The sequence below is a fragment of the Athene noctua genome, chromosome 2, assembly GCF_965140245.1.
Source record: "Athene noctua chromosome 2, bAthNoc1.hap1.1, whole genome shotgun sequence".
Lineage (NCBI taxonomy): Eukaryota > Metazoa > Chordata > Aves > Strigiformes > Strigidae > Athene > Athene noctua.
The window spans coordinates 37,866,280-38,154,637 of NC_134038.1; the positions used below are offsets into that span (position 1 = coordinate 37,866,280).

Below are 288,358 nucleotides of genomic sequence, written 5' to 3' on the forward strand. Positions count from 1 at the left end.
TCAGGTCTAGAAGACACTCCCAAATGGAGTTGGAAAAACTGGAACAATTGATGTAGTTTCCATCTTACAACTTTATGTAATTGCTTAGCAGGTCTTCTCAACTCACAGGTCACAATAATTTTTCAACCTTTTCACAGCTTATAAAATGCCAGCCCTGAGCTGTTTCTCAGATAGGTAGCAAGAAACTTAAGCTAGTGCCACTTACCTGAACTTATAATTCCCTCCAAACTCCTCTGGGGATAAGGAGATGTGATGGGTCAGCTGCTTCTGTTGAAATTATTTCCTTTTACAATCATTGAAATGAAAAATTGTAATAAATAGAATACAGGAAAATAAGAACTAAAATACAGGAATTCACTCCAAATGATCAATACCAGTCCTACATACAGTTTTCATTATTTTAGTCCCAGGTACTGGGGCCATGTTTTTCAGCAGTCAATAGCCCTTCTCTCCTAAGGAGATTCTTAAAGCTTTTTTTTTCTATGATAAAGAAAACATTATCTGTTGTGGAAAAAAAAAAAAAAAACAAAAAAACACCAACTATTTGGTGTTGCACAAATTCCCGTGGGAAAAACGAAAAGAAAACTTATAAGCAAAGAACACACACACCCCACCCCTGTTCCTGGAATTAAAGTTTCATTCAGTACACAGAAGCTCCCTATTTTTCACATTTCTTTGATGCTTCATTTACTTTTTTTTAACTGTAATCCAGCCATACAGAATTTTCTACCTAAGTGTTGGGGGGGAGGGTTTAGGGTGGTTTTGTTTGTTTTACAAATATATTGTTTCTTCAGACACATGTCCTTCTACCTCACTTTTCTCATTACAAATTCTGAAGAAGTGTTTAAAATTATTTTTCAAATTATTCTTTCTTTGGATACCAAAAAAACAGGCATGTCAAGGAAATTTCAGAAAGAATGAAGGTGAACAGTCCTAAGAACATCACATTTATGGTCTCTGTATTTGTTTTTTTAATTACTTTTGGAAATTGAGGTCATTAATGCATTACTGCATTACTTTCCCAGTAAGTATTCTGCAGTGACATAAAAGCAAATGCATATTGGCAATATAGTCCTTTTACTGATCTCTATCCTGAATAATCTTTCAGAGGGATGCAGTATGAAACTTTTTTCCTCTTTCATGACTTTTATACACGTACACAGTGTACGCATCTAAAGAACCCTAAATAACTAAAAAGTAGAAAGAAAGAATTGATTGTTCCAGGTGCAAGTCCTAGAGACATTTTCTCCAAACAAATTAAAACAAGCATGCACTTAAAGGCTCAGTGAAATCTGAATTTAAATCACTGTCAACTTGGCCACCTGAGTCTGGAAGATGCTTCTGCACATTAAGCATGCTCAAGGGCCCTTCAAAATACTTGCCACCAACAAAAAATGAAAAAACACAGGTTATTTTCTGTTATAATTCGAGGAGTAATCCTGCTTCTAGAAACCCCTTTGGCATTAACAACATTATGGCAATTAACTATGAATGTTTAATATAGCTTCTGAGCCATATCAATGGCTAAAGCCTCCATATACTTCTTTGCAGAATTATGATATTACAATTTATACAACTTAGCCCAGTCATAATACGCTACAAAGTTATGATATCTGAGCAAATTTTGTGAAGAAAAAAAATCACCCTGAATGCAATCCAAAAACTATTCAAATTACAGATATATGAAAGATGAATTTGTTGCTCTAATTCTCCTATAGTTGTTTTTCCTCCATGTAACAGTAATGTACATCATAAATTAGTCTGTGTTTTTTGTGACTATACAATGCTCCGTGTAGTTGCCCGGCTTCCACCCCCCATGTTATAAAACTTTGAAATGTTTTATACTACCATTCTGATCATTCTTTTAGTTTCATCTGTGGGAGTGAGAGTGCTTCTCTCATTTTCTCATTCAAATGAAGGCTCCTTCAAAGCCACCTGAGGCCAAAAGAGGTCTTGCCATTAATGTTACTGGGTTTTGAGCATGGCTTCTATCTAAAGAGCTTACTCATTTTACCAGCTTACTTATCTCCCCCTCCTCCTCAGCTGCTCTCCCTCACCGAGTTAGGTAATTTGGAGACACTTGAGAAAAAAAAGATTGTGTATGCTTAGAGAATGAGAACATGCTAAATAATTAATACACTGATGTAAAACCTTACTTGTCTTGATCACCATGTAGACAGAATACAGAAATATTGCTGAACATATTTTGTTGCAAACGACCCATTTTTTTTAGAACATTTAGGGCAAAGCAGAGCTAATTATCACCAGCAGAATTACAGACTCAGCAAATCACATAGCTTCTCTTTTGATAGCTTCAGAATAAATACCATCCTAATAGTTAGCCTGAATCGTATTGACAAGGGCCTGTCTTGGCATGTCTGGCCCATGTAAACTCTTATTATAGGAATAATCTATAGCTATATAGTGAAATAATTAGGGTTCAGTTGTTCCTGGAAGCCTCTGCCAGAAGAACTGACTGATTCAGCAGCGCACCCCCCTCTCTCAGTTGGTGCTTCTGAAATGTTATCAGTTCTCCAGGAAGTTCAGAGGACAAGTATCTTCCTTTCCAACTTTCATGTAACTGTATATAGTCCTAGTAAAATCAATAAACACAGGTGGGCTGGCTCTCTATATGCTGGAGGATGACCTGGCTATACCGCCTCACCCTCAAGGTTGTATGTGAGCCCTGATCTGACATTTGTGTTCTTAGAAAATTCCTGCTTGCAAAATATGCAGAAGAATGTTTACTTTGTGTTTCCAAAGAGGATAAATCATTTACTACATAATGATAGAGACTTGCATAGTTTTGGGGATGCCCCAAAGCAGGTAGGCAGGCAGACAGGAGTTAACTATGGAATTTTACTGGTACAAATATCATGCAGGTTGGTTGGCATTAAGGGCATCAAAGACTTGGATACAGATGCTTGTAAGCAGCATTTGCATGCTTTTATATAGGGAGAGAACAGGAACAGAAAGACCTTAAAGGTTGAAGGAATAGTATTATTCACATTTTACAGATATTGAAGCAGAAAAGATTCCATGCATTTACTTAAGTAAATACTTAAGTGCATGTTCGTGATTGGAAACTGATCCAAGACTTCTTGATTCCTTGCCATGGTCATAAACCATCCTCCTTTCCTAACTTAGAATCCTGCAATAGGACAGGGAGACTATCTGTAACATTTCCACATGGATCTAAGAATGATGTAGTATCTAGAGGAATAACAGCATGACTATGATGACTGTGTAACAATCCTTTAAGATTATTACAGTGCCTTTTATTGTCCTCAGGGAATACTTGTTAGGGATTAGTTCTATCACTGCTGTTTCAACAGAAACACTGACTTATGTTCTGATCTTTCAGATTATGCACAGTTTTAAAAAATCTTCAAATAGTTGAGGTATCTGGGAAGCTGTGGTGTTACAAACACGAGTAGTAAGGTTCGCAGTGGGTGGGAGCCAGTCAGAGAGCCTGTCATTAGGTGGTTAGCCGAGACATACATATATTCAAGGACATTTGGAAAGGAGGTTAAAGAGGAAGCTCTGAATATAAGCCAGAATCTGAATAACTGATCATTTTGCCAGTAAGAATTTAAATATAACTTGCTATACACTGTGATTGGCAGTCACAGGGAAAGGTCTCTACTGCAATGACTCAAGCCATATTTGACAAATACATAGTGAACTGAACTACAAGTGAAAGGCTCTTGCTTTGACAATATTAAATACTGGAACTTCATGTGAGTATGAAAACAGGTACACTGCTCTTATGACTAGAAAATCATAAATGAAAGATCGAGTTTGTTTATAAGAATTGGTATTTCACTTCTGTTCTGAAGGAAGTTTATGACACTATGGATATTACCTCCTTTATCTTACATTTTATATGCATCTAGATGAGACTCTTAAAGCTACCTCTTTATAAATGATGTAGATAGCCTGGTGGGATTTTCAAAAGTGTTTTGATACCTATCTGCCATGGAAATAATTTGGTCTAGGCTTTAGAAATCCTGACAGTGAGTTGTCTTCCTGACTAGGAATTATCCAAATACAAATGTTTCATAAAAGGGATCTAAGAATTTTCTTGCCCATGTCAGAGAAGTTAGGTGTTCACTCTAAAATTATCGGCGCTGACTAATGGAACAGGAGCATTAGTTCTGTTCTCAGAAGTGACTGAGATACCTAGTCACTTAACATTTGTTGACAGCAGTGACTAAATGAATTCAAGTCGGGTTGCATGTCAGAAACCCAAGTCCAAAACTGGATTAAAATTCCTTTCATCCATATCTTACCAACAGTTGTATATAGATATATACATATATATATATACACTCACATATATATATTCTGATAACTCAGCCCTGAGTCACTTTTGAAAAATATTACATAACTTCTGATTTTCCTTTAGGTAACTACAACTTCAGTACCTATACCAGGATGACAATCATTAAGTCCAGTAATGTTATTCAGAATAGCCTGAGTGCCTAAACTCTCCAGATGGCTCCCTTCTGGCTGAAAAATCCCTTGAGCTATGATAGCTCTGCTCTGAGTACACCTAGGGCTGATAGGCAAATAGGCTGGAGCCTAACTTTCATCTAAATGCCTCCAGGATCTGGAAACAAAGCAAGCCTGATCCAAAGCACCTACATTTATAACATCCAACACACACGAGACTGGGCCACATGCTGAAATGGTATAAAAATCTTCTCAGAATTTTTGGCCTGGCAATTGAAAGTTTTTAGTTAGAACTAAACATCATACTCTCTTCTGCTTGAAAACAATTGAACGTGCTTATCCTGGGACTGCACGCCAGTGGCCTGGCTGTGCTCTAGAAGAGGAGCAATTCTTTATCTTTCCTGCTGAAGCTACACAAGACACACTGGACTAACAAGAGTGCAAGCCAGAGCAACTCTGACATTCTCTCTAGTCTGTCCTCCCACACCTTCATGCTACTTTCCAGCAGATGAAACACTACACAACTGTCACTTCAGGATGCAGATAGCAGATTATTTTTCAGTAGACCGACTGTTAACATCCAGGTTGACAAAATGTCTTATTTCCCATAGTAGCATATTTGAACAGTCCTGTATGCGATCCAAACAGCAAATTTCACAAGAAGGGGAATCACATTTATTCCATTTCATCCCACCTTATTCAAAGCAGACCTACTTCCACATATCATAAATTTGAAATAATCTGGCAGATTTTATATTTCTGCACTGCATCAACAGCCCTGCTCAGTGACATACATCAGATCAATGCTGAATGAAACAGAAAATGGTTGTGGCTCAGCATGTTGGAAAAGCCTTCTGCACCTGTGATTTTTCTTTCCTTTGAACATGAGTAGACTCCATTTTCCGTGCTGGTTTATTATTTGAACTCCCCAATGAGTCTGCTCTAAGGCAGTTTCACAGGGATTATTAGTGTTTCGAAACAGGGAAATAGGATTTGGAGAGTGGAAGAACAGTAGAATGGGTTCCTCAGTTTATATAAAATTTTCTACTTCTTTGGAGAAGATTTTTAACTACTTTGAATTTTATTGAAATCCTGATTATAATGAGGGATACATCCTCATTCTTTTGATCTCATGTGGCCTAAAATAAATTTAAATATTAAGGATACCTAGGGACAAAGCAGGGATTTCCCGTTTTTTCTGCCCCTCTCATTCAAACTTTATTACCATTCTTAAACATGATATAAGCACTTTCACAATTTTATTCTAACTGGTACAGAATATGTTTCCTGTTTTTATAGCAATCGGATATATGAAAGCCCATCAGTAAGGCTTATATTCTACTTTCACTATACCGAATCATGTATTTTTTTATAAGCTCATTTACATCACAACTGAACTCCAATGGAAAGGGGGTCCCTTTCTGCCACAATCTCAAGAGAAAGCACTTTAGTCACTCCTCCATCTTCAGAGTGCTCTCTTTGCCTGACTGCTCACCAATGCGACAAGAGCTCCTGCAGGAAGCTTCAAACACTGTGGCCTTCAAGAGAGGTATTGAAGGCACAACAGTCCCATAATATCAATGTGACTGGAATCTTAACTTCTGCTGTTCCTCTGAAAGGCAACTCACCTGGCATGAATAAATGAGTTTATTAGATGGAAGAGAAAAAAAAAGGAGGGAAAAGTTTTAAAGTACTGTTTAACGCATTGTTTTGTTACTGAGAACAGTAGAGAGACACTGATTATTTCTTCCATTAGAAATAAAAATAGGAGCTATGATTAGCTAGGGAATTTGGGTTTCTTTAAAGATAAGGATTAAGACTAAAAGAGATTCTCTTTCTCCTCATGACTGTTGTGTGATGAGTATCCCGATTATGTAGTTTAGTCCCACACTACAGTTTCAAGTATTAATGCTTTCCCTCAAAGTCACGGGAACTAGTCCAGAAATCAAAGCCTACTGTCTGTTCTGTCTGTATCAGACCCACAAATGTTCTTTAAAATTGGCACAATCATAATTATTTCCCTGTTTCCCAAGCTACCAATTTTCCAGGGTGTGCTGTCAAAATTCTAAACACCTACCCAACTTCTTAATATATAAAAGCTTTATGTATGTTCTTATTTCAGAATAACATCTAATATATTGCTAAACATTCAATCAAGCTTCACTTTGTCTTGAATTTGAATTAAACTGTCATTCAATGTATTTTGAAATGTATTACAATATGAGCAAGTAGCACTGATCAGGATCAGACATTATTTGTGTCTCAATCTGGGTGATACTTTGTCATTAACTTTTGTGATGATGCACTGACTTTGGTTCATGCAGTACTGATGTTCATTTGCTTGCAATCATGACCTGTATTGGTTTGATTAGACCTACTGTATGGCTGGTTGATGACAAAACCCCATTGATTACATGTGGTCTGCTTCTCATTTCCAGTCAAGCTTTCTGTCTCGAGACATGAATAGTTTCATTAATTAGGTGAACTAAACACACTGACAAGCATTCAAGCTAGTCCAGTTCTGGCATAATAGTCCCAGTATTATGGATTCAGTCTCTGTAGTCAATGAAAATTTGGTTATTCATTTAAATGAAAGCAGAATCAAAACCGATTGGTGTTCCTTTTATTTGATTATGCTCCCAGAATATATCCAGTACAATTTCCTTGTGCTTTTAGAGGCTGTTATGCTTCACAAGGAAAGACACCAATTATTTATTCCAGATGTTAAAATCCCTCCTGCCCTGATAAAGAAATCTAAATAACAAAACCAAAACATGACTAGCTAAAACCTAGACCTTTAAAAAAAGTTCTGGATGTAAGTCAAACTAGTAAGAATTTACATTGATTCTTCTATAAAGGATGCAGCCGTTTAATAACCTATCAACTCTGTTAAATACTTGGAAAAACTGAAATCACATCTTCAGGACATTTCATTCCTGTACTGACACTGGTCAGCACTTGTCTTATCTTGCACTCCTTCTCAGTAATTAGTATCTATTTTTTTACTCTCTGTCCTGTCAGGTTCTGAAAATGTATTTTCAAGTCTCTTCACCAAAATAGGGCTGTAGAGAATTTTTGGATGCTAACCTTAGTCCTTAGATTAAAACCAATGGAAGAGGCCTCCCATCCATCTCATGACTGGAAATGGGAATTCCCCCTGCCAACAGCACTTTAATCCATTAAACTGCTTTAATGCAACACAAGCCAGTAGTATGTCAGATGTGGCAGAACCTGTACCAACACTGTATGTTCCTCTCAGGGAGCGGCAAGAGCCGGTCCACTCCCTGAAGGAGGACAAGCTGGGACCTGTGGCTGAACACAGACCAGTGGCCTCCCCCTGGCAGGACCAGGACAACAGGCTCTGCTGCCAGTCCAGGGATGATCAGACAAGGCAAAATACTGAATCAGGCACAGGGTCCATCCCGAGAGTCCAGTCAGAAACAGCAGAAGATGGGACTAGAGACAAAGCTACCCATAACACAGGTTTTGAGGTCCACCCAGGTGATTAGGTTGGACACAGGAGCTGCCCAGGCCTGAGGTGAAATGCTGCCCTGGATCCATGGCCAGCAGGTACGGGGGCGAGGCTGGTTGGGGCAATTAGAGCTTTTTAAAGCACTCGGGACCCTGGCAGCTCCACAGAGGAAAATGTATAGATAAATGAGGTAGGAAAAAAACCCACCATCAAATACTATCTGGGAAAGCAGTTTCAGAAAATTAAGATTTCTACAGGCAAGAAAGAAGTAATTGTTAGCAATTCCACTTCATTAGCATAAACATCATCTACCCTGTTTGTGCATGACAATGAGACATTAAAAAAAAAAAAAAAGGCAATCAAATACATAGCATAAGTAAGTTTATGAGTAACATTTAAAAGGAAGTGTCTTAACTTTCAAAGATTAGTTGACACATACTTTGATGTGAAGCAAAGATACATTATCTTTTTTGAATCATGGACTCACACTGTGCCTCACACAAATTCTGACATGTAAGTGTAGCAAGTCCCTTTGCAGACATTTTGACTTTCAAATCATGATGATAGCAATACTTTCTCATGAAAGATGAGAAATTACTGGACACCCAAGTGCTACCATGGTGTAATTGGTATCTTTCTCAGAAATCTTCAAAGCACTATTTATTCCCATTGTGTACACTGATCAAGAAAATAATTCTTTGGACTTTATTTCTGACATATTCATGGCAGCAAGTCAAGATCACAGAAGTGGAGAGCACTGAAAAAAGAAACTTCACTTATGATGGTAGAAGAGTGTCGTGTCTCACTCAAACAAGGGAGACAACTGACTTAGATTCGTAAATCTCCAGTGGAGTGGACAACAGTGAGACAAGTCTCAAAGTCCAGACATTTATTAATTTCCCACAATGTACTAACTGGATACACATAATTGACTAAATGTATAAAAAAATTATAGCAACGGATATAGTATGCCTTGTGTTACCTAATGGCAATAAGGAAAAAGGGAAAAAAAGAAGAGAGATAGAGACAGAAATAGAGATCACCTACCCAGGTTCCTATGTCGGGCCCACCAATGATGGTTCAAGGATGCACTTGTCCACTTCACTTTTCTTCTCTTTAGCCCCTCCTCAATTTATAGACACTTTCCTTGGGTCCCTCCTCTAGGTCAACCTACTTATCTATGTATCACATATATGGGGAGGGGTAAGGTGCTTCATGGGATGATGTAACTAGCATGATCTTGTTAATCTTCATTAGCATATGCATGGATGTCAACTTTAATATGCATTTCATGGATAATGAAGCAAAGGTGATTCACCAGAGAAATGGCCCTTGAAACTCTACAAGATGCACCAGAGCAGAACTGTCCTGTCTCCACAAGGCTCCCTCCTTCAGCTGCATCCTGTGTTATCCAGGCAGATTTATCAGCTCCAAACTCCACAGTATCCATCCCGTCACTAGAGTTTCATTACTTGCAAGTGTTTGAGACATTCCTTGGCTCAGAGGGCCTCTGCTCCCTGCCAGCCCTTATCTCTTTCTCAGGCTGTTTTTCTCAGTCCTTGTTTCTGACAGCCCTGTCTCTCTCAGGCCCTGTTTCAGGGAATTACAAGTTGTCTCTCACAAAGAGCAAGCCGTATTTGAAATCAATTGGCCACATCTGCTTCTCAATACTTCTCTGGAATTCCATGCTGCTTTCCTTCACAAAATTATGGAAAGAGGAACACTTAGGACAGAAGAAAACCAAAAATGAATAATCTATCTTTTGAAGACCAGTTACCCAGAAATACTTTCATCCTCACTCTCCTCCCTGCTAGCATAAAATGGAAAACAAAAGGGATTTTACAAAACCATTGTAGATTATTTTGGTCCTGCCTCCACTGTTCCTCTTGGTCTTGACTACAACAACCACGTAGAAATCAGAACTTCTATATGAAAACTGCTTCAACGAGGTCTAAAATTTCATCAGCTTTCAGTCCTATGAAAGAAACATTCAGTGCAACTCCTCAAACCCCTGACAGCCCAATGGCAGCTAGGAGCTAGCTCCCAATCCCTCTAAAGAATCGGTCATTTATAGGTGTTTCTTTAGCACAGGGAGTGAAAGATTCCATGTCGTGATCATCAGATTATCCTTGTGTACAGCAGTAAACAGATGATGACCACTTCACACTTCAGTCTTCAGATGAGGGAATGCCAGAAACGGTGGGTAGTTTGGACCTTTGTTGGGCAGTAATGGTGCCATGGGACCAGAAAGGGATTTTCACACCTGTGGTTTTTCCATCCTTCAGAAACTACAACTGCACAAAGCCAGGGACTGCTTTTCATGCAGGTTTCAGTTTTCCACCAGTTATAAAGATATACTTTAATTGTCAGCAATGAATCTCGATTGGGCCTGGGTTCTCATATGAGATTCTTATTATAAACATTTATTTCTAGAACTTTAATTTTTGTTCTCCCGCAGCAGAATTGCTACAGCAGCCATGCTTAAAAGGTTAAAGACCCCCAACTCCCTCCCCCACAACTTATTTTTTGCTTACAAATAAAGAGATCTGCAGTTGCCATATTATGAATGGTTTTATTGCTGTCTGACATTTTGTAATACATTGTTACCATTCCAGTCTTTAATATGTAGACTAAAAAAATAAACCATAGATCTAAAAGTACACAGTATTAGTTTAACCCATAATCAATATAGCAACTCATCCAAAGTATGCTACACAGGCACTTTACAAAAAAAAAGAAAATTAAAATCCATGTTTCAAGGATATTTACCATTAAATTCCAAAGGTTACTTCTAACAAACTCAACTAGCCACAGAGCTGCTAGTTTGACTGTTTTCAAACAAAAGCTCACTGAAAGATTCTGTGTATGGCTGTACTTACACATAATATTTCAAAGCAGTAATGCTCTCTTGTGCTTAATGAGTCGTTACAAACAATATATTCTTCATTTGAAAAATGTGTGCAATACTCAATGCAGAAATTAAGTTCATTTCTAAAGTATAACACAAGTATAACCAAAAACGTACACTATATACAGGGTGTTAAAAAGTTAATAAGGCTGCTTAGTCTTTTAAATCTGGTGCATGGTACAGACAGGACATACCCCCACAAAAGATGTAGATATTTCCATGGAAGTCCAAATCTAAGTACTTGCAGCTACTCCGAACAATCTACTAGACTTTCAAACTGAAGCAGGTTACTGCTAAGGTAGTTCCACTCTAGCCATATAGGATTTCTATCATGGAGATGTTATTTCTGGAGAAGAACATAAGAAATGACTACTTGATTGGCCTCTGCACAATCTGAAATTTCTTGCCTGTGTTAACATCTGCATGACTGTGCATGCTGTATATTCATTTATACATACATAACAAGAAAACATAAACCCATGTCTTCTAGCAGGAAAAGGGAAACATTTCTAATAACACATTTTCTTTAGGAAAACTTGATAGATATATACACTATATAAAAGGAAAAAAACTACACAATTGTCAGCATACAAAAATATGAGTTCAGTATCTTTTTATACTTCAAAACCTAATGATGAAAAATTCAGGTATCCTGAGACAGGTATGTAATGTGCATCTAATTTACCAATGCCAGTGTACTGCTGTAGTACAATTAGAAAAGCACTACCTGCATTTATCAACAAGTACAGAGATAAAATACATAAGGCAATGCATTAGCTTGAGAAACTCTCTTCATAAAGTTAAACAAAAATGGTGCAAAATATGCATAAAATGCTGGCAGACATATCCATGAAGTAGCTGTAAAGAGCACGGAACAATATGTATATTTACTACAGTTACTGATTTCACAATTTAAATGAAAGTAAATGATAGATACTTTCCTTTTTTGAGTATCATGCTTAACCACGATGTGTATACTCACATACAGGCAATTGTCTTAAATATATATATATATATATACACACACACTACATCTGACAATGAATTAATAAAACAAAAAAGCACTGTTGTTTGCTTGTGAATTTCTCTGGGTAAAAACAGATCAATAAAACTGGTTCATCTTTTTTCCATTAGGGGATTCTAACAAATGAAATGAAGTATGATTACTATAAATCCTCGCCAACTTAAGTAAGTTTAATTGGTTTGGCTCTAAACAGTAGAAGAGCACTTCTGACCACTACTGACTGCATTAAAACAAATAAAAACCAACCCAAAAACCTGATGCATTTGTTAAAACTCAGTGAAAGCTATCTAAAAAGCCACTGAAGATTACAAATCTCTCAGTGGACATAAAATTGGCCAGTTGCTTCAGCTGTTAGCAGGAATATTTACTTTAAAATGGATCCCTAAACACAAAAATGTTTGACATTTAGAAACTGGAATATATACATTTTGGTATTTGTTTACATTTACAATTCAGAAGGAAAGTTAAGTGTTACAAAATACTTAATTTGGGGAACTAGACTGAATCAATGCTGATTTCATAAAGACTGTTTAGCATCCTATTATTCATAGATGATGGTTACAAAGATAGGTCATCAGCTTTACCTTAAAATCAAAATGTTTTCTCTAAGCACAAACCCTATGGCAATTTAGCTATTCCTTGGCTCTTAATGCTTCCTTTCCCAGCTGTTAAATCTCCTGTACATACCCCCTAGACTACTACTGAATCCTGGTAGTCACTATTTGGTAATGTATGTCTCTACATCCTTGAATTTATTCCCAGAAGAATTACACTTGTCTTGGATGAAAAGTAAAAATTACATACAGAATGCTTTCCCTAAACCAGTACAAGACATTGTCGTCAAAACAGGCTGCATAATCTCTTACTGTAGAAGTGAAGATTTAACAAGCTATGGGTATTAGAGTTCTTGTAAATCATTGCTCTTGGTCATCTCTTCTTGTCATCTATAAGTCTAAAAATTTATGAGAGGATAAACATACTGTGATGAGAATGGATTATTTTTTTTACTCTGCAAGTGCACCCTGCATAAGGAACAAATATAACCGCTACATATACTAAACAAGATAAATAGCTTTAATAATGAACATAAGTAAATTTATAATTTAAGAATGGGCTTCTTAAAGGTCCATCTAATGTTATTAGAAGCCAGATGTGTTAGAATGTGCAGTGTGCTCTGAAAACAGAGGGACAAGAAAAGCAGTTTGAAAAGCTGCACAACGTTTCAAGCAAACACTTGTTTTTGAAAGAAAATTTGAGAAATCAGGCACCCACTTCTCATAGAGTCAGTGGGACATTTATGCCCAATTTCCTCTGGAAATCCAACTTCTACATGCTACCCGCAATACCAGAAAACCAGGGCTTGTTTCTCAGCCCCTTTGATACCAAGCTAAATAGATAACTTTATTTTGCAGTAATTCACCAATGAAGCTCATAGTGCTAAATAAGTTTTCGAAAACTGCCACTAGAAGGGTGAAAAAAAGAATAATGAACCAAAAATTAGAGACAGAAAAAAGAGGTCAAGATTTCTGATACACACTCATGAAACAATAGCCAAAGAATCTGGTCCAGTGACTGGCTCAAAACTGTTCCTTGGCATTTAGAAATTATTACCCCGTGCTTTCAACAACAAAATGAATTCAGCAATTACCGTATTATACAGGGAGACTATTATGGCATATCTGCATTCCTACCATTTTAATGCAATAAAAAAAAGTGATGACTAGTTACAATAATGTGTGTGCATGCAACAGATTTTGTCCTCTAGGTTATTTTATATTACATGGGATTAGCAGCTTACTTGCCTTGTAGTAAAAAACCAAAACTCATGTGGGCACACGGGAAGATGGGAGCTCACAGCAGGAGTTGAAAGTGGCATCATCCTTGGCTTGAGGAGGTTATAGCTTCTCTGTACTACTGATGTCTGAACAAGCAGAAACTGAAATATTTTTGGAACTTTTGCCTGGAGTGGGAATTACCCTAGTCAATACTGCCTCTCTGAATAAAATACAAAAGTAAGAGATCCTGACTAGAATAGCAACTGTAGATATTGTTTCTTATGTAGAAGCATTAGGTCATACTAGACAAAAAGAGTAAGTTTCTAAAAACTTTGTTTTCTGGTTTTGTTTGGGGTTTTTTAATCAAAAAAGGTTATAGTCCCACAGCTTCCAATAACTATGAAAGAGCGTAAACTTCAAAGCATAAAGGCACAACTGTTACTGAAGTGTTCATTATTGCATGTCTTTGTCACAGTTTAAGGCAAACATTCTATATTTAAGGTTGGACCAGTAATTGATATGACTACATAAATATATACATATTGAAACTCACATATATGCGGAGACATATATATCTGTGGATATATAAAAATATTTATTTTCTTAGCAAAGTTAAAGTCTGTGTAAAAACATTAAGAAAAAGGTAGGAGCTCTAATTCCTCCTTTGGAGAAAAGTAACAAGTCCCCTAGATATCCTATATAAAAAACACTCTCTGCAAGAGTACAGGTCATTTTGACTTCTCACTTATTTCATTGTGGATTAATATATTTGTTGAAGATTTCATAAATAATTAGATAATATGCAACAATTATGTTGCAAGGTTTGATTGCTACAACATAACTATAGGCTGCTGTTGTACAAAAAATAAATTTTATTCAGACAGTATATGTCCTGCTCTAATAGAATGCGTAGCTACTGCTACAAGTAGAACTCTTTCAGAATATATTTTTTGTATTAACGTGTTTGCATATGAAACCTCATTTGGGGCATTTTCTCTGAAAATTCTTTGGCTAAACAACAGCCAAATGCAGATACATTTTCCTTGGGCCTTCTAAATACTCAATACAATTTCAAAATAAATTTATAACAAATATCACTCTAAAGAACTGAAATGCTATACAAAACAATTCTGACACAATGCGGGAAATGGTAGCGTAAAACTTCAAACACCCAAATTATGCTTCAACTTAAACCACAGACATTTCCAGTTAAATATAACAATACTGCCTCATCCTCACCTTATGTAGATTTGCTAGTATAGTACTATACAAGAATATACACAAGTCTGGAAAACTCTGAAATGTAGAGGCACAAGAATGCAGAACAACCATTAGACAGAGTCTGAAATTCTGACTATGAATAAAGACCAGACTTACCCTTCTCCTTCATTATAATGGCAACTGAAAAAGGGCAAAACTTCACTTCATATGCCATATAAGTACTCCTTCTAAAGGAGCATAACAACGGACTGCTTAAGACATGGCTGAGTTTACTGATTACAAGCACACGTTCACAGAAACAGTCTGTCTGCAGCCATTAAACACAATTCTGAGATGAGTTTTCCATCTTTAAACCTCACTTACATGATATCATTGAAACAGTAATGTCATCCTTCTGAGAAATTATGATGGCAACAGGAAAAAAGGGATTATCAGTGCAAAGGGCCCCATATGAAGTGCATGCTCATTATCAAGCCTAGTTTACCCAGGCTTTTATTCCTTCCACAAGAACACATTCTGTATAGTGTACAAGTCAAGTCACTGTCTCTCAATAAGACATTTGTTTCCAAGATGCTGGTTATACCTATCGTGTGGCTGAACAAGACACATCAAATGAATCTGATTCCAGTGTAAAATTCCCAAGGAAGACTCCTGTTCTACTAGTGTAAGGCTGGAGTGCACAGAGTCCAGAAACGCCTTTTGGAAGTCACTTTTCAATGCCAGTAGAGAGTATTTAGGGTGTTTGTTTCTTTATCCTGAGTAAAGGTGGTTTGTTTTTTTTTAATTTATCAAAGTCTCAGACATATACTGCTACAGTGCAGTTAGATTTTGTCATATAGTCCCAGTATCCTAAAGGCCATTATTGGATTCTTTTCTGGAACAGTTCTCATTCTTCTCCAACGGGTGGTGGTGGCTGGCATAGCTTGTATAGTCTGACAATGACAAAAAACAAAGCAATTGTTATTCTGACAGCTTGGTCATTATTGAAATGGGTAAATTTAAGGAACACAAACTAAATCTAAGTCTTCCGGCACTGCAAAACGAGAGGTACTGAATTCCATTTAACATTGATATAAACCCAGTAAAATCTTAGTCATGAGCATGAATGTTTACATTGAAAGTGGTATCATTAAAACACACATCTATAAGCAATCTTATAAAGACGTTCCAGTGTAGTCAAGTTTTCATATTTCTTCACTGAAGACCCCATTCTGGAGAAAGCAGTCTTCACTAATCCAATTATCAGTTGTTGCTCTGAATTCTACATCAGAAAAGCTGCTTGGTGAATACAATTTCCTCCCTTTTTGTTTTGCTTTGGCAAAGTCAGTCCTCGCTTTCAACACAGTTTCCTATAAAACTGATGCTGTTTGAAGAACTTAAGACAGATGTCAGACATGTGACACGCCAGCATGAAAATTTTAAACTCTCTCCCCACCCTGTTTTTACATGTATGAAGTCAAGACCAGTGAGATTTGGTTCAAATTACTACCTCAGTTACGACTGAAATAGCCAATCCTTCATTTATAAAGGCTTTTGAACTTCTGTTAAACTCTTTTTGCATGGACTTGGTTATTAGCAAGTTTTTGAAACTTTACCCTAATGTTAGCAATACTGAAAATAAATGGCAATTATTCTGACCTCAGGATCTCTGTTCTGTAAGTATCCAGCATACAGTACCTCCCCAGCAACCACTGCAATTAGAATCAGCAATAGACATGATCTCATTTGGAGATCACATATTTTCCTTAGGGAAAGTGTATCACTGAAGGAATAGCAATGAGAAGAAACCAAGTATGCCATGGGAAGGAGAAAAAAGCATCAGAAGCCAAAAATGAAAAGACAGTGACACAGCATGTGTATTAGTACTTAACATGAAGAATCTCTGATGTTGAAATACCAAAGCAATAGAAATAGCAGGTTTGGTAGGTCTGGCACAGGCAGGGTGGTGAATCGTCCAGTGGCTTGGGGGCTACAGATATTTAGGGTATCTGAGTTTTCCAAGTATATTTTGCAGATTTGCCTATTAAACATCACATTCATTTATACGACTCATTTTTAATTATCATAAATTTCAAAATCATACTATAAATCAACACAGAAAATAGAAATCTGTACATGTGGCTGGGGTCCACAAACAATTCAAGGTCAATGGGCTGGTGCCTTATTGGCATGATACGCTGCTACTGCAATTATGTGAGGTACATTAAGTATGGCTGCCCCCACGAGTATTGAAAGCCTCTTCAACATCTACGCACATCTTGTCAGAAAAAGCATCCTGTGGCTATGCAAGAGCAGGGCAGGATAGCTGCTGTTCTCTAATTTCAGTTCCCTTAGGAGTTAAAACCCATGGGACACTGGTCGTGTGCTAAATAACTTTTCTCTGAATCTCACTGGAAGTGATTATCAAGCAGTATTGTTTCTGGATGATAAGAACAGGGAGCATCAGTTCTGTCAGCCAAACGGCAATTGCAAACCTGCTTTCAAACCTCCACCATAATGTGTTCTGAAGATCATTGGGCTCTTCCACACTGTCCCCTGGCACATTCAGAAATGTGATCATTTAAGGTCACATTGTGCAGACACCAATGTGTTTATTGGGAGCCATATATAAGCCAATATACAGATATCTCATATTAATATACCAATGAGAGAATAAGATGGTCTGATCTTTATACAGACAAGTATGCAGAGAAAAATAAACAGGGGTTATTTGTGTTATATGGTGTTATTTGTGTTATGGTGTGATAAAGCAGCAATAATCAAAGCTGGCAAAAGACAAAATTACTGTCACAATCTCATCTAAGTAACTGCAGTGGGGTTAGTTCTTGATGATGTTTTAGTAAATCTAATTTCTATGGTAGAGCGTGCAGAAAAGCTCAGCCCCAAGTACCAAGGTCTGTGTATTCTTCAGGTTAAAATGGTAATCATTAAGATTACTTCTCTTCAGAGCAAGTGATATAGTGGGATTCTGAAGCAAACTAACAAGGCTGCACAAATCCCTAAGGAGCTATAGCGCTGAAGATGGTATAGAGTGGAAACAGCCTGTTCTGGGTCAATATATATGGAACAACTATTTGAGATGGTACAAGCAGATCAGCTGAGAAAAGACAGAAAACAGTGGCAACTGCACAGAACTGAGAACACAGTCAAGGGACGTTAAAGGAAACAAATTTAATGGTAAAATTCTTTTCAAGGCAAAGAACTGTGAACCCACATACATCAAAACCTATACATCAGAACTCCTGCTGATGACTATTCTGACTTAATGAGACTTACCTCTCTAATGGTACACCAAACACCCCAAACTGAGGTCAATGAGATACTTCTGTGACATTGCTGTTGCTGCTGACTGGCAAGCATGCTGGATGCATCTGTCTATTCTGTGTTCTAGGAGCTATCTCATAATTTTTATTCAGCTTTTCATTGCTATGTTGTGGGATTGTCAGCTGCAAAGAGGTGATCTTTTCTCAGCTGATGCAAATCCAAAAATGTCGCATGGCTAAGTTTTTCTTTTTAAAAACTTAGATTTTTCCTTTGTCACAAAAGCTCTGAATCTAGATACATGCTCTGTAATTTAGTGGTGGGAAAAGTCTGGTTTGCACCAGACTTTTCTTTTGCTGTCTCCAGAATTATGTCATGAAGGAGGAGTCCATTTAAGGCCAAAACCATACTGTTCAAAATATTAAAAGGCTTCTCACAGCTTTTACACTAACAAAGTGTTATTTTACTGCCTTAGGTTCCCACAGTGCAAGACAGTTGGTCAAGCAATTTTGGCCCTGTGTTGCCTCTAAACTAATCATTACCATGAGAACTGATGCCCTTATCTGCTAAGGGCAATGATTCTATTGCTGATAAGTTTACTCCAGAATCAGTACTGCTGTTGGATCTTAATCTTTTTTTATGGGGCATGCAAGATGCATATATGCTCCAACAAATGCTGCTACTCAGCAACTGAACAGCAGCTGCTGCTCAGATTTACTCATACCCTGTACACTTAAGGTACACTCCTCTTCTAGAATCAGATCGAGCACAGGCATGAAATAATGTGCAGTGATTTGGTACAAACAAATTATGAGCAGTAGCCTGATTCCCTACTGGGAGAAACTGGGACACCTGAGAAAAGGGAAGCAAACTGCATAATAAAACATTCCTGAATATTAGTGGTCAGAACCCAGAGGACATCTCTCTGTGAGGCTACGGATAGCACATGTGCTCATTCACATGGTTACTTCCATCAGGTATTACTAATTCCCCATTTCCTTTCTGAAATTTAAACACCGCAGTGGGTCTGTTATGTATTCCATGTTATCTGTTTAGCTCATTAAATGTGTTATCATTCATCAACAAAACCCATTATGTTTTAAATTGGTAAAAGAAGTTTAAATTAGAGCTGGATTAATAAAACCTCTTTAATATAAAATTAAGAACATAGCTGTTTGGTTATTTTCATTTATAAGTACTGTACTTGCTAAGAAACATTTCAGGTACGTGCAACCCATCACAGCATTAAAAAGCTGGATGTTTCAGAAAGAGACAAAGAAAGACTACATCATCTCTAAAAACAACTAGAACATGATTTTGCTGAGATACTGCAGGACAGTATTTCATTAAAATATGGGTTATGGGTCTAGGGTTATGGATGTAGTTATGAGTATTTCCCCCAAACCACTAAACATTGTAAGTGATGAAAGACTTACTCCAGTGTTTTCACAATTAACATGAACTAGGTTTCATTTTTCAAAAACAGGCATGTTTTGAAGTGGTCCATAGCCTGAACTTCTGCAAGTAATTATTTTAAGTAAAACTGTATGGCTAAGAATGTAATTGATTTTATGTATGTTAAAAGCCAAAACTTACCACTTAGTGCACAATACAGTCAATGTTTACTGTTAGCTTTTGAGCAGCCAGGACAGAATTTGCCACAAACTAGACAAAATCATGGTCTAGGACACAAGCAATCAGTTACCTTGGCACAGACTGTGGCGTTCGATCCCTCACTCCTAAATTCTTGGCTGTATTTTGTACTCTCGCACCCTGTGAAATTAAAACAACAGTTTTGCTTAATTTATTTCAACACAAGTTCAAAGGTTTTCTGGGATTTCTAGATGAACATAACTATTGATTACAATTAATTAATATATATGCTCCATGTCCTGAAACAACTCTCCTAAGGTGAGGAACAAGTTAAAGCAGTACATTCATTCTCAACTTAGAGAAATATGCAGAAAAGAGACAAAATCTTTTATCTTTTCACTTGGCATCAAATAAATGCGTATCTATCTTACTAACGTAAAACACTTCATAAAAAATTAACATTTAAGGTTTAAAACAAGTCAAACATCTTATTTCAATGTGTTTGATTTCTGTCACTACTCTTTGCAGAAGGCATTGGTTACAAAGTTCTCTTCTGAAATGTCACTTATTTCCTTCTGAACAAACAAATATTACAGGTTATTTCGTACAAATAGCTTTCTAGTTAAATCTAGAAAAATGGCCTAAATTGAGGCACTACATTAGGATTAGAAAAATGCTGCTGCTGATCTTCCTTTATAATCACAGAATCAGAAAAATTCAGGTTGGAAGGGATCTCCCAAGATTGTTTAAGCACCCCTGCTTAAAGCAGAGACGACTAGAAAAGCTGGTATCTTTGTACCTCAGTTGATCCTTTGAAAAACAATAATGGAAGTACTCGTCTCACTGACTCATTCAGTAAGGAGGAAGTTGATAAAACATGCACGATGTTCATATACTATGACAGTGAAAAATGCAGACTCTTCTGCAAACAAACTAGCTTAGACATATGAAAGAACTCAATAGAATTTGTTTTTAAATGATGAGGTCTTTTAAAGTGCAGTTTTATTAATGTAAAAGACATGATAAAGAAACATATCTGTTAGATTTACAGTCTCTTTATGTTTTCTAATATTTTAAAGGAGATGGAAACTCTATGTTCTGTCTATAATACATACACTGACTCTCCCTTTATTTCTCCTTCTGTTCTACCTAAATTTAGGACAAAATAAGAGAGAACAAAAATATATAATCTCAGAATTCTTATAGTGAGATCTTAGAGTGGTGTGAAACATCAAAGATAATTTACATTCCAAACAGGGCTGAAATGGCAGCTGTACATGATGTAAAAATGAGGTATAATCATTGATTCAATATGCAGAATAAGACTAGAACTTGCATTTGGCTGAGATCTGGTACCCAGGCAATTGAAAAGGTGTTATTAGTTCACTGTTATGGGCTCAAACAAAACATGAAAAAGGCTGGTTGGTTACACACAGATATGTTCTCAGAATTTATGTCAATTAACACATGCCATAAAATTTTAGGGAAAATAAATAGAGGTAAAGACAGAGAAAACTAGAATAACTACAAAGCTGAAGGCAGAATGTAAAAGTGATTTTACTAGCTTTACATCTAGCTCAGTAAACTTGTCTCCAACAGTTGCAAGAGACACGACTACAGACCGTGACAAATACACGTCTTTCCCCAGAACCTCCTCCAGAATTCAATCATTAGTCACTCAATACTTCCTCTGTTCAGCAACAAGTATGTATTTAATTATTTTCAGTGGTTCTCTTCTTTCCCATCTCATCTTGAACCCATGAATAACTTCATATCACTAACCTCGTTTTGTAAGGAGATTCACATCCTGGGTACATCCTGTTGTGTCAAGAACCACTATTTTAATCTGGGTTGAATCTGCCAGGTTTTTTTGATGCCTTTAGTTCTGCACTGGTGAGGACAATGGTCAATCCCTATCCATGCCACATGTTCTTTAGACCTCAGTTATACCCTCCTTCACCCATGAAGCTGAACAATCCTAGATTATTTTGTCTGTCTGTCCTGTCTATAAAGCCATTCCCAACCACCAATCATTTTTTTTCTGACCTTCTCTGAACCATTTCCATTATGTATATCCTTATGGAAGGGATCACAGTTTCAGACAGTTCAAAATGAAGAGTCATGACAGCATGATTTCTACTTCATTGACTACCCTTTCCTAAACCACTGTCACTTCTGATTTACTTTATTGATAGCTACTGAGAATGGAGCTGATATTTTCTATCATATCCTGATATCTTAAACATGAGATGTAATGGCAAACTCACAGTCAGTTATTTTGAATGTGAACTTAGGGTGTGTTTTTTCCCCTGTGTGCATCACTTAAGAGTTATCTACACTGATTTCCATCTGTCATTTTATTGCTCAATCATGAAGTCTGGTAAGATCCTTTTGTAATTCTTCACAGTTACTTCTCATCTTTAAGAAAAAACATGAAAAGAGTTCAGAGGAGAATAGGCAGATTGATTAGGTAAGAAAATGCAACTGAAAGAAAATCAGATTAACTGATCTTCTATCTACACAAGTGATGGCTTATCAGGGAAATGATAAATCAAGTTCAGAACAGACCTTCTAGTAGGACCAGTAGCAATAGGACAAGGGGTAATGGTTTTAAACTAAAAGGAGGTAGATTCAGACTAGATATAAGGTAGAAATTTTTTACAATGAGGTGGTGAAACACTGGAATATGTTGCCCAGAGAGGTGGCAGATGCCTCATCCCTGGAAACATTCAAAATACTAAATGTCCACTGCTAAAAAGGGAGTAAAATCTGGTGTGTACAGTATACTGGACAGAAAACAGGAAACTTAAAGGGGGGCAGCGGGGGAGAGAAAAAGAGGAAGAGTAAGAAAAAAAGACTCAAGCAAAGCACTAAGTAAAACATCCTAATGAAAAGGTTAAGAAAACTCTGGAACAGACCACTTGGGAAGTACTGTGCAGGAGTCTCCACTACTGAGGTTTAAAAACACATACAACAAATATCTGTCATGAATTACATAAGATAGCTGGCCTGGTGCTGGTTACAAAGGTAGACATGTTGAGCCCAGACTTCCATCCCCTTCAATGTCCTTTTCTAAAATTCCATCATAATAAAGAAACCCCACCAGGATAGACTGCTGAGATTGGCATGTGATTAACATAACTGAGAGCCAGAATATACATATACATGGGAAAACTATCTAAATTAATCACATGTAGATCCTAAACATCAGTGCTGTGACTACTTCTGAGAATAAAACCAGCCTATTTTTACTTGCATCACTCACTAGACAAATTAATTTTAGTATCCTGCTCACATAATATATCAAATGCTTTGATTTAAAAAGGAGTCTAGCTTAATACAACCACGTAATTTATTGTTTAGCACAAGAACAAATTGGATCTTACTTACAACCACCAGATTCTTATTTCTTTTGAGGAAAAGCCCCCAAGAATTACTACCAGCAAGTTGGTATCTGACATGTCTTTGTCTCCACTCAGCACCATTATACCACTTCTATTTCAATATACTGTTAATTTATACTTCTCCAATATATTCTTAAAGCTACAGCAATGTAAATATTGACACTGTTCATCTCACATAGGCTAAGGGATTGTTGTGCTACGTGGCTCCGGAATGCTTCCCTGTATGCATACCAGTGCTGCCAGCACACTGGTGAAAGACGCTGGCAACTCTGCGGAGACACCACCATCAATCTGGACGCGTATATATGAACCAATATTCTCGTTGCCATGAGAAAAAATTATAGGTTTATTTTCAAGCTACACACTAATTTAAGGATAGCAAGAACCAGTCACATAAAGAAAACAGATTCTTTTTATGCCCTGCTCAAAGAGCTCTAAATCAGTAAAATTTTTATGCGAATTATTCAAAATATAGTGCCAGTATCATACTCATGAAAAGGCATGGAAAAATGATTACTCACTTAAAAGACAACACAAATTCTCTCCTAGCCTTTTCTGTTTATCATCTTTTTAGTTACCTTTCTTCCTCAGAGCCCTGCAGCTCCTTTCCTAGAGGCCTCTGTCCTCTCCACACTTTGCTGCATCCTGAAGACACACTCCTGTCAGGATGCTTTACATAATATTTTCTGGGTACAGATGTTTACATGAATAAGCATACATGAGTAAATAAAGCTACTAAAAGATAGTTGGGATGTTCTGTTAAAATTTTTAATTTAAAAATTGATCTAGACTGTATTAACAGATGAAAACCAGAAACAACTTCAACTAAAACCATCCCACAGACCCCAGTTCATACCAGCTCTCACAGGTTGGTCTCTTTTTCTTTCATTCTTGCAGAACAGGTGCTTGTGAATACCTAATAATAACTGACAGGGCAATTACTTTGAAAACTGTCCCAACCATGCAGTCAGAGCTATTATGAGTCTTGTTAAACACGATCACGACCTCATTCAATTTAAAAGAAAAAAAACACTTCCTGAGGTCATCCATGCAACCAGGTGTCTCCAGTTACTCAGTATTGGTGCCCCAAGCTTGAAGAAGTGAGTAGAGATAATTTCTTCCCCCTGTGGAAAGCTGATACTGCTAGGAGCTAACAATGCTGGCTACTCCAGAATCGATGTCCTTTCATTTGCACCTCCCTGTGGCTAATCTCTTTATTCCACAAAAGATTCAGGGTGTAATTGGGCTAACAAAGTCTTTGTTTGGCTGTTTTTTTACATTAAGCCAGGTAAAAGACAGATGTATTGCACTTAACTAAATGTTCTGCATCAAACCCCAAGAAGCTTTTTTTTTTTCCCCCTGCAAGTTTTATGGCTTGCATTATCCTCCTGACAGTTAAATCCTACAGATAATTTAAACATTAAATCCGGAACAGGTTTCTAGAAAATACCATAGTGTGTTGTTGAAATTACTCCAAAACATTTAGAATTTAATGGAGGGTTATATTTCTACTCCAGAACTCCAGGACTTATTTAAAATTACAACAAAAGATTATTACTCTATTAAATGCTGTAGTGGTTTCCTGCAAGAGGAAGAATGTGCGAAAAAAGTCTGGCTTGATATACTAGCAGACTTTTTTGCACTGTCTGTGGGTGGTATTGAGATATTGATATCTTTAACAACTATTGATCACCTGCTGTTTTACTTCAGAGAATGCAGCCTCACTGGAGGCTTCTTTCTACATCTTTATTTGAGCAAGTACAGTTACAGCTGCTCAAAATCATGCAAGTTACTTTCATTTTGTCTTTCATTTTCCTTTAATAAGCTACAGAAGATCCACAAATGGATTAGCATTTTTTTAGAATGGTCTAAAGCTGTACATTGAAAAAGTACCCTTTGACAGAATACATCCTGCAAGCAGACATATGCAAAACTCTACGTCCACGTTTTTTGATTGCAAAATGACCAGATCTGCCCTTTGCCTAGAACTGCAGAGCAGACACGTCAACCTGTGCATGCAAGTTTATCCTTATACAGCATTAGTTTTCAAGTCAAATTAAAGTTGTGATTTCTGAGCAGACCTACATGGTCTGATTCAAGAACCTTGAGGGTATTTATTCACTACATAAACTTAATTTATGCACCAAATAAAGTGAAAGTCCAATATGAAAGGGAATGAGAGACTAATTACTCTGATGTATCCATGTTAGGCAGCAGTACTTACATATAATTGATCAGTATCTATGACGTTAGGAGATCTACAGAATTGCATATGTGTAGCATATGTATATTTTTGTCTACAGCAATTTAGAAGTACAGCTGTTTAATCATCTTCATAACTAAACTGTGATTGCTGCACAGAATATGTAGCAAAATTAACGAAAATAATAAAATTAGATGCAATCTAAAAACCCAAAATTTTGAATCTTGTCTTATCTGTGATTAATTGTTCCAATATTTAATTATCTTTTTTTCACTTCAAGATTGAGTGCATCCTGTATCTTGTTTGTGCTTTTGTCATAAGGTTGAAAGCTACCACAGGCTGCGATATGTGTTCCATATGCCCACAGAGTGATTAAACCCCCACTCAAACTCTCTTTGATCAACTGAATAGGTTGAGCTCTTTAATCTTTACTTCATAAGCCTTGTCTAACAATCTCTGGATCATTTGTGCTCCTTCTCTGAACTCCTTCCAAGATTCCAAACATCCTTTTGAAAGTATTTATCTGATAAGATATTCTAGGAAAAGCTATGCCAATACAGTAGAGTGTATCCCCCATTTGCAGTTGATACTGCCTTTTAATCCAGTATTTTTTGTCATACCTTAGCACTAAGAATTCATGTTGAGGTGGTTATCTATCCACAACAGCCTTTAAATTCTAATATTCTGTTACGACCAAAGAATGAAAAACACTATTTTGAAATAAGCACATTGTCCTCAGGAATCCTGCCTGGAAACTTAAGAACCACAGTATTTATTTCTCCCCTTCCCTTCCACACTTCCCCTTCATTCAGTACATGAGTAACTTTTTATTAACAATAGTTAATAATCTTAAATTATTTTTATGGATAATATCTATTAGAATAAAGATTGTCTTACTCAACAGAATATTCTGATGTAAGGTGATACCACAGCAGTTACTATACAAAAATCATTAAGTAAAACCATATCCCTGTAAAAATTATGATCTCTTTATACATACAGAAAAAGCAAGCATCTGGTTAAAAACAGTCTGTTCCAACATTTTAAAAAAAAAAAAAAACAAACAACAAAACAAAACCAAAACACACACCTTTCAGCCAACAGTAAAGGAAGAGAATTTAAAAAACCAACAGAATACCCAAACTAAGAAAACTCACACACATTACACAACACTAAGATGAAGGTTGAAAAATGCTCGGTCAAGTCATTCTTGTTTGATGATAAGATGCCTTGTTAGGAAACACCAAGATCTTACCCACAGTGAGCATCTTACCTGTTTGCGCATAACATCTGTAGCTTGCATGATATAGCGAGGAGGTAGCCCATGGCTCCGAGCCAGAATGATCGCCTGCTCCAGGGTAACACTCAGAGTGCAGCTGCAGTGGAAGACAGAAGTCAGCTATCTGCTAGCAGTGATTTCCTTAAAATAATTGTTTTTAAAAAAAGGTAATTGATTTAAAGTTATAAATTAAAAGATTACATAGCAGATCTGCCCCCTATCCCTCCCCCACCCATGAAGACACTAGTTTGAACACTAAAATGTTTCTTAAATAGAAAGATTTGGAGTGTAACAAGTGTTCCTGCTGACTTACAACTAAATGCATTTGCCTTGTTCTACTGTTGTTTAAAAAGCCCAATAAAACCCACAACCCAGCTATGTTTTGGCAAGTCCACGAGAGAGTTACAACCCAAGGAGAAAAATTTTTTGTAATTGTATAAATCCCCTTCCAAGCAGTTTCTGTACATGCTCTCTCTCACCTTCCACTGCTAATAGAGACCCTAGTTTTGGTATCAGGATCCTGACTTCTTGCGATTAATTCAGCTTGGTTACTCTCATGGCACACTAGTGCAGTTCAGTCCAAAATTAAGAGACATCCCTTCCAAAAAAGAAAATAAATAGGGCATTCCTTCAAATAAACTGTCCTCTGCTACTTTGACAATCTTTTTCAAGTATACACTTGAGAACAAAACCTGATCATGGCACCACATCCTAATGAAAAGGCTGTAATTGCTTTGTCAGATAAACCAGGAAAACCAGTTTCAGAGCTAAAGAACTTGCCGTAGGACAGCCTGTCACCACACTAGATACGAAGTAGCAGGGAAAGTAATTTTCGACATGCCATCCGATTTCAGTTTCCGTGGTAAGGACAAGGATGAAGAGTTGGTTTCCCATACAATCAAGACTAAAGCTATAGAAGACTCATAGATAAAGTCAACAAAACTGAGTAGGAACAGGTACTTTTTGGAAAGCACAACATGTTTGAGGACTACTATCATCCAAGAGCTGAGAGTGGATCCATTCTGCACCAGTAAGCTGCTTAATTTTTCTGTTCACACTGGAAGTATTGCAATAATCAAAGCTCTTCAACCAGAAAGATGAGGTGTACAGAAAATGATCCTACCTCAGCAGAACCTGACAAAAGTTGTGTGTTTCAAGTTCAAATAATAAAAGTGAGACACCTAGTTAAAACATACTTTTGAGTAGCCTTTTAGCAAAATCCTGACCAAAAGATTCTGCATAGCTTATATTATGCACACAGAACAGACAATATGTTTCAATCAAACACTCATCTTGCTAAGCAGAAGATCTGTAGGAGGAAAAATGTGTCTGCACTTATTTTCTTACTGAAAAAAAAACAACCCTGACACGTTTTAAATACCACTTAAGGAAATTTATGGACTGTAAAAAGTTTAACAGTAGTGAGTGTAGAATATACTAAATCTGATCTGTAGCTTTATTAATGGCCTTTCATTAAAAATTTATAAGCTAAGTGATTTTCTATGGTAATGAAATAATTTTTATTCCCCAGTTTTTTGTATACGCTGACCTCAGAGTTAACTTGAAGCAAAAATCTATTGATTTTTATGTTATGTTTGATTAAGGTGCATAACAGACTAGAAATAAACATTATTAGACTAGAATTAGTATTTAGCTAATAGCTCTGGTATTAGACTAGAAATAAACACTTCGTTTTCATCTTGTCTTTGAAAGGTGAAATACTGCACAAATAAAATACATGCTCATAATATTTGCCAGCACCGAAGTCTAAACATCTAACTTTCAAGACCAGACTACAAAGGAAGCTTTTTCTTATTGACAACGGGACAAAGCAACGCAATCTGAAATCTAATTTGACAGGTGTAATCTAAACCAGAGAAAAAGGGTAAAAAGTCTCCCTGTAGATATAATAGACGTTAATGGACTTAATGTACAGCTTTCAACACACCAGTTACTGAGTCAACTTTCCCATAAACCCCATTCGTGGAACGCAGAAGACTGAAAGAACAGAAAAATCATATTCTGCATGTGTGAATCAAAAGTAACAAAAGAACCTTCTAAATGAAGTTCAGCTTGAAGAATTCGGTGCAAACACTAATCTTGCAATGGGAAAGACTGCCAAACTGCTCCCTATCCAAAACCTAATGAAATTGCTGGTGATCATGGACATTATGAGCCATCTACATTTTCACAATGCCAACCATGATTCAGAAATAAGGTTGCCAAGTGTGTAGATAAAGACACAGCCAGAGTGGAAAAAGTGGGGACAAAGACTGAAATAGCATAATGAAGATTTCTCTAATAAGCTACTATGAAGGTAGGCAACAGCTACAGTACAATCCTGAAACATAGAGGACAAAATTGAAGATCGCACTTCAAGGTAAAAAAGAAGAGCAATTCTAAGGATAATATTTTTTCTGTATCCTAGGAAATTAGTAGTGAAGACACTCAAGATGACAGCAGTGACAACATTAACTATTATCACACCTTTCAATAAAATATTTTATATTCGAGGTGAAGTCCTCCTGCAGTAATGCTGGTTAGATACATCCACTGCTTCTTTTAAAAGACATTTTTACCCATTAACATTAAAAACATGTTAAAATGGCATCAGTTGCATGAATGTATTTCAACATACTATTTCATTAGAGATGCTATTTAATATCACTAGATTTTGTGTCTCTCAAGGCATGTAAAAGGTCTGATAGATGGCAGAATTAAATATAATTATTGGTTATGGCTTCTATCATGTGATTATGAAATAAGGTTACTACTTTCTAAATACAAAAACCAACAACACTCAAATAGCTTCATTTTGGCTGAATACTGAATCAAGGAGATGGCATCCTGTAAGAAAACTGATCACATAAATATTCCATGGTGCTATGCTGAACTGACTCACTAGTAAACATGCATTTACAAGCTGGTACTCTCTCTCAGCTCTTCAAATATAGTTTCTGAATTACTACATATCTGTTATTGCAAAGGAAATTGCCCTGGAAACCAGCTGTGAAAGAAACAAATGCACACACAAAACATCAGATGGTAACATGGAAAAGTCATAACTGGAAGTACCTCAGCAACAGGGCTGCCAAGCACAGCGAAACCAAGCAAATGCAGATTTAAACCAAACCAACTTGTACAATTTTATGAAACAATATGAAAGGTGGGAGTTCCTCTCATGGTAAGACTGTTCTGGTGGTCTGAGGTTCAGACTTGGTTCAATACCAAGGATTGTCAGCAAATATGTACAATATGTAATAATCCACCCTTCTCCCTCATTTTTAGAGCTGATAAGCAGATGGTATTAAAGCTTATGATTTGGAAGCAGTTCTGACCACTGAAAGTGTCTGCTCGTTTGGATGCAATCAGCCCAGACAAACCAAACAAGGGAAATATTAGGGGAAAAACTCCTTCAGTGCTCTCATAACATTCTGTTATGGGAAGCATAAATCCCAAATCCATATATTTTACAGCATAAACAAATCAAAATCTGTTCTCAGTCCCTCTCTTCTCCTCTGATCCTTCTTTTATGCCAAAAAAACAAAAGACCCAAATTCATCATCTCAGAATTTATGTCAGTTAGAATCACAAAATCCCTGCCTTGACAGATTACAGCAGCAAGGCAGATATTTGGCTTTCCCATCACAACTGGGCTGAGAATTCCTCATTTCACCCATTTGGTTTCCAAGAAACAGAAGGGTCTGCAGCTGCTCCCAGCCACTGCCTGCTATCCACAGTCTCACATTACCATGACAATATTGATGTGAAGATTAAACACAAACTTTCAAATATCTTCTGGATCAGACCATCCCGAACAAAAGAGGTTAAATCATTTTCTGTCGCCAAGAGTCCATTTGTTTCTAACTGGATGTGATTTTTACTGGAAGGCTGCAAATTGGCTGGATAGAAAAATAGAGTTGTAAAAGAGGAAAACAGATTGAAATTTTCGAAGCAATGGATTATTTCATGACAGCTTGTTTAATGTCACCTGAAAGGAAAAATAATTTGAGTTCATGTACACTACCTACAGAGCTGCCACTCAGCAAACTGTGCATCTACTTTACCAGAGTAACAAGAATCTAAATCATTCAATTCATTCTCAGGTTTCAATTAGGATTCCAGCCATCCTACATCCAAAGATGTATCAAAACACCCCTTAGTAAAATGCCCTGAATAGAAAAGATGAAGTGAAACAAATTGTTTTAGTAGTTACCACAGTCAGAGACGTTGAAATGAATCATGTTCTGGCTATGTGAATGGGGAAAAAAAAAAAGATGCATGTATGCTTAGTCTAATTAAAATCTATGGCTTCTACTCGACATGTAATTTAATGCCAATGTTATTATTTTAATTACGTTTCATTCTATACATCATAAGCTAATCATACCTACATCTGACCACCTTTTAAATCAATTACACTATTAAGTATTCATTTGCTTCTGCTGTCATTTAAATTAATGCTTATAGGACAGCTATTATTTATGTCAGTATATGCAGCAATTAAAAACTTATTACTAATATCAGACACTTTGGGGTAAACCTTTTTTTGGGTATTTCTCAAGAATTACTAGTGATAGCTGGGTAATATGTACTGATTCCTATGAGTAACCCAAAGTAGAAAATAGGCCACGATAAATCTAAAAAGGAGGGAAAATGTTGTTCAGGACTATAAGAAATAAGCATAAAAAGTATGGACAGGCCTAACTCAAGACTCTCCCACAATCTCCAAGCTGTTCTCATTGTGGGAATATGTCCCCACGTAAGTAAAAGTGAAGTTTGCATTCTCTGTGCCTATATACTGAAACTTTGCTGAATAACATTTCATCTCACAGAGAGAGAGAGGTTGGGCCAGCCAAGAGAGAAAACGAGCAAGAAATCCGCACATTAAACTACAATATTGTATTTTACAATTACAGTAAAACTCTAATGGAGTTCAGGACTGAGATTCAATTCTTTACGAACTTTTGTGAAGGTGAGATGTTCCCAGTGTGGAAAAACTATTACTTTAAAATCAGCCTTGGATTGAATACATCCACTAAAGTTTAGTCCAAAACTTATAAACTTATGTTATTTTTGCCAATGTATAGAAAGCCATTACTCTGCACGTAAAATACATTTATTCCGTTATTATGCTTCAGCAATTATAAACAATGATTTGAAAAGTAACTATCTGTGGAATACATTACATCACACATGTGTAATCCATGATTAAAGGGACTTCTGCCTTTTATCCATTAAGCATCTGCTTGTACAGGTTTCCTTCACAAGAGGAACAACTGTGACTATGTAGTTGTACAAACCTCAAAATAAATATATCCCAACTCCCTTATCCACCATTCCACAACAGGATAACCAAACCCAGCTCTACCAGGTATTTTCAAGCACAAGCTACCAAAAGATTTCTGACTTGCTGAAGTGGATAGCATAAACTCACCAAGCTAGAGAACCAGTCTTGGGAGGTAAGTATACATTAGCCATATTTCAGAACTGAAGTTACTTAATTACCTCTTTTGTAGTTTACAGATACAGTTTACATCAGGTTTATTACATTCAATATTAGTAATTTTTAATCCTGAAGCATTAAATGTGCAGTACATAATGATTTTTTTCTGTAGTTTATTTGGGAGATTACTATCATCCAAACTATTTCCAGAAATAAAATGTCACTATTATCTCTGTTTTAAGAAAGATAGCTTTTCAAAGAATAATGGGAGGGGGAAAAAAGGTAGTTTTTCAAAGAATAATCGGGAGTGGTGAAAAAAGCACTTCTTTTCACCATACATCTTCTGTCAGTGTTAAAAAACCTACATCTTTTCACAGAGCATCTTTTCACAAACTTTCTTCCTGTAATATCTTGCCACCTATTATCAGCTGAAAATGTTGCAAGAAGGCACTTCCACCATTAAATATTTTTTGTTTGATGAAAGAACAACATTTTAAAAAGATTCAAATGCCTTTTGTTTGCTCAGTCATACTTGCAAAAAACAAACAAAAATATCCGAAGCCAACTGAAAACCCAGCTTCGGCCACTATCTCTTGTTCTGTGCATAAAGTCTTTCGCATTAAAGGCTTCTTCCCATGTAAGCAGGCAAGTAAATCTGCTGGAAAATTGCAATTTACTTCCTGTCTTGTAATAGTTCATGTTATTCACTTAACTCTCTTCCACCTCAAAAATGAAAGAAGATTTGAATAAGTTTTTAATTGTTCAAAAGGATCTACTCTAATTTTGTTGTAATGTAGCGGTTTTTGTAAGGAAGAATCGTATTCTTCCAAAGACCTGGACTGCAGATAAAGCAATATTGCAACAACTGAAGCATGAGAGGATGATTCTACAGAGCACGGTGATTGAGTTTTGTGTCAACACTACTACTAAATGTCCGTAATGTTAAAAGGAATCCAAATTGAAAAACCACCTTGAAATCCATACAACTTTGATCCATCTTATCTGTCTCCGTGCATTTTATGCACTTCTCTGCATCTCACATTGCATGTTAAACTAAAGTGTCTCAGAACGTAAAATATGCAAGAGCACTCTAACACTATAGTCTTTCACATACATATTAAACAAAGCAAAAATGTACCAGATTGCCTCTGAAAGGCAAATATAGATCAAAATAAAATTATCATCACTGTAGTAAAAGCATAGCTATTTGTGTTAAATGTCTTGTTTAGTTTGTCTTAAGACAAATTCTCACATATTTAACAATTACATAACTGTTTTCAAATAGTAAGCAGCACAGAATTAAATACTCTACTATCCTAAATTATTTTATGAGAAGTTTGCTTATGCCTCAGTATGTAAGATATCACAAAAATGCACTAATTGTGGATACACTGTCCTGAGTTTGAGTGAGTGGTGGGGTTGGGGGGGACTACAACAAACACAAAACAAACCTGATATTTAAAAAATACAAGGGAATCTTGACTAAATGGAAAGGTAGCAAGACTAAAAGCACAGTTTAGACCAGAAGGCTGAAGAGGAGCAAGGATTTCAGTCTGTGCTGACCTGCCTCCTGAAAGTAGTCCCATCAATCCCAGAATGCTTTTTTACTGTGGAGCTAATATCCAGCCTAAATACAGCTGCAAATCTTCAAGGAGACATTTTTTTCTGTCGCACGCTGTCATTAAGCTCAGAACTAAATTCATACAGAAAGATTTCTAAAATAATCTAAAAGGAATAATTCTTATGATAGAATATCTAAAATATACATTCAGAGTACCTATTTTTCACCTTGTTTCATTTGATTCACAGAAAGGCAGCTGGTGATGATGGACAGCTTATGGTGCTACTCTGCTTTGCTATGTGGAAGATGGAGCAGGTTAAGCTGGCTTGCAGGAGCTGTGCCAGCTACAGGAGACAGTATAATCAACCCTTGGCAAAACCTGCCTCATCATTCAGCCGAGTGTCTGCCAGCCAGAAGCCCACTGCTTGAAGAATGGTAACACTAAGGAGACACTTTCTGGAGAGGAAATTAAAATTCAGAAAAGAAAATAAGACAGTGATTTTTATGGGGTTCATCAAGATTATAAAAGACTTATTTTTTCTTGATCCACCAGGAAATGCAAAATTTTAAATAAACTTGGGATTTGTTTCATTTGGATGCTTTAAATGATTTCTTTGAGCCTGCAAGGCCTATGGTCCCTGAACAGACTTCTGCAGCTGCTGCACCTAATTTCATTTTGGCATGGAAAGAGGCTAGGACATGTCTGTGCAGTGCAGTCCTGCTCTTCTCCCTCAAGCAAGAGCTGGCATCATGATTCAATAAAATTTAAAAGTGCCTTTCATCACCTACATTTGTACAGAGTGACTGCAACTTCAAACAGAACGAATACAAGTAAAGAAAGCAAAGCATTGTTTACAGGGTGACAGCTGATTGCCAGGCAGAAATATAATTAAGGATGATAAAAAAGGGAAAACAGAAATGCAAACTATTGATTTATTGGACTAAGTTAGAGCTCTGTGCCTGATGTTGATCAACAAGGCATGTTCAGTTATGACAATCCAAGGGGAGTTTGTAGTATTCACATGCCACTTAGGACAGTGAAGGTTAAAGGGACTTATTTTTTCCCATCCTTGTTTTTCTGGTGATCGAAATATATTTGAAATGAACTGCTGTCTGAAACAGATATAGGATTTCAGGCTCTAATGTAAATTGGTAAACATATTGTCATAATAAAAATCAAAGCAAAGCAATCACCAGCAATTCAAAATCCCCAGCATTATCTTGGATACAGGGATGAAAATATGAACTCTGTCAAGCTGCTTTAGCCTAGTGCAGTGTAAAAAGCAATTTAATATGGATCACAGACAAGTCAGAAACCAAGACACGGCTGATCCAGAGATCAGCAATCACTGTCAAAGCAGACAAAGCTGCTGTTTCATAGTTCTTGGCCTCTCTGCATTGGACTGCCCCCACAGCTCCTTCCTCTTAAACTATCTTGGACTTGATTCTGGTTAGAAGGAGGGGTGGCTGTCACCCCCCTCTGCCCCCCCACCCACTGTCAATCCATGACACCTACACTGAAAAAACACAGAAAAGGCTCTACAGTCAGTCCAGTAAGAGACAGATAAGTTGAGTGAGGGAGGGTTCATATATATTTTGTTTAAAGTCTATTAAATATATCTAAATTCTGACATATGAATAGTTTGCTCAGCTGCCACTCTGCATGAACAAAAGAAAAATGCTGACCAGCAGAGCACCCTGTCCTCTTCCACAGACTCTCAGATATTCTCTCCCATTAGAGACCAATCACAGAAATTAGGCTAAAATTAAGGGCTTTTATCAAAAGAAAGCATCCAGAAACCTTGCTCAGAGTTGATTAGTCTTCATTTTTAAACTAGCAAGACTGATACACGAAGAATACAGTTTCAAAGTTTAACCTGCAAGGACAAATCACAGCTTTCTTCTATCTGCTTGCCTAATAGCATCTGTAGATAATACCAGTTTTCAACTCATTTAATATCCGTAGTATAGTGTTAAAAATACAGTCACAGGTCCTTGGTCTGGGCCTGCAAAATGTGGATTTCTGCAACTGATCACAATCAAGCACTTCCCAGCATTTAGTTTCTAAGAACACAGAAGGCCAGACACACTGCTGAATACAGCCAGAGATAAATATCCTTACTGAAAATCAGTAGCTTGAACTCTGAAGAACTAACTTACAACTTAGAGTCCTATTTTGCAAAATTATCTGCCCTGATTAAATAATATTCCAACAAACAGAAGAATTAAGCCTTCGAGATTGCAGACAACAAACAAAATAATTTATGTCTATAGCAGTTTATCATATCCAGCGCCTTACTTTTCCCTCTTCTGTCCTCCTCACAGGATTTCATGGTGCTGCAAGACAGTTTCACTCTGCAGAGCAGCAAGGGAGTAGGTACACAAAAACACAGCAGAATTTAGCAGTAGAAATGTCAGGAACAAATTTCACCGAGCAAGCCTACTAGCTAGGGACAAAACAAGCTCTCTATCTGGGCAATTTCAGAATCTCAAAAAGCAGAGCCTACTTAGTGCTGGACTGCAGAGATGTGGCCTAGGGATGTCAGAAAGAGAAAACAGCACATGAAGTGACTTAATATGATTTCAAATGCTAAGGAAAAACATTTTCATCCATCCAGTTTGCATGCACAACAGTAACTTCAGGAAACTGTTTAAAAAACTTCCTCAACTTTTACCACTTCAGAAAAATAATAGCACAAGAATCCCTTCTAGTCTCTAAATACATGAGTTTTCTTCTGAACTTTTGGAAATTCAGGGCAAAAACTCCTTGAATACCTATAAAATCCTTTTTCCTGGAGGGCCTATCATAAAATGTCTCTGATAATGCCAAGAGTTGATGCTTCGTTCTCTGAACAGATGGTAGCCACAAAGGCAGTATAAATGCACAAGTGAAGTAACAGTATCTTGGACAAAAGCTCAGGCGGACTCACTGTAAAGCAGAACTGGTCATGCTTTAGAGAAAAGTGTTTTGCACCTTTACTTCACGTAAATAGGTGACAGTGAATCCTTTAAGATCTAGATGGAAACCCACACAACACATTTAAATCCCATTCCATTTGCTCATAACATAGTCTTGAAATCCAATATGTTGTTTTTTCTAATGTTTTGTGGTTTTAAAATATACTTAGACATTTAAACCTTTGAATTAGCCCTAGTTTTGAGCAGAAATTTGATGAATAATTTTTTTTCATCTAAGAACAGCTCACATTCAGAATCAAGCATACCACCTCCTATTCAGTCACCAAATTATTCTGAATGATTTGTGTCCCACACACTGTGGGTTAATAGTTTATTTGGGCTATTAAGTTGCTCTGAATTTATTCTTAAACTTCAAGAATTTCAGGCACAAATATACTGGCAAATTCAGAATGTAATCCATCAAATAATGATGAGGTATGACTTTTCAGCTTTCTAAAAAAATGGCAGAATTAAGACAAAAGTCTTTTCTGATCACTTAAGAAATGAAATTGAAACCAAAATAAAGAAAAGCTGTATAGCTTCATGGTCTTGTGAAAGGACAACTTCATAGCAGTCCGTGCTATATAGTATTTCCATCTTCATCTGATATAGTGACTAGTGTTAAATAATACTGCCTTTTTCTGTTATTGCCTAAAATCAAGTACAGTATACAGCATGCTATGTACACGTGTATCATTGATGAAGGGTAGTTTAAATAGCCCGTTGCAAACTCTTAAAAGAAATAACCAAGCACTGTTTTTATAAAACTTAATTATGTTGGCTATACATGGAATTCTTCCTGGTTTTCATGACTGATAAGCTGCATTGCAGCTATGTTGCTTTTATTTTTTCATCCTCAAAGCTCTTTTAAAGAAAGGACAACACTTAAAATGAGGAGAAAGTAATTTTCATACCAGTACACTATGTGCTGGTAATCAAGTCTGCTACAATAAGGATTTGCATAGATCAGAAACTCAGGAGCATATTTTTAACATATTACTAGTGATAATCTACAGTTTCAAATTCTGATAAAAAGAGCATATATTTAGCATCAGATTCTTGTTTATGTTTGGTTTATTGTAGTTTTTGTGCTTTTTTTGCATAATCTACAAAAAAATGTAATCTGCCCAGCTGGAACATAAACATATTGCTGCCTTTGATTAATATCATTAATTACCAGGGAGCTCTGTAATGACACTATTGTCAGATATACATATGTCTATTAAAATCTCTTAGCGTTGATGACAAAGATCAGTTGATTATAGCTCAGTTCATTTATTGATTCTGTATTAATGACACCAATCGTTCTATAGGCTGAACTTCTAGTTTTCATAAGGCACACCTGCAAAAATTCTCTCTTCTGTTTCGTTTTTTTCCTTGAAACAAGCTCTACTGCGATTCCCTCTAGCTTACAAATTACAGCATTTCTTACCTGTATTAAGAGTTTATTATAGTATGTGTTATCCACCTAGTAAACCTTCCTTTTTCTGCTTCAGCAGTTCAGATTTCTACCTTTTCTGACTTGAATGAGGCACAATCCTCATTACAATTGCACAAACCAAAATCATACTGCTCATTTCTGTCAATCACTGCAAATAAAATTCTAGAATTTCACCACACATCTTTCAAGTGTGTTGGATATTTAGTGTAAGACCTCTCCATAAATAAAAATAAAAAGCAGTGGTCTCCAACTTGAAATGACTGAATGACTGACAGAAACAAAGGGAGGAAAAGAAATTGTCATACCGGTGAACTCCACTGTTGCACATAATGATGTGACAAGCTCCAAGCCTGCTACAGAGTTCAGAGGACACTGAAAGCAATCCAACTCCAGAAGCACTGCAGGCAGTGTATGCACAGGCAGCGGTGCGCTTGGATCGGATAAAGGACCCTATGAGTCGGTAAAGTTCATCCAAGCAATTCAGAGGCCTCATCAGCTGCAAGACAGGAAGAGAGAGAGATATATTATATTTAAGTATGTGCTACCGAGAGTACATGAAATGCTCTTTTGGAACAGGTCATCACAGATGCAGATGAAATGTGAGGGCTGTCTCAGAAAGCTGAAGCCAAATTCCATAACATAAATACAGAACACACAGTCTTCTGTTCCATGACCTATGACAACTTTTTCAAACTTTTAAATTCTTACCATCACTGACTGTTGCATTCCCAGTCTGCCTACAGAAGTGGTTTTCGCTTCAACAGACAGAACAGACACATCAGTGCCATTTCCATTAACAGTACTGACAAAGAAAGGAAGCCATGAAGAGGCAACCTACAGCTGTATGCATATACAGGAGGGATGCCAAGACTGGTTAATTGACTCACTGAGAAAATCAGCTTAGAATTAAGACAACGCTGTCCTTTATTTATGCAAATGTCTAGTTCCTAATCCTGACTAACCACATGGAAAAATAAAAATGAACAAAAGTGACAAACACATCCTACGAAACAGGAACAGTTAACTCTGTAGTTAACTTAAAACAACCTCAACATTACCATATGGAAAATAAATGATCCAACTAGCAAAGAAGGCAGCTTCAAGTGGAAGGCTGCTCTCAAAAGAAGAATCTTCAAGAGTGTTCTAGCAATGCAAAACATCATCTCATGGTGCTTTGTGTAAAGGAGACATTCACAAGGCAGTTTTGCAGACTTCGTAATTCCAAATTCCCTATTCTCTTTATTCCAGAAACACAAACTCCACTGCTACTCAAAGAACAAATCTTTTGCAAGACAGATTAATTCCCTAAAGACAGTTCTAACTAATTAGGGAAATGGCAGCCGCACTGGCTTTATATGAAGGTTACTTCATTGGAAAGCATAGAGGTCAAGTAAATCAGTTATAACAACCAGCATATTTAAATTTAGGCACAACTAGATTTAACTTGGTTTAGGTCCTATTGGTTTAACTTGCATCCATTTAAATTTATTTTAGCTGGTTCCATTTACTACTGCAGAGCTATGGAGAACAGAGTAAAAGGCACAGTCATGAACAGATCATGCACCCATTCTTAGCTCGCTCCAACTGCAAAACAAATGCATTAGCTTAACCTAGTATCCCTTAGTCAGATCTAGATCATTAGATGCTTTTATCTTGCCCTTGAACTTTTCACTGAAATGGCAGGGAACAGGTTTAGGGGTAACAAGCACTCCACATACAGCTAAGTGTCTCCTGCTGCACCTGTGACTGCTTAGAAAGGTAAGGTGATGACTCACAAGGGAAGGAGAGAGACTGGCACATGTCTTCCTCCCCTACCACGCAGTCCAGCATGGATCCATGAAACAGAAACTACCAGTCTGTTAACACCCATGCTGGATGATACTGACATAAAATTTTAGTGTCATAGGGCTCAGCTGATGATCACTGTGTTTCTCAAGTTCAGTCGCATTTGAAGTCAGTGTAGGCAAGACCCTAGGAACTTCATCCTCCCCCCCCCCCCTCCCCCCCCCCCCCCAGTTGGCCTGCCATATGGGCATTAATTCTCTAACAATAACCAAGAGCATTAAGTGAATTTTCATAGCCCCTGGGATCTCTTAGTCACAGAGGTTTAAAGACAGACGAAGGCATCTAAAGAGAGACTAAAGGAGAGGTTCAGAAGAAAGCCTTCTGCACAGGATGCTGAAGGAGTATTGAATTTGGAACAGCACTTCCAGTCTGCAGAACAAATAATTGCTGCCTCCATATGCTCTCACTCAACCCTGCTCTACCACTCCCTACATGCTCCTGGAGCAACTGCATTGCTCTGAAAGCACAGTGAAGAAGGAAAACTTTGGTTCCCCTTCTCAAATACACTGACACCCTCCAGCCACACCTTTAGATACAGAACCACAGGGCACCACATACCCCTAAAACACAGGTGGGACAAAACGCCATAAAAGTTTCTTTCCCTGGCAACACCCCCGCCCCAGCTTTAAAGAATTTAATTTTTCAATGAAATTGAGAGTCTCAGGAAAGGATTACAACAACACAGTGTGTAACACTCAAAGTTTAATTAGGCATTTAGCATTTTTATTTACCTTATCTATATAAGCCGCTTTAGATGTTGAATTTGGAGGCAGATTTGACTTGTCCAGGTAGAATGCACTGAAAGAACAAACAATAAGGCAAAATTGTTAATTGTCTGAATTCCTGAACAGAATGTCTGACTATTCTTAGACACCATCCTAAGGTTGGAATTTTTTTAAATTTCATGCTAAGTGAGGATCAAGGAATAATACATGGTAAACAGGCACTATCGCTCTTTCTTTTAAAGTAATAAAGGACATTTTTCATTCTGGAGACAAAAACTGTCCCTCTGCTCTACGACAGTACAGTGCAAAATTTTAATGTGTAGTTAGTACAAAAACTGGATCTAAAAGTGATTTTCACCAAAGCTGTCCAAGAAAAGGTTTGTAGCAACTGACTAGATTTTAATGACTCTGGGAAACTTGGCATATAAACAGCACTACAAGCTTTTTTATATTAACTGCAATAATATAAAACCAGAATCCCAAACATGAAACACCATACTGATAAGAGGAAACATACACAAGCTCACAATACAAAATGAAACAAAAAAGTAAAACCTCCACAAGTGGCAAATGTGCATCACACAAGCAAAATGGCATTTGCAATGTGTGCACTCATGCATGCATATGCAGATAAAATACAAACTGCTTTTCTTTGCAATTTCTGCACACTACTTCGAAAATGAATTGGTGCATGAACAGAAAACGCAAAGAAAACTGCTATTTACCTGCAGGACACAAATGTGATAGAGAAAGCATACTTACTGTATCAGGTTTATCTATTGTGTATATTAAAGCTCATCAACCCACATTCTCCTACTTCCCTCTATCACGTTTCACTTATGAATGAATAGTAACAGAAAAAGCTTCTATAAAACAGAGAAATGCAACATGCACTGTTTTAAAAGACAAAGATTGGCGAATTTCTGTGTGGCACAAAGAAGGCTGTCATTTTGTACAGAGGGCTTCCATGCTATCCTTCTCTCTCAAAACAGGAAAACTTCTCTTACTCAACACCAGAAAGTAAGAGCTTTAGTAAAGAGCGCACAGGAAGTACAGAGCTCTTCTACCGTCTCGTTCACCTCAGGAACCCCAGAGGAATATTTTTTTCTTTTACCTTATAAGCAGAATCACAGAATCATCAGGCTGGAAAAAAAAGACCTTGAAGATCATCTAGACCACCAGTTAACCTAACACTGACAGTTCCCAACTACACCATATCCCTCAGCACTATGTCGACCCGACTCTTAAACACCTCCAGGGATGGGGACTCCACCACCTCCCTGAGCAGCCCATTCCAACACCTAACAACCCACTCTGTAAAGAAATGCTTCCTAATATCTAGTCTAAACCTTCCCTGGCACAACCTGGGAACATTCCCTCTTGTCCTATCGCTTGTTACTTGGTTAAAGAGACTCATCCCCAGCTCCCTGCACCCTCCTTTAAGGGAGCTGTAGAGGGCGATGAGGTCTCCCCTCAGCCTCCTCTTCTCCAGACTAAACACCCCCAGTTCCCTCAGCCGCTCCCCGTACGACCTGTGCTCCAGACCCTGCACCAGCTTCGTTGCCCTTCTCTGGACACGCTCGAGTCATTCAATGTCCTTTTTGGAGTGAGGGGCCCAAAACTGAACACAGGAATCGAGGTGCGGCCTCACCAGTGCCGAGTACAGGGGTAAGATCCCTTCCCTGTCCCTGCTGGCCACGCTATTGCTGACACAAGCCAGGATGCCATTGGCCTTCTTGGCCCCCTGGGCACACTGCTGGCTCCTGTTCAGCCGGCTGTCAATCAACACCCCCAGGTCCCTCTCTGACTGGCAGCTCTCCAGCCACTCCTCCCCAAGCCTGTAGCGCTGCTGGGGGTTGTTGTGGCCCAAGGGCAGCCCCCGGCATTTGGCCTTATGGAAACTCCTCCAGTTGGCCTCAGCCCATGGCTCCAGCCTGTCCAGGTCTCTCTGCAGAGCCTCCCTACCCTCGAGCAGATCAACACTCCCACCCAACAGGGTGTCATCTGCAAACTGACTGAGGGTGCCCTCGATCCCCTCGTCTAGATCATCAATAAAGATGTTAAACAGGAGCGGCCCCAACACCGAGCCCTGGGGGACACCACTTGTGACCGGCCGCCAACTGGATTTAACTCCGTTCAGCACAACTCTTTGGTCCCAGTCATCCAGACAGTTTTTTACCCCGCAAAGCGTGTGCCCATCCAAGCCACGAGCAGACAATTTCGCCAGCAGAATGCTGCGGGAAACGGTGTTAAAGGCCTTGCTAAAGTCAAGGTAAACAACATCCACAGTCTTTCCCTCATGCAATAAGCAGGTAAAATTAACTGCTCATCGCAGATGAGCTATCATTAAACATCTCATAGGCAGAGGAAATATCTTACATATGTCTGCGATAAGATCACAGTTTCTCAGTATCACTTAAGGGAAAAAAAACCAGTCCCTGCCTATGGCAGGGGGATTGGACCAGATGATGTGTAAAAGTTCCTTCCAACCCAAGCCATTCTGTGATTCTCTGATCACAAAACTCATTCTGCTGGTTGAAAAGCTCCTAAAAACTGCTGAGGCAGCTGAAAACAGAAACACCTGGTAAGCTTCCTTGCCTGGATGAGGCATCTGAGTGAGAACCAGGCAACAGCTACCACTGCAGCAATTCTGGCCAAGTTCAAAATAAAACGGGACAAGAAAAACCCCACTGAACTATGGAGCATGTAGGGAAAAAAAAAAATAGATGCTTCAGTAGAAACCTCAAGGTATCACTGAGATCCAGTTCCACTGCCTGAGCACAGGGAGCAGACCTGACTAAAGGTGATCGTTGAGCCACGACCCAGGCTGGAACTAATGGAGTGTGGTAACCAAATTTCAGTTGCAATAAAATAGGAAAATAAAGACCGGAAAGAATGCATCCTTGCACCCTAACTCTCAAATGACAGAATCACCTGGATCCTCTAGTGGTGAAAACACTGATTCATGTAACATACATGGATAAAAATTGCTCTCCTCTCTTTTTTACAGTTTTATCTGTGAGAGAAGTTATTCACAGTTACATACTTGCAGTGCAGGTGTGCAGACTGCAGATTTGAATAGTGTTTTATTCTTCAATAATCTGGAATAACCAATCTGATTAAGAAATCCAGCCACCTTTAATTTTAGTAGATTTTGCTTCCCATAGCTTTGTAGTTTTGAAAAGCATCTTCTCCCAAATTTAAGGTTTGAATTATCCCCTCAAAGCACAGCAAAGCTAATCTAGTTCTGTTATTCCATTAGCGTGTTGCATGATCCAGAATGTACTCTGTGTCAAAGGAAGCTGGAGACTACTGGAAGGAAAAGAGGCTTGCAGAGAAAACTACTCATAAATCACTTTGAGTGGCCATAGCACATAAAAACTACATCAGCAGCAACAGACCAACCTTTTTCTTTGTTAGCAAAGCTAAAAACCAAAGCATCACCCTGTCATCCACTGAGCATTTATCAGACTGAAAGCCTACACTGTTTTTTCCTGACATGCCACAGGAAAATCTGCCTCATTCAGAGACTGTTCAGCACTCCCATTCTTTTTGGACTATTTCAGCAAATTCAGCTGCATTAAATGAAACCAGAAACCAAATATAGAACAGTACACACATTAACGAAGTCCATGGAAAATAATCAACTCAGGGTACAAAATGAAGCAACATGGACACTAGAATGGGATATACAATTATAAGAATTACTCCATTAATTCAGTCAATTATTCATTAACCTAAAGAACAAACAAAAATCAGCTATACACAACATTAATTTTAAATATCAAAATATCCTGTTACAAAGGAAACTACTCCCCCCCACAATGAGATAACACTCCCAGATATTTCTGAAGTGCTTTACTTTTATTGCTTTTCATAAAAACTGTCTTCAGTATTTTACAGAACATGACGAACTGTGGACAGCATATAAATTTCCAAAGCACTTCACTTAATTACTAAATGCTTGTTAAGGTCCTTAATCATATTTTATGGGAAAAGTTAATGGCAATCTTGGCATGGTGCCCAATTTAGACAATATTTTCTAATCCATTTGAAATGAAAAAGAATGAAATCATAGTTCTTTGCAAATGTGATGCTAGTTTTACTCCTAAAAGCCTTACGATTTCTCTAAGCTACAGCAGAAAAGCCTTTCTTATAAAAAGGTAGATAATCCAATAGGCATTTAAACTACACGGGATTATTGCTCTGTTACACTTTTCTAAAATATCCCCTAGGTAACAATGTCAAATAATGGGACAGGTATCTCAGGGAAAACTTACACTGGAATGAGGTAACAAACAGGGTTCAAAAAGAAAAATGTATCACAAGTTGAATGCTTTCCAAATATGTTTTCCCAGAACTTGAGTACAAAGGAGATGCAGAAGTTTTCGTAGTGAAGATTTTACAGGGTACCCTCCAAAACTAACCCAGACTTGTCATCTCCTGAAAATCTGCAATATTGAAAACTGATCCCTAAGGAGGCTCCAAACGTGTAGAGACACACATTCCTCAGTAACTGTATGTGCAAATAATTCAAGCAAAGTCAAGTTTCTAGTCTTTCTCTCAGTTTGTTGTTCCAGGAATCCCATAGGGTTATACTATATGTTGATCATCTTTTCTTCAAAATACAAGGAGAGTAAAGAAGTGATTAGAGTGGGGGAGAAAGGTGAGGGCAGGTAACTGCTATGGCATTAAATAAAGGCCAGTTGAGGGTTCTGCTCTAGAAAAGTTTTGTTTTGATGTTATAACAGAGAATAATTTAGTCTTGTATTTTCTTTATCACTGTAGCATACATACAAATAAACTCATAATGACTTCAACAGATGGATGGAAATATATTTTAGTTTTACTTGATTTTCAGTCCCTTGGTCACAGGATATTCAAGCTCGTGTAGATAAGCACAGTCAACATGCCAAAGGATACCTCAGCACAGAGGCGCAGAGTCAGCAAGTGTTAGAATTAGTGTCCCTAATTCTTTTCTTCAGCTCAAACTACAAAGCATGTATTTATGACACAGATAAATAATATATCTGTGTATTTGCATAAATTTGCACACATACTTTTGTATTTCTTTAATAACAGTTCTGTGTTCTGCCATCTGGTTGTTAACTATATAGGTGAGCATATGTATAGTAGGCACATTATATGTATACACACATTTGGAAATACAATTTTTTAATATATATACAATATATATAAAAATATCAATTGCATCTATAGTACAAAGTATTCATTGCAGAAAACTATTTACTGTCACAGCAAACAAATCAAAGTGTTTTACATGTTCTTTCCACTAAATGGTAAGTCTCAATAAATGATAAATTACCAAGTATAATTACCCTCTCAGCCCATACTAAGGTCTAGTGATTTTAAACGTGTCCTAACATCTACGTCAGTGATACAATCCTATGTACAGTGTCATCAGTAATTAGAGAAAGATTTAATTATAACAAGATAAAACCTTCATGACAGTATCACAATTTTAAATTCTGAAAGAACATATATAGTTAATATTCTGACCTTTCACAACTACTGTGCAAACTGAACTGCAGAACAGAAAATTTTAACACCATGTGGCTCTGAACTTACGATATTTCATGTGTAAGCAACCCAGTAAACCCTTCCTTTGTACTCAGCACTGGTGAGGCTGCACCTCAAATACTGTGTTATGTTTTGGACCCCTCACTACAAGAAACACACTGAGGTGCTGGAGCACATCCAAAGGGCAAAAAAGCTGGTGAAGGATCTAGAGTACAAGTCTTATGAGGAGTGGCTGAGAGAACTGAGGTTGTCTAGCCTGGAGAAAAGGAAGCTCAAGAGAGCTTACTGCTGTCTACAACTACCTGAAAGAAGGTTGTAGCAAGATGGGTGTCAGTCTCTTCTCCCAAGCAAAAGTGATGAGAGGATATGGCCTCAAGTTGCTCCAGGCGAGGTTTAGATTGGCTATTAAGAAAAATTTCTTCACCAAAAGGGTTATCAAGCACTGGGACAGGCTGCCCAGGGAAGTGGCTGAGTCACCATACCTGGAGGTATTTAAAAGATGTGTAGATGTGGTGCTTAGGGACATAGTTTAGTAGTGGACTTGGCAGTGTCAGGTTAAAGGTTGGACTCAATGATTTTGAGAGTCTTTTCCAACCTAAATGATTCTATGATTCCTGTCTTACGCCAGGCACCAAGTGACAAACCAGCTTTTGTCAGTCTCTACTGTAAGTGTAAGCAAGAAGGAAAAAGTGCAGTCTGTGGGGAGGAGGATGTAACTGTAAGGTGAGACAAGCAAAGTACACAAAGAAAAGCAGAGAATAATTAGATTTAGTTATGCATAGAAATACCTACAATTAGAGAGGGTTGTTAAGAAAATTTCAAGAAGTGAAACTTAAGGGCTTTCTTGGCAACTGTCTGCTTTAGAGGAGTAGACTGGGAGCATAGCTGGAACACAGACTTTCAACCCTGGAAAACTGAACTCCTAAGAAACTGGACTCTTTAAACAGAGGGGATAATTCTTCGTAGTGCTCATTTTCTTGCAAGCCTGCAGCACCTGGCTAAACTACTGGTCTCCCACCATTTTAAACTCTCTCCAGTCTGTGAAGAGGGCATATTAAGAAATTGGTATTAAAATGAGTACAAGTATTTGAGGTGCAAACTGAGGAGGATGCTTGCAAAGGAACAGCCCTACTATCCCAGCAGGCACATCACAGCCCTACTCTCAAACCTTCATAAATACACAAGCGAGGGATCATAGAAATATAAGCATAGAAATATGAAGACAGGAAGTCATGGGATGACCAAAAAATGGAAAAAAATACCATCTGCTCTATGTAACACTGTCCACTTTTCACACGCTACATTTTAACTTCTGTTTTTCTAGGAATGCACTCTTCATCGTCTCTACCTACTTCCAAGATCAATTGAAATCATCTTATTTGTGATGTGAAAGGGAAGTTCTTGGGCCACAGTCAGTTACAGCTGCCTTCCTGCTTCTCCCATCATTATCCAAACAGCCGAATCCACACTGAACCCATGAGTACTAACTAATTGCTTCCACATTTGCCTTTCAGACAGTAGATGGCTCCTTTTTGGCTCCTGATATTCCAGACATGGAATACACTGTTAAAAAAGACAACATGCCAAAGAGTCATTGGGTGGTCAGAGTTTCTACTACAACTACAAGCTGTACAAGCTGCAGGCTTGGGCTGGATTCCAACTGGTGACCAAGAATGAAAGAAAAGGCTTCACCTCTGATCACTGCAGGTACATATTAACTGTGTTTGAAGAGGATAAAGAAAGCAGAATGAACCAGATGCCCACCTCAGTGAGCAAAGACTCAGTACGTATAAGCTATCAAAGGCACAACTTTCAATTTCAGAGCACTACCTGAATTAAATACTGATCATACTTTGTCAAAAGTCTAAAGAAACAATGAAGTTACACTCACAGATTAGAGAATAGCACTGGAAGAGAAAAAACAAATCTAAATTCAAGCCAACTGGCAGTATCTTTTAGACCAGATAGACAAATTTAATTTACTTTGTCCAGGATGTCTCTATTCTCTCTCTGGTCTTGCTTCACTTAGATGTAATGAATCTTAATTTCTGTTCTACCTAAAATGCTTCTCATTAAGTTCATCAGGAGACAAATTTAGCTATTATTTCCTTGTTATGTCCTTCGGAGTGAATGCTTAATTTTCAAACTCTCCTTTAGAGAGAGTTCAGCCGTGACTATCTAGTTCATTCGGAACCACATCTTAAAAATCTAAAAGGTATTAGATTTCCAATTTTTAGTCATATAGACTATTTATGTATGTAGCATTGCAGTCCAGTTTTACTGCTGCTTTTTTCAACACAGAGAAATGTTCAAATACATAGTATCGAAGATAGGAAAACAGTTTTTCACCTGCTTTATAAATATCTCACTGCACCAAAAAGAAAACATTTTTACAGAATCACTCTCTGAAACCAGTAACTGTCCTCAGGTAAGTCTTTTCTGAACTTGATGGCAATGACAAAAACTGTTAATTTTGCTCATTAACATGTCAATCACTGAAATGGATAGACATGAGGGAAAGAAGAGTAAGACTAAAATCACAGGACAACAGCGGCACAAGGACAAACAGCATAAGCTTCTTAACTACATGAGCAATTTGGTTTGGAAAAGCTTTCGAGTGGAAACAGTGGGGGAAGGAATCTGCCAGTTTTAAGGTGGATTTTAATGCGTTTATTATAGGAATTGATATATGACCTGGTCTTTGTGATAATGCAGGTGTTGTCTTGAGTACCCATCAGTTTGTTCGAGACACAGACAAGCTCTTTCTTTCATAGTAATTAACTATCTCTAAGTGGGTATGTCCTTTATGTCATTGTATCTCATTTATACCAAAGCAACTATTACAGAGTTTTAGTTCAGCCTGAAGCCATGAGTGCCATCACATCTATTTTCTGTCTTGACTAAATTATACAGGATATGGAAAACATCAGCTTGCCAAGAAGCCTGCAGTTTGAGAGGATGCTGTGCGTGTATACATGCGTGTATAAATAAAAAAGATGTTATATTCCTCAGACAGATTTTGTTTCATGTTTGTGTAAATTCTAGGGCAGAAATAGTTTCCTTTTCTTTTTAAAAATCAAAAGAAAAAAGAAAACCCAACTACATGAAAACCTCATGGATTATAACACTCCTGAATAAAGAATTAAATTACATTTGCCATCATTCTGTGGAGGGCCATACTTTGCCATAAAATAAATACAGGAGGCTTCAGACAGAGAAACTGTTTGAAGTCACATTGTAAATGAAACACTTTAAAATGACAAATATTACATTCAGAGTAATCAAATGTTCAATGTAATGAGGGTAGTTAGCTAAATCATTTGTCATTAGATTCACTGATTATAATTGCTTCCTTAGCGTAACAGACTTGCATTTACCTCCTAAAATGATATCCAAAAAAGCAGCAACACAAGGGAAAAAAATGCAAAAACCGGCCTTTTCCCTTTACTGCTTGCTTTAATTTTTCTTCTATTATGGCTGTACAACAGGCTACAAAAGTAGCTGCCAATAAGCCTGGACACAGCTGACTTCAAAGAATAGTTCCAAATCACACAGAATGGTAGGCAGGAAGTAAGGAACATTTTTTCCAGACCTTCTTTGTCTACTGATGCACAGGCAAGTTAATTACTACACAGTAGTAATTAGCACCCACACCAGTGGCAGGAAGGATAGCAATCCTCAGCTGTCTTTCCCACAGCATGATCCTATCTTTGGAGTGAAGAACTGGGTCATCATATAGTCAGGGGTGTCACAAGAAAGTGTCATGCTGAGGATAAAAGAAAAACTAGGGGAAAGTAGAGCTCTCCTAACCTTACCTTCATCTATTATTTTGCTTACTTCCCTCTGATTATTCCCAATCCAAGTCATCATAACATCAGGAACCAAATTTTAAAAGTGTTTAGATGTCTAAATGCAAGCACAGGTGCTGAAGAGGCATTAAAAATGCATCTGAATCTAAAATCCAGCTATTTCACTCATTTCTCATCAGCTAAAAATCATCTGTATAGACAGTTTTGGAATCCAAACAGGTATATTGATGTGAAGTTTTAAGCACCATAGTTTGCTCTGCAGTCAACGACAAGCACCAAAGCATACTGCAGAGATCCAGAAGCTGGAATCATACTTGGTTCAGCCACAGCCCTGCACCCTGCTGAATGATCTGTGCCCCAGACATCCTCTCTGCCTTTGAGATACAACCCTCGTGTGCACAGATACATCCAGGAAAAAACTCGGAAAGAGCAGAGGTGTCTGGACTTTTCTGATTAAGAAGCTACCCAGGACCACCTGTAGAAAACACATTTCAACAGAATGTCATAAAAGGGACCCATTTTTTTTGCCAGAAAGAATTCACAGACAGAAAGAGAAAAAAAAAAAAAAAAAAAGACTGATAAAATGTCACATACAGAGAAAGGAAGACTGGAAGAGCAGGCTCTCTTACTACAGTAGACTGAAAGTCCCATCCTGGGCCATCAAGTCCAAACCCCTGATAACTTGGACAGATCTTACTGAAGTTGTCATTCCTACACTCATCAAGGTGCATTTTTTAAAAATGTCTTGCTTTTTGCAGGATGTTAATCCAAAATCTGACTTCTCTGATGATAAAAACTGTTCACATATCCAACTAAACTTCTATCTTAAAGTTGATATTCAGTCCAAGGATCTGGCTTAGTTATGGACCTGTCTGTCAGGGTCTGTCCAAACTTCCAACAGGCCTGCGCTGCAACCCATCTTTTGGTTGCAGTAATGACCATAAGATGTATTTCTATGTTATAGAAATATTATAATAATATTATAATTATATATATATATAATATAAATAACTATATTATAATAGTAACTACCACACTAAATCTCACTCTGCAGAAAAGATACCTTTATCAAATACAAAAGTCATACAAAGGACAGAATGTATTTTAACTAAATAATTCTTATATCAGTAACTCTTCAAAACTTACAATTAAAGTTTACCCTCATGTTTTTACAATTATGTGACTCCAGATGTGCAAGAGAATACTTAAAACAACCAAGCAGTCCAAGTAAATATAGTGCGTTTCCGAGTTTTCGTTACTCCTATCAGCATTTGTAGTAGTTATGGATTCAGACACCATTGTGTCCTGCACTGTTGAAGCAAAATGGTCTCTGGTATTTGTAAAAGCAAAAGGACTAATTCAGAATGGATAAAGCCTATTTGAATAGCAAGGAGTAACAAAGGGGGAAGATGGGGAAAAGTGGGAGGAGGCAGGAGAATAAAGAGTGAGCTCACTTAACATTACCCTCTGTACAGGTCAGATATACAGGTTATTTCTGGTCCTCTTCTAAATTAGAAGACAACTGCTGAGCTATCAAACACATAGTAATAAAGATCTTTGAAATCTTTGCTGACCTAATTACTCTCCCTTGGTAGTACTGTATGTTTCTCATTAGCAAACAACTGGATGAGGTTAAATATACATTGCTGGCAACTACTAGCACCAGCTCAACTTGCAAACAGAATTTGAGCATAACTTTCTTTTCCTTATCAGTATCAGAGAAACAGAATTGGTGAACTATAAAAATACGTGCAATCTAGCTGGCTAAAAAAGAAATCCACTGAAGACTTCCCAGCAGTTTCAGAAATTTCATAAACTAGGCACTGGTGGGTTGTTTTTTTTTAAAGTAGGGGATGTTGCCTCAGAAACTGTAGAAAAACTCAGCTTTAGGTGGCCTTAAAATAAAAGTTCCCTTATATTATTAATTAGATTCAAATAGCTAGGATTAAGTCTATTACAGAAGATGGAAGGACATTCTCTCCATTCCACATAAGCATGAAACTCTAAAACCGATTCTGAACTGTCTTTCATGCATTCTCATAAAAATGATAATCTTATCATTACTATTTCATAGTTGAGGTAGTATTTGCAAAAGCCCCAAAGCAAGAACCGTGAAAGACAGAAGCTCTTATGATGCTCAAATCAGTGTCAAGGAGGACAATTTTGCACCTGGATTTATTGTATCATTTCTGATACTATGGAAAAGCTGGTCACAGTTCCATAGTTATAAATGAATTTTGCAATAAAAGCAAGGATTCAACTTCTTGACTTTATGCAATGGATAAAGGTTATCCTTCCTGAAACCCACTGAAAATTTACTAATATATCTTTTGATTCATTCAAATAAATAATTTGTAAATTTTTTTTTTAAGGTACACATCGGTATCAGATTTGTCACCCAAAAGATACGACACTCCTCAAAAATGTTCTATGAACTCAAACTTCACAAGGTCTTACCACAAGAAATTAAGAGGTAGCTGTGCAAATGTACTACTCATTTTTAATTTTACTGTCCTGCTTGGCTGCATGACAAGTTATGCCAACATCTCTGTTTGTAAGCGGGACCATACACAACAAAGTGGTCTCATCTGTTTCATGTTATTAAAGCAGTATTACCTAAATGTGTCAGGAATAAGAGAAGCTGAACTTGTATCAAGAGTTCTCATCGATGGATGGCTAGGCTGCAGTGTCACCACCAACCTGTGGTTTCATTCCCACTAATCCCCATCCTCTTCTCCCACTACTTTTTCTTTTGCTGTTGTTCCCATTTGCTTTCCACTGTTGTAGCAATAGAGAGATTATAAAATGGTCATCAGATGGTCATTTCACAAGCAAGCAATGCATTCCTTTTCTATGGAGAAAGAATGCTTTATGGATTGTGTCTCAGATTAATGATTTTATTAGGATTAGGTGGTTCTGCACAGAAGATTTCTTCCACATGAAGAATTTAAGAAAGTATTATTGCACTTGAGCATGTTTCCAGGGAATATTCAGTTTCACTTTTTTATTCTTCTTTACAGCAATTATCCAAATGTTAATATCTTTTGCTGCTGTAGTTACTTTATTAAATTCTCCTGGCCAAACACCTACACAAGGCTAGCAAATGGCAGAACAAGCACAAAGCATCTGCTTTTCTGTTTTTTCTCTTCACATTATGTCGCTGAATTCCTGAAGCTGTTTGTGCCTCATTTAAGAAATGGTTAGAGTTCACAAGAAAGCAAACAAAAAAACAATTACTGAACATTCTCATCAGACATTAGATGGCTGGAAGAAAATCCAAAATTTTCCTATTCTTGTGACTGGACAGAGCTACCCATGGTAATTTTTGTTGAATTATAACTTTTTCATAGTAACTTCTTCCAAAACCAGGACTTGGAGGTTAGCAGCTGATCAGAACTGTGAGTCACAACACCATAAGAGGAATGTACTTCATTAGAGCCACAGCATGAATGGAGGTCCTAACACACAAGGTAAGCAAGGTCAGGGAACACTAGAGCAAAAAGTCAAGATAAATTTCTTTTTAAGGTTTTTCATGGGACTAAATTGGGCCTATTCATAGAAAAAAAAATATCACAAAAAGTCTTCCTTGTCCAGCTGATAGAATTCTCTTTCCAACACTAGCTGACTTCATCTAGGCCAAATACTGGCATGACCAAAGCTGTCTGTAAAACTGATTTATAACATAAGCCTTGTCAAATAATACTCAGGAGGAATTTATTTTTTTTCCCAAATAGGAAGTAGTAATACAAGACAGTGGAAAACAGACTAAATAAATACTGCATTTGTCATTAACAGAGAAATGCACTGACACAGATGTCACAAAAAAAATTAAATATACAGTACTCACTGAATACAACAGGCTTTAAAATCACTTTTGCTACAGTACCGCTTAGATTAAAACAGAATCTAGAAAGTCCACTGCTTTGATAACACATTAGAGAAATACTTTTGCAAGACTCATGAAGAAAACCTTCCAAAGACAGGAACGGGCCAACAGGTGAAGGAATTGGAAAAAGTGAACCTCATTTATCCTCTTTCCCCTTCTCCACCGTCCTTAACCTCTTTTTTTAAAAAAAACCTCATGTTCTCTGCTGCTTTTAAAAGCTGCCTAACAGTCCTAGTGAAATGATAGTGTTTCCATCTGATTCAAGAATTTTAAAAGTGAATAGATGTAATTTTACTGCAGTCCTTTGCACTCTTTATCTACAACTCATGTGCAAGTAAGTGTACTCAAACAGATACAGTGAGATTTTTCACAGATACAATGAGATCCAAGAGTGGTCTATGTACACATCTTCATTATTTTACTTCACAACTAACAGATTATTTTGTATACCAGACATTCTGTCTTTATGTGCAACTTCTTAACGAAATACTTACTGAAATACACAGATGCATAATCTTTACATATACTGGCAAGTATGCATCCTGTAACCCATACCCAAAGCTGCAGCAAGTACCCAAATATGTTTATATTCCCATTAGTATGGTGGGGGATGGGGAGGAAAATGTTCAGCTTTGAAGAAAACAACACTATTTTTTTAAGTCCTATTCTGTAGAAATTAGGTAAACATGGTCTGCAAAATCAGATCATAATGTTTAGCAATTCTGATTCTCCATTTGTGACCAAGTAGTCATTTCCTGTTCTATATTCATTAGTACAACAACCTGGAGGCAATTACAGGTATAGCTTTCATGGGAAAACAATTTTTTAAAACTTAACAGTGCAGAAATCAAGAAAGTCAGAACCACGACACTGAGATATTCAATCATGCACCAAAAACAACCACCATACAAGAAACTTCAGTTTAAAGATGTGTCACAGAAACTAAGCTGAAAAGCAGAGCTTGGTAAACTAATCTCAGGAATGTTGGTTTATTACCCACCGTAGTTTCTGGTTATACTGCTTGACTTTTTCTAGAGAGGCTGCATTAATCTGAGCTTGAAATTCTTCTACTGACACACTGTCTCTGTAATAATATCCTTCCATGCTCTCCAATGCTGTGAAAAGAGAAAGGAGAATGAAGAAGAGAAAAATCAGTATTAAATATTATTAGCCTTCTTTTGTAGCTTTGTTCACACACTAGTGAATTACTTTTTAACCTTGATGCTGTGACCCTACTGTGGATTGCTGAGCTGTTTCTGTATGTCATCGAATTCATACTGATCACTCTTTAAGATTCCATTTACAAGAAAAATTATATTTCTTGCCCTGTGGAAAATATAAAGGAGAGCGCTAGTTTGAGTTCCGTTGCTCTAATTAAAGTATTCCTGCCCCATGAATGTAAATGAGGTTTTTAGTTCTTACATATTCTGAAAGAAAACAGAATGAGCTGGGGTAGAGGAAAGAAAGGATTAATGTACCAGCTACTTGCACAGAGGGAGACCCAAGAACTTCTTATGAAGCCCAATTTTGGGAGATGTGGAGTACTTGAACCTCTGGTTATTCCCACTGATAATGTGAATGTCTTCTTCTGGATCAAGCAAAGCAAACTTCTCTGGATCTCTGAAAATGCCCTATGAGCTCCTATTCAGGAATCAGGTAAATTTCTGAAGTCAACTACTTGACTATGTCCACCTGTGTTGTATTCACCAAAGCAAGAATGAATATTACTACAAGAACTCAGGAATAAAGACTTCCATTGAAGGAAGGATCACATGTCCTTTTTGTATGACCGTTGCACAGAAATTAAAAGAAGGAAAAAATGAATGCACTACCATTCCATTTTGGGATGCTCTCCCTAGAAATAGTTTTCAAAAAAAGAAAGAAAAAAAGAACATTCCCCCAACCCCTTTAATTTAGATACTCAGGAAAGTTTAACTTTTTCTTTAGCCAAGTCAAATCAAGGGTTTGAAAGGTTCTCAAGAAATTTTGGACTGGAAAAATCAAGATCTTCACATTAAGAGGTTAACCTTATAACATAAAACGTAGGCTCTTGGTGAAATAGTTTTTTTGGGAAGAAGCAGTAAAGATTTTACAATTAGGAATATTGCCACTTTAATAATCCACACACATTCTAAGAATTCATCACTCCATCAGAAAATGAAAGCAATAAGCAGAGTTCTGATGGAAACATGCTGCTGTCTTACAGATTCAGCTGCACACAGAATATTAATTCTGCTTGTACTGCTTAATATGACCAGTTAATAAATAATTCATTCATTGTGAAAGAACATGCAAATTGTACTCCCCTTCTGTGCTTTCAGAGTTTGTAATTCTACTTCTGTGTGAAAAATATTAATCAACAGTCAGGCTTGCTTCTTAACTTCCCTGGTGCTAAGTCACACCAGAAAGCCCCCAGAAAAATATCTGTTGAACTCCATTTATAATAACATGTTAGTGCAAACTGAGATGATAACCTGTACTGCTTATTTTACTGGCATAAAGTTGGTTTTATCCGATTAGATTACCCAACCGGGAAACTCAGTCATTTGTCGGGACCGGCTGGAGCACACAGTTCTGGTGCTGGCAGGGAAACCCACAGTGTGTGCTTTGGCTCTCCCTTTTTTGAAGGGTTTAACATTTTTCTGCCTAATATATTAGAAAGCTCTTTTGTAAGGAAGTTTTCCTTATAAACATGTGTTCTATGGTATTCTTGAAACAAAATTAGGATATTGTGGTTTTGAATGCATAGACAACTGAATGGGAAAAAAACCTAGAAGGATGGGTAGGCTCAGAAGGTAGTAGTTAATGAGACATGGTCTACCCAGGGGTCCATTACAAGCAGAATACCACAGGGATTTATATTGTTCAACATCTTTATCACTGACCTGGAGGAGACATGTCAAGTTTGCAGCTAATACCAAACTGGGAGAACCAGTGGATATACTCAAGTGCAGGGCCACACAGAGAGGGACCTAGACAGGCTGGAGGAATGGGCCAGCAGGACCACTGTGAAACTGAACAAGGACAAGTGCCAAGTCCCGCACATGGGAAGGTAAAGCCTAAAGAGCGGCAGCTCTGCTGAGAAGTACTTAGGGGTTATGTTAGACATCGAGCTGAACATAAGCCTGTAGGGTTCTCATGTGACCAAGAAGGCAAAGAGCATCCTAAACTGTATTAACATAAACATGGCCAGTAGACTGAAAGAAGTGCTTGTCTGTCCTCACTTTACTCAACACTCATTAGATAGCATCTTGAATACTGTGTCTGGTTTTGGGCCTCACAGTACATGAAAGCTGTTGATCAACTGGAAAAAAACGAGTAAAGGGCCACCAAGATGATAATGGGGTAGAACACAAGTCCTGAGAGGAGAGGTTGAGGGACCTGAGCTTTTTCAGCCTGTACAAGTGATGGCTTTGGGGGGTACCTACTAGCCAGGTGCCATTAGCTATCAGGAGGTCAACAAGAAGAAAGAGCCAGGCTCTTCACAATGGTGCATGCTGGCAGGACAAGAGGCAATGGATATACATTGAAACAAGAGATGCTTCCACTTGATAGAAAGAAAACACTTTTTCACCATTAGGGCAGTCCAGTAGAGGAACAGGTTATCCAAGAGGTTGTGCAGTTTCTGTCCTTGGGTGTTTTCAAGATCCTACTTGTTAAACACCCAAGCAACCTGTTCTCATGTCACAGTTGATGCTGCTATGAGGAGGAGATTGGACTAGAGACCTCTAGAGGTCCCTTCCATTCTGAATTATTCTAGGATGCTACGAAAAAGTAAAAAAATTTAAAAACCCTACATAATTAAGAGACTAACTAGCAATTTAAAATAAATTTAATTTTAAATAAAGTGTCTTTTAATTAGGCTTACTTATTGCTGAAATCTGAATTCTAACATAGGAAATAGAGAAAACTGAATGTCAAGAGCGGTATCTCAACATTCTCATACCCCAATCCTGCAAATCAGGATCCTTTTGAATGTACAAACTTAAGGATATGATTGCACAAAACTTTTTTACAAGTGAAGGAATACATAATATAGCCTGGGTAAACATTTAAAACCTTTAAAAAATGTCTACAGTTCCAGTCCTGCAAATATATAGACTTTTAATTTTAGGCACGAAGCTATGCAACAGAGCACAGAGTAGAGCAACACAGCGATAAATAGACTGATGTGCACTGACTTGTGCCTTTGATAAAGTATTCCAAAAACATCATTTCCTAAATGTTCCATTTGAAAACATCATAAACCATTGTATTTTAGGCAGAAAATAGCTTAGCTCTGTTAAGCTTGGGAAGCAAGAATTCACAGAGGAACTTACAGATTTCCACATTTCTAGCTAATAAATTTCAGTTAAAGATGGGGATCTAGAGTTTGATGGCAGCTCAGCCAAATCTCACAGGAAAGAAATAATAAATAGAATCCCAATTCACTCATCATTGAGGAAAAAAAAAAATTATTTAAACACTGGGATTTAACTTCTTATTGGGGTCTTCTTATTCTCAGAGTCTAATGGACTATTTTGGAGGGAGATCCTTGAAAATTAAAGACATACTGTATAATAAAGAAAAAGGAAATCTTCTATACTACTGAAAATTATTAAGCAGATGTAACAGTTGAATGAATCTTTGCCCTCTTCCTTTAGCTGACTACAAAGATGGCTATCCTAAAACTCAAATATTTTGGGCTTCTAGAAACAGAAAGGGAAAAAAATATGCCAAAATAAATTCTATAGCATACTGAATCCCCTCCCGAATCTAAAAAAAACCTCAAAAAAGTATTTCCAGGATTTCATCTGAACCAAGAAATTTTCTGTTCTTTATGTGCCTTTCTGTCTGCTCTACTGAAAAGTGTCTCCTGCTCAGTGTTCTCATTTTCCCCCATGACTGACATCAACCTGTCGAAAAGAAATCCACTGAAGTCTGTCTTTATTAGTTTGCTTTAAAATCAGACTTCAGGGATCTCATTTTTTAAAAAAAATGTGTGTTTTAAGTTTGCAGGAAGTTAGGTTATTTCTTCATGTATCTCTCTGTTTGCTATTTCCTTTCACATCCTCCTTATCTATCACGGACCAAACCCTCCCTGAAACCTTCATTCGTATGCCTGACTTCTTCCTATTCCACGTAGACCCTGAAAGCCTTTTTCAAGGTATGGAGTACTTTCAGCTCCCTCTGAAATCAAAGGTAGCTCAAGGCAATCAGCACATTGCATTCACTATTTCAGTGAATCAAACTCCATGCTCCTGATGACTGTAATGACACTGCAGCTAATGCAGTCTGCCTGCAATTTATGAACACTGTGAGCATCAACGCCACCATTCATCACTTTGGTAACGTTTGCAGTGTCATAACTACAGAAGCCTGAAAATGTTATTTAAGTCTTCATAACATTTCAAAGAGACAGAATTCTCAGGGGATGACAATTTAGTCCTTAAATTTGACGTAACAGGATAGCATTTGGAACGCTTTTAGAAGCAGGTTTCATGGTGTGACTATTGTCCACCAACGTCTACAAAGAACAAAACAATATTGATGAAAGAGGATTCATTCTTTGGCATTAGAATCATATAACAGGTATAAACTTAGAAATGTAAACCCACGCTTCTACTTTTTTATCACAAATCTCAGCATTTCTTAAATTCACATTTTAATTCAAAGTCCTCAATAAATGCTCACATTAAACAACATATTTAAATATAAGCATTGTGCCCTTATAGATACAAAGAATTCAAATCAGAGTGGATAATTAGCACTTTAAAGAGAGTTAAATTTTTTGTGAAAAAAATAAGGGGGGGGGGGGGGGGGGGGGGGGGGGGGGAATTAAAACTCAAGTTACCTTGTGAAAAAAGTACCGGGTGGATTTTAAATCCCCCTCCATTCTTCAGCCTTTGAGGAAGCTGTTCGAAATGGTAACTATCCATGTAGAAGTAAACCTTCAGGGTTTGTCGGCTTCCTTCTGCTTGGTATGTGATTGGTACATCTAAGAATACAGTCAGTGTTATTGTTTCATTAAAAGCAATGACATGTCCTTTTCCAGAATCTGTTGCACCCAAAATTTACACGGTTAGATAAAAATCACTGCAGACACAAAACTAATGCATGCAGTATTTTATATTATACTTGGTGTTGCTGTGGTCACTTTTGGCCTATCCATTATCAAGAAGTAGGTACAGAAAAACAGTGACTGTCATCTTTGCCAGCCTGGCAATGACAGCAAAAATACTAAGAAAATAATGTGGTTGGCAAGATCCTACTTGTATTTCCTGTGAATCTGAAGAAACATCTACATACAGCACAGTTTGAAATCACTGGAAGGATACCTTTAGCCTTCCTCAGGTGCATGATGTATAAGGTCAGAGTGATATGTAGAGTCAGATTCACCTTAGATTATGTGGGATAGAGCACAAGTAAATATAAAGTAGCTACCGGCATATTCATTAAACAATTATTAAAAATCAGGACTCAACTGAGAAAACCAACATATTATGGTAGAATATATAAAACTGTAAGAGCACGTATCATTACCCTTAGACAAGCTAAATGTCGTAATACATCAACTGGTGTAGAGTTCAGGGCAATTAGCAGTATCATTTTGCAGTCAGAGTGATTCCCCAACATACATTGTGTGTATTATGCCAGATGATTAAAGTGTAATGACCACTAACAAAAGTTGACAAAAATTTTCCATGTAGCTAAATCTCTCAGAGGTAGTCAGTTTCATTCAATTTAAGCTTTGCATGTTTCTCCTGTTTAAGTATTGTTTCCATACATGACTCCAAGCTGAAAGCAGGAGCAATAAAATTTAGTGATTTGCATTAATAATATTATTATGTAGTTTTACACAGTGTGTTTTGTATATAAATGCAAAAGATTCCAAATGAACATTTTTCACTACTTTTGATAGTAAGACTTTCTTCCGATTATGCAGAATCATAAATAGAAAAAACAAATTTGCCAGTTCCTTGTCCTCTGTAGCCACAGTCAGGATGACAGTGGTAGCAGCATTTAAACCTAAAGGAAATACCGAGTTTATTACTATGCTAGAACACACAGACTTTCTATGTATCTCTGTTTTCGCACAGAAACCTCAGTTGGAAGACACAGCAATATGAGCAGTTCATGACATAGGCATAGGGTTAACTCCCCATCAAGAGGTCCTCCTGTAACTCCAGTTCCATGTTGTCACCTGACTTGAAAGGGCTTCTTTTTAAAACAAATGCTCTGAACAGGGTCCTTACCTGAATTATACAGAAATAAATATGGTCTTACATAGACTAATTCCTACCCGACTACCAACCCTGCCATACTGAATTCTTCATAGCTTGGGCAGCTTTGTGGAGGAGCTTTGTGTCTTCTGGATTTGTTTTTTGCAGAAGTTCTCTCATGTGTGGTCTCAGTCCGGCAAGGGAATTGTTTTAGAAAAGCCTGATGTGAAGCAGACATGCTCTCCTCCCTTCCCACGGGAGTTACGAGACTAAGGAAAAAATGAGGGCTTTTTGCTCACTAAACAAAGTTCACTGCATGAAAATCTCTACTGGCTGACAATGTACTAGTAAAGCAGTGGCTGAAAATGAGTGAAGGGTATAAACAGCAGACCGCAAAGACAGTCCCTTCATGAGAGTTGGGCGAGTGCTGGGAGGAAGCGTTCAGGACCCTGTTAGTATGCACCAGCAGGTTTCAGAGAAAGTTTCTTGCACAATTTAAAGCTATCCTAATAGTGTTTGCCATCTCCTTTTAAGGAACTCTTCCAAGACCTACTTTATCTTTCAGACTATGAAATGAAATTATTTTTATGCTTTTCCATCTTATCTTGGCTGCATTTCTCTACTGACCTTCTACACATGACTCTTCAATAACAACTAGATCTCCCAGGGACTTTCCCAATGGAAAATTCGGTTAAGCAAACAGTTTTGCCCCCAAGATTACTGACATTGCCAGATAATGATTCTGCATTGTCACTGATGTTAGCTCTATTTCAGGAAATCTAGGAATATTAGGAGAGCTACAGATCTACTAATTCTCCATAATCTCTAGTTACATAATATTCCTTGTGGGAGGTAATGCTCTAGGAGAGAAAAGGGTTATAAATACAGAAGATGTTTCTGAACAGTAAAGCCCAGATATTAATTATAATTACTCACTTGCAACTAGTGGTTCTGGCTCTGACTGTCTGAAGTAAAAAGTAACTTTTTCCAAGTCAAATAGTGCAACCAATGTATCTTCCAGCATGGCTTGCTCATCAGCCTAAAAAAGGCAAAACAAAAAGTGAAATGGTCATTTCAGGCAGATGTTCTGTTATTCAGAAATAATATGAGAGCAGGACATAAAAGTAACTACAGAACGTTACACAACATTTCACTGATACAGCGTATAACCTACTTAACTCCTAGAAAATATAAGTATCTTTGTTTATATTGGCACTTTCCCTTTCATTACTAGTCCAAGATTATTAAAATGTATGTTATCATTTCACATAAATTTCTAGGTAATTTATAGCTACCGTTAATTCTCATGGCTTTTAATCAAACAATAGTGTAAATATTCTTTATGTAAGATACCAGACTTCAACAGCTTGTCTTGACACCAGGTCTAGCTTGCAAATTAACAGAGGGGAAATGTGAAAAACAAATTCTTCTTTTTAGGGATTTTCTTTAAAAAATGCCATAACTTCAACATTTCATTTATAAAGAACAGATAAGAGTTCATCCACTTTAAACACCAATAATTGAACCAGTCGCTCAGGATGAATACAGTTCAGAATGATTTTCACCTTCATCTAGAAAACTCTAGATGTAAATCAAGTATGTAGATATGCCAGTATTTTTATTTGTACTTATGGCTCACTATGTGCACTCCTGACAGATAAAGAGATCCAGACTTATTTACAAAAAAAGCTTCAGGAAGTAAATTACTAACTTCTCACGACACTTTACTGAACCTTTAAAAAGGAATAGTCATCTAGAAGTATGGTTATCTTGACTTAAATATGCAGAGAAATTACAGCAGAAATCAATAATCACTTAAAGTTACTCTATTCCTTATACAACCCTTCCTTAGCACCTTAAGTTAGCAAGAGACAAATGCATACCTGAGGCATACATTTTTCCTCCTCTAAGAACTGAAACAGTAGAAAAGAATAAACTAGTTGACCATAAAATGAGAATAAACTATAGCTTACCAAATTGTAGAAAGGGAAAACCAACATGATTTTCCCTGATCTGTATAGTGAAATAGCATTCCCAGTTGTATTTATGAAAAAACAAAGCTGCTAGAAATATTTTGTCTCCTGGTTCAATTTATGAAGTCTCTATGGACAGAGCAGTTTTATCAGCAGAATAGTCTGAAAACCATTGAGTGACATGGGAAATCTTTGCACAACCGCTCATTCTTTACGGAACTCTGGCCATAATGAGTAAAATTTCCTTCAAATAACCTTGTTTAAAACAACATGGATCATTTTTAAGCACAATAGTGCTGAGAAGGTATTGAAAAAGCTGCCTTTAAATACTTTTCCTTTGGTTAAGAACAGTTAGACAGAAGAGATTAAATTTAATTTTATTTTCAATTCAACAGTGCATACTGCTGGTATCCGATTACATGAAAATAACCAAGTAGCATGCATTTTCTCTACAACCTTGAAAGAAAAGACAGAAGTATTCAGTGCTGTAAAGACAACAGTTATTTTGTGATAACATGACAACTAAGCGCACATTAAAATGTAAGACAAGCACCAACTGGATTTACTCTTGAACCCCGAGGACTCCAGGACCAGGATACGCTGGTGTTGCACGGTGCTAAGAAGCATCCAAAACTAAAAACATGAGCCTGAGCGACCTCGACCTCACATGGATAAAGAGCAATCCTGTTTCTCTCAGGCACTGACTTTACCTGTTTTTAAGCTGCACACCTTGTCCTGATACATCTTGTCCCACACAAGCCCACAGATACCTCAAATACCTGTGAGATATTTGCTCACCCTAGCTCAAGTCAGTATTCTCCAACAATACCACAGACTAATACTTTTTGACGCTGACTTAGAAATACCTTTATTTTTACTGATCTCTTCTGCTTCTAAAGTTTATCAGGTCAACTTGTCAGCAATTTGCTGCTGAGATAGACAAGGCAAAGAAAGAAGAGTTCTGATACTAGGAACAGCATCTGTTATTTTGTGTGGACTTCTACACAGCAGGATAACCAAACCAGTTATTTTCAGTGAGCAGATCCAGAGGTTGAGAAGACTGCCATGGAGAGGACCACACAGACTGCTTCACAGTTTCTCAGATTAGCAGGAACCAGACTAGTGTTAGAAGTAGCTTAAATAGCTACAGAAGCACGCTGGATAACTGGGAATTAGAGGACTACAAAGTCCTGTCCCTTTTTTAATTGTTTCCTAAATCATGGCTCTTTGCCAAGGCTTGTGAAGAAACAGCAGATTTCCAATTACCCTGACAGGCTATGAGGATCTGCCCTATGACAGGAACAAAACAGACTAGCATGTCTAGTCCTTCAACCTATTGTCTTTTGAGGAAGGGGGTGATAAAATTATCCAAACCATGTATTTTATTTATCTTGCATTGCTGTTCATTGCAAACTGAAATTCTGATTATCACCTAATACTACATTCACTCCTAAGGAACAGCTACAATAGCAGTGCAGATTCAAGGATAAACTCACTGTCTGCTAACACAAAATAAACATAATACTGTTCTTGTAGAAAACATATTTCCCATATCACAAACAAACATTTTCCCTATCTGTAATTATCTAAATCGCAAATTTTCCAAATAGCATCTAATTAAGTACAAGCTAAGCACGAAGGACACTGAAAATCACATTTATAGCTAAAATTGTTTAACTGTGCCCCTGGTTCAGGGAACAAACACAGGCTGTGAACAAGCATGCTACATGAGGACTCTTACCAGGTTAGGGGAGAGCAGGGACTGGAAATGAAGGAGAAGACCCGCACTGGCTATCTGTTCCAACCACCTTCTGCTGGCCTCCAGTGTCTCCATTTCATATTCTTTGTTGTTGTCAAACATCTGATTTAAGGCCACCATTAGTTGCTCTGAAAAAGCGCAGACTGTGGCCACTAGGCTCTGACAGAAGACCATGTCTCGCCTCAGTTGTATCTCACTATCTGTGATGAGTAAAAGCCATAAGAGGAAAAGCAAAAAATGGACCAGGAGATTAACAAAGCAAAGGAACTGGCTGGAATATTTTCTTCATCTAAAAACCAAGTCATTTTAATGTAAAGTAAATTACAAGTTTACAGCCTAATGTTATTCCCAGAAAATAGCACTCCATGACCAAAACTGCCATTTTTCACATTAAAAGATTACTTTATAGTTCTAGAGTTATATACAAATGTATTTAAAATCTAGAATTTAAAGTTTTTCTTCATAAACGGTGTAAGTTTATCTTGTAGATTTTAATGTACATACCATCAATTCTATGTATTTTTAATGTTATAAGGTAACGGATGTGAGTCAGATCTCTTTGCTGCAATGTGAGAACCAGCTGGGCACAAAAACATTTACTTCCTACAGGAAAGCAGGGACAGTCAAAAGCTCTTAATATGACTGCATCATCTGGTCAACTTCACAGCTACCAGCTGGGTAGAGCAGATGAAGACTGCTCGCTGTAAAGCGCAGACAGGGAGTATAGGATTGTTGCTACCAGGACACAATCTATCCAAATACAATATATACATATATGAATATGAAATCTATTAAAAAAGCACAGAGCAGCACCACATAACAATGAAGCAGGAGAGATTCATAGTGTCAGGAAAGTCCAGAACGGGTCCCTAGGTAGAAGTCTATGGAACCATTAGCAGTTGATTTAAATTAGGGACTAGCTAACCTACCAATTTATTCTAGAGGACACAGGCATTATATTAGCTAAAGGTCAAAGGAGTTAGAAAGGGAAACATGTTCCCAATAAAGCACAAAACTGTGGTGATAAATATTCAGTGCTTCCTTCCTCTCCTTTTTTCTGAATGTCCTGAAGTATTTTATCATTATGAGCTGTTAGGCAAACATCAATCAAAAATGGTACAGGTGGACTTAATCCTTCTCAGAGCAAGAGAAGATTAGGTGATACCGAGGTCTTTCTAAAGCCTATAATCTTGGTCTTCACTTTTAGATTCCTCTGCCTCTAAGAGGCTTAGCTCCTCTTCCACCTTCTCTATGGAGCTGGCAGGACTTTAGATGACTGGGTAAGTCAGCAGAAATAATTCTGTACTCACAAAATTAATACTGACTTTAAAAATACGCTTTTCTTGGACTCCAAGTATTTCTCAAAGTAACTTCATCCTGTTGCCTTCTGAGATCTTCTTCAATCTTTTCCTCAGCTAATGATACTAGTGACCACTCTTTTAATATCATTTTGATTCCATTTGCCAGCCCCTCAGGACCTCAGATGTGTTTTCCATAAATGGTCTAATCACTACTGCTTCTGCAGCGTGACTCATTGCTTTTTGTTTTGATTATTAAAAATAACCTCTCTCTCTCCAATCTCTCAAGCTGTGCAGAATCCAGTACAGACAGAATTTTCATCTTTAAAAACTCCACCCATCTCCAGCTTCAAAAAAACTCACTGGCTTCTCCATGGCCAAAAACTTTCCAATGTCACAGCGGTGCTCAGGGATTTGAGGCTAACACACATTCTCTCTCCTCACTTTGCTCACTTTTATCTATGTTTATCTAACAGCAGCCAACTTTCAGTGCCTTCTTCTGTATTGCCTGCTTCTGAAGCAGCCCTCTTGTGCCTCCAATACCTCATTTCCAAATCTCATTTAACGGTACTTGAACTTCAGATACTGCATAGAAGAGCACTTAGGGGTCTTTTTACCAAAAAAAAAAAAAAAAAAAAAAGAAAATAAACTATAGAATTTATGAACTTATAAAACCATGAAAACAGGGAAAACTGCTTTAAAAAAAGTCAAGTCTGGCCTTTTTTCTCAGGTCACTTCTTACTTTAAAACACCTGAGGAATTACTAAACACATTTATAATATTTGGAAGAAATCTGACAACAAAGAAATGTTATATGCCCCTTTATAAAAATGCTGTTATGTGTCACAACAAAATCATGAAATAATAATTTATTCATATAGTGTTCCAAGATGATTAAAATAATCAGCTTTTACAGTCGAATGTGACTGCTTACCTGAACATTTACACACCTACAAACTGTAGATAATCTTCTGCTGTAAGTATTATTTGCTAAATACTGATTTACTGACATTTATTTTGCAGGCACAGGTCCCTATTTTGTGTATAAAGCTGTATGCTGTATGGAGTGATGGTAGAATAATACACAGAATAATCAGACCCCTTCCAAAAAGGGGGGGACTTGAAAGAAGACATTATCTAAAAAAAGATAAAAGGAAAAGTCTGGAAACAGATGGGAATGAAGAGAAAAGAAAAAAAACCACAGCAAATAGGAAAAAAGCCCAGAAGAAGACAGGCAGTAGAAATATTGTGCACAAGTTCAGTGATTTAGTAGTTAACTCATCTGCCAAGATTCAGAGTAAATCACCAGAGAAGGTATTCTGATTTTTTTTTTTTTTTTAAAGTGCAGTGTTTATTAGAAACGTCTTTGGAAATTCTTGTGTTCTTCAGGAATCTTCACTATAAACACAGGGGTTAAAGCTCTTGATTATCAGATTATCATATCAAAGATCTTTCCCCTTTCTCTAAACACAGCATTCTGTCCAAAAGCAAAAAAAATGTCAAACCATCCGCAGTCACTTGCCCCACCCCCAAACCAACAAAATTACCTGTATACTCAAGAAGTGCCAAGAGTATTCGTGCCTTCACCTCTTAAAGAAAAAAGAAAATATATTGATGTCATGGTTAAAAGTGTTTTCACCGACATATCGATGCATTTGCAGTTTCTCATTTTGTATCAGCTTAACGCTAACTTCTTTCATAGGCAATCCTGATTTATACCTACAAAACAGTAATGAGTCTCAACTTCACTTTATTTTACAAAATACTTGATAAAAGTGATAACAATCAAAAGCACCAACATTGAGAAAGATGCATGATGAGACAGCTGCTAACTCAGAGTACATGTGTACAAGCTGGCTAGTCCAAGTCCACAAATGAACAATTGCAGTCTTAAAATTTTGAAAAACAAGACCAGTTTTCACTGATTCCCACACTACCCCAATTATTTCTTTTTTCTTTTGCTTTCTGATTTCATACTTTAACATCTCAAATTATCCTCATTTTAATGTATACCAAAGCATCCAGGAAAAACAGAATAGTATTTTCACTTTATTCACAGCCTTCAGGATTTTGTTTCGCTTCAAACATTTATTTTCACTTAATGATCTATGAAGTAAAAAAGCACAGATTAAAAAAAGGCTTAATTTACACTGACAAAAATGGGGTTTTATAATTCTTTACACTGCTGGGTGTTTTACAGGGTATTGTGGTGGGGGTGGGGGGGCTGTCTCAGAGTTTTCAGGCTGAAGGAGGTGATTCTTCCCCTCTACCACGTACCAGAGCACAAACTTAAATGCGTTAACCACCCCTGCAAGGAACAGGCAGATTAAAAAGCTGCCATAACCTTAGACAATGTCAAACTTCCAGCACATCACTTGTCCAACAGTAACTGCCTGTAGAAACACATCACTGCTTCACATGCTTTCACATCTTTCCAAACTTTCTTCCACATACCCAGTTTTCTATTCCAAGCCCTGCCCAAGTGGACCAGCAGAGCTGCTATGGGGTATCTGGACAATAGGACAATTTGGGAATATGTTGCTCCCTACTACACCTAACCTAATTAACATGTTCAAAATTTGAATCATTTGAAATTGGAATACAAGTCAGATGACAGAGCTGACATTGGAGGTGACCATATCAACAGCACAGTCTGGATTCCGTGTGTACTTGAACATATCTGTGAAATGCCAGAATCTTCCCCAGAGGTGACTATGCTTAAAAAAGAAGAAAACCTTTCAAGACTAATCTTCATCTGTGCAGTACACACACTGCGAAAAGAACTGGCAGTGCCTACGCTTCCGAAATCTATGCCCACAGTATCTCAAATACAAGCACCAAAACACTCAGAATTACTGGTTATTCTTGAAAATTGCCTAGTGATAGGTCTTTGTCTTAGCCTTCTGTCTTTTGAAAAAAAACTCACACAGATTAATAACTTGGCATCTTGGAGTCTGAACATACCTTAGTAACTGAAAATATAATTTATCTGAAGAATTTAGATACACAGAGGATATTATTTGCAGCTGGTTGTATATGAGATTTGTTGTATCTCTGAATTCAAAAGTATTTGAGTTATCTATAAATAATGATTTCCTTCTTATGGGAAAATTACAGGACACTGGAACGCTCCTTTATTATTGCTATAACTCTTCTCCATTTTAAAATATACCCACAGGCAAGAGAGTATTTTTAGGTTATTTGTATAAATAAAGACTTACCTGGGGTCAGAAGTGAATCTTGGATGTCAAACATTTGTTTTTCAACAAATTCCAAATGCTATGCAAGTTTTCACCCCTTTTTGCTACACGGCATATGGAAAGGAATAACTCCCTAGTAATTTCTCTTCAGATTATATGAACTGTAAAGCAAGTTGCCTTAACTTCTTTGATTTTTAAATGATCTTTTGTACTTTTTTTTTAAATCAGGCTATTCTGCTATTCTGATTTTTGCCAGTAAAGGCTAGATTTTAGGTTTAATTTGTTTCCACATCTGAAAATATTTTCAAAATAAGACTGAGATTTGCACTGCATGTTTTGTGATTTAAGTTGAAATACATTTTTATCCCTTCAATCCCTTCAATGACTGAAAGGCTCCTTCACTCCTCACTCCGAATTTGAATTAAAATAGATGTGAACTTTCTCAAAGGCATAGTATTTCCTGTTTAAACTTAAAATTATTGTGCCAGCAAAACAACTACACTTCTTCACGCAGTTACATGACTAGCTGACTAGAAATCGGACTTGCTCTAGAACACCTCGCTTTTGACCAAAAATCTAACCTCTTTTTTTCTTTGGGAAAAAGCAAATACAGAAACTTATCCTCCTTTTTGTTCTCTTCACCATTTTCTGTTGTTATGCTGACCAGTTTTGATTTTATTTTCCATCCAAAGGGTCTATTTCTTTCCATCCGTCTTGTTGATTTTCGTTTCCTACTATAGTCATCCCGCAGATTTTCCTCTTGTGCTTTCCAATTCTCATGTTACATATCTCGTGTACATCCAGAATCCTGTACCTACATTATTCTTTCTCTACAGTGACCAATGAATTCCTGCCCTGACTACTGCTTTCTCCTGCACCAAAATCAAGCCCTTCAAAGATGCCTGTGCCAACAACTTACCTTCATCTTTATTGGTTTAACAGTTTAGTAGGCCCAGTCACTCCAATAAATTTCATCTTTTCTTTAGTTACTTAGCTCCAGATAAATCCTCCTAGAATCTGTATACTATTTCAGGTAACGCTTCAACTCTATCATCTTAATTACATTCTAGTGCTGCTTTTTACTGTAACCATAAAAACCTTGTTCTTTCTCCAGTGATATAGTAGGACAAATTAAATGAGACAAAGCAATCTCCACATACGTTTTAAATTTACTGTCAAGGGGTTTTTTTGGGTTTTGTAATCTGTGCAAACCTTCATAGATTTTTTTCTAAAATTGTTCTGCCAATTCTAGCATTAATAAAAAGAAAACTGACAGACCAGAACAATCATCCTCAAAGCATTCTGAGTTTTCCCATTTCTTCACACTTATTAAACAAAGTAAATAAAGAGAATCCTAAGGTCTAGGACTTAAAATGTGTTATTTTTATGGTGCTCCCATGTCTCCTTCTGCTTTAAAGTACTAACCAGTCTAATCCAATACAATGCAACAGAACAATAAGTAAAAAATTACAATAGCCTGTGAGACTTTTGTGATAAGTCAGTTTTCAGTAAGGAGATGCATTTACTGAAAGCAGTCATCCTTACTTCAGCATTCACTAATAACGGTTAAGTATGTTTATAACAACTGGAGGTTTTAATTACAACTTTTTTCCCCATGGTGAACAAAGTTGTGTCTGTGGTCTCCTTTGACTACTTCCTCTAGATCCTGCTAGAAGAGACAAACATATCTGCTTTCCTCAATTATTAAAATACTGCCTTTTACTTATAAATAAACATGAAGATGCTTCTAAGATCCCAACTTGTTCAACTTGTTCTCATAAACCCAACTGAGCAGTCAAATTAGGGGACATCTTTTGTTTTTTTCTGAATCAGGTAAAAGGGAAGACAGGGAGGTAAATCTCTGTAGCATGTGTTAGGTTTTCAGCCAGAAATAGCTCAGCGCAGTACTGGAAGTCCTTCTAGGGATCCTGACCATTTGCGAACACGACACATAATCTCAAGATTGGAAAGGAAAAATCAAGAAATGAAGATACAACGGGAAAATTCAGCCGCTAAAACATTTTTAAACCTGCTTCATGCTCATCTGATTTCAGTTAGATCCAGCTGCTGATTGTGTCTCAAGTTTAATTTACACAGGCCTATACTAAGCCTGTCTAAATCATAGCAATCTCCCAAAACTGCCTGAGGGGCACATTTCTGCCCTGAATCTTTTCAACACTGAATTACATATACCTGTCTAGACATGCCTTTGAAACTAAGGCTTGGGAATCAATTATTCACTTCCATTCTCCTACTTCTCCTTCATGCTATTTGTGCCACAGAAGTCACAAGAACCTAGGCTTTCTGGTATCCATTATATCAAACCAACTCTTTAGTCCCACAGGCAAATCACAGTTATGATGAAGACGTGGATACAATTCTCCAGAGTACTTCTCAGGAAGAAGTATGAATGATACCAATCTAGGGGGTGGTGGTTAAATAGGAATCAAATCAAAGCAAAAATAACTATAAGAGAATAGAAAGATAGAAAGACTGATGGTGAATAAACAACCTAAGACGATAATTCTACATGTAAACCCATGTAGTTGGTTAAAAAGCCAGTTGTTGAAAATCTCTGACAGAAGCTCAGATGCCGTGGATGGAAAGGGAGAGCCAAGAATATTTAAAATTGGCAGACAGCCTCTGAGACACAGTGATGCAGAGTGTGTGCTCTCCTTGAACAGCGTAAGAGTAATGCCTTTTCCTATTTAGCTCTCTGAACCACGCACCGTTCACAAATATGACAGTTGCAGTAAAGTTAGTTACTATAATTTATTAACATAGAAAACCCTTTTTATCCTAATTTCTAAAACGCCAGAAAATTCCCAACAGTTTTACTGTTCTGTAAACATCAAGTTTCCTTCCGATAAATATCACCATTACATTATAATACCGTTGTAAAAAGAGAAGTTTTGTATCACAGAGAAGCAGCAAGTGATTTGGACCTTGCTGAACTCTCCCACAAAATTTTGTGGTATACTTAAAACCAAATTTATCTGAATACCCTGAGGTCAGTATGACCAACGTTGAAATGGGTTAAGTCTATTAATTCTATTTATGGGCAAACAAGTTACATGAAAATGGTCTGTTAGGCTTGGCTTCAGAAGGGGGGTAATGAAGGACTGTTAAAGACACATTTCCATTCCTCCTGAACTGTGAAAGAAACCATGATTAATACTCAAATGTAATTTGGTTTAGGCTGAAGATAGACCTGTAGCAAAAAGGATCCAAAAATATTTACTAATTTTTCACTCAGTGACAGCCACCATTAAACTAAATTAAGTATTCTCAGTATTGGAGAATCAACCCACTCTGATTGACTCAAAAAATAGGAGATATTTTTGTGGTTGTTTTTATAATTTTTGAGCCCAGGCTCTGAAAATATGACTGTATCTGAAATGAGAAATACCAAAAGTCAGAAGAGGAGGAGTTTGTTTGGTTTGGCCAGTTGGTTTTCAGAGGTTTATCTTAATAAAACTTATCACAAAGTTCTTTCCCAGTGATATGAAATTTTGCAGTTTCTTTATGGGACACCATGGAAATTAGCCAACAAAACAAAAGAAGCTAAACACACACAAATCATTTAAAGCTAGACCTGACACAAGTCTTTGTTCCCATGTACACTCCTAGTGCAAGTACTTTTATAAAAATAATTTTGCTCATTACTTGTGTTTCTCTACAAAACAGCACTGTAAGTAAAGCAGAAATTACAGGCAAGATTTTCTGGAGAGGAAATCCCAGTTACTTTCTTATGAAACCAGGGAAGAGAGCAGAAAACCTTCACTCACACTGACTCGGTGGTGAAGAGGAGCAGAGTACTAGGTAACTTTTAGAGAGTGGTGGGAGGGAGATGGAGAAGGACGAAGAGTGATAGGATCAGTTGTGATGAAGTAAGTGAAAACCAGTGGAAGAGGTTTGGCTTCATGGCAGAATAGGGATCATGATTTTAGAGGGATGGTGATTCCAGACCAATGACAGATAAGAGCAAGATATAGGACAAAAGTTGTCCCGCAGAGCCTTCATCTTCCCATTTAAGACAGTAGAAAAAAGAGTGTAATCTCAAGGGATGTCCCATTTTGGTGTAACAGTCCAATGAAGTTCTGTGACAAATCAGTCAAGCCCACTGGACTTCAGCAGCAACTGAAATATTGTAGCACATGTAACATATGCTTCATTTGTTTTCACTTGTCAGAAGAGATGATTTTCTCTTCAGTATCTGAAGCCAGTAGGGTGAGCACATGACAGTTGAGATATACTTCACTAACCTTGTTACTAAGAACACAAAAAAGTCCTGAAATTCAGGCATTTCCCACAGACTACACTGTGTTCAGCAAACCTTGCCTAGTAGCAACATGAAGCAGTTGTATTTTTCCCCATTCCTTCACCAGGCTCTCTATCATTAATGAAGTGTTTATTTATGGTCACGTTGTTCTTACTAACCTTCAACAAATTTTCTGATATTCTGGGCAAGACTCCGGACACTGCTGGGGAGGTTCCAAGGGTCTTGCTTGATGTGGAGTCGTAGCCTCTTTGGACAGTTAAGCTGCGGTTCCATTTCCTGCTGAAACTCTAAGGACAAAAATAATATTTTTCTGCTTAAACCTCCTAAGAAAGCCACAGTAAGACATTTTTTCTTCCTAAATATTTTCACAGCTCAAGGAGTTGTTAATTTATTTGACTCTAGTCAAAGCTAAGGTGACAGGTCTAACAGTTATCTAAGCTCCCTACTTAAAGGAGAGAGCGCACAGCATTCCCAAACATGATTCTTTCTGAACCAGGTGCATAAGATAGAAGGTGCCTGTTTCCGTGGAGTAAGCAGGACCCTGGAACTTTTAGAGGCAAAATTAACTCAATCAGAAAATTAAAACAAAATTACTTCTTACTTAACCTAGTCCACCTTTCAAATCACTGAAATGCTCCTTGAAGCATGAAGATGGTTCACATCAAGAATAAAATATCTGACATGTCCATATCTTGTGTCTAACTGAACATTTATTATACCACTGAAAGGATAACATTTTGCTGTGTGAGCCTGCCAGATAATCACTCTGAAATGCTGAGAAACACAAGAAAGCAAGAAATGCTCTAGGTTCATCTCCATTATCTTGGTCCCAAAATAGAAAACAAAATAAATTTAAAAAAAAAAAGAAAAAAAAAAAAAAAGAAAAGAAAAGGAGGTTATGCAGTCTTCCATGCACATTCACTGAGGGGGAAGTACTTCAGGCTTTGTAAAACCAGGTAACTGGGGTACAGTAATTATGCTCTGTTGACTTCAGTGGGATTTGGTGATTTATAAAAGCCAAAGGTCCATCCTCTAGCCATCTAAAATTAGTTTTCTTTGCCAAATGACATATGCAGGATCCATAAAATCATAATCAAACTTATTATATATAAATACAATATTCAGTCTCCCAATGAACACTTTTTTTTTTTTTTTTTTAATCTCTGTTCACTGAAAGAAGTCCTTTGCATTTCTCATCACAGTCTTACGGCTACCACCAGATAATTATTTATACATTTAGACATAACCAACTATGACAGTGTTAACAGACTATCTGAAATTACATACAGGATTTCTTTTAAACAATCAATAATACTTATATATGCATATATTTAGCACAAATATTACTGGGACTATAAATTTACATTTGTAAATTATTTATAAATCAACTTCATAAATAAGGTATCTACAAAAAATAATAAAAATCTGGCATTAATAATAGAATAGATCAGAAGTGGCTTCAGTAGCTGAGACCAAAATGTAATAAAAACAGCTGCAATATAGAAAACCTGTTTCTTGCTTCAAAAATGTCAATTCTATAGTCAATTCAGAGACTACAATTTACAGCTGACTTTCCAACAGACCTGAAATTCTTTCATATGTTGTGCAATAGAAGTTTAAGAAGTCCGTTTTCAACTAAGAATAAATCTACTTAACAAGAATTTCAACCATCAGCTATCACAGAATATGCCAAGAATAAGCAAAATCAATTATCTCACATGCAGCTCAAGGAGTAGATAGCCATATCCATGTATCCTTCAAGCTACCTTTTGATTCTCATAGATAGAATTAAATGTTACCTTGGAGGCCTCGACCTGGAGTAAAGTATTTTGTCTGTTCAAAGGCCCTCATCACAGCTGGTCCTTTCAGAAGATTGACAATTGAATCGACCTGTTGGGATCAAGGTTCCATAAGAAAGATGTTTTTTACAGCAACAATTAGAAATGATTACTTTAAGAAATATGGACCACAGAAAAGCAGCTTTGGATTCTTTCTTACCTAATAGCTCTAGTTAAAGTAACAAGCTAGGGAATGTTAGACTAAATCTAAGGACCTGTTTAATTCTCAGGTTTGAACTATTTACAGAAAATGGAAGGAGAATGAGTAAATACATACCATCCCAATAAACAGTGGAAAGCAAAAGTAAAAAGAAAAAGAAGCATATGGTAAAGACATTTTAGCTCAAATATGGACATTAGTATCAAAGCCAAGAAAAATAATCTCATACTTGACCAAAAAGATGCTCCAAACAGCTATGGAGCTTGTCCTGTTTATCATGGGAGATTCGAACACTTATGGGAAGCTCATCGCCTGAAAAATATTTTTAAATTAAAACTTGTATAGAAGTTTCAACATACCTTCTAAAATCTTTGTCGTTTCGATAACCTGCTCTGCACACAGACTGATGCTTAGGCTTTCAGGATTAAAGTAACTGTTCTAAACTACCTGTTTCGCATTTAAGTAGTCACTCAATAATACAGAACTAGCTCTTAGAGAAATCACCATATTCAAAACCCAGCTGGACATGGTCCTGGACAACCTGCTCTAGACAACCCTGCTCAAATAAGGGACTGGACTGGATGATCTCAAAAGGTCCCTTCAAATTTCAACCATTCTGCAACCAGAACACATGATTCTTTCATGCTGAAGAACATCCTAAACACCAGACTAAATGGCTAAGTAGTGTGAACCTGATAGAGCAGACCACAAAGTCACTGAAACGCATTCACTATAAAATCTTTATAGGGACTCTACAGTCAATTCGTAATCTTAATGTTCTTACTAATGAAATGGTTCTGAGATTTTAGTAATTCAAAAAATACAGCATCCAAATCCTGTATTTGTTATGAAGCTTTTAGTAGTACATACCACACCATTTCCTAAGAGAGTACAAAGGAGAAGGACTCTCCTAGGTCACTCCCAGTCACTCACTCTCTCAGACAACGGGTGATGCAACCTGAGTTCTTTCAAAAGCTGTAGAAAAATTGAGCTTAAAACTGGTTTTCCTCTTTGCTGTTGCAGTGACAGATAAGAAATAGCCACCTGATAATTTATAATCCAAATTTATTCATGGTCAATCTAGACTCATTTTTCTTATGCCAGCGAAACACTTAAATAGCACTTTTCTCTCCTTGACTTTTTTTTAGCTCCTTTAGATGTCCTTACAGCCAGTAGTTATAACCCTTTATGGGATTTTAACTGCAACAGATGGAGCACAGCGTCAAAGAGCCCTGATCTGGAGTTAACCAGGTTAGCTTTGGAACTAGGGGAAAATTACGTTGTCGGGAGAGTGGGAGTGTCCCTGAGTAGCAATATTTATCAACTTTAACACTGTATCTCTGCTTGGCTACCATAGATATATTGCTTTAGGCACCTCAGCTGGTACTTCAGCTTGATGCTGCACAACTGCGTTATCATCTCATTTATATCTTAAGTTGAAGATTCAGGCCCTGGGTCTTCTCTTTTATTAACAGTTCTTTACGTCCCTCATCCTTTCTTCTGTATCTGCCCTATAAATATGTATCATTTCTGCACAGTATCTGCCTAGAATGGGAATATTCATAAAGCATCTCAGATAGCTTGCATAATGTCATTAATACTTCCCTGTCCCAACTGAAAATACCTCTTCTGGTAGAACCAACAATAAAATTTGCCTTCCCTATGGCCAAGTCTCACTGGTGGCTCATATTCAACTAATATGCCCAGTTCTTTCTTTTCTTAAATCATTCCCAAATGATAAACTCTCATCTTAGAGCAAATATTTTCTTATTTGCCCTGAGTATATGACCTTGTACTCCATGCAGTTAAATACCATCTCATTCCTAATAGCAGCTGCATTTATTTAAATTCAATTTGTCACGGCATAAACAAGAATGTGCTTCTATGTGGTCCCAGATTCCTTCCTACAAATATACACAAGTGTATCCTGTTGTCTGGGTACTGACACAGGCTGGGAGAGCATTCCACACTCACCTAAAATGCCCCTTACTCTGTGCAACATAGCACACTGTAAAGGTCAAGGCATGAAACTGGTAAAAAGCAGTGACTCTAAGAGCTCTTAACTAATTCAGTCTATTCACAGAGATGCTGGAATGTTGGCTCTCTTTCACAGAAGGACTCAACTGCAGCACTAGCTAGGCAGACGCATAATTAGACATGTCTATTACCAAGGAGGATGCATTTTTTAAAACAAAACCAACAAAACTGCCAGGCAAATGAAAAGAATAAAACTAAACAAAAGGAACAGATGACAGATTCATACCAGACTTCTCTAAACATACCTGAATCCATTTCATCACTGTGAAAATAAGAACTGCACTGACTGCTACAAATGCTGGTGAATGAGGCAATGGAGTTCCTATTGCTGTTGCAGTCACTTGGAAAAATAAAAAATAAAAGAAGAAATAAAGTCATGTCCTTTAACACAGGCTCTGTATCAAAAGTACGGAAAATCTTTCCTTTTTCCCCTTTTAAATGTAATGATGAGGTGGTCTTATAATTCTGTATCAACAATAAAAATCCCTATACTTAGGCTATCATTTAATTTGCAATCCTGGTAGGACTCAGAGGACCAGATTCCCAAAATAGATGATTCAATTGTCTCCCTTCACCTTGCATGTGAACAAGTACTTGCAGAATGATAATATACACTTTCAATGCAAACCAACCAACTTTTCTTACACAAGTGACAGTTTTTGAAACTGTGGCTTCAAATGTTTCAGTAACTTCATTTAAATTCTGTGCTCCTAGCCTATAGCTAACACAAATGACAAAAATACTCTGGTTTATGACTTGCAAACTAGAGTCCATAATGGGTTTAGAAGAGTTCTGATCCATTTGAGTAGCATCAAAACTCAAATTACAAACTATTTTTCCCTGCCAGACAAAATATAGTTTATGATCCTATCTCTTTCAGCTGTTCATTTCATTAGAGATATATAGACATTTACATCTGCGATGTCAGTGAAAACTTCTATGCTTAAAAAATGTCACGCGCATTGGTCTAGTAAGGAGATTTGAGGATTAAAATATTTTGGGTATTTTTCTGCTCTTTTCTCTCAAAAATAAATTGTTCTGTACATAAAATATATGGAGAACATACCTACATCTGTGGCATAAACAGATTAAAACACAGCCTTTTGTACTAAAAACCCTGTGAAGATATATTCGAATTCGAAGTCTTCAGAGCTATTTAGCCACACGAAGATCATTTAGTTTCAATTCAGGAAACGCTTAAGTAATTATCCAGCAGAGGGAGTCTTAAAAACCCAAGTGAATATACGATAATGTAGAAGTGTACCTAAAGGATATTTACATATAATGATCTGGATCTGGTTTTATAAATTGGGTGTATCCATTCACCAAGATATAGATATGTATATTTTATATATAATTTATATATGTACCCATGTGCTCCCTATTGTTTTCTTTATTTTTGTAAATACAGAAGTGATCTTTTACTAGTTTTGGCATACTGACTTCCATTTCCTGGCTAAGGTATATGTTTTGGACCTGTAGCCAACCAGGTAAGTGAATGGGGAAAACTAAATGAAGTAATTACAATCATATCCATTAAGTAGGTGAAACAACATCAGTAACAACATGTTCCTAACAGAGGGTGAACAGTCCCAAGAAGCATTAAGAATTTCTGGCTGGATATTAAGAGATGTTTTCTAAGTCACTCTACTGACTTATAGTCTCCAAAGAGAAGACGAAGGTTATTAAAACTGGATTGTGCAAAGAGAAAATAAAGCACAGGAAAGTGAAAAACAGATTAGACGTATTAGCTATATCAATCTGCATTTCTATTGTGTTTTATTGTAAGGTTTAGAATGAGACCCTAAAACACAAAACAAGAGCATTCTCACAGCTGAAATTAGCCTACTAGTTCTAATAATAACCACACTGGCATTATGGTATATGGAGATTTTAAGTATTGCCTAATGTAATTATTTAAGCAAAGAAACAAAAAATTCCAATCTCACTCCAACACCTGTTCTAAACTCACAGATTTTATGATTATTCTGCATATGGAACCCTAGATTTTACCATTCCTAAACAGCCAGATGGACTATAAATGACTGGAAGCAGAAGAAAGAAAATATTTTAAGCGAAGAGACACTCATGTCCTAAGTCATACCTTCTTTCTTCACATACAAATTGTATGCCAACTGGGGAACTTCCTAACTGGAGCAAGCACAGGCCACTGGAGCAGCTCCTGCCATCAGTATGACACATCATGGACATGCAGAAACCCCTAAACACGCTTCAGCTGGAACAGCACTTTGCTTGTGTGTTCACCATGGTTAGAATAAAATGTACTTAATCTGTGCAAATTATCTCTACACTTATTTCTGTTCAAATTTATACATGTATTTCTGTTTCTACTCTGACAAAGAGTTCCTATCTACCATGCTGCAGTAAGCAAATATTAGCTTATGAAAGAGATCTTTGCAACACAGGGTTCTGTAGAAAAATGATGACCCTACTGAGATTCTACTTTCTGAGCATAATAATGAACCATGATAATGAACAAATAATGAACTCTTATTTTACTTGCAGCTAAAATTTTAATTTAGATTTTATATTGTGTAGTTAACCAATTTTCTCTAAGCAACAGAAGCTAATTTTTATAAGACCTATGCTTGCTATAATTACTCCTTCCCTTTCAAAAGTCTCTGCATTTTCATTCACAATAAACATGACACATTATGAATTTCAGAGATGAAGTGATGCTACAATATTTAGAGTGGAAGAAGGTGAGGAATACATGTTGAGAAACAGATATTTTTTTGCTTTAGATCAGCAAGACTGGTGGCTCTGACATTTTGCTTTCCATGAGAGATATTTCGCTTGATGTTGGGGAACATAACAGAAATTATTTCTGGTTTTTGTAAGACAGGTAATCTAAAGTAAAGCTTTACAGCTCTGACTGCGATATCCTATAAAGGTTAGGGATATCAAGATCTAATAACTCATCCGTATTCATAAAAGAGTCTATTTTACACATCCTGTAACACATCTTGATGCTATTCTGTTAGAAATGTTGGAATCATTACATTCTAATAGTCTTCATAGCCACTTGGCAGTCTACAAATCCACTGGTTTGATTCAGTTGACAAATAAAAATATTAATAGTAAAGTTACCTGTAAGAATCCCTGTTGCTGATGGTATCATGACCAGAATCTTCTTGTTCATCACCTGTCACGCTGAAACAGACTTTCTTCCCATTCCTTTCCCCCTTTTCATTATCACTGTCTGCCCGTATTAAAGGCTCAGGTGTTTTGCGTTCTGATTTGGGAGAATATGTTATTGAAGAAAGAAGGCTGTGAGAAGAAAAAAAAAAGATAAATTCACATTTTTCAAAAGTGAGCTAACAACGGGATAACATTTCTCATCAACATCCTTCATTAATCTACAATTTAATTCAGTCCATATCTATTTGAAACAAGTGAAGAAAGGGACACATTCTGCTATTAAAAAGTGTAACTGTGAAACCCCTTAGCATTACTAAATATTCAACCTTATGTTAATATAACATTTGACTCCTTCATACAACAATTTTTAAACACAAACCATGTACTTCCCAACACAAATCAAGAAAGCAAACCAAAGAAAGTGTATCGCTGTGAAAAGCATATATATTCTCAATTACTACTGTACCAGATTTACCAGTCTCCATCACAAGCTATTTTACTAAGGTATTTTAACAATCTTTATTAACATATCTGTGTATTTCCTGATATTCAAAGTGTCTAAGCCACTATCACTAGTAAAACTGATGATTAATCTACAAGCTTCTGTGATGAGCACAAAAGTGACATCCAGTCAGGAAAACAGAACAGTACAGACTGCTACATTTAGAACATGCACAAATACTGGAAGCAAAAGATTCCTATCTTGAGTGATTAACTCATATTGAGATGTTCTAATTTACTTTTAAGATCAGAACAGCTATAATGGGTAACTGTCCTTTAATTTGTATTACTCAAAGACTCCATTAGAATGACATTTTCAAACTAATATTTGGATTTGAAAGGCAGTGTTTTTCTTGCAAACTGCCTTCTAACTACCTGAAGTCAGAAAATACTGAACTAAGCTTTTTTACTCTTAGACACAGTAGCAAGGTTTTATTGTAGGAGCTGTCAGAATGGTCGACTGGCAAACTTTCTACCAAATATACAGCAGGATTCAAATGTATGTTAGAACTTTCTGTGACACAATTCTTACTTCTGAAGGGAAATTATGGGAGATATGTTTATTTTGTGAACAAAAATGCTCCCCTAATTGTTATTAAAGGGAACCATTCAGAATTCCTTCCTTTACTCTTATTTCTCACCACACGCATTAGCATTTTTATATTAGGCAAGGGTGGAATTCTGATATTACATGTTTTAGAGCTCCATCTTAATTTTGTGGGGCTCTGCCAGTTAAATTAATTCTTAATCCTAACATAGTTAAGTTGGTTCAGCTACAGTTACATCAGTACTGAGCTATCAATTTCTCTACTCTTTTGACAAAGATATTGCACCACAAAACAAGTTAATTCTAAGTTGTTCTTGGAAGTTGGGAGTTTCCGGACTTAGAGCAGTGACTTTTTGCATTCAAAGCATAGACAATGTATTCAACGCCATCTTCAACACAATGTTCAACTATAATGTTTCTGAGTATATACAAATAATTTCCTGACTCTCAGGAATGGACAGAGTTTCAAGAAAGAAACTGAGAAACTATATACTTTGGAAAAGTAATAGGGTAGCTAATCCCTATAATGCTGTCTGTTGACTCTATAGCAATGAATACATACCTCAAATGGTATATCAACCTTAAAATCATGACCTGATAGATGTTAACATAGGGTGTGACATTAGGAAAACAAGGATAAGTAAAGATTTTCTGCATAGCTTTCTCTGGTGAAGAGCTAATCAGAGATAAATGGATATTTATCCTACATACAGGAACAGGTGCTGATCTGAACTGTAACTGAAATATACAAAATGTGTAATTTTACTGGACTTTAAACACACTCATCCACTAACTAGACAGATATCTTTGGGGCTAACGTGATGCCTTAAAACTTCGTATCAGTGTGAGATCACAACTTGGTTCTTCCCTACCATTTAAGTGACTGGCTACAAGGATTCCATGAAGACAGGAAGAAAAATGGAGTCCACGTTTTATAGCACAATTTAGTTTCAATCTACCTGCTAGAGCATGCATGTTCTTGAACGTGTCCTAAAATTAATGTGTTATGAAAACGTAGGCCTTAGAAAATCTGTTCTTCACACTTATAAAACTTATTTTCTAAACATATAAATACAAAGGAGGTTGAAGGTGGGATTAAACAAATTAATGGCAGATCATTCTAACAGTGCTCTTAAAACAAAAGGTCCATTCCAAGAGGACCTTGTAGCACTGCCTGCTGGAAGATAAGGACAAGGATTAATCTATACTTTTGCTTTTTCTTGTGTTCCCATTATCATCCATTTCTAGGAAAACAAAAATGGGCTTTGGGCAGATCCATTCCGGTAACTTCTTGTGGATTTTGTTATTGCAAGAAAATAACCAAGAGTAAGAAACAAGCATAATGAACTGCAACTTCAGCTCCTGAAAATATCTTCCCTTGAGTAATTATTTGTCAAGACACAGACAGACTATTATATCCTCTTCTTTTATGTGACTATTTAGTCACTGCTGCCAAGATCTCAGTAAAAGACTGATTAAGGTATCTGGAGCTTTTCCTAAGGGAGCTTTTCACTATCTCTCAGCAGGAAGACTTTTTTTTAAGGAAAATTTTTTTGCTGAACTACCATGAACGAAAGCTGGAACTTTGGATAACAGAATTCTGGAGCTCTTGAGGTCACTGAAGTGCTCTTAGAAACCCAAATCAGGGAGTCTAAACTACACAAACCCGAAACTGGATGCAAAAAAAAAACAATAATCATGCTTAAATAGACTTTTTAATTTTTTTTTTCTTCTTAAACACAGCACATACACATTATATTTTCTCTGATGATGAGTCTACCCCAAAGAAAATTATCTTAGACATCTATCTCTCATAGGAGGAATATGTGAATGAGTAATAACTAACAGCTAGAAAGTCTCTGTAACTATGAAGAAAATTTCCATAAAACATAGAAATTTAAACCTCAACAAAAAAAATCCTCACATGTGGAATTGATCCTATATGCAATCCAAATCAACACAATTGTAAAAGTATGTCAGAAACAAGCAAAACCTGCTATGGTCAGTCAAAGCATTGAAAATGGATAGCCAAAGGCAGTAACAAAAACCCTATGCAACCTGTGAGTTGCTTTGCCTTTTCCTCACTCCACAGAGACTTGGAAAATGTTCAAGCCTCTCATATAGTCTCAACAACTTCCCAAAAGACATCTGGGATCATGGGAGCACACTGAGTGCATGTGAACCAAGAAAACAGCAGAGTCACCATATAGAAAACAAGTTGAAGAAGGACTTGTTTCTGTATAACATCTAGTATCAATGGTGAGTATGTGGCAATTGTACTAAAGTACTGGGATACTATTAAATTCTTTGAACGAGGAGTCAGTGGAACTTTGAGAGGCTATGGATATATGTCTTTTTCCCGCGTATCTCTCTCTCTCTCTCTCTTCATTGGTACCGTATTTCTTATACAACACAATCTCATCAACAAGCCATGACAAAAGTTATTATGAAGATAATGCTAGGAGTACACAATCTTCTCTTAGACATTCCCTTCCCATAACCCACAACATCTCACAGACTTGCTCTTTAGGTGAAAGACTTGGCTTTCAGTTCACTTTCATTCACTAACAGACAGAAGAGGTTAGGCAGATTAACACTGCCCCAAGGTTTTGGGAACTGAGAGAGAGACCATTACTGACCTCAGCACAGAGCAGACACCTAGTAACATGAAAGAGGGACATTTTTTCACCAGTACTGTTATAGAGGTATCAGAGAGTCATCTCGTGCCTCAATTTTTCAATCATTCAGTATCATATAAATTTAGACTTGTGACAGACTTCATCTCTTCTGTCCTGAGAAAATTATGAGGATTGCTTGCAATAATAAGCAATTCAGTGCTCATAATAAGCTATTCTGTAAATAAAGACATCCATTTTACTGTTACTATGTCATAACAGAAAAGAGAAGTTCTACAGTCTTTATGAAGTTCAATGATCAGTATGTTCAAGCATTTCCTCCTAGCTGCTTAACTATGAATATTTCTAACTAAAGCACAGCTGTTTGATTATCCTATCTTATTACTCTGTCTTTTGTTTCTTAGTAGTTCTCATTTTTCTCTCAAGAGTTAATTAGTAGGTGTAACTATGTTGTGATTTAATACACCATGTGCTGCTTAACTGCTCACACCCAGCTAGTCCCAGCTTCCCTCTTCCGTGTTCAGCACTTTTAAGTAGGTCCCTTGGCTATCCTGTACAGAACCACTTTCCTCCACAGTAATTACACACTGGCAGTCCACTCAAAGTCCATGAAGAATAAAGCATGAAAAGTCTCAGTCTTACAAACAGCTAAAGGTAAAATTTGTGAAATAAATCTGTGCACCTTATACTAGATCTGCTACAAGGTCAATGTACAGGAAATTTATGAAAGAAAAAAAGTGAACCCTTGTGTTAACTGTTACAATTGTGAGACTCACACAATGAATATATGTCTATACATACACATATACTTGTACACACACTATATATGTGTATGTGTGTGTATTTATGTATACATGTATCTGAAAGAAGGGCTCAGAAGTTCCTGTGCTTTTGCGTCACAGGCTCAAGGGAGCAGAAAGGAAAGGCGTGGCAGACTGTTAACTGGAAATTCCTGAAATACTGACTGAACTTCCATGTATAAATTTCTGATTTTCTTGAGGAAGAGTGACAACATGGACTTTACAGACAGTCATTTTTAAGTGCACCCAAGCACTGAAATTATCTTAAATGTAATGAACTGACTTCATCTTCAGCTTGAGAACTAGCAGAACTACGTACAGGCACAGAAAACAACATTCTTGCTTGAAAAACACTCTTACTTTCATTCCTATTGCAGTATGTATTACATTGCAATTACTTATCACTGTGTAACTATTATGTTACATTACTATTAGAACAGCACCAAAAAAAAAAAAATCGCACTCTGAAATAACTATGAAAGGACAAATCATTGTATAGTCTTCAATATAACAGGAGAAGCAATGATACACCACTTTTTCATAACGGAGACCATGAAAGACTGGCTTTTAAGCTCAAAAAAGTATGTTATTTATATATTCAAAATGAATAATTTCTGACATTTGCATTACATACAGGATCTTTCAGAACTTAAATACCTATCATTCTTCTTCATCCTCATCCCAACACAGCAAACAGCCTAGCAGTCAATCCACTTACCTCACAAATGGAAAAGCAAGTTTTAAATCCTTGTCCTGAATTAGGGCAAACTCTGGGTCTTCCACATCCAAGCCAAGTGTCCTAATCACTCAAGAGTGGTCTCCCTAGATCCACAATTCTTCATCAAGGCCAATTTGCTTTTGAAAAATGTCTAACAAATTAATAATCTTCCTACATCTGAAAAATGCTTTACCTACAAATTCTTTTTTGGGACTATTCAGCAATACCTCAAGAGTCCAATAAAAGCTATTTTTATACCTCTGCCCTTTGTTTCCATTCCTAGAAAAATTTTAGATGGCATGTGGCCTTCTCATCTCAAAACAATTAGCATTTCCACATTCTAGAGAAAAGCTACAAACTAAAGTGGGAAAAGATGCTGGGAAAAAGAACAAAATTATTGTCTACCCTTAAATTCTTTGCTTTATTTCAATTCTATCTGAAGTCAACATTGATCCTACACTAGACAAAAAGGATACCCACACTTATCAGTATCTTCAGTGGAAAAATTAAAGGCAAATCCAGATGGTAACATTTACTTACTCGTCTATTTGACAGACACATGTTTCCACCTCTTTCAGTGCAGCTTGTAATTTGAACAGCAGTTTTTGATAGACATCTTGTGTTTCCAAATCTTCTTCTTTTAAGAGGTACCTCAGACCATGGCCCTCTTGCTGGCCAAGAGACTGTCCTGAAGGAGCAGCCATAGTAGTAATGGTATGTTGGACATAAATCATAGGATTCAGTTTACCTGGGAATAATCCAAAGAGGTGACATCATTATTTTTTTTCAAGATACATTCTGAAGTTAGTAAAATACCTAACAGACACATTGAAATATTTTCCTGCTTAAAGCTTCATGTAATTATTTTGCATTTTATTTTGCATATCAAAGTCAAGCTATTTAAGGAAAAAGTTACTGTGAAATTATGACTAGACTTTATTATATTTTTAAATAAACCTAAGTATCAAAAATAGGGGGATCTCATAAAGGCTTGTCCTTAATTTTAACATTCGGGACATAAACCTAAACCAGTTACCTTTTAAGAATCTATATCAGAAGCACTGGAAGTAGTTATTTCAAGTTCAACTGACTTACCTTGATCAGTGTTTTTATTTTCCTTTTCATGGGAAGAATGTTTTCTGCTGTCTAACTGTACACCAAAGGCACTACCAAGGGAAGTTGAGGTTTTAGGGTAAGACACTTCCATTACATTGATATGGCAATTGGTTGGACAAAAATCACTGCTGTGAAGTGGTGAAATCTTTGACTTAGCTTGTTTGAAGGTAGGCCAAGCTCTGTTTTTTAATACTCTTGAAAACTAGAAATGAGAAAGAAAAAAAGTATTTTGATTAACAGCTTTTGATGTGTCAGCACTTGGCTGACAAAACTTGTGTACCTGACTAGAAAATAAAAGTTTAAAATATTTCAGGCATTCTTGACTTCGGATGCCTTGACTCATAATTTCCATCTTTCTCTACAAGGGAAGGAAAAAGTATTTCTAATTTTATATCTTTGAGGAGTTGGTTTTTGAAGTAAATGATATTTACAAATGTAAATAGCCTTGTAACAAGGAGATAGAATTTATCTTCCTTGCAACCTAATAAAATGTTAAGTACCCTCCTGGGGAGAAAGTCTAGAAATGCTCTATGATCCAGTGCTGTACTGCACATGACATCCATAAACACCTGCTGACACAGATGTTTTCAAGTCAATGTCTTGCAAAAATTTCTGAAATTTTTGCCAAAGCTGTAATGAAGACAGAATTGAAAGTTATGAATTATCAATTTTGTATTCAGGAAGGATGAAGTCCTCCCTAATGGTTTCCTGGGCTGCACTAGGAGAGGCATTGCCAGCAGGTGGAGGGAGATGATCCTGCTCCTCTACTCAGCACTGGTGAGGCCACACCTGGAGTGCTGGGTCCAGTTCTGGGCTCCCCAGCACAAGAGAGACATGGACATACTGCAGAGAGTCCAGTGAAGGGCCGCTAAGATGGTTAAGGGACTGAAGCATCTCTTCTATGAGGAGAGGCTGAGAGAGGTGGGACTGTTCAGTGTGGAGAAGAGAAGGCTCAGGGGGATCTCATCAAGGTATTCAAATACCCGAGGAGTGGGTGCAAAGGGGATGGAGCCAGGCTCTTTCCAGTGGTGCTGAGTGACAGGACAAGAGGCAGTGGGCATGCAGTGAAACACAGGAAGTTCCCTCTGAACATCAGGAAACACTTTTTCACCGTGAGGGTGACTGAGCACTTGCACAGCTTGCCCAGAGATCTCTCTCCTTGGGGACACTCAAAAAGCCATTTGGACATAGTCCTGGGCAATCATCTCTAGGTGGCCCTGCCTGAGCAGGGGGGGTGGATAAGACCTCCAGAGGTCCCTTCCAACCTCAACCATTCTGTGATTTTGAGTGATTCTGTGAAGCTGATAAACATCAGAGCATAAAAATTGCAAACACTATTTTACAGACTTTGCTAGTCCACCACCTCTTCTCTTCCCCATGTATCAGCTCAGCAATGATGAACATTCTAATTTTTTCCCTCTGCTTTACAGTCTAATTCTAATACAGGTCTCAGCCACATCTCCTTCACTGTAACACCTGAAATTCTGTGCACATTCTTGAACAGGCTTAGAGTTGGTTTTTAAGATTAAATTTTGTCAACCCAAAATGACTAAGACTGAACTGTACTAACTTTGGACACAGAATACACCTACTTCAGAATCAGAAAAGTCATGAGCTCAAGCTCTCCCATTGGAAAAGAGACTTGTCAGTCACAATTAGGATTTTTGTCAAAATGTGTCCTTTCAGTGCAGTTTGTTGTCAGGGGAGAATTTTGTCTAGAAAAGACGTAATCAGTTCCAAGTCACTGGTATTTTAATAACCGTATCTCTCCAGTCCAAATATTGCACAGACCTATCTCAGATATGGAGCATAGCCCATGTGCAAGAACATTTTCAAAGTTAACTTGCAAAGTTCCCTTCCCTAACAAATGTCAGTACAAATTCAATCCACGAAGTTTTGACTAACACTTCAGCTGAACAAAGGTATGTCCCTTCTGAGTAGTAACAGGCTTTTGCACTGGGATTTAAATTTGTTTATTTTGGTGTCGTATTACTTCAGCCTGATGAACATCTGACTGATTAATTACATTTAAATTTTTATATCAGAACAAGATCTGGAAGGTTACAAGAAATCCAATTATGGAATTGTTTGAAGGCTGAAGAATGTACAAATAGTTAAGAAGGGCACTAAGGACATTCAATGATGAAAATGTTCCTGCAAGCAGTACATATTTCACATCTCAATCTCCCACACATCCTGCTCCAGAGAGACCAAATGCCTGGCTACAATTTAATCAGGTCATAAGTCAGGCCCAAAATTCTTTTCCTATATGTGTTGAGAAACATCTGGGATTCATGGCACTGGACTCGAGGTCTATTATGAGTGAAATGTTCTGATAATAATAATAATAATAGTAGGAACTGCAGAAATCTACAGGGTTTCTATTTATAGAATTCGAACTTTCACAGTGAAACTAGGAGCCAAGCTGGGCTCAGGCGCTCCAAAAGTCTCCTGTAACTATGGTTACCTTTACCTTGCCAAGAAAATGACATATCTATTCCTGAAATTCAATGCGTTACTAATTGTCATTAAAAGCTGTAACTGTGAAACTACTGATTTCTGAGCAGATGAACATGAAAGTGCAGGTTGTATCAGCAATATCTGCTTCTAGACAGTATAAGTACTATGAAAACTTCCCTGCAACTGTTTGTTTCATATACATCATAACACAATGAAGTTTCATTTATTGTCTTGGCCTCCTGTGAAGATACTATACCGCATGCTCAATTTTTTTGGCTACAGGAAAGGTATAAACCACCTACACGTTACTCAAACTCTTAATACACTAATATTAATGTTAAAACTAACAAATTTTGTTTTTAAAAAGATATTTTGATTTTTAATCATTTTGAAAAGGGAGATTTATAATTCAGGCAAACAATGGAGAGATAGGATGTTTGGTAATGCACTATGAGAATCCTTTTGATATCTCCTTCTGTGACTCAACTCTCTGTTTATTCCATTTGTTGTTGGAAAGCACCCTGAAAAGTCTTTGGAAAGCTGCTTTTTGGCCTTCAACCTACTGAAGCTACAGGTTTTCCTTACAGATTCCATCCTTTTTACTTGAAAACCAAAAAAACATTACCTGTTCTTTTCCATACTACTTTTAAAACTGTGTGACATTTCTACATTGAACGTCTCCTTTTTCCTTTCCTCTCCTCTCCTCTCTCAGAACAGACCAGTTTAAATGTCACAAGCCAGATCCCCACCTGAGATAAGACAGGGCACAGCCATATATTCTATATAGGCATTTTGGGCCTACTTCAAACTAGTTCCAAGCTCTGAAGATTTAGGTTGTATGGGAGATGAACCAGAAACTAGGATGAGAAACTATGTTTGCATTAACAAATTGCCAAATGGTTGATTCATTGATGCCTTCCTTAGCTAAACAACTACAGAGAAATACACTGACAGCAACTAGAGGTCATACTCTCGTTTATTTATTCATTCACATCTAACTAATTTAAAACTCAAGTGTACGAAAGTCAGCACCTCCTTTTTTATGTGCTACGATGTTTTATTAACCCAAGTTAATCTAACAGTTTACAAAGCTATTACTTTTAATAGTTATGCCAGAAAAAGTTATACCAACTTGAAGGGCATTAAAAGATTAATAAAAGGGTAACAATTTGGTATTTAAAATTAAGATGCATTAGAAGGAAAAAAAACAATTCCACTGTTATTGTTTCATTTTTGGTTAACATCTGCAAAGTCACTAGAGTATTGGTTTAAAGCATTTACAAGAATGCTGGTCCTGTTGTGGGAAATATGCAGTTGATTGTATCTACAACTGAACACAGCAAGCAAGAAAGGATACTATCTACCCAGTGTCTAAAAAAGGGATAATAAAGAGCACAGTTTGAAAACAATTTATGCAATTACTCAGTTTAGGCATTCATGCCTCAAAATAGCTAAACTTTCAGCCGTATTTTTGTCACTGCAATAGACGCTTTGAAGAGTTACTCAAACTGTACCACATTTCCCTGTTCTACCCTTTAAAGACAAATATCACCAAGCTTAGGAGATGTTGGTCATACCTTTTTATAACTAGAGATTCTTCGGTAGATATGCTCAATTTTCTCACTGCAAATGACACTGAATTTACTTTGAAGCTCAGTGGGGATCACTTCATTTAAGGAATTGAGGCTGTTGCAATTCTGCACAAAATGTTCATCGCTTTTTGCCAGCGCTTCAAGAATCTAAGATAATAAAAACAAGAGCAGCACATTATGAAATAAGATGACTAAGATAACCCCTTACTTATCATCCCTTATAATTAAAGCTGAAAAGCCTGATAATCAGTTGCCTTTTAACATTACAGGGCAATGCTGCACAACAACAATTAATGAAACTTGTGAAGCAAAGAGGTTTCTTTAAATCTATACCCTGTGTAAGTTATACCCATAATAAGTACTTGTATTTGGCTTCTCATGACACTGTCTGATAATGGATTTACTACTAATTTCCTACTAATGTAACCATTACAGCTCCTCTGAAATACATTATCTGCTGTATTTACTTGAACAGCACATATTATGCAAAGCCGATGAATTAATTCATTACTTGTAGCCAAACTTTGGTCTGACAGTATAAGCAATACTAACACACTGAAAAAGCACACAAGAAAACTGAGTGCTATCTTCTTGTATATTTTGCATATATAAACATGGAACAGAACAAGATATACTGCCCAGCAAAGCCTGACATTTTGCTATGATGGAAACAGCACCAGCAAATGATGGTGATAGAAAACTGAAAAAAGGCATGTTGAAGAGATGAGAGTAGTATATAGCTCTTTTTTGGAGTCAGAATTACATTTCAGGCATTGAAATTGACTGTGTTATGGAGCTTGGGAGATGCCAATTGCTGGTTGGATCCAACTTGGAAGATGAGTTTGAAAAACACACCCAAAATAACTTTCTAACAAAGACACCCCAAATCTAGATTAAGGCACCTAAATAACAAAAGGCTCGCGTTTTAGTGATGCTCAGATGAGTCTGGACTAACACCACGTACAGTATTAATCCATCATGGGACTTATGTCTGTAATTCACTTCTGCTACAATTCATTATAATACTATCCACCATCAAAAACATAATATACAATTTATAAACTTGACCAAGGAGTTTAGAAAAAAATTACATTGTACTGAAATTTTGGAGTGCAAAATCTGAAGTTTTTAAGAAGTCACAGATTATAAATTACTAGATCCTGAGATAATTTTTTTCTCAGATCCCCAGAAGGATGAATTAAAGAAAGTCTTTTACTCTTCCGCTACAGTGTTTAATTACTATATTAAAACACCCCAGTCACTTTGGCACACTTTTAAGCTTCCTTTATGTCAGGTTTAAGAACGCAAATTTAAATAATTCAAGTGGGGTTTTTTGCAGCTGTACATTAAAATAAGTGCATTCAAAACCAGTATTTTTTGCAGCACAACTTTGGATACTTTCTCATTATAGTAATTAATGCAAAGATTTGCACAATGTAGGAAAGGGGTCCAGGATTACTTCATTCCCCTACTCCATATGATGCAGAACAGAGATGTTTAAAAAAAGCAAAGTAACAACAAATACACAGCACAGACAGAAAGAAGCATAAGACCCCACTGAATGCACAGAGAAGTTTATGTTTAGAGTATTTAAAACCATTTGCAGACAGTTACATTTGACGAAGTGCCACTGCAATTTTTATTCTTGCCTTTGAGTTAAGGGACCTGATTTTTATACCAGTGGACTTTCTGTAGTCTTTAGAACACTATCACTTGATATAAACTTTATATTATTCTAACATAGTCACATGACATCTCCTTATTGTTTTTTAATAATTTCTAAATATTTAATTAGCCAACCTAAACACTAAGGGTGATGACACTGCATTACTTAAGGCCAAAAATCAGTGTGCTTAAAGTACTTCTTTACTTAACTATCCCATATACAACAATGGAAAAATATTTCTTAAGCAGTTGGGAAATAATACCTTAAACACTTTATATGAAATTGTTATTACAGCAAGAATTAACATGTTTCAGAACAATGACTAGAAATATTGACTAGACCAGCTCTAGCAAATCTCGTGATGTTGATGCTAGAATTTACTCCCGTCTGTTAACCTGAACTGTGAAGTCAGGGGCAAAAAAACAGGTCCCCATGCCTCACTCATTTCAGTAAAAGATCAGTACTTTAACAGAAAAAGAAATTTGCAGCTATCAGTACACTCCCCAGAAGTTTGGCCTTTCATACCTTTATTAAGTGTACTTTGGTAGCATGTATATGTATGTGAAAAGATAAAAATAAACTTAGAAAAAGAGCTGTAGTAATAAATTATTTGCCAATCTGACCCAGACAATACCAAAGATATATAAAAATTTCATATCCCATTCATAACCATCACAGATTTTACCATTTGGAAATATTCACAGAATAAAAAGTCCAAAGTAAACTCTAAAGTGGCACTTGGCTTATTTCCTCTGTGATTTTGTCAATGTGTGCACCTGTATACACACAGCTTTATTTTACTTACAGACACAGAAAAGACAGGTGTTGTGCTACTCATTTTACTGAAACAAACTTTAAAAGTTGCATATGTAATTCTGATGAGATTAAATGACTTCTGTAAACTACAGCCTACTTTCACCAAGTTTTGACATTTCAGTGAGTTTTTGACTTTCTTTCAAGTTTTATTTGATAATTAAGAAAAAAGGGAGAGGGGCGGGAGGAACGGAAGATTTTAAAGTTCTTTAACATCTTTTCAGTTTAGAGGCTTAATTTATAACTACACCATAACTTAGTTTGCCTTGTGAGTATGCAATCATCCTCCAAAACGTCAGAGGGAGAAAGGTGACCAATTATAAATATTAAATGAAATACATATAATCCTAAGAATAAGCAAAGGACAGATGTTGCTTGGTTGGTATTAAGCAGAGGAAGAATTAATACATACAAAAATTGCTTCCTACCTTTGCAGTCAAACTGAAAAATCCCTTTGGTTCAATCATTTTTTCTAACACATGGCACTTTATTCCAGCTGTGCTGTCATACTCATAAACCACTCCATACTCCAGATGAACATTGTCAACAGTCAGACTCACATGATCTTTCTTCCCATCAATGATTGCCATGGTGTTAAATTTGTCAATTACCTCTAAAGAAAAGAACACATATCAGTTGAGGAGGGTTGGCCATTAAACAAACAAAGAAGGACATAGGCAAACATTCTAGAAACAGGTGTGCTCTGATCATACTATTTAAAAACGGCTATCAAAAATCCCAGCTACCAGCTGAAAGATTTAAAAATCAGAACACCAGTAGATGTATGGATGGAAAATACCAGATTGCTCAAGAGTCACAGTAGTCTCTCTTTACAAACAGTTATTGAAGAGAACTAATTCAATTTCATTTATAATCCAGAGACATAAAGAAGCAACAAAAAAGGGAAAACTAAGAACTTCTAAAAAAACTGGAAAAAAATTACCACAAACAGTGTCAACATTCAGAAGTGAAACCACAATATCAGCATTTACCCAGAGAACATAAATACCGTTCATGTTAACTGCCTCTTTAATTACTGTGATGCATATGACACAGCTTTATCTATGCAAGCTTGCCTGAAAATAATCTGAAGGATACCTGATGCAGCAGTGACTAATACATCTAATTTAGCCTCAAATGATTACTAGTGGTGAAAACAAATCCAAATAATTCCTAGGATTATGCATCCTATGAATCCAAACTAAACAGATTTTCCCTAAAGTGTTCACAGCTTTTTCTTGAAATGGGAAATACAGTAATTTTCAGAAAACAGCATGTTAAATTTATGTCTTTAGATTACATAAAAAAGCAAGCCCTTATGTAAAATACATTGGTCTCCTTGCTATCTCCTTTCTTAAAACAAAACCACTGCCTCTATTTTCCTTGCTACTACACCAACATTCTGAGCAACAACATGAAAACAACCATCACATACCTTCCACTTTGCAGTCAAAGGCATCTCCTCCCTCATCTCCAGAGGGCTTGGTGTTTGTTTTCTGAAGATCTTCCTGTGCACTTTCAATGCTGTTGTAAATCCACTGTATAGAATCTTGCTAAAAAACAACAAAACAAAGACAGCTAGGAAAAGCTTTGCAAGTGCAATTGATAGCAACTTATTTCACTGCTCTCAAACATGAAATAGGTGCTTTAATTCCCTGATTATTATCAGCTTTATTCCCTTTTGAGTTCCTAGTTAAAAATAGTATTTTGAAAACTACAGACAATTTTGGCTTTGTCTAAAACCATCTGAAGCATTTTGTCAACTTATTTTTTATTTCAGAGTATACTGTCATGAGACAGTATGAAATCTGTGACAGCATGACATCCATCAGTTTCATGTCTGACAAAAATAATCTAAGACATTTCAAATCAAACTGCAGGTTGAAAAATATCTGACAAGAAATTGTGAAGAAACAGAGAACTGCATTTTTGCCTTACTAAAGCAGTTGTGCTTTCACAAATCTGATGGCAAATAGTATGGAATATAACCAAGATACAGTTATGTCCAGTTAGTCTACTGCCCATTTGTCACTGGCAAGAAAAATATACACTACAGCCTTCATTACTTAGAATTGCCTTTACTGCAGTTACTTTACTAGATGTACTTTACTATTTTTCCCTGCAGATTAACAAACCTCCCAAAAAGGACAGAATCACAGGCCCCAAAAGACCAGCATCTTATGTTGACTGAGTGACACCTGAGCACCGGAATGGTGACTTGGTCATACAACCTATGAAGAAGCCACGTGTATGCCTTACATGTTGTTCTCCCCCCTCACTTACTCAGCCACATGCCCATCACATTGTTGTGGAAGGGCCTATCAATTACAGTATCTCCAGACTACTCTTCTCTTCCCCTCACACTTCAAAGGAAGCTTGACAGTCAGTTAATCACTCCCTCTCCAACAGCTACAGTGGAATAAATGACACTATTATGACTAATCTGAATTCACAGACTTTAAAAAGAAGTTTGTGGAAGAATTCAAAGTTAAGCAAGGACAGCAAACTGAATTTTACAATTTTCACGCAAAATGCCAAGTACATCAGATTATGCTTTGCTAATATACAATATTATATAACAATTATACAAGAAAGCTGCTATCTTTACCCCATTAATCACAGATAACTAATTTTTTGTATGATTAACATACTATTTCTCTCTCGGTTTCTTAGATTTATTCAAGCCTTACTTTTCACTCAATGGCACTGAAATATTTTACACAGAAAACTTAACTTTCAGAGCTCTCTATTGATTGTTGGAAGACATCTGTGCACAAGCTGATCAAAAGAGACACCTCTGAAACCCATGCTTCTTTGAAAGCATACCTGAAAGCTTGCTGCTTATTTATGGAGTCATACAGGTTTGTTTGCCAGCATTAAGACTGCCATGCAAGTCACTAATAGGATATTTACACTATGTCAAAGGGTCCCTTCATTATTTGAACTTAATATGCCTAATGGAAGGACTAACTACATAAACTGGAATTCCCTCTTTCAAAAGTTAACACAAGATATAACGCAGTATGATTTGGAGCAATGTTCTTTCCGAAAGAGGAAACAGAGGCACAAACTAAGCATAAATCCATCACATCATGATTAGTATCACTGCAGAGACTGTAACTCCATGAAGTAAAATCTGCTTTCAATTTTCTTTATCCAGACAACACAGGAAGAATATAAACGTTGTCCAGCAAAAGTTACAGTTATTCACACTGCAAAAATCTGAAATGAAACTTCACACTCCAGACAAGCAGAAAGACTCCTCACCCTCTGAAGTGGAATATACAGGAAACGGAAAAAGATCCTATTTCAATTATGCGATTGCCAACCACAGAAGAGACTGCAGTATTTGTGTTAATTAAATGACAGGCTAATGCACTGTACTTCTAAAAGAAGAGAAATCTATAGTCATCTTCCAAATAATTAAAAACCCAAATTTCTGAACAGAAAAAGTTTAGTTGCCTTGACACCAGTGGGAATACTGCCATTTACTTCAGTCTAGACAGTTCTCTCATAGCATTTGTTAGCACCACATCCTAAATGAAGTTTTTCTTCTCACTCTGGGGGATTTCACTTATTTGTGATTTGCTGAATTATGATCAGCTACTTTTTAAGATCGAATAAATACTGTGTATAGGAAAAACAGTTATGTACTCTAACATATGACACAAGTGGATGAAAAAACCAGAGTATCTTTGCATGTCAAGGCATTAATGCCAGCCATCATTAATCAATCCCTTTTGATTGTCACTAATCTCTAGAGGAACTTTGCAGTTATACACAGAGAGAACACACCTGCTATAAAGAATTTGATTTCTTTTATTCTAGACAGTTTTTCTACAAAGCACCTTCTCTTTACTAGAGCACATCTTCCTTTAAAGAACAGGTGAGCTTGATCTTGATATGCTATGTAACAACCGATTCTATATTAAGAGTTTAAATAGAAATGTCCAGACAAACATTTTCATAAAGACTGTATTTGCATGACACAGTTCTAATTAACTCTTATAATTCTTATATCTATGCAGTAGGTGTGGGAGAAGGATTTCACTCGATTTTAATTGGATTTTTCTTCCCAATTAACATGCACTTGGAAGAGTCTGTGAAGTTAATTAATGATACTAGTTAACAGTTTATTAAAAATTTGCATGGAAAATTACATTATAGAATCCAGCTGGTATTGGTTTTATTCCTTAAATTTGTTTTCTTTTCTCCTGAACTAATGTAAAAAAGATAACAAAACCTGAATACTTATATTTAAAAATTTGAAATTTTGAGTGCTTGAATATATAGTTTATTCCCAAGATTGGAATGCAATGGGAATACTGACTTTTATAGATGGAATATGTGCTTCTATGTGCTGAAGTGTTACAAAATTCTGGTAAAAAATCAGCTTTTTGCACTGCATTCTCCTGATGCTGAGAAGGCAACAAGCTGTGTAAATCCCTCCTAACCATGATGAGAATATACCTCATAATGTTTTCTGCATAGAACTGAAAAAACACTTGAAATAATCCTTTAAAAATACCATATAAAATATTACCTATAGGCTTAGATTTTTTTCAGTGCAGAAATTAAATAGACCTTGAACATCAGCAATATATTGAGCAATCTTCGGCTTTTATAATTCAACTGGTTTCTCTTCACTTTTATTCACCACTCCTTTCCCCTCATCCCACTCAAACACAACAGATATGTAGACAGAGATATACACACCACACTGTTTACTTTGTTCAAAATAAACTTTAGAAGAAAATCTGCAAGGGAACCAAATGAGACGTACCTGCATTGGCCGCCTGTACTTCCTGCATGCCGTGACATGAGCAATAACACTTGCATGAGTCTCTTTGCTGACATTAATTCCATTCACTTTGATTATGCATTGGCCAGGGTGGAGACCTGCCGCAGCTGCCACTGTACCTATTTAAAAAAACCCACAGATTTAACAGACTTATTTTCCTACACATCCCCTTTAAAGCCTCATATTTTAATTAGAATCTGCTCTCACCGATTCCTACATCCTTCCCCTGACCACAGGATGCTTCTGCAGTCAGCTGGACTCCAAGAAAATGGAGCTCCCCAGTAGATGATATCACAAAAAGAGACCAGACTATACTCTAAAGGCTCTTTTATAAAACAAATGTTCATTAGTAACATGAAAATGTGGGAAATTTGTCTTAAAGGATTTTAGAAGGATAGAAAGGCTCTAGCTTGAAACTCACCAATTATAAAACTTAGACCACTTTGATTCTGAATTCTTTTAAATGCCCCAAGCTTATGAACTTCTTGACTACTTCAGGTGTCTCTATTTCACATAAAGAATAGAAGCTTTCTGACAATTCATAAAGAAGTATCAGACCATACTAGAGTTTCTTGTTAAACATGAAGTGAAATATCCAAATCCAAAGACATTTCCAAGGGTCTTGTTCTTATTCTAATCTTTTTATCAATGCAATTATAACAGAGTGCTTTACAGCAGAAATCAAAATATCCAAAGATAATCAAGTAGGAGATCTCAAATGTAATTATCTTGGGGTTAAAAAACCAAAAACAAAAGAAAAGGTTCTTGCTGATCAACATAAAACATACGGTTCAGTTTTCACAATGGAATAACCACCTTGGGAAAATCTTCTATCCACTGAATAGGTACTACAAAAACAGCAGCTGTCTCCATGTCTTTTCATTGTGACTCAATCCCATTCCTGAAAGACAGCCTGCTGGAGTATGAACTTAGTTCCAGCTACCTGAACATTCACCTCTTTATGTCTCTCTTGATACTGCTACAATGGTGTCAGGGAAGTCAGAATCTATTGCCTAGAGACTGCAAGGCTGAGGTGCAGAAGCTAGCTGCTATGCAAGAAAATGCGAGACTGAATTTGCAGGGCTGACAAACAGAAAAGCTATGTCATGACATGTCAGATGAGTATATCTGACAAGGAAATAACTTAAAGAATATACCTGAATTTCCCTCATTTTAGGTACTATTACATTAGATAATAGCTGCATTTTAAATCTAGTATCAAAGGAAGTCTTTGAAAATACAAGCTATTGCAATCTCCCCCTCAAAAGGATTTAAAAATAAACATTTAAATAGTCCTTATTAAATATCTAAAAAAAAAAAAAAACCTCTCCAAAAACACTAAGGTCCCAATTCAGCAAAGTATTTAAGCATATGCTTAAAATCTTTCAGGTTTAGCAAACCACACAAGCAAGCACTTACATACTGTTGAGGCTAATTGGAATAAAGTATGTGCTTAATGAATAAGGATAGGCAGTTGAATTGAGATCCAGGTGCAGAAATAATTATCACATCAGCTAAACAGTCTGTAGTTTATTAGAATTTCTCTCAAAAATATAATTTCTGGCACCACAGCCTAGAAAAAACGTCATCGAGCTCTGTTGGCTACTTTGCAGATCAATTTAAATTCCTCAATTACAAGGGGGGCGGGGAGGACACAATTGCCCCACAACAGCTTAATATACAGCGTTAGTTGGCTCTACAATTAACATCATGCAACAGCAACAAAGAATGCTTCAACTTCTTTGATTGCCAATGCACCAGTCAGGAGTTAAGGATGGCAAGCATTTGACAATCACATCACAAAATGGACAAAACAGTATTAGAGGAAACATCTGCAATTACAAAGACAGACTAGGTCACTAGCACCCTTGAAAAGATTTGTGAAAAATGCAATTTCTGTAAAATGTCTTCAGAACATTGTAGAACCACATGGACACCTAATAAATTAACACTCACAAAGTGAGTGGTTCCCAACACTCATTCACTGGAGAAGGTGATTTTGCATCCATCAGCTTGCTTAGTCTGTGAAGAATGTCTGGCCTTAACCTAATTTTCCTACATTCACATAAATACATACATACAAAAAAGGTCAGAAAAACTACCCAAAGCATACAGAGTATAGGAACACAAACTAATCTTCCTTGGTTTTATTTAACATTGTTACTTTCATGGGAACAAATGGAACAAATTTTGATTTATTTCAGCCACACCATTTAGATAGTAAATGTATATTTATCGCTATTGTTGACAGCTCTTACGGCTTACCTCTCCCAACAGCATGGACAACTGATGGGCCAAAGCCCCGGATTTGGAATCCAAGTCCATCTGCAGAGTCAGGAATCTTCACTGTCCTGATATAAATGAAGATTCAATGCGAATGTAGCAAAAGGCAGTATTTTGTTATTCAAGAAAAAAGTGGACAGCAATAAGTAGGTTACAAGGGTAACTCCACACTTTCCTTCAATGCACAGTTTCAGATTCAGCCACATACATATTCCAGATACTTTGGATACTGAAAGTTGAGATACTGAAACCAATCAGAGGAAGGTAATACTATTTTGCAGGGAAATTCAATGTGCCAATTACGACCACAGCACCCCCATAGGTTTAAAATTCCTCCCAAAGGGACAGTGATTTGGATAAGTTGCTACAGCACAGCAACACTAAAGCCATGGGCAGCCAGGCAGTCTCTCAGCCAAGAGGACAGAGCCTGGGAACCACAGATCATGACAGGCCTTGTCAGATGAGCTGCAAAAGACTGCAGAGACTAGATCAGTATGACAATTTGTTAACATCTAAGTATCTACTCGGTGAGTTTTATTGAAAAAATACTTTGTTGCACTTTTTTTTGAGCAGCTATGCAAAGTAGTGAGTTTTGTAAAGCAAGAATCTCCTACTACTGTTCATGTAACTTGTAAGCACACTGTCCTATGCTCCCACTTGGTCTAAGTGCAACAGTGATAAACCTACTGACAAACATAACCAACAAAAACACAGTTCTGAGAATCAAAATTCACATCTACTCCTTAAAATGAAGCCCTGAGCTTGCCAAAAGTAAGCTAACATATCCACATGATATCAGCTCAGGTTCCAGAAAAAGCAACACAGCTGCATTAGCCCTTATCAGAGCTAGTTAGGTCATGCATAACAGTGCAGTGATTTAACTTTGCAGCCTTTACTTCCAGAGCCAGCTCCATTATTATTTAAGGGATCTTTGCCCTGAGCTCCATTTGCCAGTGCAAAAGCAGACAAATTCAACTGATGCTGAAAAGTGATTTTAAAATACATTTGGACTGTAATAAACTTGATTTACAGGTAGTTGTAAATAATACCATTGCATCATTTCTTGTACATTCATTTTTTTCTGGTATAAATAATGTTTAGCATTTGGAGATGGTTATCAGCAGAGCTGAGATCCAAAACCCACTGAAGTCTATACATTTTTCAAAAGCATTAGAATATTCTTGAGATTAATAAATTTTCATTTGAAATATTTTCGTAAGTGTAGCATCATTCAGCGTACTTATCAACTAGGGTGGACACAATCTATACAGTTTCATTCCAAATATGCTTTGTGAACATGCTAACGAGCTATGAAAGACCATCACTGGCAGTTTAGGCTAAGAATTTAGGAGAGAAACATCTCTTCTGCCAACACAGTTGTGTTAGCAGCAGCTCCTGACAAAAAAACAGGCAGCACTGAGAAACAAATTCTTCAAATCCTCTGAACTCCTCATTCACTAGATCATCTCTGTCAACCCTGAAATTCACCCACATTTTCACTACCAAGTTGTGTCAGAAATCACACCAAGATCTGCATTAAAGGAAGGCCAAGATATGCCTTTTTTGCTTGCTACAACACTATCATCAACTGGTCTGGGGAATTATTTTTTGGTCATTTTTGTTTGTTTGGGGGGGGGTGGGGGGGGGGTGAGTATCAGTACAGACTGGCATCTTTATGTCACATTTCTTTAGAGCAATGCTGTCTGAAGTTCCACTGGTCTTTTACAAATCACTCCAGCTGCAGTTTGTAAAAAATCCCCTAAAGGAATGACAACTTACTCCCGTGGTTTAGTGCTCACAAGAACCCGCAGGGGCTTTCTGCTGTTTAAACATGCTTTCAGAAAGCAATCCACTTCACTGAAGGGTCGCAGAAAAACCAGGTCACCGTTAATGGCAAAGATCTTTTTCCCAACTTCCAAGCCTGCCATCTAGAAAACAATAACAGTTGTGTATATGTTTGCCTTGTAACCACCTACACTATGTTTTCTTCTGCTGGTATGCAACCCCAATAGGAATGACACACACATTTCGTTTACATTCTTTATGTCTTCTTCACATACCACTCACAAAAGACACCACAAAATGCTTCTAGAACTGGTAAAATTCACATGAAGGGACAGTAAACACTCATTCTGAAGAGACCTAAATACAAGACCTAGTCTTAATCAAGATTTTATGACAGTATTACAATATCATTTAATATCTGTAATAATTTCACTGAGCCAGCTTATTTCTTTTATGACGTTACTTAATTTGTCCATCCATCATTCTCCAAAGGAACTAAAGCTTCTTTTCATAAGGAAAGAGCTGATTAATGTTTTAGTAAGTGAATATTTATAAAGTTCAGAACAAAACAATGTCCTTAAATGTTTCATGGCCTTTGAGCCAAAGGTATGGCAAGCCAAATTGTATAGTTTTTAAACTCTGGTCTAACAAGAAAGGAACCATAGCCAGTTGGATGGCAGGAGTACCCAGAGAGGCTCAGGGCACAAGCTAAGCCTGGTAGCACCGAGATCATGACAGAACCTGACTGCTAGATATCACCCTGGATATAGCTCTGTGGCTGTATTATATTATTGATTTACAATTTCTTAATTATTTCTTACTTTCTAATATCTTAAATTTCAATTCCACCATGAGATTTAGAAAGACTTGAAATCCAGGTCTAATTTTTTTCTCTCATGGAAGAGACTCTTTTTTTATCTATACATGTATAGAGACTCCCATACAGTTCAGCAGAATATGAATTTACCCAAAAAGCGTCTAAAGCAATACTAACAAACAAAAAGGCTGTCATTTACTCATTCAGATTCTCAAATTCTAGACTTTAACCAAAGCTTGATATATCCTTTATTATGAAATATATCATGTGCAACTCACAGATGCTAGCTTTCTTTATACTCATTTCATATTCTACCAAAAATGTTTATTCCACTCATGATTGATGTCATCACTGGAATATTATAAAATGTATAAAAATAAAATTATAACTTTTATATCACTCAATATGAAAATCTACCTGAGCAGAAAATTAGTGTTGATAATGGTCAGAGCAATATTTTAAACAAAAAAAAAAAACCCAAAGAAAAAAGGAAAAAAAAGAAAAAGATTCATAACCACAGTTTTCTTGGAAAGTTGTCATTGTTAACTTCTACTACTACAGATTTTCCTAACTGATGTATAAAACATACGCATCAAATTAATAAACCAGAGAAGATAATTTGTAAAACTTGATACCTCAGCATTTGATCCTTTCTCCACCACTTTAATAATTGGCACCTTATTTTTATCTTCTAAACCAAAACCATAGGTGCCTTCGTTAGATTTAATCTGAAAAATAAAATTGTTCAAAACAGTGTTCAGAAAAGCATTAAAAAGAGATAAAGTATATCTCCATTAAACAACATTACACAGGGCTAATTTATTGTTGCTACAACCAATTTTTTTACTCATCAAAGCATACAATCACCGGGTTTCACTCACCAGTAATGACTTGGCTATGACATTTTCCACAACTTTCAGATCATGTTTCATGAGTCTGTGCTTCATATTTGACCCTTCCATTTCTTCATCCGCATAAAAACGGAACAGCAGTGGTTCATCTTTAAATTCGCTTTTCTCTAACACTGCATGATACAAAACCACATATATTAATCCTTTTATTCTTTTGAACTTCTGAATACCATGTCTTTCATGAATCATAAGATGCTGAACATGTGCACACATATTAAATGCTAGCAAAATTTTTGAGTGTGAATCTTGGGAAATCTTAACTTGTAACACAAACAATTATTTTTATTTGGATTCATTACAGGCAGGTATCAGTAAGGTCATTTTCAACTACAGCATCTGGATTCCACAAAGCTGAGGAAGACACATTAGCCTGAAATGATTTTAGTGAAAACGTCAAGCACGGGGTTTTTTTATGAAGGGGATTTAAAAACATGATTTTGAAAAGTTCTGCTGGACAGCCACTGGACATGCTCATCAACTTCTGACACTCCCCAAGTGGTGAAGCATGCCAGGTTCAGTACTAGAAATGGGTTTGGTGGGGACGTGGAAGCAACTAAAACAGTAGACAGATGCTTGTTTAAAAGTCAAAGGAAAAAGAATGAGTAGTGCCACGGAAGAATTTAATTCTCTCTCCTTCTCTAAACAAGCTGATGATAAAAAAATTCTTCCTCTCTTCATTTCAGTAAATGACCTACTGTTTCAATCCTCTCACTGAAATCTCTCCTCTGATGGGATGAAATGCGACCTTGTTCACCTCGGTTTTGGTACTGCACATATCTCTGCTCTCTTCTCCTTCTCTGTCTGCTGATGACCTTATGATTCTCTCATTTTTCTACAGTCCACTTTCTCCTATTGTCACAACTTCACTTCTTTAAAGTCATGGTCCTCCATATTCATTCCCCCAAACTGTCTCCTTTCTTTCCTACATACTTCCTAAATTTTTATTGTCTCATCTGTGCAAACATGTATTATCTGCTTCAGAATTTTCTTTTGAAGTGGCGAATAAAACTTCCTCCCGTAAATCCTTTAGAGGATGAATTCCTCAGTGCATGCTATAAAACTGCCTGAAAATAATTTTCAGGGTATACAACAGCTATTTTTTTCTTGAAAATTGTGGCATACGTCTCTTCAGCAATACAGTAATTTTCAGGGTATACAATAGCTATTTTTTTCTTGAAAATTGTGGCATACGTCTCTTCAGCAATACAGTAAAACAAATTCCTATCCCTTCTGTAATATCTTTACCAGCCCCTGCATTTCCTTCCAGTTATGTAAATAGAATTAAACAAAAGGTAAGCATAGCTTGTACAGAATGTATTTACTTACCATGGTGCATAAACCCATTATCACAAAGAGCTACACCGAATATCATAGCCTCCTCCCTTGTCCGGCAATCCCCCTGTTAAACCATAGCATATTTTTTTAATGTATTTTCATATAGCAGCAAAATAGATTCTACACACAATGGTGTAACATCACAGGGATGGTAACGGTTGTAGATTATATTTACCACCACCACCTTTATGTATACATTTATAGCATACATATAAAACAGTATACCCATGTTTATCATAGAATCGCTTGGGTTGGAAGGCACCTTTGTACCTCTTTATAGTTACAAATAAATAGGTAAACATTTCAGTAACACTTCATTCTCCATACAAATTTAACATAATAGAATCTAAAAGTGCTGAAGTTTTTAACTTTTATTTTATAAAACTGATGCATGTTGACTGAGAGACCAGGATACCCTGTTCTTGTTCCTAGTTCAAAATAAAACAGGACTGATGACAGCAAATTGGTAGTGACTTTTATCCATGTAGTTACTAATCTAGAGTTTTTCAGAGCCTATCCATTTCATTTTAAGCCATGAACAATGTTACATGCTGAATCACAAAGCTAAGTCTCATTAAAACATTTAAAGTTCAATTGCCAATAAAGAAGATAAGCACAAAAGGGATGAACAGCATGGCTGCTGATGGCTGATTTCTGTTACTTTACCAGTTTAAGAGGATTACACTTACACAGGCCGTTCTAATAACCCTTACACAAAGTGTTTGCATGTTATTCTGCTTAATACATCAGTACCTTTCACATTAGAATTTAAATGCATAACATACATAAATCCAAAGGTGTATACTTGCCTGTGCAATCAACCAGTCTATGAGTTTGTTAGCCATGACCACAGATTTGTAGGTTCTCAAGTGATAATCTTTATCTCTGTACAAAAGAAAACAAGACAATTTTTAAAAATAAAACAAAACCTCAAAAAAGTCCAACAGAAAAAAAACCTTGTATTTTACAAGCAAGTTAGTACAACCATGAACTGAGCATTTTGTAATGGTTTAGAAGTTACCTCTGGAGTAAAAAGGCAAGTCAACCTTTTCAGTGTAGATATAAAGGAGGAGGCTGACCATATCTTAGTTGGGCAATAATGTCACTGGAGTATAAAGGCAGCTGTTTTGTTACAGCTGGGACTCTCCAAATGAGGTAATGGAGTGTTAGTAAAGGAGTGTATTAACATACACAGTGAGCATATAAGCATATCTATCAGGACCTAGAAGGCTCTAAAAGTCTGTAAAAAAAGGTCATGTTGAAGGGAGTTTGCAGTCATTTAATGATTCAGTTATGCTTTTTGTCTTGATAACCCTTTAATCTTGTTTGATTACTCCCAAGAGACCAATCTAGAAAGGATGGGTTAGAGTCCTACATTCAACCACAGTATCTTCAGATTATATACTTCTTCTAAATGACTCTCTAAGGATTTCCCAATTGGACTCACCTAATTACTGGGGTAAACAGACTGTGAAGGCGACAGTATAGTCGTACACCCTATTAAAGAGAAAGATGAGGTTAGTTACCCACATGTTGACACCATAAGAGGAACGGACACAGTAAAGAAGCTTGTATGTTCTAAATGCACTTCATTTAGATAGCAAAAAAGTCTGAACAAATTTCTGTGTATTTTCACATGCTGAAACATTATTTCCAGAGAACAGTATTGATGAATAAATTATGAGAATCTAGCTTCACTGGATGCATGCAAAAAGGATTAGCTCTAAGGTAGCATTACAAAAATTCTGAAGGTATAGTACTTCGAAAGAAAAGTACACAAAACCTGAAAGATAAAGCAATGTTTCCATGCATTAGGGTTTTCCCAGTCACTGGTTGCTATTCTATGCATAAAGGGAGCAATTAAAGTAAAAACCACTGCATTCGATTATATGCATCAATACTTTACTTACAAATTGAAATTATAACTAACCAATAAACTTTATAAAAATAAAGTTTTAAAAAATTCAAAGATTTGAAATCTTTTCAAGTAAAAACAAAAAATAAAACATTTGGAGGAGTTTAAAAAACTACCATCAGAAAATTTTATTTTTATTAGTATTCCTTAGGAGACTATCAAAAACCAATTACGTTTATAACATGCAAGAACCATGTATAACAATTAAACGTTATTGTCAAATTACATTCCATCCTACTTTGCTGTGCCTGGTAGTTCAGTACTGAAGATTCTTCTAGATATACTTTATGTTAAAAAATGCCAGCAGATAAGTGAATGACACTGCAATGTAATACCCAAATGCTGACATTTTCTACCATGTCAATGTCATGAAAAATTTGAATATTACTGAGTGTAAAAGCAACTTCGTTCAATCATTTTGTTATGCTCATTAGTGTAGATGGATAGCACTACCTATCTTGAGTTTAAACATCTGACTGACTGCAGATTTACTGCCTTGTTAAGGCATTGATAAAAGACACTCAGTTTTAAGAGAAAATTAAAACCTGTTATCTATGTATAGCTTCATATCTATTAAAATGGACTGAAAAATACAACAGACCGAAACACCAGCTTCAGAATCACCGAGAAGCACAGGCAATGAAAACTGGATATAAAACCATTAAATAACAAAAGAACCTAAAAAATAACAAATTTTGATTTTGTATTTAAAATGTATAACAAGCTAACATCTTCCCTTACAAATGGAAACAGAATTCGATTCACATGACTATAAAGACAGGCAAATATGAGGGAATGTTGTTTATCCTAGCATAATATTTTACTTTTTTTTTCACGCAGAACCTCCGTTTCTGATGTGTTCTTCCTAATAATACCAGCTATTCTATTCTGTACCTTAGAGATCACATCCTGCATCTCATTTCTGGGGTAGTATGTTCCATCATCATAGCGGAATCTGTACAGCATGTGTTCGGGTTTGAATTGGTGCTTATCTGTAACTAAAATGAAAAAGAAATCATGTATTGTTAGGTGACTTGCTGAAGAAATAAACAGGAGAAAAGAGGGCCAGCATAATTTCATCTAATATCAGCCCATTACACAGCCATAGGTAGATTTCAGAAAGGAAAGGCAGGAAGCCCAGTTAGATCATCTGTCCTAAATTCCTTTATTTCACTGGTGACAGTATTTTTCACAATGTTTAAGTAGTCCACAAGAAGCCAAACAACTACAAATCACAGAGAAAAGAATAAGCAAGACAAACAGGCAGGGAACAGCCTGCAAAAATAGGCACTCAAATCTTTCTAGTCTTCAGCACTTTTGCAAATCTTATCAACCAAACAGCTTCTTTTGCAACTATTCATATTATTGTTCCACTTCTAATTCTTGCTGAGGCCAGTCTCAAACAAGTCAGTAAAGTTACGAAACCCTCCACAACATATCTGACCAGTCTTGCATGGGAAGGAAAGGGCGAGGGAACGTTTTCCTCTATACATAGCCAGCTGAAGGTCTGAAGTGTGAGAGACCAGCAATCATTATGAAAGTGTGGATATTCCATTTCCCCAAAGACCCATGAAAAAGTAATTTAATGGGTGGATTTCCAGAGTTTCACAAGATTCCAACAACACACCTCACAACTTCAAGTGTTTTGTCAAAATAGTCATATCATATGAAAGAAAACTTCTCCTGGAAATGGTACTACAGCAAGTCTTTCTGAAAAGCAGCTGATTAATTTGATGGCTGAGGACAGCACTAGTCACTAGCATCATCCTAGCATAACTGTCTTCTATTAACTACTGTTTCACTTGTAGATGTAAGCTTCAATTTTGAAACTATATTTGCGTGTCACCAACTGATAAAAGAGGGTACTGCAATGTCTTCATTGATCAGAGTAACGGGCCTGTGCTAGGTATTTCTTCTATGTGTGCCTTCCTATACCAAGTAATTAAACTATCATACATTATTCTCTTCAAAAAATCTAGTTAGACATCATAAACCTTGTATAGTAAGGTGCCTTCTGTCTACATTGTTTCTCATGCCCCTTCAAGCTCTTCAGTATCTTCACACATCATCAGATACACAGACATGAAAACTGGACTTCGTATATTAAGTGGCTTCACCAATGTCATATGCAAGAACAATATAACTACTCCACCTGTATTTGATATATCTACTAATAGTAAAGCCCATGACACTACTCCAACTGCCTTGAACTGATGGTTCATGCTAAGGTGATTATCCAAAACAACCCTTAAGCTCTTTTACATATCATTGCTTCTCAATACACCAGATACAGACTACAAAATTTTCAAATAAAATGCCTAGTATAAGTATCTACATGAATTTTACTGGACTGTGTCCATTTAACTCAGAAAATAGGTATCTTCTAGTTCTGTAATTGAAAAATATAATCCTACTGTTGAAGAAAAAAATATATTCCACTAGATTAACATACATTATTAAGAATTTTTAAAACCAGGAACTACAGATAATAAACCAACACCAGAACAGTATTGCCTGAGGCCAAATTACTCCTCACAGTTACAGAGATGTGCTGGGACAGAACCAGAACTATGAAGCACCTTTCTTTCTTGCATGCCCATGACAAACAGAGAAGGCTATGCTCTCCAAGGAACACAAGCACTGCTCGGTCTTTGCAGTCCCTATTTACACATAGTGCACAAGAAACTAAGGGAGCAGGTTCATAGAGCTGGCACATCCTGGGTTTCAAAAACTTAAAGCTGATAAAATGCTGCAATACCACTAAAATCATAGAAACAGAATCACAGAATGGTTTGGGTTGGAAAGGACCTTAAAGACAATCTAGTTCCAGCTCCCCCTGCCATGGGCAGGGACACCTTCCACTAGACCAGGCTGCTCAAAGCCCCATCCAGCCTGGCCTTGAATACCTCCGAGGAGGGGGCATCCACAGGTTCTCTGGGCAACCTATTCCAGTATCTCACTGCCCTCATAGTAAAGAATTTCTTATCTCGAATCTAAATCTACCCTCTCTCAGTTTAAAACCATTACCCCTCAACCTATCACTACACTCACTGATAACAGTCTCTCCCCACCTTTCCAGTAGGCCCCCTTTAAGTACTGGAAGGCTGCTATAAGATCTCCCTGAAGCCTTCTCTTCTCCAAACTGAACAACCCCAACTCACTCAGCCTGTCCTCATAAGGGAGGTGCTCCAGCACCCTGATGATCTTCCTGGCCTCTAGACCCACTTGAGCAGGTCCATGTCCTTCTTATACTGGGGGCCCCAGAGCTGGACACAAAACTGCAGGTGGAGTCTCACAAGAGTGGAGCAGAGGGGGAGAATCACCTCCCTCAACCTGCTGGCCACACTTGTCTTGATTCAGCCCAGGATATGGTTGGCTTTCTGGGCTGCAAGCGCACGTTGCAAGCGCACATTGCTAGCGCATAGTCACTTTTCTATGCATTACTACTCCCAAGTCCTTCTCCTCAGGGCTGCTCCATTCATCATCCAGCCCGTATTTGTGCATGGGGTTGCCCTGACCCATGTGCAGGACCTTGCACTTGGCCTTGTTGAATTTCATGAGATTCACACAGACACACCTCTCAAGCCTGTCAAGGACCCTCAGATGGCATCTCTTCCTTCCAGCATGTCAAACTCACCACACAGCTTGGTGTCATCGACAAACTTTCTAAGGGTACACTCAATCCATGTCACCAACAAAGATGTTAATTGCTGGCCCCAACACCAACCTCTGCGGAAAGCAGCTCATCACTGCTTTTCACTTGGACATTGAGCCGTTGACAGCAACACTCTGAGTGCAACGATCCAGATAATTCCTTATCCACCGAGTGGTCCATCCATCAAATCCATGTCTCCCCAATTTAGAGGCACGGATGTCATGCAGGACAGTGTCAAGAGCTTTGCATAAATACAGAGCATCAAGTTGTTTTGTGTGTCATTCACAACAATATTCCCATATTTTGTGTTGAGATAAATATTTATATGGCACACACTAAGAAAAGGGAACTGATCCAGGTTTAAACTGGTGTCTTCTTTTGTTTTTTGTCAGGGTAGTTTTGACTCAGATCAGTACACCAGCCCAGTAAACTGCACAGCCACCTAAACGCCTAGTAATTTTAAAACTATCTGATATTCACATTATTTTTGTAACTACAAAACTCCTTACTGCCTTGAGAGGAAGCCTCCACCCCTAATCAGCAGTAGTGAGTGACTGGAAAAATTATCTCAGCCTACTGGCTGATATAAGTAATTTCAAATATTAGAGAATGCCACCAGGGGGATTTTAAAAAGCAACATACAAACAGATATTTCTCTTTTGCAAAACTGGAGGAAAAAAAATAACAACAAGAAAAACACCTAACTTTTCTGCTTGCAAGAGTTCACGCACCAGGAAGTAAAACAATGCCCATCACAACATGGGTCTGACATTGCCAGAATGAAGCCCAGCACAGTGAAAATAATGGCCAGCATAGTGAATATACAAAGTCTAACAAAGCCCTCTACGACATTTGCAATGTGAATAACAACCAAACTTTCTTTCTCCCTTGCTCCCTCTGAGAAAACAGATGGTTCATTCAACTTTATTTTAAGAATTCTATTTTCACAGAACCACAGCTGGATCCACTATTCAAAGTAGCATGTCTGGCTCACATTTCTATGCTCTAATATAATTACCCTTTTATCTCATGAAATTACATAATATTCATTTAACTCTGTATAGAGAAAGTCTACGAGTATATTTTGGATATAAATTACAAGATCAGGAGAAGACTCTTTGGTAACAGAATTATTCCATTGAAAACAATTCTCTGTGTGTAGTAAACATAATAGCATCCGACATTTGAATGATGGTGGAGGAAAATCACGTAGACTGACATTAAAAAATTAAAGACTACATGACTACTGATGAATAATATTTTTCCTCCTACTCTGACTGTGTTCAAAATGCACACAGCTAAGTGGCACTCTGTTACTACCGCTTTCTTTCCAGTCAAGGACACTGAAAACATCATGGCAAAGTACTCAAAAAGTATGTATTAAATTAATTGCTGGCTGAAGTACAGAAGTATTAAAATGTATATTATCAATGATTCCATCTAAATTTACACCCTGGATCTATACTGCAACAGTAGCTAACTTCACAACTGTTACACTATTAGGGTATTTTTTTAAGTGACTGTACCTATCATAAGCCAACCATGCCTTCAAAAGCAGAAGTTTGTCCAGTTTGCTTATATGGTCCTGTTGAACTATACCTTGTAAAAGGGACAGAGATGATGACCTGCTCTGGTAAGAGAAAAGTGTTGCCAAGGCAAATTACCTCCAGAAAGCAAACCTTCATATTGGCTTAATAACTGAACCACTTCAGTGATAGTTCTCTCCAGAATGAGCTAACCACAGGTAACTAACTGACTGGAAGTTACAGCATAAAAATATCACATTTAGTACTATACAATGTAGTGAAGATAAGGCCTTAAAATTCAAAAGATTGAACTGCTGAGTTCTAGGTTGGATTCCACCAGCTCCACTTGTAATACCTAACAATGAGTAGGCACATTTATCAACAGCCAACTGTGAATCCCTCTTTTCTACAATTGTTAGTTGAACGTGTATCTCTAAAAAGCCTGGCCTTAATAAGAGGTTTAAATCCTTAAAAGCAGACTTCTGTTCTCTGTTCCTCCAGGATTTATTTTTGCTTACAAGAGAATAGCAATGTTTCTCTAGGTCCCAGTTTGCAGTGTCGTGATCCCAACAGCATAGATGTAATTTGATTAAATCAATGGAGCCCCTCCCAGTAAATCTGCCCCATTGGTCCCTGCAAGGATGTAATGCAGATTCAACAAGCTGTCTTGTGTTAACAAGACCATCTTTTTGTCAAATAAAATTAAGTCCACTATAATTACAACAATTACCTTGAAAACAAGTAAGTTAAAACTAATTATATTTACCATGATGGATAATGCCATTCTCTAATAAAGCTTGGCCAAGATGAACACCTTCTTCAGATTTGTGTATCTCTCCAATTTCCAACAACCAGGACACAAACTCACTGAAATAAAAACAGATACAAAACCCAAACTTTAAATGTCATACCACCAGATCTACTACAATTCCCTCTCAGTTACTAGTGCTTCTTACCAACCTATTAAGTGATTCTTAAGCCTAATGATCTTCAGAATGTCGTACCACTCATTTCAACTTTTTTTTTATTTCTACATAAATACATATGATTTCCCTTGAGATGTCTTTTCTGCTGAGAAGTTTTACCTGCCTGAAGTTTACTCTGCATATCATAAAGACTTTCCACATTTTCTGAGATTTTCTAAACTAGGATAGCTACATTTGACCAGACTGTCAAATATAAGGCAATCCCAGGCACACCTATGGCACCGTCTAGGGCAAATATGCCATGAAGGAGGAACATACTCATGGTATGATAGAACAGTAGGCCTGTTACTTCCAAGGTGTCTCAGACACACTGACATCCCGAGCATATACACAAAATATATACTGCATGTGCAGGAAATGCCTCGTTTATATCACAATAAACCTGATGCAGTTCAGAGACATAGAATTTATAGCACGTAAGATATTTGCATGTGTGTTACAAATCAAAAGAACAGTGTAGTGAGGTAGTGCAACATCCATGTTCATGGGTTTTAGCTTTCAAAGGTCCACTTCAAAGACAGCATAGAAAAGCCATTTGGTGGTAGGTTTAAATGTTGGCTCCTTACCATGAGTGTATTCTTTACCTGCTTCCAACAACTTCACTGAGGAACCATGATTCAACCACAACTCAATCATTAATCTTAATCCTGGTTTCAATTCTTATCAGCTACGTGACTTCTAACAGCACATGAAAATCTTCCATGTTTCATTTCCACTTTTGAACTCATTGGTGAGTATCTTCACTACAATGTGTTTGTGTAAAACAGTCACTGTACTTTATAAAAAATACCTTCCAAACTTAACTGTCTTAGGGTCAAATGAAGTAAGTGCTAACCCCTCCACTCCCCCCCAAACTATTTTTTTTTGCCATATACAGATTTTTAGGGTACCTATTGCTTTCTCTTTCTCTTGCATTCAGTCTTCTTAAGCTATAGGTATAATATGGTATTATAAAAGTCCTCCTGATCATATGGGTAAATTTTTAAACATGGAAACTTTATTTAGTAATTCTGTCCCTGACATTCAGTCAAGAGGAGGACAGAAACAGTCTTAGGAACAAAAGGTTTTTTTAAGTGAATAAAGCAAATTTGACACTCTAAACTAGGTGTTTCAGAGACAAAAGGCATTAAACAAGTTGGGAATTGCTTCTTTAAAGAAACTATTTTATTTGATACATTTTCATATTTTCAACATGCCTTTGCAGCCTTGTCCCTTTAATAAAGCTACTTTGGAGTACAAGTACACATCCATGACTTTCAGGCGCACCGACTTACATTTTGGCTAAATTCTGTGAGACAAATAGGCCTAACAGACATTACAAATGAAACGTGGTTTTCGCAGAATCCCAAAGACTTAAAATGTGGTTTTAGCTGGTTAAAATCCATGCTAAAAAATACATATAATACCTTCCAAGAAAGCATTTGGGGAAAGTGGTTAATTTCCTCTTCCTGTCTTTGATGAGATTCCCTTGTTTGCACATCATTTTGTACAGTCTTTCTCCTTGCTCAGAGATCATCACCCAAGTGTCCTGTTCCATGCCCAATTTTAAACCTGCCAAAAATGCATTAAGATTTTATGAAGTGATATTGCCATTATATTTCAGTATCTTCACAAAAAAGAAGAAACACCAGTATTTTACATGCAAGAAAAAGTGATCTTTTTTGCATTACTTTTCCTCACAATCACATTAAACAATGAAATGTGATGTTCATAAAGACAAAATATTATTATGTTTTAAATTACTCATAGTAAAGTTAAACTGTTACTATACTGACACCACCACTGATACTGTAGTAATAAATGCTAACACTATGATTTTCAGACTTTAGTATATGAACATTTGCAAGGGAGTAGTCATGTCTTCACAAGTTTAAAAGAAAAGTACTTTGGTTTTGCCCGTATCATGTGATAATAAAAATATTTTGACTTAAAGGAAACATTTTCAAATTTGCAATTAATAGTAACTAGTTATCTGTTCTAAATTTGCTAGTTTCACATAAGATTAATTCACCCCTTTTCCACAAAAGCATATATACAACTTGACTTATTTGCTTCATAATTTTTTTAACAACAGAAAGCTCTCAAGGCTTTTATTTCAATATTTCTTACTGGTTTATTTTTTTCCTGCTTCTCTTCTTGAGAAAATCCTTATGTTTTCTGATTAACAGATGATCAAAAACAGTTTGTGTTGCATTATGCATCCTACTGGCCACTCACAGAAGCTTGTGCTTCCAAGGAATACCACAGACCTTCACAGCCCATGCACTTTCTCAGTAAACAATTATAATTCTGGACAAAATGACCAATTTCTGTAATGTCTTCTGTACATGTTCTCAGTTTCTGTTCACATTTTCAAAACTATAACTGTACATATTCAATCTGAGTAATAGTCTGCCACTTCTTTAATTCTGAAAATATAGCCAGAAAAAAATGTACCTATCACAAGAAAAAGTTAACAGTGGTACTGGACACAGATACAGGAGTGACTTTCATTATCCATGAACCAGATAGTGATGATGCCACACAAACAAAGATGATGTATTCCGAGGAAAAGAAAACTTAACCAATATACTACTTTAGAGCTTATAGGACATTGATGTTTTTATTTTTATTGACTGTTTGAAATAGGTCATCACAGCATCATTAGCCTTAAAGATGATCACGTTTAAACAAATCTCTAAAATGCTGAATGCCTCAGATGGTTACAGGAAAGACCCCAAACTGACAAAAAGACTTCCCAGCAAAAATTTTCCAATTCAGCTTGATTTCTCCTAGCAAGAAAATACAATATATAAAGTGGTCCTAGGTGATAATTCAATTAAAACTCCTAAAGTACTTCATCCAGGTCATTCCCTCCCTTTTGCTCAGCTTCTGCTATACGGATTCCAAATGAAGGTATGGGTTGAGTTTCTCTAAATACACTGAATCTCAGAGTCTCCTAACATGAAGAGCCCAGCTAGACCCAGCTACATGTCACTCAAGCTGGATTTCTGTGCCTCACTCCTGTTCCACATGCCGTATTTATCTAGTCTGGAGACCACTGTAATCTGTCATTCTGTGTGAGATGTGAGGTCTACAGCACCACTACGAAGAAATGCACAGGTATCCACAGCACAACCAGGAGGGAGACACTCACGTGAGCCTTGCTCCTAGCCCAAGAGATCTGAAAAGTGCATTCACTTGATTGAGTTCATCTCAGACTTGCAAAGGAGGTACAACACTGTTCTCACATGTGCAGTCACATGGACTTCAGTGTAACTGCCTATATATATATACATACACGAACATGCCCCATGTCTTATTAAGTAAACTTACAATTAAAGCATCTTTATGTTCACAGAGAATGGGAAAGTGTTACAGCTACATTTAGATACAGTATTTGAATTCTAAAAAGATAGCTGTTGGCTTCTCAAGCCATTTGGCAACGACTGCAATTAAGCTGATGCACCTTGCTTTGCAAGAGGTGTTTACACAGATATGTTGAAAAAAATCACTCCACTGGAGGAGATGGATAAATTTATAAGTTAATAGAGTTACAGAGATATTAAAGAAATATTGTTAAAGATTCTGGGTTGCAAACTGAGTCTAAGAGTGTACCAAGGCCTCTCCTCTTTCTTTCACAGTTGTCTCATTGGTGGCAAATCCACTGAGAACACCAGGAGTTGATAATGGTAAAATCCTAAGGCACGGCTTGAGTTTGGGATGGCTACCTCAGACCCCACACTTGGCAAAGTTTAGCTCAAACTCACCTCTACTACCAGCTGCTCAATAGTAGTCTGAAATAGTATGAATACATCAACAAAAAATACTCCTACTTACTCTTTCTATTTCTTACCTAAAGGTATTGAGTCTAAGGGAGCCAAAAAACATAACAGTGAAGTGGGATTTGTTAAAAACCGTCTCAGTCAATTCTAAACAAGGCCCTATACAGGAGACAAACCTGTTTTTTGTTGTATTTGACACCATCTCTACCACATTGCTTTTTCATCTGGTATTTTTAAAATGTTGAGTTTTTAGACCTCTAAGGCACCTTTTTAGCTCTTCTACTATTAATTCCTGATGGCATTATTAATTAGCCAGTGCTGAGGCACCCTAGCTGAAACTGTGGTCCTATGACAGATGTTCTACAAACATCTACTATTCAGCTTTAAAAGACCAAAGAAAGTATTGTTAGTCTCCATTTACAATGGAGGCACAAAACAAAGGCTACTGCAGCAGGAGACTGAAAATCTACACAGACCAGGAAAAGAATCACAGATCTAACTACAAGGTCATATTTTCTTTCAATACCAAGGCTCCAAACATCATTACTGATTAGGATATTTTAGCTTGAAAATGAAATTAGCTCCAGAAGATGATAATGCATCATCTTTCCCTGGTTCTACTTTGTGCTGGGTTCACCTTGAATACATGAGGTTATTCGTGGTCACATTTGAGATCAGTTTTATATTTCATCCAAGTATTCTTCCACCTTAATTCAGTTATTCAAAACCACAGTCATTTGTCAAAGGTGATTTCTTACTGTCTTGGGTAGGAGATGACATATTCTGTGACATTTCATGTTGGATCATCTGCATGAAGATCCAACACAGAAAACCTGCTCATTTCAGTGCTTCAGATGGCCAGTCACAAAAGGGAAGCAGTGCATACGAATCACCCAAAGCATTTAGCATAGACCCTCCTATACCCCAAACCATAATAATTCACAGGTCTTAATGAAATTATGACAATTAATAGTGGCTGAGAATAAGCTGTAAAATCATAGATTAAATCATCTCCCCATTTCCAAAACAGCATTCACTACCAGCATACATGATTCAATCCATTATGTTCTTTCCAGTACAAGTTTGATTTATTCTTTCTAAGCTGGTATTCATAAACCTTTAGCTGAACCTGACACCACAAGTTTACCTAGCAGCTGGTTTTGCTTTGTATCTCAACATAAAAATACAGTATGGCTTTCTGGCAAAGCAACACATGAAAGTTTATTAACCTACCTTTTCTTCTCTCTCGCTCTTTCAAAATAGCTTCCAGCCACTCTTGCTTCTCTTCAGGGGTTTTTGCCATGCATACAAACCATTTGTTCTTTGCTGTGTTGTGGATTTTCCAGCCATTAATAACAGTGTGGCCGCTGCTGTGATAGTCAGCTGGGAATAGATAAAATGGTTTAAAGGGCACCAATTCTTAAAAAAGAAATAGTTGTTAGAATTATTAGGAACTCTTTACCACTACACATCAAGCTCAGGTAATACAGAAGAATAAAAATGAATTTAAAGTTATCTGTGCCGCTTGTGAACTATGTTATAATTTAATAAGCTGTACTTTTAACTTTTAGTAAATAATGTCCTTTTAAAAATGTAACCGTGAATTGCCTAGCATATGGAAGAAGGTATTAACTTGACACTAAAACAGACAGAGTCCTATTAAAAAACAGACCATGCTACTTGGAATACTTTTCTTCATGTTAAACTGTAATAAGTAATTCCTTGAAAAAACAGCATTGTGGTTTTGCCCTTAAGTTACTCAGAGCTGCCGTGCTGATTGAATGATTTACAGTTAAATTTTTAAAGGACTAAATATACAGGGGGAAAAATATGATTTCCATTTGACAAGTACACAAATAATATATATTTGACGTATCTTCACTGGTTACCTGAATAAAGAAATATCTACAATTACTTGTTTAAATATACTGAAATATAATACAAGATTTACTCTGCTTTCTAAAAAAATGCATTAACCAAATGCGTAACTTTTGAAATATGTTCCTTACAACCCTATGTTCAGTGTGCACATTATAGGAGAGATGTAACAATTGCTGATGTTCTCAGATATCTTGAACTGACTCTTAACACGTAAACCACTATGCTACAAAAATCAGACAATTTACTACATATTAATCTTTCTTCTATAACTTCCATAAAGTCTATTGACTTTAACATGCTAGTCCATAAATCTTATTCAGAAATTAGCTAAACAGACTTCCTCTCCAAATCTAACACCCTTGAATATCATTCACTAGGATTACATGCATTTCCTGGGGGAAAATTTGTGAGGCATAAATGCTTCATGATACCAAATATACTTTTTGCATAAAATACACATTGAAACTAAAACTAACAACTACATACAAAATATTAAGAAAATCAAAGGTCAACATTTTCTCACCACAAACTTTCATAAAGAGGCAAGAAAGTCCTAGGGCCAGCCCTGAGCTACTGTAATAACTATGGAACTTTTTACTTTATAAATACTTTTTCATCATTCAGCCCTGTTCTGTATAATGAGATGGGATTTTCTGAAACTGAAGCCCTTGCTGAAATGCTTGCTAAGATTTATCATAAATCTCAGAAGACATGTTAGTATCCTTTCAATAACTCTGCATTTTAATTAGATGGAAAGCAGCCAAGCTTTGTATACTGGGCTGGAAAATGTCAGGAACTACTACAAAATCATGAGACTGATGCCTAATTTCTAAACCAACAAAACCTTCTAGTACTCAAAGTGTATAAGAAAGTGCAAGCAAGTCTATGTCAGGGGAAAAAATTATTTTTTGCAACTTCATGTTTATACTGCTTACCTATTTATCACATTTTTATTCACATAACCTGTGCATAATATCCTTTGTCCCTTTAAAAATAGTTCCTTGAAAACTAGCCATCATATCAACTATGCACTGTCAGAAAAGTCAAAAAGTCAGAGAAAAGAAAGAAGCCTCAGACAGAAGCTCTCAGCTGGCAGACTGCAGACCTTTGGAGATCAGAGGAAGGAAGGTTAAGGCCCCTTTGTATTATTCAAGCATATACTTATAAACCTTGCAGTATGGCACTAGCTGAGCCTTGTTGTTTAATTATTAAGTTAGAGGTTAATACATATAAAACTACAGGGTGATATTTTTCATGTGGTCTTTGTGACTGTATATCTATCATCACAATACCCATATTACATAGGGAAATGTGACCTCTAATGCAGTGAACAGTAGCAGTTAAAATTGTGGCCAAAAAAATAAAAAGTGATGTCTCAGACTCACAAATGGATTTAGATCCTCCCACTTCACTCTGGAGAAAAATTTTGTGCCAGCTTAGTAGTCTAGTTCAGAGAAAAATGGCTCATCTGGCCACTTGAATCTCTCAATGTAGAGATGACATTTTAAACATGCATCTGAAGGTCTGTAACTGTAGGGCAAAGAGCACTGGCAGTTTGACCACATCTATCTCATACCACTACAAACTCACTGAATTCTGTGAAAAGCCCAATCACCTACCTAGGTATTAAGACCGCATAACTTATACAGATGGCAATGAGTTCAGGTGGAAGAAAATGGGTAGCTATCACCCAATTTTGCAGTAGTAACTCACTCCTGTGATGCCCAGCTTGACTCTGACCTCTGCCTTTAACTGCAACACCCCTGCTTTCTCTTTTGCTCCCCATGTTCCCCATGACTACAATCCTCGTGGTCTCCCACAGGCAACTTGTTCTCCCAATATACCCATGCTCTTAGCCTTCTGAAGAGCATTTCAGCATTATGCTGTGATCCCATATAAACTCATACCTTCTTTGGACTGGTTATTGGACAAAATCTGGTCAAGAGCTGCAGACGTGACAGACAGACAGACAGAAGGTATGCATGTCCAGACTGGCCAGCTGCACAGGATATATGCACACTCTTCACATCAAGGCAATCACACCTGACAGTCAGGCTAAACATATGATTTGCAAACCTGACATAATGGTTACAGAAGGAAAAAGAACATGAGACTTCAAGCTGCTCCAAGTAAAATCTGAACAAGCATGTGTAACAAATCATTAAGCTTCCAAATTCCAAAAAAAGGTGATGAAAGATGACATCATCTTCTAATGATACTTGGTAATACATTAAAGCTTGTAATTTGAACTGTAATGTATTGTTCAAAATTCAAGACTCAAACCTTTGAAAGATGCATAAGAAGCAATTTGTTACCATCATATACAATAGAATTTTTTTCTTCCCCTTAAAAAAACCCAAACAGAAATTGTTGAGAAACTGTCAGTTGTGCAAAAAGAGACTGTTGAGGCAATCCCAAGCACAAATACAGGCTGGGTGATGAGTGGATTGAGAGCAGCCCTGAGGAGAAGGACTTGGGGATATCAGTGGATGGGAAACTGACTATGAGCCACCAATATGCACTCGCAGCCCAGAAAGCCAACTGTATCCTGGGCTGAATCAAGAAGGGTGTAGCCAGCAGGTCGAGGGAGGTGATTCTCCCCCTCTACTCCACTCTCATGAGACCCCACCTGCAGTGCTGTGTCCAGCCCTGAGGCCCCCAACAGAAGAAGAACATGGACCTGTTGGGGTAAGTCCAGAGGAGGCCACGCTGGAGCACCTCCCTTATGAGGACAGGCTGAGTGAGTTGGGGTTGTTCAGTTTGGAGAAGAGAAGGCTCCAGGGAGATCTTATAACAGCCTTCCAGTACTTAAAGGGGGCCTACAGGAAAGGTGGGGAGAGACTCTTGATCAGCGAGTAGTGATAGGATGAGGGGTAACAGTTTTAAACTGAAAGAGGGTAGATTTAGATTTGAGATAAGGAAGAAATTCTTTACTGTGAGGGCAGTGAGAGACTGGAATAGGTTGCCCAGAAAAGTCTGGATGCCCCTTCCCTGGAAGTGTTCAAGGCCAGGTTGGATGGTGCTTTGGGCAACCTGGTCTAGTGGAAGGTGTCCCTGCCCATGGCAGGGGGGGTTGGAACTAGATCATCTTTAAGAGCCTTTCCAACCTAAAGCATTCTATGATATCTCTGTACTGAAGTACTTCTAAGTTTATCAGACTTTAGGTTCTTACAAGCACTGATGCTCAGAAATACCAAGGAAATAACTGCTGCATAATATTAATTCCTTCCTCCTCTGTATGCTTTTTTATGCAGTCTCAGGTTGCTATTATCATGTAGTGTTTCTTCTATTTCATGCCTCATTTCAAGAAAACAGGGGACAGAACTAAGATAGTATAAGCAACCATAAATCTAGCACTTCCTAAGTCTCAAGTGCTTGTTTTCATAAACTAAATAACTTTCATTTAATGGCTGGTGAATGCCTTTAGAAACATACTTTTGTCTCAAAATTGAATTTTAAAAGTGAATGCAGAAAAAACAATACCATCACAATATATCCACCTTTAATACTTGCAAGTGGCTGTGTAGTCACATTGTTTTAAGAACAAACAGTCTGCCCTGATAAGTAATATTAATTCCACTTCAATCAGTGCAATCAAAAAAAGGCAGAGTGCTTCATGATGCTGAAACAAAAAAGAAAGCTTACATCAACTGTACTGCTCAGTCAAGGCCTTATTTCATCAAAGAAAAACTGCTTTTCAGAAAAAGCTTTGTTGATTTCTGTAGGCATATCATTAGCATGACAATAACCACACTGGGAATCTGTTTTCCTATTTCTATGCTTCTGCTTACGAACAACCAAGACTACGTCCCTACATCTACCAACGCTGAGAGCAAACACTCTCATTTACCCTATTCCCTGAAGCCCTATGATTCCTTATATCAAGTGAGCAGAGGATCCTAAAAGTAAAGAACTGTGGAAGTATCATCGAGACTCAAAAGTCTTTAATGTCTATAAAGAGGCCCATGAAGAGCACATGAGAAAGAGTCATGCATAGATATGAAAATATAAGCACTCTGCACTCGGAGCTTCCATTCTAAATTAAGAATTACAGAAAGTGGTAGGTAGTAGATGATTAAGGAGGATAAAGTAATACAATACCCAAAAAAAGCATATGCAAAGCTAATGTGAATGAGGCTCAAACACCACATTACTACACTTGGGAATGAGATGAGACAAAAAGAATGCAGCAGAGTAGTACTGGGTTACAGTTCAAAAGCAGATGACTAAAGGGGATGAGAAATAAGACATCTGGGTGCAACAAATGACAACAGTACAGAAAACCAAGACAGAGAGAGGTTAAAGAAGGACATCATGATCTGAGTGAAAGAATAAGTATCAGTGTGATGAAAGGGAATACACTTCTGACTATGAGAAAGGAAAACGTGGGTTTTGTTTTTTTTTAAAAAGTGGGTGGCAAGAAAAGGGCAGAAAGGTGCCACAGGCCAGGGAAATAACACAGACATTTCCATATTTCAAAGAGAACCACAGAACTATCAGTAAATACAAGAAAAAGTTATTTTAGGATTGTACTGGGCCTGGCTGAGCCAGAATTGGTTCCCCTATAGCAGCGCTCATGGTGCCGTGTTTTATGTTGGGAGCTGGCAGGGTGTTGATAGCACACTGGGGTTGTGGATACAGCTGAGTAGTGTCTACACAGCACCAAGGCTCTTTCCAACATTTCCCCCCTCCCTCGCCCAGTGGGACAGGGTGGGCAAGATCTTGGGAGGGGACACAACCAGGACAGCTGACCCGAACTGAACAAAGGGATATTCCAGACCATATGACGTCTGCTTGAGTATAAAGCTATGAGAAAGGAGGAAGGGGCGGGGGGGGGAGGGTCACCCTTGGTCCTCCGAGGCAACCACTACACGTATTGGAGCCCTGCTTCCTGAGAAGGCCCGACATCACCTCTTCATGGGAAGTAGAGAATAAACCTGGTTTCTTTTTGCTTCCGTGTGCAGATCTTTGCTTCTCTTTACTTACATTAAAACTGTTTTACGCACCAGGGTTGGGTTTTTCCCTATCTTATTTTCTTTCCCCTTTTTGCCCTGTTGAGAAAAAAAAATAGGGGAAGGGGGGGGAAGTGATAGAGCGACTTGGTGGGTACCTGGCATTTAGCCAAAGTCAAACCACCACAAGGACATTGGACAAACCAAAATAGAGAAGGTAGAGAATGTGGGTATATGTTTAAAAAAAATTAAAAAGCAGGTAAGAATAATCATAGAGTAGTTTGGGTTGGAAGGGACCTTTAGAGGTGATCTTGTCCAACCCCCCTGCAATAAGCAAGGATATTTTCAATGAGATCAGGCTGTTCAGAGCTCAATCCAACCTGACTTTGAATGTTTCCAGGGATGGAACATTAGATAGCACCTCTAATAATCTACAAATCAAAATAACCAAACCATTAACTGATGTCTCAGAAGTATGGAAAGGAGGACAGATTTAAGAAACGTTGCACATATAAAAGTGACAAAATTAGATATGGGTCAGGAGAATAAGTGGGAAGGAAGCATGATAGCCTCCAGTACTGTGTGCAAAGATATAGGAAATAGGGACTGTAGCAAAATTTCCTGTGGCTGGAGGAAATTAAACTACTGATGTCTGGAGTGGAGAGAAAGACAATTTGTGCTTAGCCAAATTATACTTGAAGAGTAGCTGAGGAAGAAAACAAATAGGCAGGCAGGAAGGAAAATTGACAGTGTGAAAGAGATCAAGGACTGGATAGCTAGAACAAGCAAATGAAGGAAGTTAGGACAGATTTGAGAAATACAGGATAGTCATGGAAGGAGGAAGGAAGAAATATTTGCTAAAGCCAACACTAAAAGGGTAACATTGTATGGGATCAGAACCAGTGAAATACAAAAGTTACAGAATTCTTGGAATATTTATCAGAAAGAAGATGGTGGCCACTGAAAGAAAATGGAAATAAGACTCTGCGGCCACATTAACATCAAGAGTTATAAGTAAAGAGATGTCATCTTAGAAGTGACATAACCAAAAAAGGAAAATTGTCTTTTATTCCTAAAGTATATATAAGGAAGATGAAGAAAAGTAAATAAAAGGTAGTCAAATAATGCATGCATAAAAGGCTGAAACACTTAGCTCTCTTTTTTGCATAAACAAAGCACTGAGATTTCATACAAATAAAGCTAACAGTTGGGCAGGAATAGAAGCCAGAAAAGGGAAATAGAAGGATACAGAATATTGGATATATTATATTCAAGTCAACAAGGCTTGATGAAATTCACTGTAGTGTACCCATGGATGTCTCTAAACAAAATCGGTGAGCCTGGTGAAGGACATAGCCCAAAACAGATGTTAAAGAGTTCTTACAAAAAGTTTCTAGTAAACAAAGAGAATGAATCAAGTTTGACACCACAGTGCTCTACCTAATGTTCAGCATTTTCCATTGGTTTTATCAAGAGCTTAAACAGTTCAGTAATAACATTGTTTGCTCATGGAACCAAGGCAAGAATCATTGCAAGAGCTTTGGGGAACAAGGCATAAATTTTGAATGTTTAATAAATTGTGGAAATAGTAAGATAAATTCAGTGCAGAAAATAAAGTAATTATTAGGACCTACACTGAGACATCAACACAGTATAAGATACAATTGGATAGGCACTAGTACCACACAAAAAGATCTGGTGTGCTATTCTGGAACACAAACTAAGAAGTGGAAAAATAATGCTCTCAGAAAAAACAAACAATCCTAGAATTAGCAACAGACATCCCACATGCACCAGTGAAGTTTCAGCTCTGGATACCTCATAATACGAAAGATGCAAACAAACTGGAAAAAAACCCACAAAAAAACAAAAAACCCCACAAAACTCCAAAGGACACAAAGAGTAATAAAAACTTAGAAAAAGCAACCCATGACAAAGGTTGAAAGACTTAAAAAGAAGAGATGAAGGAGAGACACAACAGCCTTCCAATAAACTAGTTAATTGCAATAAGAACAGTAGTCAAACTGTTCTCCAAGTCTACCCAGCAGAACAAGAAAGTGAACTATTTTGAAAACAAGGAACTCAAGATTTGAAAAAAAAAAAAATCTTAATTTTTAAGAAATATTTAACTTCTATGAAGCTTACTTAAGCTGTACAACCCTTGTCATTAGTGCTCAATTTTAAAATAAATTACATTAAGAAATGCTTGGAATCCATAGCAGATGCAGGGCAAACCTAACACTATTTTAAAATCAGGACAAGTAATATATAACTCACAGAAAGTTCCTTCAGACCTACATATTTGAAATGCCACTACAAGTTCCACCGCACTTTTTTTTTAGTTTTACATTAAAAAGCCCAAAATGTTTCAGGTTTTCTTTAATTGTAAGGAAATAATAATTGTTAAGTTCCAAGATTAAACTCAAGTTTCTAAAACAAAAAATGACATTTGTAGGAATACTTCAGGTTTTCACTTTTCTAATGTGCATCAGGCAAGTTTCAAGCAACCATATGAATTATATACCTAAAGGTATTAAAAAAACCTTCCTTTTTCTTAAACAGTTATGTCACAATTTCAGCATTTATAGTGTTTGAGGCTTCACTCCCAACAGAGATAATTTTTCCAATTGCTTTTACAAATATATCAGATACCTAGGGATAACCTCTTTAAGGGGGCTGGAATGATGTAAAGTTAAGTTAAATGTATGATTTCAGTTGAGCAATAAATATCACCTTATTTTATTACTCTGTTCATGTTTGTGTAAAACAGTCATGTGCTAATAACATATGAAAACAATGACCTGTCACAGAAGCAGAGTTTTGATACGAGCAGATAACACTTTTAAAGTGACATCTCTCTCTAAATACAAGGCACACCCTCCATCCTCAAAGAAATCATGAAATTGCATTTGATTTCAGCGCCTCTGAAGACTGCTCTGTAAAACACAAATATACTCACCTGTTCCATCATCTACATTCTCTACTTCCATCACTTCTGTGTTTATTCTGCCCCGAAAAAGGTAACGGTGGCCATCTGTAGACGCTTTGTTGTTCTTCAGTCGCCTGATAAAAGAAAGAACAGATGAGCATGTCATCCAACATCTCCTCCTATATTTCTGCACTGCTACCTGTACATATAGGTTTTAAAGACTACTGTAAGAATCACAACACATTTCTACATGTACAACTGAACTGTGGAAACTATCGCTAAATGAGACGCTGCTGATGCTAATAAAAAAATACTACCTCGGGTAAGAGTAAGCTGCAAATTTCTGGCTGACATGAGTTTATCAGGAAAGTCTCATCTGTAAAAGCTCTGTTCCAAGCCTTTGTTACTATATGCCACTGTCTGCCATCAAAGAAAATATTGCATTGGGAGGATCTTTCCTCCTAACTGACTGGCCTCATGTTCATCAAGAAATTCAACACAAGCATAGTATGACTGAAAAATGAAATAAGAACACCTTTGGATATAAATCTTGACCTACACACATCAGCCTCATAAATGAGATTTATGCATGGAAAAACAAAGATGACATTTTTTCTTCCTCACATAAGGATTAACCAAGAATTGTAATTCAGAGCTGCTGAAATTTTGTGGCAGTTTCACAGTGATATATTCCAAAGAACTTTGCACTGCTCTAACTGTGTTCCCAGTGAAGTCAAGGCCTTTTGAGAATCCCACTTCTAGGCAGCTTTTCCCACCTCAGATAAGCCAGGGATGCCTTTCTATCCATTTTTGCCTATAATGATAATCAAGACTGTATATAAAAACAAAGGTCTGAATTCTGACCTTCACTCACTCCAGAGAGGTACTAATCTTCAGAAAATGACCTGCCTCTCAATCATTACTGTCTAATGAGTAACTCTACTATAGTACAATTTTCTTATTCAAAAACTGAATAATATATTTAAACAAACAAACAAAAAAAAAGCAGCAAGCATAAAGGTTCAGTATCACATGTTTTTTCTCTCCAAAGTGAAGTTAAAATCCAGTAACTCCAGTGACGTTTGTACCTATGAACCCAAATTTAGCAATCCTCACTTATACGACTCTGCAGCAAAAGGACGCTTAAAAATTACATAAAATATCTCATACCATAAAAATAGGGCAATTTTTGTAAAATACAAACCTCCTGTGAGCAATAGTCTTTTTACCTACTTGCCAGTCAATATCCAAAGTATCTTGCTAGCATATAATCAATTAATATACCACCATATACTTTGAAACTATGTTCTAAACTGAGTTATTCTCATGTCTGCAGATATGTCACCATGGTAGCAGCCAATGACATGTAGGATGTGAATGTTCAAAACTAAAGAAATTATAGACCTTTCATGTGTTTTGAGACTTTGGTCCAATTGTGCGTTTTGGCTAGAATATGGCTACAAAAACATGTAAATTAGTACAAGCAAAAAGTTACTATGTAATCAGTAATTTATTTCTAATTGCCCAACAACAAAATATAGCAAAAATTAGAAATTCTGAAAAGAACATGAGTTTATATTTAACCAGTCTACATAAAAATTAAACTGAGCAATTACAGAAGGATATCCTTGAAATAAATTCAACATTCAATACTAGATACAATCACAAGATCCTTAAATGATTCAATACTCAACTGTTCCAAAAGTTCTGCAACATAAGCAAGAGTTGAAACTTAAAAACAAATGACTGATTCTCTATAGCTAGTAAAGTATAAATCGCCTATCTTCCAAAGTAATCTATAGGAGGCAACAATATTCACTGGGGAAGATTTTTAAACCTCCCTCAGGGTTAGCCAGCAGTTTCTTCAGTAGTAAGCCATCTGAAAAAAAACATCATTTCAGGTCCAGTCTGAATGCCATTCTTGCAGAACAAGCTCAGTAGCTTTACAACAGAGAGGTTCTTATAAGACACTCTTGATCAACAGGGTCCATGGCTACTTTCCCCTACTATCACTTTCCACTTTCTATACCACACACTGATCTTCCCCACGTATTGGTTCAGAATGAAGCTGTACAGGTGCTTCAGTAAACCTAATCACAAGTCTGTCACAGAATCATAGAACCATTTAGGTTGGAAAAGACCTTTAAGATCATCCAGTCTGACCATTAACCTATCACTGTGAAGCCCACCACTAAACCATGTCCTTAAGCACCACATCTTTTAATTATCTCCAGGGATGGTGACCGAACCACTTCCCTGGGCAGCCTGTTCCAGTTCTTGACAAACCCTTTGGTGAAGAAATTTTTCCTAATATCGAATCTAAAACTCTGCTGGCAAACTTGAGGCCATTTCCTCTTGTCCTATCACTTGTTACTTGGGAGAAGAGACCAACACCCACCTCGCTACAACATCCTTTCAGGTAGTGGTAGAGAGCAATAAGGTCTCCCCTCAGCTTCCCCTTCTCTAGGCTAAACAACCCCAGTTCCCTCAGCCACTCCTCACAGGACTTGTGTTCTAGACCCTTCATCAGCTTCGTTGCTCTTCTTTGAACATGCTCCAGCACCTCAATGTCTTTCTACTAGTGAGGGGCCCAAAACTGAACACAGTATTCGAGGTCCGACCTCACCAGTGCTAAGTACAGGGGGGCAATCACTGCCCTATAATTAGCACAAGAAGAGAGAAAAGGGATATCCATACCCTAGCCATCTGCTCTTATGCATGACCAAATGCATATGAAGAGTACACACTATTCCCCAGACACAGCTAGAACAATGGGGGAGGAGGAGATCATTATGGCATCAGGCTGCCTGATCAGCCATACCATCCTAAACTTAGTGGTCCTGGGTGCTCCCCCCACACTGGACTGCACGGCCAGCTATCATCACCCAGAAGCACCAAGCTTATATTTTGCTATTAACATTGCACTTGATCATCCTCCCATGTACAGCCTTCCAAAGCAGCTAGGTCAGGATCTATCCTTTAACAGGCATGTGACCACTGCCAAGCCAGAGCATTGATGAAAACAAATGGCTATTACAGGTGCAGAGAAAGACATCTTTCACCTGGATACTACAGACAATCCAGGGCACTGGTAAAAGACAGTTGGAAAAACAGGATGAAAGTTGGCTGTCAAATCTGGAACTATCCCTGAAAATCTTATGGCACTTGCACTGACCCGATGGACATGCCTGTGGTGATGACAGTAGGACCTGGATTTATGAAGCAACAGTTTCAGCAGCTGCAGACAGTTTCCTCAACTGGACACTGAGGTCCATGGTGGTATTTCCTCAGACACCATCCACAGGTGTACAGAGGCAGAGGCAAAAATAAAGGTATTCAGCAGTGGTATTACGAGAACATACTCAAGGTCTAACATGTATCTAGAAATCTATCAAGGATCTATCCAGTAATATGTATTCAGTGGCTACTCAAAACCAGTTTCTGGATCAAAGAGACAAACATAAGCAGTTAAGTTTAAGCTTCAGTTAACTTAAGCAGAGAGATGCCTGTAGGTAGGAGAAGCCTTATTTCTCAGAAGCGTAAGAGCACAGAATGTTAACTGCAGAAGCTTGTTGCTGAACTAAGGAATTGATCCTTGTAATGCAGCAAGCAGCAGCTTACTGGCTGTTTTCCGTGATTAGAAATACATGGCTTGAAACCCTTGAATCTGTAGAGACTTCCTTTATAGCATAAACTACAATACTAATTTGTTTGAACTAAAAATTCAGTCTGTTTACCCTTCCTAGAAGAGAGTGAGGCCATCACATATGACCTGTTGTGGAAGACTGACAAAACAGATTCCTTCTACCCGCACTTCACCATCTGGTTTCTGCATTTGTATAAAATTTTTCCAATGTTTGAATTAAATACACTTCTCTTTGGATGATAGGTCTCATCTAAAAATGTTAACTTCTATATTGCAATTAACTGCAGTAAACACTTCGGTGTTGTTCAAATATTGTTATGAAACAGTATACAGAGGATTAGCTCTACTACGAGAAAAACACATTATTTTTGAAAGTATAAATTAATCAGTTACCTGTGCTTTTTTTTGCAGTAGACCAAAAGGTTATCAAAAAGAAAAAATATCCTCTCTTGGATATTTCCTGCTGAAATTTTCAGTAGTAGTCCGCTTCGCAGCATTTCTGTACATGTGTCTGTGATGTTAGATCCCTAGAATCAATTGGAAAGAGATTAGGTTTTGTTCTGTGAGCACTGAAGGACTTTGCACCAATTAAGGAAAAGTTTCTTATGCAAATTCACAACCATAATGAATCTCTGGAAATACCAAGAATAAAACTCTTGGTAATTTATTGCATTGTAATCAAATAATATTTTCTGATGATGCTTAACAACAGCTTTGTATTCATTTAGTATTGCCATTAACCGGGGGGAGGGTTTGCAGCTTTTTTGAATGCATGAAGTTTAATCACTAAAGTTTCCCAATGATATTACATCTGTGCATGAGACCTCTCCTGAATAATCAGGCGGACTTTATACAATAACTCACATCCTCAATAACTTTACTATTTAGTCAGAAATGTCTCAAATAGGGCTTTACATAATCTAGGCCAAGATGAATGTGGAAGCTGAAGCAATCTGGAATTTGGACATCATTAAGGGTATATACTTCTACACAAAACTAACCTAAAACAAAATCAAAAACCAGCAAGATATAAAACTGAGACAAAGCTACGAGTGGCATGTACAACTAAGACTGCCTAGTATACTTCTTCCTAACATATTCTGAAGACATCAGAATTTTATTAAGCCTTAAATGTTTGGGATGAAACTTTCCATGCCACATTTTCACTTCAAGGCAGATCTTTCTTTCTTGTGAAAAGAAGGCAGGCATTTTCATAAAGGTTAATGAAAAAGAAGCAACTTTAACAAAGGATAACATTTTCGCCAAAAATACTTCTATGAAAAAGTTATAGCATTTCACAGAATCACAGAATTGTCAAGGCTGGAAAAGATCATCCAGTCCAATCATTAACCTAACACTGACCGTACCAAACTACATCATATCCCTCAGCGCTGTGTCGACCCAACTCTTAAACACCTCCAGGGATGGGGACTCCACCACCTCCCTGGGCAGCCCATTCCAACACCTAACAACCCCTTCTGGAAATAAATGCTTCCTAATATCCAGTCTAAACCTTCCCTGGTGCAACTTGAGGCCATTCCCTCTTGTCCTATTGCTTATTACTTGGTTAAAGAGACTCATCCCCAGCTCTCTGCAACCTCCTTTCAGGGAGCTGTAGAGGGCGATGAGGTCTCCCCTCAGCCTCCTCTTCTCCAGACTAAACACCCCCAGTTCCCTCAGCCGCTCCCCGTACGACCTGTGCTCCAGACCCTGCACCAGCTTTGTTGCCCTTCTCTGGACACGCTCGAGTCATTCAATGTCCATTTTGTAGTGAGGGGCCCAAAACTGAACACAGGAATCGAGGGGCGGCCTCACCAGTGCCGAGTACAGGGGTCAGATCCCTTCCCTGTCCCTGCTGGCCACGCTATTGCTGACACAAGCCAGGATGCCATTGGCCTTCTTGGCCACCTGGGCACACTGCTGGCTCCTGTTCAGCCGGCTGTCAATCAACACCCCCAGGTCCCTCTCTGACTGGCAGCTCTCCAGCCACTCCTCCCCAAGCCTGTAGTGCTGCTAGGGGTTGTTGTGGCCCACGGGCAGCCCCCGGCATTTGTCCTTATGGAAACTCCTCCAGTTGGCCTCAGCCCATGGCTCCAGCCTGTCCAGGTCTCTCTGCAGAGCCTCCCTACCCTCGAGCAGATCAACACTCCCACCCAACTGGGTGTCATCTGCAAACTGACTGAGGGTGCCCTCGATCCCCTCGTCTAGATCATCAATAAAGATGTTAAACAGGAGTGGCCCCAAGACCGAGCCCTGGGGGACACCACCCGTGACCGGCCGCCAACTGGATTTAACTCCGTTCACCACAACTCTTTGGGCCCGGCCATCCAGACAGTTTTTTTACCCAGCAAAGCATGTGCCCATCCAAGTCACAAACAGTTTCACCAGGAGAATGCTGTGGGAAACAGTGTCAAAAGCCTTGCTAAAGTCAAGGTAAAGTACATCCACAGTCTTTCTCTCATCCAATAAGCAGGTCGCCCTGTCATAGAAGGAGATCAGGTTTGCCAGGCAGGACCTGCCTTTCATAAACCCATGCTGCCTGGGCCTAAGCATCTGGTTGTCCCACACGTGTTGTGTGATGGCACTCAGGATGAGCTGCTCCATCAGCTTCCTGGGCACTTCAGTCACTCTGACAGGCCTGTAACTTCCTGGATCATCCTTCCGACCCTTTTTATAGATGGGTGTCACACTGGCCAATTTCCAATCCATCGAGACCTCCCTGGTCAGACAGGACTGCTGGTAAATGATGGAAAGCAGCTTGGCGAGCACCCCAGCCAGCTCCTTCAGCACCCTCGGGTGTATCCCATCCGGTCCCATAGACTGTGTGTGTCTGTGTGATGCAGTAGGTCACTGACTGTCTCCTCCTGGAATGTGGGGGGGTCTTTCTCCCAGTCTCTGTATTCCGGCTGAGGAGGCTGGATTCCCTCAGTGCAACTTTTCTTCTTATTAAAGACTGAGGCAAAGAAGGCATTAAGCACCTCAGCCTTTTCCTCATCACTTGTTACCCTGTTTCCTCCAGCGTCTAGCAGGGGATGGAGGCTTTCTCTGGTCTTTTTTTTTGCTGCACACATACTTACAGAAACATTTCTTGTTGTCCTTGATTGCTGAAGTCAGATTAATTTCCAGCTGGGCTTTAGGCCTCCTGATTTCCGCCCTGCATGGCCTCACAGCATCTTTGTAAACACTGTGAGTGGCTAGCCCCTTCTTCCAAAGGCCGTAAACTCTCCTTTTCTCCCTGAGTTGCAGCCATTTCTATGCCTTACAAAGAGAAATTTACCCCTCAAGGAAGCCTGTCTTGAATTCAGAGAAGTATTTTGCTATTGTGAAAATCCATGCTTTTGTGGGACAGAGCTCCTGTCCGCGTGCTACACACATCCAGCCATGTGATCCTATTGATAATTATGTGTGCTGGTTGCATCAAGCACACACCCATTGCTTGAGGATCTTCCTAACTTGAGGCAGTAGGTCAGCTTGGAAAACCTGCAAAACCCAGGACTTTCCTTTCATCTACACATGTTCTGAATGTAGCAGCAACAGCTGCAGTTTCTTCCTCTTCTTGATCTAACCACAGTAGCCCAAAGACAAATGCATTCAATTAAGAGCCAAGAAGCAATCATGGGTTCTGCTCTCAGCTCTTCATCTTACCATTCATCCTTTGTACGTCACAGCCATGAATATTGAGCAATAGCTCAGACTGTTCTAAGGAGAATGAAGTCTGTTTACAGAGATGATAAGAGAGATTGCACAACCATCACACTGGAACACAATTCAGGTCTCTAAACAAAGCAGCTTCAGTATCAGTATTAACTAACGACTCCTGTTTCCATTTAGGATTAAATCGGCCAAAAATGAACATCATCTATAGACACTACACCATACTGCCTAAGACAGCATCAGCACAAGAAGCTGGCATACTAATTTTACAGTTTTATTTGAACCAAACACTGAAACACCTGAAAAGCTCACTCAATAATATAAATTAAGCATAAATTAGGGCTCCACTTAACGCTTGCTGACCACAACTGCAGAAAAGCACGTAATTTCTTTCCATTCTATTTCATTGCTTTTGTGTATTAAGGAGTAAATAATATCTTATGCTGACTTTAAAATTTGCTGGAATAGTACTTACTAATAGTTTGCATTTTAAAAGGCTGGGTATTTCTTAAAGGTTTTGGGGTTGTTTTACAAAAGCCTACAGCTTTGATGAAAAACTGTAATTTTTTTATAAGGAAGTAAAAAATTTCAGCTTAAGGCTTTGAAATCGTATCAGCAGTTTCAGCTTTCTACAAAAGGTGTATTTTTTCACAGAAAGGGTTTTATGAAAACATTTTGTCTCTTTTTATTGAAAAATTTCATTTTCACTGTAGAAAAAGACAACCTTTTCCCAACAGTCCTAGCAAGATCTGCTACTGTGCCAGCATTATGTCATAAAATACTGTATCTTATACATATTCTAAATGTATATAATTCAGGCTACCTGAATTATCAATATTTGCCTCATTCATGATTCAAGTGCAACATTACAGTATAGCAGCAAGTATTACCTGTATCACATTACTACCTTTTGCTATTGTTTTGCTGTTCATTTTCCCCTTTTCTAATATAAACTGCTAGATGATGAAAAAAACATTCTAGAGATACTTTCTTCCCTTGGAGACCTCCCGTCCAAATGCTGAACACTGTTAACTTCACTTATCGGAGACCTTTTGACAAGATCACAACCCATGCTGGTGTGGCCCCAGGTCAGTGAATTTTGTTATTGCTGTTTTATTTGCTGAAGTCCAAGGGAATAAGATAACAAAATCAGAAGTCACATCCGGCTGTCCTACATAACGCTGCTTGTGCAGAAAAATTCCCTGCCATCCCCTTGTCTATGTAACGCTGTTAGGGTCATACTGTTTGCAGACTTTGAGTGGGCATGGAGCTGAAAGGGAGAAAAGAGCAAGGGCATATTATGTTAAAGCATTGCTGTCTCTACACCTGGGGTGAGCATTCCTCTCCACCACATCCCTTAAGGATGAAAAACATGCCCAAAGAAGGATAAAGCAGAGAGCACACAAGCACTGCCATATCCACCACACAATTCAAAGGAGGACTGACAGCTGTAACATTTTCATGAAGGCTGTAGCTACACCTTGAACCTCCACATGGGTTTACAGCAGGAACACCAAGCTACAGTTGATATCCAGCCCAGTAGGAAAATTCATTCATCCAAGTCTGAAGTGTCCCTTTCAAGGGAGAGGGTTCAAGGCTGCAGTAATGGATGAGAGGTCACCCTTGTCCCAGAAGCAGGTGAGGCTATCTACTGCACAGCTATGCACAGCTAAAACTGTACTTTACTACCTACAAGCAATACTTTTGGAACAAATATTATCAAAACCTTCTAACACAAACATGTTTTCATGAAAAGTTTTTATTGAAACTACCAGGGAAATCTCAAATATGAGCGATTTGAACCTGAGAAATAATTTGCTATTTCTAAGTTTTCATGAACACATACATTTATACTCAGGGCTTGCAAGGGAAGATCATATAGTTGCTCAACCCAAATGTAAAATCACTACTTCTATGCTACAATTCATGTTTCTATAAACTTAAACTACCTTCAATTAGAGTTGATGGGGTATTTGCAGTGAAATCAGCATTTTTGTAATATGTCAATTTGAAAACACCATGTATTGAGAAACAAACCTGTTTTAGCCATCTTCTACCAAAACATGTAAAGGATTCAGTTGGAAAAAAAAAATTACCTGCAGAGCAGGCTTATATTGTGAATCTAGACTAGTTTTTCCTTCATCTATCCTACTGAGTCATTAAAGACTCCAAACATCTAACTGAAGAGCGCTCCTCTCCTGTGGGTAGCACTGGGGCCTAGGACTCTGTTTTTTCAGGATAGAATGGAAATTAAAAGCCCATAAGATCTCAGAGCTTACAGGCTATGTAGGTAAAACTGGCTTCTCACAACCTTTGGCTGCCAGTCAGTAACCTATCATTCCAATACCTAGCTCAGGCAAGGTCTGAAATGTGGGTTACCATGACCATATCACAAAATAAATGCATTTAAATGCACTGTAAGGAGACTATATGCAATAAATTTAAAACAATATCCCACTCATCCTTAAGTCATTAAATACATTAAATACACTGACATTTAAAAAAAAAAAAACCTTTACTACCTTGAGATGAAAAACAGCATTCGTTGGTTTTATTTGTAACAAAAGATACTTATCTGCATATTCTGGGCAAATTTCAGTCAAACACAGAGGTTTGACCATACTGATTCAGTGGCCAGCACGGTAACAGTGACAAAGGTCAGAAATTGCAGATATTAACTTACACTTCAGTATTTTCACATGAACAGAAACAGAAATAAAATAGGGGAAAGGGGTAAAAATTCTGGAGTTTAAAACAGAAATCTCTATCAAAATACTACTTCCTGATATGGAAAGGAACAGAACACCCCATGCTATTGTCACTAAGCTGGTCTGTGACTCAGTCTGGATTGTTCAGTTTCCACTTTACAACAAATGCAACAATTTTATTTTTTCTTCTCTCACTGAAACATCCACGCAAATTTTACTGACAGACTCCTTCAGCTGCTGAGCCATTCTTCAGCTGAGACAGCCACCTACACAAGTTCTGAATACAGGCCAATAAATTTAACCACTTAGGAAATTAAGTGAGAAAGTCATTATACTCAAAATTTTCTTTCTTGAGACAGATGTTCCATTTTTCCATGAATCTGTATTTTTATCATAATAAACACAAGCTTCATTTTATGACACTTATGTATAGGAATTCAAGTCATGCTTTGATCAGATTCTAAAAATAGTTCTCATTTTTTTCCCTTTCCTTCTAGTTGGGGCCAAGCAATGTGCTAAGCATTTCCTTCTGGAAGGAAATCTCCAACAAGTTTGCCTCTTTATTTTTAGGCAATGCAGAAAACCAGATGTTTATTTAATTAAATCCACTCTCATACATTGCATTCAGAGATTTTTCTGTAGTTGTTGTTGGGAATCATTCAGAATACTGTTAGCTCTTATACATGCTCTGGAATTCTTACCATTTCAAGGACTAACCATGTATTATGTTTGAAAAGGAGGTGCATATTAAGATCAGGGCAATTTTGCCAGATTGGGCACCCTGTGGTTGCCCTATGATGACATCAAACCTGATCAACTAAACTACAATAAACACAATATATATAACTCCACTGAAAGCATACTATTTTAAGACTATTTCAGAGTTCAAGCACAAGTGAAATCCTAAAATTAAACTGGATAGGGGACAGGGCACAGAACCAGTAAAAATCACCCAAGATTGAAAGGAAATTATTATGTTAAGATTCACAGAATACCTTCTGAGCACAGAGTAAGTCGACAGTTTCACATGCTTCTGTCTATAATGCTACCCTTTCTTATTGTTGCCTTTGCTCATTAATGTACTTCCAACAACAAACATATTTACAACTGTATGTCTTACTAGGGATTCAGAATAAACTTAATGTAGGAAAGTGGATTCCCTTTTCAGGGTCAGAGGTTTGAGAACAGTCTGTTATTAACCAACTTATGTGACTAATAATGCACTGAGTTAATAATACTGTAACTTTATACTTGAGTGTGTTCATTAAGATGGATTTGAAAACATCTATAAGACTCAGGTACTGAAAGCAAGTAGAAGAATTTTAATCACTATAATGCAATAGAAAACTTAATTGAAAAGTTGAAAATGAGTGAAGTCAGTGATAGGCAATAAGGATTATTTAACAAATTTCCTTGCCATGAAATATTCAGCAATGTAAGCAGTTAACTTGCTATTGCTTCTATCATGAAGTTATGGAACAAACATGTCTAATGCATTTTAATGTTCAAATACTGTAATCTTTCCAAATTATTGCTGATGACAGCAAGTTCAAGCTAATTAAAAAAAGAAACTTATTGTCACCTAGTCTAAACAAGCAGCTGTTAAGATATTTGCTTCTTTTGGAAAGTGTTAGGTCAACTAGACCTCCTCTCAACTACAACATTTAGAGATTTACTTTATCTAAGTGGTCCTTTCTTTTTCAAAATCCTACAAACAGTAACATGGCATGAGTACAAACTCTCTGTCATTTGTCTTTAATGGCTTTTTTTTTTTTTTTGAGATTGAGGATTACAGCTGAATGCAGAAAAATTCGTCTGAATATACACCAGCAATAACATAGCTTTTGTACTTGCTAAAATTCCTTCTCTTGAGGCACAGTGAATTTTTCTGTAATGTGTTTTAGTGACAGTCCTGTACCAAAAGGTTACAGTGCCCTGAACTCCACCATAAGAGGATGTCTCTGCTCTAAATTATACCTACCCCAATTACAGAAATGGAAGAGCAGTTCTTGAAAACACAGCTACACAGAAAAAGGAAAAATACCTGAAGTGACACATTTCAAATCCCACAATGCACTGAAAAAACACGAGGAATTTTGATTAAAGTAAAATTAGTTGCTTAATCCACATTTAGAATGATTCAAATCTTCCCACACTACTCAACTAACAACAAACTAAGGTTTGCCTAAGTCCACAGATCAGGGGAGTTCACATGGAGCAGACAGGAAATAATTTTGCAGTGTCACAGGCAGTATTTAGGGGGTTCTTCGTTCAGTGTAATTTTTTATACTCTTCCAGATAGTGGCTTGTTCTGCTGAACCCTTATGGAAGGCAGGGGGAGACTGAATCCACTGCTGCAGAAGCAAAGCACATCCTTAGACACAGCAAGTTCAAGAAACAGCGGGTGTGGTAAGCAAGAGATGTACTGAGGGAACAGAGCTGTGTAGAAACTCTCTTTTGTTTCCACTGTTTTATCTATTACTATGAATATCTACTTAAAAGCTGACTCCTCTTCTAGTCAATATTCTATTTTTTTGTTGTCAGACTTCTTGGGGAGCTCTGTCAATTAGAAGTTCAGACAGGGCTATATCAAAGCTTTCTCTGATTCAGTGTCCCATCAGTGTTCCTAACTCTTTCTTTTCTCTGCACTGTACAAAGGCCATTTCTGGCTACATAGCTGAAAGATCAGGTCTCAGTTTATCTGATTAATGTGCAAAAACCACATTTTTCTTGGTATCTCTTACAGCCAGCAAGCCTTCCACAAAGCTTAAAGGGATAAAATCTCTTCCTCTAGTTCTTAAGCAGCTCTCTTATGAAGAGAAATAGCACATTTAAGCAAAGTATTCAAAAAAAATCAAACTAATTCTGTGTTGAAATTTGTGTCTGAAAAAAACTCTGTGTATTACAGTCAAAACCAACTTTTTAAAAAAATGTTTACATTGCTGGCTTTGTATTTCTTTTACTGGAACTTCACTTGTATTTCCCTCCCACCTCAGTGCAGGCAGCTCAGATGTTTCAATACAAAACACCTAAGACAATTTGAAGGTAAGAGTCTTATCTACATCTATCTTTCCATATAAACTAACTACAGTGCTCAAAATAACACAAAAGGAACATTTTAGTGCTATAACTACTGGATCTTATTCTTATCTAGGGGAAAGGGTAGCTCTTCTGGTTACTACTGAAAACTCTAACTTGGAAACACCTATGGTTTCTTCACAAAACTAAGGCACTGAAGGTCTTCCATTTGCAAACGATAAAAAAACCCAAACAAGTCTTACGCAGACTCTATCGAACGTATTTATGTTAGTTTTGCTCAGCCAATATTAAGGGACTACCTACAAGGTGACAAAAACTTATGGACTCAGTGCTTAATCAATAATAAAAAATCAAAATTTTCTTCAAGCAGACAAAATGCTGTTAGGCAAGCATTTACAACAGTAAAATCAGAGCAGCAGTTAAATTAGGATTTAGAGATGTGTGCACACACACATGTTGATGTAAATGATCAATATCCTAAGTCAAACATTAAACATTTGCCCTGGTTCCTGGAAGCCTGTTATTTTCTACAATGGTGCTGTCATGGATGACACTCAATTTACAGAGTAGTTCCCAAATAAAAGCTGCAATTTCACAGAACTGAAGAGTTGACAATATCTCAGGATCACAAAACCAGCGCAATACTTGCTTGTTGAAAACTGTTATTCCCTCCTCAATATACAAATCAACAAATCGTATGACAGTACCTCCCATCCTTCAACATGAGACTGCCATTCTTCCAAAAACTCTAATTTTTCCATTTGTCTCTTGGCTTCATTTATGTTGGAACAGACAGCTTTCATGGCCTGGAGGGCTTCCATTAGTGCCGCATAGTCACTGTGCTTCCTTGGAGTCCGCTTCAGTAACTCCTATTTAGACATTTAAAAAAGAAGCAAAAAAGAAACCTGTCTTTGATCTCTAAACGTACATTACAGGAGGCTTAAATCGACCAGGACACAAAATCAAAAAGTAGCCAAACTTCTGTTTTACTAGGTAGGAAAGTAATAAACCCTCTAGCATTGTGTCCTAGTAAGACACTAAAACTCAGAGAAATAAACAACTAACAACAAAAGTAATTACTACTTAGGAAGAAGTTTGCATTTCAGCTACTTTCTCCCCCCAACAATGTTTCTTCATATTGAGCTCCACTGAGTGCAGGGGTTTGTTTTTTATATTCAGCAGGATGGAACCATTCAACAGCAAGGATAACAATTCTGCTTAAAAATGTTAGTTTACTCATGTCAAAATGAACACCTGCCCTTCCTGCATCTCAGGGCAAAAAAAAATGTTCCTTTAGCTCCACACTATTGTTTAATCTAGTGCAATACACCAGAGCACATAGCTTAGGTGACTCACTGATTTCAGATGGTTACTGGTAATGCAGCCATACTAAAAACCAAAAGTGGAGTTGCCAGTATTCATTTGAGATTTCCCATCTCAAACTACCAACTACCCATGAGGGAGACATGGTGGGATGGCTGCTGTGACTGGAGTGTTGGAATGGAAGGACACAGGCTCTTTAGGAAGGACAGTCAGGGGAGACGAGGAGGGGGTGTCACCCTCTATGTCAGTGACCAGCTGGAGTGCATGGAGCTCTGCCTGGGGATGGATGAGGAGCCAACCGAGAGTTTATGGGTCACGATTAAAGGGAAGGCAGGGACAGGAGACGTTATAGTGGGGGTCTGCTACAGGCCACCTGACCGGGAAGACCAAGCGGATGAGGCTCTCTATAGACAGGTAGGAGCAGCCTCACATTCACAAGCCCTGGTCCTCATGGGGGACTTCACCACCCCCATTATCTGTTGGAGGGACAACAGAGCAGGGTACAAGCAATCTGGGAGGTTCCTGGAATGTGTTGATGGTAACTTCCTTCTCCAAGTGACAGAGGAGCCAACAAGGATAGGTGCTATGCTGGACCTTGTTCTTAACAAGAAGGGGCTGATGGCGAGTGTGAAGCTCAAGGACATCCTTGGCTGCAGTGACCACAAAATGGTGGAGTTCAGGTTCCTTAGTGCAGCGAGAGGGCGCCCAGCAAGCTCACTACCCTGGAGTTCAGGAGAGCAGACTTTGGCCTCTTTGAGGATCTGCTTGGCAGAGTAGCATGGAATAAAGCCCTGGAGGGAAGCGGGGCTGAAGAAAGCTGATTAGTATTCAAGGATCACCCCTTCCAAGCTCAGTAGCGATGCATCCTGACAAAGAGGAAGTCAGGAAAAAATGCCAGGAGGCCTGCAGGAACGAGCAAGGAGCTCCTGACAAGTTCAAACACAAAAAAGAATTCTTCAATCCAGAGGGTGGAAGTAACAACAGGTAGCCTGGGAAGAATACTGAGAACTGTCTGAGCAGCCAGGGATCAGATTAGGAAAGCTAAAGCTCTGATAGAACTAAATCTGGCCAGGGACAGCAAGGACAACAAGCAAAGCTTCTATACGTACATCAATGATAAAAGGAAGGCTAGGAAATATGTGAGCCCTCTCTGGAAGTGAACAGGAGACCTAGTTACTTGGGACATGAAGAAAGTTCAGGTACTCAACGACTTTTTTGCCTCAGACTTTACCAGCCAATGCCCCAGCCACACCACCCAAAATGCAGAAGGTAAAGGACAGGGACTGGGGGAATGAAGACAGACCCACTGTAAGATATCAACTTGGAGACCATCTCAGGAACCTGAAGATGCGCAAGTCCATGGGACCTGATGAGATGCATCCATGGGTCCTGAGGGAACTGGCAGATGAAGCAGTTAAGCCACTAGCCATCATATTTGATAAGTTGTGGCAGCCCAGTAAAGTTCCTACTGAGTGGAAAAGGGGAAACATAAACCCCATTTTTAAAAAGGGAAGAAAGAAAGATGCAGGGAACTACAGGCCAGTCAGTCTCACCTCTGTTTCTGGCAAGACCATGGAGCAAATCTTCCCGGAAAATATGACAGGGCACACAGAAAATAAGGAGGTGATTGGTGACAGTCAACATGGCTTCACTAAGGGCAAATTGTGCCTAAGGACTTTGGTGGCCTTCTACAATGGGGTTACAGCATTGGTGGATAAGGGAAGAGCAAATTACATCATCTACCTGGACTTGTGCAAAGCATCTGACACTGTCCCACACCACATCCTTGTCTCTAAATTGTAGTGACATGGATTTGACAGATGGACCACTCAGGGGATAAGGAATTGGCTGGATGGTCACACTCAGAGAGCTGCAGTCAATGGCTCGATGTCCAAGTGGAAAGAAGTGACAAGCGGTGTTTCTCAGGGGTCAGTACCAGGACCATGCTGTTTAACCTCTTTGTCGGCGACATGGACAGAGGGATTGATTGCACCCTTAGCAAGTTTGCCAACAACACCAAGCTGTGTGGTACAGCCATCCAGAGGGATCTTGATAGACTTGAGAGGTGGGCCTGTGCAAACCTCATGAAGTTCAACAAGGCCAAGTGCAAGGTCCTGCATGTGGGTCAGGGCAACCCCAAGCACAAATATACGCTGGGCAGAAAACAGACTGAGAGGAGCCCTATAGAGAAGGATTTGAGCGTGTTGGTTGACAAGAAACCCAACTGTATCCTGGGCTGCATCAGGAGAAGTGTGGCCAGCAGGTCAAGGGAGGTGATTCTCCCCCTCTACTCCACTCTCATGAGACCCCACCTGGAGTGCTGCGTCCAGCTCTGAGGCCCCTAACATAAGGACACGGACCTGTTGGAGTGAGTCCAGAGGAGGGTCAAAAGATGATCAAGGGGCTGGTACACCTTCCCTTATGAGGACAGACTGAGAGATCCAGGGTGGATCGTCACTCCACCATGAGAGATTCAGCCTGGAAAAGACAAAGCTCCGGGGATACTTTATAGCAGCCTTCCAGTACTTAAAGGGGGCTACAGGAAAGATAGGGAGAGATTCTTGATCAGGGACTGTAGTTATAGGATGAGGGGTAATGGTTTTAAATTGAGAGAGGGTAGATTTAGACTGGATATAAGGAAGAAATTCTTTACTGTGAGGGTGGTGAGGCACTGGAACAGGTTGCCCAGAGAAGCTGTGGCTGCCTCCCTCCCTGGAAGTGTTCAAGGCCAGGTTGGACGGGGCTTTGGGCAACCTAGCCTAGTGGAAGGTGTTCCTGCCCATGGCAGGGGGAGTTGGAACTAGATGATCTTTAAGGTTCCTTCCAACCAAAACCATCCTATGATTAACAGCTGGACTGACTACAGACAGCCTTCAGTACACACCCTGACTGAGGCATGGGTACATTCTTCTGGAGCCCTCATCCTGCTGCCACCACACCCTGTATTTAAATTTAACATAATATATTCATTTCATTGCTCCATAGAGTAATTAATTAGTCATCTTCCCCTGTTTTGTCTGTAGATCCTTCATTCAACAAACAGAACATAAAAATAATTTTTAAATAGGCCAAGGGAACTGTAAAGCCACAGATATCTGGGATGACTCAAACCCACTGCAATTATTATATTCTTTAACTTGCTTTAAAAACATTTTTTTCTACTTGTTTACTTAAAAGTAAGCATGTTTACTTGTAGTTTTTTACGTCAATGCAATGAAATGCATATGCCTGATAACTGGCAATGTTTCAGATCTAAACTCATATGCATTGTGAAAAATACTGTCCAATAGTCAAGTAGCTTCTACAGCACAGTCTGATCTGGCTTTTCTCTCACAGTTTGAAACAATAAACAATATTGGACCTTAATTTGTTTAGCAAAAATTTGTTTTAAATATTTACTTTCCTGATGATTATATTATTTTATTTCCTAACATGGAAAAAAATTCAGTAACTCAGAGGTTTCAATACCTAATGTTTATATAGCACATTTAACATTTTTAAGTTTTAAGTTGCAACAGCAAGATAAGAATAAACATTAAAATGTGCATAGAACCACCTACAGCATCTTACTGTTACTCTGCAGTTCTTCTCACAAATAATTTTCATAAATACTTTTCATTTACAGTTTGTTGATAGTAAATGAGAATCAAACATGTCGCTAATGCACTCTGCTATCTCAAGCATTTTAAGCAAGGGCATGGTCAAACCCAGCTGAAATCAGTCTCATTAGAGACCCTTAAATGGCTCACTTCCATTCAACAATGGAGAGGCAACCTTACGACTAGATGCAGAAGAGAGCTAATCATCTTGACCCAGCCAAACTCCTCAGTTCTTTTAATAATGATGTCAGAAGACTTGCCACTAGCTTTAATGAGAGTCAGTCTGGGTCCAATATCTAATAAAGAGATTATTCACTGTGTAGAGAGATTGTTCCTGCAGTTTGGAAATATGCTTAGCAACCAGTTTTATAGAGAAAGTATAAACTCCCAAATAAAAAACTTGTCAGTACCTTCAAAAGAAGGGGATACTTGCATATTCTCTGTATCGGCGTTACTAGATATCCCTCCAACGGTACATCTGTGTTCTTGCGTCCTCCAAGAAGCATGCAATTCTAGAGTGTGAACAATTTCACAAATTATTTAAAAATCTCGAGAAAATATCAGAAACAAAAACAAGGGCATATGTACACAGCAATACTGGCTAAGCCATATATAAATTATATACATATATTTAAAGAGGAAGGCTTGCAAGACTGTCAAAAGAACAGGCTTGAACACATGCACAGGCAGGTACACTGACTATCTCATACGTGACAAGCAAGCCACAATGGTATTACACGGGCATCTCCCCCTGGTACCTTCTTCATCCAGTCTGATTAAGAGAAGGATTTTTTTCAGGTTTAGAAATAAAAGACAGTAAATAAAATGCTAAAAATATGCTTTCATATTTAAAGAAACAAAAATAAAAATAATTCAGGGTGACTGTAGGTGCTGTTGTTTCCAAAAGGTGTGTTCACAATATTAAGTAGCATCAAAGATGGTTTGAAAGGAGTGTACATCGTCATCCCAATACACACCACCCAAAAAAAGTCTTCTGTTTATACGCTTCTATATTTAAACATGATGTGCAATGAATAAAATATCCTTAGTCAGGGGCTAAAGAATATGTAAGTTTTGACAAGATATCCAACTATGGAAGCAGAGAATACATGAAATATTCAATGGAAGCATCCATGAAAAGCAGCTGAGAGGGAAAGAAAAGAACAAGGGTTTGGGGTTACAAAGTACGCAAGGGACATCATGGTAAATATTTGGAATTGCTGGAATTAAAGTGTAAGTACATAAAGACCTAAAGTAATGATGAAAACTATTTTATGAGGAGATCAGAAGGAATTGTGATGCAATGGAAAGAGATAATCTACAGCTTCAAAGAGCAAGATGTCTAAACCGAGAACACTAAGCAGAAGTAGTTTAACACAGCCAGATGGTATGTTGACACAGGCCACAGATCTGGATGCAGTCACATTGTTGATGGAACAGAGGCTACAGAACTGGGTGGTCGCTCCACTCGGCATGCAACTCATTACAACTCACTGTAACCAGTGCTGCTATGGAGATCTCTAAGCCCACCCTTATGCCTCTGCTCCATACTCATGGTTAACCACCTTCTGTCTTATCCTAAATGATCCTTTATCCTAAACGATCTCACTTAACCTGCCAACAAAAAAATCTTCACTGATAAAGACCAAGCATGATTGTCTCTATAATTAAAGGCTCAAAAGTCTGGTTTCAGCTCCCTATTATTTATAGATAATCACATCTCTAATGACCTGAACTGTTCTGTCTGGCTAGGAGGCTTCAACTGTACTTTCAAATCACACAACCAGATCTTCTGTTCTCTAGGTTAGACTCTTGCCACTTATTCTACAGACATGTCCTGAATTCATGAGGAACTCAAAGCAGATGTTAAAGCCCTGTGCATGCCCTCAGGAGGGCATGACACCGCACACTTGGCTTCCTTTCTCACAAAACAAGCTCTTTGCAATCCTTCTCCAGAGTATTTTGCTCTTTGTCTCTGTAGTCAGCATTCACCCCTTCTTCTTGAGTCTGGCCATGCTGCTCCCATACAAGAACCATGTGTGTGAAGCTCCTCAGTCTGGGGCAAGGTGAAGCATATTGTGCCAACCACTGAGGAAAAACAGGACAACTTAGAAGCCGTTTTTAAGTATGAATGGAATACTGCTGAATAAGAGACTCTTAGCAAAAAGGCAGATGGCACTTCATGTCACCCAGTAGCCCCCTACTATAAGGAAATTCCCACACTGCTCATTAACTTGGCTGTAAGTAAATGCAGCTAGGGTGTCAGATTCAGTATCTTTCAAAAATTAGTGAGCTGCACTAGGACAACTTTACCAAGAACTCTGTCAACAGCAGTAGTGAAAGCTTACTGCATGCTATAAATGATTAATAAAATTAAATAAAACTTGTGATAGTTATCTTTTTTTTAACCATATTTGTGATGCTTTGCTTATAGTGTCATTTGCTTTCCAGTCCCAAAATGCAATAATAAGACTTGATCACTCAGAAATTTGGTATCATATCCATGAGCACCTTCTCAGGTATTTAAATTCCACTACAGTAGGCCCCACATTTCAAAGCCTACCTTGTTATCACAGGACACCACAAAGGAAAACACAAAAATCATTCCACACTGAATCCTTCTTTTAACAAATAAAGTCAACTATTAGGAAACTCAGAATTTACATGGAAACTGGTTTTGCTGTGGGAAAATCACTGTCATACTTAACATTTTAAAACCCCTCCTTATTTGTCTTATAAAGTACAAAACTAATTGTGTAGCTGTTTCTTTTGACCTCAGATTAAGTCAGCATCTAAAATCAGGATGGCTAATCTACGATCCGTAACAAAACATTTTTCTGTCTAGCGTAGTTGTGGCTACAGTACCAGAACATGGACCTTCTCTTCAGAAGTTCTGATCAGTCCTTCAGCTTCCTTTCTGCAGTTTCTTTCCCTATCCCTCCTTATATATCTTACCCTGTTCTTTTTTCTTTCTACAGACACAGCTGGATTTACACCCCTATCTCTTGGCCAGCAAGTTCAAGGCACACTGCCTAACGCTGTATTATGCAGGGATCCAAGTGCAGCAGTGAAAATAGGATGTATGCAACCCCTTCTCTGAAAACACCACCCCTAGTTGAAACTGCCTGCTAACTAACTGCTTGCATGTGCACTTGTAGTTGTTACATGATGGAGGTGACGGTGCTAACACTTCGCTGCCTGGTCAAAAAATATTAAGTTAGAACACCAGTTCAAAGTTTATTTACCAAAAGAAACGTCCGCACTGTTCTTATTTTGTTAAGGTCAAGCAGAACCTTCTGTGCCTTCTCGTGGTTACTGCAGTATTCATCATAGATACGGAATTTCTCTTTCTGTAGAAACAAAGAAATAAATTCTTCACTTGTCATTTTGATTTATTTTTAAATTAATAAAACATGCAATGAACACTTTTCGAAGTTGAACAGCTAATACAGTCTTCATTTTGGAAGGTCAGCTCTTCCTCTTACATTTATTATTATTTGAGGTCCAGCCTCAAATTAGAATTTTGAATGGTGTGCGAGAGTCACTTGGGAATTTCAGTCATAGAATTATAGAATACCAGGTTGGGAGGGACTTCAAGGATCTTCTGGTCCAACCTTTCTTTGCAAAAGCACAGTCTAGACAAGATAGCCCAGTACCTTGTCCAGCCAAATCTTAGAAGTGTCCAATACTGAGGAATTTACCATTTCCCTGGAGAGACTATTCCAATGGCTGTATGTTCTCACAGTGAGAAATTTTTCTCTTGTGTCCAATGGGAATCTCCCCAGGATTAACTTGTACCTGTTACCCCTCATCTTTTCCATGTGACTCCTTCTAAAAAGGGAGTTTTCTTTGTAGCCACCCTTTAAATACTGGGACATGGTGATAAGTCTCACCTAAGCCTCTTCTCAAGCTGAACAAACCCAATTCTCTCAGCCTTTCCTCACATGGGAGGCTTCCCAGTCCCGTGATCTCTGCGGCCTGGACCCTCTCCAGCCTGTCCACATCTTTTTTGTACAGCAGGGACCAAAACTGAACACAATATTCCAGGTGTGGCCTGACAAGTGCTTAGTAGACTGGCATAATGACTTCTTTGTTGGTGACACCCTTGCTGATGTAACCCAGCATCCTGTTGGCTTTCTTTGCCACAGCAGCACACTGTTTACTCATATTAGGGCTGTTGTACACCAGGACCCCATGTCCCTTTCCACAGAGCTGCTCCCCAGCTGTGTAGATCCCAGTCTGTGCTGCACTCCTGGACGATATTGTCCTGGTGCAAGACTTTACATTTGTCTTTGTTGAACTTCATAAGGTTTTGCTGAAAAATTTCAGAAGCTGGACTATGACAAAATCACAGGATAAAAAAAACAAGAAGAAAATGCACGAGTGACTTATCTGCTGACATCATTACCTATATTGTCTGCAAACGCTTGTTTGCAAATACGATCCATACTTCGGCAGAGTCAAAAAACTGTTACTCAACTTCTGTAAAATGTTCCCACAAACCATTAATAATTTTCTCCTCCCACAATGGATATCAAAGACTTTGCAAACAAATGGGACTCTAACCAGAGACAACAATGAAACCCAGACTTTTTGTTAGGCCTACAGCTGAAAGCAAACTAACTTGTCCTGATTTTGCAGAGCTCTGTAACATGGACATCCTTGTTTTGCTCCAGAAGGAAAAATTAATATTCCAAGAAACAAATTACTACAGGATATACAAACATACTTGTGGAGGTACCGCAGTTGTGAGAAGTAAAATATCTTCACAGTCCAGAACCACAGAGATATTTTACCCAGCACATGCAATTCTTTGTTAAATATTCACGTTTTTGCCTACCATCAAAGGGTAATAAAAATAAAGCACATTATTACTTTTGCTGTTTCACGCAATCCTGATCCTTGCATCTCCATCTCACATATAAGCATCAGCCTTGCCCACACTGCAGGGCTCAGTCTGGGTTAATTTGGTGAATATAAAAACGATGAAACAACAAATGTTTTCCCACTTCATATGTTCTTTCTTCATTCTACTCCCCTCTCTTTTTTTAGAAAATACAGTAATCAAGAGATGACCTCACAGTAGTCTACATTATGCAATCTAGTCATATTTTTTCCTCATGACTATGTAATTAATAAAGACAACTGATCAAGGAAAAAAGTGAAGTAAGGCTGTGATAAAAGCTCACATAATGAAGAAAGCAGGTTCCAACTTCATGTTGCGCGTTAGGTTCTGGCTGTAAGCACTCCTCCACCAGGGACAGGAAGTTTTTGTGAACTGCAAGAATATCTTCAATATTTGAAAACAACATCTGCAAAGGAATAAAACATACATAAATAAAACATCAGGTACAAAACAGAAGAAATATACAATTAGGAGACTAACCTTAACTGTCTCTTCTGTGACATTTTTATCCACTTTGGCTGTAGCGCATTGGATCATTCGATGAAGGAAAGCCTGCATGAAACAAGACGAATAAGGAAAAAGTTATTTCAGGAAGACTTGAACAACTTCTGGCATTTTATGCTTATAATTTGTTTCCCAAATTTCTTGTGCTTTGAATATAGACTCACATCAAAATATTATTCACAACTAAAACAAGTGTTTCATCTATAAAGCATTTAGTAATTCTGTTATCCTAACATGATATAAAACCTTATCTATATATTGTTAAAAAGAGTTAGTGAAATATTAATGAACTCCAGAAACTGAACATTCTCTGAAGTACCACTTCCACCCTGCACTCATACTACAGTCAAGAGCAAAATGAGTCGTTTTCAAAATCTTGCTCTAGCACTTTACCAATTGATTACAAGACAAGCCGAAATAAGACGCTCATTTCTAAATTAAAACTAGTCAGGAGATAGTATTAGGAAATGTAACTTCTACCATAGTAACCACAAGTAAGATTTTTGATGTGTTAATAATCAAACCTATTATAAAGTAAATTGGCTTAACCAACAGTCAACTGCATCCAGCTTTGCTTATTGAAAATGTTCACTCTTCCCTCCCCAAGAACCTCATTCTTGGGAATCAAATGAGAAGTTAGTAATACCACTAATGAAATACCAAAAGAGTAATTTTTATCACGCTTCACATTCAAGAAATGGAAACAAGAAGAGATGTGCAGTAAGTCATTCCAAAAGAATAAATATCATTTCAGGTACAAAGAATATAATTAATTTTTATTAATTCATTCCGTTACAAAGACTTGGGTATGTTCTGAAAATATCTACACACTGTAGACTAAAATCTTACATTGATAATTCTTCACACGGACACACATATTCTTTAGTCATTAAAAACTGGCACCACAAGTGCACAAATGTCATGTCTTTCATAACCATTTAGCTCCAAGCCACTGTGCATTGTACACTGCACATGAACTCATCTAAATTCTGGCATGGTGCAAATTCCATAAAAGAGGCAATAAATAACCCCTGTGTGGAAGGATAGCAGTCACAGCACCCCTTTTTTCTCTCTGCTGGGATTTAAACATTTTCATTCCCAAGCAGTGATCCTTTCTCTGCTGAAGAGGACTATTTAACTGGCATTACGCATTTTTATTACTGAAGGGACAAATCTAGTTATGTAGGACATAAATAGAATTAAGTTTGGAATACTGCCAGCATACTGTATGTTTCACATCACTCTCTATACTGATACAGATTTTCTATTTCTTTAAACCCCTCTTTTTTCTGACTATTTGTGCTTTCTTTCTAATGTTTAATTGATGGTAAAAAATGCCATTAATTCATTTGCATCAGTTAACTGTTGGTGGATGACAGCCCTTTATATCCTTCCTTACTACAAATATCCACAGGGGTTATGGCAAATTTGCTGCATGCATTGTCTGTAGAGTATACAACCAGTCCCACATAGAGAAAGCCTGTTTAACTGTCTGACTCTAAATTTATTTTTTTGAGTGTTCACTAAACCAGCCAACAGTATTAAATATACTTTAGAACTGAGAGGAAAAAAAAAAAAAATAATCGCAAGAACTACCTCTGAAACTCATGTCTATTTTTACTATGTGCAATCTCTCTCTGTTCACATTATTTCCCCATAGACCAAACATACTGTTCATCCACATTCATGTTATCCCAGAAGATCTTTATTTCCTGCAACTGTGAAGGAAGGTGAACACTCATCTGGCTGAAGGCGAAACTGAGAACAATCTGGGAGCTGGGACATTATTCTCGAGTGATTCAAGACACTAGCCAAGAGTCATGAGGTCAAGAAGAGCATACATCAGCTGCAGTAAACAGACTGTCCAAGCAGCACTGTCCCAGACCCCACATCTGCAGAGGTTATCAGAAACTGAATCCAGGAAAATCCAAACTCTTGCAGAACCCAGACACAAGTCACTAATTAAGGTAGGGAGGACTAGGATGACTTCAGCCCCTTCCAGAAACTTGGTGCAAGCCCATATGTTATGGAGCTGTACTCATACTGCAGGGTTAGTGTAGCCACGATTACAATTTTTCCTAAAGATTTACCACCTGTTGTCCCTATCAGTGCAGATCTGCTTCCTGAAAAAAATTATATCACTATATCTCACAAATCAATGGATGTGATCATTAGAATCTTTCAGGGCACTTACATGAGAGCACTATGAAGCCACACATATCTCAAAATAATTGGAATAATCTCACATTTTCTAGAGAAGTAGTGTAAAAGAATTCAGAGGCGTGCAGGTAGGGATGGAAGTGTCTGCCTCCATCCACCTGCCACCAAGACCCATCTTTGGTCAACTTCACCTGCTGTGGGGTGAGTAATGCAAAGCAGTGATGAAACCCAGGTTTCCATATGCAAATACCCTTCCTGGAATGCAGAGACACCACTGACTCCGTACACACAACACCTCTGCTCTGGGACTTTGCTACAGTGAACAGGCAGCTGTCATCAGGCAGGAGGATGGAGAAGTAATTGTTTTTGTTAAGAGTGCAAAATAACTTTAATCCAGCACTGTGACTATGGAAATATAAATGTGTCTTATATGGACACACAGTAGGTCTGAGAGAGAAATGATTATGCAAAAGACTCCAAAATTATTTGAACATCAACTGAGCACAACCAAGAACGGTTCTTCAAGAATTAGTAAACAAAGAAAAAGCAGGACATTTGTAGACACAGCTTTAAGGAGGACCCTAGTAGAGAAATAACAGACCTTAAAAGGAAAATATGTAAGGATGTCCAGAAATTACTCAGGAGTTGACAGCTGCTGAGCTAACAGAAAAAAAGTTTATAGAAGCTTTTGAAGATACACTACATAAACTATTACTAACCATAGAACAAACACACCTGTAAAAAAATGAAAGGAAAGCAAAATGGGTATCTCAGCCAATTTATGATTCACTAGAGAACCAGACATGCAAAACAGTCAGAAACTCCTCCAAAATAACACTGAGTGGTTTCTAAAAATTTTAACACAACTTTAAGTCTCCTGCTCAAAACTTCAGACTCTTTACTGAGCACCACATTACAAATGGCAAGGACACAGCTAAATAGCCCCTGCTCCTGAGCTGAGCAAACAACTGTAACAATCAATTGGCATACGTGATTCCCATGGTCATCAAAAAAAACCAAACCACTAAAGTGAAAAATTCATCTATCACATACACATGTCAGTAAATCATGACTCATCTTTGTTTCCTGGAGCATACTGCATGTCTTGCTGAGGTTACTTCAAGATTCATCTACATGAGTGTAGATGTTTCTTAGCACATCAAGCACAACACGTGTATCAATGCACTCCAGGATTCCAGACCTTTGTCACCTAGTGATCCTCAACTTTCTCAAAGCTTTCCAAGTGGATTCCAGGGTTTCAACTTACCTTCAGTTCTTAGTCATCTCAAGTAACAGCAAAGCCATACAGTTTAAACATAACATAATTTTCCAAATTTTCATTCCTCCTACACTGCTATAGTACAGGGATTCACCCTTGCAGCACTGCAAAAGGAGATCTGTTGCCCCTGGCACTCTCAGCCAGACTCTTGCTGACTTCCTGAATTCAGAGTTAAAAAGAGATCTCTGTGCAACATTTCAGAGGAGCAAGTTGGCTGGGTACCATAAAGAGTAGTCTAAATTTAAAAGATCAGATTAACAGGAAAGATAAACGAGAGGACATTTGTTACTTACATTTTAAAAAATAAATAATCTCTGTTTGTGAATTTTTAGAACTGTCTATGGAAAACTGTCATTCTAAGATTACCCTTGAGTTATTCAGATTGCTACAACCCCTGCCTCTGCAAAGTCTGAAATTCAAATTGCAAACCTAAACTTCATTAACACAAAATGGCATCTAAATGATCAGTGTATGACTGCTTTGGAGAAGAAATGCTCAAAAATGCTGATAAAATTCTAAACGTGAAGAGGCACACCTTTAGAAGTTTGACCAAAATGTGAGGTACCAACTGAGTGTTTTGGAATAGGGGAGCAGCTACATGTAAAATATATAAGATAACAGTTCAGGGCTAAGGTTCCCTGTCTCCACTTGGGTCCTACTGGGGACACAGCTATGACCCAGGTACTTTGTACCACTCCAGTAAGGAGGAAGGTAATTCACCTTTGAGAAATGTTGCAAAGAATTACACAGAACATTTGGAGAAGATTCCATACTAATAATATCAATGAAGATAACTACATCCTTTTTTCATAACTGTGTATTTATTATCTGCAAAGCATTTTTACATAATTTCTGTACTAGTCCCCGTGCTAACTCTTTTACCTTTTGCCTGACACCACTCTAACCCACGATAGGAAAAACAGGGACTGAAAATTCAAACATAAATACTTAAAATCCAAATACAAAGAATTATAAAAGAATCTGTTCATTATGCCAAATAAATACTAATGTGTTTTCCTGTCTGTTGATCTGCTGACATTTTGCAAGGCAGTGTGTTTCACAGAGAACTCACACTGAGTTCCTGTTATGGGGATTTTACGTTTCGTCTTATCAAAATAAGAGTAGCGTTGTTAGGTTGTTTGGCGGGGGGACTTTCTCCATAGTTGCTCTCTGTGCTGTTGGGAAAAAAAACAACAAAACAACACAACAAAAAAATACCACCACTACAGATAGCACAAGAAGCTGCCAACAGCACAAATGACTTCTCTGACATCTGGAATGAAATCAGGGAAGACAAAGAAGTCTGCCTCCAGAAGATTCCCAGAGCACAAAGAGTTTTCGTCTTCTCGACAGATAAGAAATTAAGTCCTGAAATTACGTCAGAGCACCTGAATCACAAAATATAAGTAACTATTTTTCTGCAAGCAATTCTCCTACTTTTGTGAGTCTAGAAATAAATATTATTCTTCTTTTGAAAATAGAATTACTTATTTTTTCCCCTCAGACTTCTTTTAACATTATTTCTACCCTTAAATATATACTGCCATAGACAAAACCAAGGTAGACTGCAAAAACATATATATTTTTAATAAGGTCATTTCTTGTATATTTTCACTTTAGGAAAACCAGTTCAAGTGAAGTGCCCAATCTATCATATTGAAGCCTGCTGAATGAAACTAGCAAGATGTTTTGTACAGTAAAACTGAACAAAATGTTATTTTGCACACTGTCAAAAGACAAAATCTTGAAAGAAACCCCTAACAAGGAAAATGTTGATACGCTACGATTTTTATGTGTCTATAATAATAAGCTTATCTTCACCAATTTAGAAACACAAAGCTGAAATATTTGTGAGTTTTGTGTTTTCGCATTCTTAGCGTATCTATAGGCATCTGGATGGTGGAAAATATTTTTCTCTTTTCACAACACTCCAAATGATCCTAGAGAGATCGCAGAGACCTATACTTGGGAAGAAAACTGCTCCAGATTATAGGTGACTCGCCAAATCACAGACATCAAGGTAGTATTTTGCACAGCAGTCTGAGGTTTTGCACACTGTTAATTAATTCATGTCAGATTCCAGGTCCCAGAAGAACACCATGCCGGTTTTATTGAAGCACTTTTGCTTGATTTTGCCACTAAAACCCAATTTCAATAGAGAAGACTCCAGCAGCAATAGCAGCTGTGGCAAGCACTGTGTGCTTACCCTCCTCTTCCCATTAACCTGTGCCAGAAGCAGTGGCAGTAGCTGTTCAGGCTGGCTTCTGCTACTGAACAAAAGGCTCTTCTTCTCTCTACAGTAATCCACCAGCTGAGGCACCACCTGTTTCTCCTCCTTGCCTGCAGGACTGGATGAATCACAAGCAACAGAGCAAGCATCAGCCAAGGTCAGGCATATTATTTTTCCCTCATGTACCGAGAGCCACTTTCAAAGCTGGCTTCAGATCCTACTGTCTATAAGGACAGAGGAATAGATGGACCACATCTGCAATACTTTCCATTCTAGTGTTAATTTTCTTTCACAACTCACCGAACTATTCCCTTCTCCATTCATCCAACCCAAAGGGGCATCTGTCTGCCTGAAAGAGCATCCCTGGCTTCTTTCCTTGAAGTAAACGTGAATTCAGAAGTAAACATACACAAAAAAATGATCACATTGAAGAAACATGGATCTTCATAACCTTCTCATGAACATGCTGCCACATTCAGGGATAATCTTAATCCTTTCTCCATCTTGTATATTTATTTGTTTTCTGCTAGAGCTTTTCTCTTATCAGAAAACTTCTTCCAAGAGAAGAGCAAGAAAACCTTTCCTCACGCTGTTCTGCACCTCAATCACCTTTTCTGCATTTCCTGTCTTTTTCTTATTAACTTTCACCATTATTATTATTTTATTAATAACTTTTTATTGCACATCTTGTTCATCCTTTCGTGCCCACTTGAGATTCCTAACTCACTTTCCTCCTTTGACAAGCAAGTGCCCCCTAAACTGATCTCCCTCACCTCTAAAATCACCTGAGCTGTGACTATGCTTTCACTTTTGATCCCTTCCTTCCTTTCAGCTCCATAGCAGATGTAAGCAAGAGATTTATAGTCAAAGTCCAGTTCCCCTCAGCCAGGCAGGAAGTCAGATGTCTCCACCCTCTTCCTTGTACTGAAGCCATTCTCAAAAAGATTTAGTACAACCTTTTCCTGGCCCAAATCAGAAGATATATGTTCTTTTTTATTCCGATCGTCAAGAATCCTGTCACCCATATCTAATATCTTCATTTTGGGAAACTGGTTTTCTGAGGACTCTTGCTGGTCAATACAAGTTTGATTGATCAATAATGATGGAGTTACTTGCACCACTTGCAGTTAAAATCATGTTTAAATGAATTACCAAACCAGCGCCTGGATGTCAGGCTGGCTCATACATGCTGCTGCAATCTGAAGCCACATGCAGAAAGCAGACAGAATATCATCTAAACCTTTTCTTGATTAAAACATAGCTGAAGTAGAGCTTTGGAGAAAGGCCATACACTGGCACAAGAGATGAACACCCATCTGGAAGCTGAGCAGAGGGCAGTCTGTCTAATATTTTTGGCAAGTATTTTATGCAACATGGGTTGCTGCTAACCAGGCCTTCATGCCATTAAAAATGCAAACAGGTTAGATTCCAGTGTCAGCATGACCAGCGGAGAGTTTTTGGAAGGGTAAGAGGAAAAAAGAGATTTGCCTGTCCCATGTGAATATCTGAACAGACTGATGGGATTGTGGCGGGTAAACCAACCAACCAAGAGGCGTCCAACAAATAAAATGTTTCCAGGATGCTTGTGAAGAAGTACCAGATTAATCTTTATTGTATTTTGAAGATTTCCTGATGAAGAAAAAGATACTCTGGACTGAAAAATGTTCATATGCATGTGGAATTCCCTCAAGAAATCATATGGTCCTGTTGGTGCATGTTACAAAGTGAATAATATACTGCTAATCATACAACTGCTCTCGTATCACTCAAGTGGGAAGGGAAAAGAAATGACGTCTACAAACAAAGTTCACCTCTCATATAGTCAGCAGTTTCCTGAATTTACAGAACACTAGGTTCTTACCGGGAAATCTCAGTGAATTCATCTGTGTCCACTACCAGCAAAACAAAAAAAGAAACTAGGAAAGCTCAGAGCAATTGCACATATGGAAGTAACAGTACATTCCCATTAAACTGCAATCATATTTAGAAAAGAATTCACACGTTTGAAACATTTATACTTCATACTACAGTTTCTGCTTCTTTTATGCAGACACATCTGATTATTCTAATCAATTTTTTTTAAATCTTCAATTTTCATTTAATTTTTACTCCCAAAATGATGACTTTTCTAAACTTTTTTGGTTTTTTAGTAGAAGAACGTCAATTTGGAGGAATCCAACATTTCAAAAATATTTTGGAAACAATTTTTTAATTCTACACATCAAATTATATTTCTTTTAGCAACTCATGAATTTCAGGAAGTATAAAATGGTCAAAATGCAAAATACCTTTGCACAAATTATACCTTTGAAAGAATCTTTAAATTTTTCTGATTCAATTTGAGTAATAATAGTTAGAAATCTCAAAATATTACAAGAAAGTCATTCTCTGCTTATATCCCTTCTTATCTTTCCAAAGCTCATTAACATGTTTGAAAACACGTTTGAGTTTTCTAACTCAAAACTATCCACCAGAATTGAGAGCCATGATCTTTATCACCAACTAAGACAAAGAAACCTGAAATAACACATCACATCTCCACTTTCAGAATTAAAATTTAGAGCTTAATTCCTATTGCATCTGAATAAGGGAGGAAGGCTGACTCAGGACCAATAAAAATGAATAATTAAGTCCTTAACGATTAAGTCAGCTAATTGAAAAAAACCAACTGTTTTACATATAAACTGAGAAAACTTGAAACTACTGACAGGAGATCATAATGGAAGCCCACCAGACCCTTTTTACATGCTCAGTTTTCAACAGATAGCACTTTTTTTTTTTAAATATTGGATTGCACAGTACTTAATTGTGCATTTATTTAATGTTTAATATGGCTAGATGTTAATTAGGAATTAGAGTGTTTGAGAGTTCTACAATTTTTATTGCCAGAGTTGTATAAATAACATGTACTTCTCAAACACTATTCAGTGCCAAGTCTGGATGCCATTTGTATCTGCACACTTATGCTAAGAAAAACATGAAGCAGGGAAGAGTATGAAACAGCAGTTTTCTATCCCAATTTCAATTCTTCACAGAGTCTACAGGGAAGCTGTAGTGAGTATAGTACTTCTAAAAAGTGCCCTCCTGATAACAGAATAACAGAAACATCTCATTTAAGTTCTTTTCTAAGCAGTAGAAATCAGAACACTTCCCTACATAAGGAAACCTCTCATGTCTGGGATGCCTATCCCTAGTTCCTATCATTTGTCACTTAAATAGGTCCTGGGATAATCACATGATACAAAGTTAACAGCCTCATCACAGAATCAACTAGTCAGAAAGGACCTTTAAAATCATCTAGTCCAACCATTATTTTCTTAGCAACACACCCTATAGTTCTCAGCCCCTATAGCCCATATGTGAAAAACACCAAGGAGCCGAAAGCTAACCATGTGGGGCTCTTCTCTGACATCCGAGGTGTTATGACAAGCTCTACCTGCTGCTCTTAGCACCTCCTCTGCGCACCAAAGTTGACAAAACCACTTATGAAAACACCAGCCTTCACTTACCACACAGTTCAGATACCACCTTCTCAGTTTCCCCAAGCAGTTGTCTGTCTCTGTATGTGCAGGCTCATCAGACACATATACAACAATGCCTCATTTCATGCAACAAACACGAGCCACATTTCTGAATCTTAATTAAGACAATAGTCATCTTCTGGAAGATAATCCCAGACTATGATATATACTCTGGCTTCTCCTACAAATATACCGAACTGAGAACCTGCATAAGCAAAAGACATCCAGGTCACCATACTATGATGATGTTGCTATTTAAATGCATTGTGAAACTTTTACCCTCAAGGCAAAATAAGGTTTTAAGCAAATTACTTTCAATTACATATCACTTTAAATCACTTATTTCACATAGAATTAAGCAGCTCTTGGCTTCTGAACTCATTTCAGCCACTAGTTCAGCAACACAGACAGTACTGCAGAATTATTAAATAAATACAAACTGTAAATCATAGAAAGGCTCTGAAAACATAGCAGAAAATCCCAGACCAAAAGCAAGGCTTTACTATTGTTAACAAAATCTAGGGTAAACAAAAAAAGCATCACACAGAATGAGCTCCCAGGAAATACAACAAAAATTGAAGTGAATCCACACTTTTACAGTTATCCCAAGTACGCTTACCTCTGCCCAGTAATGACAAAATACATATATATATATATATATATATAATGATGTTACTATTTAAGTATACTAACATGTGCATTTCCAGATTCATCTGAAATAATTTCACTAGAGCAGTTTTCATATGTTCAAGTATATTGGCTGCACTCATGTGCTTTCACATTCTGCAAACCATGGGGGAAAAAAAATTTATAATTTCTTGTACAATAAACCAGAGTTTATTCAAACTCCAAGGGAATACTAACCAGCAAGCATTCCACTGGTCTTGAATGTGTAGCATTAACTATAAATCAATTCAATTACAACTAAGAAATGATGTGCCAGAACAGCTAAAGCAACCAGAATGGTCCTCAAAGTGGGCTTTAATGATAACCCCCCACGAACAAAGTGGCTGAAACATCTCCATAAATTCGATCCTTAATTTGAAATCCAAGATTATATACCCCACACTTTGGATCAGGAGAACCATTCCAACAGCAGACTGTCTTAATAGCAATTCTCCTTCTATACAGACATGTAGAGCAGTTAATTTCTGATGCAAATGTTCAATGGTTTATTTGAATCTAGGTAGATGAACCAAGGAGAAGTCCTATATGCCTGCTCTGGTAAGATGACATGGGTTTGCAGTTTAAAATTTCTTCTTTTCTTCCCCCCTTTTGTAAGACTGAAATTCTCAACATTTCATTGGAAAACTGGATCTTTTTCACAAGAGAATTCAAACAGAGAACAGGGTCTCTTTGTAAATGGGGCAGAAAGCAGTTTCAGCTATATTTCTCTATCCAGCAATAAATTTAGTGACAGACTATTTCAGAAGATAGTACTGGTGATAGTGGTGTGTATTTAAGAAAACACAGAAATACACATGCTTATATCTAAAAGAACAATTTACAGAGAGAATTATACCTATATACAGCTGTAGTCATGTAATACAAAATGTCACCATCAGACAAATCCAGTCCTATTGCACTTCCATAAAACAACTTTAAATCTTTAATATTTGTTTAAACTCAAAACTCCTACTACCACTCCTAGTTTTCACAATCTAAAATTTTAAATGAAACTTAACACTGTGATAAGAACAATCCCTGCCATCCCAAACCGGGAAATAGCCAGAGTACAAACCCGAGATGCATTAACTGCTAACAACAGCAGTTTATATAGCACCTGCACCTTATTTGTCAGATGTTGGGAATGAAACCAAATTAAAGGATTTCTCAACAGTAACTGGATCTTCTTGTCAGCTAGTCAATAAACTCTTCCCAAGGCATCAGACAACACTGAATTCGCTCATATCTGGTAAGCAAGGCTGACCAAAGCAATTCTTTCCAGCAAGGGTGACCAAAGCCATGGTAATTACTTAAGGCATGAAGGTCTGGAAAAAAAATCATTTCAAAGGAGAAATGCACAACTTTATTATAAGAAGCTGACAAACTCCGCTTCTCTTCTTGGAATATTTTGCCTAAATTTTAACTTCTTTTTCATGGAAAATGATCAAGAGTAGATAGGTTGAACAAACTAAACAACTAGACTACTCTGAGAAACCAAACTGGCTGCAGCAGTAAACTGAGGTTTATAATTTCCGTGTACTGCCACAGACCCAGCTCTCAGATTTGTAGGGCCAGACCCCTCAGCACTTCTGATTCAGGATCCGGTAAGAATCAGTGACATTCAGTGAAAGAACAGGACCCCATTCAACTGTATCTTTCTACACTGTTAAAGGATTAAATTACAGCCGGGATTGATTTGCCATCAAAGATATTCTGATGACAAGAAATGGGCTTAAAATTCACCTTGAGAAAAGTATTTTAATTAAAATTATTCTTTATTTTTTTAAGTATCTAATAAACACCACAGTGGCACATGGATACTTACATGATTTGTGACTTTAAACTCCCAGTTCTGAACAAATATTTGCAAGTGTTGGGGAAAAAAATAATTTACTGTATCATCCATGGAAAGAAGTATAATTATAGGTAAGCAAGTCTTGCAACTCTGCTTGAAAAACTCTTTTTTTTACTTCAAAACAAAACTCAAAGAATAAAATCAGTAAATGAGGAAACTACTGGCTTTTGAAGATTAGATGCCAATGTTACTTGTCTTAACTCCATTCCAACAAGAATACAACCATACCAAAACTTAATTTATTTTATTTTACACACTGCTACATACAAACAAAAGATTGTTACATGCCCCGATTGACTGCCATGAATTGGTCTCTTGAATTTTCATCTGCCTATATGGTTTTGAGCCAACTTCCATGGAAATGCAATCATTAATTTTTTTTCTGGCTTATATTTGATTCACAAGATGCTTCAACTGTGCAAATGCAAAGAATAGTTCATATTTTATTTCTTTCTTGGCTTGATAACTATAACAAAGAGTATACATTAAAAAAATTTTAGCTCTTTTTTCTTTAGGCTACCATCTAAACATCTGCTGAACTATAATTATATCACAGGATCTCAGTTTACACCCATCAAAGAGGTTTCATTTCTTGAAGGATACGATAATCACTAAGGACATGATTTTAGAAAAATAAATGGAGCATATTTACATCCAGAGTAGAGCTGCAGGAATAAAGTCATGACATTTTAATTTATCCACATTAGCTGGATTGCCTTATTGTCAAATAAATTCATAATTTCAGAAGATACAGATCCTGGACTCTACATGTATGCTGAGGAGAAATAACCACACACCACATTCACAGGCTTTCCTCCTCTCACTGGTCCTTTCTTTTCTCCTTTCCCTATTCAACCACAGACTCTTTCTGTAGGTCTTATGTAGGTCTATGGCCCATCTTTGGCTTTGATGAGTTCCCAGCATAACTGCAAATTTTACTGAACTGTCTGCGAAACGTGTTCAGGAACACAAAGACTGCATGACTAGTCTGCTCCTTTCATTAATTTTTATAAGGGAACAGAAGAGAAAACCTGATTACAGTACAATTTCGTTGCCTTCTTAATGAAATTTTTTTGTTTGAATGCTGGGGCCTTAAGACAGGAGAGCTTATTATTTACCTTTTCCTGAAATAAGAGCCTCATTCTTTTAGGTTATAATCAAAAGCTTTAAACCATTCTCCAGTTGAAGCAGAGAGGATTGGAGACTTTTTTATGTATTAAATCTGTAAAAAACAGTACAAGCAATCAGTCTCCCACTCCCAATCAGTCTGCAGGGACACTTTGTAAGACCACTACCTAAATGAAAAAAGGAGAATATTCAGCTGACACAGGATCAAATTAATCACTCTCCTCGCCAAACTACCTGCACCATAATTGCAGACAAGTACAAGCAGAGCATGTTGGTGGCAACTGTCATCTGTTAATACTCAAATGGAGTTTGACAGCACTGAATACTGCTAATACCAATACATACTACTGCTTACTAAGACACCTGCATTGATTACACAAACTGAAGTCTCACTTAGTCTTTCCACATAAGATGAAACAAGAATATGAAACATTTTTTTATTATTAATATTTTTACTTCATTTACGACTTTGCTGTGAAGAACGTACTTTCAATTCCTATTCTCCAAGGAAAAAAATAATTGTCTAAAGCACTGAAAACCCCTGATACCAAACTTCTAAGAACAGCACAAAGGAACAATTGTGTTAGTGGGACCAGGAAATCAAGAAACCATAAATAAATATCAAGTATTGTTTTCCAGCATTTTTAATAGTTTTGGATCCTGCAGTCCTTCCTCTGGATGAGGAAATGACGCCTCTGCAAGTCCTTCTCATGTCCATAATAGTTCTCCATACCTGGGCAAACCAAAGGCATTGAACTTGCAGACAGTGAGCCATGCACTGGCCCATCTGCTGGGCAATAAAAGCCACTGTGACCACAGATTCATTTCTTGACTACAAAGGTGCTGCTCCTCCAGTACAAAGCCTGATTTCCCCCTGATGACCAACCCATCTGAACTATAGCACTGCATGAATGTACTGGCAGAGAGAGCTTGAAATGCAGGAGCAATACCATGGCGAGGGAGCAGCTTTAGGAGAAGAGCTGATGGCCAAGGTCAAGTCTGACAGTCCTCAGGTCTATAAGTGATCCTGGTAGAAACTGCTTCACCTTCCTTCTATCCTTAGATCCTGCCCATAGCAAGGACCTGCAGCAGGGAGGCAAGTGAGGCGCCAAGGCCAGGGCAAGATGTTTAACATCATTCCAGATATACCATATTCACAATTATACCAAAAATGAAGCGAAAAGGAATAAAAACTTATGGGAAGACAGGTTTGATTTAAATTGAGAAGCACAAGCCCAGAAGAATAATTAATAATTCACACACACAAATGAAGTGGACATTACACTAATAGGCTGAAATCCTGTCAGAGGGAAGCAAACAGAAAAGCAGATTGCTTGGTCTTTCAGGCTTTATCTTACTTTCCCCAAACTGCCTGTTAAAAAGTCACTAATTGCTAGACTTTGATTTTTTCCAGTGGCATGTGAAAGAAACTGGGATAAGTACAGAGGAAAGTTGCCAAATCCACAGAGTTAGAAACTTTCCACAGGCTTTTTTTTTTTTTTTTTTTTTTTTAAGAGACGGAGTTTCGTTTCAAAATATTTTTCTAGCCTCTTCTACTGTGAAGACTGCAGTGCAATGATTTACAGAATGGATGCTATCTCTATAGATAAACAAAACCATCATTCCCAAGAGATTTGACCTTCACCTTCCATCCTAATAATAGTATGGTCAATTACACAGCAGCAGCAGCAGCCCACGTCCTTAAAATATGTTTGACTGAATTAGAGAATTAAGTGCTAGTCTTGACTTCTCAAGTTTGCTATGGACTGCAACTAAATACAAGAGTAAAATATACAACTAAAACAAACAGTTATGTTTGTCAGAAAATAAATTCCAGCAACTAATTGGTGATGCAACAGTAAGTACTGTTGAATTTGTTATTCTTGCTGAAAAGAAGAGCTCAAAAAATGCACAAACTGACTTATCGTTACATCAACTTGAGCAGTAAACTACAAGCTTCCAGGAAGTTTATCATCCTGTTTGCTGACTATAATTTGGCTTGTTGTGTTTTGATGCCATGTTCCTGTTCCTTCAACTCACATCCTCCAAACTGGGCAAGCATTGGAGTCTCACTGCCTGTATTCCAAACTCAGCCCATATACTTCTCACCCCGGAGATGCTGTAAAGAGTGTTGTAAGGCAGGAACAGCTTCACATCTTCCCACAAATCTCAGGGAAAGAACAAAACTGTAGCTCATTTCACTAGAGAAGGGTAAAAAAAATGCAACTATGTGAAAAGCATCCTAAATATACTGGACATTTACTGACCAAACACAATGCAAACATTTAGGGAACAGGATGTTAATCTGATACGTTGTCATTTAAAGAGGAAATCGCTGCAGGTTCAACAAAAAAAAAGATTTAAAGTTTACAATTAGGCCTCTATTTGTTGGATGTCATGTTACATTTTAATCCTATTTTTAACATTATTTTTGTGGAATTTCCCTTCCATTAATACACCAGAATTACTAGCAACAAATGTGCAGAAGGAAAGCACAAATCCACAATACAGCTCAGCCCTAATGCTGCCACTATAATTTCTACCACAAAGATAATTCTTTCATGACCAACATGGGATACTGCTCACTACATAATTGATATTTTCCTATCACTTAAACGATTTTCTGCAAATTCTGTTCTATGTCTGGGATAATGAGATTAACTCTACCACACAAAAGCTAAGGAAATCAATGAGTCTGTAAACTCCCTCTCGATGACCAGCTTAAAGGCAGCAACTTTTGAAATACAATAGTCATCACAGAAAACAGCATCCTTTATAGTATGATAAATCAGCTGAACAACATGAGTTCAAACATTAGCATGAAAGAAAAATGAATTCGGTGTTAAGGTACATTTCCTTCTCTCCTTGATAGTCTCTGCCATTATCTACGAAGCACAATAAGTACACATCACATTTTACTCTCTGTGTAAAGAAACTCAGCATCCAGGACAAAGATGACTGAATAGAAATAAAATTTCAAGGAAGTTTGATACCACAGCAAATAATGCACACTTTCCTTCCAAACTCTGAGCGGACAGGCATCCTGGTCATATATAATAAAGAAATACAACATCCACTGTAACAGAAAAGCCTTCTAGAGATGCCTCCATTTAGTGTTAAGGACAATATGGCAAGGCTTTAGTGCACAGGGCTGTCATACATGAGGGTGGAAACTTCCCCATTCGAAGAGCTGCAAGTTATTCACGGACACAGGATCCCTTCTAGAAGCACCAGAAGACTTGTCTCATTATCCAAAGGGATGGGTGACATCCAGATATTGTTTTTCAACTATCCTTCTAGAGAGCAAGGATGCTTCTTTTTCATTGTCATCCAAAGAAATGAACCAAAGAAAAAGAGCACACTGCCTACTTTGAAAAATCAGAGTTCACCTAAGGAACAAAGTATGGTGGAGGCCTCAACACTAAGAAGCCCTTCTGAACCAAAGTGCTTGGAAATAGGCAACATTCATAGCACACTGACTTAGAGCAAGCAGATCATGCTCAAATAAATAGGCCTGAGAGACAAATGAAAAAAATAAGTGCAGAAAAGGTGGGCCAAACCGAAGTCAGAACCTCAATGACAATAGAGCTGCTCTCGGCTAAGCTTCCTCCAAGCAGGTCAATACATCAGCACTCTTTGAAAGGCAAATGCACAGAGGATTTAATGGCCAATGTAGTTTTCCTGGTCATGTGATATTATCTAGCACTGGACTCTGCATTTTCAGACAGAAAGAGGCCTTGGCCATGGGCCTTTTTTCAGGGCCTAAATCAGGAAAAGGATCATATTAAGAGCTAGATCGGACTGAGAAGTCAACCAAAAGTACATAACCTGTCTGTCACACAGCTGGTATGTAAATGGATAACAGTGACTAGCATGGCTTTACACAAACAGCTACCTACATGACTGACCATGTTCAAGAAAGCAGGACTAAGTTTTTCCGTAAATACTCCACAATACTCTCTATTTTTACTTGCTCTTCCAAAACGGGACATTGATTTGAAAAGATGTCATAACATGCTCCCGTTCAGCAAATGGGCAAGCATAATATAACTGCACTGCCAGCTTCTCCCACAGTACGCATTTTTGTCAAATTTCTTCTGCACATGAAAAATTCCAGCAGCGAAGTTCTGTATTACAGAACTTTCTGTATCACACTGTGAAACCAGAAGGGTTTCTGAATGCACCTTGCTGTCAGTCTGGCATCCATCCCAATAGCTACTCGACATTCTTCATTTGAGCAGCATGCAAAGATCTGGAAATTTCCCAAACTAAAGAACAAGCAAAGTTGTCAATAGACATGAGCTTCCCAATACTACATAGTGAGATTCTTACATGGTCCTCCCAGACTACCATATCAGGGAATCCTCTGAGCAGACAGAACAAAACAAAACAAATCTCTCTTCTTCCAGAATTGTTCAACATTTATTGGAACTGGATATGTTTCCCCTCCCCTCATCACAAGGAAGAAAAATGACCTGCCTGCTTACTGTATTTGCCCTGTTTTGTTCATGTCCTAGATAATGTAGGAACTGAGGCAAAGTTCTGCTCTTACTACTGAAAGAGCACTTTTTCCAGTTTTCTCCATCAATTCCATGATCTAGATCAAACTCTTAAAGTTCTCTTCTTGTGTCCTGTGTCCTGAAGCCTCCTCCTTAGCAATCAACCAGACCACTGGTTTTCCACTGGATCACACAATATAGTGTATGCACAGGCAGATGGGGGCTTCTTAAAGTCCAAAACCTCCTCTGTATCCAATGGGAAGACAGTGCATACCGCAGTTTTTCAGAGAGGTGCTCCTGGTAATTTGTAGATAGCCAGGTTGCTGAGCTATGGGCTATTTAATAGAATTTGTACAATTTAGATGAAGTAATGGAGTCTGAATAAGCTTGGCCCACTGTACTGGACCAGTGGGTGCAACGTTCATGGGAAAGATCCCATGATGAGCAGAAGAAAAACATGAGCAGTTCCTTCAGGCTATTCAGTCTCACAATTTCCAGTGCTGTGAAAATCTGCACAAAGGCAAAGGTCTAGTTTCTGAGATTCCTAGGCACTAGAGACAAGCCAAGTAGACACAGTCCTCCCAGCTCCTATGTTTAGACTATGTACGTGCTTTGCAATCCCCATGAATGCCAGTGGATTAATTTTCGACCACGGGAAAACATCCTCAGCTTTATTGTTTGTCTCTGGTTGGAGCAACTGCAAATCTGATAGTAAGGATGACCTACACACATCTGCTTTTGCCTTACTTCCATGAACCAAGTCTTGCTCTCAGAAAAGTACCACATGCCTAGTCACTGTTTTCAGTGAAAAAACTACTTTGAAAAGATTAACTTTTTGTCATCAGTTTGCAATATTCATCCTGAATTGACAAATTTTGTTTATTGACCACTTTATGAATAACTTGGATCAGATTTTGCTAAAAGCTGACTTTCCACTGTGTCAGAGTATGCATACAGGACTATCACTCCAAAGTGCTTTGCTAGCAGTCTTCACACTCACAGAAGCTGATACAAAGTCAAATATATCGACTGTTACCAGATCCACTACCATGATAAATAAAATCAACACATTCTAAGCACAAAATAACAGTGGGCTTTCTATCAATTTAAAAGTGACCTGGGACATGTCAGAAAGACAAATATCTGGGTAACAATTACTAAGACTTCTGAAGCCCACAGCAGATTTCCTGACCAGTCAGTTATTTAAACCCAAGAAATAATAATCCTTAAGCACTTTCTTTAGAATTACTTTATTTCTATATAACATATAAAGACTTCCTCATCAATTGGCCCAAATAAGCTTTCCAAAGAAGTAAATAGTACAAAGGGGGCAGAGCAAAGGCTGATAGATGGGATTTTAGGTTCTTAGTATAACAGCCTCTGTTACATAGCCCAAAATACCAAATTTGTTACAAACTAGAGTCATTTCTCGCTAGCTAAAGCCACCCTACATGGAGGCCAAGCTGTCAGATTATACAGATTTACAAATGCACTGTCTCACAGGAGGAGGCCCAACAGGTGAAAACAGTCAGGATATGATTAAAATGATGCACAATTGAGAGAATGTTCTGTTCTGGGTTCTTGGGTTTTGGCTTTGTGGTACTGTTGGCATTGTAGATAGCAGGTTTGTTCCTTGTTTGGCCTTCCTAATGAATGACATATTCTACCCATATGGCCTAGTCCTAATCCTGTAGTTCCCATGCTATGAGATGAACCTCAGGGGAAAATAACTGTATTCAGAAGCATATTTTTGATAAATGTCATGTTACCCATTTAAAGTATGCTATCTGTATGATGTTAAACTCTGCTATTCTAAACAAAAAAATAAAGTGTCAGGATGTTGTCACTTGCAGCACTCTATCACACCGGGACAGAACAATAACACCTTATCAGAATTTGGTTTATATGGCTACATTAATTTTATAACATGTTTTAAAGTCCTCTTACATGACTCCAAGTATCTGGCTGGGTTTACACTGAGTTAGAACTTCAAGATCAAGTTATTTTGCTAATTGGGTATCCAGTCAGTCGTTTTTAGAAAGGATGGACACTCTTACTGAAATATATTCTTCAAACATGAATTTGCAGTCAAAGTCTATGCAAGGCAAAATCCAGCATCGATGTCTGACTTTTTGCGTATCCACAGGACTGTATGCTAAATATATCAGATTCAAGTTTCAAAAGCTCATAAAAGTGCTGGTTAATTAGATATTTGAGTTGCAGAAAAACCGCTTTTCCAGAGACTTAATGTAGTATTTTGAAAAAAGACTAATCCTCGATAGAGTACATTAATTTAACTTGCAACCACTGGCATGTTCCTGCCTCTCTTCTTCCCCACCACAACACACTCAGATTGTAGGAACTTTCAAGGTCCAACGTTTTCTTCTAAACTCTCTGAAAACAAAGCCCCAAAGATCCAATTCACTCAACCTCACTCAGACAAAAAAAAAAAGCTGGAAAAAGCAGCCAGATCAATAAGGATGTGCTGATGCAAGCAGGAACTCAACCCTTTTTTCATGTTGGAAGAACACTCATCTCAAAGAGGCGTTAGGTCAGAGACCTCAAAGGTAAGAGGCTGGTAGCTAACTCCGGGCTGAAACAACATCAAGGACAGTCTCTTTACTGTGCCACACTAGAGCACACCCAATGCTAGTGATGCAACAGCAGAGAATTAGCACTTTCATCCATTACCCAATAATGTTTTTGCAGTTTGCAGAAACGTAGAGTTCTGGATTAAGTCATAAAATATCCAGGTTACATCCTCAAAGGAAAATACCAACTCCTGTGAAAAAAAGAATCCTTAAAACATTCAAGACTGACAAGACGTGCTTTCAGAAGCATGCCCACAGCCCCAGAGGACTGAACCTGAGGCTATGCTTTTCCTGGGTTCTGCTATGCCAGCCTGCACAGCACTCCTGTGCAGGCAGCACAAACAGGGCATGGCTGTCTCAGGGAGCTCTTCTAAGGTGTCCACAAGGACAGAAGAGACGTCTGCAGTTTCTATTTTGAATGGGCCTCAGCAAGTGTTCAGTCAGTGATATATATATATTTATATAAATCTCCATACACTGTACTTACTCAGCTTTTACTGCAGCCTTTTTTCTCTTCCTCCTCTTTTTTTTTGGTTTTGGTTTTGTTTATTGGTTGGCTGGTTGGAGGATTTTCCAAGATTATTGGCAACACAAGTGCAAAAACCATCAGCTTCTCAGTATCTGGAGAACAATAATTATGCCTCTGTGCTGAGGCACAGTCATCCAGGGGTATAAAAGCACTTCACAAACAACACACTGAGCTTCCACAACAGATTTGCAACATTAAATCATTTTTTCTGCACATCATAGCTGTAAAAGCCAAAAGTGGAAAAGGGATACTAAGAGAAGTGAATTCTAAAAGATGAAATTAGAAGTCTTAATCAAAACTGGTAAGAGTAAAGCCATATAATTCATTAAATCCACTTATGTTCAGCTGGAATACTTATTAAGGCCCGTAGTCCCATAACAGATCTACATAACTGTAAATGAACCCCAGCAGGAAGTCTTCACTGCCTAATAATTCCAACTAGAGCAGAACACAGACACAACTCCGCAGTAAACTAAACTGGAAACATCACACCTATTCACTTTCTCTACAGAATTTTAATATGGCTTCAAGGAAACACAGACAGGGCGTTGATGATGTAACAGATTGTCCAGCTTCAGCATAATGGTTATGATGGATATTTCTGCTCCCTAGGCTCCATGCAGCTTTCTGCAAGTAATGGTCTAATTAATTCATATAAAAAGAAGAAACTTAGAGCGTAGTCAGTGGTTGTACAAGCATTTCCTGATGTTCTTACAGGAAATAAGGCACATCGCTGTCTCAGTCACCTTCCGCTTCAAGTGCAGAATAGATTCCTTTGATTTTGTCTTCCCTTAACAAAAACATAGCAACAAGAGTATTTAAACAAAAAATCCACCATAACCCTCCTGAAACAAAACACTCAAACGCACATGCTTTGCTCCCCCTGCAGAAAAGATGAAAAAGCGAAGACCATATGACAAATGTTAGTCATATCACTTAGTATATAAATGGAAGACACTCATCATAGTGTCCATGATGCAAGAATATACATAAGGGTAAAAGCTTGAGAGCATTCTGAGTATCCTAAACGGATATGTTTTATCAAATAGTTTTACAACTGATGCACACATTGAATTTTCATTGGTGTCCAAGTTTTTCAGAAGCATACAGCTTTGAAACCTTATTTTAAAACTTGTGTTTAAGTTGCACACATTAAGTGCCAGAAGAAGTCCATTTTGGAAATCCCTTAATTCTTGCATAAATTCTTTGCATCTGTTTTCTATGTCTGTGTTTCTTACAGAACTTGCAGCAAGTCTGAAATGCAAAACTTGCCAGTCCACTTCTTACCAACTGGTAACTTTTTCCTTTAAACTGTGTAAAAGACACAAAAATGAAATATCCCAAACTTCAAATAGATACTTCTGCGAGGTTTTAAAGTAAATTTTTAAATTAAGTTTTTTGCTTTAGAAATGAAGAGATTTTTAAGCAAGGTTTTGAGCTACAGCAATTCTTGTGTCATTAGCTTGGAAAGACCATTGTCTTCACTTTTTTTTTTTTTAATGATTACTAAGAAGTTACAATAATGTTACTGTTACTTCCTTCTAATTACAGTAAGAGAAGTTTTAAATACTTCCTTTCTTATTAAACTATCATTTTCATATTGCCTTGCAAGTTAAAGAAAAAAACATAAATTATTACCCCTTCAGTGGAGGTATTTATAACAGCAGATTTGTTTAAAGAGTATATTTATCAACATCTACTATGTAAATGTCTTGTTTCTCAAAATCATCATCATCTGCAGTACCTTCAGTTAATTGTTAATTAGTAAATACATATAAGCTAGAAATTTCAGTGTTAGAAATGCACCACACACGCCTGGAACGGGCTACAACAGTAAGTAAATCACTCAATTTAAGGAACTATGCGGAAGAATTTATTCACTGAGCAATATATTTAAGAGCATTTTTAGTCAAAAAAAACCAGTAAGAGAAGTTACAGAAAGATTAGGACAGGAAATAAATACTTATGAATGTTACTATTCTGCCTACGGACCAAATTCCAAAGATTATTAAGTTTAACCATAAATTTGTACTTCCTTCATTTATTGTCGCATGAAGTGATCCTTGAAATAAAAATATAAATTCCTTCGAGTTTTTTTACAATTAACTGAACTGATTAGAGTATTTCATTACGGAAATACTTTTGCCTGTGTGCACTGCTTTAAATCCTCAGAGTCTGAAGATTCAAAACTTTTTCAAGTTTCTACCTCTCTGACTGGACTGTCATCTGATGCGAAAAACAGTGACACAGACAACATAAACTCAATGAACACACCCCTACTACTGCCAAACTTTGTTTGGTAACAATAGTATGACAAGCATCATACAGTTTTGTTGTTTAAAATCAACTTAAAGCACAGAACTCAATACTTAGTTTCAATCATCCTACCCTTGTACTGGACAGTACAGTATAAACTTTAGGGCATCTGAGTATCATCACATTTTACCACAGATTTCTAAAATTTAATTACTTTTTAGTCTAACCCAGTATACAATTTGATGTATAACTTCCTATTTGATTGTTTTTAATAAATCCTTGTAGAAGCAAAATAAAATTTCAACATGTTGAAGCATTACAGTATTCTTAGCCTTTTCCTCCGTTTTCATATGTATTTACAGTGGTGTGAAGTTGGATGAAAAAGAAACAGCTGAGGGTTTTGGTGTTTTGGCTTGTCTGGAAATACCATTACAATGAAGCCTTTATCTGAGACCACTGAGGTCTGGTGCTTGCAAAGAGAACAAAGTTCATGAACAGACTGCACTCCAAATTACACCAACTGTAGAGCATGGGACCTCTATGATGGAGTCATTTGTTAACAACTTTGTATAGGTATGAATATGCCTGAAAGTCTTCCTGTTAGAAATGTCAGACACCTTATGGATCTTATCTCTAATTCACGTTGAATTTCAGTGGGATACAGTCTTCAGTCTCTCTTGACCATCTTCAAAAAACTCTAGGCTTCATTCAGAACCAATGAAACTAAGTTTAAGGACTTATAAAGTACTCCTTGTATAAAATAAGAAATATGGTGGCATCATCAAGAATAATCAGCATAATCTCTTTTTCAAATTATTGGGTGCTCCACTGAATAAATATTTCTGGGGTTGAAAATCTTTACAAATATTGAAAGTAGACAGTTTTGTTTCCCAGTCTACAGGTAAGAAACTAGGCAATCCATGCTGCACTGGAATAATCAGTTTTATCATTTTGAAGCATCACTAGGAAAAAAGAAGTTACATCAGAATCTGTTTTCTTTTACTTTATACCTGTCAAACTATGCAGAAATGAAACAAAGGAAAATTCTCCAAGTGTAATGAAGCAATCAAAAAAAATCCTCAAACAGTTCTGGGTTTATGGAGTCTTATTTTTTGAAAATGCAAAAAAGGGTGTAATTCTGCAACTGCCTGTTGGATTTCATAGGAATAAAGTATTCAAATAATTTTACTAACACACTGACCTTCATAAGTCAACTTATATGGTTGCTGAAATCACTGACCTTCAATTCAAGACTCACGGAATGTGAGGTGTAACACATTGCATTTCAATTATATTAACATCTTGAAGACATCTTTAACGCATCACACATTAAAAAAAAAAAAAAAAAAACACAAAAAAACCCCACCACAAAAACTCCAGTTCCTATCCTAAACTTCCAAGGGAGAGAAAGGAGAATCATTGCAGCCCAAATTGTATCAGAAATGAAAATGCCAGAGCATAATTATTTTTAATTGGTTCCCACTAACAATGAGAACACTTCTTACCACTTGAAAAATAAGGCAGAAATGTTAGTCTCATCATCATCATCCAAGGCACTGTCGTAACCCGTTTTGTTTTCATATACTTTTTGGGGTCCTTTTTCCCGAATATCCTTTCTATTGGGTGCAAATAATTTAAATACGACCTCTCATCTGTGTTTTAGTACAGTTGAGTATGGTTAAGGACTAAACAAAACAGCTACGCAATTACTTCAATTATGAAGATTTATTTCCATTTTTAAGCATCATGAGAAACTGCAGACAGCTTAGTGCAATACAGGGGAAGAAGAATGTCCTCAGATGGTAATAATAAACAAACACCCTTTTATTCTGGTCAGACCTAGAAACTATTGGGTATGACAGTCCTTAGCTCATCTTATGAATTTAGATCACTAAAATCTTTTATTCTCATTCATCATTATCTTTAATTCCTTCAAATATTTAATTTTTCCTCATGTACTGAACCCATAACTGGCTCACTACTCAAATGCTTTTGACTGTGCAGTTTGGAAGAAGTTTTAGGACCCATTAACTAACAGCCAGTAGGATGGTCCAGGTTCATTCCACACACAAAAATTAATCTATTGTGGCTTTAATTTCATTTTACAAAACTACTGAGACCTAAACTAACCCAAAACCTGACTGTATACATCACAATGATCATGCATAACAAGGCACAAAACTAGAAAAAGATAATATTTCAAAAATCACTGTTACTCAGGCATCTAAGTAACAATAGGGGAAAAAATCTGCTTGCATTTCTGCAGACCTATTCAAACCCCACAGAGCTATGACAGTACAGAAGAAGATGATTTGCTCCACATATTTCAAGAGCTGACAAGCAAATTCATTTCCTAAATCATATAGACTGCTTTCATCTTTAGTAAGTGGGAATGGTTTTTGCAATTTTTTTTCAGCTACCCCCAGAATTCCTCGTCTTTACTGAAACAGTTTTGTCTTCCAATTAACAGTTTTCCTTCATTAACATAAGTGGGGGGGGAGGGAAACAACCAACCCACAAATTAAAAATTACACAGTTCTAATTAGACACATGCACAAAAATGTTACATGTGAAAACAGGTATGGATAGTTTTCAAGGTTAAAAAAACCTTGACAAAAAGCTGATTACAGTCACACCGTACAGCTTTATTCTAAATCCTCAATAGTTTTTTTCTTTACAAAAACAACAGCATCACTGCCCATCCTCCAAACTGAGATCACATTAATTAGCTAGGCAGCAAAGTTTCAAAGCATACCAAATGCTTACTAGAGCTCACTCTGCTATTGTGTTTATCTTTGAAAACAAGTCATGATGAGGGAAATCTACATGATAAGCATACTTCAGCTACAGAAAAAAGGTTTTAATCTGCCTAGAAATTGGCAACCGCTCTCTGTGTTTTCTATACTTTATGTTATGTTTCTCTCCTCGCTGGAACGAATTGGCTGCTATGAATGAAAAGAAACTTTGCATCTAATCAGTGGCATGAATTTAGACTGAAAGCTGCTGTGCAGGACTTCTATGAAGAGTCTGGGCCCTCTGCCATCCTTGTGCTTGTGAATGAAACGGCGTGAGCCACATGTCCTCCTCCCCCCGCCCCCTCTCCCCAAGCTGGGGCCTTCGCCCTTCCCTTTGCTGGGGGGACCGGGGAACCAACACTTTGCTGGTGAAACGACCATGACCCAGAAAGGCATTCAGTGCCATCAATGCACTCGCTTGAGAGATCTCAGCTGCGCTTTCCATCCCTGCGGCTTTCACTCCTGGTTTCTAAATCAACTTGTGAGCCAATGGCGAGGCACCCCTCCTGACTCATTCCCTTGATAAATAGGCCCCTAACCTGATCTCTGACCTCTCTGCATACTTTTCCTAAGTTACTGCTGACCCCAGAGACTCTGCACCCCGCTGCCCGCACAGGTTTGACTTTGTTTTTGTATCAGGACATACTGATCAAGAAGAAAAACCAAACAACCTGAGAAAACTTTATTACCATACAATTACTCTAACAGCAAAGTCCCTCTTTTTCTATTCACTCATAAGAACTACCACATGTTTTTGATTAAAGTACTACAGCCCGTGTGTTTTCAGGAGGCACAAAACAATACAAAATCTATTTAGGCTAATGAAATTTCACATTTGTTTCAAAATTAGTGATAGACGTCCTACTTAACCAAAGAAGTTCATAACAAGCTAAATTTTAAATATAAAATATTGCTGAATCTGGATAAAGAACCAGCTGCTGTTGAGTAATTCATTTAATTAAGAGCTGAGCCAGACTTGGCGAACAAGCTATTAAATATTTCAAAGAAACACAATGTCTGTTTCAGATGTGTCTTTGTTTAGCTCTCTTCTGTAGTCTTTATGTTCAAATACTAATGCATTTTCAAATGCACTTTTCAAAACAATTTTTAATATATATCCTTAAAACAGTAGAACTATAAAACATCACCATTTTCCATGGAATTCTGTATTAGTGGTTTTCCCTCATTTACTGAACTTCCTAGCACGTAGTTCAAGTTTATCACTAAAGTTTTCAGGAACTACTTGATAAAATATCCAAGTTTTCTGGTTCCAGAAGAAAAGTTCTTTCTATATATCTATCCAAAGAATTTATGCAGGTATTTCCATTCTAATAGTAAATATTACTAAACCCTTGGGCTTTTGCATTTTTCATTACTGAACACTTCTTCTTTGCTAAACTACTTAAAAAAGCACCCAATTTTACTAAAAAAGTATATTCTAGTGCGTCTCAACTAACCTACAATGATATACGAAGACCACAACAGATCAATTCCAAACTGTCAAGGAAGCTTTTGGCTTCCAGTGTGGGGAAGGTTACTGATCTCCACGACATGCAAGACCAAGCACAGGACCAGTATGACTCCAGAGGCAGCTACCCTCATCACCTCTCTGCATCCAACACACCTAACATCTCTTTGTCCCAGAGTCAAAGATGTATCAGACAGCAAAACTGCAGATGAAGTGTGAGGTGCTTTGTCAAAAGTTGAGAGACAGGACTCAAAGCCATCTTCAGAGGAGATTTCATACCAGAGGATACACTGTAAAAGCAATGGACTTTTACTGTGATCACTCCCATTCTGTGTCACATGACAGATCCTCAATAAAACATATTCCCTGGTTGTTGCAAAAAATGGGGTCAAGCAAATACAATCATGGCAGGAAGCAGAGTCAGGATTAATATTCTGGCTAACTGAAACATCAGGGACTTGCCTAGTTGTCCCTAATGTTAGAACACTGTTGTGCAAGTTATGTCTTTATCTACAAGTAGATCCTATACGGAAAAAAACTTGTTCATATGATGACACTGAAAACAAACAAGATGAGGAGTAACAGAGTTAGCAGACACCAGCAACTGGCACTACAGCAAAGACTGAACTTGCCCTGCTTCTCTCTGTCCAACTCAACATAAGCAGTTAAGTACTACTCTAGAAATCATTTTAGTATTTTTTTAACGCTGAAAAACATACATTCTGCCATGTAAACTGATACCCACCTCTGCATAAATCACAAGCCTTTACATTCAGAACAGAAATATCTAGTGCTTCAGTTGACTAATTGGGAATAAGTAATCCTCAGAATTTAACAGAGGAAGAAGTCACATTTCCTAGTGTTTCACATCTCTAAATATCCAAGGAACAAACAGGAAGGCATAGGAACCCAGAATTTCAGTCCAAGTTTTTTTATGCAGAGCGCACTCAACTGTTCTTACGTATTGATTTCTGCTTACAATTCATCGGCTTTTCCTGCCTGTCCTCCCTTATTCCCCATTTCCACTCCAATCATTCACTCAAGCTCATAATTCTGTTGATCTCTGCTTTATTCTCCTCTTCCCTGATCTTGCATTTATTGATGTGTTCATCAAGTGGAAGAAGAGGCACAAAGACTTTCCCAACCGAGCTTTAAGGGCTGGTACCGAAAGGGTCCAGGCTATCAGAGATGTAACTGAATCATGCTCAGGCCAGTGGCTCTGGACTAGAATAGGCTCAGTGGCTGTAGAGGGATGGCAGATGAAGAGTAAAATCAGTGCAGCGGTGTGCAGGGTGCCAAGAACACTGAGTGCAAACAGATTCTGTGGGCAGCAATGGTGGAGGCTTCTAATTAGACTCCAACGAGCACTTCCGAGCTTTTCACTTGGTTGAACTGACTGGATTCATACACGAGAGTAAAAGCCAGTTCTCTGACGTTAGGAAAATAACCCCACCACATCCTCCATTTTGCCTCCCTCTTCCTCATGTTTAATAAAGTTCTGTGAAATATGAAGATGCCAGTTCCCTGACCAAACACACACTAAACTCTATTTTTGCATCTTATCTGTTTATTAAAAGCAAACGTAGTGTGCTTTATTGACTTGGCCACAAAACAATAAAGATAAGCTTTTCATTTGTGCTGAGTCCTTAAATACATGCAGAATGAAGTTATCATTCAATGTGCTGTACAAAGTCTGCATCATCATATTTTCTCTATAATTATTTATACTATAAAATTAATGAATGGGGGGGTTAAATTAAAATGAATAAAGCACTAGCTACCTTTTGCTAACACAGAGCACATACATATCACTGAAAGGCACCAGTTAACACCTGAAGCACTGTGTTTTCTCTTATCCCATTGCTGTTTGCCCTGCAATACCTTCCAATTAATCAGCCCTCCCTTTATCTGTTTCCAGCCCTCCCTTTATCTGTTTCCAAAACAGCTATCTCAGCCAGGCTCCCAAAGCCTGCTGCTCTTTCCCCTTGTAGTATCGATGGCTACTCTCTCATACCAGTGATCCCGTCCAACAGGATGCCGGATCAGCTTTTCACATCGTGTTTTCTTGCACTATGGCAGGCCAATCTACCTTAAGACAGAAGTAGCTAGAGGTTCAGTATTGCAGGCACATCACTAGGAGACAGTGAAATTTACCCTTCATGCTGTTTCCCTAAGCAAATCCAACAGACCCATAGAAAGTTTCCAGCATCCATAGGTACACATTCAAACTGAAAGTTACCCATAATTATTAAAATGCTTGAGCTAAGGAAATAAAACTCCAGACACTCAAGTCTCTTCTTTTGCAGTTATTGGCAGGGCTACCAGTTGCTGTAGCATTCATCTGTCTCTGTCTCTGGTCCTCCCTGTATTTCATTGAGCAACAATGCCAGATGCTAGTCATCAGAATACCCACCCACAGCAAGAAGTGGCACCACTGACAGGAACAGCACGGTTTGAGTTCCAGTTGTTCCAAATAGTGAAAGCCTGAACACTCCATAAATGACATGCAAATCTCAGAATAACTGTGGCATTTTGAGAACACTTACCCATTATTTGTTATCCATTACTATTATCAGAATACACAATCTACACAATACACATTAACAGTCTTTTTGGCTAATGTAAATTTGGACTTTCAAAGCAAATATTTATTTAAACTAAGACAAAGCACTTCCATTATGACTCTAGAGTTCCAGGATAATGTTAACTTCTTAGTGTTTATTGAGCTACAATTACATACAGTAGCTCCTGTGAAAGCCTTTAGAAACACCAGACACTAAGTACACTTCTGGAAACTTAAATATTTTATTCATGGTCACTTAATGAATTCATTTTTGTGGTTACCAAAGAGAGGTGACAAAAACTGTCATCTTTTATCCATACTACAGACAGACAGAAAAGACTGAAAGTAAAAAAATGGAATATGAATAAAGGAATTCTTTACAGCATAAGAACAGTTTTCAAGGGAAATCTAAAGCTGAAAATTTATAGACAAATCTGATGGAAATCTAGCCTGCTGAAGTAACACCCATAAATGGATCATACAAAACAAAAATCTGTTGGCCATCATTTAGGAAGGGTATTTAACTTAATATAGTAATTGAGTGAAAAAGAGACAGAAAGGCTCCAAATCAGGGTTCTCTGAATCAGTCCTTGAGGCAATTTCTCTTCCCACACTAACCACCTAGATAAACAATTCCTACAATAGGCATCTCTAGTAGATGCCTCAGGTTAAGACAAACCCCTGTCCATATCTGCACATACACATATTACACAACCATAATTGTTATATTATTCTCATCTAGCATTGCTTTGTCTGCCTCCATCTAAGAAGAACCTGGAAATAAAACTGGTATTAGACAGACTGGTATCAGCAGCCCATTCCCTGTGTCACCCCAGAACCTAAGGCAACTTTGTTTTCTTGCAATTTCCAATTAACAGGACATTCATAACTATGAGCATGCAAATTTAGAAGTATAATGTGCAAAAGTTTGTTACATTCTTGCATTATCAAAGTACTTATCACTGAAGCCATTCCTTCTCATTAAAGGAAACACTGGACATAGACCTTTTAATTAAAAAAAACCAGAGCCTCTGTGGGGCAAGAGCAGCATTATCAAATTCCCCAAGGCCAGACGGCAAAGTCCTGAACAACAGTCATTAAAAAAGCATTAAAAAAAAAAAAGATAAAATTATCAAGCATAAGTACACACAGAGGTTGAGATGAAGTGCCTAGCCTAAGTCCTGTTCCCATGTGAACAGGTGGGAGTAGCATGAGCACTGGCAGATGAACTGCTTTCAGTCTGAACCAGGAACGCTGGAGATCTGAGGAGAATCTGAAGTTTAACCAGCAGTACGGTTCCTCAGGTCTTTGTCTTCACTTGGGCATAGCCTCAGGCTACATCATAATCTATGTTAATTATCCATTTTTACCAAGATATTAATCATCCTCTAGAAGGAGCAGATTCACATGGACAGTTGACTTTTCCTTCTCTGTACCCCAGATACAGCCTGTGCACATGCAGCTACAGAAAGCCAGAGGCATAAGGACTGGTGGAGACAGGCTGATGCCTTCAGTGGACATGCTCATTTACAGGGAGCTACCACTTAGGGATTTCACAAGGATTTTGAAATCTTTTTACACCACTTACCAGAGAATACTCTTCCAAGATTGACTATAGTCCTTAATTTGAAGCACTATCTTTAGCTCTCAAGCTCAAATAGATTAGCATCCATTGGTCTATAGTGCTTCTGAACAATTTCGTTGTACACTTTTAATCAAGAAGAGAAAAATTGATATAACATCCTTTTCCCACGGATACAAAATATGGGACCTGAATTCAAATATCAATGAAATGTTATTAAGCTCCACAGACCAAGCTTTTTATTAAAAAAAAAAAACAAAAAAAACAACTAAAAAATCCCACAAGCTTACAGAGAAGAAGACATGTATATAACATATAGCAGACACAAAAAACAGGGAGAAAACGAAACATTTAAAATTTCTTTTAGCAATATGTTGCTATAACAATTAAAATGTGTAAGTTATACTCCATGAGGTCTGGTCATGACTCATCATGGCTTTACAATCCACATAATATTTTGGGATGTCTGTAAATTGGAACTCGAGAAATACCAGGAACGGCGGCCTACATGTATCTGTATATGATAGTCTACTGAAGTAGAAATCAGTTTATAAAGTGGTATCAAAAGTCTTTATCTAGAAGGTCAAGACTTGATCGCACTTGCGGTAGCTACTTTTCTTAACTGTGAAAATGCAGGACAACAGTAATCCCCTAAAATCTTGGGGTTTATTGTATTCATAGAGGCTTTTTAGAGGCCAAAAATATTATTCTAGAGATCCTCTCTGCACCAGTTATGCTTCATTTTCTCTCAAACCCTTAGAAGTGAACTGAGTTAGAAATTTGGTTGCATGTTGTAAGTCTGTAGTTTATGCACATTTTTCATTAACCAGAATAAATTCCCAAATCTTTCACTGTACAAGACTTCATATCACAATAGGAATATTCAATATGCAAATATTTGCTTCCTATCCATAGTGCACAGTAAAGCTATAGCTGCCCTACTGCCACTGAATATTGCACCTATCTTTTAAGTCCAGTTATCTATCAAGAACACTACCATCCCCTGCAAGACAAAAATAAGTAAATAAAATTTGGATATATGGAAGAATAAAAGGTCAGTAACCGGAATTGCTGTGATATATTGGTAAATCCCTTTTGGACGTCCATGGATAATTATAGTGAATGCATCATTCCATTACCACTAGCCAGGATATGAGATGTTTACTCTGTGAAATTAAAAGGTTTAGAAATAAATGGGAAGTCAGATCACTGTATTAGCCCAGAGCTGTTTGGTGGCTATAAAACAACAGGAAAAGGAATGGAATAGCCATTACAACCTTTATTGCCATGGCACATTAAGACAGACAACAGCATACAAAGAACGAACAGTTTACACACAAAGTAACATTTTGACAGAATCCTGTTTTACATCTAACAGTTCCTGCAGTCAAAAGCCAAATTATACTTGGCAAGTAAGTATGGGGAATTTTTCAGTACAAAGATGCGTAATACGCAAATGCATAAAAGTAGCCGTGGTGGTCATATTGTAATTTTTTTTTTTAATATTGTAATCCCATTTGGTCCAAATCTAGCTATTAATTTTCTTTATTAGTAATAGCTACAAGTGCAAAAATTCATTATTACTTTCTGTGCTGGAAGCTGCTGTAATACAGATGAAAACTAATCCAGTGTATTTCTAGCACACACTTCTCACAGATGCCAAATTAACTTCATTTTTCATAGTACAGTAATTGTCAGCAGAAAGCAACACTTGCTCATACATCCCATACAGTAACCTACATAAAATCAGTTTAAATGTCAGGAGAACTGAGTATTTTATGTAACACTGCCATTCATAATGCTTGTAAAGTGGCATTCATATACAAAACAGGTTTGTCAGAAAAACAGAAGCTTCAGAAGATAAAAGGTAATTCCTTTTAACCAAGTCACCTGAAAATTTTGACTCAAACCCAGTAAAGTGTCTGAAAGGATCCCATTATCAGAAACATTTCTTAGTGAAGAAGTGTCCTGCAAACAAATTTGGAAAACCTGTTTTACTGGATTGTACACATTGAAAACTGCATTACAAAATCTAAATTAAGAACTTGCTGAGATTGAGCTGTAGTCAATACTTAAAAATTGATAGTCTAGCAGATGATAAACTCTGTGACTACAAAATAGAATTCTGCTTTTTTTAAAAAGTTTTTATCTTAGAAAAAGTTTCTTCACTTGGTCTATTGAATCAAATGATGAATTAATTGTACCAGTCTACAGCTCCTGTTAAACTTTTATCTTCACGTATTCCAACCAGAATAACCTTTAATCATGGCTGAAGGTCATCTCTGCCAACTCACAAGAGTGTTCTGTAATATATGCATATGAAATTTAAAGACAAGTAATCTCTTACAAACTCATCTGGCTGAATCTTGACTTAAAAGGTTTTTGCAGTGAGGTTTTTTGGGGAGGGAGAGATCCTTTGCCTTTCCCTACTTATGGAAAACCACAGCTTCTACCGTAGTGGTATCAGTATAATTTATCCTCAGGTTCACATGAGAATTTCATCACTGTATTTGCTGAGACACTGACTTACCAGCCTTCCCCAATTTTGTCCTGTCACAGTAGACTAAAAACACAAAAGCAAAGCACAATTCTTTTTTGCAGTTCAAATCCTTATTATTCTGAAAATCTTCCAAGTCTACTATATTCATATTCTCCTCTGCCTTCCTTTTGAGGATGTCAGAGTCAGGCCCATTGTAAGCACACAAACATGAGGATTATTTAATATAATTTTATTTCATCACCTATCCAAAAGCATTCTAACCACAGCACAGTGTATTTGAGAATTTATAAAGAGGAAACTTTAAGCCTTCCCTGCTGTAATTTACTATTTCCAAATTCAAATACTGAAATGTAATCAAGACAGGTAGAACAGACAGTAAATTGCCTATAAAACATTTAAGAGAGTGAGCCACTGCTTTTCAACAGAGACCACAGCAACTTCATACACTAATGAAAACCAGTTCATTGCGCATCCACGCTCGGACTGAAGCTTTACCTTCACTGGGGTCAAAGACCTCTTCGATATCTTCAGAAAACAGGCAACTTTCTTTCCCATTGTTTCTGTCTGGTCTGACTATTTTAACAGTTCAGTATAACTAAACATGGGAAAAAGTCCCTTTATTTCCTGTGAGGACAACCTCATAGCATATGGGAAGAAATTAACACACTCATACAGACTATAACTGCCAACTTCCAGGCATTATTCTTAATAAACAGGATCTCACGCAGTGTCAAAGAGATAAATGAATGAGGAGAAACCTTAAAGTAAACAAAAATCGAAGTTATTGCTATCAGGTCTTCACTCTTCTGCCCCTGCCTACATAAAGAATGCTTCCAGGTATATTACAACATATTTAGATGTGGTAACCACATCCAATTAATTTTGTAATTTCCACTCATTAATTTCAATATTATTACTAATGGTACTTACATGTTGTTTTGTGCTACTGAACTACTGAATCAACATCTCTTTAGAAAACCAACCTTTCTACTTGGAGAAAACAGCAGATACAATCCTTCTATTTAGGAGGTCTCCTCTGTAATTCTAACCCACAGAAAGATCTCAACTCTGCCAAAAAATATTTCCAACATTATGAAGCATTCTACAACTTGTTGCTTTCAAGATGCTAAATCAGCCACATCATCTTGGAAACCTGAAGGTCTCTTTTACTGGTAAGCTTGAGATCAGCTAGACAAAGCTCATGTTTTGCCCTCTTTAATTACAAAATTCTCAATTATCTCTTGATAATTATTGAAACTTCAGACTTCACACTTCATCATAAATGAAAATAAGAACCAAATGCAAAGATGACATTTTCATACCTCAAGCTGACTGTATTTGAAGATGTCTAAGAAACTGCATTTCTACCTTACTGCTAGCCACACTCACTTCAAGCATCCGACAACACAGTTAACTTCTGGGACCACAAGAGGCACCTAATTTTTGATGTGCTTTTTAATTTTCAGAAGAACCAGTAATCATTCCCTCTTCCTTTTCTACCCTGTTTGTGCATTTTCCTTCATTTCCAGGATTCTCTCCCTCCTGTTTCCAGAGCACAGAGTTTCTCCTGTAATCTCACACCTCTCTTTCTTCATGTTTATTCCTGTTGGTTACTTTTGTCCTTCACTGAGACCTCTTTCCACACCTTTTCACCACATACTGTTACACACTGCAAAAGAGAATGGTGAGAAGGAGCAAGCAGCAGCTAGAACTCATACTTCAAGCATCATCCCCAATCTCTAAATATACCACTTCCGATATTCAAAGGTAAATGAAAAGAGGAAAGCAGGGCCTAAGGTGCTAACTACACTTTGCAAAAGAACAATAAGCAGAATTGTTTAACAGCTTTCAGTACAAGAAAAGTTAATTCACTGCCTCAAACATGTATTTGAGGGTTTTAAGTTTTACCCTCTAATAACTGCTGTGCAAAAGATTAAGAACAAAACCAGGGTAAAGATCAATGATACCAACACCAGAAGAATTCATCCCAAACTAGTTTGAAAGATGATCAGAAGTATGAAAGTAGTTTCAGAATAGGAATACTTAGACTTGGTCTTCTAACGAGAAAAACAGTGATGCAAGTCCCTAGTGAATTTTTCAGGCAGGACATTTAAAATCAGCAAAATTATTTATTTGGTGGGAAACACATTCAGAAGTTACTGGTGCCAAAAAAACCCTAACTGTACAAAAGTAAAATAGGCAGATTCAGAAATTACCTAGTTTGCATCCAGGCCCTTCATCCATAGCCTCTAGGACAGACAGCCCCCAAACCACTGCTGCCTGAAGAACACCCTCCTTAAGCAATGCCACTAGCCACATTATAGAAAAAATTACTGTGATAGACCTACCTATTATTAAATCTATCACAGTAGCTTTCTTCCAACACCTCTCGGTTTAGGTCTTTATCTTATATTGCAAGTTCATTTTTAACTGGTATTTTAGAAGCTTTCAGCAACAAAAATCACCAGACACTGGAAGGAAGGAAGCAGATATCATTATAAATTTAGGGTAGCCATTTTTACAAAGGCCTTCTGTGAATTGGGACGCATTTACTGTCTTCCTGTTAAATGCTGCTTCTGCAAAATAACTCTCCACCAAAGACAATAAAAGGATAAATAAGAACTTTTCAGCAATGAACATATTACAAGTGACAAAACATGAACTCTACAAGTATGTGCCACTTTTCCTTCCCTCTACCTTGTAAGGCTGTAGTATCTTTTTAGTGAAAGCAGTGCTTTATATACTACAGAGCTTCAATTGCTTCCACATCTGTTTAAGTCTCAAAAGCCTCTGTGACTCTTAAAGCAAAGTCCCTTTACCATGCTCAAGCTACAGAATCCGAGGATGTTGTCACAAAGCATCCTGTCGTATGCTACTTCTTTTAGGCATCTGGATACACCATATGCTTAAATTCCTTGGGTAAGATAACTTAGCACATACTAAGCAATAAAATGAAGTGATTTTCCAGTCTTGTTACACAGATTCACAGCATCGCAGACATCTATCACTTTGTTATACAGTACATCATTTCAACTTTATAGCTTTTTGCTTTTAGTACTAAATTTTTTTCAAAATGTCACAGTAGGGATTAAGAAGAAAAAACATGGCCAATCAAAGTTTACAGAAGAACCTGAGAACATCCCGAAAGTGTATTAAGGGCCAGGGAAGAGAAATCTTGCTTACTGTTCTCCCATTTGCCATATCTGGCACTTTCTAGCTTATTTCAATAACATAAAATGGGAAGTTGATGATTCTTATGGTATCTTTTGTTAAAGAAAATATCAACTAATGAATTATTTCAGGGTTTGCTCCATTTCCATGCTGTTACCTAGTAATCAGTATTTAACTTAATTCCCAATCTTGACTTTTTAGCTGGGTAGTAACACAAGATGAGCTTTGTCTTAGATACACTTTCATCATGTTTTGAACTGTGATGCTTTTGGGGGTGGGGGACAGTGAGGACACAAATGTAGATGATTCAGGGATTTCCACTGGACGGGTCTCAAAGTGTCTCATCTACTTCACCAATTAGAGATACTTGGCTACCAAACTCATCCTTCACTGCTTGCCAGCAAACCCTTCCTAAACAAGCCCCAAGACCCAAGTCACGGAAGGCTTTCTGTAAATACAACTTCATTAAGTTAGTAAGACAAAGAAATGAGGCTTTTCCAAAAAATGGATATTTACAAGTATAAACCAATTCTAGCCCAAGTGGGAAAACTTTCTGGCAGTTTAGCCTTCCTGGCTTACAGTTCCTGAAATATGCCCCAGCCATTTCAGCTGAGGACTCAGAGATCACAGCCATACATATATTCCAAGTGACACCTTCAGATTTGTTTCTCAGACTGCCGAGTGACACTAGTCATTGTCCCTCAGACGGACAGACCTGGACAGCCTTTAAACTCTGACCAGTCACTGTATTTTCTCAATTGTTTTTTGTGATGCAAATAAAAACGTATTTATTATCTACCAAGAGGCTGAAGTCCCAAGTACAGAGAATTCCCCCATGGCCCAGCTCATACCCAGGCAACTACAATGAGGATTAACTGCATAAATCTCAGGGATAACTCTTCCTGACCTAGATATTCTCCATGTTTGCAGCCTATTTCTCCTTTTCTATTCAGCCTGCCAGCTGATTGCTCTTGCCTAATACAATCTATTCAAATTGATTTATAACCCTAATGGAGCTCTTAACACCTCATCTTCAAATATCATAGAAGACACCATCTAGGATCCTCAAGCTAAATACATTACCACAGTCCTGCTGACATCACCTGTAACACATTACTGAGGTGGATACTCAGTAGGGCAACAAGATATTTTCTGAGACTTGTCTAAAAATGCTCTATCTTCATGACACTCCTCTGTCACAATGTGTTTGATTTAGGCACAAGGAGACTGGAATTATTAAGTCAACATGTAGGAACACATTCATCCCTCATTCTAGAAATTACTCTTTAAACAGCATGAGAAATTAACAGTATCTTTCACTGGGCAAATTATAAAAAACTTATTTAATGTAAATTCACCTGTCAATTGGTACTGGTTACTTGCGCTACCTGTTATACTTACACGAAAATGTATTTAGAAAGCAAACAAAGCAGTATCAGCAAATAGCAGCAGCAGCCAAATTTCATCTTGAAGAGAGAATGCATAGGAAGGTCAAGGAGTAAATTATTTCTTCTGATCCGTTCAGCAAGGTATTATCAATTTGTCAGGGGCCTGCATCACAGCAATGACACTGAAATAAAGAAAGCCACTCTACTACATCATATTACTGTTCTTTCCACTATCCTTCAGTTCTAGCTCTTTCTCCTACCCATTCCCCCTCCACTAAACTCAGGCTCTTCAGCCTTGAACTTGAAAGCTCCTGAGGTATACCACATGACTTGGCAGCCAGGCTGCCAAAAGCACAAAGGAGAATCAGGAGGCCTTATGGGACCTAAAATAAGTGTCAACCCCTAATATCTCAGTTTTGTCCCTACAACAGGATAAATTCAGTTGTGAACAGTCTGTGAGAAAATCACAGGAGCAATAAAGCTTGCACAAAATGAAGCTGGCTTTGAAGAATTATCCTTGCAGTTTCTCAAGACATTTTAAGTAGACAGCCATTCCTCTAGCATCAATTATATATAAAGGGAAAGGGCTGCTTTGCTATCAGAGTACTGAGCTGGGAATGAAGACATCAGATTTTATTTCTGGTTTTGTCACTAACCTGCACTGGGACCTAAAAATCAAGATATGTCTCTAAGTTTCCCATTTGTAGAACTACTCAGATTTGATTTATTAATGACAGCAATGCACTGAGAGATTTCTGAGTAGAAAATATTAAAGAAGTGCCAGGTTATCTGTTTCCTGAGCAGATATAATAGTTGGGGAAAAATCTGCATATCAGAGTTTCCTCTTGGATTTTGAGTATTTTCTTGCTGAACCAAGCCTGGCCACTTGCACACAATTTCCGAGGATAACAGAAATGAAGTAGAGATTCAAACCCGAAAAATTTGCTTTCCCAAAGAGCTGAAATTTCAAGACAGTCTGTCTTTTTCACCATCATACCAATAAATTGCAGAACAGATGAGTCATGTATGTTGGAAGGGACCTCCAGAGGTCATCTAGCCCAAATGCTTGAGCAAAGCAGTCTAAGCTAGAACAGGTTGCCCAGTCTTGCCCAGTTGAGCTTTGAACAAAATAAAGATATTCCACAGCCTTTGGGCAACCTATTCTAGTTTTTGACCATCTTCATGGTAAACATTTTTTTCCCTCATATTGAGTTGGAATTTCACATTTTCCATTGTTTTTCCTTCTTTCACTATATACCTCTGAGAGGAGTGTGTCTCTATCTTCTCCATATCCACTCATCCAGGAGTTGTAAACAGTAATAAAAATTCCACTGAGCCTTCTGTTCTTAAGGTCAAAGAAACTTTGCTCTCTCAGCCTCTCTTTGCAGTAATATGCTCCAGGCCCCTCCTCACCTTGCTGGCCCTTCACTAGACTTGCTCCAGTACGTACATTTATTTCTTGAACTAAGGAGGCCAAAATTTGAGTCACAAAGGTCTCATAACTGTAGAAGGTAAAGAATCACTTCCCTTGATCTACTGGCATCACCCTTGCTAAAACAATCCAGGATGCTGATTGTTTACTGCACTGCAAGGGTATAATGCTGACTCATGTTCCAGTTCTTGTCCACAAGCACTCCCAGAGCCCTCTCTGTAAAGCTGCTTCCCAGCCCCTAGCTTGTACTGGTGTACAGGGTTGTTCCATTCTAAGTGCAGGACTCTGCATTTGCCTTCACTGAACTCTGTGAGGCTCCCATCAGTACTGTCAGTACTCCAGCTTGTTGAGATCCCTCTGACTGCTCAAAGTGCACCTCCCTATCCCACCACCCAGAACATTACTGAAGACATGGTACACTATTGGTTCTTGAGGGACACTGCTCATAACTGGCCACCAGTTGTGCTTTGTGCTGTTGACAACTGTTCCTTGAGTCTTAACAGATCCACCAGTTTCCCATCCACCTTACTATTTTTCCAGTCCAAATTGATGTGATCTGTATGTAATGATACTATGTGAGACCATGCCAAGACTTTGGTTAATCAAGGTAAATAATACCTATAGCTCTCACCAAGTTCACTGAGCCAGTCATCTCACAGAAGGCAATCAGGTTGATCAGGTACGATTCATCCTTGATAAAACCCCACAGGCTGCTTTCCAATCACTTTTTTTCTCATCAACTGCATGGAAATGGTTTTGCAGATTACTCACAGCATCATCTGCCCAAAGACCAAGGTGAGGCTGATGAATTTGCACTTCTTCAGACCCTCTTCCTTGACCTTCCTGAAGCTAGTTTTGACGTTTGTGTTTTCCCAGTCATCAGGGACTTCTCACAATCACCATGATCATTCAGGCCTCACACTGACATCCACCAGCTTCCTCGGATGCATCCCATCTGATCTTGGACTTGAGTATATCTTATTGCTATAAGTACTCTGCACCTTCTTCTACTGTGGGCAATGACATATTCTCACAAAATCTGCAAGTAAGCTTTGAGAGGCCTAAGGGAAATGCTTATTGATAAAAACTCCAGGAGAAAAAGCATGGAGTACCTCAGCCTTCTCTATGTATCCTTTTCACAAGGTTCCCTGCCCCACTGAGCAGTAGGCACACCTTTTCCTTAGCCGTCCTTTTGCTACCAATGTACTTATAGAAGCTCTTTCTGTTGTCCTCCGTATTTCCTAATTTCAGTGCCAGCTGAGCTTTGACTTTGCTATCTCTCTATTCTTGTGTGTCTTTATATTCCTCCTGACGAGCCCATCCCTAAGCTCTCTTAAGACCCACACCAATGAACACAATCTCTTCACCAAAAAGTGATAATCCTGTTCAGTCCAAAACAGAAAACTGTACCACTACGCATGTAATTCAGAATTAGAGCAAAATTCTTGAAAAAGAATATGCATGAGTGCATAAGCATTGAAAGTTATTCAAGACACTTGTATAAAAAGGTAGAGCCTAAATTATTCTAATTATTAATCTAAATTATTATCTTATTCAAGTCTATATTTCGTTCATGGGTAACCTAATTCCTTTCCAAACAGGGACATACACTTAACATACAGACACATGGTTGCAGCCTTCTACAGACTGGCAAGTTGCCCCCACCAGTATCTTAGGTCAACTATAGACAGTTTGGATTTGTTTATTGGTGAAAATACAGTTCCTTTTGGTTTCCAATGTGAAGAACTTCTCAGTTCCTCCTATAGTGTAATAACTGTTACTAACTTTGACTTCATTTTCTTTGACAAAATTGTTCTTCATGTTAACTCTACCAAAAAAACCCAAACCAACTTCGGAATGCATAGTTTCAAAGCACTGGTGTTCTAAAATGGTGACAAAAATTACTACTCCATATTTATGTCTCCATAAATATTTGAAATCACTGCAAACAGCATACTACTCAACAGCATTAGGCTTCATGAAGTAACATAAGTCTGGACATTGATTGATGGTCCTCTCCAAGTAGTCTTTTCTAAATTAGCAGGTCACATTACAAATTTGTGAAATATATGTGGCAGGAGAGTTAGGACTGAGCCATAATGCAGAGCAAAGGAATAACTGGAACACTGCATATATGATTATATTTATAAATACAGATAAACCAAGAAGTTGTACAACACTCCTAAGCATATCCTAGTCATCATAATACATCTTACTCCACAGTAAGTCTTAGGAACAGAAATTTTTCTTAAATGCAGTGAAAGAAAGATTTCTCCTTTCAGTATTTTAGACTTTTCACTGTACAGATAAACAAACCATCTTTCTTCTTAAAGAGCAGCTTTTCACAATATGGTCTAAGTACATGAGAGCAGTAAGAGGAAATCCACTGAAAAGGATGAAATATCTGTCTATAGTGCAGTATAATTTCCTATACTTCCAAACAAGGTAAGATATGTGCTTGAAAATTCTTCTGAAAAACCTCTGCTTTTTGCCATTGTCATCATACCTTGCAGGAACTCTGTACTCAGCTAGTAGAGATGCAAATAATCATTCTTGCTAATCCACTCCACAAAGCAAGTGTTCAACCTTGGCAGTGGACATTACAAAGAAATAAATAGCTTTTAAGCAGTTACCCTTACTTTGATAAAGACCACAGGTGGTGCTATTGATATAGCCAAGCAAAGTCAAATAAGAATAGAACATCACATTCACATTTTTTGTAATGCTTAAGCAAGTTAAAAACAGCAGAAACTGGAAGTGAATGGAAAAGATATTGACTTTCTATGGTAATTGTGTTTGCACTTCCTTTTGACTTTTTATGATGAAGTAGCCATAGAACGTTGTTTTTCTTTTCCTGAAGAGAAAGGAAATCACATAACCTTATCAAAAAATGCAGCCAGCTAAAACCCTTCCCTTCCATTCATTTAAACCCCTTTTATAAAATAGAAATGCAATTATGCAAACCATTTTGAGGTCACTAACCATTACTGTAATTGAGATATACATATATTCAGGGAGTTGGACTCGATGATCCTTATGTGTCCCTTCCAACTTGAGATTTTCTATGATTCTATGATATATACACATATGCACAAGAACATGTTATTATTCTATCAAATTACAGCCATAAAACATGATTTTAAAATGGTTCTTCTGTGAAAGGCCCAACACCTAATTTCATCATCTAGTATAACCATGTGAGGAGTTTCAATCCAGGACACAAATCCTCTATTGCTGGTCAGGGTTAGTAACACTGAATTTGACTAAAGTTTACCTAGAGTCTCAATTACTATTAATCAATCACTTGTTCAACTAATTAGTCACTTAGCTAATACCTATTGAGCCAAGAGAAAGGAAAGGCTCAGTGTGGCAGGGAAGCACAGATTCTGAGGAGTCACACAGACACTGAGAAGGCTGGGCAATAAACCTTATAAACAAAATCTCTTTATGGCCATAGAAAAGCAAGGATTCAGCTTCCCTTAACAGGACACACATTTAAAGAAAACGAATCCTTTTTTCACTTTAGTGCAAGGAGAAGGGAGGGAGAAGATAGTACAGTAGGATTTAATGGAATTATGCTGCAATTTGAGAGTTAACTGACAGAAATGTATATATATTCACAGAAGAGACTCTGTAAACCATACTATAGTCTACACAATATACTAGCTTGGGTTTTTTCCCCCCAGCTGCTTCAAGATCTAACTAGTCACCCCAGCTGAGGCCATGGGGTTTTGGAAGGCTTATACAACCGCCAACATCTGCTTCTATTCCCATCAACGTCAAATTTCTCAGAACACAAAACTGCACCAGAAAAACAATCCCTGTCATAGAAAAATAAACTCTACTTCCATGGATATCCCCTGAAGTACCAAGTGTAGAAGATCTATTACATTTCAATTTCTATTTCAAAATAAAACTTCCTTCCCAAAAATATATATAGACTTTTTTTTCTTTTTTTTTTTTACCTACTATTGTATCTAGCCTATTTCCCTGAAGTGTACCTGCGTCCTAAAGTTCTTCATGGCCTGATTTGTCTTTACTGGCCAGACAGTCAGCACAGTCATAAAAACTAAGCCTTACACCAAGGCACAAGGTGACAAATTAAGCCAGCCACTTTTTGGCAAACCTTTACTATTAGTTCTTAATTTCTTACAGTTTTACTGTTCTCTTTATTACTGCTTCACTGAGGGTTCAGGTGAGTAGCCTGGTTTATACAGTAAATGAAACCTTACATGAAAACATTAAGCGAAATTTAAAAAAATAACTTGTTTTTTAAAACATTCATTAAAAAGTCATATATATTCCCCAGCATAAAATCACGGACCATTGAGAATCTTGGAGAAGTTTATGTAGTTTCACTCTGGTTAGCTAATTGTGCTTACAGAGCAAAACAAGACATTTTCATTATGTTTACATAGAGCACAGTAAATATACATGCTTTGTCGTTTGCTATAAAGAATTAAATAAGGTATACATATTAATAAAATCACAAATTTTTTTTTAAAGCATCTTTACTGTGAACACTCAAGGTAGTATTAATTATTCAGTTACACAGTTGCATGACATGTAATAACTTTAGACAGATTGAATATTCACCCACTGTTGCTTTCTCTCCCCTCCAGAAAGAGCATTTTGGTTAAAAGAATGAGATTTTCCTCTATCCTTGCAAGTACTGCTTCTCTTTCATTAGAAAACAAAGGAAGGTGATATGATCACCAGAGAGATCACACAGGAGCAGAAAAATCCCAATTGCTAGTTTAGCCAGTAAAGTATCAATAGTTCTTAACAGAAACCTCATATCGTATCTCGTAAAAAACCTCCATCTGTAGATACAGCTTTCCAAGATGTTTTAGCATCTTAGGTAAATTCTTCCATCACTACTTTTTTTTTTTTTTAAGAAATGCTATATGCTAACAAGAACAACAACTCTGGTATTGCAATGACACTCCAAATGTTACAATGAAATGTCTTGTAAGCCTTTTATCATACTCTCCTGTGCGTGCCTCCTTCCTACGTTGCTGCAACTACTGGTGGACTGAAGTTTATCCACCTCACGTATGTTTACATACCTCACTCAAATAGGCCCAAAATTGTTATTGCTCAGTATTACTGATGTCTCAACATACTGTGCTACTATAGTTTATTACTGGAAGATTCAGGAGATCTGAAAGAATAATATTAATACAACCAGACCTTTTCACTCAGATTTGATCTGTGATGAGTGCAGATTAAACGCAATATACTGTATTTACACAGTGTAAAGCCAAAAGGAAGAGGTGAACACACTCACATGGGAATGACTACTCAGCTACATCTACCTAATAAAATAATGAATATATTAAATCTTCTGCTTTGCACTTAATAGCCTTGTAGAGTTTTGACAGAACACACAAACCACACTGCTTCTCACTGCACTGATAACTGGCAGCTGAAGAACCACAGAGAAGTAGGGGAACAAGAATATTTTAAATAACCAATCAGAAATTTGTCCTCAGTGAGATGCTCTTTAATACCAATATAAACTGAAGAACCTAACTAAATCCAACATATAATAGACATGTTTCCAGTGTAGGGAAACCAGCAAAGCATTTCCCATGATGACACACACCAACAAAATCACTTCCTCCTTATAATCTCTTCATTCTCCAGCCAGCCACAAGCTGTACCAGGCAAAATCCCACTTCCCCAACAAGACTGCATCAGCAACAGAGGTTGCTGATTTATCCTTCCACCGCTCAGATAAATCAGGCTTACACTTCACTTCCACTCCTATCTATACTACATACTGCCCATGTCAACAGTGTAATTTTGCCTCAGCTGAAGGGGTCGTGCAGGTTATTAATTCAGTCCACAAAATCTCATGAAGTTCTCAGGTGTGATATGATGTACGTCATGCTTCCACACAAATCCCACTTATATACTGCCCCTTTCCTACACAGGAACAATCGATTGAAGAAAACTGAATTTTTCTGTGCCTTAATTTAACTGCCTCCTCAACAAGGCATATACACAAAATGGAAACCGCAGTCCAAATGGGTGAAAAGCTACTTCTCTTGCCCCCCCCCTACGACACAAGTGCTAATGTACTTTTCCATGTGAATCATACACATCATAAAAGATTATATTCTGTAATCCTGCAAAAGAAATAGGCTCTAACCCTGAAACCACAGGGGGTTTTTCTATTTATCTAAGTGAATACTCTGTTCCTATGAACTACAGTGAAAACTGCAGGCACTGCATACAAACTGTTAGGAAGACTATAAATGGCTTCAGCTACTCAGTCATAAAGGAAACATGGTTTCTACCACAATGAGCTCCGCTGAGGTTCTGAGGCAACTAGGAAGCCTAAGTTAACTTTTATTGGAACTTCAACCCCTCAGGCTGCCTCTACTTTAACAAGATGTCCTGGAAAATAGAATAGGGTTTGAACAGAGAAACAGTCAGTGCTGGGACCTCACACTGTTGGGGGGGGGGGGGGGGGGGTCCTCTTCAGACTAGCTCTAGTCTAGTTCCAGGAACTGCACACTCATCAGTTGCCACATGTGCTCCTGCAGAAAACCTTCTTGTCCACTTCCATCCAAAAGGAATCCAGGCTCTGTGCCTCAAGAACACCTCATGATGTAAACCAAAATATGCTGGGATAGCATTTGTATCTCAGAAGAGCTGGTTCTAGGGCTGATAATGGTTTTAAGAAAGGGAACTGTAAACCTGGGACACCTAAATCAGAGGATCTAGCCTCCAGATCAAGAAGTAACCACAAAAACAAGCACAATGATGGTTTTGATGACTTATGTAAAATAAATGTGATCATCTCCATATTGGCCGTAGTCCAGCGACCCTCAAATCTACCACCACAGCTGCTCTCAACAGCAGTCCTAGCAGGTAGGCCAAAGAAAAGCTCATACACTGTTTCCTCAAACCAAGGCTAAGTTACAGTTAAAATGCATTACATTTCCCTGTGAAGGATTTACATCTCTGAACTGTCACTTGAGCCCTGTTCACAATCATTAATGAATACGAAAGACTTAACAAAGAATCAGGTATTTAACTCCAGCCCTCTTCCCTTTCTCCATACGATTTATTTAGATCATCTTGATCCAAACTGCAAAAAGACTTATTACTGAATTAAATATTTGGATGGAACTTGAAAGACATACAGAGTCTGCTCTTTAGAAGGAGCTGAGCACTTACTGCTTTAACACCAATATCTGTTATACCTTAAACTGTAGAGTCCAAAATTAAAGATAGTACAAATTTTTTAAATTTGTTGAAATGATCTAAGACTCAGATAGACACCAAATTTGGGGCTTAAGATAAACTATTGAAGAACATTTCCTCACGATGGATATTTTTTTACAATAAGTAAAATCTGATTGTTGAATGGAAGCCAGTAAAACACAATTGCACAGCCACTTTCTCAAACATAAATGTTAAATATTAATTTTTTTTAAATAGAAAACATATTGGACCATTTACCATTTTTCATGGTTCTGCTGAGGATAAACATATGGAGAAAATAAGTTACTCTGTAGATCTTATTTCACTCCAGTGTCTGTGCTTTTATTCTCCCTGTCACAGCCAAGTTGAGAATTTCCTCTTTCATGATAATAAGCAGAAAGTTCACCGATCTCACAGCAGCAAAGCAGGAAGTTTGCAGTTTGAAGGATTTCCCCTCTTCCATGGGACAGGGGAGAAGAGTATGAGGGGGCTACTGTGAAATCTTTTGCAAACTTCGGCGCTGATTTGGACATAGTTATCTCAACAGCGTCCTAAAGTGATGCTAACACGAGACCATGCACAAATGAAACACTCCCCGCATCTTTTCTGTCACTTTGGCTTTTGAGAGAATGAAAACTCCTTCCTTGCTGATTAGGGTATTACCTGGCATAAATAATGCTATCAACAGTGATGGTCAGATGTAGAAGGAAGCTAAAGCTGCTGCAACACAGCTCTCACCAGAACGTGCTACCTTCCCAGCTGACCCTGTTTCACAAGACAGGCGTGAATGCCACATGTGGCTTTAATGCCAAGCAGCTGCTGCACACCAGCACCCCCTGTGTCCTCCCCCTCACCCCACTGCACCGCTGTGTTCCACGGACTATCCCAAGTAACGGAACGGCGGCGCCGGGCAATGAACACAAGCTCGCACACCCAAGGGGGACCCGAGCCCGAACACGGTTACCCCCTCCGCTGCCATCCCCGCGCTGAAGCCACATCCCTAGGGCAGGCTCTCCGAGGAGGGCGGCCGGGGGAGCACACGACCCCTCCCCACCCATTTCAAAACCTGTTAGTCTCCCTCCCTCTGAAGCAAAAGCGCGGGGCGGAAAACCCTCTCCCGGCTGCGCCCCCCGCCGTCCCCGGGCCGGCAGCAGCCCGCCCCGCTCCGCGCCCCGCGCCCCGCGCGGCCGCCGCCTTCCCGCGCAGCAGCGGGAGCGGGGCGAACGCGGCCCCGCGGGCCAGGCGAGGCTCCGCCGCCCCGCTCCGCGCCCCCCGCGCCCCTCCGCTCACCGACACCAGGAACTCCAGCGTGCCCACGTAGTCCCGCTCGGTCTTGAGCAGCTCGTTGAGGACGCAGACGCGCAAGCGAAGCTGCTTCTCCAGGTCCTTCCCGCTCTCCCCCTTGCCTTCCCCTTTGCTTTCCTCTGTCATGGTGCAGCGAGGAGGGACGCTGCTCCCCGCCCGGCGCCTTTCCCGGCTGCGGGCAGCGCTGCCTGAGCGAGCGCCCGGGCGCTGCGCTGCGCTGCGGACAAGGACAACAAAAGACCCCGCGAAGTTACCCAGCGGGGCCGGGCTCCGGCCGGTCCCCAGCCGCGCAGCAGCCTCGGCCCCTCCTCACCCAGCTCCGGCCGAGGTCCGGAGGCGAGGGGCCACCCCGGTGCGTGCTCCTTTCCCGTCAGGAAAGGGACGCAGCCCGGAGGAAACGAGCGGTCACTGGTTCCCAGCTCGCCCTGGGAGCTGAGAGGTTGGAAAGCCTCCGCCGCAGCACAGACTTGGACATTAATCAAAAGCTTTGTATCCATGTGACTCCAACCCCTTCCCCCCCTTCGCTAAATCTCAGGAAAAAGGAAAGGAAACAACTTCAGGGAAGATTGCGTGCCAGCAGCTGCCTGTTTCACACACAAGCTGCGAGCTCCAGTTTGAGGCTAATTGGAGATCTCCAACAACAGAGCACAAGAATTATAAAAATGTCCCAGCGAGCTGGCTGGCCAGGGAATCAGCAGTTGGTTTTGTTTGGGTTTAATTGTCAGCAAAAGAGCCGTTCCAGCTTCCCTTCCACGCCTTCCCTCGAGACGTATATTACAATGTATACTGCAACTGATGTATATATTACAAGTACACCCTTTGATGTTCTTCTGAACAAACACAGCTAAGCATGTGCACACCCTGCACAGGTACAAACAGTACAGGCTACAGTCAGTACAGAAAAGTTCTTCTGAGACAGGGGGGTTTTGTTTATTGAAACATGGTGCTATAAAGTCCCCAGGTTATACAGTTTTCCTGTCTGCATTGGAAGTCCAGATTTGCATGATAGATGAAAAGAGTAAAAAAGAATTCAGTAACCTTTTCAGAGTAAGAACTATATAGCTACTTCATACACGAGGAACGGATTTCTTGAAAACTGAAATATGTCAGGACACTACCATGTGAATTTTGAGACCACTGTTGAAAGCTGAAGGTTTCTCTGGTGAGCTCTTTGATCCGTGACTGGAAAGAAAATCCAGGTGTTCAGCTTCAAGATTCTCTATCAATGTATTTTTCTAAACCTGCACCATCCTAAAAGGAAGGAATGAAATGGAAACCAGGGTGTAAAACTCTTCTACAGCCACAGTACAAGCTGAGGCAGCAAGGAGAGTCCTTACTGGGAGATAATAAGCAAAAAAAGACATTTGTGTTCTGCTAACTAGACATCATATAGCTGTCTGCCTCAGACGTTTACTGGGAAATTGAGAATATAGTTCCCACAAGATGTTTCTCAAAGAGCTGAAATAAAAAAGCCTGTTTCTTTGAATGTGTCGTACTTCCCTGCATCCTCCCCTCCCCAAACCCATAAAACCCAGGCAAGTAGCAGTAGTTGCTGGGACTGGTTCTGCTACGTGTATCCTGCTTGGCCATTTGCACACGTGCAGACTAGCCTGTTGAACTTGTCTACTGACCTCGGTGTAGCTCTTTCCTCAGTGGGACACTAGTCCTCAGAGGGACAGGAGTCCATTCCAAAAACAGACACTGATTTTCATGAAAATCAGAGCTTCATGTTTTTAAGGACCTTACTCCTCTGCCAAATCTGGTTCAAATGGACTGATGAGTTGAAAACAGACTGGGGCAGAAAAGCCAAAACAGTTCAGTCACTGAAGCTCGTTTCCTTAGGAAATCTGTCTAAAATAGACAATGTGTCTGATGATTAGCTCAAAATTTTTTCACCCTCTCGGGTGGGCTTCACCAGTGAGGCCCAGAACCGTAGTCCCACAGCTCTGTGGCATCTGTCGATCCTATGGGGAGATTAAGTGCTTCCTACTTGTATGCATTAGCACCAAGAAGGCTGATGCTGTGGTGGAAAGGCAAAAAAAAAAGAGTGACCCACTGAACCACATGATGAAGTTTTCTCAAGTGCTAACCAGCAAAAGGATCTGAAACGTCTAGAGTAGAACACCATACCCTTGCTTTCACACTACTGAATGCGTGTGGGTGTCCTTTCTCATGCAGTCATAGCCAGATGCCTCAAACTAGTTAAATTTCCTGTCAGCAAGCACCCTCCGTTTCTTTTAGGAGAGCAGAAATAAGGGACTGCTACATCTTCTGATTTCGGACATTTCCCTTTCCTCTTGGCTTCAGCATGTGTCGTTAATTGTTCCAGCCCACATGCACACTCACAGACCTAGGTGAAGGCTAAAAGAGGCAGGAGCAGCAGCAGCTTACTGTCTTTTTCTTCCCCATCATCCGTAGCAGTAAGAATCCCTTCCCTTCACATGTTTGTCATCTCATTGCCAGGAGACATAAGACGAAGTGATCCTTGTCCCAGTTTACACTCCAGCTGTCCTCACACAACTGATTCTTGCTCTTTCATTCAGGCAGGCAGCTCCAGCTATTTGAGCCAGCAAAAGCATTACTGACAATACAGAAGAGATTTTTTATGACTCACTTAAGGCCACTGAACCCAGCAAAGCCCACAGCAGATGTGCAATGATAGGAAAAGCAGTTCTAAGGACCAGACACAATCTATGGAAAACATACGTGCATACAAGCTTAGCCAATTTTCCTGACAACCTGCTTGAAGTACTAAAGACAATGGCAAATTACTCTTTTCCCCTAGTTTCAGGAAAAAGCTGAGTTGCTCCAATTGAAGTTTTCACTACACCAAAATGAGGGAAAAAAAGAATAAAATGGAACAAAGGTAGAGCATACACACAAGATTAAAAATTTCAGCCCAAACAAAATGTTTTTAAGCAGCTAAAGAGCAGAACATGGAACATGACTAGTACATAGCACTACCTGTCTTAAATACAGAAACAAGTTATTTAAAACAGCATATTGATTATGTTAGCATGTGAGAGGCAGCAATTCTTGCTCCCTATGGGGAAAGCCACAGGTTTGGAGAAACTGCAAAAATCAGATTGTTCCCATGGGATGCTATAACTTTGGAATGCAACAAGAACTATTTCAGTCCAAGGGTACTCGAGGCCCAAGTTTGAACTCTATTTAGAGTCCTGTTTAAAAAATATGGCACCACACAACTTTTGGCCTTATTCACAAAACCACATAATTGAGGATGATGGGACCTCTCAAGATCATCTAGTCCACTCCCCCTGCTCAAGCAGGGTCACCGACAGCAGGCTGCCCAGAGCAACAGGACACGTTGTCCAAGCAGATTTTGAGTATTTCCACAGATGGAGACTGCACAGCCTCTCTGGGAAACCTGTGCCAGTGTTTGACCAGTGTTCTACAGTAAAAAAAAGTCTTCTCTTGTGGTCAAGCAGAATTTCATGGGTTTTACTGTGTGCCCATTGCCTCTTGTCCTGTCAACAGGCACTACTGAGAAGAGTCTGGCTCCCTCTTCTTCATTCCGTTCCATCAAGCATTTAGAGACATTGATAAGATTGCCATGAACCTTCTCTCTGAACAGTCTCAGCTCTCTCAGCCTCTCCTTTCCCTTAATGATCTTTGTGGTCCTATATGATGACCTGGAACAAGTTTCCAGATATTAAACCTTCATGCATGTCAGATGCTAGTAATTAAACTTCAGTAATCTGCCATGACACTTGTGTACTCCATGGGAAAACCACATGGATTTGTTTCTGTGTTGCTACTGAACAATGGCTATCAGTGCAAGACATCTGCAGTATCACATGTGAATGAAATCAAATATTCTGCATGGCATATTATCTTGTATCACAGCACTGTAAAGGACTCTTCAGTCCAGATGTGAATTTAAAATTTTCTTCTTTTCAGAGAAAGCTGAAATAAGTTTCTGAAGCTGTATCAATAAATGAGATATCTTACTTCGCAGGCTGCTCACCAACACTGAAGATTTTTTTCTCTTGGTTAGGTTTCCTGAAGTATGAAAAATAGGAACAGACTAACACAAGCCAGCCATTTCTACTCGTCTTGTAGTAAACAGTAATGGGGGTCCCTTTTCTCCTGGTAATATTGATAATGCAGTACTTTCTCCCACTATAACCTGCCTAAACAGTCCATGCAATGCAGAAATGGCTATCAAAGCCAAACCTAGCCATTTTCCTGTAGCAATCGTCACTAATAGAATTTACCAGAATTTAAAAAAAAAAAAAAATCAAACCAAACAAAAATCCCACATAAGAATTCAGTAGACCCATCCAAGAAACAACACTCGATTAACAAACAACACTAAAAAAGTTCACCTGAATAAAACCAGCTTGTTTACAGGTGGCTGTAATACCATACTTAGCAATGGAAAGGTTAGTATGTACAGGAGTAGCAATAAACTGTTATGAAGTAATGTTGTGAGTAAATTGAGGAGTCACTTTTGACACATTGCTGTCTGCTCATTCACTACGGAGTTTACACTAAACCAGCTTTGCAGCCACAGGTTTTAAAGATATATCACTATTTGTACAGAATGGACCCAAATAGTCAGTTCTGTAATCTTCCTTTATGGCATTTTTGCATGGAGGTACTTTAACTACAAAGACATTTAAACGGCCCCAAGCATCACACGTTTGTGGTGGCAATGTAACATAATCATCAACATAATCCTTACAGTGAGCTCATACAATCAAAGGATTTCTGCAGGTATTCTGCACACCAGCTGGTACCCCCACAAAAAAACAGACTTTATTACCCCAAATTGCTATAATAATACTTTCCAAGTATGAACACACTGGACTTCACCACACAGTTTTTCCACAAGTCTCTAATAATGGTGCATATTTATCTGCAAGGCTTTCAATTATTTTATTCCCATCAGCACGGGGGACACAACAAACATCTGTAGCAAACAAAATCTTAGCATTCAGCTTTACTTAGCATGTAAAGAACTACTGCATGATCCAAATCAGATTTATCAAAAATAAATCTAAAAGAATATACATGTTATAACTTAAGGAAAGGGATGATTTGTAATTCACTTAAAGGAGTGTATTTAACTTTCCCTATAAGAATCAATTGTACCTTTAAGAAATCCTGCAGCAAGAAGCTACCTTATTCTTGTAATGGCAGGTGATCACTACAGATGATTTTTCTTCAGAAGGCACGAGCCAGAACATCTCCAGAACCTCAAGATGGAAGCACGGTTAGTTCACATGCCTTTTGAATTTAAATTGGTATTAAAAGAACATGAACTAACCCAAATGCATGGCAAGATCTCCTCAGGAAACCAATTAGCTCAGAAAGAAACTGACCTTACATGGAGCCAGCATGACAAAGTAAAAATGGTCCCCACGAGGTTCAACACCAGTTTAGTGTACCTTGATGAAAGCTATTTAAACTAAAACCTCACTTGATGTAGTATCTAAGCAGAAGGACAGAATGGATAGCTGCAGACAATTACTCCACCTCAGTTTCAAGAGGGCATCTGATTACAGCTTCTTCACCCTGGACATTTAGCAACCTTTTAAAAGTTGATAGGAAAATTAATTATAAGCTGATAGGAAAATTAATTATAAGCCATGCAAGCTGAAATAAGATGAATACAATTTACACAAGTAATCTGGAAAAACCTCCCACATTTTAGTGAGAAATAAAACAAATTAACTTCAGAGTATACAACGTCTTTCATGTTGCTAGCCAGATTTATACCACTCTGGATTCTCCATGGGAAAGAAACCATAACTGATCAATTAAAATACCTTTTTTGATCTGCTCATGGGAGCTCTGCAGAACAATCAAACAGAGATTGAGGGGCAGGGCTTTATGTGACAACAGTGACAGAAAAACAACTCAACCATTTCTTTGACTTTTGGTTAACAGACAGTAAAACAAAACTCTATACGAAGGAAAGCATAATGTATTTCATTTTGGTTTACTTAGGATAAAAAAAAAAAATCTTCTACTACTAAGAACCTAATTATGAGCTTTCAGGAGAAATGTTAGCCGATGTACAGTGAGTTCTCCAAAGACGATATAGAACGTTTGTTTGTTTGTAGTTAATCAGAGGACAGCAACTCATTGATAAGTTTCCAGCACTAGTGGCTGAACTATGATATAAATGTGCCCAACTATTCTGTGGTATTGAGAAGGTGGAAAGAACATTAGATTCATCAGCTGGTACAAGCTATAAAACAGACACATCTGTATCAGACTTTTAGAGGCATCCTTTATACCTTGGCAAGTACATGACATGTAGATCCACTTGAAGGCACTCTTTCACTCAGCTTGAAATACCTTTGATACAAAAGGTAATTTTATCACATCTAAGTAAGGACCTTTTGTCCCTTGAAGTGAAAAGTCTTGCTCCTGTTATTCAGAGGCTAATACATTAAATATTTTATTTAATGAAATCTTTGTTTTGCTATTCAAAAAATTTATTTTTTCTCAAGTATTTCAATATTCTTACTCTTATACAATGACTTAGAAGAGTTTTTTCATCTTTTTTTCACAGTGTAAAATTGATCAGTAATCTCTGTAGCCATTGCATGTGCAGTGTAAGGTACTGTCAAAGTTTGCTGAAAATCTTAAATTAAGCTTAAATTAAGCAAGGATACTTAAGGTTAAAAGGTAAACATTTTTCTATCTTGCTTTAGTTGCTGATGAAGTGATACAGGAACCTCAAATACCAATCAATTGAAAGCCCAAGACAAAAACAAACAAACAAACAAAACAAAACAAAAAACCCCACCTCAATTCCTACTTTGTAAGAAATTATTTTTTATGCTCACAAATGTGTGTTTGAGAGAGAGGGTGGGGAGCAGGCAAGGAAAGGTAACATAAAGCAGATGTCCAGAAGCAAGCTATACATACATGTAAGCAGAACACAATTCACACTGGTAATATCAGCACAAAACAAACAGCATTTGACGGGTCTCAAGATTTCCATTTTGTTTTAAGTAACCGATACTTGCACCTTATCTCTTTGTCTCTGCCAAAGCAAGAGTAAATACAGACTGTTCAAGTTATGATGTGCTATAAGGTACATGGCAACTAAGCTTCTTTTTTCTTTTAGTTTCTTTTGCCATGCAACAACTTGCATAGATAATAAAAAACAGCTGAGATACTGAGTTCACTGGTTAAAGTTGAAAGTACAGAACAAACTGCCATTATACTCCAGAGGTTTAATGTTGGAGATATTTTGTAGATAAAGCAGATATTTTGTATTTCCAACCCTTCAGAGAGTACAAGATTGGAGAGAGTAATATTTTGAAACCATTCCGAATTAGGGGTTCTAACAAGACCTATCAGTCTAGAAAAGATAAACTTTAAATTAAACTGAAAAATTAACTTGAATTTTATTATGGTTGATGCATTTTCTTTATTAAGGAGCTGAAAGAATGTTAACTACTCCAGAGAAATGAAAATATGTTCTTCCCTAGGTAAGGTTGTTACTATCAGATGAAGCTTCTGCCAAAGCGAGACCTTCAAAAATCTTTTTCTATTAGAGGTCATTACCAGAAAGTCACAGTAAGACTGGTCATGCCCAGAAAGCATGACCAAGTACAACAGAGTATGATAGTATTCATTTGCTAGAATGAATTTTATATGAACTGAAACCATTCTATTTGTAAAATCAGGATTTTAAAAAAATCAGAATAGTAAGTTTAACACAGTGGCAGCTTACTAATTTATAGCAAGATATTTCACAGGCAAGCTATGATTTGTATGTTTTAGTGTTCTCTGTTCATTTGTCCAAACAGGGAACAAGCCAAGGCTCCACAGTCGAAGCCATGTGCTTTAACCACGAAACAGCATGACACAAGGTTAGATCATCAGCTGACATAAATCATCATAATTCCATTAATTTCACTGACCATTAAAGACTCAAATTAAATATAGAGTAGCAGTCTAACCCTATGTGAACTATCATCCATTTATTTTAGCCATGTACATGAAAAAGAACAAACACATTAGCATGGAGTTGCTGTAGTTATTTGGAGGCAAAAATGTTGCTATCTTACAGCATGTTCCTAATATACTTTTCGTATCTGGGAAGGTAGGAGAGGACAGAAAACATTAAAAACAAAATAGAAGATCACTCCCAAAAAAAATCTATGAACTAAACAACAACACACAGATTCCTTCATAAATATACTTAGTTCTTAAACCATAAAAGGGTTACACATCAGTACTGAATGTTTGTACAATACTTTAAGTAAAACATGATAATTTGCTGAATCACTTTCTTTTTAACCTTCCTTTTCACTTCTACCTATCATAATAACATATATGACTTTATTAATATATTCACATCATTTTCTCCCAGTGAGCTATAAAATATTAATTATACCAGTTCAAATTTCTTTCAGGCAAGACCGATTGAACAAAGATGTGTAACTGTTCTTAAAAAAGACAAACTTCTTCATTCAACTCCTCTATCTTCCAGGATTTTGCTTCCATAACACAAACATTTTGATGTATCACTTTAAAAAATTACAATTCACTTGTAAAAAGGAAGATTTAAGATGGAAATACAAACCTAATTTTATACAGTAGAAAGTGAAAAGATTCAGTTTTATGCTTACTTCTACCTGAGTTTAACCTAAACATCTAGATCTTGCAGTCAAGTCATACTGACTAAACTCCAAAGTTTCTTCAGACTTTTTTTCTCCAGTTTGTTCATATATGACACTACAAAACTAGGTTACATTGGGAGTAGAAGTGTCTCAGGATATCTATAATAACAGATTTCCCCTTGACTCATGTTCCTCCAGAAGCCTCTGATACACAAAATTAATATCTTTTGACCATACATTTTTCCACTTTTTCACCATTTTCTGCACTGACTACACACTTCTGAGACTACTGTGTTTATTTTTTAGAAGCCTCTTCTATGTAGAATTCTACCTATTATTTGTGATATGATACAAGTGACTACTACTCAGGAATTAAGCAGTATGACTGGGATCTGGTACATGTTTATTCTCTTACCCTTCCTTTAAGGGAAAAGGCCTATGCTGTGAAGCATTAAGATTGGAATTTAAAAAAAATCACATACCACACACAAGTATTGCTATTTATAATGGAGGAAGGACAGTCAAAGCAACACTCCTTGCACTTCAGGCAGAAACTGGTTAAGACAACAGTCCCCAGTTTTGGGGCATGTTAGTCGCAGCCCTTTGAGATTATGAGAAAGTTTCTTTTTTTCACATGTACAGCTAATAATACAAGTCTTTAAGAAATACTTTGGCTAAGTAAATCTAGACTTTGAGACTATTTCTCTTTTCCCTGCACTATGGGACCAGATAATAACCAGTTCTGAATACAGCCAAGTACATCAGACAGGATTCCTATACTCTGTGTACTTTTATCTGTAGCTCTAAAATCCCTTTTGCCTGGTCCCTATAGTAGGGGTTTGGAAGGAAGTACAAGAACTGTTACACTAACACATAACCAGAAAATCTTATAGATGGAAGGGACCACTGGAGCACTTCTAGATCAAACATTCTGCTCAAAGGACGTTCACTTAGAGCAGGCTACTCAGCTGTGTTTTTAATATCTATTACTCTGGGCAACCTGCTCCAGTGTTTCTCTGCTCCTATGGGATTTTTTCCCCCTTGTAGCGTCAGCATCTTCCATGTTCTATTTGTGTCTGTTGCCACTCATCCTTCCACTGTGCAACTCTGAGAAGATTCTGGCTCCATCTTTCTACACCTTGCCATTTAGGGACTTACAGAGCAGCACCACCACTGCCTGCTCTTGCAAAGGTTGAACAGACCCAGGTGGTTCTCCCTTAGCCTACTTTTCTAAAGGTTAAACAAAACGAGATGGTTCTCTCAGCCTCTCTTCATACATCATGTTGTCGAGCCCTATAAGCTTCCTACTGAACTCATTCCAGTTTGTCAATATCTCTCTGGTACTTGAGAGCCCAAAACTGGGTACAGTGCTCCAGCAGCAGTCTCTGAAGTGCCAAATACAGGGGAAGAATCAGTTCCATCAACCTGCTGGCTACACTCTTGTTCTTATACTCAGCCCAATATGACATCCATCACTGCATAACCTCTCCTTATGAAAGGAATGCGGGACTTGCTGACTGTGCTGATTTTTAAACACTTTTGTTCTGCCAAGAAGCAATGCAACCCGAAACAGAGCCAAGTGGTGTCTCAATATTAATCTCCTCTTGGTTATTAGCTAAGTTTAGCATCATTCTATGGCTAGCAGAAGTATTAAAGGTCAGCAGCAGTATAATGCTACTCTGAGACAAAAGCTTACTAGATACAGGTTATAAATGAGCCTGTCAGTGACAGCACACTGATTTATGAGTGCTGAAAAATCAGTAATTTAAATAAAAGTTAGGTTTGGAACAGCAACCATTTATGGCCATCCATAAAGGCTGTGTAGCAATAAGTGCAGTAAGGCAGCCATGGGAATGGATAATTGAGAATTTCCTGTGGAAGTAGCATTTTTATTTTCCACAGTAAGAATTCCCACTCAGCCACTATGACATTGTTTGGAATCTAGAAAGTTTCCTGGACAGGTGCTCCATGAATGTTGGAAGGAACTGCAGCAATGTTTGTGCAGCTAAACAGCATACAAACACATTCTGTCAACAACATGAAATCACAATTTAAAAGATATTTCAATATACTGATGAAGACACGTGGCTTGCTGTCTAGGAAGCAGTATACTAAGGACTGAATCTAGAGCTTACCACTAATTTGTTGTGTAATCACCATTAAGTCATTCCACTACATGCACCTCTGGGTTCTTACCAGCTACTAGCTCCATTTATGCACTTAACTACCACTAACCCTCAAATTAATACAGGCTTTTTGGCAGTTGTTATGTTTTCATAGGCCTTCATAACTCACACTTCCTTGCTCACATAATGTCAAAAAAACCTGGTGGTATTTCCGCAAAGTACCTCCTATTGAAGAGACACAAATTTGCTGCTGTTGTGAACTGCAAGTATCAGTGAAGGGCAGCTGTCTTACACTAGCAGGAATTTCACCATAGGACACTAAACAGTAACACCCATGCATATCAGTGTAAATTGTAATATCTAATAGGTTTTCCCTTCTCAGACAACAGAATTTATTTTGCTAGAGTAATAATGTTGCCTCAATATTTATCATTTCCATTCTTTTTCCAGTTACTGCAATATGTAAGATTTTATTTTTACTTTACAAAGGAGTTTATATATAACAGTAGCACAGCTGTAAGATCTGCTGTCCCAGCGAGTTATCACAGATTTGCATACCACTTGCTAGTGCAGTTAGCTTCCCTGTGGCATACAGCTCTAGTACCTGACTCCTTAATAATGCTTATATGCTTAATAACGCTGGATGCAGGATTTGGATTTCCAGCAAGGACTGATGGACTGAGGTTTATCCAACAAATGACAAGAATGATTGCAAAGTTTGATTTGAGGAGCTGAGCAGTATCATTATGTTGAAAAATCATTATAAAATTCAGAGTAGTAAGCCCAAGATGGTCGTGTTGCTTGTAGGATGAAGTTGAGCCGCTTCAAAACCCAAGGCTTGCACTCCTTTTGGTAGAAAATCTCCTTTCTATTGTGCCATTCTTTGATAAATTATGACACATTTGGTAATACAGGAACTTGGTATCAATACTATCTATATCTGGGACTGTTTAGCCTAGACTGGGACTCTGTAGCCTGGAGAAGAGGACTTGAGTTAGGGGAAGGGGCAGGTCTCATTAATGTATACACATATCTGAAGGGAGGCTGTAAAGAGGGATCCAAGCACCTTTCAGTGGTGCTTGGTGCCAGGACCAGAGGCAGTGGGCACAAACTGAAACACAAGAGGTTCCCTCTGAACATGAGGAAACACTTTTTCACTGTGAGGGTGACCGAGCACTGGTACAAGTTGCCCAGGGAGGTTGTGGAGTCTCCGTCCTTGGAGATATTCAAAAGCCACCTGGAGTCCTGGGCAATGTGGTCTAGATGGCCCTGCTTGAGCAGGGCAATTGGACCAGATGACCTCCAGAGATCCCTTCCCACCTCAGCCGTCCTGTGATTCTGTGAACTGCCAGGCTCGGAGAGGGTTTTGATCACTGGCACAAAGCCTGGGGTGGAGGCAAGTTACTAGGGGTATATCTGGGAGCTGATACTGGGTCTAAAACTGATCAACCACTTCATTGTTGTTAACTCTGGGTGATCAGAGTGCATCCTAAGCAAGTTCACATATGACATAAAACCAGGAGGAGTGATTGATACACAAGATCATTGTGCTGCCTTTCAAAAGGACCTTAACAGGCTGGAAAAAAAGGCAGAGAGGAACACAGGAAGTTCAACAAAAAGGAGTGTGAAGTCCTGCACCAGGGAAGTATGATAACTCCAGGCATCAACATGCACTGGCAGTCGACCAGCTAGATGGCAGCTTTGCAGAAAAGAACTTGGGGGGTTCTGATGGACAAGATTAACATAAGCCAGCAGTGTGCTGCAGCCCCATGGATAAGACCAGCAAGGAGCAGAGGAAAAATGTTAGAAGAAAGAAATAGCAAAGGAAAAGAAGTAAGGAGAACCAGAAGGAGACTGCTACACACTGACCCCAACTGCCTGTGCCACGCATCACCTCACAAAATGGACTGGGAGTAACCCGCAGAGATAACAAGGGAAGTGAAGACAAGGAAGATAGCAGGAGAGATGAGTGGAGTGAAGTTAAGCTTCGGAAAAGGGAAGGAAAGGTGTTTTCCCCTAGTCTTTCAATCACAGAATCAGCTAGGTTGGAAAAGACCTTGAAGATCATCTAGTCCAACCATTAACCTAGCACTGACAGTTCCCAACAATGTTTGTCTTCTTCCTCAATATCCAAATCAGTAATTAAATTTTTATGTCAATTGGCAATAAATTTTCCAGCTGGAGTCTGTCTTGACCATGACTGACCTTTGACTCCTGCACAGCCATACCCTGCCATCCCTCAAGCCCTCCCTTGACAATTCTCCCCACATGCACACACGCAGCACCTACCCTAACAGTCTTAGGAGTCATCCTGCTGTTCCCTACAGACCCTTAAAACTTCCCTTGACCTGCACTCAAACTGCACCATTGTCCCAACAACTAACAAACCCACCACAAGTCTATGCCACCAGCAGAGCCTGTGATACCAAACACTAAACAAGTGCACCAGTCTCTCTAGTCAAAAAACATTTTCTGCATGTTAAGTCATTATGTGTGGAATTTAGTCTCAGGTCATTATTCAAGTTTGTAAAAGTGGCTTTCTTTGTCTTGTTTTACCCCTGTGCTGCCATGTCAGCTGGTGTGGCCCATCCCGCATCTAGCTCTGCAGAGCTGGAACAGCGCTATTGCTCCAGATTGTATCTGCTTCACTATTCTGACACTCCCTGTTTTCTCAGTCACCCACAAGATAAAGTAGAATCAATAAGACAACACCAGCAAACCATCAAAACCTAAATATGCTTTTTCTGATTTTCACCTAGAATTTAACCATGTTAATTGCAGCACTTCTGTAACCCAAACCCTACAGCCTCTGCTCAGATTTTGGCACAGTATCTCAGAAACTAAATACAACACAGCTGTTGTGTGATTTACCAGTATGTCACCTAACTGAACAATTCCCCAGACTAAGGCAACTAGAGAAAAAGCTTTTTTTGAAGCAACTTTACTATGAAAGCGATCATCAGCCGTTAGAATAAAGTACATCTGGTGTCTTCCCCCAAAATTGCACGTGCATAAGAACAGCTGTGTTGAGGATTTAAAGAACAAAAATACGTGTGGGATATAACCTATTCCACAGAAAAAACCCCATTATGTATACAGAAGGAAATCAATAGTCTGATCTATATCAATTAGAGACTACATAAGAGATAGCATCTTAAATAAGGAAATGTCTGAAATGCAGTCAAAGGGCTGTCTCACTGCTTGAAAACAGCCCAGTTAGTTACTTCAATGAGCTTGCGATACCTGAGGCAAGACAAAACCCCATCGATTTCCTTCTTATTTGGAGGTAAGAAAAGAGGTATAGAATCCTCTGCCAGGGATTAGACATCTGGATGCAGTACTGGGCAGCTGGCTCTGGGTGACCCTGTCCAGGCAGGGGGGCTGGACCCGAGAACCCCCAGACATGCCTTCCCACCTCAACCATTCTGTTTATTTTGTGTGATTGTCTTTGTACAAACTCATAATGATGACCCTACTTGGCCATTCAAATCTTCAAAAAGTCACAGATAGGAACTTCAGATTAAGAGTATTAAACCAGATACATTTTCTGTCAAGTATGAGTACAGAGACATATCACAGAATCACAGAATCATCTAGGTTGGAAAGGACCTTGAAGATCATCCAGTCCAACCGTTAACCTAGCACTGACAGTTCCCAACTACACCATATCCCTCAGCGCTATGTCGACCCAACTCTTAAATGCCTTCAGGGATGGGGACTCCACCACCTCCCTGGGCAGCCCATTCCAACACCTAACAACCCGTTCTATAAAGAAATGCTTCCTGATATCCAGTCTAAACTTTCCCTGGCACAACTTGAGGCCATTACCTTTTGTCCTATCATTTGTTACTTGATTAAAGAGACTCATCCCCAGCTCTCTGCACCCTCCTTTAAGGGAGCTGTAGAGGGCGATGAGGTCTCCCCTCAGCCTCCTCTTCTCCAGACTAAACACCCTCAGTTCCCTCAGCCGCTCCTCGTATGATCTGGGAAATTACAGGCCTGTCAGCTTAACTGCAGTGCCCGGGAAGCTGATGGAGCAGCTCATCCCAGATCATCCTTCCAGCCCTCCTTATAGATGGGCATCACATTGGCCGATTTCCAATCAGTCGGGACCTCCCCAGTCAGCCAGGACTGCTGGAAAATGATGGAAAGCAGCTTGGCGAGCACCCCAGCCAGCTCCTTCAGCACCCTCGGGTGTATCCCATCCGGTCCCATAGACTTGTGTGTGTCTACGTGATGCATCTGTCACTGACTGTCTCCTGGATTGCAGGGGGGTCGTTCTCCCAGTCTCTGTCTTCTGGCTGAGGAGGCTGGATTCCCTCAATACAACTTTTCTTGTTATTAAATACTGAGGCAAAGAAGGCATTAAGCATTTCAGCCTTCTCCTCGTCACTTGTTACCATGTTTCCTCCTGCACCTAGCAGGGGATGGAGACTCTCCCTGGACTTTCTTTTGCTACTGACATAGAAACATTTCTTGTTATCCTTGGTTGCTGATGGCAAATTAATTTCCAGTTGGGCTTTAGCCCTCCTAATTTCCACCCTGTATAGCTTCACAGCCTCTTTGTAATCACTGTGAGTGGCTAGCCCCTTCTTCCAAAGGCTGTAAACTCTCCGTTTCTCCCTGAGTTGCAGCCAAAGCTCCCCGTTCAGCCAGGGTGATCTTCTCTGGCGTCGGCTTCTCTTAGAGCACCTGGGGACAGCCTGCTCCTGAGCCATTAACACTTCCTTCTTAAAGAGCGCCTAGCCTTCCTGGGCCCCTATACCCTTCAGGATAGACTCCCAGGGGATCCTTTCAAGCAGGTGCCTAAACTAGACAAAGTCAGCCCTTTAGAAGTCCAGGATGTCAGTCCTGCTTAGCCCTCTCCTGGCCTAAGAATAGAGAACACTCTTATTTCGTGATCGCTGTGCCCTAGTTGGCCTCCAACCACCACATCATCCACCAATCCTTCTCTGTTCACAAAGAGGAGATCCAGCAGGGCACCTTCTCTGGTCGGTTCACTCACCAGCTGCATTAGGAAGTTGTCTCCCACACATTCCAGGAATCTCCAGGACTGGTCTCGCTCTGCTGTGTTGTATTTCCAGCAGATGTCTGGGAAGTTAAATTCACCCACAAGAACAAGGGCAAGCGATCATGAGATTTCACCTAAATGCCTATAAAATATCTCATCCACCTCTCTGTCCTGGTTGGGTGGCCTGTAGTAGACCCCTACTACATCTGCCCTGTTGGCCTTCCCCCTGATTCTAATGCAAAGACACTCTACCCTGTCTTCACTACACTTGTGCTTGAAGCAGTCATAACAGTCCCTAACATACAGAGCCACCCCACCACCTCTCCTTCCCTGTCTGTCCCTCCTAAAGAGCTTGTAACCATCAATTGGCACACTCCAGTCATGGGAGACATCCCACCATGTTTCTGTAATAGCAACAACATCGTAATTTTCCTGTTTCATCACGGCTTCAAGCTCCTCCTGTTTATTACCCATGCTGTGTGCATTGGTATACATGCACTTCAGATGGGCCGATGTTTTTCCCCCTTTCCCCTTCAAATCTAGTTTAAAGCTCTGTCAATGAACCCAGCTAACTCTGCCCCAAAAGCCCCTTCTCTCTCCAGGACAGGTTCATTCTGTCTAATGTCAAAAGGTCTGGTGCCCTCTATACCAACCCATGATTGAAGAATCCAAAACCCTGATGGTAACACCAGTCTTGGAGCCACCCGTTCATCTGCTGAATTCTCCTGTAATCTTCCTCGTCCATCCCCCCAACCGAGGGGATGGAGGAGAACACAACTTGTGCCCCCAATCCCTTAAGCAGTTTCCCCAAGGACCTGAAATCTCTCTTCGTTGCTTTAGGCCTTCTTCTGGTGGTGTCATCACTACCTACCTGAAAAACCAGGAGAGGGTAGTAGTCCTTGGGTCTCACTAGGGTGGGGAGTTTTGCCATGAGGTCCTTGATGCGTGCCCCAGGGAGGCAGCAGATTTCCCTATGGAGTGGGTCTGGTCTGCATATGGGACCTTCGACACCCCTTAGAGTGGAGTCACCCGCTACAGTGACTCTTCTGGGGTTCTTTTCAGAGCTGGTTTTAATAACTGGTCTGGAATGACCTGGCCTTGGTGGACCTTGGTCTTCCTCATTGGCCTCATTTTCTTCCTCCTTCTCTTCTTTGTTCAAAAGTTCCAGGGCCCCAAATCTATTGTGAAGGGGCACCATGGAGGGTGAGGGAAGTTGGGAGAGGATTTTCCTGCCTCCCTGAGCAAGGACCTGTTTCCAGCCTCCCCCATCTCTTAGGGCCCCTCCTGCCTGGTAGCAAGAGGATGAGGGATTACCTGCCTCGTTTGGAGCTTCCATTATCTCCTGTTGCTTCAGGGGTTCGAGGGTGTTACTCCACCAGTCAATTTCCCTTTCACACTCCCTAATACTTCTTAATCTCTCTACCTCTTCTTTGAGTTCCACCACCAGGCTGAGCAGGTCATCCAGCTGATCACAGCGCACACGGGTGCTGTCCCTGCTGCTCTCCAGCAGGACTGACAGGCCCAGGCACTCCCTGCAGCCTGGGACCTGAACCTCTGCATGTTCCCGTGGCAGGTCCATCTGGGTCACCACATTCTTTCTGGCGGTGGTTTTGATGCGAGTGGAGACCATGGTTTGGTCTACTCGTGGAGGATGGTAAGAAGGGACTGGCTCAAATAAGTTCTGGAACCCGGAGAGTGTCTGTGCCCTGTCCGCGCACCCTGTCCACTCGCCCTGCCTGCGCGAGCTGCCGCCTCTCACCCTTCTGCCGTGTGGCTCTCCTGGTCGCTCGTGCTCCCTGGGGGCTGCTCTTGTACATGGGGGCGTGGGGCGTTGTCACCCCGGTCTCCGCCCACTCCGAGTCCCCGCTGCCCTCGTTCGCAGCAGCTCCGCCTTCCCACTCAGGGGAAGGGGAGACTTGAGGCTCTCCCTCTTCCCTGGGCTTCTGATTCAACCCTTGCAGTTTTGCCGCGGGTTTTTGATGCTTTCAGGAGGGTCCCCCACCGCTGTCCTCCTCCTCAGAGCCCTCTCTTCAGAAACTTTGTTTGGGTGCTTACCAGCCTTAACAGCCTTGCCCTGCCTCCCCGGGGCTGTCCCCACCCTCCCCACGGCCCAGGAGGCCATTTCAGTTCCCCAGGGCTCCCCTGACCTTGCCCACAACTCAGGACCCCTTGTCAGCTCTTCGGGGGTCCCTCCACCCTGCCCGTGGCCCAGGACCCCATGTCAGCCCCCTGGGGCCATCAGCCCCTGCCCCATCGACGCATCAGCAGGGCCAGTCTCCAGCTCCCCACAGCCCTGCCCTACCCAGTCATCGGCCTCACTGAGCCAGGCCCACACATGCACTGATGTCCCAGCCTGGCCTCTACCCAGCCCCATTGCCATGGCACTGCTCAGCCATGTCTGACCCTTGTTCTCCTCACCAGACCTGATCCTGAGTCCCAGCTGCAGGCCAATGTCCCAGCCTGGCCCTGTCACCATGCCCTGCCTGGCAGCCACTGCATCCAACTGCAGAGTCTCCCTCCATCATCTTCTGTATTTTTGTTACGGTACTATCAAAACATTAGTGATACTGCTACTGCAATGTGTTTTTCATGTGCGAGTCCACGTTTCTTGAAAAGCGATCACTTCTTTTTACTCTGCCCTAAGTAATATGTGTTTGTGCTTAACAGCACTAGTCCAGATCAGAGCAATTAATGTAGAAACCATTTAGAAGCTTAAAGTAATGAACAAGACAGGAAAGACTGCTTGAGTTGAAAGGTTCATTATATGACTGCTCATCTCCCAGCACTATTTTGCTTTGGAGTGAGAATTTATTTTTCTTTATCACCTTTCTCCCAGCCTAATTTTATATGAAGACTCTACTTTGCTGTCAACCATATTTCATCTTCTAGAAAATTTTTTATAATTGTAACTTCCCCTGCTACTCATACATCTGCTAAAAATGGCAACAATTTCCCACTCTAAAAATGTAATTGTACCTTGTATTTATAAACGAAGGCAAATGTGTTACTTGTCAAATTAAGATTTTTCCCTTACACACTGCACTACAGCCATCCTGCGTACTACTGTTGTCCTCATGCACAAAACATAGAAAACAAGAGTACGACTTTATAGATACAGCTCATCCTCCAGATCTCAATTTTTATTCAAAATATTTAATAAAAAAATATAAAAATAAATCATACTAAAGAAAGAAATATAAAACGTCTAAATCAATTACTTGTGTGATCTACCCAACCATGATTCTTTGAACTTGGTAGGGAGCCAGTCACACAACCCTTAGAATCATAGAATTGTTTAGGTTGGAAAAGACCCTTATAATAGTTGAGTCCAACCTAACTGTAACCATTAACCTGACACTGCCAAGTCCACCACTAAACCATATCCCTAAGCACGACTTCTACACATCTTTTAAATACCTCCAGGGATGTTGACTCAACCACTTACTTCCCTGGGCAGCCTGTTCAGTGCTTGACAACCCTTCTGGTGAAGAAATTTTTTCCTAATATCCAATCTAAAACTCCCCTGGAGCAACTTGAGGCCGTTCCCTCTCGTCCTATCACTTGTTACTTGGGAAAAGAGACCAACACCCACCTCGCTACAACATCCTTTCAGGTAGTTGTAGAGAGCAATAAGGTCTCCTCTGAGCCTCCTTTTCTCCAGGCTAAACAACCCCAGTTCCCTCAGCCACTCCTCATAAGACTTTGCTCTAGACCATTCAGTAGCTTCACTACCCTTCTTTGGATGCACTCCAACACCTCAATCTCTTTTTTGTAGTGAGGGTTCCAAAACTGAACACAGGAATCGAGGTGCGGCCTCACCAGTGCTGAGTACAGGTGACAATCACTTCCCTGTCCCTGCTGGCCACGCTATTTCTGATAGAAGCCAGGATACCATTGGCCTTGTGACCTGATAATGCAATAATTTTTATGCTTATTGAAAGACTTAACTAGGACTCCTGTGAAAAAAATGTCTGGAAAAAAGTGGAAGCTCTAATGTGGCACCAGAGAGTGACAAAATAGTAGCTCTGAAGTTGAAACAGTTGTCATGATCATCCGCACAGTTCATGAAACTAAAAATATATGAGAACTATGAAGAATGTTCATGAGGAACATTTGAGTATATCACAGAACAAGTTGAGTCATTTTGTGGAACACAACTGAAGGAAGAAGAGCTCAGTTGATATGCCACTGGAAAATATGTCTTAAATGTAGTCAATCTACTGCCAATATGGTGATATTGTCGTAGCAACTGTAATTAGGACAGAATAACATTTAAGAGCATCTTAAGTACTAAAAACAAGTGAAGTGGTGATGGTGCCTCTCTCTGGTCATTAGCTATGTATCATATGCTGTTTGATCACAATTTTCATAGCTTCCAGACTGATTTACACTGTGTAGGAACTTAACCCACAACATTTTAGATATCAGTCATCACAGCTCTTCAGAATGTATTTTAACATTATTTGATTTCCCAGTAGAGAAACAGACACATCCAGCGTATTTATAGATATTCCAGCACTATCTAGTCTGGGAAAAGTACCATCTATTTTTAAAATGAATTTGTTTTGATTATATTTCCAAACTGATGAGTAAAACATTTTAAATACCTAAGTAACAAATTTTTTTTTGACATTTTGTGATGAAAACCAACCTCTCCAAGTTGTGTATGAACACGAATTGATATCACCAACAGCTGAAGAGCAAGTAAGAATAGACATGCAGATAAGAAATTGAAACTGCCCCAGTATCATTTGCTATGTTATATCATATTCACTGGAGAGTACGGATTTTTATCTGCAATCTTGAATTATCTCAAGTTCCACACTCTTCATTACAGATAACAGTCAAGTTTTCAACATAAATGCAAAATAAAAGCATGAGCTCACAACTTTCTCTCTCATTTATTTTCTTTATAAATAGCTAGGCCATAGAGTCCTTATTAAGCATGGAAATGCACAGGAGCTACAGCACTGACACCTCTGTCAGCTTTTACAGGTGTACTGGCTCTGGCTGGGATAGAGTTAATTTTCACGATAGCAGCCCACATGGTGCTGTGTTCTCATCTGGTGTTGATAACAAACCGATGCTTCAGCTATTACTGAGCAGTGCCTGCGCAGCATCAAGGCTTTCTCTGTTCCTCAGCAAGCAGGCTGGGGGTGGGCAAGAGGCTGGGAGGGGACACAGCTGGGACAACTGATCCCAGCTGAGCAAAGAGATATTCCATACCAGATAATGTCATGGTCAGCAATAAAACTGAGGGGGAGTTTTTCCAAAGTAGCTTTTGCTCGGTTACTTGCCAGGCATCGGTCTGTGTGATGAGTGATTGCTTTTGAATCACTTGTTTTGTTTTCTTCCCCCCTCCCCCCTCATTTATTGAACTGTCTTTATCTCAACACAAGTCGTCTTCTTGCCTTTGCCATTCTGACTTTCTCTGCCATCTCACTGGGGAGGAAAGTAACCAAGTGACTGGGGTGGGTGGGTGTTGCCTGCCAGCTGGGGTCAACCCACCACAACAAGCTTCACAATATCTCATTTTATTTGTTATTGTCCAGTGTATCCACTGACAGAAAAAATCCAAACTGTACTTTATATAGCTCAAGGGCATTCTTAAGTTTCAAAAACCCCAGAGATTTAGTTAATATTAAGTTTTTTCCAACACTTCAGTTTGCAGAGTCCATCTTGCTAGTTCTTGACTGTTAAGATATTAGAGTATTATGTCATGCAACATTGTCTTTTGAAGTGTGCTTTCAGTCTGAGCTGGAGGAATTAACATCTTTCTCTATGGTTTTAAACTACCCTGTGTTGCCTTGGGTTCAGAGAACCCCTAGAGACTGATGCTCTGACTTTGGGCGTCCATACAGTTTATCTCTACCTCAAACAATAGCATCACTGATTTTAAAAAGTACTATTCACATCAATAAAGGATAATTAGCAACAGAATAAGAGATATGTTCAAAACAATTAATTTACAGTAAGATATTTTTCTGACTGTATAGCTCAGCCAGCTAATTGTGCGCTTATGCAAAGCAAAGACACACTGCTAATTCTGCAAGCATTCAAAATCATTTTAATATATGTTTTCCAATACAGCATGTCAAGGAAAAAATCAAGGTAATATTTATCTTGTGGAAAGTTTAGAAAGACTGGGAGTGGAAGGCTGGCAAGTATGGGATTCTCCATCACTAATAAAGGAGAAAATTACATTATTCTCTAGTACCTATATATTAGGTACCCTGTATATTACCCTATAAGCATTTGATTAGTTTGGTTTGGGTTTTCTTGCTTAAAATTTCAAATAGCAGTGTAAGTCTTATAAATGTATGCTTTCTAAAAGTAATCTTTTGGTAAAGTAACTCATCAAGAAAAAGAAAGAGAAAACTCCAAGGAAGGGAAACAAACTAATGAAAACAGGGAAGGTCAAACAACCTATAACAAAACTTAGTTTAAATAATTGTAGGTGTTTGCTATATTTAATATGTTTTAATCATCCTTTTCAAGATGCATCCTTTAATTATTTCAAAAGCACCAAGGAAAGAGAAAGAACATGGCAGAAGATGAGTTCATTTTTGTATACTTTTTAAGTTAGCTTCCTCAATCTTAAGATTGTTTACAAGAATAATAATATTAACATTTCCTGGCAGAGGATGACATTCTACTGTCTGTTTGATCTTAAGGTTTTATCAATTTTTTTTCTTTGAAGTACTTTTCTTACTATTCTGAAATGAAGTCCTGGAAATTTATGAAACAATGAAGATTCATATCTGGCCAAGTAGTCTGTTTTTCCATGTGCTGAATTACTAGCCACTAACAGTAAAAGGAAAACTTGGGGGTTTTGTGCTTTTGGGAAAGGTTACTACTCAACTAGCCAATTACTCTGACTATCTATAAATACAGGGAACAAAATGTATTCACCAAGTCATTTGCTAATGACATTAAGATCTTTTTCTACCATCACATCTTTTATTATGAGGCAAGGATTCATTCATCCCGTAACTATTATTCATGCATTACACCAACAAAATAATCAGAGCTTATCCAATAAGACATAAAGCTCTAGACCATGCACCTACCAGCACTAGCAGACTTAGTTACTTTTTAGCCATTACATGCATCTGTAACCATATGATATTGTGTCACCTGAGGTCCTGATACAGGTTTATGACTTCAGTACTTCTTTCAATTCAACATCTCTTACCTCAAGTGAAAAAGGTTCAAATTTACATCACAAACCACAAAAATAACAGGCAAAGTTTGATTTGTCACACAGTTTGAAAACACTATCCACTTACAGAGCCAGCAACAGAAACCTACACTCCTGATGCCCAGGAGGGCACACACAGGTATCCATATAGCTGGAAAGACAGCTCCATCCAGGACATAAAAATCACCCTTTCACACATAGCTGCTGTAGGAATGATTTGTGTTATAAATCTGAAGGGAAGAGTCTTCCTCCTTGAGAAAATAAAACAAAATTTCTGTGGATCATTTAGTATAAGGTGCCCTAAGTAAAATTCCTCACTTGCATTACTCAGTACCTAGAAGTGAATAGACTTAGTAGTTCACTGTTATAATTAAGGTTTTACATTTTTAGCTAGAGGTGCTGTTCCATTCACCACAGAACAAGACAGCTGAAAAAAGCTCAGTGTGCCTAAATAAAAAAGATTATATACTTTTTCCAGCCATATCAGCTAGTCTAACCAAATATATTCTCTTTCTCTTCAATCATTGCTTCATGATAGGCTTGATAGTCATGGATGCAACAGTTATTAAGAGTATGGCATCATGATGCTATGGTCTTGCTCCACTCATGTCCTTGCTCCTGACCCTGCAAACGTAGGATCTGCCTTGGTTTCTTCCAGTTATTTTTCTGTTTTGTCTTAATGTATCTCTTCCACATACAGAAACCATGATAAAACCAACACTGCCACATCAACACTTTCACCCTCAGTTATTCATTTCATTACTCACTTCAAATAGGAATGACTCAGAATTTTTTTTTTTTCTTCTGGAACACGTTCCATCTATTCCACTTGTGCTGCCAGCAATGATTAGGAGAATGATTTCTATCAACAGTCTGTAGCTTAAACTACATGCATCAAATAATACAATATCCTAATTTCACTTCTATTTTTATCTGATTTTCTTCAAGACTTCTTATATTAACTTATTTCTCCTTTAATGATAAAAATTTCACTTTTTGAATGTCACTTGCATAGTTACTGAGGAAAAGGAAAAAGAAGTGCGAGTCGTGCATAATTTACAATTTCTTTTGATTAATTATCTTCTGTTGGCAGAACTGCTCATCTTTCATGTAAAATTCTTGGTTACATTGGGTAGTTCTATGGACTGACACCATATAAAAGCTATTGATCAATTATTCATACACAGATTAAAGTTAATTAAAACTGTATTCTTGGAACATCAGGAAAATATAAAATGACCAAGAATTATTAATATAAAAACCTTCAAAGTTATAAAAGTCAAATTCTCAGCTACAAGTGTACTGTTATCTTTTTGGTCCAAAACATCAAAGGAAAACTTTCTCTTTTTTTTATACAGTCATTCATTCTTTAGAATTTCAATTAATCATAGAATGGTTTGGGTTGGAAGAGACCCTAAAGATCATCTAGTTCCAAACCCCCTGACATGGGCAGGGAGACCCTCCACTCAATCAGGTTACTCAAAACCAAATTCTGCCAAAGATTTCATAGAAACTAGTTCTTCCTAAAGGAGATTGTTTCAAGGGGAAAATTGCAGAAGTAGTTCACAGGATTGATTCAGTTTTATGCTGACCTCAAGCCCTATGCAGTCGTCTCATGACTAAAATGGCAACCTGAAGCTAAACACTTTCTTCTCTGCTCATGATGTCTAGGAGCTGTAACATTTATGTCTTCAGTTCTCTCACCAACTGGGAAAAAAAATTTTAAAATAACCTAGCATTATGAAGCATCATCATTCTGTAATAAGAGGTTCCAACAGTTGTCAAAGAGTCCAGTCATTACTTTCTCAATAAGTTTTGGCACTCATATATGTTAGGCTGATTATATCATTCAGAAAATCCAGATAATGTTGACAGTCTCTCACCTGACACCTTGTTTTGCATCAAGAGTTGTTAGTCTGTTATAATCCCAGTAAGAAGGGCACTCAGATGCCATAAGGTATAATTTTAAATTCTATTTATTAGAGATAACCCTATAATGAGAGAAGAGTAAAGGTAATCTTACATCCCTTTGGATGCTGGGAACTCCAAGTGGTTTAGCATCAAATGAGCCTCGGATCCACGTGTAGCCCCATCCATTGAATTTTGGTCATTTGAGCTATTACAGGATTTTATTGCAAGAAAAGAACATCTATTCATCATTTCTACTGTCAAACATAACGGATATTTGCAGGAAAACTTCTTGTTGTGCTTTTAGATAAAGGCAAGGCCATGCAGGTGGTGTAACTGCTGGTACCGGGTGGGAGCTGCCTGCAGCCTCTCCTTTTACAGTGACCTAGCTGGCTGAGTCTGTCCCAAAGCCAAGGGACTTTGGCAGCACAGCACCAGCCTGAAGGCAAAGCTGCATGTGCAGCACAGCACAAACCAGCCCTGGGCCTGCTCAGGTTGGCAGTTCTGTGGATCACTAACTCCTCAATGTACAATGGTCTTCTGGTCAGGACCACTACACACATGCTTCAGTCTGTTTCCGCTAGAACATTTGTGTGGCTGATGCTGTATTTTTTACAGAGGAACAACATAATCCTGAAAGGGATTTACATTTCTCCTCAGAAGTTTAACACACCCATCCTGAAGGCTCTGTCTCTCACAGCTGCTGTCCTACTGCAGAGAGAGAACAGGTCTCCTCATGGAGCTCACATATGACTACCAAAAATTCTGCTTTCACCATCCCTTCTCCTTTCCTGTAACTGTGTACCATTGAATACATCATGAATAAATCAGCATTAAGTCAATTCAATTGCACAAACACACAGCTAATTTCTCCCCACCTACTTGTTCAGTTGCACTCTGAACTTAAGCTTCCCATGGCTTTTTACTCATTTTTAGTCTTTCCATTCACTCTTTTCTCAAACAGAACACACTTCTCCTTTCTGCCAGTCAGTTCTACTTGTATTTGCTTCTGTTCATCCCAGCTATACAGAAACAGGGATTTGCATGCATGCACATTTCATGTGCTCCCAGACCCTCTGTCTAATCACCCATCCTTACTCACTTCTATGTGCAAGTCAAAATACAGAGGGAATATGACATTGTATGAATGTGTGTACATATGTGTCTGTGTGTGCTTTACTGTGTATTGATCCACAAGCACACACGCATAAACACACACACTTGGCTGGGTCCTGGAGAAGAGGATGCAAGCAAGCTCAGTGGGACACAAAACCACATCCCCACAGGGAGTGAAAGAAACATCGTTTCTCCACCTGCAAACTGCGACATGTAGGATCTTCGTCACTGCTGCTCTCAGGGCTGAGCAGAGCTCAAATCCAAGGATAAATTAAACCTTCTAGCAGCCTAACCAAAGTCTGAAAACAAGGAGGGCTGAAGTCTTGCACCCAGAACTCCCTGTACCTCACCCCCAGGGAGGATTAATTTGATGTCCTGCCTGTACAAGTCACTGCTTTTTGTACTAATACTCAAACTGTGGTGCACCAGAAGTAGCCATAGAGAATAAACACTATTTACCTCTATGTAGAGCACATATAAACAACCGGGGCCACATTGCAGCTTGCCCTGCACTGAACACTTAATGCAGTTGTAGCACCTATTGTGGCCTTTGCAGATAGGACACCAGGACTCAGGTTAAACTAGCCACCACAAGGCAGCCGTGCCTTGGTCAGTGCACAGACAGAAGTGGTCAGAAAGGCTAAGATTAGGAAACTCTGGTAGGTATCTATAGAAACATTTTTGTAGCTGTTCTCACTGAAGGTAAATTTCAAGCCTAAAGTGTGACAAATGAAGTATGGAGACTTCTACCATGGGAAAGAAAAGTGAGAGGGGCACACAAAAATACCTGCTGTGTCTGCAAAATCCTTAAACGACCACTTGCCATTTTGGCTTACATCTTTGTTTAGTTTCATTAGCTCATTAACTAAGTAATTTTCAGAAAGTCAGTGTCTGCTAGGGAAGACAAATTTCACTCCATTAACACTCAGAATTAAAGTAATTCAATTACAAAGGTATGCTGAATTTTTATTGTACATCACATGCATTCTTTTCATCACCACCACATTGCAAAGCCAATGTACTATTGTCACAGGCACAGATGATTTAATCACTAATTAATGAAATGCTACAATCAGAAACATAGCATACCAAGCCTCTGGGTCTAAATGAGAAATTCTTATCAGATGTAAATAGTTCAGTTATTCCAGTTATTGCCACAATCTGAATTCATAGCTTTTTTAATACGATGAGACAATCTGACTGTATCAAAAATGCCATTCCCCAGTTACAAAACTATACGTATTGTAGACACTTCTCACTTGCCTAATTCTATTTCAAGCCTTAAAACAGCTGTTGGGTTTGCTGTGATAATTTATTATCACTAATTTTTGCAGGTTTTATTTCACTACATATGGGGTTTTTTTTCCATTATGGCCACAGCACCTTTAGTATCTTGATTGTTTTCTAAATCCAGCTTGCTTCCTATTTTCAATAAATACACAGAACTTGCAGTTGTGAAAACAGGAACCAAGTATAACAATAGATTCTAATGTCAGAAGACAAAGTTCACCTAAAATTACACTAAATATCATAATTTTTGCAGACTTGACTCAGAATTTTTTTTAATACCGTGAGCGATACTGGGTACCAACCTCCCGGGTACTGTTTGAAGAAACCTGCAGTAAAAAGGATCTGACATTGTTCTTGCTTTGTACTGCCCTCTCGTGGATTTGTGTCAGAAAAGAAACTCCCAAAGAAATCCAACAGAGTAAGAATATACACCCACTAGATTGTTTTCCCAAGCCCTATAAAGACTCTGTACATGCCTGAATGACAGAAGGGGGTCCGCAGGAATCCACACTTGGGCATATATATAAGCATTCAGAGAACTGATCTCTAGTTAGGCAGGGATAAATACACTAACAACATCTTTCATTATGATACTTCAAATTCAAATTATAGCTCTTCATGTCTTCAGAGAATACTATTCACATTTTTCACATCAAAATACCTCATAGATTGGAACTTGATAATTTCAGCTACAAAACTTTCTCTTTGTATCTATTATAATTGAAAAACACTTTAATTATTGAAGGCCTTAAGCTACTTCAGAATCAAGCCAAGTATTTATAATGAAACCAAAGTCTATGGAGGTTTTTAATAGGCATTTATAAGTAATTTAAATAATTTAGAATTCATTTAAATTTATGATATACATATTTTTAGACCAAGACTGGTAAAACTTCCAAATTTTGACTACCAGAAGGAACATTTTATACAAGCTGCAGAAAAAAGAGTCACTTCAATACAGCTGACACATTGAGTACGACAGATCTGCAAATATTCTAAAAAAGAAAAAATCCTTTGAGCATCAACACTGTTGTTCACTCCATGTGAAAATATGAGTTTCTCTACAGTTTAGTCTGCTCCTGAAATTCACAACTCCTGGCTTTTTTTTTTTTTTTTTATCATTCAAGCTAGGTAGCTAATTTATCTCCGAATTTGGAGTTTAGTAGTTGGCTGAATTTTTTTTTAAAGGCAAAATCAGATGTACTCAAAGGCATGCCACAGGAAGGGTGCTTCAGTCTGTGAAATGTATGACTAAAAGTCTGTGTCAATAACTGCATTCAGCTCAGTCCAAAAAAACCCACATTCCTTTCCACCTCCTTCCCCAATTAATTAATTTGCAACTAATTTTGAGAGTCATAAGGAAAAAGATCAGAAGCTCTTAATTAGCATCATTTACTGTAGTGTGACAAAAGAAGCCCTGCCACTGATCAAGGAACATAATACGTATGTTGTTTCCACCATATTTTAAATCAGGAGTTCAGAACAGGGTAAATTATTCTTTATTTATTCCCTATCAAAATAGTCTTCATCCCACAATGCTCTCACAATAAGCAGATAGAAATTTGACAGGAAAATCAGATCCTGATAGTCTAGGATTTTAATCCCTGTAGTCAATTCTGTTATCACTCATATCAAGGGATTCTGGCCAACAACTTTGACAGGAAATAAAACCAAGCCTGTATTGAGATGAACAGTTACATTGCATGACTGTCTCCAGACATGATGAGGGATAACACAGTTCGGAGTTCAATGCTGTATTGAAACTGAAGATTCAGCTCACAGTCTGAATCACTGCCAATCACCTAGGTGCATATCAAGGCTATAGATTGCCCCATGCCAGCAGCATATTCTTCCTCCAGTGCTGGAAAAGGCTCCACCAGAGCCCTTCTGCTACCCAGCTGAGCCTGTGCTCATTTCTTCTGAATCCCAGGAACCAGGATATGCAGTGCTTTTCGATTGCTTCATTCAGGATTTAGCTTTGTGGCTTTGCCCATTTTTAAATACACATCAGGGAACAGATGGATAGGATGACAGTTTTGCATGTCTATGCAATATAATTCTTATGGATCAAGTTGCCATTAGTATTTCTAATTTGCAATAATGCTTTTATACCCTTTATCAGCATCAGACACTGAAACTATCTTTCAGAAGCAGCTAGAAGTAAATAGCTATAGATTTTGGAATGGGTAGAAGAGGAATGCACTTCAGGGAATTTCAAATTCAATAGAAGTCTTTTTGAGCTTTCGGTTCTTTTATCCAGGCATCTTTCAGAGCCAACTAGGAACACTACAGAATGAGCACAGGAAAGTTTTCCCTTCCCAGTCATCCAATCAGACTGAGTAGGTCAGCTTTAGAAAGGAAACTGTTCTTCTGTTTCCCTTTGAGACTCATACTCATGCATTGATGTGATATTCTGGTTTGCACCTATTCTCTACTCTTCTATTAGCAAAGAGGTCCCAGGCTCAAGAATACTGGTGGTTTTGTTTGATCTCTGTCGCAGTAGTAAAATCAGAGCAAAAACAGGATTCAGCAGAAGAAAGGGTCCATAAAGAGCTTTAGAGACTTGTGGATTCCACTGATTTCCATGGCAGTAGCAGAAAACAACATCACCTTATTCAATTCCCTTCTATGGTTCATTGCTTCCTTCCTATGGTAGATGGCACTAGCAGCACCTGTTAGCAAGTTTACCACTTTCCACCTAAAATCTTGGGTTTAGTTGGTTTTAGCTTTGCCAAGTATCAGTAGTTTGCCTTAGATTTTGTTTCCAGGCCAAGTGTCAAATCTGGGGAGAAGGGGCAAGAGAAGGAAAGGAACAGATTACAATAAAAATAGTTCAGCTTGGTAGTCAGAATTGTCTGAGGCTGGATTTACCTGTGTTTAAAAAAAAAAGTAATCTCGTTTTGTTAAAAGTTCCAGCAAAGTACAGCAGTACATACCCAAACCTCAGGATATTCAGACAGCTGTCACTCAGCATTAGAGAGATACGAAAGACCATTTAGCCATCAAAATGTTTGCTGCTTTAGTAGAGCACTTAACAAATAAGAGACTTTTAACCCTGTTTTGATATATGGACAATGTCATCTTCATCCTTCCTCCAGCAGTATTCTGTTACTGACTAGCTAACACCTTCTTAGTCAGGAAACTTTTCCTCTGAAGGAAATCAAGGATTGGCAAGGTGCACCAACCTCAAGCCTGTAGGCAAACATCAGAGCACAGTGCTATCAAGAAGAAAACCAGCATCTGCCATACTAAGTGAGATGTGTGAGAACTACATAGGACAGCTTAGTAACTTCTGTTAAGTTTAACATGACATCAAGGTGAGTTGCCATGGTTGGAAGCAGTAGCTCTTTTCATTTCAATCACACAGCTGAAAAACTTCAACCTCTTTCCAAGTACATGCTATTTATCAATACTACTTGTTGCGGGAGAATATTGGCCTTGCATTATGAGAGTTATATCAGGCAAAGCCATTTATTTTTCTAATAGTACATACTTTTGCTCTCACCAAAGCTCTTACTTCATAATTAGCAAATCATCCATTAGACAGCTATCAACCTTTTCTCCTGTCAGCATAAGACCACTCTAACATGCACTGTGCAGACCAATCAATTCTTGTTCACGCGCGGTTCACGCAGTGGTAACTCTCACAGTTCAGTACTTTTCCACAGTTCAGTGTTGCAGCTGTCCATTTTTTTTCCCTGCCACCTTGGCACAACTCAGCAGTTTCTTATCTTTCTCCCAAGGCCTGTTTCTCATCAAAGCATAGCTGCTTCTCAGGGGCTGCGCAGAGCTGACAGGCCGATGTGTCCCACAACTTCTCACACCAATTTTAAGAAAGTTTTGCTTGGAAGCTTCTTTTCAAGCACTATAGCCTCTAGTACTAGTGAACTAATACTTAATTTTTGACAAAGAAAGCCAGAAATATCTTCAGGGGAGGTTATATTAGGCACAGTAATCATGTAAATGTAACACATTCTTTATTTTGTTAAAAAATGTATATCATATTATGTCCTGCTAACCTATAAAAACTAATGGGGCTCCCCTTTCTAAAGAGCTGAAAATCCTCTGCTGCAAAGGTAAGCAAGCCCTACATATTTGTCTGGCAATACCACTCAATACCACTCAGAGCAATGAGATCTGCAGCCTTGCAAGGAAATATTAAGTCCCACTGAGGTGAAAATATGGCAGGGTAAAAATAACTGCACATGTGCCAGTAAATCACCACCTATAAATGATAATCTGAGAAGTGAAGTGTATTCAAAGGGGATATTTTAGAAAAGTGATGGAATGGTGATCAGATATTCCCAGGAGTCTTGGGAAAAGCAGGCTGTGACAAAAATCTTCAGAGTGCTTTGCACAGATCAGAGCTCCAAGCAATTTGGAAAGTGACAACCAAAATATGGAAAACAGTGACTAAGCTGTTTTCTGTGAAGAGAAACAAACAAGTGCATCAGAGAAAGGAGGTCTACAGATTTACTGAGGTTCTCTGCATTGCTGATCCTCTATTTCATGTCATAGACAGCTCTGCTCTGAAAAGCTAACTGGAAAGTTCTTTAGCAGCATTGTTAAATCACTAAAGAAAAGGGTGCATGCTGATGGCTTTTCAAAGTCAGGTAAACTATGTAAGAAAACTCTGACAGGTTCACAAAATCACAGAATGATCAAGGGACCATCTCCCTCTACCTGCTGGCAACACTCGTCTAATGCAACCCAGGACACCGTTAGCCTTCTCAGCCATATGAGCATGTTGCTGGCTCATGGTCAACTTGGCATCCACCAGGAACTCAAGGGCCTTTTCTGCAGTTTATCTTTGGTAATACTTTTGCTATGCTCCCTTTCTTCCACTACCTGCTTCACTTCTTTCTTCTTTTCCCTTTCCATTAAATGAGAGGCTTCTGGGATTTCTACAAGGTCTCCAGGCAGAAGACAGGAAAATAACCATAGGTTGTCTGAGGAGGCACAAGTTTTCAAAAATTGTATTTTTAAAGAATAGAATATTTGAATGAGTTTAGTTAACCTGCAGTTTAAGTTTTATACATTAAAATACAGTAGAAAAAATTTAAACATGACCTAAGTCATAGGTCAGCAGCTGAAGTTATGAGTGATTTGAATTGGGATGTTTAGCAGTGATCATGGTAGTAAAAACGGATGATAGATTATTTATAGGCTGTTGTGTAACCATGCACACTTAAATTTTGCACACTTCTCTTTTCTGGTTTTTCTGTGCATCTGACAAGAGTCCTACTCAGAAGTACCACGACAAAATCACAGGTTTATCTTCAGGCAGAGGTTCCCAAGGGAGCAGAAAGTACAAAAGCAGGAGCAGGAAGACAGGGTCCTGGCTCACTCCCCCTCACTGATGCTGGGGCAAGGAAGTGCTGTGCACACCTTGACACAGGGCCTGCCCCACTGGCCCCATTGCCCTTCTGTCTTTTCCCTTCCACAGGACCCAGAAGAAGAGCAGAGTGTGGGGGCACTGAGAGCTGGTGCCAGTCCCAGGCAACACCTCCATTATATCTTGGACCAGGAGAGCCCCATATCGCCCTGACTGCTGGTACAGCTTTGCTGTGAAGCAGCCTTCATCTTGAGCTTTGCCCAGTCATGTTACATGTTATTCCTCCAAACCTAACTCAGCCATGATAGTATGCACTCCACAAGGACTAGGGGAAATGGCAGCTACCCCATATGCATATCACAGAATCACAGAGTGGTTGAAGTTGCTGAATACAAGATGACAGCTAATACTGTATATTTTTCCTAGGGGGTGATATTTCATCTATAAATCTTGGCAACACTGGGAAAAAAAACAGAAAAGGAACAATGTAAAATAGTAACTTTGTAGTTCAACTTCAGCTGAGAGATGGAAAAAAATATAATAGTTAATATTTTTGTTCTTTTAACATTTAGAGCAGGGTGCTCAAGTAGAACGTAGTGAGATAAATTTAAATTAAAAAGCAACACTATGTATATTTTCACATATTCTGTGGGGATTTAGATCCTGTGCAACCAGAGATACCAGTGATTCAGCACACAGTGTGGATTAAAAAGAGAACTTTGCCCAAAACATCTAAATAAGACTTTATTACAAGGACCCTTGCAGTTTAGGACATACCCCAGCTTATATTGTATACTCCAGGCGCTTAAGTCTAACAAGGTCAATGATTCAGCTACACTGCCAGAAGTCTCCCTTGTGACAAGTCACCTTGTTCCCAGATAGTTATGAAACAAGAGCATTGACGCTATGTCAGAAATCTGTTGGGTTTTTTTCCTCTTTCTTCATGTTTAGTCAGAGCTACAGAAAAGTGTGTGAATGACAGCCCTGGTGACTGTATTCCTTTGTGAATTCACAAAAAGCTTCAGCTTGAGCAGAGCTGCACCAACCTCCCAGCACTTATCAACATCCATCAGGCCTGACCTCCAGTGACCTCTTCCAGCAGTGAGCTTCATTTAAACCCACTTTAGGCGCGGTTTCTGTAGTGGCCAAGGCTTGCAGTGCTGACAGCTCTGTTGATGTGGCCAGCTGAATCAAGATCTCCAGCACATTTCACATAGTTCTCCAAACAGTAGATAGATGGTAATTGTTGGTCATTATCTATCCAACCTGGAATGTGTTATTAACTGATTTTTATGCCCATAATGACTATTATTTGCACCTACGTTAGTCTTTTTTTTAAGACAGCTCAGGGAGGTATTCCTAGCAAGATGTTCAGACCTTGATATTAGTAGATAAATTATTCCACAAAGCCATTAAAACTCTGCAAACAACAGGAAGAACTCCAAAGGGATTGCATGATACTTTTAGATTTAGGCAAGGACTATTTTCTCCAAGTTCCCTTGTTGTTCAGCAGTGAAAGAAGTTTTCTTGGGCACAGTTCAACACAAGACCAACTTTAGTCACACTGCACCTCTCTCTAGAAGAGTCCCAGTGGAAGCCTAGGGTTATTAGTTTACTAGGCTTAAATTAACAGGATGTAAAAGACCTTTTAAGAGGCATGTTGTACAGTAAGAAGAAGAGGGGCTTTGTGGGATTGTTTTTGGGTTTTACATTATTTTTGCCTGCTCAAAAATATTCCATAATTCTGCAGGCCCATAAAATTTTAATTCTCAATTAATAACACCGTCAAATTTCTTAGAGGAGAAATTCTTAGAGAAAGGTGCTAATTTTTATTGGATGTACCCCAGGGTATCATGTCTCTGTGACCTTCTCTGTGATTTTGTTATTTTTCCAGGCCTACCTGACAACAACAGCCATTTCAGTCCAACAGCCCAACACATCTGTGGGGAAATGCAACAACAAGAGTTAGAGAACAAGAGAACATGTATTTTGACATGATTACCATATTAAAAAAAAAAAAAAATAATCTGATGTCTGATTATGGACATACAAGGTATATAACTAGGTAAACTGAAGACTTGGGTGGGGAACAAAGGGAAAAGGATGGTTTGGCTGCGTTCACTAATTCCACAGTTACACTGCAGACACTGTTGGGATCCCCTGTTGCAGAGACTCACACCCATCTACCTTTGCTTTGTAGCAGCTTACTGGTTTATACTATTCCACTCTGTCACTTATTCATAGTAAACCTCCTGTTAAGCTGCAATAGCTTAGTTATTACACTATTTTGACTCAAATAGTATAACAAAACACTACCAATAGAACTAATATTCTTAGACTTACTCTTACTCATGGTTATAGCATGGAAGTTCCCATATATTTTTTAGGGGAAAAATAATTTAGAAATTATCAGATTGAGATGCATGTAAAAAAATTGCATGATCTATAACAAGCTTATTAAAATGCTTTATACTGTTAAAGAGAAATTTGCTAATTAAACATGTCAGTAGCCATTTCATAACTAGACGTATATATTATGCATAGTGTTGTGGCTATGGTAGATACCTGAAATACAGTTATATATTAATTTTTTTAAATATTGTAAGGCTTGTGGAATGTATTTTTCTAGTACAAATGCTTATAGGTAAAGAAATTAAGCAGCTTATACAAAACAAAATGGATATACTGATTTTGAAATACAAGTACTTCTGATACATAAGTGACATAACCAGATGGAAATATTTATAATAATGTGGCTAAACACTGTTTAGAACATAGTAGACCAGATCCTCATCCCACACATATTATCCACAGGACTTGACCCAAACAAGCCTGGATGGTGTGCTATAGCACATCCTGATGTTCCAAACCATGCATACATCCCACTGCACCTTAAGTGCTTTCCATGGAGAAACCTGATGTGATACAGAATCAAAAGAGCTCTTACTGCAAAGTAAGCAGTGCAAGATATGTATCACATATTAGTCCTCCGTGGAATGTAAGAATTTTTAGATGTGGTCTGAGTGATTTAATGATAATGGTAGAGGTATTTACAGGAATGGTTACATTCAGAGCATTGTCTTAAAATATTTCCATGATGCTTAGAATTCTTCCCATATATATCAGAGTTAAAATATACTGCAGTCATTGAACAGCTGGAATGATAGCCCATTTTATATTACAGAGTGAGAAACAAGTTTAATTGGTTCCTTATAAAAAGGAGATTTTGGCCTTCATATGTAATATGGGTTATAATTCACTGGAAGAAGCCTAAAGGGGATTTTTCTGTTATTTTAATCACCACGAGTTTGTTCAAAAATCTAAACTTTCTGGACAACTGACTAGCTACGAGGGAATGGAAATTTGTAATGCCACTGTAGGGTTCTCCACAGCTGTATCCAAATGTAAAGTAAATGGCACACCTTTGACAACTTTTCCTCATTTGGGTTATTGCTTATTCTATTCATGAAGTGGATCCATAAGGTCTCTTATACATTGATTGCTTAATTTTTCTGACAAGCATTCAGCATGTGATAACATCTAGCTGTTTGTTAGCTTGTTCTCTTTCTCAGATCCTCTGAACTGAATAAACAGTTTAACAAACTGATTTTTCACCGTATTCAAAGCTGAAACCTGCTCCATCACTTTCCATCAAAGAAGGTAAGATTACAAAGGTGCCAACACATTAGTGACCTCTGAAAAATCCCATTACACCCTTTCTCTCCTATTGCATTTCACATCTTTTCTACAAATCCCTTAACTTCAGTGGTAGTGACATTTCTGCTGAAAAAAAAAAAAAAAAATTATATGCAACCAATTATACAGACTATACTGTTGCTAAGAAACACTGTGGTGTTTCACTGTGGCAAAACAGTTCTTTCAAATAACCGGCAGGTCCTGTTCCAACATCACTGGTATTTCTTAAGTTAGAATTTCAAGATCCACAGTTCCTGAAAAAGTCCCACCATGCAGTATAGAAGCAGCATGATGCTGCTCCCTCCTGAGCACATCATCTTAAGTTTCTACAGCAGCTGACAATGTGGTCTCCAATTCAGTTTTGGCATTTTGTTTCTGTTGGTTTTGAGGATTTTCTTTCCAGTGTCACAGGGCTACTAAATCCTGTTCAAGAATAAATGATTGCCAGAGCTAGAGGTGATTACTGCAATTACAGAAAAACTTTTTTTTTTGACCAACACACTTTTTCACATGCTAAAATCTGAACGTAGCAAATAAACTGCCTGTATACATATATAGAACTGAAACCAGTCTTCTGCTTAAAATTAACCAGGGACTTAATTATACATAGGCTAAATTAGGTGCTAAGTACTCTCATTTGCCATCATCCTAACTTAAGGGAAATAGATTTATCTGCAGGTGCTTGGAAATTAACCAAAATATTGAGTGTTGCCTTGTCAAAAGCTTGCTATGCCTTTTCCATGGAAAAGTGGGAATAGTTCAGACAGCTCCATGGACAACTTTTTTCCCAACAAGTTTCTTAATCTAACCTGTAAATCCTTGTGCAATTTATCACTGTTCCATCTTACCCTCTTCACTGTACTTGCAGGTCCCAGACATGATCAATACCAATTGCACTAGTGAGATGAGGAGCTAGGAAATTAAAATAGGATATAGAAATTAGGCACTCAAGAAATGAAGGTAAAACTTAGTTTAGAGATAAAGATGGAAGACTTAGGGATCAGGCTAGGGGCTAGAGGACCATTAGTTAAAAGATAACTAAGATAATATATCATAGCTGATGGGCCAGAGAGCAAAACAATATAGAAACCTTGATTAATAGAAGCTGTGAGGGAACACTTCCTGATGGAATAGGAAGACAGCCCTAAAAACTGGTCAAAACCAACCCTATGGTCAGGCCTAAATCCAGGAGGCTACAGAGACTGCACAAGAAACCAAGGTAAAAAGTTCAACAGTGAGGAAGAGGAGCTACTTCATCTCTGTGACCCCAGGCCGCGACCACTGGGACACACTGTGCAGACACAACTAGGAGGAGACTGGGGCGGAACATATGAAAAAGACTTTCAACCTCATTATAATACAAAGCGTGGATAGGTCATGCATCTGTATAGGCATATTATGAATATGTGATGCTTTGCAGCATAAAGAAGACAAGGTCCCACAAGAGGTGCGCAAGTTTGTGGTGGAATGATCCCCCGTGTGCCTCAGCGCTGAATAAACATACCTACTTTATAACCTTAGAGGTCGTAGAGTTGTGTTTCTGAAAGTCACTAGAAAACGTATCCACAAATATTAAAACAAAGACTTTTCGGGGAGGAAAGAAATGGAAAATATTATCATTCATACACTGGGTTTTTTTACATTGTTTCCCATTATGAAGTATTATGCTGAACACCACCCCCCCCAGTTAATAACTTCCTTGCACAGACATTTATGGATTTGGATGGCACCTTCAATTGAACAACAAACCCCTCCTCCCCAGTAAAAAAGGAGTAAGGCAGTTGAATTGCCAGCAATCACTGAGACATGGGACACTAAGATACAACGTTGTAAAAACAGTAATCCTAAACTTTATTTCTTAAGATCAAAGGGTAATTTGAGTAACCGTACTTTGCAGTGTACTTATTTCTTGGGTACACTGACAAATTTTTTTTAAATCTCAGATCTTCTCACTGGTTCCATTTATAAGGGAAAGCAATGTGTGTATATACCTGCAAAAACATCTCCATTTAACAATGTGTATTAATGTTATTATATTAAATTATATCAATATTAAATAATGCCAGTATGTTACATTATTATGTTAAATGCTAATATAAAATACAGCCAGTTAACTGTTTAAGAAAAGGTGATCTTCTCATGATGAATCTTCCCTCAGCCTTAGATAAGGATAAAAAGAAAAACCCTCCCATCCTACTAATTTTGTGTTTAATTTACCACTCACATTTTGCCAGAGGCTACTCTGAAAACAATTTGTTGCTTATTTCCTGCACTAAGTAATCCATCCTTCAGAAGAATTTTGGACCACCATCTACAACATGGCAAAGTGACATGAGGAAAATACAGACTTAATTTTTTTTTAATAGATATTTGCTGAACAAAAAGATTTTTTTGAGGAACAGATAAGAATGGGAAGAGCATTCAGATGTAATATGTGGCCAAGAAGGCCAATAGCATTCTGATTGTATCAAAAATAGTGTGGCCAGCAGGACTAGGGAAGTAATTGTCCCCCTGTACTCGGCACTGACGAGGCTGCACCTCGAATACTGTGTTCAGTTTTGGGCCCCTCATTACAAGACATTGAGGCACTGCAGCGCATCCAAAGAAGGGCAACAAAGCTGGTGAAGGGTCTAGAGCACAAGTCTTATGAGGAGTGGCTGAGGGAGCTGGGGTTGTTTAGTCTGAAGTGAAGGAGGCTCAGGAGACATTTTATCGCCTCTACATGAAAGGAGGTTGTAGCGAGGTGGGTGTTGGTCTCTTTTCCCAAGTAGCAAGTGATAGAACAAGAACAAACAGCCTCAGTTGATCCAGGGGAGGTTTAGATTGGACATTAGGAAAAATTCCTTCACCAAAAGGATTGTCAAGCACTGGAACAGGCTGCCCAGGGAAGTGGTTGAGTCACCATCCCTGGAGGTATTTAAAAGACTTTTAGTGGTAGACTTGGCAGTGTTAGGTTAATGGTTGGACTCAATGATCTTAAAGGTCTTTTCCAACCTAAATGATCCTGTGATTCTATGAATATGATGCAATTAAATGAGAAGGAAGAAGAAAGAAAGAGGGAAACTACTGTGTTGATGGAATGTAATCACCTGAGGGTGAGAGTTCAGGAGGCAATTGGAAAAGGCAGCCAGGATAAAAGAGAGAGGAACTTGAAAGGAATATGCAAACGAACCACTTCAAAGAGTGAGGAAGAAGAAAAAGAGGAAGATGCAGTCATAGATAACTAGAAGAGCTGGAAACTAATGGAGAAGTAGAGTGAATGAATAGACTGCGAGATGGGAAATTCTAATAGGATTCATTTCACTGTAAAAGAAGCATTGGCCGCATTCTTTACGGCAGCCCAGTCTTTCAGTGAGGGAGTTGGTATACTAGGAGCTGATGCAGAAGCCTTCCAAAATCTTCACCCAGGCTGCTGCAACAACGGACTGCCTCAAGACACCACAAAGTCAGTAAAGAAGTTAGCAAAGTATGTTTTACTGACCACTGGTTAATATATTTTGCATTACCCCCAAAAATATACACAAAAATATGTATGCTTAGTTGATTGATCATAAAAGGTTTTCTTAGACTGTACTGTGCTCAGGTACAAACCTGCATCTTGTTTCAGTCCCAAACAGAGCCAAAAAGACTGAAAGCAAGGTTTTAGTGCACGTATCAGAATCAATAAATACAGAAAAGATCTTTTGTCATATATACAAATTTTTTTATATATACACACCTATTATTATTATTATGCTAAGGTGCTAAACACTGACAAAAAATAAGTACAATATTTTATAGTTTTCATCATGCAGTTAAAAGTTGCAAGAGCATGTCAGCTGTAGAAGGTGCAGATGTAGTATTTCTGACACTAGATGGCAGGAGATTGAAGTAAATTATTTCTAATGGGTAAGAGTACCCTTCTTAATATATCAATTTTTAAAAATAATGCCTGTTGTTTTGTAAATCAGGTAATAAAATCAAATTGAAAGTTACAGTGAGGATTCTGAAATAAAGCAGACAGATTTTTATGTTTTTAAAGCCAAGATTTCTTGGAGAATGACTGTTCAAATACACAGTCTCAGTAAATAAATGAAGTTCATCATGGGTTAAAAAAATGGTGGGACTGGTTCTACAAAGTTCAAACCCCAGTGACATTTTCACAGATGTGATTAGAAGCCAGCGGTGTATTTAGAAACTAAATTACATGAGAGAATGTTGTGAAACCTCAAACCTCAGAGTCCATGTTTTTTAGAAAGAGAGATCAGGACAAAACCCAATGAGAGACAGACTATTCCACACCAAGTAAAAACTTTTTGTATCTTCTGCTAAAGTGCTACTTGGCACAGATAAAGAAAATAAACTGGACTAGAGGGACTGAGGTTCTGATAGGCACTTCAGATAGTCTCATAGCTACACTTTGCTCCCTTGTAAAAGCTTATTCTCCATAGTCTCTGGCTTCATTAGTTTTAGACAGGAATCTTCAGTGTTATCAGCACAAAGGGGCTTCTTTATACAATCCTTACAAGTATCCCTCATGATTTATCACGCAGCGTCATGCTGTCTGAGAGTGATAGAGGTACTATAACAGCTTTTCTACAGAGCTGATAGGTTCTTTGGGCTGCAGGGAGCCACTCGCCCCTTACAGCAGCTCATCCTTTTAGCACAGGACTTGAAAATAGGCAGTGCCTCCTCCAGGTTTTCAAGCCCATGAGACTGATGTGCTGCAGGAAAGCTGGAAAATTAGAAATATCAGGTATGCCTTATAAATGGGGGAATCTTTTTATTATTATTATTATTAAAAATTGTCTTCAATTACCGATCTCATGCAATAAGTGATCTGCACTTCTAGAAAGACGGAGTATGTCTACAGCTATATGGGACTACTCCAAAAACAGCCCAGTGAGTTGTGGTGATACCTTGTCATTCTGATTCTTCGAACTTTGAATGTCATTGAATGTTTGGAAGGATACAAGACTCCAAAAGACATCCACACTTTTACATTCATTAATTGTTTTGTCAGTAGAACATTTTCGAGCAGTTACTAGCTACATCCATCACACAGGGCTGTAGTTAAGATAATACAGAACCAGTAAGACTAGATGGCACTTTTAACTTTTCATTAAGTGCTCTTTGAAAACTGTGAATATCTTTATACCTCTTTTCTAGACAGGTGAACTTAAACTGAGGAAGATTATATAATTTGTACAGGATCATCAGCAGGCTAGCAGCAAGGTCCAGTCAAAAAGTTAAGTCCCTTATACTCCTGGCCCCAGATTCTAGCTACTGTCTTCCAACAGCACAAAAAATACCCATAAATAGATCTTGGCTTCTTTTGTCATCTAGTAATTTTGCTTTCATATTGATATTTTATATGTAGTGGGTGATTAGGAGATCAACTATCCCCTGGTAGTAGAAACTGAGCTGGTCCCAATCTCCTACTAAACCACCTCATCTAACGGTCCCTTCCACATTTATTGTCAATCCTATCAAGTACAGGATGCTTGTCTCAGATGTTATAAATTATCCATTTACAAATAGAAAAGGCAGATCATACTGAACTTAATCCACCCAAATGAATAACTGTAACTCTTTGTTCCTCTGCTTATTGCACTGGTTGAAATCGGTTTGTAAGTAAATACCTTCCAGTAGTGATTTTATGTTTACTTCCAAATCACAAATTAAAGCCCTAGATCAGACTTAATACTTATATCTATGGAGCCTTGCTTAGATGGCTCCCATTAATTATGGTTTCCTAATAACCACTCCTTTCTGTGTTTATCTGTCAACTAGCTCTTAAGCTGTCAATTTGCACTTTATTGATAATTGCATAGAGCTAGTTTTGATTTGTGCTAATAGGAACATCATGCAATATGAAATCATGTATTTGTTACAGAGGCTCTCAAATAAATAACCAACCACCAAAAATTAAACATTTATTGTCAACACAATTAACTAGCCCTCTGCAACTCTCCAATTACAGATTCAAATGTCCATGAAAGGAGAACAGAGCAACTTCCTAGGATTTAATGACAACCCAAAATGCAGAACAACTCCTTTGGGTTTAACAACAACCCAAAACACAGAACAAAGCACCACTTTCTAGGGTTTAATGACAACCCAAAACACTGTATCACTCACCTAACAAGTGAGGGCTCTCAACCTCAAGGACCTTCTCAGGGCAGCATCTCAACCCAAGTCACCTCAAGCAGTTTCCTTGGGCAGTGTCCCAACCCAAGGGAACACTGTGCTGCTCCAGCAGACAAGCTCAAAATGGGTCCCCCAGGGACTCCATTTATACCCAGCCAAATCTGGCCTGTAGTCAATAGTGGCTCATATTGGCCAAAGGAAGCCCTGAGAGCAAAGGCAATCAGGAGCTGCTACACTTCAGCAGCCAAGAAGCCCTACTTTCATTGGACAGGTGCACCTGCCACAGTATTGTACGTCTCAAAAATCTGAATATATTGCACCTATATGGTGTTCAACCCAACTCCCAGAGGGGTAGCTTATACCTGGTGAACAAATGTCAAGCAAACTTGATGTAAATCTTTTCAGATACCTTTCTTCACAAACCATACTGACCAGCATTACTTCCAATCCAACCCTCAGATGTTTTTTCAATTGCACCCTATATAAACCACCCCTCTGTCTTCCCTAGGACTTGTGTCAGACCAACAAGTTCATGCTTACCTGGACCAGCCACTTTGCCTTTGTAATATATAACATGTAACAGTATTTGACCTTTCCAGAAAATTTTCAGAAATCCGGTATTTATTTAAAATCATGAGGGGCCAGGATACAGCTTTGGTGGCCATGCTGATTAATACTTTTTTTAACCCTTGTTAGATATTGTTCATGTTCCTCCTTGATTACTGATTAAATGACTTCCTGATTCTCTTGTGCTGTAAATATATAATGTTGCTTCTTGCCTCTTCTCAAATACAGAACACTTCTGCTATTTCTGCATTATTCAACAATTTACCCATCAAGCAGTGGCTCTTTGCCACTGCTAGGATTTACATGGTACCCAATGTATTTAAACCCTTTTGTTCTCAGGCTTGCCAGTCATTAATTTCTTCCTGATGGCTTTAGATACTCTTATAATTCAGAATTTATGAAGTGTAGAATATGTGTCTCCACTGCTATATATTTATCCTTTTTTTTTTTTTTTCATATCGTTGGGTTTTTTTAATTGCTGCACCTATTTCACTACTGAACCAGGATGGGCTTTTGGCCAGTGCTGTCCTATTTCCTAGGAAACAGAAATCGTTTAATTGTGTCTTTAGGCCATAAAATAACTTCTTCTCAAAGAACATTCAATTCAATACAGTTTTTATTTCCATATATGAGAGTAGTGTTTAGGAAATGATTTGCAGAAAAAAAAAAAAGACTCTACAACTCAAACAGAGTTATAAAGCAGGTATGTTTACTCCAGCGCCAAGGTGCAATGGGATCTCTCCACAAAGCTTGCACCCCCACCACACATTTTACGAAAAACTTATAGAGTGTGGATATCCATATTCATTGGATTACGTAACACAAACATACATACGCATGAATAAGGCTGGGTTAGTTAGAAAGGCTGGTGTCAGCAGTTTATGTCATCTCTGCACCTGCGCATTGCCTCCTGGTGGTCATCTTCAGGGGTCTTTGGGAGGAAGGCTTGTAGTCTTTCTCACTTTGTTTTTTCCCTGGAGCATGCGCAGATTCTCTTGGACAATTTCTTGAATAACAAGAGTGTTTTTCAGACGGTTTACTTTTTATCTTATCTAAGAGAACCAATAGAACTTCTACCATTCGTATATGGCTATCTTTACTCATTAGCAAAATTCCAACTAGTTAGAGCCACCTGTTACTCAAGGACAAAAGTATAATATTTTGCTGAACATTGTAATCCTTGGTAGATTTTCACAGTGAACTGCTTTGTTTTGATGAACACAGTAGTCCTTGGTAAAATTCCACAGAACAGTCTGGGCAAGCAGGATTCTTAGCAATATTTAAAAATTACTATAATTTGCTATAAATAAGTAAACAAGTTGCTAAGCAGTTTTCTATAAGTAAATAAGTAAATAAATCTCAAAACAAGTAATCATTTCTCTGTATCAGAATTAACACAGCTTTTTCATTTAGCCTTTAAGAAATGCAACCAGTGCCCTTCCTGGGCTTTGTTAATATGTTGATCCACAAGTATTCAAGATCCCACAATTCTTTCTTAATCAGCTTTTGAACAGAGAATGGTGTATTTAATGTGAAAGGTCTTACCATTATACTCTCTTTATTCACTCTTGCTACATGGGTTAAAAGTAGTTTCTCTACAGTAGAGCAACTGGTCTTTTTGAGACATTACAGAGCAAGACAGTATTACAGCTATTCTACAAAGGGATGACATCAAATATCTGTATTTCTGCAGGTAACAGAATATTGCCAGAATGTACAACTGCCTGTAAAACCACCTGATGGCATTTTGAACACCAAGGGTGTATGGAATAGAAGGAAACATCATGGAACTTCTCTTGCTCTGATGGGGAAGAATATATTCCAGCAGTGGGATGGTACAACATTCAGATAGCTGTGTGGCAATCTCTTCTTAAGTATTGACCTTCCCAGCTGTTAGAGAAAGCTCTAGATTATCAGTCTGAATCCTTGGATTTAATCCAGAAAGAACTGTCTCTGAGCTAAGAGATTTGCACTATGGAAACAGTTTCCATGGTGCATGGATAGCCTAATTCTGACTATCAGATATATCAACCAATTTGACAAAATTTGACTAAAGTACATACAGACTTATTTTCCACTTTCTTGGAAACAATGGTATTCTCAGATGCAGTCACTTGTTTATCCCCAGTGATAACTGTGTCATGAATGGGATTCTGCCAAAATACTTCCATATTAATGAAGACGTTACTTGGAAAGACTATCCCTGACAGTTTATATGCATCTTCACAACTAAGCTTTGCACTAATAGAGGGCAGCAAACTGTAATTCGTTCACAGGAAAAAGGTCCTACAGCTCTTCTTACTTGCAGCCTTAGAATAAGCAGCGTTTTCACTCTACAGAGCCCGGTTTCAGAAATGTTGATTTCTTGTCTGGTATGTCAGGTGCATATTGTGGGCAGGAGAGCAGGACACCAGCTGGGCTAGAAAGAAAAAAACAAAACCAAAACCAAACAACCTTTAAAGTTTAGCAAGATAGTTGAATTGATATTTGAATCTGAATAGCATTTTCTCACCTGGAGAATTTACCTACTATACTTACTTAAACTTCACATATACCTGGGTTAAATGTTATCATAAAGGATTATCCCACTTCTGCAGTCACACAGAGATTGAAGGATGATACATGAAACACTTTTAACAGCGTTGAGAAAGAGCAGAGAAAGGCATCACTTACAGAGGTAATGAGTTGCTATTCACTGACTTTCAGAGAAGTGAAAGACAGTTTAACAGGTTCCTAAGGGGTAAAGGTATCTTCTACTCTGGTTGTTACAGCTCAGTGGTTTTATGTGTTTATGTTTGTGGACAGTAACACAGCAGCAGAAAATGTTTGGGTTTGGTTTTGGTTTTTTTTTAATGTATTTCTTTCAGGGTTTTTTCTTGTTTCTCCAACAGTGAAACACCCTATCAAGAGACAAGCACATTTTTACATTTGTGGGGGGCAGGGGGAGGGTGTCATTTGCTTATGCAGGGAAGTTTAATCAATCCAAATAAAAAATAAAGTGAAAAAAATTTGCATGCCTGTGTCCCAGCCACTTGCTTTCATGCCCGAAATCACCATGTTTAAGACAGCAATGAGTGGTGAAGACTACCTGCTACCCAAGTTATCAAACATTAGGTACTTTATCTAGAGATAAGGCATTCAGATCACATACTATAAGCTCTAGCTTAGATGTCACACTCTCCCTATCAACAGCGAAGAGAAAAAGCTAAAATGTCATCTAAAATGTTCTTTAACTATATCATGTGTCCTTCCTGCTCTGTAATGCTGTGGGAAACAGCATTACCAACATGGATGTCAGGTGAAAACAACTCTTGGTCTGCCCTGGAGGAATATATTAATAAGCATATTAAGCAATTTCTTCTTTGTTTCTACTGACTGTTTTCAATCATTTCGCCTAGTAAAGGGTTAGAAACAGGTTGTCCTTTAAAACTGGAAAGAGTACATAGTAGTTCACTTTTAAAGGAAGGGGGCCCCAACAGCAGATTACTACAGATAACTTTTTAGGCATATTCTAATCTTTCAGTGCAAATTTCTGGATCCCACATCTTCCATCAGATGATGAAATTTTGAAATTCTCATGACACAATTCTTTCCTGCATCAAAATTATGTAAAGTCAGCTCTTGTTAAGTCAGTAGAATATTTGTCAAATTAACGTAATGTCTGTAATTCAATGTCTATAAATTCAAGTTAATCAGAGATATGGGGGTTTGAGTTCAAATTATTTTTTGGCATCGTGTTTTCACATTTATGACTATGCTGCAACTTCTGTTACCTGCGAGCTTCTGGTTTTGTAACCACTCACCTTGGATTTGAACTGCAAGGCTATGCGTGCATTCAGTGCTTCAGCTACCAAGATGGAGAAGATAAACATCAAGTTAATGTCAGGGAGCAGCAAAAGCTGGCAGCTCCCTGTGGGCCGGGAGCATTAGGGGTTCCTCAAGGTGTCAGGGCACTGCAGGGCAGCTGGGGGCACAGGGAGTAGCCCCAGCCCCAGGCAATGGGGCACCTCCCTGGGCACGGGGCCAGGCCCGAGCCAGGCCGGGTACGTGGGCCTGCAGGAGGGCCCAGCTCGGCGGGGCCATGGCTGGGCAGGGCAGGGCTGCGGGGAGCTGGAGACCGGCCCTGCTCCGGCATCGCTGGGGCAGGGGCTGACATGGGGCCCTGGGCTGCGGGCAGGGGGGAGAGGGGACCCCTGGGCCATGGGCAGGGGCAGGCAGGGCTGGCAGTGCCCTCGGGGCAGGGGCAGTTCTCTGTCCCCCAACTAAAACAATTTCCTCTCATGGCTGAGCTCCAGTGCATCCAGGTTTTTCGAAAAGTTGATGACAGACAGGTGGTATTGTCTCATTGTAATGCTGCCTGCTTGCAAGACACGAGGATGTTTGCATTAAATATGGTTTTGGTGTTCCTCTTGGTTTTCTCCTCTGTTCTCTTTTCTGACATATTTCACCAGATCTATACTTTATTCCCTGGCTTTTTAACATTTCAGAAGTGGAATGACAGATTCCTGTAATACAAGAATTTTTCACCATTCACGTTTTCCAGTCTTTTCAGCATTTTTCAGTATTCAACTTGCATAAAGCTCTGAAGTACATGCTACCTAATTACATACAGTTTCAGCTATTGAGGCATCCAAATTTGAAGGAGGACAATCAAAATATCATTCCAGGCACAGATGGTAAAATGACCTGATAATTATCAGGCAATGTTAAGGACACGAAAGGGAGGAGGAGGAGAGACACTTTTCATGCCAGTGCAGCTGACAGATAAATTAACAACTCAGTAGTTTCTGTTTCACCTACCTCCAGTATGATATTCTATATAATGTTCCCTTTCCTCCCAGAAGATATGATAGTCCTCTGCAGAACGTCTGCAGCTGGGAGTTGTCTGAGGAGTCGCACAGCACACTATTGTATTGAACTTACTCTTTCTAAAGTAACTTTTCCTTCTAAATATTTTCATACGTGCACATATGGTAAATGCTAGTTGATATAAATAAAACTTCAGCACCTGTCATCTTTTGTGCGCAGTAGCTGCTATAGAGCAGTTATAAACACAGTTTGCTGGTTCAGAAGTCACTTAGATTTCTCACAGTGTTTCAAAATAAGCAGTTGTTATTTTTTCTTTCTTCTTAACATTATAAAAAAATCATTATTGGGTATCCAAGGATTGCAAATAATGTGTATATTAAAACTAGATACTGAGCATAATCTTTCATTGGGAATATGCCACTCCCCTTGGAGTAAAAGGAGTAAAATTGCATCTGAGTATGCTGAGACAAGTTGGAAACTGGGAACTAGTATGTTTGCCTTTTAGATTAAAAATACAGATTATTATACTGATTAAAAATACTAATGGCATATGTTCCAGTGTTTATTGTCAGGAGACGCAAACGCTGGATTTACAGTTTGCCCAAGACTTGCTCTTTCTGCTGGGATAAATTATTGACTCCCCATATCTTAGTAACTCCATCTGCAGAACAATGCCATACTGGTTACGTGAAGTTAGAGTAAGGCTGAGATGTTTAATGACTGCAAAGTACAGAATTTCAGAGAGGGCTGGAGGAATGTGCAATACAAGTTCAATGTGTTACTAGGCTCAAATCATTTGTACAGAAAGTAAATACATATGATTTGTGTAGGAGGTGTAAGAAATTTTTAAACTGTCATATTCATATTTCCCAGCCCACCAGAAAAGTTAGAGAAATCTCTTGCCCAGCAAAAGACTGTATTTTCACTCACATAAAAATCCTGTAGGTTCAGATATAGGAAATCTTTTCAGATACTGTTTCTCTGAGTGCTAGCAGGGGTAAAGAGACATCTGAGACAAAGCCTACATATAGTCACACTGCAATTTGTTTAGCCAGTTACATACATCTCTTGCTTAGAAAAAAAACGTTTTACAGAATTGTCATGAGCAATGCTTTTTTTCTGAACTCCTGGCCAAAAGTTTAAAACCAAGTGGCCATGTGTGTCTAAAGTAGAATCTCAAAACAAAACAAGCTTTCCCTTCGCAATGTTGGCTGCCACAGATCCTTCAAAGATTTTTTTTTCTCCTATGTGTAGTTTTAAGAAGAAATTCCATACATAGAAAGCAAGCTATGAACACAGGTATAGCAGTCTTTTGAAGACTAAAACCATGCTAAGGAACAGAACTCATCAGGTTTGTAACAGTCATCTGATGTTATCTATCATATGGTTTCTAAAGAATTCTATGAGGGGTCGATCTGTTGATGATTTGTCCATGTCTAATTTCCTTCAGCTTCTTCTAAAGCATACCCATATTTAAACATCTCTTATTTCTACAAAACAGAAAAGAATATTTAACCTGTGTTCCTGTCCTGCTGCAAAATAACAGAATAATAGCAGAAGACAGAAACACTTTAAGTGCAAGAGTTCCATTCTTTCACTTAATTGAACCATTTTATAACAGTTCAGTGGCATTGACACAAGTCCTAATTAAATGACTCAGTCATAGTAACACAGGATCCCCAAGTAAGCTGAAGACAGAATGTCAAGATTCTTAATTGCAAAACTCGTCCCTTTTAAAGACACTCGTAATTCATTTTAGAAAGCTAATTACATCTGAATACCCTCCAAGGCAACGTTCAGCACTGATTAATTGTTACAAAACTAGCTGATCATTTATTCTTTCCTGTGCTGCCACCACGTCTTAGGCCACAGCGAGGGCAGGGTGATGGTGACACCTTCCCAAGTACCAGCTGTCAGCAGACCCAGGAAGAAGGATGACAGGGCTGTGTTAGCAGGCTGAGCAGGAGGTTGAAGAAACTTAAAGGAGATGGCAGTGGGGATGGGGAAGGACCCAGGGAAAGGTAGCAAACCTATGTAGAGAAGCACAGACACATTAAGTGTCTCTGCAGCAGCCTGGTACCCCAAGTAAGTTTAGACCAGCTCAGGTGCCAACAGCAGCCTGTCCCTGACAGTACAAAGCTCAGCACAACCTGAATAACCAACCTTAGGAGTAGGAAAGTCCTCAAATTATCAGCTCTGTTTTGCTACGGTAACACTCCTGACTACACAGGGAGGTTAGTTAAAGTTAACTCAGCCGTGGCACTCATGCATGGAGTATATTGCTTTCATGTTCTTGTAGACCCCAAACCTAATCTAGTACAGGATCGGCAGGGCCACTTTCATTGTTCTTCATCCGCCAAGGTCTCTCTGTGAGTTAAAAGAAATGGAACTAGATCTTGAAAAGGACATTGCACTCAATCAACATCCATCTTTTTTAACTATATAACATTGAACTTATATTAACTAGCTATAGCAGTGCAAATCCCAGCATGAACATGCTTATTCCAATTTATTATTAACCAGTAGGTTTTAAACTAGAACAAAATAAATCTTGTTTAAACTCCTGTTTCTGAACCATTATGGCTCTAACAAACATACAGCAAGGATTGTTTATTCAAGCTAATGCAACCTTCTCATGAAGGTGAGAGCTGGGACAGCTCTTCTGGGCGATTACAGGCTTCTCAGTAAATGGCATGTTCTCAAGTTCAGGTAGCAATGTAGGCTGCCTGCCCACTCACTTCACATGAAGCCTTTCTTGTTTTCATGCCATGTAGAATCGCCTCTGTTTCAGCAGCCTGTGTTCCTTGTAAAGCGTGGGCTGCTGTGATAATCCCACATCTTGATTCATTAAGAGGGAAACCATATCTCAGTCTTCTCTCTTCCATACCTTCACAGGTTCTCATCACCTCCAAGTCAATGCTGCACACCAGAACCCTTCGTGTTGGCAATTCCCCTTTTCAGCTCCAAGAAGTGAAGGAAAAGAAACTCTTTACTTTCTCCCTCCCAAATCCTTTGCTTAACTGGGTGGAAGCTTTATAGCCCCATCTTGTCAGGAAAGTAGGCTTACCACATGTGTTACTTCCAGGATCAACTACAGCTTTTTAATCCTTTCCTAGCTGCCAGCATGACACAGTTCCAGCCCTCCTTCCAGTCTGCCCTGTCGCTTACTATGATTTTAAACTGATGGATCAGAGAGAGACCAAGGGATCTGTATCCCCCCCACTATCCCTACCTCTGTTAAAGATCTTTTTGATATTTTTGAGCTACTTCTCTCTCCAGTTTCTTCACAACTCTAAAGGTGTATTTTTAAATTATTCTTTTATTTGTTTCAAACAGGCAGATGTAGTCCATATTACAAAAGATAGCAATACCTTTCTTTGAGTGTTTACTCCACATTCTGTTACATATCTTTACTATTTGGTTTTGGTGTTTGAACTCCCTTTCTTTCTCATATATTCTTGCATTTTACTTTCGTGACATGTTGCAGAAAGGCAGGATTTAAGACTGAAATCTAGAGCCACTGAAGCCCGTAACAAAATTCTCCCTAAGACCAATGGAGCCAACTTTTCCCCTTGAAAGCAAAAATTTTAGGATAGCCAAACTATTTTGCAAACAGAAGCCAATAGTAAAATTGTTCCTAACTCAAATACAACCAGATTTTCATCCTAAAAGCAAATATTTTAGAATAATAGCCAAACTACATTTTGCAAACATTTGAATAAATTGCTGTATTACCTGATAGACTTCAGGGTTAGCAAGGATACATAGTAAGAAAAGTAGCCAAGAACAGCATGTGAAATAAAGCAGTGGTTTTTGTTTGAATATTATACTCATACCCTCCAAAAGTCATTTGCTTGAGTTCATGACAACTGACTAGATCTTTGAAGTCATCTCTGAACATACAGTAGAGATTCTATTAAGTAGATGTCTATAAAATTAAAGTTGTGTTTATTACAAGACTGAGAATTGCAGAAAAGGTTTGGGGTTTTGCCTGTAGTAAATGTAAAGTGTTTTCAACAGGAGGATGTACAACATCTCAAGCTGAACGCACATCTGTGTATAAGCACACACACACACAAATTCACTTCCGTGTAGCCTCACCAGAAATTACTTTGAGATTTTAGGCAGGGCATGTTATGGGGAGAATGGGCAGCTCAAGGAAGAGAATACCAGTAACCAAACAGAAGGGAACAATCGTGCCCTGGACCAAGTCTTTTCCATATCCAGACTCTATCAAACAACTAGCGTCAGATTTGGTGCCAGTATGGAAAAGAGAAAAAGGAAAACATTCATTTGATTTCAGTCCTAGAATATGAAGTGTGTGTGGTTTAATATGGTCCTTTTTCAAAAAGCTCCCTGTGTCTCTGGAACATTAACAGGGATTTACAGTAGTTCTCACACATGTTCAAATGTCAGCTGGTTTTATTTGTCTACAGCCCACTCCTTGTTGTTGCTCTCAGAGCGGCTGAGAATCAGTTGGTTTTGAAGTACTTTTCACTCCTTTTTATGGAAGTTAACATAAAAGTATCGAAGGGGCTATCAATTTATTCCATATTGGCATTTTATTCTTACCTACTTCAACAAGTACTCCATGTGTTTTCTATCAACTAGTTATTTGCAACAAAATTCTCCCCATTTCCCTTGCTATTCCCAGTGCTCCAGTGACTTATCTTTATGTGGGTCTTTCACCCTCAACAATGTGGAAGTGAGACAGCAAACCCGCAGTTTTCCCCCCCCAGAATGCTGAGTTTTTATTTTATCTCATTGTAGCAGTCTCCTTCCCACTACTCAGGCTCGAGATTTTTGCCAAACCTCGTATACTTGAAATCCCCTTTCTCCTCCCTTTCCTAAGGGACTCTCCGCCGCTTCTGTTTTATGTAAGCCTACCTCTGCCCCCTTACCACACTCAACTCTTCTGCCCAGCCGGGGAAACCCCAGCGATACCCCCCCGCTGCCACTCGCTGCGCTCTACCCGGCCGGTGCCCGCCGGCCCTGCCGCCGCACCTGCAGGCGCAGCCCGCCCGCCGCACCCCTCTTCCCACAGCCCCGACGGAGCCGCCGTGCCCGCGGGGGGCTGCTGGCCGCCCGCCGGCTCTCGCCAGCCCCCAGCCCTCCCCCCTCCCGGGGCAGGGCGGCGGCGAGGCCGCGCACCCCCCGCGCGCCCCGGCCGGCCGCCTCCCCGCCCCGTCCCGTCGCCGTGCCCGGGCGCGGCGGGGCTGCAGGCGACGTCCCTCCCCGACTTTCCTCCTCGCTGCTGGCGACCGGCGACACCTCCGACCGCCCCGGCCTCTCCTCCCGGCCCCCGCCTCCGCGGGGGCTTTGTGTGCGCGGCAGCCGGTGGCGGTGCCGGTGCCGGTGGCGGCGGCGCGGCCCCGCACCATGCCGCTCCGCGGGCGCCCCGCCGCGCTCCTGCCCCTTTGTCTGCTCTGCCTCCAGGTTGCGCTGCCGCTCCGCGGCCACCGCGGCCGCTACGCCGGGTAAGTCCGCCCGCAGCCCCGCTCCGCGGCGGAGGGCAGCGCCAGCACCGCAGCCGCGCTCCCTCCGCGTACCCTCCCCAGCGCCGCTGGCAGGAACCGGCTTTCACGTCCGTGTTCGGGCTGTGCTGGCTTGTCCGCGCTCAGCTGTAGCGTGCTCCGGCGCTTCCGTGCGGTAGGTGCTCCAAGTCTCTGCTAGCAATAGGAGGGATGCTACATCGGGGGGAAAAAAGTTTTAGTGTCCTTGTAGAAGGAGAAATTGCGCTTGTATAAGGGGAGGAAAAGTTTTGGAGGCTTCACTGTGCTCTCAAATGAATGAAGGTTTGTGTTTTCCTTTAGGGGAGAATTTTACGGAACTTAAACTTGGGGAGTTTAAAACGTTGATCAATGTGCAGTCTTACTGGATGCATACAAAACTCAACCAATAAGGGAACTCGATTAACCTTACTGTAAGCAAGTGAAGACTTTTACATGTATTTCAAACCAGACCTTTTTTTTCCTTCCCCCCCCTTTTTTTTTTTTCATTTGAAGTTCAGATTTGCGTTAGGGAGACTGAACTAAGTGGTAGTAAAAGGTGAACTCTGGTGTCATTGCTAGACTTCGTCTCCAAAGTGTATGCTCTTTTTGCCTGCTTTAAAGACTTTGATTTTAGCAAGTGTTTAACAGGACAGATAGATTTATGATGCAAATGAAAAGAGAGTCAAATATAGGAGCATTAGAAGTCAGTGGCATCTTTTCACATATAGGATAAAATTCATTCAAACTGACCAGCAAATTCCTCAGGATAAGCACACCTCTCTCTGGAAGTAGGAACTATATTATTCTTTTTATTTTATTTAACTAGCCAAGCCAGGCTTGGAAATTCCACTACTAAAAATGAAGTTTAAAAAAACCCATTCCCTGAGCTTCAAGGATTTGGTAATATGATATGAAGCCATTCACCCCGACTCATTATTAGTGATAGAAAGTAGTTAAACATTTGACAGCTGTTTCACCATTTCTCTTAAGTTCCTCTGTCCCAGTATCTGCACTGAGAAACCAAACCAGCCACCACAGTCAAGAGCCCTCCTGGCAGAGCCAGAAAGGAACAGGACAGAAAACTAAACTTTTCTTTAAAGCCAGGGTCCTGCCTTAAGTTTTGTGCAGCACCACTCCTCTCTGGCTGGAGCCCACTGCACAGTCGTGGTCAGTAAGACTCAGTTTTTTGAAATTCAGGATTGTATTCAGTTTGCTTGCAGATGACCTTGAGATAAATGACACTTTTCTAGTGCTGGTATATAAATTTTTCTGAATATTAGTTACATATCCTAGCTATTAATCGATGTATAAGATGTCAAAATACACATTTTAATATCCTCTAGGTTTAAGTAAGATTGTCAATCTCTAATCAAGTTGGTTAAAATAGAAAAAAATGCATGCATATTCAAGTATTGTACCTCTGCTCATTTATGTGATTCACTGATTTTGTTAAAGTTTTAAAAATAATTTTCCTTTTTAAGCATTTTATGTGCCCTGGGTGACATATGAAAGACCCACCCAAACTCTCCCTGTTGATCCCTGTCCTAGAAGCTTTTGCATAGAGTCTAGTCCAGAAAAATGAGACTTCTCATCAGCTTCCAGAACTTGGGCAAGCACAACAAAAATTGCTACTCAAAAAAAAAAAAAAAAAAAAAAAGAGGCTAGAGTTAATTATAAAAACTCTTGGTCAATAGGCAATTGTAATGGGGGGCCAAGATACATTTACAAGCCTTGCTGAAAATGTGGTCACATTTGTAGCAGAAACCAGAATGTGTACCACATGTGTAACGCAAACTGGAAAAATAACCTGATATTTTTCCCACTTGACTAATCTTTTCCATTTCTACAATCCTGGGATTATTTGTGTCAATAAAAGTTGACGTAAAATTAGTTTGAAGCAGGATTCAGAATTACGAATATATCTTGTCCTTCTGAAGCATCTGTTATCAGCCCAGTGTCCTGGGGAGGATCATTTAATTTCCTCTGTGTGTGCAATCAATTAGAAACAGTTGAGCAAGTAATGCCATCACTACTGAACTGGGTCAGCACCCAAGGGGAAAAGTTTTTTGGTACATTTTTTTTGAGAAGAACCATCAGGAGGTGAATATAGTTTTCTTATGTTCAGCATTAAAAGGGGTGTCTGAACCACCTGACTTAATTTTGTGCTGAGAAATGTGTGTCAATCCTAGTAACTTCTATTGTGTCAGAAGCTGTACTGTAGAGAGGAAACGCATAAATATAATTAGGGCAAACGGATGAGAGAAAAAAAGAACAGAAAAAGCCATGGAGAACATTTCTCATATACTCAGGCCAGCTGTAGGAGGTACAGAGCAATTGTAGCTCTTCAGCTAAGGACTCTGACCTAAGACAGTTGATTGGTATTGCACATGTTTCTCCAAACTAACTTCTCCAAACTGTGCTCAGAGCAGGCCAGGTATGCCATATGGCCACATCTCTAAGCGAATGCATTCCAGATACCTTTGGGAAGTCAACAAGTAGTTGTGAAGTCTCAGCAAAGTGGCAGCAGATCTCATGGCCACTGAGTTCTTGCAGAGACTTAGGAAAAGATGTATTTGCCTTCTGCTGCCTCACACAACACACAGGAGTTCAACCTGCCTCTGTGCTCTTGTGCCTTCAGGAACTCAAGAAGAGCTTTGAGCTACTGTCTTCATCCCTAAAAGACACTCCTAATCAGCTACCTTACAGCAAACTCAAAACTATACTCACACACACACACATTTTACCTTCTCCCATTTGCATGCTCTGTCCAAAAGTTCAAGGGGAGATAGGCAATGGGAAGGACACATCAGGGTTTGGAAAGAGTAAATGTGGTACATTCAAGAGGATTTTACCAGGAGGCCATTACCAGAGGCTCAAACAGGAGCAACAAGGATAACCAAATGTATGGAATGGTTTAAGTGCCTGAAATAACTAAGCAAGCTAGGACTCTTCAGTCTATGACAGAAAAAATTTATGGCCTAACAGATGTCTACAAGCTTTGAGCATCATGGAGGTGGTGGACAGAGATCAGTTGTTCACTGTTTCTTCCAGGTACAAGAATTAAGAGGAATAAACTGAATCTAGTAAGAAGTAGGTTGAAGAGAAACTTCTTCACCCCACAGGTGTGAGACCTGTGGAAATAATTGCTGAAGTATCTAAAATGTTTAAAAGGATTCAAGGGGGCTTGACAAGTCCATGGAAGGGCGAGTTACTAGCTATGCTACTGAACTGACATCCAGGCCAGCAGATCACTGCATTGAAAGTAACTGTAGACTGGGAGAGTACTTAGTGTAGTATCATACATGTTTGCCTTGTCATTACTTTCCTTGGGTCTTTTGACAGTTTTCCAGGGTAGGGTACTGGACTTTTTGTGGGGTTTTTGACCAAATGCAGCAGTCTTCCTACTCTTAGGAATCCTGTGAAGAAGGAGATGGCTTCCCATCAAGATTTAGGACAAAAAGCATCCCTCTCATTTGTTCTTTAAAAATCACTACTAAGATCTTTTACCCCAGCTCATCTACCTCCACCCGTATATGGCAGCTGGGCGTGTTCTCTCCATTTTCTACTCCACTTCCTGGTCTTCCAAAGCCTTTTCAGAAGTGTGTCTCAGCTCACCTTTGCTCTCACCTCTAATAACTGATGGAGGCAAAGTTTGAAAAAACTTGGCCAGTTCTTCTCTAAGGTGTTTGCTGGAGGTTTTGGAGTCTTTTAAAATATTGGATAAAGACGTTAATTCCTCCAAAATGTTGTTATTCTGTGGGTTGTAGTGCTGCAGATAATTGTAATTTCTCTTCGTCAGGTGAAGGCTATGCTACATGCTTACATTATTGTGTAACAGCCATGTAAAATAATCTGGGAGTGATGTTGAGGTGGATAACAAGGAAACTGAAAACAGTAAAGAAATGTTCTGTAATCCGAGATATAATATGCTGCAGCTACTGGGACATCACATCCTGAAAATTGCATAAACCAACTGTTCGTGTAGATAAGCACAGATATCAAATCTGAGAGCATTCAGCAAATTTCAAGTATTTTAATGCCCATTAATATCCCTACATACCATAGCTAAGTGCCTCTGATCCCACAATACCTTACACACAATAGCTGGGAATTGTTCTGTCTCATGGAAAAAACACATGAGAGTGTGACGAAAATGAGTTGCTGAGGGAACTGAGAAGTGGAAAGGAACTCCTGTGCTATTCCCCTCTGCAGATTTTTTCCGATTGTTTTAATCAGGGACTAGAAGATCTGTGTTTCTGTGTAAAAACTGTTCTTTCGCTCTGCTGCTCAGCTCTCCTTGCCCACCCCCAAGTCAAAGTAAAATGTCACACACAACTGGCAAATAAAAAGCATTTGGAAAGCACACCACCATGGAAGTTAATCATATTCATCCAGATGAAAACCACACTTAGTGCTTCTCTGGATGGTGTCAGGGAGCTTCTTGAAGGTGAAAGGCTGTGAGCTCTCTAGCACAAACAATTTTAAGTATCTTCTTTCCAAATAACCAGTAATTCTGTAATCAAAGCACCACTGATTCCTAAAAAGAGCACAGATCAGTGAAATCCACCACTCTGGGACCTCTAAACCCATTCTTGTCCCAACACCACAACTCCAGTTTTGTGTTTTCTCATCACCTGATACTCCCCTTGCACCGTATCATTTATATTCTCCTAGAGGAAAAAAAAATAGTGCCAAGTTTTGATTCTTTTCCTCCTCTAAGTCCAGGCATGATAAATTTACCTTTTAGAGCCTCTCTGCCCTCCTCGTTATAAATGAGAAATATGAAGTGTTTCAGTTGCTCTTTCTTTCCCTTTTTTACTTTTTTTTTTTTTTTTTTTTTTTTAATAATTGAAACAACAGTGCACATCCATATTACTCAGGTGAAGTGAATGCCAGGCAAGAAGGCTCCCAGTTAATTATGGCTGTGTCTAAACTGATCTTCAGGCTCATGTCACCATGTGAGCCTGGTCCCACACTTGTCCAAATTGGGACCCCACTGGGTGGTGTTGTGGTTCCTGTCTGGCCTCCACAGGTGGAATAGAGAGGTAGAAAGCATGGGGAGTAAGGGAAGACATAAAAAATGAGGACATGGGCAAAGCTTGCACCCATACTTGGGAGCTCTGAACCTTTCTTAGGTTTCCCACATTAGATGGAACCTATGGTCTTCCAGTAAGAATGATTCTTTGGGAACTGCAAAATCAGTTCCAGCAAACAGTTACATTTTCCTAATTTTTAAAAGTATTTATGTTGTGAATAGGAATGTAGTATATCATTAAAGAAAATTCGTGTTCAGGCTTGGTTTTGAGTCCAACAATTATGTTCTGCAAAAAACAGGATACTTTTAAGGTGTACTTAGACAAAGACCCTTATAAAAAAAGAGAATTCACGTATCAAATCTATCTAGACCCTCAGTCTAAAGCATCCACTTTGAATACACCAGCCTCACTGTCTCATGGAAATAAGCAAGCAAAAAAGTACAGCTTTTCCCAGAGCTTCTGGTACTACTTGCAGTGAATTCCAAAGCTCCCACTTGTACGCTGTATGCACTTCCAGGCGCTGATGCTGTGAATTCACTCTCCCAGTCATTCATGGGCTTCTTCAAATGAAGTTCTCAACTCTGAATGTTTTGTACAGGACTTTTAACAAGCACTTAACAGGGAACAGATACTATATAAATTATGTACATACTGATTTTTTAATTTAAAAAATTGGAATCTAAAATATGTGACCAATTCACGAGACAAACAGTGGCATTCACTTGTAGTCCAGAAGGAAGATCATCGTTCTGGAAGGAGCAAATTTGAAAAAGGGAAGCTAAAAATCTGCTTTTCTTGAATACATTACTAAGAATTTGTACAGATCCCTAATATCATACGCTGCATGGGACTGTACCCCACACTGCACAATAAACAGGATCCCAAGGTCTCCTGAAATTCTAGTATCTGTAAAAATGTCATCCATATGTCTGAAATGGCCTTACATGGTCAAAATGCCGTAGGAAATGTTTATTGCTCTATCCAGTTGAGGGTGAATGGCCACCATTAATCATTTCTCACTATCTCCAGGAGGTAAACTCTGTCATCTCTGTTTTGAAGACCTGTCCTTCACTTATTTCTTCTCCTTAATTTTACCTCTGAATACATAACAGAAACTGTACTCCCTCTTCTGTTGTAGAACGTAGAAGTTAACGGTGCGTTGTGTGCATAATGTTCAGACAAAAGTCGAGAAAGAAACAGGTATGTTGGTCATACATTGGGCTGTAAGCAAAACCTGCTGTGAATATGCATATAGCAGTAAAAACTGAAAACAGGCAGTGTAGTTCACCATTCAGTATTTTTACTGTTCAAGCAGCCTGATTTGTTTTCCTCCTAGGCAGGAGATAAGGAGAATTTTCCTGCAGTTTGATCCCCTACACCAAAAAAAAATTGAAAATAAACAGAATTGTTACCGTCCCCTGCCCACCTAGCTTATATTTTTATGCTATCAGTATTATTTTTCATGCAGAAAATAACTTTCAGTGAATCCTGTACTCTCCTATGTACAATGATAAGCAGGTTTGGTTGCAAAATGAGAACCAATAATTACAGTCATACATTAGACCTCTCTCTGAAAACCCCGCTGCAGGCAAATCTCCTTGCAGAGCTTAACGGGACTTTTGCTGGTCTCAGATTTGCAGGAACAGACCTACAGTTAGCAAACTTCTGGAGATAATTAAGCCCAATCCTAATTTTTTTCAGTAAATTTTGATTCTGGTTTATAGGCTTTGTTCACATGGTTGAGTACAAAGATGTGGTTCTGAGGTATGGGTGCTAGAGCAATATATACATGGATTTTAAGGGTGCTACTGACTTAACACCTCAATATATCAGATCAGAATCAGACCTTAAATAGACACTGATTGTAAGGAAAGTGTCTGCAAAGAAAACTAAAACTGCTCTTTGTACAAGGCACCTGAGCATAGGAGAGACAAAGTACTCTGAATTGAAAAGATATACAGACCGACAAGTGGATGGGGATGATATATTAATTTTTTTCTAATACTTTGCACACTTTTGAGCTTGCCAAATGAGGAAGAAGGCCAAGGACCTCACTGCTTTCTTGTGAAACTAGAAGCTGGGCATTGAGCATCACCCAGGAGGAGCAAGGGTGCCTGGTCTTTGGGGTGGGCACTGGCACAGGCTGGCATACAGCAGCAGGCAGGGAGCACGGACCTGTCCTTCTGGCTGTGTCTGCCCCGTGTAGGCTGCATGCTCTGGAGAGCAAGGTTTTGCCAAGCCCCCTCTTCCCCTGGGGAAGGGGGAGACTTGCAAGTGTGCATTATTTAAAGAGAAGCCATACCATAAAGTTACTAGGCAAAGCAATACACAGAACAGCACTTGCTAAGGAGAAGATCTTCTAGACTGCTTAAATACAACCATGAAAAATACAGAAGTATCTTATCAGATCAAAACATTTTTTCTTTTCTTTATGTTCTGCAGCTCAGTTAAGGTCTCTTATACAGGGGAAGCTACCAAAGTAGGACCTCGAGCATGAGTTTATAAGGTGTTTATTAGAGTAAGGTTATTGTAAGAAAAACTACTGTTTCTTGCACTGTATTTCAAATACTTTCAGGAGAGTAATGATACAGTTTGAAGCACCTCATGGTTGACTCAGAGAGAGAAAAAGAGGCTCTTTTTATTTTTAATTTAGATTTTTGTGTTGCATTTGGATAATAAGTCATGATTACAGTATTCTACAGGCTCAAAAGCCTCAGGTAAGCGGCATAAAAGGCATCTTAAATACAAGACAATGTAACAGCTTGTTAGGCCAGAAGACTAGAAGATTTTTTTGAGGGACAGGTAGCATACATGATAAAACTGTAGTCTGTAGATGGATTCTAAATGTGAATGGTTTGGCTTATTTCTTTTTTTTTTTTTTCTCCCAAAGCCCTGAAGGTGTTAGCTTAGTTGGAATTAAATGAACAGATATTGAAGTCAGTCACTGGATTATATAAGTGTGGGATAGGACCCTGACAGAAAGTCAAGCCTCGAGGACAGATGTGATAAATGACTTTAGCAGGCATGATGAAAAACTGGTGCACTCTTTGATTTACTCCACCATACTCCTACCAACATTGCCACCAGATGCTACTCTAAAGCTGCAGAGCAGTGATAGAGCCAAACCCAGCTAACCCCTGCTAATGGCCAGCTGCTGCCAGGGCAGGCAGTTGTGCTCCCGCTGTTTCAGATCTGCAGCCCTTGGTCAGGAACTGGAGCTCCTCTGCCTACAGTGAGCCAATTCCAGGAGCAAAGACAGCAAAAAAGTACTTTTCCGCCTCCTTTTTTTTCCTGGACTACCTTTCAGCTTGTCAGGCTATGATCTGGCTAATGCAGAGCCTCTGGGGTGTTCCTGTTGGCACAGGAAAGGGGTGGGAGTGGCTGGTTTTTTGGTACCTGCCTGTGTACCTCAAGCCTCTCAGTCTCCCTGTGCACATATGCACTGGAGACAGTTGTCTGAAACCAGTTAATTCCAGGTATGAATTCCAAGGAGCACACCATGATTTTACCTCAACAGAATTCGGCTTCCCGATCAGTCCTGACTGCCAGATTCCTCTCCAGGCCGATGTCAATCGAACAATCCCAAATGAGTGTTTCAGGATCACAGAGAGAATATCGGGATGCTTATTTTCAAATAAGCACCTTCCTAAAAGTGCAAAACCAAAGAAGTAACCTGGGTACTAGCCATCATCATACGTGGGTTTTTGAAGCAAAGGAACTTCATCATTCCTAATGTCTGAAGAAGCTGTAAGTCCTCCTTTATGTAACAGTCAAGACTGACATGATAGTAGCTACAGAAAATTAACTTCTGTATTTATTAAAATAGGTTGGTGTTAAGCAAACTATAGCTGTATTTGTCAAGGAAACAGGGAAGGCATTTAAATAAGGACATTTTCTGAAGACCTCTGCCATTTTTTTTGTCACAGTGCAGTTTCAACAGGAAAATAAACCTTGGGTTCACTTGAACTTTGTAGGACAGGCAGCCAAGGACATACTCTGCCTAAAATTTATACCAAATAACAAGAGTCACTACATAAGCACCATGCCAAGTCTGGGCTAGTAAGCCGAGTGTCTCAGCAGAATAAGCTTCTGTCTTTACCGGCAGTACACAGTGTAAACCTACCCTGTGGCACAAAACCAGCACATCATGACATTATCCTACTCTGTTATCAACAGGCTGGATCCCTGATCCATCTGCCTGTGGTAGTGACAATGTTAAAATATATATGTGGAATCTGATAATAGAATGTAAAGTCTAAGTAATGTGCTTTCTTTGCGAAAAATTCAATAGTTTCACCTTCGTTCTGTTCAGACGAGGTTCTTTTGTTTTGCTTTTACCAAAAGCAGTTATCTTAGTTTTGATTTAGTCTTAAAATCATGGCCTGCTCAAAAAAGCTTCAGAGGAAATCAAAAAACTGGAGTATAAAAGGTAAAAGCTTTTATATTCACTAGTCAACAGCATAAAAATAATTCCTGGTAGATTTTCTGAAGCCTAGCCTAGAATTTTAACTGCAGTGAAATATGTAATTATGTAGTTTTGATCCCTGCTGCAAGAGTTGTTCTGTTCAACACTAAGGGAGGGAGAGTGGTGGTTCTCCCTCTGAAACAGCTGCAAGGAGTGACAGCACAGAAATCCAGGGCTCTTCTGCTCAGCAGAAGGGCAACCACATCTTGCGAGGAACCCTGTGTGCCTGACATGGGCTGTGCAGTGTCTGAGTGCATTTGGTGTATCATATCTCTCAGAGGCCACTGGCAAAGAAAACCAGTCAACATCATCAACCTCTGTCAGACAGACACATTGCAAAGACACTGGTATACTCTTGCTGTACAGTTCTGGGCCAACATGGAGACAGAAATGTGGGTATTTCAGGCTCAAATTTGGTGAGGGAGGACTCAGGGGCTTCAGCCTTTCCTACCCTCTAAAATGTATGCTGTTTGTCACATGAGATAGTTACGTCTTTCAAGGCCTTGCGTCTAACCTCACCTGCCAAAGTTGTATATTAAATTAGGAAATAGGTGTCCAGTGAGTTCACGTGCTTTTGCAGTTCAAAAGCAGGTTAACAAGTGTCAGACCTAGAGACTTTAGGACCATCAGTGTCTCACCCCAGCATCCAGGCCCTCAATGTATGCTTAGTCCTTAGCCAGTGGGTGGCATGCAACCCACCAACCTGTTATTTTTCCTATGTCCCTCCCTCTTTCTTTGGAACTATCATCTCTTCTCCATAAGATAACCAGCATTTTCAGGTTGTATGATGAGTGACGGACAAAAAGACACCCAAGAAGTCAGGCTGCCCCTGCCTGACCAAAGTGGAGAAAGATTTGTAATGATTAGCACATATCACCCACAAACTGATGGAAAACCAGTACAAAACCATAGAAAGATTAATTAGTTAAAGTCTCTCGGAGATAATGGAAAAGTGAAGTAAAACTGGTCTCCTGCATGGTAAGGAGACAGCTTAGACTAGCACTCAAAATGAGCTAAGCCTTATGTCTCCTTTTTATGAAGGAGTGACCTCTTGAAATGCTGTAAAAGCTCCACCAAGGAATGGTGTGTGAAGGGGTCAAGGGAGCAGGAAATCTTGATCTTTTGCTTCTGCTGAATGAAACTGTAAGAGAGAGAAGAAAACCTGCAGATTTTACCTTGTCAGTCCAGATCAGTCCCACCAATCTGCAGACAGTGAGACAGTGCCATGAAACAGTTCAGGGTACAGAATTATAGAGAACAAGGGATCCACACTGTGCTCTGTGAAATCTGATCTTCGCACATTGTTCTTCTTTAATCCAGCATCCATTATCTCGGCTGAAAAAACACATGTGCACTTTTATGTATGGCAACTGCACTGGGGGTGGTCTTTGAATTAGAAGGCATTTGTTCACAGAGCCTGCAGCAAGTCACACTGGGTGCAGGCGGCACAGTTACACTGGGAAAAAAAAAAAAAAAAAAAGAAGCAAACAGGAGACAAGAGACATTCTCCTGGATGGCTAAAGTGGGCTGATACATGAAAACTAGGAGGTCTGAGGAAAGACGTTTCTAAAATGCAGGTGTATTTACTGTGAAGTGACATTAACTGAGGGAAGCAAGATACAACATTTTAAAGGTTTATTCTACAGGTAGTGGATCTACCATATTTCAGTTACCTTGTTAGAGCCAATGAAATACAGTATTAGTGACAGAGTAGCTAATAGCTGGGCAATAAAAATGCTAAATAATCATTCTATTAAAACATATAAAATAGAACAGAAGAAGGACTTTATGCAGGAGAAAATGCAGGGATCTCACAGGGATGACCAGTTTCACAGCTGCTAATGGAAAACATAATTATTAGGGTGTATTTAGCAACCAACAGTCCCTCTGCCCCACTGGAAAACATTACTTTTTTTCAGGAGAAAAAATAACACAAACTTCAAGTAAGAAGGAATTTTTAAATTAGTTGTTGTATAAAGAACTTTGCTGCCTACAAGAATAAATAAATGGGCAAATTTAAGGTAGTATTTTTACAGTTATCAAATTGCATGCAGTGTATTTATTTTTAAACTACATGGCTATAAAATACCAGATGTTGTACAATGAAGTAATGTCAGAAGAAGACTGGAATCTGTTGTCTATGAGGTACAGACAGATGCTTGCTTTTAGTAGTGACATCTTGCTCATAAAACAAGAAAGTCTGATTTCAGTGCAAGGACACCAAACACTCTCTACTGCATTCAAGATTTGTGTCCTCATTGCCTGTGGGGTTTTGTTGTTTTAAACTTGATTATTACTCATATGAAACAGAGAAGGGGAAGTATATGGTGGAAGAAGTAAGAGTTGTCTTATCTTATGGTAGGGATTAACCAAAGGAAACATTATCTGTTGGGTGAATGTGGCAGCCAAAGCCAAGAGGCCTTTGCTGTTTTGGCCACACGTTGTCTGATGTATAGCTTAGGTCACTCCACTCTATTTTAAAAAAGAAAAATGGATGTACAACAAAAAGATTTTTCATTTGAGGTGTAGAAAACAAAATTCTGATATAAACACAAAGTATCACCTCATATGCTGTGCTGCTACTTGCTTAAGTTTCTGGCAGCTTATTCATAGCCATGTAGCATGCCAACTCCATTTTCCATGAAACTTTTTGTTAGGATAGCAGGGCACAAAAGGAGTATAACAAGAAAGAAGCTGCAGAAATATGGAGCTGACAATTTAATGGTTTTGTACAGCTCTAAATTTGTGCGGTATTAATTCACATAACATACCACGTGTAGCTCAGTGTGCACATATTTTTCACATCACAGCTTTATAGACTGAAATAATTGCAAATGGAAATTAATTAATTTTATTAATTTATCTCAGTGTACAATGTAAAAAGGACAATTTAAGATATGAGTGTATATTCCTATAAAAGCAGAGAATTTGATTTTTAGCTGGATTTTTTTTTAAATTACCTAAAAAAAAATAAGCACAGCTGAGTATCTGGGTTCTGATTTTAGTGTTTAGCGGACACGTACTGTGGCTGCTAATTTTTTTTTTTAAAAAAAAAAAGTTTATTATTTTGCTAAATCCCATTTCTTCAGGCATATCAAAATAGCTGTCCTCTTCCAGGACAAAATATAGAGCAAGGCTAAGGTTCAATATTGATCACAAATTTCAAAATGGGTGCACTCAAGATAGCGTAAGACAATACAAATATTATGTATTTCTTCATGTGCAATTTCATCTCACTCTTCTAGTCCGTTTTAGTCAAATTGAGCTACATCCTATTCATCTACCAAAAACTCAGCAAAATTACACAGACCAACCAAGCCTTTCCCTTCTGTTGCAGCATTTCACCCTTAGACACAGAGCAAGTATATTAGGGGCTCTATCTGATAAAATCACTGGGTGCTACAGCAGCAGAAGCAGATTTTTAGTGAAAATGCTGCTTGGGAGACATATCTTGGCAAGCAACAAGCTCCCTGATGGAATTAGCATTTGGCATCAAAAGTTCTTTCACAGAAGGCCTGTGTACATAGTTTCTCAGTTGTCGTTTTCAAAGGACCTTTCCTTTTGCTGGCTGTGCAGGTGCTGAGCTGAGATTACAGCCTGCTGTGTGAAAACCTGCTCCTTTTTCCTCATACCTGCCTCTCAGTTTCTCACCCCCCCTTCTACTTCATTGTCCTCATGTCTCATTGTAAACAGTCTGTGGAACCATTCTGGGTAGGGACTGGCATTTTACCACCTGCTGGATCAGCAGATAACTCCAAGTCTTTGTTGTGTTGTGCAGTATAATCAAGAAATAGTTTCAGCTCTAATACAGGTCTTTTGGACAGAGGATCCAGCCACTACAATAAATAGCAGTCTTATACTGGTGAAAATAAGCTTAACAATTTTTTATTAATACGAATGCTTTCGATTTAGGGATTTGTTTTCAGCTGGACAGAAGGCAACACGTGTGATGAGATGATTTATTTAAGGAGCTAGCAGCTCCCTTCGGCATTTTGATATTTTTGGTGAATTATTGTAGCAGGAAAGAATCTAAGTTGCATTTATCAAATAAACTGATAGTTTCCATCAAATATCAACAAAGCTCTGTTTGTTAACATGTTGAGTTGATATGAGCAAGGCTGAGAAACAGCTGATACCTGAGTGCAGTATTCTACTGACAGACTCTGAGCTTGGTATCTTGTTCTCCTGGATCCCTTTAGATTTTCTTGGTTTATTTGCTTCATTTTAGTAGTTTTCTGGATGTGAGTTGGAAATTGTGATCAATAAAGAGGCAAGTAAGCAGGAGGTCATAAACAATAGCTCTAAGAGAAGTTATCTACACTGTTCATTCCAGTCCAAGATAATTCATATCCTGGATGAAGTTGATAGCAATGTCCTTTTTCACTAAAAATTACATGTATGTTTTTATACATTCACACAAATATGTGCATCAACATTTCTGAAACGAGAAAGACGTCCATTATGTTCGACACCTCCAAATCTGTTAAGTCAAAGCAACACACACAAAGGTAACTGTCTTTCATACAGAAAGTATGAATAGCATGATGTCATTCAGTAAGGTAGACTAAACAATCTGTCTTTTTCAGATAAAAACTATAAAACCTTTAGAAACATTTACTGTATCAGGTATCTGACGAAAATTACAGTAATAAATCTGAGATGTTTTAGAAACCATATTCCCAGGACAATTACAGAATGCCCTAGGCATTTGCTGTCTGCCTGCTGTGAGGCAGAACATGTTTGCACCATGTTTCATAACCAATTTTGCAGCATGGAGTGTTTTCTTCTGAGAGCACAGCAGTGAATTGTCTAAACAAAATGAATGACATAAGATCTCAAATGGAGACTTGAGAAAGACATAATACTTAAAGAAGATCTCTGTCTGCATTTGTGGTGTTTCTCAGTTTAGCAAACGATATTCCAGATTGATGCTTAACAAATAATCAGTGCAGTAAATGCTTTTTAACAATCAAGTAATAAACAAATGTAAAGGCATGTCTCAGGAAATCAGCTGTAGGTTGTTCTAACAGTGCATATAACATCTGCTTACTACCACAGATGCCACATGGCTCCAGCACAGAGAATGGTACTAATGGGATTTGCTGTGCTTTGTCAGTGGGCTGAGTCTTTCAGAGTAGCCTCTTCCCCATCTTCCATGCCTTCTCCCAGTAGAAGAGCCAAACTCATCACGTCACTTTCAGCATGAATAGTCCAAGCCATAACTCAGTTGTAACCACATCTTGAACTTTGAAAACACGGAGTTGCTGCTTTGCCAGTTGGAGTTTTGGGAGAGCAGCCAAGGTACTGCAGGGCGGTTTTGATGGAGTTACAGCAATGAAATCAGAATCCAGCCAAAAATGAACATTCTTTAATTTGAGGAAAAAGTGATTACCAGGCAAATAGGTGAGATTTTCACAAGTTCCAGTTCAGAGCATTAAGCCTTTTTTTAGCTGGGTGAAAGCAAAACCTTCCCATCTAGTAGGAGCTCTGGGATTTTTGTTTAGCAGAGCTCCCAAAAAGAAGATTATGTTTCTTTTCTTGGTAACATAAGGGACCCCCAAACTCCAGTGCATTAATTCTCTGCTCAAAGAATGTCTTTGAAATTACGCTTTTCCTTCAAGCTTATAGTGTTGTTCCTTTAGATAAAATGAATAACACTGCCATCTTATTTTCTGGTTTGTTTTTTTTTTATTTACCTATTGAATTGCTGAGGAAAAATGCAGACATTGATTCAGGAACCTGAATAATTCTGGAGAATTTTGGCTCAGGAAGTTCACATGTTGAACAGTTGATAGCAAGCAAGCTGTTTTCTCCAACAGTTACAAAATTCTCCAAAGTGAATGAAACTGTAATGCATTTTAATTCATGTTGTGACCAGAATTTGCCACCTCACCCCACATTTCTACACAAATATTCATATTCTCTAGCCGTAAACTGACTTTATTAAATTAAATAAGACGCTCCATACTCCATTTTACAAACATTTCTCCATAAATTAAGTCGATTGGTAACAGATTCTGAGCCCAAATAAGTCCAACGCACATTAAGTAGTATGATGAACTATTTAAAGGGTCATTTCTGGGTGAGAAAGATCTTCAACCTTTTGTTTAAAGAAAACCGAGGAAGAGCTCTTAGGTTTGCTAGTGATCACAATAACTCACATTAGATTGTGAATGTTTTATGCTGTCCTTTTGGGATATCAATCACAGGACCCATAAGTGAAGAGTCAGTAAAGAGAGTCTTCCAGGCCTGAGACATCTGGTTCTTTGGCAGCCTATGCAGACTTTATATTGCCAGCTTTAAATTGGGCTTTTGAGTTTGCCACATGCTTTAGCTGACGATGGGCTGTCTGGACTGCCATGTGTTCCTGGTTGCGGTAGCTTTAACATTTAATGTTTAGGCTTATTACCCTCCCTTCTCTCTCTTGAGAGGATCTCCACACAGGTAAAACTTCACACTCAGCCCTATTATTCAGGGCTTACCTTATTCTAAACTTCTAAATATGCATTTCTAAAACATTTTCTAAAGACAAATTTACAGTACTACAAGAATTATGATCCTGAATATTCTTATGATCCTGGATATTCCTGTGCATCACCTGTAGTTCTACACTTGCAGACATTCAAAAGATGCATTTAGAAGATTTCCCATCTGTACAAGACCATTAATACATCCCTTGACTAGTTGGAAACTTCCCAATCGCTTACTTTACTAAACTGAGTCTGAAGTTTATATAATATTTTCTAGCTTGGGGTTGGACGCTATTATCAGAAATCTATTACTAGAGAAAGCTGGAGCAACAGTGTCAGTTATGAAAATGAGTGTAGGATCAAACGGGGCATGTCATCTGAAACACAGATTGTAAATAGTCCCATTTATGTATATCTTGGTTTAAGGTGTTCTGCAAGGAAGCCCCTTACTGCTTTTTAAAGTAGATGGAAGCTGTTGTTAGGTAGAAAAAGAATTCTGATCATTATCTCTTGGATATCAAACCCTAATAAAAACATTACATTGCTTAAAAGGAGCATCAGGAGTTTTCAAATGAAGTGACCTAGGAAAAAGAGGAATTGAGATAGTTCATTTATAGTCTATTCCATTTGTGTATTGGTCACAGCATCCTAGCACTCTTGCCCTACATCTGACACTTCAATCTGTATACAGCATACCTGCTGAATGGTCTAGGGCCATAGTATCATCAGACCTTCTGGAGCCTTGGAGGCAGTTAAATTCATACTGATCTTAAGAATTACAGGGTTTTTTCCTTTTCTGCTCAGATACAATCAAGAATATCTAGTAATCTGAAATGTCATGGAAAATGAGTTTCTATTGTGAATCTATATACTCAAAACCAGCAGATAATTAGCCTAATGCTTTTGTTTTCCCCTACTCGTAATTTTTTAAACTTCTCTTAGAGTCTGCACAAACTGTTTGAATATTCGAAGTCAGCAATGACTGGGGAAGCAGAGAAGCATCAGGCCAGAGAACTGCAGTTGGCACTCCTCTCTGGCTCTGTGTGTTATTTATCACAAGCATCACTGACTTCTGCATCCAAGAAAACTATTAAACACCGGTATGTTTTGCTGAGTGACAGTCAAGTGTTTTCATACAAATGCCTTCTAATCTCTACAGATAGACCTTCTTCCCCAATTGTATTTGCTATAAAGATGCAAAACCTTCTGTCTTTATGCCAGTCCCTCTGACCACCCACCTCTGCATGTCCAGATTCCCATTTTCTAATTATTGACATCTGTTCCTGCTGAGCCCTGCCCCGAGCCTTTCTCCTCACTGTCTCCGTCTTCTTCAGTGCCCTCCCTGCTCTTGTGATAATGATGCTCCCACTTCCAATTTGGTGCTTATTTAGAAATTGCTACTGCTGTTGAACCTTAGATCAGTGATGGGCCACACAACAGATTATGAATCTTTCATGATCTGATATAAAAAACGTTGTAGTGTGTTATTACTAGGAATGCTATTAAACTGATTTGAAAACCATTAAAATAGTTTCACTTACAATACTGGTATTCTTCTTCCCTTGTTTTCACTGTGAACAACAGTGGGACAGGGGAAGGCAGCAGCTACTGTGCTCTTTAGAGGATGCCCAAAGGCAAGGTTTAAGTGTTGCTCATTAAGTGTGAGCATTAAGGAGATTTATATCAGGAATCTCTTCACTTTCACATCCAAAGTGACAGCAAATGGCAAGCAAGAAGCCACCCTGCTCTGCTCCCTAAAACAGCCATGGATCTGGTGCATTTCTGTATTATACTGTATTTCTCTGGTCATGTGTGATAGCACAGTCATTTACAAGAGTAATAGCGCAGCACCAGGATGCCACTTACTGCTGCAGCAAAGTGTATCAGGCCCTAGCAGATTACCAGGCTTCCTGCAGACAAATAGCACCCAAATACTCATCTACCCAGGGAATTAGTCATCTGTTCACTTTATCTACCAAACTGATAGCCTCTTTGTTACACAGTTCATCCTCTTGGCAATTGACCTTCAGAATAAATGTGAAATGTAAACCTCGGAGCATATAAAGAGCCCCTAAAATCTATCAAATCACTTAGTAAAATCCATCACTTTTGGCTCAGACAAAGTGCTTCCTAATTTAAGGCTGACATTTATATGTTACTCAAAAATAGCTAAACATGAATACTGAAAAGAGGAAAGAAGCTAGAAGCATCAGAATTAGTAGTTAAACTTTTACAGCACTTAATTTTAAAAGTTAGGCTAATGGTATGAGATTCTAAAATCTGTAAGACCAGAGAATTTATGGTTTTGCAAAAGATCTTTAGAAAGATATGTTCATGCATAGCCGGATCATTAAAATATTTTATGGAGAAGTTTTGAAGAAGAGTGCTTTGGTTTCATTGGCACTTGCTTAAAACTGTAATATTTCACATAAGAGTCTAATATGGAGCTGAGAAAGCTTATTTTACACATTTAAGTATGTACTGACTTTGATAGCATTCAGATCTCAACACTTGTGTAACATAGTGCCCTTGTAGGCAGAAAACATCTGTCAAGTAGAGCTGATAAAAACAAAAGTTACTGGGTGTTTTCTGATTAAATTGGCCTTCAACAGAATAGAAATTTCTCTGAGATTTTCTCCGTGCTTTCACTAACCCCATAAAAGAGGCAGCAGAAGTATTTAAAATATATTTTAATAAAAATCTCTTGGAAGCTAAATAGATTAGCTTCCTTCTTATTATTTTTCTGGAAATAAATAAATTACCTGAGTAGTTACTGGCAAATCGGGATTTACTTCAATTATGGCAGAAGTCTGAGGGTGAAACTTCTCTCACCAGAAGGCAAGATGACTTGTAGCTCATGTGTTAATGACATGGATTTGAGTGGGGGAAAAAGTCTACTGCAAGCAGTAGCGTAGGATATAGATCCACAGACACAGTGGTCTTCTGTAGGAAGAAATGACATCCAGTAGTGATACTACATTTGGTAAATGTAAAGTATGTCTTTTGGTTGTTTAAACCTAAGCAAAGATCTACTTATAAATCTTGGCATATTGAGTCAAAATAACCATCCTTTTGGGTTATGTGTATGTTAGCAAGTAGTGCTATGCAGGCACGCCAGTGAGACTGGATCAGCTGGTGCTAAGGACCAGACCTTCTCTACACTGTATGAATCTTGTTGGGTTTTGCTTTGGACTGGCTGATCCAATACTGCGGGCTAAAAACCCGTTCGTGGTTGGGGCACATTCTTGCATCTCTCAGTTCATGTTCAGTCCAGTTCATGCACCCTCAGACTGGTCCATCATGTGACATGCACCTGGAGGCTGCGTTGTAGTGCAAACCATGTGTTGATAGGAAGGGACACTCAGGTTCGCTTCAGAACTGCACCTCTGAAACGAATTAAAATACTTATGTAGCTTCTGTCGCCCTCCCAGCACTAACACTTAAAGAATAAGGTGTCTGGAACACTGCAGCTGTTAAATAGCAAGCCAACAGCAGAGGTTTCTTCCTAATCTCCAACATTTATCATTGATAGACTGAAATATCTGAGGTGCCTTGGAAGAGGGTATGAAATTGCTGTATTTGTGATTAGTTGTTTTTGTATTTTGTGGGTATAATGGGGAGTGGCTTCTACCCAGAGAAATCCACAATTCCTTTCTTTGTACATTTTCTAAAGGCTTTACTCTGCCATTGGCTCCTTTTTCAAAAGAATACTTCTCATCGTAGTCAGATTTGTATTGCCTAAAAATTAACTGATTGCCTGCTTTATACCAGGAATGTATTTAAACCAGCAAAATTTTTCCTCTCCCTTGGTTTGTGGCCCACACATGATAACTGTAGAAGCAAAGGTAGTTTGCATTGTCATATACCATCTATTTGTTGGCACCTGTATGCTGAAGGATGTTGTGTCAGTAATTATCCAGATCACCTCAGATCACTGTCCTCAGAGGTCAGAAATGAGCTAGCTGACTAACTGCTGAAGCAGTTCAAGATCATTCGTAGCATTTCTTTTGTTAGCCAAGTGAGTCATGTTTAGTGAACAGTATTGTCCTTCAGTAAAAATTTATACTGTGGAAGCAAAATCTTTACCTGTGTATACCCAAGCCACCCATCCGAGTGGACTTTGGAGAAACGCCCTGTCAGCCTTGGCCTGGGGGTTGGGTCTCGCGTGGCTGGGGAGAACTATGTGGTCCACTCAGGTCTGTGGCCATGACCGCACAGCGGTGCCCACCCAGCACTGTCTCACTGGGTGCTCTCTGCCTGCTCAGCTCCCACCGCGAGGCAGCTGTGCATCACCGTAAACCAGCCCCATGTGTGTTAGCTATGTATGCACCACACCCAACACAAAAATAGCAAAGCATGAACTCCCACGATTCATTTTTTCCTTGCAGAAGGTGTCTTTTGAACCCCTCCTTTATGGAAAACAGCACATGAGTAACAAGAAATATATTCTCCAATAACAGAACTGGTTAATACTAGGCATGCACTTTTGAAGTTACAATAGATGGAGTTGTATTCCCATGAGCGGGCTTAAGAAATGTAGGGCAAGTCCCAACAGCCCTGGAGGGGGACTGAGGCTGGACTGAAGATTTAAGAGAAGACACAGACTTGTCTGGCTTTGGCAGCTTCCCTTGTAGTAAACCGAGCACAACTGTTCACAGCTTCTTGCTGGAGGGCAGGGGGGGAAAACCTCCCCTTACACACCACATGACATTATTCTCCACATTACTTCAGTTTTAAGGTTTACTGAGAAAAAGTGAACATTTTCTGTGAGCGCAGTTCAAAGTGCTTTCAGCATCACACTGCTGTTCCTTGTGCAGGTGACACTGTACAAGTGAGTGTCCAGCTGGCCGTCACCTACTGCAGCTACGTCCTGCTGACTCCAGGCTAGAAGACTGGTCCAAAATAGAGCTCTTCTTGAGATGCTGTGATAAAGATAACCACATTTTGACCCATGCTAACAATCAGAGAATCTCAAAGCACTTTTATATTGTGTATGCCTTCCAGAAGCACGTCAAGAGGTATTTAAGGAAATTAAAGTACTTGAGGCATTAAGGAGAGGAAAAGGGATGTGTCCTGCTCTAGGCACCATGACAGAAACTGTTGCTGGAGGCAGGAAACTAGATCTGATCAGGGCAAGTGGGTTTACTGTGCATATCTGAGGCTCCTGCAGTATGGTGCTCCATACAGCAATGCTGGACACTTCACGAAATCTGTAGTGTGGTAGTTGTTCATTTAATGCTTATTTGTACACTCAGTCATTCACTATGTCTTTCTTAATGTTCAAGATTGTAATCCTTGAGCTAAAATGCTACCTCAGAGTTTTCTGTTTACAAAAACAAACAAAAAATTGACTGCTTTTCTCCTTTTTCTTTCACATTTATCAGCAGTTTCTTATTGTTCTGCTGAAGGTGCTTTACCCAGCTTTTACTTGACATCATTTTGATGTGAACATTTTAATCTGCTGCTTTCTTGCATTGTTCACTTTTACTGTGCACTATTACCCAGTTGAATGGTATTAAAAAGTTTGGAAATCTACTACTAAAAAAAATTTAGTAATATTTATTATTTTTAATATTTTTTATTGCTAATATTTATATTGGCTCTATTTACACTATTAATAAGAGTTAATAGCATCATCTTTGCTGTTCCTGTAAAAAGATAATAAAAAGCAGATGATAAACATCCTTCTGTAATTTATTTTCTTGTACAGCTTGCAAAGGTTTGTCCTTACCAGAAAAGGATTTAGAAAAGGCTAGCTTGACTTCTCATCATTTTCACAAAAATCAAAAAATGTGATAGATGAGCTAAATGTGAAGAATGAGGTCTAAAAGAAGACTTTTTTTCCCTCTGGTGAATGGGCAGATCTGAACAAATTTATTGTAGCACTCACTACAAGCAGTTTATGCCTGTATTAACAGACCATATAAAATACGGAATTGCCATGTTAAGCACAGCTATATGGGTCTGTTAGGAACAGGCTACAAAGTCATTTGCATTAGTCCAACATTCATAGAATGACCTTATCGTCACTAATCATCACTGGTCTTGGTACAGCATCTTTTATGAGAAGTCAGAAGACTGTTACTCCTTATTTCCTGCAGACTGCACTAATATGGATGATTCCCAGTCCTAAAGCCCCTTTCTTCCACAGAGGAAGAGAACAGCCTGTAAGAAGTTTCAAACTAAAACTGAACAGTGAAAGCAAAAAAAATCCTCAAGTACACTGTACTTAGGCCATTCTTGTGTTGTGGTAAACTCCCTTCACATGTTATTAAGACCAGGCACCTAAACAGGAGTTTTCACATCCTGCCTGATTTATATCCGTGCTATTTTGGGCTTCTGAGTCCTTCTGTTGGATTTAAAATAGAAGAGTTTTCATTTTTTCTCCATGCAGAACAGGAAAGTTTCTGGAATCTCCCAGCATTTACTGCTCGCCCAAAGTCATCATCATTGTCAAATGGTGTTTCAGGTGTAGGCTATTATTCCAGTGTGCTTCAGGTCAGTAAGCCTTCTGGTGTCATGGGGAGAACCTTGGTGTTAGGAGCTTTGTTGGGTGTTATATCTAAGTCATCTGGCAATCAGGGTATTTTTAAACAGGAAAAAAAGGAAAGCCATCAGGATTGAAAGCGTTGCTATGAGGTCTGTACTGCAGAAAAAATTATTTGCTCGTGCAAGGTAGGTATCTTTTAAATGAGTACCAATAATGAACTTATAAATTTCAGGGCAATAAATGTCCTGCAATAAACATTTTGCCCTAACATCTGTACAGCACAGATGTCAGCAGGTAAGAAAACTCAGGACCAGATTCCCAGTTTATGCAAGCAGGTGTATCTCCATTGAGTTGAATAAAACAATGTATTTTAACACCATCAAAAAAGAACACCAGATTATTTTGGGAGATATTTTAAGGAACAGGTTTTTTATTTAAAGATGCAACATAAATCTTTCTCCTTACAGTCTTAAACACAGATTGCCAATAAGTTAAATATCAGCCTCACAACACAGCTATAATTTACAGACTGCATTTATTCCTTGGTGAAGTATTTTACCTCACTTTGGTTAGGTAAATAACGTCACCAAGACCTGTTAATTGATTTGTTGCCTGTTAATCCTTATTTGTCACCCTTATTTTAAAAATATACATTTATCTTATGCTAATGAGGAACAGGAATAAAAGCCATTTTCAGCAGATTCAAGGAAGCTTGTCAGAACGTGCAGAGTGGTTAGGTTAGCGTGCAAAGCTCAAAATAGAATGCTCAAAGCAATCATATTCCTGGAATCGGAGACCAGCAAGTTTGGGTTCCTTAAAGGGAGGAAAAAGGCAATAAAGCAGATAGCCCTAAGGTAAAGCCACCAGAGGGAGAGAATTTAAAATAGCTGAAATATATTGTGCTCTGTACTATATTGGTTATTCTTCAAATATGTTGCTGGGTAGATGATGGAGAGGGGATTTCCAAGGGGTGATTCCTATCTTTAGCTGTCCAAGTACTCCGGAGATGCCCATCTGTCATTGTGGGCTATATAGGGTCGGGTGCCCTAGCACAAGGATGTGCACCTGGGCCTGTTAACACAGGCGCTGTGAACACCTGCTAGAAGACAGAGATTCAAGCGGTGCTTTGCCAAGATACCTGCCTAAGGTCATTCTCTTTACGAAGCACTTCCTCTCAGCAATTCAGAATTCATTTTGTGGCTGGTCTATTCATGTTGGTGGAAAGGGGCAACATTTTATTAGATATGTACAAACATTATCTCCCATGTATCTTCAGACTGCCATGATACAACAAAATTATTCTGCCTATTCACAGCACTCTGGTAGAAATTTCGGGAGTGTTACAGTACTGCTTAGGGAAGACCTGTGGAGTTGGCCTCATTTTCATTTCCATTGAAATTACAACAAGCTAGATAGGTGCAGTTAAGCTAAACATTTTTATTTTAACCATAAGCAGACATCACTTTCATACTTAGGGAAGTCTTACTATGGCATTTGCTAAGGTCAGGATATTAGCAAACCAAGACACATAGAATTTTCTGTAGGATTCCAAGTCATCCCACCCAAACAACTATTAATACAATAAAGAAGTAAATCCCAAAATTTTACCTCCATAATTATGCAACATGTATCTCCAAAATTCCCTTAAGTCTGAAGTGATTTTGTAGAGAACTGACACAGCATTAATCTAGCGGAGAAAAATTATTTCCCAAGCAGCTGATGAAAATGGCAAAGTATAATTGCCTTAATGGCTGGTGCAGCTGCCTTACAGGAACAATCTTCAGAGAATAAATAATTTCATTGCCACTAAAATATTTATTTCCTTCCCCAAACCTTCAGTTTGATTTTGTTTTTTTAATAGTATTCTGCATTTGGTGTGCTTTTGTTTTCTTCAGCACTCTAGGTTCCATTTTTCACTGATAGGATAGCAGGTCAGGCTTGTGTAAGATACTCAGGACTTGTTTGTGTCATGAGGAAGAAGAAGAAAATAATAGTTTTTAAAAAATCCAGATCAAAGGAAATTTCAGATTGCATATATGCATATCAAGACTAAGTTCAAAGATTCAGACCCATCAAATTATGCATAGCTATCTTGTTTATATGTGTGACTGTATTATACACTTCCTTCCCATTCATTGCCTGCTGTTAAGTGAGACTGCAGACATGTGAACTTCTATAAACATGTTCAAATTTAGCATCCTGAAATCTTTTTTATCAAGACACGTAGTTAAGTATGTGCAAGAACTGTGATGTATGTATTACAACATCATTAGGGCTTAAGACTGTCTTATGTGCCTATGCAGGGCATCTCACAACAGAATACTAAATACCACTGCAAGAAATGCGCTGCCCTGAGAAGCCATTGTAGTCACATCATGAGGAGAGCTCTCTTGGGTTACCTTTCATTTTTGAGGGAGTCTGGCCAGGAAACCCCTCCACTCTAATTCTTCCCCGCCACTTACTTGACATTACTGATCATTTTTATTTGAGGGTGTTTTTTTTTTAAGCTTTCACTTCTGACACTGAAACCAAACCAGGCTGGATCTAGCTGAGTGAACAATAAAATGTGTGGCAGCCCATCTTAATAAGTAGTTGGCCACCACAAATGTCAGCCCTACTCATTGCAATGTTGCATGGGTAGTCTGCCCCTGAGAAACCTTTTGCCAGGTTGGAATCTAAATGTATGGCTATAAAAACGCATGAGAAGGATAAAATTAAGTATCCTGATGGGCTAGACAAATGCAAGGCCCTGCGAGTCTTGAACAGCCTTTATGAAGGGGGCCCCATGTCCCGCAGAGTGAGTCTGGTTGACTTCCACAGCTCAGCTCCTAAATACAGCTGACCTCAGGCTTTCCATGGGTGCATCTGAATGGCCCTTACTGATACTTAAACCCACGTTACTTTTAAAACAAAAAATCAACAAAATTCCCACTTTCCCCCTTCCCTAAAAAATAACCAAACAAAATCCAGTGTGTTCAAAATGGACATCAAAGCAAAGGCACTTCTACATGGCTTTTGTGCTGATTTTCACAACCTATAAAGTAATGAAGAAGAGGATATTTATGATGATCACGTTAAACACACTTTTTGGCTGTTGTTTTTTTTTAATCCAGTGATATATACAAATACCTCCTAATGTTCAGATCCAGCAAGCAATTAGGTGTACTATTAATTTTACTGATATGTAAGGTGATGTGTATTTAGACACAGGTCCTAGATTGATTGCACTGAAATATCAGCATAGATTTTCTGTCTTTAATCTTACTTCTTTGTGCTTTTGACAAAATATTGACAGAAGTGCTGCAAGCAGTCTTCTGAACAGCTGCTGGCCTGTGAGCAGTGAGTGTGGCAGGAAGGACTGCCTGCATGCACCCAGGCAGGCAGCACCAACTCTCCAGAGCAACTGGTTCCTCCCTTTGGGCAGATTATTGTGTAAAAAAGGATGTAAAATCCATATTTCCAAACAAAAAGGCTCAGGCAGTAAGTTACAGAGCCTGAAACTAGCTTAAATGTATGTATAAGCAAAAAGACTATAGCCATGTGGAGCAGCTGGATGATTTCTTGTTTGTGTGCTAAAAATGTCCCACCATGGAAGGTTTCTAAACCTTGTCTATAAATTCATCACCATGGAAAAGTGGTCCTCAAGAGAGGACATGCTGTGAGTCATGAGGTTTCTTTTTGTAGTACTACATCTAGTTCCAAAATGTGGTTTTGAACTCTCATGTAAAAAAATTGCGACATTTATCTGAAAATTATTAAAAAGTGAACATTAAAAATCTGTTATAGTTAGTAAAATAACACTTCATACTGCAGGCACATGCATACTTAATTTGCCATCACAGGTAATTGGATTGATTTCAATAAGGAAAGATGGTTCAGTAAATACACTGCAATTTGAAGTATGCGTGGTGCAGAATTGGAGCTGTGCAGAATTGGAGCTGCACTATTCAGTGTATAATTCTTCAAAGCTCTAGATTTCAGTGACACAACTGATTAGAAACCAAAAATTTTTCATGAAAATTACTTCTCTGTTCTGCCTCACACGTTTGGTTTCCATGTTCACTGAAAATGTAATTAAGCATTTTTATTTTCATGTTTATTTCAAAAAATATTTTAAAAAGTTCATTTAAAGAAAACCTTACTTAATTAAACATCCAAAACCACTTCAGAATTTTCCAAGTCATTTTATTGCACAAAACCTGGCAATGCTAAATGAAAAGTGCATTTGGTGGGATTTGTGTGTGTTGGTTCCCCAGTGATGTAGGTTGTTCCCATCGCTGACGTGCACCTTGCATCCTTTCCCGGGGAGATGATGGTTGAACACAGTACAGGGTGGTCACTCAGGATTCGGCTTGAAGCCAACATATGTCCAGGTTGTGCATCAAACTGGGAAACATTTCCAGGTATAGCTGTAGCTTTTGCAGGCAGCTTGATTTACGGCTAGGTTTGTCGCATTGGTCTCTTTATTCGAGGCAGTTGGTAGAGAGCAAAAATGATACTAGGTACCAGGGATTGCGGAGACCAACTGTCTGGCATTTTTAATTCAGACTCTGTCTCACATCTCTGCTTTATATATATTTAATATGTTCCTTTCCTGCAGTATCATTTTCAGTTGATGGGAAGGTATTCTGCTGCACAGGCTGTTCAAAGACAAATTTGCAAATACCATTTCACCTCGGTCTAGGTGTGCAAGGTGTCCCCTTGCTGAGGGAGTGTCCTCATTCCCGTTGTCAGAGACACTCCACCAGGGCACAGAGTATTGCCATCTCAGGTCAGCATCGTCACCTTGTTCATGTCCCTGTGGAGAAAATAAGAGGGCTCTCTGTGAGACTTCCAGTCATCGGCTGTTGTAGGATTTAGCAGTTAACATCATGTATAATTGTTACTGGGCTTGATGCTTGCAGATTTACAGTTTCTTCTTCAAAATAGCATGCTAAGTTAATGAACAGTTCAGTCCCAGGTCTCTCCCTTATCTGAAACACAGGAATAACTGTCCTGTCATGAAAAAAATCCTGGGGTTTTTTCTTGCTTAACCTAGCCGGAAGAGGTAACTCCTCTGAAATCAATGGAATTTCACCAGGCTACTGCAGTAACACTGGCAAAAAGAGAAGTAGAACCAGGATTTTCCTTACTGCACTCAGAAACCTTTTAAATCTATGGATCCTGTCCCCCCACAAAACTGTAGAGAGGCATGTCCTGTTCGTCTTTTATTTGTATCATGACATTAAAAGTGTCCTTTCCATGAATTAAATACAAAATCACTCTGTGGATGCAAACTAGGTAGTAAGTCATCATGGAATAGTTTGGGCAAACTTAACATGCTACAGACATCTCGACACAACGGTATTTCACACCATAACTTTTTTTTTTACTCCATACACATTTTCATCTTTCTTGCTGTAACTTGCATAAATTAATAAATACATAGAAAACACTAATGATAAGTCCTAAATTAAAAATAAGATCACCGTCTTGCTGTTTAGTTTTTAAAATATGTATGAGACAGTTCCTCTGATCTCTTTTTTTACACTTACAAACTCACATGCTTACCACTTATTTGCGTTTCTGTGCCAAGTACAGTAATGAGTACAGACTCCCTCCTGCTAATGCTGAAAGCCTTTACACATTCATGAGAGCTTGAGGATCAAGGTCTTAAATTGAGCTCAAGAGATTGCCTATCAGGAATAACCAAATACTTCCAGACTTCATCCCATTCAGCAACAGGAATTGCTTCATGCTTTTATCCTTCATTTTCTATGCCTTGAGTTATCATTACCCGCCAAAATACAGAGGGTTTTTCTTCATCTTCAATTTATTTTCTCAAGTTATTTATTCAAGGAAGGTTCTAGACATGTATTAGAAAAACTTGATGGACTTAATGGCTGAATTAGAAGAACTAGGATGATATTCAGTAACTCAAATCTAAAGATTATACATACAGGAATTTATCTTATAACTGCAAATCCTTGGGTTGGATCAAGGAGAAAAAAAAAATAGCAATGTAGTATTCAGCCATAGGATGACTGTGAGCTCCAGTGTGTTAGGACCATAAAATTGAGTTTATAGGAGTGGAGACACTTCAAAGGAGTAACAAAATTTACACAGGACTTTTGATCCATGTTCAGCAGCAGAAAACCAGTAACAGGTACAGAGAAGAGCTACAAGGGTATCTGATGACAATGTCTCCAGATAGCCCACCAACCAAAATTATTCTCTTACTCTATGATATTACTTCTCCAAAGATGGGAGTTGTTTTGGGTTGAATTAATGACAGACAGTGAGAGGAACAGAGTACTAGAAAAGACCTACTGGTCATGAGATCTTCCTCTTTGCTGTTAAAGAAAACTGTAATAAATTTGGCAAGTTTTTCATGGGCCTTTATAGACATTCTATTTCAATTATTTAAAAAAATAAAAGAAAAATACAAATTTAAGTGAAGGGCATGACTCATAAAAATAAAATTAACAATTTCTTCCCTTCTGCTTTTCAAAGATTGAAGTATTGTGTGGTCCCTGAGAAAAAGTGATCAAGGCAGATAAATTACATCCCCTTTTAAGTGGTTGTCACACAGTTGAAAATGTGCAGGTATTTGACTGAAAGGTTCCCTTCTTCAGTTGTGGCAGGTCATGTAAAACCATAGGTCATAAAAAGTGAAGTTCCACATAGTTTGTGTTCTATGAATTAAGGATTTTCTATGAATTTCAAATATTCTAAAGGAAGGTTTTAGACCTTACATTTGTGTGTGGTAAGCTATTTATTAGTATCAGAAAAAATAGTTTACTTACCTCTTGGTGTATATATGAGAATTTTAATATAATCACTTTTAAAATAGTTTATGGTAAATCAGTTTTACTGTGTTTTTTTCATAGTAAATTATTAGAATGTAGTATGCAGTGGTGACAACTTATGCAATTTTATCAGAAAACCATCAGTCTTTAAAATTTTCTTTAAAGACTGTCAAAGACTGCTTTCATCGAAAATGTAGTACTTCGTATTTTACAGGTTTGTAGCTTGCCTAAACAAGCAAAATAGTGTTTATTTCCAACCTTTGAGCATATTTCACAATTTCATAGCTGTCTCCAAAGCCAGAGAGCATGAACATCTCTTATTTGGACTCTGCTGTTGGTTATTTTACAAATATCAATTAATTGTCTGTGGAAAAGCATAAAAGGAAAGAAGTACAGCACCTACTAATTTTTCTCTGAACCTTGAAAAGTAAGGATCCTGCACACCCTCTTTACATACAGACAAGACTTTGACAAATTATGTATGTTGTCAGGACACCTGTGTATGGAAAAAGCTCAAGATCTGGAAAATACTAGATTATTTGAAAAAAAGCTTTTATAGGATATTGAAAAAAGTATGAATTTGAAAAAGGATGCAAAGGAGTAGCACCAAATAATAAAGCATCACTATTAATATCTTTTTTTAATACGTAAATTGCAGCTTAACATTGCTTACCTTCTTTGTGCAGAGTCTTGATTTTTTCAATCTCAAACAGATTTATTAGAAAAGCCAAAGCTATGCCCACATGGTGGGATGGTAGTTTGGCTTTAATGAAAAAGAAGTTGTCAAGGAATAGTGAGGTTCAGACTTCTGAGAAAGGATGTGATTTTCAGGTAACCAGGCAGAAATGCTGATTCTTATTTTCCCACCATGAGTGAATCATGAGCAATGACACTTACTGACTTTCTGAGGCATTATAAGACCTGCTGGGCAACTGATGCCTTTGTCCAGTTTCATGCAGTACAGTCTTTGATAACTCTAGGGGAAAATATAACTGTTACCACAAATAAAGTGCTTGGGGAAAATATAACCATTAGAACAAATAAAGTGCTCTTCTGCCTTGTGTGTTTATGTGTAATAGAAAAGCTTGAAGAAGTCTGGTCCATTTCTCAGCATTGTATATGTCTGAATGTATCTGCTTCTCTTTATTAAGATAAAGGCAAGCAGAAGAAACTTGAGAACAGCACGGCAAGTCAGAACTATGGACCATTGGAGGTTTGGTCTTTCTAGGCTTCGACACGATCTCTTACAGTGCTTGTGACACCAAAGAAGTCTATTGAGTACATGCACAGTGTTTCAAGACTTAAAGAGAGTTGTAGAATTTTGTTCTTTAGCTTTTGTTAAAATGTGTATTTTCTGCTTTCCATCCATGGTCCTGCATTGCTCCTATTACTGTAGCCATCTGGAAGCTTAGAATTCATGAATCTATTTATTTTCTCAATACCCCCCCAAATTTAAAAGATGCGATCATCCCCATTTATAGGGGTGGGGAGCTGAGCCATGTTTACACTGTCAGCTAAGCATAGCTCTAAGCCTAAGCTTGTCCATCATGCTTTACAGGCAAGGGTTCACTTAGCTACAGTCAGGCTGAATGCCATGCTTTTGCAAGTATGTGTGTTTCAAGCGTACCCACCAGGACAGAGCCCAGACTCTTGCTGAGGCCATTGGAATGATGGGGCAGAGAGGGACCCAACAGACCAGTCCACCAGCAAATGTCTTTAACCAAATACGCGGTGTGTGGTTTTTACAACTGAATGACAGCCAGCAATGTGGATATGAAGCATATGGAGCTCAGTCTAAGAAACCTTTTGCCAAGCCTGCACTTAAACATTAAACGCTTTGACAGCACTGAGGGATATGGTGTAGTTGGGACTGTCAGTATTAGGTTAATGGTTAGACTAGATGATCTTCAAGGTCTTTTCCCACCTTGATGATTCTGTGATTGTGTGAAACCTCACTTGTAGATAGCCTGTGATGGTTTGCTCAAGATCTTAAAGGAGGTTGGAGTGAAAGAAGTCAACCTTTAACACTGAAACATTTTCGCCCTCAGCCTTCTGCTCTTGATATCTAAATGCTGTAACAACCCTCTGTCAGACTTGGTGTTACTTGATTTCACTGAGGTCAAGAGCAAATTTGCTGTGCAGAGTCCCAAGATACTTAATTTGGAAATAGTTGCTGCAGTTCTCGGAAAACATGTGCGGGGCTTAGAATGAGCTGGAGCAATTGGAAGTTCAGAAAAGCATATGAGCTTCTGTGTGGACTTTTAGTGTGGAGGAGGGCTGGGGCTCCAGACACATGCAGGCTGTGGCCTAAACCTTGGCCTGAGGTTAAGCTAACTGATCAGGGTGTGGCTAAACTATGGGACATGTGATGAGAAATTGCTCAGTATGACAATATGAGAAGCTGACAAAAATTTCGGATAGTACTGTGAAGGACAGCTGGATCTTACAGGAAGTGAAGGAGAAGTTATGTGAGAAATAGTTGAATTTCATAGGTAATTGAAAGAGAGTACTGGGGACATTTTGTGGGCAACAATACCTAGGGAACCAGCCAGATGGACAGATAAGCATCCTGGTACTGTCAGCACAGAGCAACTCACTAGAGAAATATATGAGCCATGGGAATAAAGAAGCAGATGGGGTTATAGCAGAATCTCCTTTCAGTAATCTCTGTTACTGGAATGATGATGGTCCTTCCTTTAAAAGTAGCTGTGCTTGATCTAATATGGAAGGATTACGTCCAGGCTAAACAAACATCAGCTGTTTCATGCAAACATGTTGTTAAGATAAGTTTCTTAGGAAGTGAATTCAAATGAATATACATGCTATTTCATTTAAAGAGACTACTGCAGCCTCCCCCTTGGGTCAAAATGGGCATCTCCCAAATTTTTGCATACCTTAGTCCTGCACAGTTAACACCGTATCTTCTTGTCATCTACTTTCTTGCTTTAGCCTGTTTGTTTCTCTTAAGTGTGTATTTGTCTTGTTATTTCTAATTTTATTTTCTGTGCTGAGTAACCACCTTCTTTCTCTCTTCTGTTTGCATACAATTGGATTACACTTGGTGAAGCAAGATGGTATCCATTACTATACACACGCTGTGTTTTTTTTTCTGAGACATGCACTGAAGCAACTGGTTCCCAATTTCTGTGTTTGAGATAGATGGCTGTATATGCAGCGTTCACAAGTCACTGGCGGCCAACTTTGCTTGGAAAAGCATTGTTCCTTAGTTGGAACAACAAATGGAATTTCTGCAGACATTCACCTTCCAGACCATCTGTCTCTGAAATGAAACTGTTTAGACCCCCAGCAGCGCTACAGGCTTGGGGAGGAGTGGCTGGAGAGCTGCCAGTCAGAGAGGGACCTGGGGGTGTTGATTGACAGCCGGCATAATATGAGCCAGCAGTGTGCCCAGGGGGCCAAGAAGGCCAATGGCATCCTGGCTTGTGTCAGCAATAGCGTGGCCAGCAGGGACAGAGAAGGGATCTTACCCCTGTACTCAGTACAGGTGAGGCCGCACCTTGATTCCTGTGTTCAGTTTTGGGCCCCTCACTCCAAAAAGGACATTGAATGACTCGAGCGTGTCCAGAGAAGGGCAACGGAGCTGGTGCAGGGTCTGGAGCACAGGTCGTACGGGGAGCAGCTGAGGGAACTGGGGGTGTTTAGTCTGGAGAAGAGGAGGCTGAGGGGAGACCTCATCGCCCTCTACAGCTCCCTGAAAGGAGGGTGCAGAGAGCTGGGGATGAGCCTCTTTAACCAAGTAACAAGTAATAGGACAAGAGGTAATGGCCTCAGATTGTGCCAGGGAAGGTTTAGACTGGATATTAGGAAGCATTTCTTTACAGAGTGGGTTGTTAGGCGTTGGAATGGGCTGCCCAGGGAGGTGGTGGAGTCCCCATCCCTAGAGGTGTTTAAGACTCGGTTTGACATAGCACTTAGGGATATGGTGTAGTTGGGAACTGTCAGTGTTAGGTTAATGGTTGGACTGGATGATCTTCGAGGTCTTTTCTAACCTAGATGATTCTGTGATTCTGTGAAAGGAAGAGCACTAGTAATAGGACATTGGTTTAGTCCCTAAAGTTTTCTGCTTGGGTAAAGTAGGAAACCCTTTTTGCACCTAAAAACATATATGAAACTCAGACATCCTATGCCTGGGAATTAGCAGGCAACTTGCATATAAATTCAGTTTTCAGGGAAGTCATCTGTGCTATACCAATAAATATCATGCAGTAACATATTTTGCCTCCTCAGCATTTCTGCCTACGTTACCCAAACAAATATTTTTCATTCAGAATTACAGATGAGCTAGCTCTTCCTTATACCAGGAATAACATCAATTTTCCTGCCTTAATAACTAAAAGGCAGAAAATATATATATAATGCTATTTAGAAAATACATATGGTGCTCTCTTCTGTTTGGATCAGTATCTGTTGGAATACAGAAAACCATAAAGAAGGTTTTGTAAAGTTCCCTTTCCAGATGTCCCCATCAGGTCTCAGGAAGGAGCCCAACCTTCTGTAAGTTGTTTTTGTAAGAGTATTGAGTGCCTGGTTGAAACTCTTTATCCCAGTAATGAAGAGAGATAAAAAAATTAACATTTTAATATTTCTTAATGGTTTGACTAGTAGAAGAATTTAGCAGAGAAAAGGGAATGAAGCAATTGATCTTTCATCACAAATGGTATCTGATGGCATATTGGGAGTTGACAAGAGGCTTTCAAGCTGTAGCTTTTTTCAGATGTGTCTTTCAGTGTGTAACTAGTTCCCAAGCCTTAATGAACCACTTAAGTGCAGCCGGTATGGCAGCTTGTTCCCAAGACCTATAAACCCTCCTCTACCATTAGGAATGGATGCTTGTATGTGGGGATTTATTTTCTTTCCAATTTTTTCTATTGGTATTTGATTTATAACATATCATTTCTCAAACTGTGTTTAAAATACTTGTAAAGCCTTTGTAAACATACTTTTATTGAATTCTATGGGAGAGGAGAGAGCTGATTAAGGTTCACATTAGTCAGGAAAATAAAACAATAAGAAGGATTTTCCTGAAGGAAATGAGGAATTTACATAAATGCAGTTCATGCCATGTGACTTCAGCAGGAAAGTTTCATGAGAGAGAACTACTAATTCCATCAGTAAAGAAGTTGTATATGTGCTGCAGAATGGTTTCATTGAATCCATCTGGACTGTTCATAGATGAGTAAAACTATGAAGTAAATGGAAAAAAGTAAATGAAAAGAGCCAAAGAAATAAACCAATAGGTTTTAATCCACATTGGCAGCAGGGAATATCACCATGTAGCATATTCTGTGTTTCAAAGGCAGCAGTGTCTTTTTTCATGCTGTTCTTGAAATACAAGGGTGTAATGAAGGAAAGAAAAAGTCATTGCATGTCAGTGCTAGCCAACATCTCGTCACCCATTTTGCTCAGACACAAGGACATCCATGGGGACAGACTCTTTTCTCACTACTCTCATCTGGTCAGCTCATTTCATAAAGCTTGTGTATTGCTCTTTCAAAGGCTTTCAACTGCTGTTTACACAAAATTCAAATGAGCTCACTAAGTCCTAGCTTTAAATTCCATTAGCCTAGTTGCTAGGGGTAAACTGAAAGTTTGTCCTGGTGAATGTAAAGTTCTACATTAATTTATACAAAATATATCCCATCTCACTGATTGTTTAGAAATTTTAACAAATAGATTTTAAAAAAAGTTTAGAGACATTACAGTTAGAAAAATAACCTTGTCTACACATATCAGCAGAGTGTTGACATATGTCTGCAGGCAATACAACTTTCCCTAGATGTATACATGATCACTTACTTCTTTCTCCTCAACAGCTAAACATGACGGATGTCAGAGGACCTCACCAGGGCGTGGTTCTGAGTGTCTGGGGTACAGCTGCCATTTATCAGCCACATTAGTCCGTGATCTGGTAGATTTTGTTGGCTCTTAAACACTGGGTAGGCTGTTGGATTTCTATCCTAAATTCAGTGGTATTGCATAGCATTTCACAGAATCACAGGATCGTCTTGGTTGGAAAAGACCTTGAAGATCATCCAGTCCAACCATTAACCTAACACTGACAGTCCCCAACTACACCATATCCCTCAGCGCTGTGTCGACCCGACTCTTAAACACCTCCAGGGATGGGGACTCCACCACCTCCCTGGGCAGCCCATTCCAACACCTAACAACCCGTTCTGTAAAGAAATGCTTCTTAAAATCTAAGGTAATATTTAAGGTAATAATTTGATTTCTTTAGCATTAAATGTAACTAGGAAATCTGTAAAGCTAAAAAATGACCTTAGGACTATGTTCTTTGACTGGTAGATATCAGGAGTAAAGCCAGATTTGGTATCTGTGCTTTTTTGAAGAACATGTAATATTTATTGTTATAATTATCGTTTATCGTTATAATGTTAATGGGTGGCTAGTCTGCAGAAGTGGGTGTTAGCACATAGTTCTCAGGAATTCAGTGTATTCGTGCATGCTGCATGCACAGAAAATGAAATTGCCATGTTATAAAGGCTTAGCCACCTTTTCATAAAATACTAACAGTACCAAGTATGCTAAACTGCTTGCTATGAGCTCTCTAGCATCAGACCCAGTCACAGTTTGAGGCACTTCCCAACAATGTGTCAAGTGATCAATGTTTCACGGCACCAATATTTTCCTCTTTAAGGCAGGTCTTTCATCACATTGGAAATGACAGAGTTGATGAGGTAATCCAAGACAGTTTAGAGTGATGTGTATTAATTCATGTGTACCTAAGTGATATCTGTTCCTTCAAAATTCCATTACAGCTGCATAACACATGCTTAGCTACTTATTTCATTAAAATCCGGTTTTTATATGTTGGTTGTTCCAATCCTTACATAAATGTCCAATGAATCTTTGTTAGTTACTTCACCTTCATATGTTCTGGGTAATCATTACTTCTTTTTACGCATTTCCTTCCTAACAGCAATTTAATACTCTAAAAGAAGTAAGTAATGGGAAAGAATACTACTGTTGTATGTTTGATAAATTAAAAGCACCTATTTTCCTTGAAAAGATGCAGCAGTTTTGGTACTCTAAGAGGCTTATTCCTTTCTGTGTAAGTTCCTATGCAGGAGGTTAAACTTGACTTGGAAGCATAGTAATTTCCCCTAAAATTTTAGAGCTGCCAGATTATAACAAGAGTGCTTTCAGAAATCAT

General features: G+C 38.4%; 1 protein-coding gene across 2 annotated transcripts; it reads right to left on the reverse strand.

The window, feature by feature from the left end:
* Positions 1 to 10,479: 10,479 nt before the first annotated feature.
* Positions 10,480 to 199,015, reverse strand: PREX2 (phosphatidylinositol-3,4,5-trisphosphate dependent Rac exchange factor 2). Of its 2 annotated transcripts, XM_074898855.1 has the most exons (41): positions 198,936 to 198,995; positions 198,608 to 198,839; positions 150,463 to 150,534; positions 150,266 to 150,388; positions 148,322 to 148,426; positions 145,487 to 145,588; positions 140,862 to 141,023; positions 131,147 to 131,280; positions 127,138 to 127,241; positions 118,579 to 118,728; positions 114,988 to 115,132; positions 113,362 to 113,462; positions 108,309 to 108,412; positions 106,947 to 106,996; positions 106,309 to 106,384; positions 105,491 to 105,563; positions 104,135 to 104,277; positions 103,889 to 103,981; positions 102,431 to 102,579; positions 100,634 to 100,719; positions 98,351 to 98,487; positions 95,003 to 95,120; positions 93,996 to 94,180; positions 91,074 to 91,235; positions 87,016 to 87,238; positions 86,461 to 86,668; positions 80,668 to 80,847; positions 77,802 to 77,896; positions 75,749 to 75,831; positions 75,321 to 75,411; positions 73,680 to 73,808; positions 67,587 to 67,628; positions 64,724 to 64,941; positions 61,946 to 62,048; positions 59,641 to 59,784; positions 54,808 to 54,922; positions 40,578 to 40,644; positions 38,307 to 38,497; positions 26,590 to 26,692; positions 19,822 to 19,889; positions 10,480 to 15,787 (listed from the first exon to the last, which is right to left on the reverse strand). In XM_074898855.1, the coding sequence occupies exons 2-41, from the start codon at positions 198,746 to 198,748 to the stop codon at positions 15,742 to 15,744; spliced, it is 4,821 nt and encodes a 1,606-aa protein (XP_074754956.1). In that variant the 5' UTR covers positions 198,749 to 198,839; positions 198,936 to 198,995; the 3' UTR covers positions 10,480 to 15,741. The 2 variants fall into 2 exon arrangements, with proteins under 2 accessions (XP_074754956.1, XP_074754957.1); XM_074898856.1 differs by lacking the exon at positions 67,587 to 67,628 and having other exon boundaries at positions 198,608 to 199,015.
* Positions 199,016 to 288,358: the final 89,343 nt, after the last annotated feature.

What these genes read in the sequence shown, in the direction of transcription:
- PREX2 (XM_074898855.1), bottom strand. Translation starts at nt 198,748, where the DNA reads ATGACAGAGGAAAGCAAAGGGGAAGGCAAGGGGGAGAGCGGGAAGGAC. An exon ending in TGTGTCTGTCAAATAGACGA is followed by an intron (nt 80,848 to 86,460) that starts GTAAGTAAATGT and finishes TTCTTCTCACAG; the next exon opens with CCTTCTTTCTTCAATAACAT. An exon ending in CAGTGATGAAATGGATTCAG is followed by an intron (nt 75,832 to 77,801) that starts GTATGTTTAGAG and finishes AATATTTTTCAG; the next exon opens with GCGATGAGCTTCCCATAAGT.